This window comes from Rhizophagus irregularis, chromosome 6, assembly GCF_026210795.1.
Source record: "Rhizophagus irregularis chromosome 6, complete sequence".
Lineage (NCBI taxonomy): Eukaryota > Fungi > Glomeromycota > Glomeromycetes > Glomerales > Glomeraceae > Rhizophagus > Rhizophagus irregularis.
This window is the reverse complement of record NC_089434.1, coordinates 716461-1001295: the sequence shown is the minus strand read 5'-3', so window position 1 is coordinate 1001295 and position 284835 is coordinate 716461. Positions and strand designations below refer to the sequence as shown.

General features: G+C 26.6%; 61 protein-coding genes across 61 annotated transcripts; 21 read left to right on the top strand and 40 right to left on the bottom strand.

Annotated features, from left to right (window-relative positions):
* Positions 1 to 2441: 2441 nt before the first annotated feature.
* OCT59_025988 (uncharacterized protein) lies at positions 2442 to 3203 on the bottom strand (the record flags this gene model as incomplete). Its single annotated transcript, XM_025323475.2, has 1 exon — positions 2442 to 3203. The coding sequence occupies one exon, from the start codon at positions 3201 to 3203 to the stop codon at positions 2442 to 2444; it is 762 nt and encodes a 253-aa protein (XP_025179810.2).
* Positions 3204 to 10479: 7276 nt separating this feature from the next.
* On the bottom strand, positions 10480 to 10992 carry OCT59_025987 (uncharacterized protein; the record flags this gene model as incomplete). The annotated part of the gene is made up of 2 exons (XM_025331939.2): positions 10480 to 10685; positions 10944 to 10992. The coding sequence occupies 2 exons, from the start codon at positions 10990 to 10992 to the stop codon at positions 10480 to 10482; spliced, it is 255 nt and encodes an 84-aa protein (XP_025179809.2).
* A 2394-nt stretch (positions 10993 to 13386) lies between these two features.
* Positions 13387 to 16872, top strand: OCT59_025986 (uncharacterized protein; the record flags this gene model as incomplete). Its single annotated transcript, XM_025316743.2, has 10 exons — positions 13387 to 13794; positions 13863 to 13975; positions 14057 to 14324; positions 14395 to 14492; positions 14779 to 14842; positions 14922 to 15072; positions 15258 to 15382; positions 15455 to 15584; positions 15916 to 16037; positions 16105 to 16872. 10 exons carry the CDS (start codon positions 13387 to 13389, stop codon positions 16870 to 16872), a joined length of 2247 nt encoding a protein of 748 aa, XP_025179808.2.
* A 1732-nt stretch (positions 16873 to 18604) lies between these two features.
* Positions 18605 to 20787, bottom strand: OCT59_025985 (uncharacterized protein; the record flags this gene model as incomplete). The annotated part of the gene is made up of 8 exons (XM_066142859.1): positions 20155 to 20787; positions 20005 to 20083; positions 19300 to 19368; positions 19213 to 19224; positions 19077 to 19112; positions 18966 to 18998; positions 18772 to 18816; positions 18605 to 18681 (listed from the first exon to the last, which is right to left on the bottom strand). Exons 1-8 carry the CDS (start codon positions 20749 to 20751, stop codon positions 18605 to 18607), a joined length of 948 nt encoding a protein of 315 aa, XP_065992433.1. The 5' UTR covers positions 20752 to 20787.
* Positions 20788 to 22553: 1766 nt separating this feature from the next.
* On the bottom strand, positions 22554 to 23421 carry OCT59_025984 (uncharacterized protein; the record flags this gene model as incomplete). Its single annotated transcript, XM_025316742.2, has 2 exons — positions 22554 to 23228; positions 23299 to 23421. 2 exons carry the CDS (start codon positions 23419 to 23421, stop codon positions 22554 to 22556), a joined length of 798 nt encoding a protein of 265 aa, XP_025179806.1.
* Positions 23422 to 25254: 1833 nt separating this feature from the next.
* OCT59_025983 (uncharacterized protein) lies at positions 25255 to 27080 on the top strand (the record flags this gene model as incomplete). Its single annotated transcript, XM_025316741.2, has 4 exons — positions 25255 to 25466; positions 25545 to 26398; positions 26479 to 26776; positions 26855 to 27080. The coding sequence occupies exons 1-4, from the start codon at positions 25354 to 25356 to the stop codon at positions 27078 to 27080; spliced, it is 1491 nt and encodes a 496-aa protein (XP_025179805.2). The 5' UTR covers positions 25255 to 25353.
* A 708-nt stretch (positions 27081 to 27788) lies between these two features.
* Positions 27789 to 30383, top strand: OCT59_025982 (uncharacterized protein; the record flags this gene model as incomplete). Its single annotated transcript, XM_025331114.2, has 7 exons — positions 27789 to 27948; positions 28083 to 28216; positions 28336 to 28611; positions 28686 to 28752; positions 28839 to 29011; positions 29080 to 29347; positions 29468 to 30383. 7 exons carry the CDS (start codon positions 27789 to 27791, stop codon positions 30217 to 30219), a joined length of 1830 nt encoding a protein of 609 aa, XP_025179804.1. The 3' UTR covers positions 30220 to 30383.
* A 2438-nt stretch (positions 30384 to 32821) lies between these two features.
* On the top strand, positions 32822 to 33736 carry OCT59_025981 (uncharacterized protein; the record flags this gene model as incomplete). Its single annotated transcript, XM_066142857.1, has 5 exons — positions 32822 to 32906; positions 33307 to 33318; positions 33388 to 33432; positions 33502 to 33573; positions 33720 to 33736. The coding sequence occupies 5 exons, from the start codon at positions 32822 to 32824 to the stop codon at positions 33734 to 33736; spliced, it is 231 nt and encodes a 76-aa protein (XP_065992432.1).
* A 1500-nt stretch (positions 33737 to 35236) lies between these two features.
* On the bottom strand, positions 35237 to 35461 carry OCT59_025980 (uncharacterized protein; the record flags this gene model as incomplete). The annotated part of the gene is made up of 1 exon (XM_066142856.1): positions 35237 to 35461. The coding sequence occupies one exon, from the start codon at positions 35459 to 35461 to the stop codon at positions 35237 to 35239; it is 225 nt and encodes a 74-aa protein (XP_065992431.1).
* A 928-nt stretch (positions 35462 to 36389) lies between these two features.
* On the bottom strand, positions 36390 to 36653 carry OCT59_025979 (uncharacterized protein; the record flags this gene model as incomplete). The annotated part of the gene is made up of 1 exon (XM_066142855.1): positions 36390 to 36653. One exon carries the CDS (start codon positions 36651 to 36653, stop codon positions 36390 to 36392), a length of 264 nt encoding a protein of 87 aa, XP_065992430.1.
* Positions 36654 to 39604: 2951 nt separating this feature from the next.
* OCT59_025978 (uncharacterized protein) lies at positions 39605 to 39826 on the top strand (the record flags this gene model as incomplete). Its single annotated transcript, XM_066142854.1, has 1 exon — positions 39605 to 39826. One exon carries the CDS (start codon positions 39605 to 39607, stop codon positions 39824 to 39826), a length of 222 nt encoding a protein of 73 aa, XP_065992429.1.
* An 8899-nt stretch (positions 39827 to 48725) lies between these two features.
* Positions 48726 to 50458, bottom strand: OCT59_025977 (uncharacterized protein; the record flags this gene model as incomplete). The annotated part of the gene is made up of 4 exons (XM_066142853.1): positions 48726 to 49451; positions 49644 to 49838; positions 50136 to 50335; positions 50401 to 50458. 4 exons carry the CDS (start codon positions 50456 to 50458, stop codon positions 48726 to 48728), a joined length of 1179 nt encoding a protein of 392 aa, XP_065992428.1.
* A 1795-nt stretch (positions 50459 to 52253) lies between these two features.
* OCT59_025976 (uncharacterized protein) lies at positions 52254 to 52619 on the bottom strand (the record flags this gene model as incomplete). Its single annotated transcript, XM_066142852.1, has 2 exons — positions 52254 to 52472; positions 52545 to 52619. 2 exons carry the CDS (start codon positions 52617 to 52619, stop codon positions 52254 to 52256), a joined length of 294 nt encoding a protein of 97 aa, XP_065992427.1.
* Positions 52620 to 53986: 1367 nt separating this feature from the next.
* Positions 53987 to 55125, bottom strand: OCT59_025975 (uncharacterized protein). The gene is made up of 5 exons (XM_025309250.2): positions 54946 to 55125; positions 54764 to 54857; positions 54353 to 54679; positions 54217 to 54240; positions 53987 to 54125 (listed from the first exon to the last, which is right to left on the bottom strand). The coding sequence occupies exons 1-5, from the start codon at positions 55077 to 55079 to the stop codon at positions 54099 to 54101; spliced, it is 606 nt and encodes a 201-aa protein (XP_025179799.2). The 5' UTR covers positions 55080 to 55125; the 3' UTR covers positions 53987 to 54098.
* Positions 55126 to 56514: 1389 nt separating this feature from the next.
* OCT59_025974 (uncharacterized protein) lies at positions 56515 to 57327 on the bottom strand (the record flags this gene model as incomplete). The annotated part of the gene is made up of 1 exon (XM_025316739.2): positions 56515 to 57327. The coding sequence occupies one exon, from the start codon at positions 57325 to 57327 to the stop codon at positions 56515 to 56517; it is 813 nt and encodes a 270-aa protein (XP_025179798.2).
* A 3035-nt stretch (positions 57328 to 60362) lies between these two features.
* OCT59_025973 (uncharacterized protein) lies at positions 60363 to 62326 on the top strand (the record flags this gene model as incomplete). Its single annotated transcript, XM_066142851.1, has 8 exons — positions 60363 to 60827; positions 60893 to 61085; positions 61509 to 61724; positions 61798 to 61839; positions 61907 to 61954; positions 62033 to 62077; positions 62154 to 62219; positions 62292 to 62326. The coding sequence occupies 8 exons, from the start codon at positions 60363 to 60365 to the stop codon at positions 62324 to 62326; spliced, it is 1110 nt and encodes a 369-aa protein (XP_065992426.1).
* A 1692-nt stretch (positions 62327 to 64018) lies between these two features.
* Positions 64019 to 64458, bottom strand: OCT59_025972 (uncharacterized protein; the record flags this gene model as incomplete). Its single annotated transcript, XM_025325711.1, has 2 exons — positions 64019 to 64315; positions 64378 to 64458. 2 exons carry the CDS (start codon positions 64456 to 64458, stop codon positions 64019 to 64021), a joined length of 378 nt encoding a protein of 125 aa, XP_025179796.1.
* A 554-nt stretch (positions 64459 to 65012) lies between these two features.
* Positions 65013 to 65234, top strand: OCT59_025971 (uncharacterized protein; the record flags this gene model as incomplete). Its single annotated transcript, XM_066142850.1, has 1 exon — positions 65013 to 65234. The coding sequence occupies one exon, from the start codon at positions 65013 to 65015 to the stop codon at positions 65232 to 65234; it is 222 nt and encodes a 73-aa protein (XP_065992425.1).
* A 3936-nt stretch (positions 65235 to 69170) lies between these two features.
* On the bottom strand, positions 69171 to 69950 carry OCT59_025970 (uncharacterized protein; the record flags this gene model as incomplete). The annotated part of the gene is made up of 1 exon (XM_025308896.2): positions 69171 to 69950. The coding sequence occupies one exon, from the start codon at positions 69948 to 69950 to the stop codon at positions 69171 to 69173; it is 780 nt and encodes a 259-aa protein (XP_025179795.2).
* Positions 69951 to 78392: 8442 nt separating this feature from the next.
* OCT59_025969 (uncharacterized protein) lies at positions 78393 to 80577 on the bottom strand (the record flags this gene model as incomplete). The annotated part of the gene is made up of 13 exons (XM_025316738.2): positions 78393 to 78564; positions 78654 to 78757; positions 78836 to 78989; positions 79074 to 79108; positions 79200 to 79284; positions 79364 to 79443; positions 79515 to 79672; positions 79765 to 79812; positions 79902 to 79971; positions 80064 to 80092; positions 80187 to 80259; positions 80332 to 80349; positions 80470 to 80577. 13 exons carry the CDS (start codon positions 80575 to 80577, stop codon positions 78393 to 78395), a joined length of 1134 nt encoding a protein of 377 aa, XP_025179793.1.
* A 4964-nt stretch (positions 80578 to 85541) lies between these two features.
* Positions 85542 to 86537, bottom strand: OCT59_025968 (uncharacterized protein; the record flags this gene model as incomplete). Its single annotated transcript, XM_066142849.1, has 1 exon — positions 85542 to 86537. The coding sequence occupies one exon, from the start codon at positions 86535 to 86537 to the stop codon at positions 85542 to 85544; it is 996 nt and encodes a 331-aa protein (XP_065992424.1).
* Positions 86538 to 91872: 5335 nt separating this feature from the next.
* OCT59_025967 (uncharacterized protein) lies at positions 91873 to 92755 on the top strand (the record flags this gene model as incomplete). Its single annotated transcript, XM_066142848.1, has 6 exons — positions 91873 to 92116; positions 92210 to 92221; positions 92290 to 92334; positions 92398 to 92466; positions 92540 to 92614; positions 92679 to 92755. 6 exons carry the CDS (start codon positions 91873 to 91875, stop codon positions 92753 to 92755), a joined length of 522 nt encoding a protein of 173 aa, XP_065992423.1.
* Positions 92756 to 94270: 1515 nt separating this feature from the next.
* OCT59_025966 (uncharacterized protein) lies at positions 94271 to 94705 on the top strand (the record flags this gene model as incomplete). The annotated part of the gene is made up of 1 exon (XM_066142847.1): positions 94271 to 94705. The coding sequence occupies one exon, from the start codon at positions 94271 to 94273 to the stop codon at positions 94703 to 94705; it is 435 nt and encodes a 144-aa protein (XP_065992422.1).
* A 6941-nt stretch (positions 94706 to 101646) lies between these two features.
* On the bottom strand, positions 101647 to 102757 carry OCT59_025965 (uncharacterized protein). The gene is made up of 2 exons (XM_066142846.1): positions 102315 to 102757; positions 101647 to 102226 (listed from the first exon to the last, which is right to left on the bottom strand). Exons 1-2 carry the CDS (start codon positions 102704 to 102706, stop codon positions 101938 to 101940), a joined length of 681 nt encoding a protein of 226 aa, XP_065992421.1. The 5' UTR covers positions 102707 to 102757; the 3' UTR covers positions 101647 to 101937.
* A 778-nt stretch (positions 102758 to 103535) lies between these two features.
* OCT59_025964 (uncharacterized protein) lies at positions 103536 to 104726 on the bottom strand. The gene is made up of 3 exons (XM_066142845.1): positions 104319 to 104726; positions 103912 to 104249; positions 103536 to 103823 (listed from the first exon to the last, which is right to left on the bottom strand). The coding sequence occupies exons 1-2, from the start codon at positions 104657 to 104659 to the stop codon at positions 103964 to 103966; spliced, it is 627 nt and encodes a 208-aa protein (XP_065992420.1). The 5' UTR covers positions 104660 to 104726; the 3' UTR covers positions 103536 to 103823; positions 103912 to 103963.
* Positions 104727 to 105390: 664 nt separating this feature from the next.
* OCT59_025963 (uncharacterized protein) lies at positions 105391 to 106731 on the bottom strand. Its single transcript, XM_025322467.2, has 4 exons — positions 106661 to 106731; positions 106123 to 106478; positions 105830 to 106056; positions 105391 to 105729 (listed from the first exon to the last, which is right to left on the bottom strand). The coding sequence occupies exons 2-3, from the start codon at positions 106476 to 106478 to the stop codon at positions 105852 to 105854; spliced, it is 561 nt and encodes a 186-aa protein (XP_025166174.1). The 5' UTR covers positions 106661 to 106731; the 3' UTR covers positions 105391 to 105729; positions 105830 to 105851.
* Positions 106732 to 107153: 422 nt separating this feature from the next.
* OCT59_025962 (uncharacterized protein) lies at positions 107154 to 108313 on the bottom strand. Its single transcript, XM_025322468.2, has 3 exons — positions 108283 to 108313; positions 107789 to 108169; positions 107154 to 107686 (listed from the first exon to the last, which is right to left on the bottom strand). The coding sequence occupies exons 2-3, from the start codon at positions 108157 to 108159 to the stop codon at positions 107332 to 107334; spliced, it is 726 nt and encodes a 241-aa protein (XP_025166175.2). The 5' UTR covers positions 108160 to 108169; positions 108283 to 108313; the 3' UTR covers positions 107154 to 107331.
* A 1548-nt stretch (positions 108314 to 109861) lies between these two features.
* On the top strand, positions 109862 to 110746 carry OCT59_025961 (uncharacterized protein). Its single transcript, XM_025330917.2, has 2 exons — positions 109862 to 110255; positions 110334 to 110746. The coding sequence occupies exons 1-2, from the start codon at positions 109879 to 109881 to the stop codon at positions 110578 to 110580; spliced, it is 624 nt and encodes a 207-aa protein (XP_025166176.1). The 5' UTR covers positions 109862 to 109878; the 3' UTR covers positions 110581 to 110746.
* Positions 110747 to 111986: 1240 nt separating this feature from the next.
* Positions 111987 to 112388, top strand: OCT59_025960 (uncharacterized protein; the record flags this gene model as incomplete). Its single annotated transcript, XM_025322469.2, has 3 exons — positions 111987 to 112011; positions 112136 to 112310; positions 112370 to 112388. The coding sequence occupies 3 exons, from the start codon at positions 111987 to 111989 to the stop codon at positions 112386 to 112388; spliced, it is 219 nt and encodes a 72-aa protein (XP_025166177.2).
* Positions 112389 to 114946: 2558 nt separating this feature from the next.
* On the bottom strand, positions 114947 to 116330 carry OCT59_025959 (uncharacterized protein). The gene is made up of 3 exons (XM_025322470.2): positions 115677 to 116330; positions 115250 to 115579; positions 114947 to 115170 (listed from the first exon to the last, which is right to left on the bottom strand). Exons 1-2 carry the CDS (start codon positions 116096 to 116098, stop codon positions 115261 to 115263), a joined length of 741 nt encoding a protein of 246 aa, XP_025166178.1. The 5' UTR covers positions 116099 to 116330; the 3' UTR covers positions 114947 to 115170; positions 115250 to 115260.
* A 514-nt stretch (positions 116331 to 116844) lies between these two features.
* OCT59_025958 (uncharacterized protein) lies at positions 116845 to 118008 on the bottom strand. Its single transcript, XM_025322471.2, has 2 exons — positions 117508 to 118008; positions 116845 to 117444 (listed from the first exon to the last, which is right to left on the bottom strand). Exons 1-2 carry the CDS (start codon positions 117867 to 117869, stop codon positions 117138 to 117140), a joined length of 669 nt encoding a protein of 222 aa, XP_025166179.1. The 5' UTR covers positions 117870 to 118008; the 3' UTR covers positions 116845 to 117137.
* A 1747-nt stretch (positions 118009 to 119755) lies between these two features.
* Positions 119756 to 120847, bottom strand: OCT59_025957 (uncharacterized protein). Its single transcript, XM_025328542.2, has 3 exons — positions 120389 to 120847; positions 120002 to 120312; positions 119756 to 119919 (listed from the first exon to the last, which is right to left on the bottom strand). The coding sequence occupies exons 1-2, from the start codon at positions 120745 to 120747 to the stop codon at positions 120009 to 120011; spliced, it is 663 nt and encodes a 220-aa protein (XP_025166180.1). The 5' UTR covers positions 120748 to 120847; the 3' UTR covers positions 119756 to 119919; positions 120002 to 120008.
* A 2159-nt stretch (positions 120848 to 123006) lies between these two features.
* Positions 123007 to 123860, bottom strand: OCT59_025956 (uncharacterized protein; the record flags this gene model as incomplete). Its single annotated transcript, XM_066142844.1, has 2 exons — positions 123007 to 123381; positions 123451 to 123860. The coding sequence occupies 2 exons, from the start codon at positions 123858 to 123860 to the stop codon at positions 123108 to 123110; spliced, it is 684 nt and encodes a 227-aa protein (XP_065992419.1). The 3' UTR covers positions 123007 to 123107.
* A 2121-nt stretch (positions 123861 to 125981) lies between these two features.
* OCT59_025955 (uncharacterized protein) lies at positions 125982 to 126644 on the top strand (the record flags this gene model as incomplete). The annotated part of the gene is made up of 2 exons (XM_025312007.2): positions 125982 to 126472; positions 126575 to 126644. 2 exons carry the CDS (start codon positions 125982 to 125984, stop codon positions 126642 to 126644), a joined length of 561 nt encoding a protein of 186 aa, XP_025166182.2.
* Positions 126645 to 130255: 3611 nt separating this feature from the next.
* OCT59_025954 (uncharacterized protein) lies at positions 130256 to 131132 on the bottom strand (the record flags this gene model as incomplete). The annotated part of the gene is made up of 3 exons (XM_066142843.1): positions 130256 to 130624; positions 130710 to 130804; positions 130920 to 131132. 3 exons carry the CDS (start codon positions 131130 to 131132, stop codon positions 130360 to 130362), a joined length of 573 nt encoding a protein of 190 aa, XP_065992418.1. The 3' UTR covers positions 130256 to 130359.
* A 2398-nt stretch (positions 131133 to 133530) lies between these two features.
* Positions 133531 to 134456, bottom strand: OCT59_025953 (uncharacterized protein). The gene is made up of 2 exons (XM_025330918.2): positions 134012 to 134456; positions 133531 to 133912 (listed from the first exon to the last, which is right to left on the bottom strand). Exons 1-2 carry the CDS (start codon positions 134365 to 134367, stop codon positions 133648 to 133650), a joined length of 621 nt encoding a protein of 206 aa, XP_025166184.1. The 5' UTR covers positions 134368 to 134456; the 3' UTR covers positions 133531 to 133647.
* Positions 134457 to 136832: 2376 nt separating this feature from the next.
* Positions 136833 to 137873, bottom strand: OCT59_025952 (uncharacterized protein). Its single transcript, XM_025322473.2, has 2 exons — positions 137379 to 137873; positions 136833 to 137275 (listed from the first exon to the last, which is right to left on the bottom strand). Exons 1-2 carry the CDS (start codon positions 137756 to 137758, stop codon positions 137044 to 137046), a joined length of 612 nt encoding a protein of 203 aa, XP_025166185.1. The 5' UTR covers positions 137759 to 137873; the 3' UTR covers positions 136833 to 137043.
* Positions 137874 to 138208: 335 nt separating this feature from the next.
* On the bottom strand, positions 138209 to 138823 carry OCT59_025951 (uncharacterized protein). The gene is made up of 2 exons (XM_066142841.1): positions 138675 to 138823; positions 138209 to 138595 (listed from the first exon to the last, which is right to left on the bottom strand). The coding sequence occupies exons 1-2, from the start codon at positions 138749 to 138751 to the stop codon at positions 138343 to 138345; spliced, it is 330 nt and encodes a 109-aa protein (XP_065992417.1). The 5' UTR covers positions 138752 to 138823; the 3' UTR covers positions 138209 to 138342.
* A 1866-nt stretch (positions 138824 to 140689) lies between these two features.
* OCT59_025950 (uncharacterized protein) lies at positions 140690 to 141279 on the bottom strand. The gene is made up of 2 exons (XM_025332862.2): positions 141155 to 141279; positions 140690 to 141082 (listed from the first exon to the last, which is right to left on the bottom strand). The coding sequence occupies exons 1-2, from the start codon at positions 141229 to 141231 to the stop codon at positions 140830 to 140832; spliced, it is 330 nt and encodes a 109-aa protein (XP_025166187.1). The 5' UTR covers positions 141232 to 141279; the 3' UTR covers positions 140690 to 140829.
* Positions 141280 to 142617: 1338 nt separating this feature from the next.
* On the bottom strand, positions 142618 to 143293 carry OCT59_025949 (uncharacterized protein; the record flags this gene model as incomplete). Its single annotated transcript, XM_025312008.1, has 2 exons — positions 142618 to 142828; positions 142914 to 143293. The coding sequence occupies 2 exons, from the start codon at positions 143291 to 143293 to the stop codon at positions 142618 to 142620; spliced, it is 591 nt and encodes a 196-aa protein (XP_025166188.1).
* Positions 143294 to 144303: 1010 nt separating this feature from the next.
* On the bottom strand, positions 144304 to 145442 carry OCT59_025948 (uncharacterized protein). The gene is made up of 2 exons (XM_025332863.2): positions 144899 to 145442; positions 144304 to 144805 (listed from the first exon to the last, which is right to left on the bottom strand). The coding sequence occupies exons 1-2, from the start codon at positions 145264 to 145266 to the stop codon at positions 144523 to 144525; spliced, it is 651 nt and encodes a 216-aa protein (XP_025166189.1). The 5' UTR covers positions 145267 to 145442; the 3' UTR covers positions 144304 to 144522.
* Positions 145443 to 145846: 404 nt separating this feature from the next.
* On the top strand, positions 145847 to 146875 carry OCT59_025947 (uncharacterized protein; the record flags this gene model as incomplete). The annotated part of the gene is made up of 6 exons (XM_066142840.1): positions 145847 to 145865; positions 146146 to 146152; positions 146234 to 146332; positions 146517 to 146555; positions 146731 to 146749; positions 146846 to 146875. The coding sequence occupies 6 exons, from the start codon at positions 145847 to 145849 to the stop codon at positions 146873 to 146875; spliced, it is 213 nt and encodes a 70-aa protein (XP_065992416.1).
* Positions 146876 to 148098: 1223 nt separating this feature from the next.
* On the bottom strand, positions 148099 to 149653 carry OCT59_025946 (uncharacterized protein; the record flags this gene model as incomplete). Its single annotated transcript, XM_066142839.1, has 5 exons — positions 148099 to 148275; positions 148346 to 148536; positions 148697 to 148943; positions 149441 to 149556; positions 149641 to 149653. The coding sequence occupies 5 exons, from the start codon at positions 149651 to 149653 to the stop codon at positions 148099 to 148101; spliced, it is 744 nt and encodes a 247-aa protein (XP_065992415.1).
* An 8916-nt stretch (positions 149654 to 158569) lies between these two features.
* On the top strand, positions 158570 to 158961 carry OCT59_025945 (uncharacterized protein; the record flags this gene model as incomplete). Its single annotated transcript, XM_066142838.1, has 2 exons — positions 158570 to 158784; positions 158877 to 158961. 2 exons carry the CDS (start codon positions 158570 to 158572, stop codon positions 158959 to 158961), a joined length of 300 nt encoding a protein of 99 aa, XP_065992414.1.
* Positions 158962 to 160450: 1489 nt separating this feature from the next.
* On the bottom strand, positions 160451 to 161831 carry OCT59_025944 (uncharacterized protein). The gene has a single exon (XM_025322476.2). The coding sequence runs from the start codon at positions 161700 to 161702 to the stop codon at positions 160590 to 160592; it is 1113 nt and encodes a 370-aa protein (XP_025166192.1). The 5' UTR covers positions 161703 to 161831; the 3' UTR covers positions 160451 to 160589.
* Positions 161832 to 163264: 1433 nt separating this feature from the next.
* On the bottom strand, positions 163265 to 164043 carry OCT59_025943 (uncharacterized protein; the record flags this gene model as incomplete). Its single annotated transcript, XM_066142836.1, has 2 exons — positions 163265 to 163499; positions 163589 to 164043. 2 exons carry the CDS (start codon positions 164041 to 164043, stop codon positions 163265 to 163267), a joined length of 690 nt encoding a protein of 229 aa, XP_065992413.1.
* A 2146-nt stretch (positions 164044 to 166189) lies between these two features.
* Positions 166190 to 167524, top strand: OCT59_025942 (uncharacterized protein). Its single transcript, XM_025322478.2, has 4 exons — positions 166190 to 166364; positions 166464 to 166772; positions 166871 to 167017; positions 167120 to 167524. Exons 1-4 carry the CDS (start codon positions 166286 to 166288, stop codon positions 167242 to 167244), a joined length of 660 nt encoding a protein of 219 aa, XP_025166195.1. The 5' UTR covers positions 166190 to 166285; the 3' UTR covers positions 167245 to 167524.
* A 17259-nt stretch (positions 167525 to 184783) lies between these two features.
* Positions 184784 to 185434, top strand: OCT59_025941 (uncharacterized protein; the record flags this gene model as incomplete). The annotated part of the gene is made up of 1 exon (XM_066142835.1): positions 184784 to 185434. The coding sequence occupies one exon, from the start codon at positions 184784 to 184786 to the stop codon at positions 185432 to 185434; it is 651 nt and encodes a 216-aa protein (XP_065992412.1).
* A 35-nt stretch (positions 185435 to 185469) lies between these two features.
* Positions 185470 to 186873, top strand: OCT59_025940 (uncharacterized protein; the record flags this gene model as incomplete). The annotated part of the gene is made up of 1 exon (XM_066142834.1): positions 185470 to 186873. One exon carries the CDS (start codon positions 185470 to 185472, stop codon positions 186871 to 186873), a length of 1404 nt encoding a protein of 467 aa, XP_065992411.1.
* Positions 186874 to 194758: 7885 nt separating this feature from the next.
* On the bottom strand, positions 194759 to 195387 carry OCT59_025939 (uncharacterized protein; the record flags this gene model as incomplete). Its single annotated transcript, XM_066142833.1, has 3 exons — positions 194759 to 194949; positions 195059 to 195305; positions 195385 to 195387. 3 exons carry the CDS (start codon positions 195385 to 195387, stop codon positions 194759 to 194761), a joined length of 441 nt encoding a protein of 146 aa, XP_065992410.1.
* A 2984-nt stretch (positions 195388 to 198371) lies between these two features.
* Positions 198372 to 200267, top strand: OCT59_025938 (uncharacterized protein; the record flags this gene model as incomplete). Its single annotated transcript, XM_066142832.1, has 7 exons — positions 198372 to 198836; positions 198901 to 199303; positions 199538 to 199765; positions 199839 to 199880; positions 199951 to 199998; positions 200072 to 200116; positions 200194 to 200267. The coding sequence occupies 7 exons, from the start codon at positions 198372 to 198374 to the stop codon at positions 200265 to 200267; spliced, it is 1305 nt and encodes a 434-aa protein (XP_065992409.1).
* Positions 200268 to 204664: 4397 nt separating this feature from the next.
* Positions 204665 to 206204, bottom strand: OCT59_025937 (uncharacterized protein; the record flags this gene model as incomplete). The annotated part of the gene is made up of 2 exons (XM_066142831.1): positions 205921 to 206204; positions 204665 to 205820 (listed from the first exon to the last, which is right to left on the bottom strand). Exons 1-2 carry the CDS (start codon positions 206181 to 206183, stop codon positions 204665 to 204667), a joined length of 1419 nt encoding a protein of 472 aa, XP_065992408.1. The 5' UTR covers positions 206184 to 206204.
* Positions 206205 to 208508: 2304 nt separating this feature from the next.
* Positions 208509 to 209255, bottom strand: OCT59_025936 (uncharacterized protein; the record flags this gene model as incomplete). The annotated part of the gene is made up of 3 exons (XM_066142830.1): positions 208509 to 208619; positions 208700 to 208842; positions 209003 to 209255. The coding sequence occupies 3 exons, from the start codon at positions 209253 to 209255 to the stop codon at positions 208509 to 208511; spliced, it is 507 nt and encodes a 168-aa protein (XP_065992407.1).
* Positions 209256 to 217143: 7888 nt separating this feature from the next.
* Positions 217144 to 217950, bottom strand: OCT59_025935 (uncharacterized protein; the record flags this gene model as incomplete). The annotated part of the gene is made up of 7 exons (XM_066142829.1): positions 217144 to 217154; positions 217227 to 217295; positions 217365 to 217400; positions 217478 to 217531; positions 217626 to 217667; positions 217754 to 217765; positions 217854 to 217950. 7 exons carry the CDS (start codon positions 217948 to 217950, stop codon positions 217144 to 217146), a joined length of 321 nt encoding a protein of 106 aa, XP_065992406.1.
* Positions 217951 to 224324: 6374 nt separating this feature from the next.
* Positions 224325 to 226171, top strand: OCT59_025934 (uncharacterized protein; the record flags this gene model as incomplete). The annotated part of the gene is made up of 5 exons (XM_066142828.1): positions 224325 to 224372; positions 224465 to 224792; positions 225086 to 225949; positions 226017 to 226055; positions 226140 to 226171. The coding sequence occupies 5 exons, from the start codon at positions 224325 to 224327 to the stop codon at positions 226169 to 226171; spliced, it is 1311 nt and encodes a 436-aa protein (XP_065992405.1).
* A 16759-nt stretch (positions 226172 to 242930) lies between these two features.
* OCT59_025933 (uncharacterized protein) lies at positions 242931 to 243134 on the bottom strand (the record flags this gene model as incomplete). The annotated part of the gene is made up of 1 exon (XM_066142827.1): positions 242931 to 243134. One exon carries the CDS (start codon positions 243132 to 243134, stop codon positions 242931 to 242933), a length of 204 nt encoding a protein of 67 aa, XP_065992404.1.
* Positions 243135 to 247558: 4424 nt separating this feature from the next.
* On the bottom strand, positions 247559 to 249038 carry OCT59_025932 (uncharacterized protein; the record flags this gene model as incomplete). Its single annotated transcript, XM_025322145.2, has 2 exons — positions 247559 to 248711; positions 248782 to 249038. 2 exons carry the CDS (start codon positions 249036 to 249038, stop codon positions 247559 to 247561), a joined length of 1410 nt encoding a protein of 469 aa, XP_025167040.2.
* A 1334-nt stretch (positions 249039 to 250372) lies between these two features.
* On the bottom strand, positions 250373 to 251919 carry OCT59_025931 (uncharacterized protein; the record flags this gene model as incomplete). Its single annotated transcript, XM_025322144.2, has 2 exons — positions 251602 to 251919; positions 250373 to 251522 (listed from the first exon to the last, which is right to left on the bottom strand). Exons 1-2 carry the CDS (start codon positions 251856 to 251858, stop codon positions 250373 to 250375), a joined length of 1407 nt encoding a protein of 468 aa, XP_025167039.2. The 5' UTR covers positions 251859 to 251919.
* Positions 251920 to 254786: 2867 nt separating this feature from the next.
* On the bottom strand, positions 254787 to 256231 carry OCT59_025930 (uncharacterized protein). Its single transcript, XM_025328340.2, has 6 exons — positions 255650 to 256231; positions 255542 to 255553; positions 255429 to 255473; positions 255301 to 255366; positions 255154 to 255228; positions 254787 to 255089 (listed from the first exon to the last, which is right to left on the bottom strand). The coding sequence occupies exons 1-6, from the start codon at positions 256026 to 256028 to the stop codon at positions 255079 to 255081; spliced, it is 588 nt and encodes a 195-aa protein (XP_025167038.2). The 5' UTR covers positions 256029 to 256231; the 3' UTR covers positions 254787 to 255078.
* Positions 256232 to 260194: 3963 nt separating this feature from the next.
* On the top strand, positions 260195 to 263890 carry OCT59_025929 (uncharacterized protein; the record flags this gene model as incomplete). The annotated part of the gene is made up of 1 exon (XM_066142826.1): positions 260195 to 263890. The coding sequence occupies one exon, from the start codon at positions 260195 to 260197 to the stop codon at positions 263888 to 263890; it is 3696 nt and encodes a 1231-aa protein (XP_065992403.1).
* Positions 263891 to 272639: 8749 nt separating this feature from the next.
* On the top strand, positions 272640 to 273837 carry OCT59_025928 (uncharacterized protein; the record flags this gene model as incomplete). The annotated part of the gene is made up of 2 exons (XM_025322143.2): positions 272640 to 272752; positions 272850 to 273837. 2 exons carry the CDS (start codon positions 272640 to 272642, stop codon positions 273835 to 273837), a joined length of 1101 nt encoding a protein of 366 aa, XP_025167036.2.
* Between the last annotated feature and the right edge of the window lie 10998 nt (positions 273838 to 284835).

Below are 284835 nucleotides of genomic sequence, written 5' to 3'. Positions count from 1 at the left end.
GATTATGCATGGTAACTGTGGTAACTGTACTATATTTATGAATTTTTCTTAGCACTATCAAAGCATTGTTTTAGCATTATTAAAGTATTTTTATGGCATTAAAATATATTATCATTATACAATAAAAACTACAAATTCTGAATAATCCCACACTTCTCATTGTTCATCAAATCCACGTGTCTGGACTCATCTAAAAAGAAAAAGAACTAAACATTAGCATTGCGTTAATTGACATTTTGCTAAAAAAAAAATTCAAAAAAAAAATATTACCTCCTCAAGTTCTAACGTTCACCCTATAAAAAAAATTCTGGGAAAAACTCCGATAAATGATCATTTTTCTAGTTTTTATTCCGAAGAAACTCAGGCACGTGATCATTTTCTGAAAAATTTTTTATAGGTCAAAAAATATACAAACAAGGAGATTCAAAGAAGCCAGAACTAAACCTATAAAAAAATAAAAAACGTTACCGTCTTTTTTGCATTTTTTTAATTAGAAACGTTTAACGTTTCTTTGTGTAAACTTACCATTCAATTCCGGGTATAAATTCGAAACCCTCTGGGATCTATGAAAGTGAAGATAAAAGAAACGTTAAAAACTTTTCTAATAAAAGAATTTTTCTAACTATCACCGGGGGTGACCGGTGACTGAAATTATGACAATCAACCAGCATTAAAAAAATATAGTGCCGGTAAAAATTGATAATTCTGGCCAACGGTGATGATCACCCTCGGTGATTTGAAGTAAAAACAAAAAAAAAAGTAAAAAAAATAAGTTTCGTAGTCAAGTCAATTTTGAAACTTATTATACAAAGTGCTATCGAAGCTGGAATCTACAAAAGAAAAAAAATACATTTTGCCACCTGGCATTTCCAACACGTCCCAGACTTGAAATCTATAAAAGAAAGTAAATATAATTATTATAAACATTCCAATTCTAATTAAATAATAAAAGAAACAGATTCTCACTAAAATTTCACGTGTCCAGAGACCCAGCCGTCTAAAAAAGTAAAATTAAACCGTTAAAAAAGTTTCATTAAAACAAAAAGATTTTCCGCCATATTCTCACAAGGTGTCGTCCAAAATAGAAGTTGGAACCGACCAAAAAAACCTTAATCGATTAATAATCGATTAACCAAGGGCCCTAATCGATTAATAATCGATTAATATTAAAATATTAAAAATTTTTTTTTTTTGACCGCAGATTGCACCAAATTGTTTTTGATCATACATTTAGTTATATTTATTATTATTATCATTAAAAAATTAATACAAATTCTTCCAAGTTCGGAGAACACGTGACCAAAAATTCACAGCTCTGGGCCGCATTAGATAATTTGACCAGAATTATGGGTTGATAATTTTAATCGATTAGCCGATTTTTGAGATACCTTAATCGATTAACCGTCTTAGTCGATTAATTAATCGATTAACCTTAATCGATTCCAAACTCTAGTCCAAAATTCCGAAACTCAAGATCCCGACAGGCCAAAATTCCGAAACTCAAATCCCGAAATCCAAAATCCAGACAGGTCAAAATCTTACAGAGCGTCTTTCAGGCAGCATTAAAGCTTAATGTGGGCCAATTTTTCGGGATTTTGGATTTCGGGATTTTGGATTTCGGGATTTTGAGTTTCGGGATTTTGAGTTTCGGGATTTCGTACCATACGTCCGCACATATTACAACTACCCCAGCGTCACCATAAAAAAATTCACTATCACGTGATTCGGATGTAGCGCTCAATTTTAAGGTTGTTTGCGCGATGTTTTGATGAGAGAAAAAAAAACCAAAAATTTACTTTAATATTTATCATAAAACATTTATAATTTCAAGTATTTTAATAAAAATTCCAAATTAAATAATGAACCATATTATGCCTATAACTATTTATCTGAAAAACTTTTTTTATTTATAGTTTTGTAGATGTTTTTACAATATAATTGTATTACCTAATAATATATATAAAATAGATCAAAATTTTGTACTTTAAGCAATATTTCCCATATAAAAAGAAGAAAAAAAGATTATAAAGTTTGACTGATTATAAAAAAATTTATGAGAGATTTCTGCTTAAAAAAAAAAACAAAAAAAGAACAGCTAATATTTTAAATATATATAGTATTAAGTATAGGTTTTTAATAAAACTTAATAAAACGTATTTTATAGATATGAATAAAAGTAATATCTGAAATATCTGGAGAAAGTGGAGAGAGAATTAAATAAACCAGTAACGCGCTAAAAAAAAATAAAAAAAAATTTTAAAAAATTGCCCATCACAGATCACGTGATAGTTAATTTTTTATGCTGCTGGCATATTACTAACTATCACAAGATATGAATATAATATGGTTATCAAAAAAATAGATGCCGACAGCAAAAATATAAAGGAGTTAGCAGAGCCTGCTCTAGCATTATGAGTCTCATTTGGTATTTATAAAATAGATTATTCCGGAGGTTTATCAGAATCAGCAACTAATTTATCTTTTTGTTTCTTCATCCGTCTAACGAGAAATAGAGTTAATAATGCAAATTTAGCTAACCAAATATAATGAATTATGTTTGACATAGCAAGTGCTTTTTCAGGTGACATTTTGACGGGCGTAAGATTGTAAATAATCATAACACGAACTAAAATTTCAGAAAGAAGCCCAAATCCCCAGATCACTGTCATAAAGATGAAACCACGTCGAAAATATTGGTAAGAAACCCAATACCTGTCCCAACTTTCATCTATCAATTTTGGACTTAAATAACTAAAGGCTCCACCTGTTGTCAATTCTTTAAAAATATAGAATAGTAATGGTCGCAATTTAAAGGTACCAATTTTTATCGGAATTAAGCTAATCATTGCTATTATATGAAAGGGAAGGAGAGTCATATTCATAAATTTTTCTAATAGTTGAATCTTTGGATTGCCATAAAATATTGATATCAAAGCACCGAAAGTAAGGCAGTTTGATACGAGTGATCCTATAATGTCGACACGCCTTCTCCTTATAAGTCCGTATATAGTAGCAATAGATGCTGGGGCACTTGATATGAGAAATGGCTTTACTCCATGTATAAAAATACTAAGAATATAGTAAAGGGCAATTGGAAGGGCGAATTCAATAAATATCATTAATCCGACCCTCAAAATAATTTTTAATTTGTCTTTATTCTGTGAGAGAATTGGGAAAGTTGTTTGTTCATTCTCAATCGCCATGTTTTGGGTTTTTTTAGTGTAAAAAGAAATTATGACAAATTAATTACTTTTTTTTGAAGTGAGGTTATTTTGAGAGATAGAAGACATATTTATAGAAATTTTATTTTATTTGACATATTTAAACATGTGGCCCTATAAAGAAAATTCTGGAAAAAACTCCGACAAAAATAAGAAAAGATCCTTACCAATTCACGTGAAAAATGTACTACACAAACGGTATAAGGTGAACTGGACTAGATGCAAAAATGAAAAATAAAAAACAACAAAGAACAAAGATTATAATCCAAAAAAAAATGTGTTGTGCAGATCAGCATGTATACCAAAGATGGAATATAAAAAAACGGGAGAAAGAAAATTACTAAGAGTAAAATCACTTTTTTTAACGTTTAGTTTAGTAATGACTAAAGGCCGCATTTGGCCATATTTTGAAACCAGGATTTTATACTATTGTCTTTTTACATTTTTATTGTTTAAAGTTACATTATTTTAGTATTTTAGTGTTTTAAAGTTTCAATTTCAATTTTCTTTTTTTATAAAAAAAAAATTTTTTTGTGACGTAAGACACATAAATTTTGTGATTTAATTTATTCATACGATATTTAAAAAATATCAAACTTATAAAATAAAATTATTAACCACTTAAAAATATATAACAATAATTTGATGCCTACCGCCCGGAAAATGTATTGCTTCCGTAAAAAGCTGAATTAATAACTTTACTGTATATAACTGAATTTATCAAATTATTTTCCACATGGAAATCCACATGAAAATATGTGGTGCGGAAATCTGATATTTTCCAAATACCTCGTGAAAACGAATTTCGAAGATTAAAATATGTAAGATATATGGGAGTGTATGGAATTCGCTAAAAATTTTACGATGCCATTGATGTCATTGTTAAGAAGTTTTTACAGAAATAATAAAATGTTTTATAAGTGGTTAATAAAAAAAATTGCTAAATCTGTAATTAAAAGTTTAAAAAAGTGATTTTAACCATAGTAATTTCTTTCCTAGTCGATCCGTTTTCTTTATATCCCAGAATAATTTAGAATGGGATCCGGGAAAGGCTCATTTTTACGGAGTTCAGATAAAATTTTTCATACATATATTTGATACATTCATTCACACAATGAAGCCCGCAAGACTATAGGGTTTATAAAATTTTTTAGAAAATCAGTGTTTTTTCGGAATGAAACCAGAAAAATGATCATTTATCGGGATTTTCCCTTATAGGGCATAATAAAAAAAATTGTCAAGACGGGAATGTTAGGATTGGGAAACAACTAAAAAAAAAGGAGTATAAAGTTAACCAAACCGACACTTAATAAATATAAATCTATTAAACTGTTAATTTTCTTTATTATCATAATCGGTGTGACGAATAGTTTATAAAATGTGGCAAATGTGGATAAAAAGAATTAATTATACTTGTTTTGGAAAGATTTACAGAAAAATCAAGCCATAATTTATTTTGAAAATGAAAAGGATTAAAAACTCATGATATTACTTATCGTTTCGTTTTCGTTCTGTGAACGTGAACACGTAATAAAACATTTTCGAATAATTTATTACCCTGACTATCTGTTGATACAATAAAAAATAAGTTCTTATTAAATATTCATATATATTTCTTACTCCCTAGTATATCAAAACGCTTTATGGCATCCTATTAAAAATAAATACAAAAAGGGAAAGTGAATAACGTTTCTACAATTTCTGAGAGTAAATTATAACCATTTTCGAATAGTTCATTATAACTATGTGACCGTATGATCATTGTCGGGTCCCCTGAATATCTTCCCCGGAGTCGTTTTCCTGAATACTAATTTCCCGAACTGGACCCTTTCCTGAACATACAATTTCCCAAATCCTTGAATCCCGAATCCGATATTCCCAAATCCCAATATCCTGAGTCTGACCGCATAAATTGTTATTTTTAAACTTTTTGCCAAATAATATTATTTGTAGAATTGCTAAATAAAAATTATATTAAACTAGCGAGTAAATTCTATCCAGTACCCACGGTTAGATGATCCCATTAAGGTAAAGAAGTAGAAGTTTTCCGCAGTATACACAAGCTATTCGGGGCCATTGGGATAAGACATTATTTTGAAATTTATTAAGGCCGCCAACATGTTGGTTATGGAAATGTTTCATAATAGTTGCAATACTTTGTAAAGGTTGCGCGTAAAGTCGTCGTAATTAATGCATGTCACGTGACTTGTATAGTAGTGATCGATGACGCTTGTGTGACATTATGAAACTTGTTCTCCATTTCACGTGATATAACGCCGGAATTATGAATTTGGCCGAAATTAAACATGTTGTAATGTGCTGCAAGCAACACTAATCTGAGTGATTCAAGAGTAGATTAGATTAATTAGGATTTCGTTAGGACCCCGAGTAATATGTAAATAGGTCATAGGAAGTTAGCAAAAATTTACTATTAGCTCTAACGAAACGTTTCAAAACTTACCAATCATATCACCCAGAATCCGAGAATTCAATCTACCGATAACCTGCAAAAAAATATAAAAATAATTTTAAAAATTTTGAATTTGCTTCCAACAGAAGAAGTCCAAGAAGTAACGTAGCGTCCAGCAATTCCTACAAAAAAAAAGTAACTGAACGTTAGTAAAATGTTTCCATAAAGTTAATTTTCTAAAAAAAAAACCTCACCTTTTGAAGCCAAAATGAATCAAAAAGAACCTACAAAATAAAAATGAAAAATTAATAATGTTTTATTATATAAAAAGAATTTTTTAAAAAATTACAGTGAAAAGAGCTGAATCAAACCAAGAGAAAATATCCATCTAAAAAATTGTACAAACCATGACTAGTCTGATCAGCCGAGTTTCAACTTCTCTTTTATAGGGCGTGTTCTCTTTTACTTATTGTTTTGTTTGATTCCTTTGGACATTGGATTGTTAAGCTTCAGAACTTTCTGAAACTTCAAAAAAAGATACAGTAAAAAATTTATTAATTTAAATAAAGTTATCAGCTTTGATTTAGGTAAGGTTTGAAGCATTTTTCTTTAAAACTTTTTTTTTTAAATTAATTTTTATTTAAAAAATTTTCTTTGCCATTATCATTATTAATATCTTCCTTTTTAGATTCATTTTCGGTTCCATCATGATTTATTAGATAATAAAGGTAAATAATATTTACTTAGCCATTACTCCAATTAAAATATCTATCCATAAAAAATTCACTATCATGTGATCTGTGATGTGGCTTAATTTCAAACTTTTTTAAATATTTATATTTTTTTTTTAGCGCGTTGCTGATTTATTTAATTCTCTCTCCCCCTCCCCCTTCAGATATTTCAGATATTATATCTATAAAATACGTTTTATTAAAAACCTATACTCAATACTTATATATATATATATATAATATTAGCTGATCTTTTTTTCTTTTTATTTGGGAAATATTGCTTAAAGTACAAAATTTTGATCTATTTATATATTACTAGGATAAAAAAAGTTTTTCAGATAAATAGTTATAGGCATAATATGGTTGAAATTATAAACGTTTTATGGTAAATATTAAAGTAAAACTTTGGTTTTTTTTTCTCATCAAAATTAAAAAAAAATTGAGCGCCACATTTGAATCACGTGATAGTGAATTTTTTATGGTGACGCTTATGATCTTTGTTTCACAATAATTTAGAACAACTGCCAGTTTATGAGAATTAAAAACTGACGATTTATAATAATTTTTTTTTTTATGTTCAGTTTATCCTGTGAGGTTGTTGGGAAAGTTGTTTGTCCATTCTCAACCGGCATGTTTTAAGGTTTTTTAGTGTAAATGAAATTATGACAAAATTAATTGCTTTTTTTTTTTAGGGATAGAAAGCATATTTATAGAAATTTTATTCTATTAGATTTTTACCCAAAAACCACGTGAAAATTTTGAACCGGATCGGCAATCCATTTTCAAAGAGTTTCCGGGCTGGGAAAACTTTTCGGGCCGGTATTAATTGTTGTTATATACTTACTTATACTTTTTAAGTATCATACGAATAAATTAAATCACAAAATTTATGTGTTCTACATCACTAAATTTTTTACATTTTTATTATGTTATTAAAAAAAGGAAACTTCAAAAGCGCTAAAATACTAAAATAATGCAACTTTAAACAGTAAAAATGCAAAAAGACAATAGTATAAAATTCTGGTTTCAAAAATATGGCCATGTATCTTTAGTCATTACTAATCAAACGTTTAAAAAAGTGATCTTACTCTTAGTAATTTTCTTTCTCCCGTTTTTTATATTCCATCTTTGCCGAATTTTGCATTGCACAACACTTATTTGATTTTACTTTTTTTTGGATCATCATCTTGATTTTTTATTTTTCATTCTTGCATCTTATCTTTAGAGTCCTTTTTCTGTAAAAAGTTCATGTTTCCAGAATTAATAATCTATATTCATACGTGAACACGTAATAATATAATCAATTTAAAGGTTTCCTTATTAGAACTATTTTCGAATAATAATTTATTATAAATACGTAACCATGGCTATCTCTATGAGTAAAATAACATGTTTGGTTCTTATTAAATATTCAATTTTTTATGTATATTTCTTACTCCCTAGTATATCCAAGAACTATAAAAAACGCTTTATGGTAGGTATATATAATTATTAACAATAAATACAAAAAAAGAAAGTGAATAATGTTTCTACAATTTCTGAGAGTAAATTATAACCATTTTCGAATAATTCATTATAACTGTGAACGTGGCGTTCATCGTCGGACCACCTGAAAATCTTTCCTCGAAACCAATAATAATAATTTCCCGAACTGGACCCTTTCCTGAAAAATACAATTTCCCGAATCCCGAATCCTGAATCCAAATATTCCAAATCCCAATACCCTGAATTCTAATAACCCGATCCCAATATCCGGAATTCCAATATTCCACATAAATTGCCATTTTTAAACTTTTCGCCAAATAATAATATTTGTAGAATTGTTCCCTATAAAAAAATTTTTCAGATAAATGATCACGTGTCCGAGTTTCTTTGGAATAAAACTAGAAAAATGACCATTTATCGGAGTTTTTTTCAGAATTTTTTTTGTAGGGCTAAATAAAAATTATATTACGAAATATAAGTGGACACTTTGAAAATTTTTATTGTCGGGATTTTCGGGTACTCGGGTTACTCGGCTGGTCGGGTTATTAGAAAGGACATATATATATATGATGGGGGTATACTTTAATTAAATTTTAATATAACATAATTACATTATATAGTATATTATACTTTATTATACTATAATATCCGGTATCCTGATGCCGATCTTTTTGCTCATATCCGTCATATATTATTTTATTTATTTAGTGCGTAATATAAAATTTTTCGTGAAAATGAGAAAAGGACAAACTAACTATTAAACTATCCAACAAATAAACTATAAATAAGTTCTCATTATGTGTAACATACGGATATGAAAAAATCATGGTCATTAAGGCTACCAATGATATAACCATTATTATACTACGCCATTATATATATATATGTCACGTGTTATATATCGTCTCTAAATAACCCGACTAGCCGAGTAACCCGAGTACCCGACAATCTCGGCAATAAAAATTTTCAAAGTGTCCACTTATATTTCGAATTTTGCTGTAAACTAGTGAGTAAATTTCTATCAAATACGGTTAGATGATCCCATTAAGGTAAATAAGTAAAAGTTTTCCGCAGTATACACAAACTATTCGGGGCCATTGAAAAGGCTTCCAACATGTTGGTCTTTAGATCTAAGTGATTCAAGAGTAGATCAGCAGATTTCGTTCTGGTATAAATCTAATATGGATTTGTATGAAAAATTTATTTTTTCATTGTTTATTTATCGGCGAGTTCATTTACGAATTTTGTTTAAAAATAAAACAAAATTAGGTTTTTAACTCAACACTTTTTTACTTCGATAATGTTTTGTAGATTTTCTTTTTTCTATAATTTCACAAAAATGTTATATTTACATGACTTTTTTTTAATAATAAAGATTGACAAATTAACTAAACAATACATTCTTTTTTTTTTTATTAATATATGAAGTAATAAAGTAGATCTAAAAATTGGGAATGTGTCATATAAAACAAAAAAAAATGAAATAATCATCATTTATTGAAGACATCACACCTGAAAGGATATTTCACTGAAGTGATATTTCGTCGAAAGGACGTTTCGCCGAAATACCATTTCACAGAAACCTATTTCGCCAGAGCTATTTTATCGAATGGACATTTCGCCGAATTGACATTTTGCCGAATGGACATTTCGACCGAATGGACATTTCGCCGAATGGATATTTCGCCGAAAAAATTATTTATTCCATTTGGTTACTTTATTGTTTTTATACTAATATAAAGAAATCGATAAATTTTATTTTTATTAAATTTATCTCGTTGTTTATAATACATTAATCATTTTTTTACTTAATTTTCCTGAAAATATTTATTCGCGAAAAAGTAAGTTATTTATTTATTGCCTGACAATTAATATCAGTGTGATAATATCCTGGTTAGTGCCATAATTTACCATAATATAAAAAGTGGTCGGTAAATTAATTATTTTATTTTATATGGATAGTCAGGATAGGTTGGTAAATTAATATCGTAATATGCGGCGCAGTATTGAAATAATTAATGATCACATGATGTAGATCATTTTAGTACGAAACGAAACGAATCTGAAAATCATAGACCCACATGGTGATAAACATTAATTATAATAGTAACATTAAAGGATAGTGAAACACTGAAACATGTAATTGTTATCTGTCATGTTGTAGATGATAACTGATTTACCACTAGGATTGCTATGTATATCATGTGGCCGAAGGCCACATGGTAGAGTAGCATCCTAGTGTAAATCAGTTATCATAAACACACATGATATACATGATATACATAGCAATCCTAGTGGTAAATCAGTTATCATAATTCATAAACATGACTGATAATAAAGTTATTGGATATGTATGACGTAAGCAACTGAGACCTTTTTCGTGTATCTTATTTATTATTTTATAATAAAGTGATCAAAATTTGTATATTAAATAGTTATTGGATGAGGGAGTAGCTATATCGGTCACAGGACCGAATGATTGGATGAAAATGGGCCACGTAGTGGCCAAGAAGGTCCAATATCAGCAGGAGAGAATCGAGCACGATAAGACTCGATATTATCATGCATTAATAAACCTCCAATATTTTCTATCATCTACAAAAGAGTTGCATTAGTTATTCATTCATTGCCTTTAAGTGATAAAAAAGTTAAAAGTTCCACCACCTATTTCACTATGTACACCCGGAAACCAAGTCTCTTTTACGATAGTACCAGATTTGTTCGGAAGTATACGACAAGGTTCAAAGAAAGCATTATTTTCATGAATAGCTAAAGCTTGACAAGCAAATTCAATTATACTAGGTACAGTTTGATCATAGAATTCCAAATATCTAAAACCTTCAAACAAAATTCATTCTATATACATAATTTCTTTAAAAATATATACAAATGTATCATTTTTATATATAGGTTTCTTGTTTATAAAAATGTTAATCGCTACCATTTTCGGCGAAATGGAATTTGGCGAAATGGACGATTCAGTGAAATGTCCTTTCGGAGAAATATCCCTTTGGGAAATGGCTTCAGAGAAATGGGGTTCGGTAAAATGGATTTCGGCGAAATGTACCGTAACCATTTAATTATGGTTCGACATACATGTATGCTGGAATTCCAATTCCTTTGCTAATCCAAGATTTACAATCATTAGTTATATTTTTTGCATGCTATAAAAATAAAACAAAAATAATTTAAATTAAAACATGAAAATAAAATGAATGAAGTAAATAAACTAGGAAAATGGAATCCGTCACGTTTATTATACAGTATCTTTCTTTATTACAACATAAACAAAAAAATTGATTATGTTAACTGTTATGTAATATGTAGCACTAAATAAAATAAGCGTATATAATCAAAAAAGGACAATGCAGAGGTGGAAAGAAGGAATATTACATGGATTAACTATCAGATAACAATTGAATGTCATTTGCTACGCTCAGGACAATTAGTATATATTATCAAATCTCTATGAATAATTTTTGTGGAATGTAAATACTTCAATCCACAAGCAACTTCTGAGGCCCTATAAAAATTATTCAGAAAGATGATCACGTGTTTGAGTTTCTTCAGAATAAAAACCAGAAAAATGAGAAAAATGATCATTTTATATCAGAGTTTTTTCCAGAATTTTTATAGGGATGCCATCCGAAATTTATCACTCCATTTGTGATTTCTTAAATTTCCTTGATTCATATTGTAAGGCCATTACATAATTGTTTGATGTCGGATCTAAAAAAGGATTGGTTAATTTCAGAATGAGACAACGGGAACTAACGAAAGATATATTTACCAGGATCCGAAAAAATACTGAAATAGGTACAGTGGTGTGCAAAAAAAATGACAATTTTTTTGAGTAATGATCAGCAGGCATAACTTATCCGATTTTAGTCGTATCTACACAAATAAATATGCGTATGAAAGCCCCGTGATTACTTTATTTTTTAACGAAAAATTTTTTCCCATATATAATAAAATTGTATTTTATTAACCGTATAAAATGCCACTATCTAAGCAAGAAACTCAAAGACAAACGATATTACAATTCTGGAGGCAAGGAATACGTACTGCCGCCAAAATTCATTCTTTGACAAAGATACCACTTAGGACAATATATAGGAACCTTAAAAAAATCAAAAAAACCGGAGATGTGAAACATAGAGGTGGCAATGGACGTATTAGTAAAATAACGCAAAAGGCTGCTCGTGAAATTGGACAATATATTCGAAGAAAACCCACAATTACCGCCAAGTTCATTGCTGCCAAATTGGAAGATGTTGGTGTTAACGTCTCTCGCTCAACAGTTTCAAGGTATTTGACCAGTCACGGATACAAAAATGCACTCCCCCTTGCTACACCAATGCTTACTCCAGCCCATAAGCATAAACGTATTGAATGGGCACAAAATCACATGAATGATGACTGGGCAAAATACTTTATTTAGTGATGAGACAGCTTTCCAGCTATTCCGCAACACAGTAAGACATTGGTATAAAAAACAACGGCCAATTCGTCCCATACCAAAAGACCGAAGTAAAATTTTTGCATGGGGTGGTTTTTGCATAAGAGGTAAAACAAGTCTTTTTTGTTTTAGGGGTATAATGGATGGAAAATTTTACACAAAAATATTAGAAAGACAAATTCCAGAGGTGTACAGTATGTTAGGAGATAGTTGGCGGCTGCAACAAGATAATGATCCTAAACATACTAGTCGGGTTGCTAAGGAATTTCTCAAAAATAATGTCCCAGAGGTTATGGACTGGCCATCCAATAGTCCAGATCTAAACCCCATAGAAAACCTTTGGGCAATTGTTAAGAGAAATACAGAGTTGCGTAGACCAAAAAATCTTAATGAATTAGATGTTTTTTAGCATGAAAAATGGGTAAAAATTCCAAATAACCTCCTAATTAATCTTGTAAATTCAATGCCGCAACGTTGTAGGGAGGTTATTGACAGAAATGGTGAACGAATACCATATTAATTTTTTTTAATAAAGTCTACTATGTTTTAGCTTTAAAATAATACTTTTTATTTTTTGATTGGTTTATTGGTTAAAAAATTAACGTGACTTGAAAAATTGTCATTTTTTTTGCACACCACTGTAAGTATAGAATAGTAGAATAGTCATGTAAATCTTTCCTTTTTTAGACAATTAAATGATTGTCACTATCATAATTCCGGCCCTGAAAAAATGCGTACAGCCAATAGTAAATTTTTTATTTACCCTTTGTTTATTGAGTAATAAAAATTTTTTTCATTTTTTCTTAAAATATATCAGTCATGTGGGATCATGATTATATGTACACGTTAATTCGTATAAATAGAACGATTTTAGAGAATCTTTTTGCGGATCATTTAACAAAATTAAACCACTTAGCTTTAGTACGTAAATGGTCTGATAACCTTTAATTTACTTGATAAATACGGTAACGTGTACAATCATTTTTGAAACTTTGTTTCGTTTTTTTTTTATTACTCTTCTTTTTTTTGTGAAATAAGTATTGGCTTTACATTTTTTTCAAACAATAATTTTTTATAAAAATGTCATCACAAGATGACGACGATCAGTGTAAGAAATGTGGCGAAAAATATATGAGTGAATATGATGCTATGTATAAATGGTGTAAATCATGTCAAATAAATAATTTAAAACAAAATTTTACAAATTGGACAAGTGAAAATGAAAAGATTGATAATTTAATTCAAGAAATGCAATTAGAAATTAATGAGCTGGATGATATGATATTTGAATGGATACCATATGATCAATTTGATGATATTAAAGAAATAGGTGAAGGTTCTGATAAAGTACACTTGGCTATATGGAAAGATGGACCATTAGATTATGATAAAAATAAAAACGAATATACAAGAAAACAACAGAATAAAAAAATTGTCTTAAAACTATATAATTTACGAAATATCATTAATGAATTTTTTATTGACCAGGTAATAATAAGAAAATTTCTTTGAATTTAATTGTCATACCTTCATAATAATATTTTTTTTTCTATCAGGATAAAAAATATTCAATAACTTATATCGGCGAAGTTCTTAGAATACATGGAATATCTCAATATCCAAATACAGAAGATTATATTATTGTTTTTCAAGATATATATTGTGTAAAGTGTGGTAAAATATATACAAATATAATTAAAGAATGGTGTGAACCATGTAAAATTAATTATTTTAAAGAAAATTTGATTAGAAGTGGAAATGAAAATATTGATAATATAATTCACGAAATGCAATTAAAAATCGATTATAAATCGGATATAATATTTGAATGGATACCATACAATCAACTAAGTGATATCCAAGAAATAGGTAAAGATGATTTTGATATAATATATTCTGCAACATGGAAGAATGGTCCATCGTGTTATAATGACAGAGAATGGACAAGAAAATCAAATAAAGTGGTTACTTTAAAATATTTATATAATTCACAAAATGTCATTAAACATTTAAATATGGTATGTATTCTTTAGATATACGTTCACGTTTAGTTGGAAACAACTGATTATTTTTTCTTAATTTTAATAGATAAAATTCAATAAATATTCTAAAATGTACGGAGTATCACAAAATCCAGATACGGAAATTTATATTCTGATTTTCCAAATATACATCGTAAAAATGCGGTGAACAATACAAATGTGAAAAGGACGCAAATTATGAGTGGTGTAAATTATGTCAAATACGTAATTTAGAACAAAATTTTACAAATTGGACTAGCGGAAATGAAAAAATCGATAATTTAATTCAAGAAACGCAATTAGAAATCAATGAACCAGATGATAAAATACTTGAATGGATACCATACAATCAATATAATAATATTAAAGAAAAAATTATTACTAAAGACTATTCAGCAATATGGAAGGATGGTCCCTTAAATTATGATAAAATAAAAAATGAATATACAAGAAATCAACAGAATGCAAAAATTACTTTAAAATTATATAATGTCGCTAAGAAATTTTTAAATGAGGTATGAGATTATCTTTATATAATATAATTTAATTACCTTTTTTTTTAATTTAATAATAATTTATTTTATATCCTAATAGATTATACACGATTTAAATAGATATCGTGGTAAAAATTTTGGAATTTCTCAAAATCCATATACAAACGATTATATTACGATTCTTCAAAATGATTATGATGGAACATGCACTAAATGTGGTAAATATGATGTAGAATCGGAATGTCATTGGTGTAAACGATGCCAAAAGAATTATTTGAAAAAAATCTTTATAAATTGGACTAGCGGAAATTAAAAAATTGATAATTATATTCAAAAAGACGAAAAACCGAGTGTGTTAGTTCTAGAATATTTGAGTTTATACCATATAATCAGTTTGACGACATCAAAGAAATAAATAAAAATAATTTATATTTAGCAATATGGAAGAATGGCCCATTAAGTTTTCATGATAAGAAATGGACAAGAGAATCAAATAAGAAAGTTTATTTAAGATTGCATTACTTACATTACTTACAAAATACTGATAAATCTCTAGATAAGGTATGAAATTCTGATATGTATATATATATACTGTAATATTTAAAATAATAACTATAAATTTAATTTTTGTAGATTTGTAAAAATGATTTAACGGTATATGGGATATCTCTAAATAAAAATACAAAATATTGTATTATTGTTTCTCAATATGTAAACTTACACTGTGAAAGGTGTGGCAAAGAATTAAATTATTGTGAACGGTGTATATATTGTCAAGTAAATGATTTAAAATTAAACTTTGCAAACTGGACCAGTGGAAATGAAAATATTGATAATTTAATCCAGAAAATGCAACTAAAAGTTAAAAGCAATTCTAATATGATATTTGAATGGATTCCATACGATCAGTTTGATAATATAAAAAAAATAAATGATGAAAATTTCGCTAAAATATATTCGGCAATATGGAAGAATGACTTTTATTATTATAAATATCTTTATGAAAAAGAAATAATAAGACGAATAGAATCAAAAGTCAATCTAAAATATTCACAAAATATTACTTGTGAGGTAAATTTCTATTATATATTTAGCAGCATGGAAAGATGGGCCATTATCTTATAATAAACATGATAAATATGTAGAGGATAAGAAAAAATTTATTTTAAAACAATTAGATGACTCACAAAATATTGCTACAGAGTTTTTAGATGTGGTATGAAAATTTTTCTATTTAATTTGAACACTTCTAATAATATATTAACAATTACTTTGTTTAATAGATTAAAAAATATTCAATTAAAAGTTGTGATGAAATTCTTACAGTATATGGAATATCGCAAGATCCTGATAAAGGTGGAAATTTATATAATTTTATAAACAAGCAATATGAGAAATTTGATTGGTTTCAATGTTATATGTATTATTACTGGTCTTATGAAAATCAAATGGTTCATCGTGATCTTCATACAGGTAATATATTATCAATATCCGCTGACTTATTTATTTCAATATGTATATCAGATATGGGATTATGTGGAAAAGCTGATAATATAGATAAAACAAATGTTTATGGAGTTATGCCTTATGTAGCTCCTGAAGTGTTAAGAGGAAATTCTTACACTCAAGCAGCAGATATATATAGCTTTGGTATGATTATGTATTTTATAGCAACGGGAAGACAACCTTTCTCCAATCATGCACATGATGAAGTTTTAGCATTAGATATCTGTAATGGAATTAGACCTGATATAAATGATCAAGAAGCGCCGAAATGTTATATTGACTTAATGAAATGGTGTTGGAACTCAAATCCAGACAATAGACCAAATGTAGCTGAAGTACATAAATTGGTTGATATATTTCATTTAAATACTTGTGGAGAACAACGAGATTATGATATTCAAGAGCAATTCAAAAAGGCAAATAAGTACAAAAAATCAAATTATTTTTTAGAGGGGAGAAGAAAATCAGCAATTCATTCACAAGCTGTTTATACATCTCAATTACTTAATTCCTTACAAAAAGTCTTCCTCATTCTGAATGTTTAGAGTGTGAAATATAATATTACTATTATCAAAAAGTTGCAAAGTAATTGTATTTAAAAAAAAAAAGAAATAGGTTAAAATTAGATTTGTTAAATTTGTCAAAGAAATTTAAGTTCAATTCTTAGATATAAATGATAAAATATATATTATGTATTGATTTGTTCAACACTGATTAAAGAGTATATGTAAACTTTTTTTTTTGCATAAATAAATCAGTTTGTAATTGAGCAAAGAATTTTTTATAAATAAAATTGATTTATGATTTTAACAAAATTTACAAAATTTAAAATTCCCAATTTTAACTATTTTCATATTTTAAAAAAGTGTTCGCAGTAAATATTTTAACAAAATATTAAAAATTATTAGCATATGAAATATCAGAAATTATGATATACAGTATATATTAATAATCAATATTTTAGCAATAATTAAAAGAGAAGAATTAATAACTATAAATTTGCAATGTTTTTTTTTTGTCTTAATCTATTTTGTAAATTTTATTTGTCTGTAGATCAACGTTAAAGGTTCTGAAAAGATTTTCGTTGAGTGTAAGTTACTATCTGGATACATTTTTCGAAAAAACATATACTGTATTTGTAGCTAACGCTAGATTCTTTAATAGTTCACATTCAAACAGAATGAAGTTATGTTTTATTTTTTCTGAATTAACACGAATAAAAAATGTACGAATAAGTTGATCCTTGTGAACTAATACATACGAGTTTAGAATATAAAAGTAATCTAACAATTGAACCAAAATAAAATCGTATGAACATTCGTACCACATCATAAAAATCTTACGATATCCATCCTTCGAACATAGTTGACAAATACGAATAATATTAGGATGATAGTAATAAAGAAGAAATATTGGTACATTCGACAACTTTCTTCTCAATATCAAAAATATTTGCTAATGTAGAAGTCGGAACCGTCCAAAAAAACCTTAATCGGTTAATTAACCGGTTGATATGAAAATATTTAAATTTTTGCTGAAAATTGTAACGATTTTTGATTTTTCTAACACATTTAGTTGAAAGAAGATTATTTTTCATCAATACCATTATTAATAAATAGGAAAAAATTCGGTATTAAAACTTCGAGTTTGGGAACACATGACTGAAATTACCAAGTCTCTGGGCCGCATTAAGTAAATCTGACCAGAATTATGGATTTATTGTCAAAATAGTTTTAACCGGTTAACCGATGTCTTAAACATTATCATTTTTCTGTTATTTATAAGTAGTTGTGAGTTGACCAAAGTAGAAAAATGCTTCAATATAAAACATACAGAGGAGGATCCACTTAATCATAATATAATTATAGCTCATTTATTATTACGTTTATTAAGTGAATTTATTTATCACAAAAAATATGTGATTAGACTCAAATTTATGGTTATTCAAAATATTAAAATATTAATTTTTTAAAGTATATTTTATAATTTCACGTAAATAAATGTATAGAATAAAAAAGTATATTAAGGTTATTCAGGTGATGCGCGTCAGGTGTCAAACTACATCTTTATCCCCTGACAACAAATCTCAAAACAAATACGAAATAACTCGTAAGAATTGTTTAAATTGCAATTTATTTAATAATATATAATAATTTAATTTACAAAAATAACAAACTTTTGCAAGATGTTTTACTTACGATTACTATATAATCTTAGCGTCGTTTAAATGATTCATAAAAAAAAATTTTTTTAAAAAAAATAAATGATCAAAATAAGTTAAATACTATCAGGAATTTCTAATTCATCTTGTTCTTCCGAATGAAGATTTGGATTAACATATACTTCATCTTCATCTAAAAAAATTATAAATTTTTTAAAGAAAAAATTAGTATAAAATCGAATTCCTTCCAATTGATATATAATGAATTTCAAAAATACGTTACCAATATTATCTTTTATTTGTTGTTGAATTGTTTTATTTCGAATATCTAAATAATTCAAATCAATGAAATTTGTTCATGCGTTATTGAATATATAGTCAAATATATATTAATTATTTTACCAATAAATAAATTCGAAGAATACTTCTATATTTTTATTTATTTGGAAGATAAAAGTTCATCTAAAAATAAGTTACCTTCATCCTGGTTATTTGTTTTATTAAAACCAACTAAAAGTAAAAACAAAGACGAATTAATCAGTATTTGTTATATAATAATAACAAAAAAAAATTTCAATTAATACTCACTGTTATCAGAGTTGTCATAAGATTTATTACGAAATGCTGTAAAAAAATAAATATTAAAAATATGAAAAGAATAATTAAATACACAAAAACAAACCATTTCAAAATAATAATTTGTAATAAATTCGTTATTTTGTACCTTCTTGTTCTTCTGTTATAATTGAAGAAGATTATTATTAGTACGCTAATAATTTAATAAAATAAAATTAATTAATATAATAATTACCTTCTGTTGCATTCCTTGGTTCGGGTAGATTTTCAAATTGATAAACTTTACTTGTATGTAAATTACCATCTGTATAATTGGCACTTTTTTTATTTACATCATCATTTGTTTCTTCTGATTGAATTGCTTCATATAATTCGTTTAAATAATATAAATTAATTTCATATAATTTTTTCCAAAGTGTATAAGCATCAGGTCTTTTTAATGGATCAGCATCCCAACTTTGTTTCATCAAACTTTTATATTCTAAAGGAGTTCCTGGTATTATATTTGGTCTCATACCATTAACAATATCATTCGCAAGATTATAATCATGTTCACGATTAGTAAATGGTGGTTGTCCGGAAGAAATTTCCCACATAAGCATTGCAATACCATAAATATTGGATGCTTTTGTAACTTGTTTCCCAGCAATAACCTCGGGTGCTATGTAAGGAAGATTCCCATATATACTTTTTGATGATACATCTGCAGGGCCACTCAGTCCAAGTTCATTAATATACCATTTATTACTTCTTGGAGAATGTAATATATTTCCAGAATGCAAATCTCTATGAATTGCATTCTCCTCATGAATAATATAAAGTGAATAAGTCATATCAACAACAATTTGAAATTTTTCTTTCCATGAGAGTTGATTATGATTTTGTTGTAAAAATTCTCTTAAACTTACATCCATTGAATTCATTACAAGCATGTAATTACCATTTGATGGATCCTGTGTTAATCCATAATATTGAACACTACTTTGCCATTCATTACTTAAAGTTAGATGTGATTTGGCCTATAAAACGATTTTTTTATTAAAAAAAAATTTTAATTATCGCTTTATTAAATACTTTTAAGATTACGAACCTCCTCAAACCAGTTTCGATTTATATTTTCATCGTTTTCCAAACTTTTAAGTATTACTTTTTGTCTTCCAAATCTTTTTAATCGTTTCTCGTTAGGATCCCATTCATTATAACATCCATCAATCCAAACTGCTGTATAAATATCAGAGGAATCATTTTTTAATAAATAATTATTAACATTTTGAAATTGATCATATGGAATCCATTCAATTATCCTTTCTGGATCAATCGTTTCCATTTGACATTTTTGTATAAGATTATCAATATCATCATTTCCTGATGACCAATTTGAAAAATTTGATTTTAAACAATTTCTAACACAAAATTCACAATATAATATAGCTAAACATTCTTGATTACAATTTTCACAAATTCTTTTTCTACCAAAATTATAAAGAATTTTATCATGATCATAAGATTTATTTATTATTCCTATCGCTTCAGTCTTTTCTTCACTTGTAAGAAATTTATCATCAAGAATTATTTGTTTTCTAAATTCAGTTTGTTTTGGTATATCATTATAAACCTTATAATCAATTAATGCAGAAGATTTATTAAGTGCCACACGAACTATTTCTTCTCGAATTGCGGAAGGCATTACTAAAAAATTTTTTTTTTTAATTTTTTTAATTCGAAAAACAAAAAAAAAAAGAAAAATAAGAAAGTTGTAACAAAAATTTTACATTTTTTATTTTACGCTTTTTATATAATTATTGTTATCAGATTTACGTGACTTTAACGTCATCAACGTCATCGACCTCATCAACGTCATTCGCCACACACTAATACATAACGGTCGATCATCAAGAGATACTATTCTACTTTGTGTTGGCAGGTTAAAATTGATAATACAGTAATTTTTATTATATAACGATTTCAATAAATCTCTATGTCATAAAAATTTTCTCTCATAAAATTTTATAATTATTACAAATTCTTATGTATCCTAATGACCTAATGTGAATTAACGGTACGTTCTTTTATTTAAGATTTCTTGAATCTTGAGTTGTTGTCAACATTTGAACTGTTATTAAACCTCTCCAAAATGGAAATTACTAACTTTTTACTTTGTACTGTAAGTTAGGATTTACAATATTTAATAAGAGAAAGTTAAAGGTTAACAAAAATATTTCTGTTCCTAAAATCAAATCTTTAAAGTTTTCGTCAACTTTCGTGTTCGTTAAATCCGGAATCTTCTGAAACATGAGCCAAAAAAGCTTTTAAAACCTGATTAGATTGACATAAACAAAGTAGTTAATAAAATATGCAATTAATAAATTGAGTTTATAATAGATTAGGTAATCATTAAAAACAAACTTATTAATATAGGAACATAAGATGATATAGTGCAAAAATCGTCAAAATCGTCTATACTTGACTAGTAACAATTGATCAACACATAATTTTCTTAAACCTTAAAAGTCATCGGACAGAAAAAAATCCTTCATGAATATCGAATTTTTGTGAAACAAAGTAAAATCAGCCATATTTTAATTTAATTACATGCGTAAACAATTAATCATATTACGAGAAAAGTGTGTTAATGATGTAAACATAAACAAAATTATGCCATTAGTAATAATTTCTTATTTAGATGATATTTGAAAATTAACAGAATTTTGCAATGTTGTCATGTCCAATGACGTTCATTATAATATCCAATCATATCCAATCATGTGAATTTCTGAATTTTAAAACTCTGATTTGCTTATAAAGTATCACGTGATTATAAATTATCCGAAAAAAAAAATTGGAGACGAGCAAAAAAAAAATTCCTTTTAATTGAATAAATTCCCTTTTTTTATCAATTTTTGAGTATAAAAATTGCGTACTGTATCAAATTTTATTGCCTTCAATTTTCAGAGATTGCATATTTTTTCCCATCGATATATTTTAATATCGTTATAATTTTCACCAATTCCAATTTCGATTACCTGAATTATAAAGGTAACAATAATAATAATAATGTAAAATCAAAAAATTATCCAATATCTCATAATTTCACGTGTGAGCGACGATGGATTTACGATTGTTACGCAATGATACGAAATATGCAGGCTGAAAATTTAATTATTCTTTTATATCAAATTGAGCATTAATGAATTACATGACTTAAATGAGAACTGAGGATCACGCTTCACAAATGACTAATCTTTATTTCAATAAATGTTCGTTAATTTGTAAACAGTAAACGTGCAGTTGAAGACATATTAGACTTATTAACGTGTTGAATATCAATCTTTACACGAATTACGTTATAATATAATTAATTGTTATGTATTATTTTAAACACACTATTAATTATTAATTAATTAATTATTAGAAATTAACATTATTAAATATTAGAAAAAGTAATCTATAAAAAATATATATACAATATACATATACGGTATATATATTTTAAATTATCATGCTAGATAATAAACTAATAAAAGTTAAAACTCCAATAATATCAATATTATAATTTATTGAAAAAGCTGAACTAGTAGTAATGGTATTATTATTTCCTGATACGAAAGCTGATGGAAAAATATTATTCGTCGGTGTAGGATTATCAGGAGCTTTAGCTGAATTATCAGGAGCTTTGGCATCATTATTAGGAGTTTTCTTTGCAGTTTTAGCATCTTTAAGAGTATCATCTTTAAGAGTATCATCAGCAGGTAAAGCAGGTTGTTTAGGAGTTTCATTAGGATTAGGATTTCCTACACCAACTTCTTTTGGTACTGGACCATTCGGATCACCTTTTGCAACAATTTTACCAACTTTACCAAGATTCTTACCAACAGCTGGAGGAGGAATTGTTTCAGCTGGATATTTACCATTTTTACCAGTAATAGTAAATCTTGTTGTATAAACATCATCAACTTTACCGTTAGAAAATCTTAAAAAATAAAATTTCCCTGGAGGATCAACCTCTGGTACTACCCAAGCAATTTTTCCTACAGTAGCGGTTACTTTTCCAATAGGTTCCAAGGGTACTTGTTCAAGATCTGCTCCAGTCATAAATTCCACTAGAACTACGCCTAAAGCTTTTAAATTTGGAGCTTTACCATCATCTTTCCATTCAATTGAAACCTAAAGAAAAAAAAAAGGAAAAGTAAGAAGAAAATTCTTTTTTCAAAATTATCATGTGTTAACTACTTACTTTTTGATTTGGAGTGAAAATAGCAGCACCACCATCAGGATTTGTTGGAAATATGTTTGCGTTAGTTGTACTAACACTAAGAAGGAAGGTAACTAATGCTACAAAAGAATAAGATGATTTCATTTTTATTTTAAAAGGAAGGAAAGAAAAAAGTTTTTTTTTTTTATGGAAGAATGATAGAAAATTATTTTAAGGAAAGTGGTAATACGGTATGTATAAAAAAAAAATATTTTTTTTAATGTTTATGGTTAAATTTTTTTTTTTCGGAGGTACTAATTAAATTAAAGAAAGTAAAATGGAAAAAAGAAATAATTATCTATATATATATACAAAAATACCTTTTTTTGCGACACAGAAAAAAATTTAAATGTTCATTTCTTCGTTATCATCATTATACTTCAAATACATACAAATCATACAAATGTAAAAAATCTCTTGTACAACTAAAAAAAAGTACTTGCAACGTAACACTTTAATTACCTTTTTTAATTAATGAAGTCATGCAATATTAATTAATTATTTATTGTCGTACTTTATAATAATATTCTTCAAAGTTTTCTAGAAATACTACCATTTTTTTATCGTAACTGATAGGACTAATAGATGATACTGAAGAAAGGTAAGACAAGAAGCGTGATAGTGTCGTGATTCCCATATGTACATTTTTTTTTTATTTATACAAATTTTTATTAGTCTAAATTTTATAAGGAAAAATTTGAAAATTTTGAATTTTTATACAATTAATTTCATACGGTTAACAATAAGAACTCGATAATTATTGATTTTAAACTTTGTAAAATTTTAATATAATAAACAATAAGCATTATTTAAATAATGTTTTTTTTAGGAAAACGGATAACGGATAACCCGCCACATAATCATCACGATATTGCAAATCTTAAAAAAAAAAAGCTTAGCTTATTTAATTTATTAAGCGTAAATATACATCATAATAAATTACTCTTTAAAAAGTAAATATTTGAAAGAGAATAAGATAAATAAGACGAATAAGGTATATAACGGATAAAATTATAAATTTCATAATGAAATAAAGGAATTTTTTACTTTGAAATTTTTTTTTTTTTTAAAAAAAATAAGAAAATTTTACAAAGTTTAAAATGTTTGAATAAGTTTGAATCATTCCAAATTTATCAATTTCTAAACTCTAATATTAATAATAATAAATAATAATAATAATGCTTGATGTATGGATAGACGTATGAATTTTATGCATGCATAATATAAAAAGTTAAAAAGTTAATACCAATCGTAAAAATACATTATTATATTGAAATAATTCTTTGTTATTTTTTTTTTTTCTAGAAAAGAGCGAACGAAAAGGACGAATAAAAAGGATGTAACGAAAAGAACTAACGAAAAGAACGAACGAAAAGAACGAACGAAAAGAACGAAAAGAACGTAAAGAAAGAAATGAGCTAAATTAAGAACTTGAGCTCTTTTCTTTTTTTATTCCAAAATTTATTATTCCAAGAATATATTCTAAATTTTATTTCATTCTAAGAAGAATTTATTTCATTGTTTTAGAATAACACTTTCAATTTGATGATTATGGTAATAATGAAAGTAACAATAAAAAGATAATCAAAATTGACCTGATTGTTTGAATTAGCCCCCGTTACTACCAAAAGCAACTTTCAAAAGCAATTATGCAAATGGTTTACTTCGCATAATTAATGCAATACTGCGGTATTTACGCCTTTTACTTATTTTATACGAATTTTTATTGGACGAAAGCTTTGTTCATTAGAGAAGATGGTTAATTTTTTGAAAATCTTTACTGAAATAATAAACTGCCAAAAAATAATAATGGTTATTGTTTCTCTTTTTGATAGTTATCTAATTTTCTTTATTGGCCGCTCGGTATACACAGAAAATTGAAAAAAAATTTTTTTTTTTCTTATATAAAGGACGTATCCTGATTTTTTAAAAATACGTATGTAATATTAGATATAATATAAAAATTATATTTATATATATATTTTTTTACTTTGCATTTTTTTTTTCTAATTTAAATTCTTTATTTTATAAAAAAAAATGATACCAAATCAAATAATCGAGTTAAAAGAACACCAAGAGACACTTAGAATACCAAAAGGAAAATCAGGATATATATTTGGACCAGATTCTTCAAATTTAAATCGAATAAGGTAGGTAGTTTGTTAGTGTTTGTTAAATTATAATAATATTGTTTAATAATTTTATGTTTCTCTTTTTTTTTCCTAAAGGGAAACTTCAGGAGCAGATGTTATAATTACCGGTAAAAGAAATCAATCATGTCAAGCAATAATTACTGGTACCAAAGAACAACGTTCAAAAGCCGTTGTTTTATTACAAGAATCGTTAGGTCGTTCGAATTCTTATTCACCAATTATAGGATTCACTTTATTGGATATTATTCCAAAATTATTATTACCCATGTTATCATTTAAGAAAGTTCCTAGTGAAGATGGTTGTAAGAGTAGTGTCTTTCCCAATGATATAACTCATTGTAAATATACTCTTGAAATAAATCCTTCACCACCAAATTATTCATCATTTTTATCATTACGACGTTCTTCTCCTACTCTCCACAAATATAATAATAATAATAATGATTTATCATTTAATAATCTATCAGGAAAGATTTATAGTTTTAATACTATATTACAATTAGATGATTGTTTGGCTAAAATTGTTGACCAAATTAGTAATAAAAATTTATCTCATCCATCTCGGAACCGTTACGGTAACTTTCATCATCATCAACAACAAAAAATTATAATGGACAATTCTGATAATGAATTTCGTTTAAAAATCAATTTTGGTAGAGAATTATTTACAAAAATTAGTAAAACTAATTTAAATTTATCAGAATGGAATAATTTAAAAAGGGGTTATAATGGAATTACTACCGCTTTTCGTCATGATATTAGTTTTTTTGATGATGAGAAAATTCAAAAATTAAAAAATACTTTTGGATTTAAAGAAATTAACAATTTTGAAAATAAGGTTGATGATAGAGAGGAATGTTTTATTACTGTATTATATAAAGAAAAGGAAAAGAAAAATAAATTTAAATTACAATGGGACGCGAATGAAGGTAAAATTTTTTGACGAATCATTTTTATTTTTTAAATATTTTTGTTGTTTTTTTTAAAAAAAAGATTTACTTATTTATAGGACGTTGGAAAATAATAAAATCAACTAAAAATATAAGTCGTCAAGCCATAATAGACATTGTATCCGGTAGAAGTAAATCACCAGATTTACGTTTCTTATTAAAATCACAAAAACGTTCATCCCCTATTAGCGAAAAAAATCATAATATAATTTATAATATACAAAAATCTGATGATTTTTTAAAAAGAAATGAGAATAAATATGATGATAGCGAACTGATGTATTTCAGTCAAAAAGATTTCAATGGAAAATTTAAATGTACAAGCGTTAGACAATCTATCATCAAAAAACAACTAACGTAAGTAATTTCCGAAAATTCAATAAACTATTTATTGAAATTATTCCAAACTAATTCTCTCTCTCTAAACTTATTTAGTAATGATAAATATCAAATGAATTTCATTTCCACTTTACAAGATGAAGATGGTAGAATAGCTTTGGAAGATACCGTTAATTTGATCAATCTTTCTTGGATTTCATCTCCTTCTCCCAACAGTTGTGAATCAATCACGACTATGGATCCTAAAAATCCAAAATTCAACGAATCAATTATTGATACAATTGATTATGCAAGGAACATTTCTAGGGCAATTGGTGATTGATAAAAGAATGCATCATGAGCCGCAGCACGTTGTGGAAATTTTCTTTTATTATTATGATTATTTTGTACATAATTAATTATAACTTTTTATTACTTAATAAGTAAATTATATTTGTTATTTGTTTAACCCGAGGGAATTATCTTTTTTTTATATATATTGTATATGATTTATTATATTTAAATGTAGAAAAGTTTTTCATTATATATAAAGAATTTTTTTTATTTTCGGCTTAATTTTGTTATCATTATTTATATTTGTAAGAAATAATAAAATTTGGTTATCTGGCGAATTTGGGCATAAAGTTGTGATACAAACTACTATGCATTAACGACATTTCATGCATTTATGTGGCCCTGCCCTATGACCCACCAGCGACTAATCATAAAAAGAAATAGTCATTGATCAATTGTATTTTTTAAGGCGTTTTCACATGATATAAAAGGAAATAGAGTAGTATGACAAAATGTATGAGCCGATCAATTCTACGACCTTTTCTTTGTTAAAATATCTACTGATCCTTTTATTATTATTTAGTGAATCAAGGTATTATATAGTATATATGTTGTCATACTTATAAATGTCACTATCGGAAACAGCCCAATAGATTGGCAGTCCCGATTAACCTGATCACGATCAAGTATAAAAGGAGTCTCAAAAAAAAATAAAAATAAAAATTAATACAACTTTGTTGTTTTATAATATTAAACAATGCATAAATATATGAATATTTACGAAAAATATATGGGAATATTTAGTAAAGGGAATTATTATCCAATAAAAGAGGTGGATAATAATCAACGTGGGATTTCCTTCATAGGAAGCATTGCACTTTTGGTTTCTGCCATGACAGGTCCTGGACTCGTAACAAGTATGGTTGACCAATTCTTTTTTCTTTGTTCTTCTTTATTTGAAATAGAATTACTACTTTTACTAAAAAGAAAAAGTATTCATATCCGTGAATGTTATCTAAAATCGACTTATGATGCGTCATTACATAAATAGTTCCCTTACTTTTTCAAATGTCGGGTTGGTTGATTCCTACCATAATGTTCATCATTGCTATGTCACTGAGTGCTATCTCTTCTTTACTTTTATGTGAAGCATTAACGACGATTCGAGGAAATGAATATTTTCAGGTACGAAAAAAAAAAAATCTAATACATATTTTTTCGATGTCTTTATATGATAGTTATTAAATTGATTATTAAATCCTTTTCGTGTATGCAAACTAACCTTTTTTCCTTTTTTTTTTTAGCGTAAAATTGAATTTACGCATTTAACAAATTTTTTGATCCCACAAAAAAAAACCCGAATAATAATACAAATAATTTTATATTTATCTATAGAATCAGTCATAATTGCTTCAATTATATTATCAGCTCAATCAATGGATTTGATGCTATTGAAGTGGGCTGGTAAAACTTGTGGATTGGGTTTTCATCCAAATTTAGGATTCTTTTGTATAAATGATGCTATTGATGAGAGTAGTCCGTTCGGATCAAATTACATGATGGCATCTTTAGGATTTATGGTAATCTACTTCCTTTCGAGATGTGATTTTTATTTTTTTAATACCATCATTTACTCACTTATATTAAATCCTAGATAACGTTGGGATTTTGTGCTCCTTTGGCATTTTTGGATTTAGTTGATAATATAGTCGTACAAATTTGTAAATATATATATATTTATATTTTAATTTTTTTACGTCGTAATTTATTTGTTGTTTATTTACTGTTACTATTTCATACATATTAGTTTCTTTCGGGACACTCGTTTTTATTGCGATCACATGGATCGCTACATTCATACTCACTGGACTGCATAAAGAATATGTTCCGTTGGCCGGTAGCAATCAAAGTCAGGTCGTTGGTACCGTGTTATTTAATTACGCATTTGTAACTACCGTTCCAAGTTGGGTCAACGATTTGGTAGGTGATGAAAAAATTTTTTTGTCTTGGAAGGGATCACATTTATTCATTCATTCATTTATTTTTAGCGACCAGATGTTTCTATCAGAAAAGCTACATGGTATTCAGTTATGATAACTACTTCAGCATATATATTATTAGGAATATTAGGAGGAATGACATATAAAATGGATTTAGCATCAAATATTATAGCAGAAATTGATAATTCATCTCATCGAAATATTTTGACGGATATCGCAACATTTTTATTCCCACTTGCTGGTTTATTAACTAGTATACCAGTTTATTCTATTGTTGTACGTTATAATTTAGAAAGATCAGGTCTTTGTAAAAGGGGTACGTTGTAAAATCATCGTATTTTTTTTCTTTAATCGAATTTATTTATTTATTCGTTTATTTTTCTTATTTTATTTATCTTATTTTTATATTTTATTATTATTATTAATATTATTATAGGAATGGCAATTTTATTATCAACATTTTTACCATGGATAATAGTTTTACCATTTCAATCAGGATTTTGGTTAAATATATTTACAAATTGGACTAGTTTATTATTTACTAGCGCGAGTAATTTTATCATACCATTTTATTTATATAATTTAAGTCAAAAACGAAAAAATCAAATTTCTTCTATAGAAATAATTGAACAAAGAGAAAAAGATTTAGAAACAACTACATTAATAGTTACATCATCAGCAACGGCAACTCCACCACCATCAGTACCACCATCATCACCTTTGCTTAACGCCGATAAAAAAGAATTACCTAATATAGATATTAATAATATAATCGAAAAAGCAACAAATATAATTAGTGGTACAAGTTCTTCAACTGGTGGTGATAATTTACTTCATCCTAATAGAACTTTACATCATCGTTATAATCGTAGTAGTGAAAATATTAATGATAATTTAATAATTACAACGTCAACGACACCAACGACACCAACTACACCAATATCACCAATATCACCAATATCACCAATGTTACCAACATCACCACTACCAATATCACCAACAACATCATCGTCATCAACAATTAAACCTGAACCTTTTACCGCTTTTCCTACTGACAGAAAGTGTAGAATGATGGTTTCTAAGATTGCTGGAATTATCGCCATAATTTTAGTTGGTGGAATTATTATTTATGATCTTATTAAATTAGCACTTGGTAGTAATGAGTTTGATTTATCTGATAATAATTAGAAATTTTTTTTTGGCGTGAAAAAGTATGTATGTGTCATAAAAGAGAAAAAGGTGAGTAGAAAAATAAAAAGATAATAATTATAGATGTAAAAATAATTTTCTTTCTTTTTTTTTATTCTTAATTTAATTGATCTAATTATTTTAATCGTTTGTTTTTTTATTACAAAAAAAAAAAATTAAAATTAAAAATTAAAATAAAAATATATGAACAAAAAAAAGAAATTTGAATTAATTATTTTTTTTTATGATTGAAATGAATATATGGGGAGAGGGAGGGAGAAAGAATTAAAATATTAAAAAGAAAATTTTAAATTTTTAAAAGACATCTCCGATTTTTATACCAAATTATTATTTGCATTATTTGCATTATTACTTAGTTTAAAAAAATTTTTTTTCACTTGAATTAAATGCATATAAGTGGACAAATGACGCCTTATATATAGAGAATTTTTTTTTTCTTTTTTTTTGTATTTAAAAGTAAAAATTTTCTATCAAATTAATCCGATTAATCCAAATATATTTTTCGTATCCATTCAATTAAAAATTATTATAAATCAAAAAAAAAAAGAAAAAAGAAAAAGAAAATTGAGGAGAAATCATAAATCTTTCTTGATTGACGCAATAATTATTTTTGTTTAATTATGAAGTTTCGTATAATAATAATGGCTAATTATTCAGCTAATAAAAAATTATACTACACGTATTCAAAATTTTTACGCCTTATAAAATAGAAAAAATTTTGATAAGGCCTTCTTTCTCACTTGGCACCAACTTAATGTTCATGATTCTCTTATTGAAAGTCTTGAATATCAGAATCGCCATCACACACGACGAAGTAAATTGACTCTACCCTAAAAGAATAATTATTCCTTGTAGTTCGACTAACGAGTTTTAAAAACAATCTATATGTTGAAATTTTCTCTGTCGTGAAAAGATATCATTACTTCAAATATAGAAAGATGATCTCGATGGTTAAAATCATGATATGTTTTACATCGATAATTTTGACGCGATTTACAGAATAATATTTTCAAAATTTTAAAAAAATGAACCTTTGATATAATCATAATTTTATCATTACATAATTATCTAGGTAAAATTATTTTTTGAGTATATCTCATAATAATATGTTCTTTCATTTCAGAAAATGTGATGTTGATAATATTTGTGACGTGCTCATTCCGAAGTAACAAGTATTTATCGTTACATTTCTTTTGATATTTTTCATAGTTTATTATAATATTGCAACACATAAAAAGATTTCTACAGAATATGTAAAATGAATTTACGTTTCTTACTATTTACAGTATATCAAAATTTAAATTCACATGAATTTTTTTCTTTTTATTGTATTACAAGCTGCATAATGTGTACACCTAAATTCGTCAACATACTTCCGTAATACAGCATTCTTCGTGAAACATTTGCCATTTATTTGTATAACTTTCGATAAAATAATTTTCTTTTTTATTTCAACGTTTTATTTTTCAAAATTAATAAAAAAATCATATAAGATTGCATTATGTCAACTGATAGGGGAGAAGTAATTTGGGCAGCAATTATGAGATCAAATGGATTAATAGATGTGAATATTTACAACAACATACACAACCAATTCGAATTTCGAAAACAAACACTTCTTGTTGATGAAACTCTTACAGAAGATGAAAGAACTGAAGCAATAAGAATTATAACAATGTCTTATGATGCGGAAAAAGTTCTAAATAATTCAGGAACAAGAAGAATTTGTGAAAAATGTAATCAAAAATGTTTGGCTACATCATATTGTGAATATTGTCTTCAAAATTATTTAAAAGCAAAATTTTCAAATTGGACATCCGGAAATAAAGATATTGATAATTTAATACAAACATGTCAAAAGGAATCGTCTAATCCAAAGAATGTAATTGAATGGATTCCCTATAATAATTTACAAAATATTAATTATTTAACGAAAGGTGGATATTCTGAAATCTATACAGCAAGTTGGATTGATGGAAGATATGAAGAATGGGATTCTAAAGAACAACAACTAAAAAGATATGGAAGACAAAGTGTAGTACTTAAAAAATTAGAAAATGTTGAAAATGCAAATAAAAATTGGTTTGAAGAGGTTTGTAATTTAAAAGCATTTTAAATATTAAAGGCTCCAAGGTTTTTATTAATAAAAAATTGATTATTATAGGCTAAATCACATTTAACCATAAGCAATAAACATGCAATAATTATTCCATGTTATGGTTTAACAAAAGATCCATCAATTGGTAATTTTTATCTCGTAATGTTTAAAGGGATTATAGATTTAAGAAAATATATACAACAAAATCATAACCAACTTACCTGGAAAGAAAAAGTACAAATTGCTGTGGATATAACTTCTGCAATTGATTATATCCATAAGGAAAATGCAGTTCATAGAGATTTGCATTCAGGAAATATATTATTTTCAAAATCAAATCAAAGATGGTTTATTAGTGATCTTGGATTCTGTGGCCCTGCAGATAAACCACAAAACAGTATATATGGAAATCTTCCTTATATAGCACCTGTGGTTATTTCTGGAAAACAAACTACAAAAGCATCTGATATTTATAGTATTGCAATGCTTATGTGGGAAATTTCATCTGGACAACCACCATTTATTAATTATGAACATGATTATGATCTTGCAATGAATATCATTAATGGTATAAGACCAAGAATAGTATCAGGAACTCCTTTAGAATATGAAAGTTTAATGAAACAATGTTGGGATGCTGATCCATTAAAAAGACCCGATGCTTATACACTTTGTAAAAAATTATATGAAATTAATTTATATTATCTAAATACAACAATTGTATCAGAAGTAAATGATAATTTAGAAATAAATAAAACAGATAGCAGTTTTGAAACAAATTATACAGGTAGCAGACTATTTACAAGTAAAATTCATCAATTTGAAAACTTTCCTGAACCAAGAAATGCAACAGAAGGTATTAAACACATTTAACATATTTACTATATAATTATTAATTATTCAATATTTTTGTTTAATTTAATATAATGTATATTAACATTGATTATAATATATTTTTTTATTAATAGAAGAACAAGAAGGTATTGGTAAATAATAATTTATTTTATTATTGATAATTTTACTAATATTCAATATCTTCGATTTTGTAGCATTTCACAGCAAATCATATGATAATTTTAATATTCCCGATAACAGTAAGTATTTGTAAAATATTTTGTAATAAGTATTAATTAATTGTTGTAATTAATTGTTTTTTTTTTTAGTTGATGATTTTGACAAATCAAGCAATCAGAAGAATAACAGCAGTACATTAAAAATAAGCAGTATTTTTAAAGGTAAATTTATTTAATAAAGCTTTTTTTTGAAATAAATATTTATCTAATTTTTTTTAGTTGGTAGTAAAAAATTATCCAAAATATTTAAAAGGAATTCAAAGAATGGCAAGTACTAACTGAATATTATTGTATATATCACTTTTTAGGTGTATTACTTTGCTGAAACCTAAGAATTTAATACTGCTAAGTCACCTACTAATTACCTAAATGCCGTCTATTAGTAGATGTAAATTTAAGTTTAAATAATACAATTAGGTTACCTTTAAGGTAACTTAACTTTTTTCGATAAGCAACTTTTAGGTAAAAGTTTGTAAAAGTTATAGGTAGCTTATTAAATTATAAATAAGCAACTTGTAATTTACCTATAGGTAGTTTAATAATTTACTAATTAGCAGCTTTTACAATATTTATAGGTTACTAAGTATTTGTGTGAGTATTAAATTACTAGACCACCTAATGGCGGCTATGCAACTATATTATAGCAATAATATAATAAATACAGTAAGTAATAAACTAAACAGCCGTACAATAAAAATTGATTTTTAAACCAATAATTCTCTCTATTTGTATTACTTTCATCACGTATAAAGTATACAGGGATGATGATGACTTTATTAGTTTAACTTTGGTTCTACAAATTGAAATGAGTCAGAACTAACGGAAAGTAATATCACATGATTTCTTGGCAAAATTATTATCCAGAAAATTCTTATCGGAAGTTGTTTTAACTGGAAATTTCCATTTGAATATTTTTATGTATCCGAATTTTTCTGATTTTTACGCCTTTTGCTTGAAGAAAATTTCATATAGACCCAACCTTCATAAGGATCGTATTGCCTATTATTTATAAAAACAATACTAAGCATTACCTGCATTGTAAGAAACGACATAGAGGAAAAAGCACACAAAAATAAAAAAAGAAATCGTTTCTAACTAAATCATATATCTGTATTTTTTTCATCTACCAGATGTTATACGTAAATACTGCCAGGTATAGAATGTTGCATTTAATAAAGAGTCTATTGTTGTGTTTTATAGTGTTGAATTATTCATGCGCCGGTAGATGACAGTCACTACTGATTCAGCAGCAGATATATACGAGTTATCACTCATGGTGGTATGTGAATCCACATCCAGAGAAGGTGTTCTACGTAAAAATAAGTCCGAAGCATTAATAAGCACCTGGTCTTGTTCAGAAATAACATAATGTGCGTTAGTATTGGATTTAGTGGTAACATCTTCTATATAATAATTCTGGCGTTGCTGGTATTGTTGTCTAAGCTCTAAAGCTTTTTTGTATCCATTATTGTATTGAGGAATGGAACTGACATTAAAATGGCGTCTGATTTTGTAGTCGAACAGATTGATGTTCTAGGTGTTTCTGTAATAAACCGGTAGTAAAAAAGGTAAAGATATTTCTTTTTGTTACGCTTTTTAATATGGCGCAACCAAATTTTCTCCTGCTGTTGAGCCTATTTATCTACGAGAATGGAGGAATAACAAAATGGTGGTGGTTTGAGATATATTTCAAATTTTTCAGGTACGTGTTGGATCTGTTTAAATACTGTTGGATTAGGTAGGCATGTCATATAACATTTGAGTATGACAGGTTTGGTTGTGTTGCTGTGGGCCTCATAGCCAAGAAGCTTTTTGTGTGACGATTCTAATATTTTACTTGTTTGGGCAAGTGATGACATTGAATTTCAATTTCGAATATTGTTTGAGTATTGTCTTTAAATATTGGACTTTTCATGGCTTTTTTCAATTCAGGGTTGCGTTCTCCTATATAGGAAGTATATCTCTTAATAGTAACAGTATAACCGACACCTAAACGGTTGGAGTGAACTTCTTTGACGTGCAGCTGTTTATTTCGACCGCTATAGGACATTTTTTTCAATAGTTGTTCTTTGTAAGATGCCTACTTTAAATAATATACGGAAAAATGATTACAATACTTCAATTTTAAATATGTGTTAGAAATTAGTAAGTTATTTAACAAAGTAACGCGTAGGTTTCTCATTAAGAATTATATAAATATATACCTTTAATTGATTCAATTCTAACATTTATTCTTTTAAATTCATTCAATATTTCATAAATAACTGGTCCTCTTTATTCCAGCAATTTTTATAAAGATTTTCATATTCAATTGGTGTACCAGGAATTGTAATTTCGCGAGTTAGAATTGGGACCTTGCACTATATGGTTAACACCAAAAAGATGATATTGATTTTTGTGTGGTGGTGAGTCCCACAGGCTCAACGTCTTTTTGGCATTTAATTGCTTTTTTGGAATTATAAAGAGTACCGCATCCATGTGTATCACAAGTTGTGTAAGGGTTGATCAATTTTGTAGTGTTAGTGAAATAATGGACCTTACAAGGTTGGTAAAGATGAAGAATGGCATTAGAGGCCTGTATAGGCGGAGAGGTATTATCTTCGGATATAGTTATCTTCTGAGAAGACTTCGTGGATTTGTTGGAAAGAGATAGTGGTTCCTATAAAAATAGCACTGAAGGGAAGTAGGGTTGTTTCTAACGTTTAAGCATGAAGAGCAACAGGAAAAAAAAAAATGTAAAGTTGTTTGAGTATAGAAACTCTTTCTAGTTAACTGGAAATGAACATTTTTTGTTATATTTAAAGAAATAAATGTCTAATATTGTGAAAAAAATTTTGTTCCAGAATATTTGGGAAAGAGTTTCGCTGCTGAAACTCTTCTGTACACTATTTGCAAATTCCAATTCCTTTTTTGTTGACGTCCCTTCCAATTCACGTGACCTTGTAGTATTGCTGTGGTCGTTCAGTTGAGATGAAGAATTATCGTGGTAATTTTTTCTTCAAGATATGTGCACTCCACCTTATTATAAAATTTATAATATTTATTGTTTGGTTTGAGAATGGCTTTCGCATATCTTGTGAAAATACTTCTGGTATTACATCCCAGGTGCCTGTAGTCTTTTTGGTAAACTCTTGAAACTCCTTTGTCTTCAGCATATCGTAAGTATGTTGCAAATACCTCTTCTCAAAATCAAAATCGTCAAACTCTTGATAGAACTCTATTATAAATTGTTTTCCCAACATTATATCTGTATTTTTTGACATGTTTATATATAGTTTGTATATAATATTTGTATTTTTGTTGGATATTTCTTCCGCTAAAAATTGGTATGAAAGATCGTCAGAAAGAGTTCCTGTCAACCATTATTTTGATCAAATAAAAATCTTAATATTATTAACAATAATGATGCTTCAATAAGTGTAACCATAAAGGCGTAAGAACTAAGACTTTATTTTAATCAAAATCGTTTGAAAGAAATTTGAAAAATGTTCTTATTCTTGGATAATATCATTCAGGTTTTATTTATTAACAATTATTTTTCCCCGATCTAAATTTTTTTTTCTTATTAACAATAATAATTTTATATTTCAAAGTAAATTATATATAAAAGTTTACTTATTAATATACATAAAAGTTTATTTGTTAAGTATACACAAAAGTCTAAATTATTCGTCTAATAAGCTTAAATAGACTTTTCTTATAACCTTATTTCTTATCTACTTCTATATGCAATACCTGAATAGATTAGTACGATAAAATAAAAAACTTTCGTGCTAGTTTTACTTCATAATTTCATAATTTTAAATATTTTTGAGCATTTTAAACTTTAAATATTTAAATATTTATTAAAATGATGAGAACATGAAAATCTCAACAAAATACTGCGCCAAATGAAACAGAAGCTGTATTTATTTACAGAATTACACCATATTACGATATTTTATTTATGTTTTTCATTATTGCAATTAGGAGAACGTAAAAGATGGTCATGGCCATGGCAGAATGAATCAACCAATTGAATTAGTAGAATCTTCTGTAAATATTATCAGAAAAAAACTAAAGCAGGTAGTAATCTTAAATATTTTTTATCAATTAATCTTTAAAATTCGTAATATTTTTCTGATTATACTAATTGATGGTTTCTTCTGGTTTCTTTATAGAGAGTTTTTTGATTCTTTTAATAGTATTGATGTCTAAATAAAAAAAGATGAAAGAAAGTGAAAGAAAAATGAACGCTTATGGGGGATGCAAAGTAACTGACGAAGAAAGGAAGAAACTTGACCGTAAATGAATAGAGAAGAGTGTGCATAGAAATTTAAATGAGAATAGAGGATGATTGAGTAATGCAAATAAGTCTTCTGTCTTCCCATCCGGGTTATATTTCCCAAATGGGCAAGTTTTTTTAATTCTTAGCGGGTTGGGTGTGTAATGGTCAAATGAAAAGTTTTTAAAATAAATGAAATTTTTTGTAAAATTTCACATTGTTTCTAGTTAGGTAAACGAAATTGATAGTAAAATCGGAAGTGTATTTAGACCACTACTAAAGAGTAAGAGCTGGAAGAAAATAGGTGATATAGTTGTTACAGGGGAGCAAGCCCATTTACTGAGAATACAATAAATAGAGACGTGTCTAAAAATTCAGTTATAGTTGTGTCACCAGGGGCGCTATGTCAACGGAAATTTAGTACGTTGATCGCTTAAAAATCCGCGGCTATCCAATTATAACGAATTGACTGTATTTTATGTTAAATTTACAATATATTTATTTACAATATATTTTACAATAATTTGCTATAATTTATTAAATATACGTGTTAATAAATTGTACGATGTAATGATGCTTTTTTAAATATATATTTGGATACTAAGTATTTGTAAATATGATCATATTAATAACTAACATCATTCTGTTATTAATAAATTTCTAATAATCATCTTCATTGTTTATTTCACTACTACTGCAATTTCATACCTAAGAGGCCTAATTTTTACCTTTTTACTTGATATATTAATTTTAAATAATTAAAATTTATGATTATTCCGAGTTTTGGATTATAGGTCACTTAACTAAAATTTATAAAATAACACAAAAGAAATATTTATAAATAAATAAATTACAGCTACTTGGTCGCAGCTTATGAAAAGAAAGTAAGCAGTGACTAGGTAGCTTCAAAACTGAAAAAATACGGGTTTCAGTAAAGTTCTATATAATTTTTATATATTCTTTTTTTTTTTTAGAAATTTGAATTTTTTTTTATCATTTACAAATTGATTTATTTAAACACTAAGACTAGAGTAGGTAAAATAACATCATCACATATGTCTTAGTTTGTAATTTAAATAATTCTTTTTTCATATATAACTTATTAAGTTACAATATTACATAAATTTGTCAATAACTTATATAATTAAATAAATCTAAATAATGCTTTTTAACATTTATACAATATGGTAACTATAATGTCGATAATAAAACAGTATATATACGAACGTACGCTGTACGCACGTGCGTAGATCCTATTAAGGATCTATACTATATACTAAAATCAAACCAATCCAACATTATTATATCATAAAAAAATTGAAATAGTTGCACGGTAAAGAATCTAAACAGGAATATGAGTAATATTTAAATAAAGAGTTCGTGCGTCTGATAAATAAAGGATAGTTAGTATTTACATTCATAATTTTATTTTTCTTTTATACATAGTAGTAGAAGATAAAAAATTTTAGAAAATTTACGTTTCACGATTTTATTACTAATAACTCCTAGAATAGTTGATTAAATATAGGTTAAATATATTACTGTAGTATTTGCAAATTGGACCAATAATAAGTACAAGTAATTTTATTACATTATTTTATTTATACGTTAATATTCATCATCAGCAACTACAGCAACTACACACCATCAGTGCACCACATCTCCTATATTTAATGCTGATAATACTATCGATAAAAAAAATACTGTATATTACAGTAATTTAATACATAAAAATATAATCGAAAAAGCAACGAATATAATTAGTGGTACAAGTTCTTCAACTGATGGTGATAATTTACTATACTTCATTCTAATAGATCTTTACATCATCGTTATAATCGTAGTAATGAAAATATTAATGATAATTTAATAATTACAACGCCAACGACACAAACGACACAAATATCACCAATATCACCAATATCACCAATGTTACCAACATCACCACCACCAATATCACCAACATCATCATCGTCATCAACAATTAAACCTAAACCTTTTATCGCTTTTCCTGCTAACAGAAAGTGTAGAATGATGGTTTCTAAAATTGCTGGAATTATCGCCATAATTTTAGTTGGTGGAATTATTATTTATGATCTTATTAAATTAGCACTTGGTAGTAATGAGTTTGATTTATCCGATAATAATTAAGAAATCTTTTTTTTTTGGGCGTGAAAAAGTATGTATATGTCATAAAAGAGAAAAAGGTGAGTAGAAAAATAAAAAGATAATATTAAATTATAGTTGTAAAAATAGTTTATTTTTTTCTTTTTTTAATTTAATTGATCTAATTATTTTTTTATTTTAATCGTTTGTTTTTTTTATTACAAAAAAAAAAAAAATTAAAATCAAAAATCAAAATGAAAATAGTTGAACAAAAGAAAAGAAACCTTGAATTAATTATTTTTTTTTTGTTTTATGATTGAAATGAATATATGGGAGAGGGAGGGAGAAAGAATTAAAATCTTAAAAAGAAAATTTTTAAATTTTTAAAAATTTTAAAAGACATTCCAAATTATTATTTGCGTTATTTGCATTATTACTTAGTTTAAAAAGTTTTTTTTTCACTGAATTAAATGTATATAAATGGACAAATGACGCCTTATAAGGACCCAGAAATATATATATAGGTGTCAGGTAATGAAAAAAATTTTTTACTATGAGCTGTACGCATTTTTTCAGGGCCGGAATTATGATAATGTCAGCCGGTTACTATAATAGGAAATAAATTCTGACTGGCATTATCAAAAATTATCTAAAAAAGGAAAATTTTCAGGATTTTTTTAGTTCCAAATACGCAAACTCAAACCTGACCCTTATATATATATTTCTGATATATAGAGAATTTTTTTTCCCTTTTTTTGTCTTTAGAAGTAAAATTCTTCTATCAAATTAATCCGATTAATCCGAATATATTTTTCGTATCCATTCAATTAAAAATTATTATAAATAAAAAAAATAAAAATTGAGAAAATCATAAATCTTTCTTGATTGACGCCAATAATTATTATTATTATTGTTTAATTATGAAATTTTGTATAATAATAATGGCTAATCATTCGGCTAATAATAAAAGATTATACTACACGTATTCAGAATTTTATCATCTTACAAAATAGAAAAAATTTTGATAAAGCCTCTTTCTCACTTGGCACCAACTTATGTTTATGATTCTCTTATTGGAAGTCTTGAATATTAGGATCGCCGTCACACACGACGAAGTAAATTTAATAAGTAATAAATAAATAATAAATAATAAATAATATTATTAAAAACACGTTAAATTTTTAACGCGCGCTTGAATAATTATCCTTGGTAGTTCGACTAACGAGTTTTAAAAACAATATATATGTTGAAATTTTCTATGTAGTAATTCATTATTACTTCGATGGTTAATTCATAATTTGACGCGATTTACAGAATAATATTTTCAAAATTTTAAAAAATAAACCTTTGATACAATCATAATTTTATCACTACATAATTATCTAGGTAAAATTATTTTTGAGTATATCTAATATTTATTTTTATAAAACTAAACTTTTATTTTATAAGTTAAAGTTTAAAAAATTCCTTTAGATCCATTTTCCAATAATAAGTTCTTTCATTTCGGAAATGTGATGTTGATAATATTTGTGACGTACTCATTCCGAATTTATCATTACATTTCCTTTTGTTATTTTTCATAGATTATTAAAAATGATTATAGTATTACAACACATAAAAAAGATTTCTGCAGACTATGTAGAATGAATTTACGTTTCTTACTATTTACAGAATATCTGATATCAAATCATGAATTTTTTCTTTCTATTGTATTACAAGCTGCATTATGTGTACACCTAAATTTGCCAACATACTTCCGTAATACAGCATTCTTTGTGAAACATTTGCTATTTATTTGTATAACTTTCGATAAAACAATTTTCTTTTTTATTTTAACGTTATTTTCAATTAATAAAAAGATAATATAAGATTGCATTATGTTTTTTTTTCAAACTGAAAAGAAATATTTTTCAACTAATAGGAAAGAAATAATTTTCACAGCAATTATGAAATCAAATGAATTAATAGATATGAATATTTACAATAACATACATAACCAATTCGAATTTCGAAAACAAACACTTCTTGTTGATGAAACTCTTACAGAAGATGAAAGAACTGAAGCAATAAGACTTATAATTCTTTCTTATGATAGAGATAAAGTTCAATATAATTCAGGAACAAGAAGAATTTGTGAAAAATGTGATCAAAAATGTTTGGCTACATCATATTGTGAATATTGTCTTCAAAATTATTTAAGAGCAAAATTTTCAAATTGGACATCTGGAAATAAAGATATTGACAATTTAATACAAACATGTCAAAAGGAATCACTTCTTCCAAAGAATATAATTGAATGGATTCCATATAATAATTTACAAAATATTAATTATTTAACGAAAGGTGGATATTCTGAAATTTATACAGCAATTTGGATTGATGGAAGATATGATGAGTGGGATTCTAAAGAACAACAACTAGAAAGATTTGGAAGACATAATGTAATACTCAAAAAATTAGAAAATGTTGAATATGCAAATCAAAGATGGTTTGAAGAGGTTTGTAATTAAAAGCAATTTATTAAAGTTTTTAAAGTTTTTTATTAAAAATTGATTATTATAGGCTAAATCACATTTAACTATAAGCAATAAATGGTCAAATATTATTCAATGTTATGGTTTAACACAAGATCCATCAAATGGTAATTTTTATCTCGTAATGCTTAAAGGGGATATAGATTTAAGAAAATATTTACAACAAAATCATAACAAACTTACCTGGAATGAAAAAGTACAAATTGCTGTATATATAGTTAATGCAATTTATATTATCCAAATGGAAAATGCAGTTCATAGAGATTTGCATTCAGGAAATGTATTATTTTCAAAAATGAATCAGAGATGGTGTATTAGTGATCTTGGATTCTGTGGCCCTGCAGATAAACCATTAAACAGCATATATGGAAATCTTCCTTATATAGCACCTGAGGTTATTTCTGGAAAACAAACTACAAAAGAATCTGATATTTATAGTATTGCAATGCTTATGTGGGAAATTTCATCTGGACAACCACCATTTATTAATTATGAATATGATTATGATCTTGCAATGAATATCATTAATGGTATAAGACCAAGAATAGTATCAGGAACTCCTTTAGAATATGAAAGTTTAATGAAACAATGTTGGGATGCTGATCCATTAAAGAGACCCGATGCTTATACACTTGTGAAAAAATTAAGAGAAATTAATTTATATTATCTAAATACTACAATAGTCATGTCAGAAGTAAATGATAATTTAGAAATAAATAGAACAAGTTGCTTTGAAACAGATTATACAAGTAGCAGATTATTTACAAGTAAAGTTAATCGATTTGAAAACTTTCCTAAACCAAGAAATGCAACAGAAGGTATTAAACACATTTAACATATTTATATAATTATTAATTATTCAATATTTTTGTTTAATTTAATATAATGTATATTAACATTGATCATTATATATTTTTTATTAATAGAAGAACAAGAAGGTATTGGTAAATAATAATTTATTTTATTATTGATAATTTTACTAATATTCAATATCTTCAATTTTGTAGCATTTCACAGCAAATCATATGATAATTTTAATATTCCCGATAACAGTAAGTATTTGTAAAATATTTTGTAACAAGTATTTATTAATTGTTGTAATTAATTAATTTTTTCTTTTAGTTGATGATTTTAATAAATCAATTAACCGGGAAAATGATACTCTTAAAGGTAATTTTTATGGATAATTTTTTCTTGAAATAACTTAAATATTAATATAATAACTTTTAGGTAGTGAAGACTTATCCAAAGCACTTAATGATCTACAAATAAATACAAAAGATGGCAAGTAAAACAACTATTAATAGTAAATTAATTTAATTATTATAATACTTATATTAATTTTATGTTTAGATACTCAAAGCAATTATAAGATGGAAACAATGCAATTGCGAGTAAAGAAATATGATGATATTGATGGTATGTAATGTAACTAAATTATTATTGTATAAAATTATGCTATAGTTTTAATTTCTAATTTTTTTTTGTCTTATAGATGAAAAGGAAATACATAACGATCCAAACCTTCATTCAGAAGAACAAGATGAATTAGAGATTCCCGATGGTAAAGTATTGCTCTTTTCATTTTTATTTTTATTGTTTTTTAATATTTTGAATTTACTTGATTTTAGATTACTAAATTTTCTATATTCTTTATAGAAATTTGAATTTTTTGCATTTTTTTTTTTTTTTTTTTTGAATTATTTAAACACTAAGATTAGAGTAGGTAAATCAGCATCATCATGTATGTCTTAGTTTGTAATTTATATAATTCTTTTTTTGTATTATACCTTATTTCATTTAGTTACAATATTATATATAAATTTATATAATTAAATAAATCCAAACAATGCTTTAACATTTATAAATTATGATAATTATGATATCGATAACAGAGAATAAATGTTGTAGTACGTACGCGCACACACGTTGATTCTATTACCCATTGAGTTTATTATACTATATATCAAAACCAATCCAACATCATTATCTACGAAAAAATTGAAGTAGATGCACGGATCTGAACAGGAATATGAGTTATGTTTAAATAAAGAGTTCATGTGTCTGATAAATAAACATGCATAATTTTATTTCCCTTTCATACATAGTAGTAGAAGATTAAAAATTTTTTATTTTAAATAGAAAATTTATGTTTCGCGATTTTATTAACAACTCTTTGAAAATATATGAAGTATTTTTTACGCTAACAATAAAAAGATTTACGTCATTACGGGTAATAAGATTTTGATAAATATACTCATTTTGATATATTTGCAAATTGAACAAATTTATTGTTAACTACTAGTACAAGTAATTTTATTATACCATTTTATTTATAAGATTTAAATTAAAAAAGAATCAAATTTCTTCCAGAAAAATTATTGAACAAGTACATTAATATTCATCAGCAACAGCAACAACACACTATCAGTACCAATATTTAACGCTAATAATATCGATAAAAAAAATATTACGCAACGTAAATATTAAAATATAATTGAAAAACAACCAGTAGTACAAATTCTTCAACTGATGGTTATAATTTACACATCACCATATCGACATCAACATCCATCGCCATCAATTAAACTTAAACTTTTCTCGCTAATAGAAAGTGTAGAATAATGGTTGCTATGATTGCTGGAATTATCGTTATAATTTTGTTTGGTGGAATTGTTTATGGCCTTATTAAATTGGCATTTGGCAGTAATGAATTTGAACTAGAAAAAATTTTCGATGAAATATGTATATGTGTATGTAATAATTTTATAAAAGAGAAAAAGGGAGAATTCTTACAAATAATGATATAAATAATTAGAAAGTCTTTTGAAAGAAAAAGTTGATTGGTACTTGTGGGAATTACAAATCTGAAATGGAGGTATGGTTGGCCGTTATATTAATGCAATTTTCTGTTCTGTAGCATCCTTTTGTGTAAAAAGTTTGTGAGTTAAATCTACTAGTATATAATCACGTTCAATATTTTCCTCTTCCATTCTACTTTTCTTACTTGGCAAGTACAAATGTACAATTTTGATCATATTTATTTTTACAATCTAAACAAGTAAGACAAATTAGACGTGTTCAAGCGAAATTCCACATTCAATTTTATAAATACTTGTTTGCATAATTTATTTAGTTTATATCGCGTGTCCCACACCCTCGGATTTATGAAAACAGTTGTAATAAAAAAAAAACACAAATTATTAAATTTTAGTCTAAAAAATTATTTTCACTTGAATTAAATACATATAAATGGAATGCGCAAATTACATTATAGTGAAAAAAATTTTTTTTTAATGTCTTTAATATTTTCTCTATTCAATTGATCCGACCAACCTGAATATATTTTTCGTATCCATTCAATCAAAAATTATTAATCCAAAAGAAATTGAGAAAATCATAATTATTTCATTTTCGGCTATCTCGTACAGTGTGAACGGCCGCAGCAAACCGTATCGCAATTTTTTCTTCTTTTTTTTCTTTCTTTTTTTTTTTAAAAAAAAAAGCTGAATTTTTTTTATATTTTTTCTTTACAATCTATATTAATATTTTATATATAATTTTTTTTTTATTTTTATATATATAATTGCAATTTATTATGTCTTTTAGCTTTGGGGATTTGTGCTGCGAATAAATATAAGAATATTTAATAAGTAAATAAATTCATTATAATGTTTCTCTTTTCATATATTATGCACTATATTTCTGTAAATATACGTAATCATCCAGGAAATATAAACATTATCACTATGACAAAAAATCTAATCCTGTTGCAACGCAACAGTATAATTATTATATTAACTTTTTTTCATTATTACTATATGTTCAACATATTTTATATATGACAGCTATATAAATTAATTTCTATAACATATTTTCAATATATTTTCGATATAGATAGCTACATAAAATTAAATTTCTATACCATTTTTTTTAAATACCTTCTCGTGTGCTTTAAAACATCTCACATATATTTTGTTCTCAAATATATTTGGGTATCTTACTGTATATGAAGCTGTTCTAACGTCGGTAATCCTTCTAGAAAATTCTTAATTTTATATACTGTGAATTTATCATCTTTTAAATCATGATCTACTTTGTTAAATTCGTTCAAAAGTAGTATCCCAATCTACTTTAACATCATTAATTTTGGTTCTGTATACGTTCAAAAAAATCTAGCGGAATTAACTCAGCCTTGTATTTACACTGATTTAATTTTTTAATTGCATTCTTTATGTTTTCTCTAATAATTTTTCCTTTCCAGAACATATTATATTCCCACGTATTATTTTCTAATATACTATGCTATTTCATTTTCTTTTATCTTATTATGAGACTGTACTTTTTCAATTGATAATAAAATCCTGTTATTTAATATAAAATCTTTAATCCATTTCTACATTTGTATGTTATTAACATTTCATATTCTTTTTGTTTTTCATGTTTCACTGTTTTTTTCAATTAGTTATATACCGTATATCGCAGGCCATAGTACCCCCCCTATGCATAGTACCCCCCCTTGAAAAATTTCATAGAATTGTATAGTACCCGGGGGATATTTTACAATTATCTCGTGATCCAGTGATCAGATTTAGCCATCTTTTTTTGTTTGATAGCTCTCATTGAGCTCTTCAAAATAAAAAAAAGATCGTTCAAATTGGACCGGTAGATCGTGAGATATTCGCAAAAAACGGAATTTTTAGGCTTTGTTTAGTACCCGGGGGTACAGGGTCAAACCCCCGATTTTTGCAAGATACCCGGGGTACTGTGGCCCGCTATATACGGTATATTAACTACTGAACTATTATCTGTTTTAATAATCTTACTATTTTCTGGAATGCTAATTAGGACTGTTATTACAGCTAGTATTTCAAGTTCTGTGACGTTCATACTATTCGTAATTTTGACGTTAAATTTTTTTTAAAATTTTTCCTTTCTTATCCATTCTAACCCAACCAATTCCTCTATTATTACTTTAATTGATGCGTTCGTATAATAAAATTATTGAACTCATCTATTGAATTAGACTCTAAAATATCTCTAAAACATTCATTTTAAAATTTTCATCTTCTATTAATACAGTAATAGATAAAAGGATGGAAATATTTAATAATAAATATAAGATCGTTTTTCTCCGTTTCGTTAAATTTTTAATCAAATAATTTCCGACTTGTATTTTTTATATAAAAGCCATCTAATTATTTATACTTCTCTTCACAAATTTCATATATCCCAAACACTTCCCTTTTGCTCACGTCTTTCAACATTATTTCCTCTATTTCTTTAAATCAATTAGGTACACCGCCTTTACTACTTCTAGTATCTGCTTCAGTAATTATCTGTTTCCATGATATAAGTTTATTATTTTCATCAAATAATTGCGAGATATACATTATATTTGTGGATTTAGTACTTTTAAGGCTGTTATTATAAAGTTTTGTATGTAAAAATTCGTCTATCGTTATATACCTCCTTTTGTTATATGATTATAATCTAATATCGTTTAAGCAAAATAACACTTCTAGTAACCAAAATTTCTTCTTTTTCTTTTGTTTTTTATTGCCTCTATTTCTTTAAATATACATCCATTGAACCAATGTACTTCTTTATACTTGCTATTTTAATTTTCATAATATTACTTAATTCACTTTCGTTGTTTAAACAATATATTAGATTTTTCGCAATACTCTCTCTTCAGTTTGTTGTTACCATCTTTTGTTTGACTAACTTTCTAATTTTCCTATTTATTTTTCACAATCTTCTTCACTTAAAACAACACATTGTATTTAATATTGGATTCCATGAATATATACATTTTTTTCCTATTAATTGTTTCTAATACATTACCTCAACTATATTATTAATCGTATTATTAAATTTCTAACATATATATTTTAATAACATTCTAAAAAAAAATTTTTTTTTTTTAAATACTATATAAATTAAATTTCTAAAACATTTTGTCCGGAGCGAAGCGAAGGACTATATAAGGGAACCGTTGTAAGTCCAGAGCGAAAAACTAAAATTTGCGATTTCATTGGGCGACGATCACGTGGTGGACAGAAATTCACGTGATCATTTTTTTTCATAGTGCGTAGACATGTATTGTCCTTCGCTTCGCTCTGGCAATTATGTTAATCACATATTGGATCACGTGGAGAAGTCCATTTTTTCCGCACTCGTCACGTCACTGAAACTGCTACATCGATAAAAAAAAAAATGTATATATAAAAATAATCGCTCTGGACCCACGATATCTAGTTTTATTATACTTTGATATATTAATGGGATTCTCTAAAGGCGTTCTCCTTCGCTTAGTTTACTTTTGAACTTAATTTTTTTTAAAAGTATTGGAAGAACGCCTTGACCGAAGGTCATAGCGAGATTGTTTCGCGTCTTTTACCTGCACTTTAATTCTGTTGGGATGAAGAGAATAAGGATTCTCCTTTGCCTGTAGAGCTATATACGCGTAAGCTTTGAGAACTGGCTGGTGGGGAACTTGAATCAAGTGAAAGAGATTCCGAAATATAAATATCTTGGTAATCTCTTTTAACGAACCAATGTTTGTCATATGTAGACAGCACACCAAATTGAAGTTCATTTTCTGACATGTAATTGTAAAGTTGCTGAACTACATCCCTTGCTTTAGCATTCGTTTTGCAAAAATCCGACAATTTCTGACCATCCTTAATGCCTTCTAAAATATGTATTCTCTTAGTTTCGATCACTAAGATTAATAGCTTTTCTTGGTAATAACAAGAGTAATCAGGCTTTCCGGAAGCATAAACTTTCCGCATTGAAAACTTATAATCAGAGAAAAGCCTGTTTAATACCAAAAAAATATTGACATTAAGAGCTTGTCGAACGACCTCTTCTTCAGTTACTATAAAATCATTGACAAACATTGGTTCTTTGAATTTCCTTTCCCGATCCAATTCATCAAAGCTGTACGCGTTTACATTATCGAAAAAATTCTCCCAAAGCATTACCTTTCTTGGTGGTTTGCCACCTGCCCTCGTAGTAGTCTTTGAGGTAGTACCATATGGGGAATAACCAATATGAGGTGGAGGATATGATAACACCTCTTCCAGCCTGAGAGCTGAATGTGGCAACTTTACAATAATATTAATGTGCCTCTGCAGAGGGGAGCTGGGAAAATATTCCGATATTTTTCTTGTTGGGAGGAGTTCATCTTTGTCCAAAAGTAAAAGGTTGCTCAGCTGTTCATCATCATCATCATGAATTTTCACTTTCCATAGCCTGAGCTTATTTGCATTAACATTAATGAAATCATTTTCCTTCTTAATTAATTTTTTAAGATGACCTACAAGCTGTTCCCTATTAATATCAATGGGGAAAGCGTTTGCAAGTCTTGTACTTCCTTCGACAAGGCAAATAAGAGTAATAATGGATTGGCGGCATTTTTTTGATGATGGCTTAACGTTTTCTTTTTCATATTCCTCGATCACTCCCTGCCAGAATGTTTGCAAATCTTTCTTACGTTGCAAACGTTCTGTACTTACCTATATGAGAAAGAGATTGTTAGTAGTGCACAACATTTTATTTAGTGGTACCATCTAGCACTGCTTAAAATACCCAATGGGTATTCTCAAAGAAGCAGTGCTAGATGTGAAAGAAGGTACATAACCAGTTTTTCATCCAAAACTGGCAGACTTTACCAACGACAAAGGGAGGACGCCTGAATTGAGAGCTTGGGTTGGTTACCAAACGAACGAATCCAGTAATTCTCCTAAGCCAATGCGCCGTGAAGCGGTTCGACTAGGAGTTACCCTCCCTTTGCAAAACAAAAAACAACGCACCTTTGCCTTTAAAGAATCAAGAATTTCTTTATTCAAGTTAAGTTTTCCCATTTCTCGTAGGAAATTTGTAGCCCAGGAGTTGTCAAGATCTCCCCAGAAACTACTTGAAAACGACGTTTTAACAATAACATCACGGTATTGGGTCAAGAACCCATGATATGAAGGCTTTCCCTTTCTCTCCCTTAGATAGGAAGTAATGGCTAGAAGTCAAAAGGTAGTAAGAAGAAGGAGGTTTATAAGTTGAAATACGTTTTACAAAACTTACCATCTTGGCCAAGGTAAGTTTCGTTTGTTTTGGTTGTTTCGGGTGTATTCATATTCATGTTGTTAATAAAGTGGATTTAGTTTTTTATTTTTCATGTAAAAAAAATAAAGGAAAAGTGGAGCTATTTATATTTACTTTGGTTTAATGCAATGTAAGCGAAATTATTTATGGTAGTCTAATTTTCGCTACACAGGATTATTATCGTTAAGTGAAGATACAGTTAAACTCCGATATAACGAATAACGAATTGTTGGGATCCATATGAAATCATTGAAAAATATCGTTATATCAAGAGTCGAGGTCTGACTGTATTTGGAAATAAAATAAAAGCGGCACTTTAATTACTTTATATTTATTTTCTTATATATTTATTTTCTTATAAACTATCTTAAAAATCCGATAGTAAGTAAATTAAACTACCTGCTTAATAATCAGTAATATCAGAAAGAAATAAGCTAAATACTCGCGATATCAAATTATACCGATATTTATATGTGAGAAAGTAAAATTTTATAGTTTTTAATATATATCAGTATATATCAAATATTGGTCTACCGAGTCTGTAATTGGAAATAAAATAAAAGCGGCACTTTAATTACCTTATATTTATTTCCTTATAACAATCCGATAGTAGGTAAATTAAACTATCTGCTTGATAATCAGTCAAATCAGACAGAAATAAGCTCGATAGTAGATTAAATTAAATTCTCTGCTTAATAATCATTCATATCAGACAAAAATAATCTCGAGATAAATACTCTGAAAAATATACGCGTTTGAAAATCCGATAGTAGGTAAATTGTAAATTGAGCCATCTGCTTAATAAAATAACCTATATACGCATTTGAACATCCGACAGTAGCGGGTAAATTAAATTAAGCTATCTGCTTAATAAATTCCCAGTAGTATCAGTTTACTTTTTAACCTTTTTTGGCTTAAAATACGCGCCTAAAAGCATGTTTAGTAATCGAATCATTCCTGTTACTCTTCCTCATTTTCCTCTTTTTGGTTCACTAGACTCAGATATTTTTAAGGAATACCCTTTATTGCTTAAAATACGCGCCTGAAAGTCCGACAGTAGAAAAATTAAGATTCACTCATTATTATAATATTTTAAACACGAAAATGAAATAAGCTATCGTGCCTGAAAGTCAGCAGTAGAAGTCTTAATTTTTTTTAGGGCCAGATGTATCAGTTACTAGTTGATATTTACTCTTAAACAAGTAAAAAAAAAAAACTCTCCCACAACGAACCAAAAAAATCTTACAATTCAAACATAATTTACAAACTTTTCTTTCTTTTATTCATAAAATTTCTCTTTTTGTTATTACTGTAACAACATTAAGAAAAAACAAACAACAGGATTATGCCGGTAAGCAACCAGATATAATACTATTTAAACTTATTTTACTATAATGACATACTAAATATTAAAGATATGTAATTACCTAATAAAAAACATCAAACACGGTCTACTACGAAAACTAATATAAAACATACGGCATGACTTGGTTATTTCTAGCAGGTACTAAATAACCTAATATTTAATTCAGATAATTCGGAATCTAGTTGCCATCAAACAAATCGCAAACCCGAAAAAAATAGAAACCGATCATCAAATAATACCGAACAAGCAATTCCTTCAGATAATTCAAACCAGCAGAAAGGTCCACCGGAAGAGAAATAACTGAATAAACGGATAATAATTCAAAAAGCAAGGCACGTCTGCCGCCAAAAAAAAACCGTAAGTCCATTAAAAAACATCAGATAACAGAAAGTATTACATTTAGTAGTACTGAGAAAGCATCCGATGGTTCGGACGAACGGAGAAATCAAAATTTATTGATGTTGGTTCATCTTCCGCAAAAACATAACAGTACAGCTACCACCGCTCGATAGTGACCTTTAATGGCGTGTCGTTCGACGAACAACATGAAGGCACGAGACGACGACGAAGGTCTTGAAATTGAAGAGTTTATTGCGTTCTTCATTACCGGCGTACATAACGACCAGATATTTACCGTGCGATCCATGCCGGAAGATGCAAAGAAGTCTCCGGATAGATGCACATCCTAAAGAATTAAATTCTTATAAGAATACATCTAAAAAGAAATGTTTTTAATGATAAAGAAAGAAAACGTTACAATGCTTAACGGCGCTTCACGATGGCCGCACTCCCGGCGAAAATAGTGACGGTCTGCATAGTATCGATCCTCCATAAACGTATGGAGAGATCTTTACTTGCAGAAAAAAGTAAAGATGGATCTCTAGGGTGGGACTTCATCTCATGTATCTCCTATATATATTATTAAAAATTTTAAACTTTATAAAGATTCATTATAATGTTTAATAAGATAAAGTCGAACTTACACCTCCATGCCCTTGGAGGGTCTATGAGTATAAAATTTAACGAAATATTTAGTCATACAAGCAGTTTATCTTTAATTAAATCAATTCGTAATATAAAAATGTTATTATACCTTTGTGACAGACCCAGCCGACGTATCTATAATAATTTTAATAACTGCAGTGAATCCTGCCACGACGCACCTGATATTGGGTCGATAGACCATGTACAGCAATAAAAATCTTGCTGTTCCTGCATATAAAAAAAGTTATTATTTAATATACTAAAACTACGAAAAAAAAAAAATGCACAAGTTTAAACATTTACATTCTCATCAATGTATTTTTGTGCAATATTTAAAGCTATTACTCGATTATTGTAATTCGATCAAGAATGTACATAATTTGAAATTATTAACGTATTTACTTATCCTGTGAATTTATTCTTTTTGAATTCCATAATTTACATTGTATAGCAGTTTTAATTTATGTTAACTTAGACTCGCAAAAGATAAACAAGCTTATTCATGTGATAAAGGAATGGCCTCACTTGAATGATTATATATATACCCATTACCGTGCTTTATAGAATTGCGCCGAAGTGTATTATAATAAGTTTGTTTTTTAAAATATTATTGTAGTAAACCAAAGTATCGTTAAAGAACGAGTTAACTGTAGTTTTCTAAATAGTTTCTAAACGTGAATAGCGGCGAAGTTTCATCAATAAATCACATCAAACGATAAGAGTGGGCTTTACGTCAGTACCAGATGATATATGTTCGTATAAAGTCAAAGAAAAGAATCTGATGATAGGATCGAAATAACAGAGAATATTAAAATTTTATTATTTAATAATATCAAAGATCAAGTGAATAAATTGAAAGTACTTGAGATGGAGCAAGTATAATACTTGATATACACTTGTATGCTCTCGTTCTTACAAATAAGCTTTCTGATTTCATTATAGGAAATTTTTATGAAATAGATACTTACGGACGACAAAAACAAGAAAATATTTGATATTAAATTTTATTAAATTGAATTTAACGAATCAAATTTTCATCGCCTAATTTTTTTTAAAGAAAAAATCGTCAAAGGAAATGCGTAATTTCATCACCTATGTAATAGAGGAATTGGAAAGGTTTTTATTTTAAATTTTATTGAACGAACATATATTACTATTAATGTTATATTATTACTGACGCTCTTATTAAATAACAAAAATTCATTTTGTAATATTTTCTTTAATAAAGTTTCTTTCTATAAATTTATTCATGTTTTATTAATGATAGAAATTATACATGATTTAAAAAAAAAAAATATGTATATTTATGAAAAATCATTACTCTAAGTTACCATCTAACGAAATGAGTGGGACACTAAATTGAATAAAAACAAAAAAAAAATTTAGTCTTTTATATTACAAAAATATAAAATAAAAATTATAAAAGAAATTATTTTGATTCATACCTCGTAACCAGATGGATTTTTTTCCTAAAGGAAAAAAAAGGAAAAAAAGAATTTTTTTACAAATTAGTAAAATTAGTAAATCAACAATTTGATCCCTTTTTTTTTTTGAATAACTAAAAAATAATTTTTTACTTACCAAATATTTTTGATGATAATCTTCAGCATCATACCAATCAGCTGCTTCAACAATTTCAGTAACAATTTTATTTCCACTATACAAATTTTTTTCATTATTAAGTTTTTCTTGTATTTGTTCAGTAACCTTTTCCGCTATTTCTTTTTGTTCTGATGAATGATAAAATATCGCACTACGATATTGAGTTCCAACATCAGGACCTTGTCTATTTGCGGTAGTTGGATCATGAGTTTTATAAAAAAATTCCACGAGAGTCTCGTATGATGTTTTCGTAGGATCAAATTCGATTTGACATGCTTCTGCATGTCCTGAATTTCCACTACATACCTTGAATATACGAATAAAATTAGATGAAATGTAACAATAATAATAATTATAATAATTAACGCATTATGATATAAATTAACATACTTCTCTATATCTTGGATTTGCAGTTGCACCACCAATATATCCAACACGAGTATTAATATTATCAAAATGTTTCTTAAAAATATGTTCAACGCCCCTAATAATTATTAAATAAATAAATAATATATTATAATTAATTTAAACATATTTAACCTTATATTTTAAATTTTTAATTATTACTTTACCAAAAACATCCAGCAGCGAACGTCGCTTTTTCAAGATTAGACATTTTATTATTTATTTTTGAAAAATAATTTACAAAAGATGATCTATTATTATTAAAAGTAGCCGATTGGTTTAACTTAAAAAATCGGAACATAAACCAAGCTAATATATTTCTTGTAAATCGAGGAGACAGATATGTTGTATGGAAAATGTTTAAAAACGGGCATATATATATATAAATTATGACTATCAATTTTTTTTTTTTTTTTAAGGTTCAACTCTTAAACTCTTAATATATCATAATAAATAATATATCATGATTATATATGTTGATCCTATTCGTAATATGAAATTTACTAATTTAGTAATAACTCTTAATCCTATATGACTTATAAATATATAATTAGACCAAATTAATGATTTGAAACAACTTGAGTTATGACCAAAATTAGTTTAACTGATGATCCGTCAATTGACGATCTAAAAATAATTCTTATACGATAAATTTCTGAAAAGAATATTTATTTAACCTTCTGAAATGAATTATTTTATGTAATAAATATAAACTAATTTACATTCTGTATTTGCCTCCGAAATAAATCGCATGGCAAGGGTTGGGAATTGCATTGTACCGTACTAGTACTGTACGTATATACTGTACTACATAGTAGATTTTATACTTCAAATACATTTTAAATAATAAATTCCTTTTTACAACTAAATTGATAATTATTTAATTTTATTTAAATAAACAAAATATATTATATAAAATGTATACTATATATTATATAAGCATATAATAATATAATAGTATAATACGTAGTTACGACGTTACGTACTACGTACTGTAACACTATAATTGCGTATGGCCGTTCACCATATATCGATATTCGCTATATGCCGATTGTACCGTTAAATGGCTCCATTGTTTTAAATTTTGGGTAACCATTAAATATACGTCTCAATTTTCAATAATTTATCGACTATGAAGTACTAATAATAAAGATAATGAGAAATATTAAAAAAGACCAATTAGAACTTGAATTAATTTATCGTAAGAATTAACATCATAACAGATAATCATATATAATCATATTATTTACAATTTTTCACTTAATTATGGTAGTACCAAATTATTTTGTATCTGGAATACTTATTAAACTTTGATATTTCAGAAATTGAATGGATCATACTTTTAACAATATTTATTTACGTAATCACTTGTTCAAATAATTTATCCATTTTCGCGCTGTTTATATTTTTGAAAATTGTTACCGACATATTATTCGGGTGTTATAGCAATTTTTACTTCCGTTTTGTGTTTAACACGTCGACTTTGAATAAAGTATGTGCGAATTTTTAATGTAAAATTTTTAGGTGAAATTAAGCGTGTAATTCACTTAAATTATATTTTCATTTAAGTAAATTAATTAATTGTCAATATTATTACAATGAATGAGATTGACCCTATTTTACATCGTTATAATATACATTTAGCAATAAAATGAAGTTAATTGTAAGAAAAAATACACATGAAATAAATAAATTATATTTTAGATTTTCTATATTTTTGTATTTATAAAAATGGATTATTCTAGAGGTTTATCAGAATTAGAATCAATAGCTATTTTATCACCTTGTCTCTTCATCCACCAAGCGCAAATAAGAGTTAATATTGCTATCATAAACATCCAAATATATTGTAATACGTTTATATAAAGAAATGATTTCTCAACTGATGATACTTTGAAAACAATAATAATACGAATTGGAACCGTAGAAAGTAACCCAAATCCCCATATGGCTGTCATAATGGTAAATCCACGTCGAAAATATTGGTAAGAAGCCCAATATCTATCCCAACGTACATCAATTGGTTCATCTTCCGTTAAACCTCGAAGGTTAACTTTTGAACTTGAATAACCGAGGGTTCCACCTGTTGCCATTTCTTTAAGTAAATGGAATGCAAATGGTCGCATTTTAAAGGTACCAATTTTTATTGGAATTAAACTAATGATAAATGCTAAACTAATGATAGACGAAACCACAGATTTTCGTAATAACTGAATCTTTGGATCGTTATTTATCACTGACGCTATAGCGCTGCTAAGAAAACTTATTATTATTAATATTCCTATAATGTCAACACGCCTTTTACTTATAAGTCCGTATATAGCCATAGCAAGTGGTGGGATACCTGATATGAGCAATGCCCATATTTCTGGTATATAATTGTTAAGAGTATAATAAAGAATAAATGGGAGAAAAATTTGTAAAAATAACATTAATACGACCCTTAAAATAATTTTTACTTTGTCTTGTCTAGTTATTTTATTTTTTGACCCATTTTGTGAGGTATGTTGTGATATGGAAGAAGTGGTTTGTCCATTTTCATCCGACATGATTTTAGGCTTTTTTTTTTATAGTAAGAAATTATGCAGAGATTATGACAGATTTTTATTTTTTTTTTAAAACGAAATTATTTTCTTTTTTTTTTAAAAAAAAAGAATTGACATATTTATAGAATTTTTTTTATAATGTGAAACATTTAAATATGAAACAATAAACGAAAATCAAAAAAAAGAAAACAAAGTTTTTTTTGTTTGTCATTAATTGGAAGATCTGATCGTACAATAAAGTTTTTCTGTTTAGAAAGTTTCATTGTTCAAACATTTTAAATTTTTCATCGATCATGCCTAATAATAATCTTAGTACTAATGTACTTTAATGAGAAAGTCATTTTATATACAGTATATGTATATATATTATTATTAATTGGTTTTATTATTATAATTATTATTACTTTTACTAATATTGCGTTCAAATTTTATTAAAAAAGTGTTATGCATGGGTAAAAATAGTTATGTCAAAAAAAATTATAATGAAAAAATCTATTGGTCTCTACTTTAAAAAAAAAGGTGGCCAAAAAATTAATATTATATTTTGACAAAATTTACGATAATACCAAGAAAGCCAAGATATTTATAATTTATTATGTAACGAGAAAAGGGTTAAGAACTCATGTTATTGCTTATCGATTCGTTCCTGTAACAAGTGAAAAAATAATTTACATGTAATGCATAAAGAAAAAAGAAATAATATAATCAACTTTTCATAGTCTCCTTAATATGTCAATCCGGATGATATCTTAATACGGTTTTCTATATCCCGAAACCCGTTTATCCGTCTGATTATCCATACGGATAATCAGATTATCCGGATAGTTTAACGGATTCTATTATTGGTATGATAGTCACGAGTAAGGATTAAATCATCTGACTCGACTCAACAAATCCTAATTACAGCCAGAATTAAGTGATTTTTGTTTTTTTTGGACGTTTTTGTGCAAATTTTTTTTTTACGGAAAATTATTTCCTTTTTTGGGGCCCGTTAAAGCGGGTAGAATCACGTGATTTAAAATTATTATGATTTGATAAATTTTTTATAAACTAAAATTAAAGTGAACTTGAAAATCATTAAATAAGTGTATTTTGGCCTGCTCCACAAGTTTACTTAGGGAGAAAAAGTGGAAAAAGAACAATGTTTTTGACTTTACATATGAGCAAACGAATTTTGCTGATCATACCCAAAAAAGGATAGATCAATTTTAACGAAATTGAAAAAGTTGAATAAATCGAAAACGGTGTTCTAAACCTCATTTTGTGCTCTAAGTAAACTTGCAGAACAGGTCAAAATGCACTTAGTATATGTTTATTTGGAAGGTTTTATATATAATAAAGAGTTTTATTTAAAAAAAAGAAAAATTTCGAAAGTCACGTGATTCTACCCTGCTTTAACGGTCCCCCTTTTTTGGAAATTTGTGTTAACTCACGTGACATTTATCGGATTTCCATTGCACAATGTTTACTTACCCATTTTTCGGATTATTCATAATAGTAGGTCTTCTGTATGAAATATTTTTTTGATATTATATATTTATATTTATTAATTATTGTGCTTAACAGCGATTATTATCTAATCGATTGGTAAAGATGTTAAGAAAAACTTATTAATATATCCTATATGTATAATTCTTTATTCTGTGTAACGCATAGTATATTATTATTTTTGAACTATTTAAAAGAAAAAAAAAATACCTTTAACCTTTGAGAGTAAATTAAATAAGCGATAACTAACAGTGTTTCCATCTGAGAAAATGATTATGTCTCATATTTGCGCTGCGCTGATGTAATCATGTATGCACTTACATACGCTAAAAAACACTTAATCTCATTTACATTATTTTTTAGCAAGTGACACTCAATAGATCATTTGCATTATTTGATATTCATAATGATACACAAACAATTTGAATTAAAAAAAAAGAAAACGATGAAAAAAAAATAAGTGAAGTTTATGAACGAGAAAAATTATAAATAATTCAGAAAAAACAAAAAATTTGCTATATCACATTATGAATACACCATTTGTATACGTGTGAAGTAATAATGACATGTGATTCAAAATGATCGGAACGGAGTATGATAAGCTTATTTTTACATTATGTTTTCATTCTATCCAAAACTGAAGGAAGAGTTGCTTATAAATACTATAGCAAATTTTGTATATAAACATAATTTTGGTAAGGATCCTATTATTGTACTTTATCAATACATTTTTATTATAGCGCAAAATAAATTTCAATGTTAAGAATAAATAAATAAAAAAGAAAAGAATCGATTTTTTGGCATTAGAATGAAAGTGTTTGGGATGACAAAGACCAAAGAGCAAAGGGACTTCCTGAAAATGTTTTAAATTTTGAGTTTGGTTATATTTTTAACCATTTTTTTTTTTTTTTAGAAATCAAAATGTCGAGTTTGACAAATTATGAAATAACAGAATGTTTAAAATTTTAATTTGACATCATGCTTTTTATTAGTTAAGAACTAATTGTAAATAAAGAGAAAGTCATAAACTAAAATAATCAAATAGGCGTATTAATACATCTTTGTATTAAAATTTTAATATTGATCTATATCTTACTTATTTTGGAAGTTATATGCAAATGACTTCGATGATTTGTTGGCTACCTTTTCACTTTGTATTATTTTAAGTTCTACTACGAAAGTTATCATACGTACGCCATGCATACGTAACTGTTTTAACTTTTTAAGTAACAAGAATCATGTTAATCAATTCTTTATAACTTTATGTCACGTTGTGCTTGTTTCACAGCATGTGACGCCTCTATAGAATTCTTTGTTGGAGTTTTTGTTAAAAGTCTATTCGAAATCTTTTCCATGTTACAGTTCTAGATTGATTATTTAGAATTTCTTGGCACGATTCTTATAATAGAAACTTCTACGGATATTATATTATTATGGAATTTTCTGAGTTCGGATTAAAAATTCCTTGCTTAAAAGAAAACATATATATTTAGGCTTTTTTGTCTCAAGCAAAAGAGCTAAATTATTTTTTTTAAAAAAAAAAATTAACGATGGACCAATTATCAGACAACACATCTTTAGGCATGCCAACACAAACCACAATTAAACACAATCGTAAACGTAAAACGAAAATATTATGCAGCGAATGTAATCAAAGAAGAGAACTTTTAGAAGAAAATCATCATATTTGCGGCGTTTGTTACAAAGCGAAATTATTATATATACCAAGTGGAAACAAAGTTATTGATGATTTTATCATGCATACACTAACTAGTAGTAGTAAATTAGCTGGAAAAATGGTGTTCGTGCCTTATAACCAATTTAAAGATGTAAAATTTATTGCTAAGGGAGGTTTTAGTGAAGTTTATAAGGCTATTTGGATTGATGGTCCAGTAATAAATAATTGGAATAAGAAAAAACAAAGTTTTTATAAACCCGAATATAATAAAAATTATGAAGTTGTTCTTAAAAAGCTTAATAATTCTAAAGAAATCACATCTAAGGCGTTAAATGAGGTGATTACAATTATTTATTAACCTGACTTTGAATTAAGTAATTAATAAACTTTTTTATTATTTAGCTCAAGATATTTCATGAATTTTATTTAAATTGGAAAAAAAAGAACAATTATGAAATATACAATCAAGTTAGTAAATATTTTGGAATTACTCAAGAACCCGTTACCAAAGATATCATGATTATTATGCCATATTATAAATCAGGTGATTTAATAAACTACTTAACTAATGATTTCTATAGTATTGAATGGCATAGTAAGTTAAAGAGGTTAAAAGAAATAATAAATGGACTTGTTAATATACATAGTGTAAATATTTTACATAGAGACTTTCATAGTGGAAATATCTTTTTTAACGAAAAAAAATACGCATACTTAGGTGATTTGGGCTTAAGTAAATCTGCAACTGAATTTACAGATGATGATAATAACAATGAGAATTATGGTATAATTCCTTATATGGCACCAGAGATTTTTAAAGGACAAAAATATACCAAAGAATCAGACATATATAGTTTTGGAATGATTATGTGGGAATTTATGACAGGTAGAAGACCTTTTTGGAATAGAAGTCATGATGCAGAACTTATAATAGAAATATGTTGTGGTTTAAGACCACCAATTGTTACAAATGCGCCCGAAGGATATATTGAATTAATGAAAGAATGCTGGAATTCAGGTCCTAATAAAAGACCAGAAGCTACTGATATATATAATAGAATTTCTAGAATGGGCAGTAAATGTGAAATTAAGAAATCATCAGAAATTGGACCAGTAACAACAAATAATCCAGGTGCTATTTATAGGAGTAGACCTTTGAGTGGTATAATTCAATCTGCAATGTTTACAATGTCTACAAGAAGTTTAAGAAGCGAGTCTATAACTGCAGAAGTTGGTAAATATAGTATTAAATATTTCGTTTTAATCAAAAAAAAATAATAATAATACTCTACTTCATTATTATTTAGATTTATTTCATTGTCATCAAAAAAACGATATAACTTTTAATGGTAATTATTCGTTTAAAATTATTAACTAATATAATTTTAAGTAATATTAATAAGTTTATTCTTTAAGATAAAAGAAAGTTTGACGACAATCAAATTGAAAACAGTTTTAATGGAGGTATGATAAAAGACAAAATTTTTATATATAAACAAACGTCATTCAATATTTACCAATTAAATAATAAAATATTTCCAGACAAAATTATTAAAAAGATTAAATTAATCGAAAATGAAAATAATGGTAAAAATATTTTATGTATTTTCAATAAATATAATTTATGTTTTAATTTATTTATTTTTCGTTTTCATTTATTTAGATTATATTACGCAAGAATTTGAATTGGATATAGATATAAATTCTGAACAATGTATCATTGACAAAAGTAAGTAAAAATATTATATTTTTAAAAACTATGTTCTTAATATCCTAATTTCTTTTTAAATTACAAATATAGGTTATATTACACAAGAAATTGATTTTGATATTTGAATCTCGGTATTTTCCAAAACTTATTAGAGTCCAATATTTACACTTTTCTTTTTAATAATATTAGATATATATATTAATTTTAGTTGAACATTATATAAATTATATATAGAAAATAAATTTATTGATATTTAAATAAAGTAAGCTTAAAAAATTTAATACAAAAAATATGATAAAAAATTAACTTATATAGTGGTAGAATCAAATGTATAATTTGATGTTAAGTCGTGCGGTGATTTGAATTTCCTGAAATTTTAGCACTATAAAGAAATATAGAATGTTAGGAAATTATTTAAATTATTTCGTTATATAAGTTAACATATATATATACAATATATTTTTTTTTTACAAAGATATGACCATCGGAGAAAAAAAATTTAAAAATATTTAAAATATTCGATCTTAAATTTTTTGGTTGCATTTTCTTTATATTTCTTGACCACTTTGTTTACATTATATCATTTCAAATCTTTGAATCACTTCATTGCTTCCCTTGAAAATAGATTTAATTTTAAAAAGTTCATATATTATATTAGAAATCGATCTATCCCGATTCACGATCTTTAGAAGTTATAAATTTAAAAATTATACGTTATCTAATTAAATAATTATTAATTATTAATTATTAATTAATTAATTCATGAATAAAGAATCAAAATCAGCAATTTTCTTATTCATGAAAGCTACGAATCAGAAAAAAGTAAAAAATTTAATTTTTTTTGGAAATTCTAATTGGATAGAATTGATCAACTTGGAAAACTTGAGAATGTTTTGAAAATTTATAATATCGGTTTCAAGTTAGATGTTTAGCAGTTAGATGTTAACGATATTAACTAAGTAATTAAATCTACCAATAATAGATCAAATTTATATTATTGGGTTGTGGGAATCTAATTTATAGTTTCGGTCAGGCGATTGTCAATCCGAAATTAATTCTGGCTGAAATTATAATTTGGGCGGAATTAAAATTTTAATTAATTAACTCTGCTGCCCACACTTAATAGTATTGGCCCAAGCTAAACATAGTGCTGGACAAAATTACTGAAAAATCGGATTAATCCGTCAAAAATAATCGGATACGGATAATTCCGGATCGATAACTCCCATTCTAAATATCGACAGAAGTTAAATTGGTTATTAACAATAAAAAGAAAATAAAATGTTATGAATGACTTGACTACATAATCACAAAAAAAAAATGAGGTTCCTTTTATTTTCATTATCGGCAAATCTGAACATAAAAAATAGATTGAACTATCTTATAATAAAATATTCATAGTAAACAAAAACAAAGATAAATGGATAATTATATTTAATAATTATCATTGAACATAAACAAATTCATAAATTATAAAAATTCTTTATTTAGATTTAATTAAGTAAAACATACTACCGTATATTGCGGGCCATAGCACCCCGGGTATGATACAAATTTTGGAGGGTTGACCTTGTACTTATTTCAAAAGCTTGTATAATAATCAGAAAATTATTTACATATAATTTCTGGGCAATATTTGATTCTCTAAATAATAAAATCGATAGAAAAAGCTTTTTTCACGTAAAAAAAGGGGGAGATACTATATAATATATATGGGTACTATGGCCCACAAATATACGGTAAATAATTTAAATTCTATGAAATTGCCATTATTGCATTAATATGCTTGTGCTACTATAGCATTGGACAATTATAAATCAGTGATTGGATGTTAAAAAGTACAAAGGAATAGTTTGTTTCAAGTTACGTTCGAGGTTTAACTTTTGATGCAAAGTTAATGAATTTCTACGTCTCAATTCAGTTACATCAAAATCAAATCCATAAATTTCCTTATTCAATATATTTAAAATTAAAGAATTTGGTAATAATTTACATGTAATATGAAACATTGTCGTGGAGTCATCTAAACTTTCTAAAAACAACTCATAATCATAATTATCGTCCAAGAAAGCAGAATTTCCTGTATCTTGAAGATGATCTTGTAAAAATTTTTCCTACAAGTTATATAATAAATATTGTTATCATTTTGTGGTTGGTAAAATAAACTAAACTCGACCAATTGGTCCTGAATGGGTTGAAGTGTTATCGTTTGAGCCGAAACTTGGTTTACTGAATCAAAAGCGTCTATATCGGACATCGTCTATAAATTTGAATAAGACAAAACTATATCTGTTAATTACTGAATGGGGTAAGTGAAATAATTTGTATAATGAACATAAAATTAATTTTGTAATTTAGAATCAAACATCCGAAAGCAGATTAGTGGCGCAGCTAGCCGATTGTGGTGCAGTAAAATTTTGCCATTTCTTCTTAACACAAAAAAATAATGCGGAAAGAATAGGAAAGAAATATTTTTTATGTTGAAAATTGGAAAGTGGTAATTGTTGATTGTTTTATAATTTTTTAACCTTAAGGGAGCTTTACACAAGGGACAGGTCCTTGATTTTTAAGTCTTACCATTTTTTTGTTTTTTTTTTTTGGTTTGATATTGAAATGACTAGGCGTGTACAAATCTTCAAATATCGTATACAATTATCGGTTAATTATAAATGGTAAAGAGCTTAAAAAATTTGATGCTCATTTCGTAGAGTGGTTGCATACACAGTGAAATTCGATAAACCGGATCTATCAGTTCCACTAAAAATATCCGGTTTATCGGAATATCTGGTATTAAAATTAAAATGCTAAGATATGTTTTATGTATTTTCTTTGTCAAATAATCAAGGTGATACTTCTGAAGATGAAGATTATAAAAATTATCTTGATAAACGTAACGATAAACGTTATTATGGTAAAAGCGAGAATGAAATTATATGGGAAGCGCTTTGTAGCTATAGTGATCCGAAGCTTATTGAGAAAATTGAATCGGATTTTAAGCTATTAAAGATCACAAAGATCTTGATGATGGTATGATTATCGATGATTATTCGTTTTTATTACAATTTTAATTGGAAATAAGTGCTTGGATTAAAAATTAATATTTTTTTTTTTTGTATCTATTCTTTCCGCAACGCTATAATGCAATTCTCAATACTTTTAAATGATTAAAAACTATGACTTTGAACAAAAATATTTTTTTTCGAATGAAGCAATGTATTATATAAATTTATACTTCAATCTAATTAATATAATTGATTTATCTCACTTTTTTTGACAATTATTAATTTGTTGGAATCTTTGGAGTCTTTTCCCCAGGATGCACTAGAAATTTGGCTAAAAAAGCGTGGTCAGCTTTTCTAACCGATAAATAGTAATTTTACCATTCTTTTCGATCTCAGTAGTACTGTTCCAGCACTTTTGATTTTTTTGATAATTGTTGCCATTTTGTTAAAAAATCAAGAGTAAGAAATTTGATCCAATTTGTTTGGTTCAATTTGTCGAATGAAAATGGAAATAAAGATTCCAAGCCAATGAAAGAATACTCTGAAAGCTTGTAGGATAAATGTATTAAAAGTCCGCTCAGTATAAACTGCGGGATATTCGTTATGGTCACTACTGATATCATGTTTCACTAACATTTCTTTAAATCAGTGATACGAGGAGAATGATCTTAATTCTTAACAGAAGGAAGGTTTTGGATACTAAGGATTGTTACATTCTTTGAATAATGTAAGTGCATGGCTTTTGTAAAATTTACCAAACGTATTTTTTTCTGAATGTATTAAAGGAGGATAGGCCTGAATCTTTATTAATATAAAAATGTCGCAATATACAAATAAAAAAAATACAAATATAAAAACTGACTGGCCCACATTTCGAAGCCAGAGAATAATTTATAAAATAATATTTATCCATCATATCTCAGACACGAACATTAGTCTTTAATATTGGTCTAACATATTTTGCCGTTGACCATGATTCATATCGTCATTGTAATCATGCTCCTCATCCCGTTCTAATTTTTCTCTCGAAATTGGCTTTCAATAATCGTCTCTCGGTGGCGGCTGTGGCGGATTTGCGTAATCACATGTCATTTGACCGAGATCCGTAAATGTCAAAATCCCGAATGGTACGAAATCTAAAAAGTTAGCCAGCATTAAGTAGAAAACATTTTTAATAAAACATATATTGTATATAATACATTATATATAATGAATTTCATCGCATCGCATTCATGATTTGTAAAATTTAAAGATATTTTTATTAAAAGATTTTTATTAAAATTATTTTTAAATATAAAATCTCTTCTTTTATCAATCAAAATAAATAAATAAATGAAAATGCGCTTTTTTATTAATAAAAAATAAAAAATTGCTCTGTGTTTGTTAAAATAAAAAGTTATTTTGATCGGCTGAATATTTTAATAAACCGTCAAGTTAATGTTAACTGGCCCGATCCGCATTAATAAAGTGATAAAAAAAGTTTTTATTAACGTCAAATAACTGAAATAAATCTTTTTTTTTAATGAAATAGTAAAAAAATTTTCATATTTTAATTCAAAATTCATGTTTTTTTTAACAAAAAAAAAATTCATATCTTTTAATAAAAAATAAATAAATATTATACACCTTTATTAATAAAAGGAAACAATGCGCTTTTTTATTAATAAAAATAAAAAATTATTTAAAAAGACCACTCTTTTTTAATTCCGCAGATGTTGATCAAGCATGGTGGCGGTACCCAAAAAATTCGCCAGATTCAGTTACCTTTTACGGCTAAACCTGGTACACTTCCTTTGTCATCACTCAAAGCGCTCACACGTGAATACCTAAAAGAGTATTCCTTCACATCTAACTTCAATTTCCCAACAAGACGATATCAAATATTTTTGCCGATTACACATTACTAAAGGATAAACTATTTGCCTTTAAAATAGAATTATTCCGAATCGCCTAAAAATAGAAAAACCAAAACCTTTATTAAACTTTTTTACAAAAATTACGTCATTTTATATACCAGTATTCAATCTGATCAACTTACTTAATAGAAGAAAATTTTAATTGAATGATACTAATAGAGAAGAAATGGAGGATCCTTCGAATTAAAAAATAGGATTTATATTTACAAGTTGACTAAAATTTAAAACAAGGTTCAAAAATTTTGCCAGAAAAAATGGATTCAATTATAGGTTAAAATTAGCAAATGGGTAAAGAAGTAATGCGTCATATTACTTATAATTGTTCAAGAATCTATCTAATCTAATTGTATCTTCTGATTCAAATAAGCGATGAAACTTCACAGCATGATCCGTCCAAAATCTCAAAGCTCCAAAATCCCGACAGTATGTCATCCCTGAAATACCATAACAGATAATCTCAAAACTTTATAATTCTAACACCCAACTAGAGGTTGGAACCGGCTAAACTCTTAACCGGTTAATTAACCGGTTAAAATCGTTCACCGGTTAATACATTTGTTAACCGGTTAATAAATTAACCGGTTAAAAATGCTGATCATGATTGTCATATTTTGATACAAAATTTTCCGATACACAATATCGGAGAATTTCTTGCAGCTTTTTAAATACATCTATTTGACATGATTTTTTACGTTAATGAAAAACATTCTTTTTTATTTTAAAATTAATAAAAAGATTATACATTTATTTAACATTAATAAAAAAGTTCACTTTAGATTTTATTTTATTTAATTTAAAATTTACAATTATGTCTGATTATGACAACTTTTCTAAATTTTTAAATTATAAAGATGTAGAAGAAACTCCTTCTGAACAATCATCTACCTCAACATCTAAAAGGTCTTCTTTTTCAACATCTGCTGACCAAAGTAATAATTATTATATATTAATATACAGTATTTTATATTGAATAATAACTTTTAAAACCGATTTTATTTTATAAATGAAATAACATTTATTTTTATTTATAAATTGCAGTATTATTTAGTTTTATATATTATGAAACGATTTTTTGTAACGTGAAATAAGAATGTACTTGATTAAATAAATAAAAGAAATATGTGGGCCAAATTCGTTCATTTATAATTAACCGGTTAATTAACCAGTTAATCATATTGCAAATTAACCGGTTAATTAACTGGTTAATCATATTGCAAATTAACCGGTTAATTAACTGGTTAATCATATTACAAATTAACCGATTAATTAACCAGTTAAGGTTTTTTTAAGACGTTCCAAACTCTTCCTATACTCTTACACTAATCCACTAACCAAACTAACTTAAAAACCTTAACAAATAGAACAAAAAATCTAAACGAATCCAGTAACCTAAGCATACCAGATGAAAATCTAAGCTTGACAAGTGTTAGCGTAATATCCTACAAGTAACATTAAGTTTCTGTATACAGTGAAGAGCTTCGTGAGCTTGTAGTTAGCGTGGTTTAGGGTTAAGATGGAATAATAATTTATGATTAAGGTTTGTTATAGCAATTTATTAGGATAGCTTGCTAGGAAAATTTATTTTTCATTACTATGTCAAAACATTATATTAGAAAATAGTATACGTGGAGTACTGGAGTAAAATTTTAATCAAAGACAACCGTGTAATAGACATAAACCTATAAGCTTGGATTTTTGATATATATACTGTATATATATATATATTACACAAAATATTCAAGAATGGTGTAACAGTTGTTCTGAAGTTTCATATTTTTAAACAAGTAGTATTTAATAGAATATAGTGCAAATTAAAATAAAAAAAATATTTTGGATTGGTCAACTGAATAACGGACCGCAGATCCTTAATGAAAATATCAAATATGAAATTATTTTTAATAGGTAAAAAACTTCTTTATTAATACATATCATATATTTAATAAAATGTATAGAATTCTATTGGAAACTTATTCATATAAATAATACTTATAAAGGGGCTAGCAGAGCCGGCCCTAACACTATGAGTCTAATTTGGTATTTATAAAAATAGATTATTCCGGAGGTTTATCAGAATCAGAAGCAGAAACTAAATTTTCCTTTTGTTTCTTCATCCGTCTAACGAGAAATAGAGTTAATAATGCAAATTTAGCTAACCAAACATAATGTATTATGTTTGACGCAGCAAGTGCTTTATCAGGTGACATTCTGACGGGCGTAAGATTGTAAATAATCATAGCACGAACTAAAACCTCAGAAAGAAGACCATATCCCCAGATAATTGTCATAAAGATAAAACCACGTCGAAAATATTGGTAAGAAACCCAATTCCTGTCCCAACTTTCATCTACCACTTCTGAATTTAAAGAACCAAAGGATCCACCTGTTGTCAAATCTTTACAAATATAGAATAATAATGGTCGCATTTTAAAGGTACCAATTTTTATCGGAATTATGCTAATCATTGCTATTATATTAAAGGGAAGGAGATTCAAACTCATAAATTTTTGTAATAGTTGAATCTTTGGATTGTCATAAAATAATGATACTATAGCACTGAAAATAAGACAGATTAATACGAGTACTCCTATAATTTCCACACGCTTTCTACCCACAAGTCCGTATATAGCGATAATAAATGGTGGGACACCCGATATGAGAAATGCCCATATTTCTTGCATAAAAATTCTGAGAACATAATAAAGAACAATCGGAAGGGCGAATTCAAGAAGTATCATTAATACGACCCTTAAAATAGTTTTTAATTTGGATTGACCAGGTACTTTATCCTGCGAGGTTGAGGAAGAAGTCGTTTGTCCACGCTCAACCGACATTTTTTTAAGTTTTTTCTTTAAAAAGTTTTTAAAGTGTAGAAAAGTAATTATAACAAAATTATTTTTTTTTTTAGATTTTTTTTAAAGTGTAGAAAGTAATTATAACAAAATATTTTTTAAAACGAAATTACTTTATTTTTTATTTTTTTGAGAAGAAAAATGACATATTTATAGAATTTTTTTTTTTTATTTGACACATCTAAATATGAGACAATTCAATGATGAAACGATAAAGTTAAGTCAAAAAAAGATCTTTACTAAAAACCAATTGTTTACATCGTGCAAAATCGTACTGCACAAATGTAGTATGATTTACAGATCCTAATTATGGTATAGATGTACAGGCACAAAATTTTGATCCGGCCCGATCAATCTATTCCCGGGCCGATCAATCTATTTTCAAAAATTTTTCGGGCCGAGGCAAACTATTTTCGGGCCGGGTAATGTAAGCCAAGATTTTCTTTAATTCTGGCCAAACTATTTATTTAATTCTGGCCGAAATTTAAATTATTATCCAAACATCATCATTTTTCCTAAAATTGTTGTTATATATTTTCAAATGTTTAATAATTTTATCTTATTAAATGTTGATATTTTAAATACTGAATGATAAATTTAGTGTAAAGTTATGTAAAATCACAAAATTAATGTGATCTATGTCACTAATTTTTTTTTAACATTTTTATTAAAAAAAGGAAAATTAAAATTGAACTTTAAAGCACTAAAATAATAAAATAATATAACTTTAAACAGTAAAAATGTAAAAAAGACAATAGTATAAAATCCTGGGTTTCAAAAATATGACTAAATGCAGACCTCTAGTCATTACTAAAAAAATATTGTTTTTACCCCATAATAACTTTCTTCATACGGTAATAAAATGTTGCTAAATCTGTGATTGTTAAGAATTGGGTACTTTAAAAAAAAGTATGTGTAAGGTTAACTTAACCGAATATGGCTATACTTAATTAGTTATATAAAAATACTTTCTTTAAAAATAAATTTATGCGTTAATTTTCTTTTTTGGGAAATGACTATCATTATCTTGTTTGTGTAATATGCACAATTTATAAAGATGTGGCAGGTGTGGCTATAAAGATTTATTATTCTTGTTTTGGAAAGATTTACAACGCGATCAAAAAAACCAAGAAAGAAATCAAGAAAGCCAAGCGATTTCTAATTTATTTTGAAACGTGAAAAGGGTTGAAAGCTCATGATATTACTTGTCGATTCGTTCTGTGAACGTGAAAATAATTATATGCAATGCACGTAATAAAGGTAATATTCTTGTTAGAATCATTTAGGATTTTTTTTAACCATTTTCGAATAATTCATTGTAATAAATAGCCGTGGCTATCTGTATGATATAATGGTCAATGGTTTTAAATTTCATATTCAATGTTACAATAAGGAGAAAACTTCTTTGGAACACTCCTGCATGTATATTTCTTACTCCCTATATCCAAGAACACAAAGCGCTTTATGGTATAATTAACTATTAAGGATGAAACTTTAAAAAAAATTTGAGTAATGTTTTACAATTTATGAGAGTAAATTAAATATTAATTTAAACTATTTATATTGATAATTAGATAACATAAATCCTCCAGCGTGTTACAGTACGATTTCCCAAATCCTTCTTTCTCGAATATACCTTTTCCTGAAGTCAATTTTCCGAATGCCAATTTCCCGAACTCCAGTTCCCCGAACACCTATTTCCCGAATCCTAATTTATGGGAATCACATGAACCGTCCAATTCCCCAAATTCTTTCTCCCGAATTATTTTATCCTAAATACTCATATCTCGAATTCCAATATTATGAATCCTGTTATCCCAAATGGACATTCTATTGAATTTAATATAAACAACTCCTGCTAAATAATCACTTTTGTGCTAAATATTAATATTTTGTACAATTTTGTATCATAAATATAATTATTAATTTTATAAACTCCTAAACTTTATTTTCTTTAGTATTTATTGATTCTAAAATTTCATTGGCCATACACGCGACGTGAGAGTGTACTTGAAGCTTCGGACAATTAAATCACAACAAAAATACAAAAAATAGTTACAAAAGATCCAAAATTTTAATTGTTATTTACACGTGTGCGGAAAAAACAGAAAATCTCGGGCAATTATATAAATTCTATTTATCCGTTATCCGGCACATTTTCCGAATACACCAGAGAAACCTATTGTTGTGTAACACTCATCTTTATATACACTAAAATGGCCATTACTTTTTAGTTCAAAATTAATACATTATGTCTGCTATTGAAATGCAGTTTTCACAGCACTTAATAGTTATTAGATAATACAGTCAATACTAGTCATCATATCGAGTTTTGAGTTTTGACTGTACAGTACATAAGCAATTTGAATATCAAAAACAAACATATCTTTGTGATAAATCTCTTACGGAATAGTGTTCCAATCCGCGGGTATCCGTCATCCGCCTATCCGTATTCGTTTAATCCATTTATCCGTATTACTAGTATCCGTTCCGTATATCCGAAAATATCTGAGGATATCCGATGGATTAAGATATTCCGCGGGTAGCTGATAGACGGATTCACTATTACAAAAGATGAAAAAATTAAAGCGATAAAAAAAATAATAAGTGAAACTTACGAACGAGAAAAAAAAATTAAACTCAAGTGGTACTGTTAATTAACAATATATGAAAGATAAAACAAAACCTGGAACTGACTGCAAACTATAATTAGTATACATGTGAAGATATTATATATAAGATATTTAAATATATTTTCAAATGCTATACGTGATGCTAATATGTCCTATATAAATTAACCAACTATTTTAACGAAAATAATATCGATGATTGTGACAAAATTGCTTCTAAAAGTGAGATTAAAGTGCGAATAATTTGAAACGCAGAAAAATAAAAATTTATTTGCTAAATTATATTACTGATAGGGTGCTCTCCCGTAAAAAAATTTGTATGATTTCAACTTTGTATTACTCTAATGATTCCTAAAAATAATTCGCTTATGAATATCATAATATATATGCAAGTATATGTATTATATTGTTTAAAGAATAAAATTCACAATTCAAGAGAGATAATTTGATAAAGTTCATGAAAATAAAATAAAATTTTATTTACTTTTTGGAAGAAATAAAATAAATACTATAACTATTAAAAATCTAAAATCTAGTTATCCATAAATCATAATTTGTTTAAACTGGGGATGAATAAATTTATTTTTCGTGGCATTAATCACCATACGTTTCATTGCTTATATGCTTACTTTCAATTAGTGATTGGTCTGTCATGGCGGCGCAAAGTTGTGAACAAATGCTGTATTTATTACAATACATCAATACAACTTTACTATACTAATAAATTTGCCAACTGTATTTACCACTTATTTACCAATACAACGTTGTATACAAGTATGCTAACATTGCACAAATTTTAAAATAAATACAACTGGCAGCTTTATCAAACCTTCTTTTTCTATAATTTTAGTTTAGCTCGGGGAGCCGTTAAAATCTCGATGATCAGACAATACAAACCCGACGCTCATTTTTGGATAATGATTGGGATAATGAATGATCAGCATTGTAAGCGTAGGGTGTTGTAAAGTTTCTGATCGTCAGTAAATCCCGTGACAAAGTGTAAATACAAAATAGTTTAATGGATTCCATATAATCAAAATGTGAAAGTAAACTATATAGCAATTTGATTTATGAGCATGATTCTAAAAACAGAAAATAAAAAGGATGGGAAGCTAAAATGTGATACTTAAAAACTAGAAATGTTGAAAATGCAAATATAAGTTGGATTGAAGTGGTTTAAACAGTGAGGTTTTAAAATAGTTTTATTTTTTTGAAGGCTAAATCACATTTAACTTATATGGCCCAGATAACCGTAGATAATCAATCCATCACAGATTGAAAAACATACAATTTTATCCATATATCCGATTACGGATGTCCGGATATCCGAAGTTAATCATAGTGTTGGCGGAACATCGGTAGAGCTGGCCGGCATTAAAAATCACGTGACTCGACCAAAATTTTCCACCCCACGTGACTTTTGTGACGCGATGGCGTAATCAGTATTCAGTTGTTTATTCATTACCTATTTCTCTCCCTTTTTTCTCTCCACTTTTTTTCACGTTAAAACATTTTTTAAAAATCCTTTAAACAATAAAATAAATTAAGTATTTAGAAAAAGCTTGAGTGTAGAGTATTGTTATAAAGCTATAGTTAATTTTTTATTTACAACAAACGCGCTTTTTTATAGATTTTGTAATATTAATTTGAATATTTTAGCTAAATGAAACAAGGTTTGAGCATTGAAGAAAGTTATTTAACAAGTATGTACATTATTTTCGTGAAAATATTGCCGTTTTTAAAAAGAAATTGAGTTGCATTTGTTTTTTTTTATTTTTGTAGTGTAATGTAAGGACTTTAGCTAAATGTAATGGGTTTAGGTAGCTTAGACAAAGTTGTTTAGCAGGTATGGAACCACCCAAATATTGATTTTTATCAAAATATCTTGAATATTTGCAATAGTATGAATATTTTGTATGGAAATTACTGTACCGTGTGCGGTTGATTTTTTCACTTTACAGCGTAATTTTGGTACTTTTGTTAAATAAAACAAGCCATTGGAGATTAAGTAAAGTTGTTAGCAGGTGTGGGATTACTTAGATATAAATTTTTATTAAATTTTTATGGAGTAATTAGCATTTTTTACAATAGTGTACTTAACTCTAAATATCAATAATATTTATTTATTTATTAAAATTAAATTTAATAAAGTGAAAAGGGTTATTTCAACCCTATAAAAAAATTGGATACGTTTTTTATAAAGTTTTCATACGATTTTTTTCCTTAGAAATAACGTATCATAATAGGATACGGAAAAATGCACAATTCCGTATCACTAAAAATATGGTTTGGATATGGAATTTGCACGGGATTCATATGGAATTTACATGATTTGATCACTGTTTTTATCACGAAATTTATACGATTTGGTCACTGAATTTACTATTTGTATTACAGTTTACTATAATTGTATTTTCATAAATCTAATTTTACTTTATTAAATTAAATAAAAAATAAAAAATAAACAAAATACAAATATATTATGAAAATTCCCTCCCTATTAAAACCACCTATTGCAACCAAAATTATCTATAAGTTCAGGTTCATTTGGAATCAAATAACCTAAAAAAACAAAAAAAAAAAAAAGAAACAATAAGAACGTCTAACTAAATTGGAAACAAAACCCCCCCCTCATATAGTATCTGCAATCATCCAAGTCACCAAAGGTTAGCATTCCTACAAAAAAAGAAAGAGAACTCCAGAATGTCTGACCTACATAAAAGAAAAGAATTATGAAGTGTCTGATGAAAAGAAACCAAAACAACAAAATAAATCCAAAACTGACCTATAAAAAAAGAAGACTCCGAAGCAACAAAACTGTAATAACCTATAAAAGAAAAGAATCTGAACCCAACTTACAAAAAAAAAAAAGAAAATTTGAACTGACCTAAAAAAAGAAAAAATCCTGAACCATCCTACAAAAAGGAAAAGACTCCCAAACTGATCTACAAAAAAGAAGAAAGAAAACTGAATCTTCTCACAAAAAAAAATCTGCTGGCCTATGAAATAAAAAAAGGGATAAATATAAATAAAAAAAGAAAAGGGAATAAAGAATAAATCAAAAAAATATTTTTTTAAAAAGAGGGGTAACGAAGTTAGGAAAGTTAAAAAAAATTTTTTTTTAAAGGGAGGACGTCAAAGTTAGAATAATAAAAAATTTTTTATAAAGAGGAAATAGAAATAGAAATAAGAAAATTTTTTTTAAAAAAAGAAGAGTGGGAATAAAAGAATAAAATCAAAAATTTTTTTTTTAAGGGAGAGTGACGAAAAAAAAACTTTTTTAAAGTGAGGTACGAAAAAAAATTTTTTTTTTAAAAGGGGGATGATAAAGAAAGAAGAAAATTTTAGAAAAAATAACAAAAATAAGACAAGAGATAAGAGAAAGGAAAGGAAAGACAGAAAGGAAGATCGGAAGATCTAACTCATCAAAGTAAGGGTTTATATAAAAAAACAAAAAACGTATCATAACAAATCAATAAACAATCACGTGATCTCGTGTAATGATACGGGATTTTTGTAAAATTTTCTAAAAATATTAAGTTTAAAAATTCCGTATACATTCCGCATGATTAATTTTTTCCGTATACATTAGTTTTTTTAAAAAATGTTCAAAAATGAATTGCTTATTAAATATACGGAATTTGTATACGGAATCTATAGAAACGTACATAAAATGTATACAAAACGTATCCTTTCCGTATACATATTTCTTATAGGGCAAGTGTATTTATTGTAAAAGTAATAAAATGATTAGCATGTTAAAGGGAAAATATCAGTAATATCAGTTTACTTTTTTTTGATTTTTTTGATTTTTTTCCTAAGATAAACGTGTGAAATAACATTGCGCCAATTAAAATTCAGACGCCACAAAATCACGTGTGGATGGAATTTTTTTGTGGTGATACTGTTGCAATTTAGCGTCTCCCGGAAAAAATGGTGATTACAATAAAATTCAAAATTTTTTTTTTTTTCCAATTATAAAGTTTAATTATCATTCCCAATACATTATATTATTATTAAATCTTGTCATGTTTTTGCCATCATTCTTCTATTTTCTAATGCCATATAATCAGTGATTTGAAATTCTGAGCAAACATTTTTTAACCATAAATGGTTTTTAGATTTTATTAAATGATTCTACTAAGTTTTAACAGCCCTTTGGCCTTAAATGCAATTAGAAATCAATAAAGATTAAAATACAATCAGAATTATACACAAAACTCTCATTATATATAAAATTATAATTAACTGTCTTTCAATAACATAAACATTTTTCATGCTCAACAACTGAATATTAAGTTATTAGTGGATTGCTAATTTTGCGATTTGAGAATTCTCCAACTGAAATTAATGGATAAACCTGTAGTATAAAAGTAATATCCATCACCCTCTGAGATAGATTGTAATTGTGATAAGCCACTTCAATTTTGACGATCTTTTTTCTAAGAAAAGATGAAAGTTCAATACAAAGTTTCATCTTTGGAAAGCATTATTGAATGATTGATGTACACAATGAATGTAACATTATCCGAAGTCACGTGTGAATCTGTAAATAAATAAATCCATTATTTTTAAAAAAAATTATCATTTAAAAAAAGTATCATATAAAATTTATTATGTTATTGCCATTAACGCTAATTTTTTAAAAAGAAGAATTTTCTGATTCGTAGGTCAGATCTAATTAGGAAATCAGGAAAAACGTGATCGGAATTTGATATAATGTCAGCTAAAATATAGAAATGATTTTTATTATATAAATTATTGTTGGGTTTGGTTTTTTATACAAATTGGATCAAATTTTATTTAATCTGATTTAATCTGTCAGTATAAAAGTCTAAAAACTTTAATTGTTCGTTAAATTTTTTTTTTTAATAATATTTTTAATTTTTATATGAATATATAATTTATTGAGAAAAAAAATAGCCCAAAACAATTTTTTTCGTTGATATCTATAAAATGATTTTACAATTTATAAATACTATGAAAATGAATTTTAATGATAGAAAATTTACATAAATTATAAATTTTTTCATGACGTAAATATTCATGCCTGTAAGTTTTCTGATTATATTTTCATGCTCACGTGTTTTTATAGTTTATTTATACCTTCCCCACTTTTTCCCATCACTGGACGTTAGTCTCCATGAGATAAAAGAGTTATTTCACGTGTCGCATAAATATCATAATTTTCATGACTCCCCGTGAAATAACTATTACATATTGTATAGTTTTTTTAAACATATTTCATCAAAAGATTTTAAAGTATTATTTAAAAAATTTATATATATTTTTGTATTCAAATTATTTATTTAATTAAAAATATACAAACAATATTATTAACGTATAATAATTTGACAAGTGATATCAATTAATTTAGTTTTTCTTAAATGGCTAAGATTTTTTTTTAAAAAAAGAATGACAATGAATATTCTTACCAAAAAAGTATTATCTTTACTTTAAAAAGGCTATATTTGGCAATGGACATTTAATAAAATGAATTTTTATTACGTATACTAATTTTTTAACCGAGTTCATTGGTTAGTACGATCATATATCAAATATCAAATAAAGTTAGGCAACATTTCACTTTTCACAGGTTTTTCGTCATGTTAACAAACAAAATAATATACAATAATAATCCTAATAAATTCTTATTGGCCTTTTACCAACTTTATTCATGCATTTTATTATAAATAACTATGCATTAGAGATCACAATACAATAATTAAACTAAATTAACTATAATTTATTACTATTATCCTTAAAGCTTTAAATATCTTTTTGTTAATAAAAATTATAAATTACGCCGAGTTCCGTAATCAAATTTAGCCGCAAAAGGTTCAAATCTAGTTGGTATATTAATGTTCTTTCCAAGATTTAAATCCATTAAATCAATTAATTTATAAGGAAATGGATGTTCAACTTCAGAAACATCATCAAGTCTTTTCATTTGTTCAGGTGTCAATCTAAAAAAAAAATATTTATTTTTAATAAATTAATTTTTTTTAAGAAACAAAAAAAAAAATTCTTTTTTATTTAAATAGTATGCACTTACTTAAATTCAAGTGCTTTAAGATTTTCTTCGAGCTGATTAACTGTTTTAGCACCAATTAAAGGAGAAGTAATACCAGGTTTTTGCATGGTCCAATTCAAAGTAACCTACGTATTATAATATATATATAACATTATCAGTTTATAAAGAAAGTAAATTTTGTAATATTATATATAATTTATTACTTGAACTGGTGTTCTTCCGATCTCTTCTGAAATAGCTTTAACTTCATCCAAGATTTTCCAATTTTTTTCAGATTTCGAATGTTCTGCGATAAATCTATTACGAAATTCCGATGTTGCTTCTGAATTTTCTTTTGAATATTTTCCGGTAAGAAACCTGGTTACAAACAAAAAAAAGTTGTAAATATATATTTTAATGTATAAGAAAAAATGAAAAAAAAGAGTATCAATGGTTAATTACCCTTCTGCGACAACACCCCATGGAATGATTCCAACCTAAAATGTTATTTTATTTTATTTTTTTTTTGAAAAAAAATATTTAATTTGTTTCTTTTTATCAGTATAGGCAAACGCTTATAATACATACACCATGTTCAGCACAGGCAAGTTGTAGGTCGGTTTCCATCGTTCGCTCCAACAAATTATAACGCGTTTGAAGTCCAATGAAAGGGCTAAATACAGTTAATAGATATTTGTTAACCTAAAAGCTTATTTATTTATAAATTATTATTATCACGCATAATCTTGTACCTCCATCCACGTAATTCAGCAATAGTGTTAGAACGAGAGAGTGCCCAAGCCGGCATATCGCTTACAGCGGCATACAAAACCTATTTGTTTTATTTTAATAATATTTTAGAAATATATATATCAAATTTGAGTAAATTTTAATTAGACTTACTTTTCCACTTCGAATGACATCATCTAATGATCTCATAAATTCTTCAATTGGAGTTCGATATTCATAGAAATGAACGTATAAGATATCAACATAACTCATATTCAATCTTTTTAAACTTGCATCCAAATTTTCCACAAGACTTTTTCGATGATTTCCTCCTAAATATATTGATATTAATATATATATTTATAAGTATTTTCGATCGTGATCATCAACTAATATAACAATGATTAGTTTAGTACCAACTTACCAGAATTCGGATTGTACCTCTTATCCTTTTGCATATTAGTTACATTAGCTATAAAATAAAATAAAATAAAAAAAAATTAGAAAATTATTTAAAATCAAAAATTTAAACGATGTTACATAATAGAAAAAGTTCAACACCTGAAAATTTTGTTGCAATTACGACATCGGATCGTTTATCGGAAACATAATCCCCAAGGAAACGTTCACTCTAAATTGATTTTTTAATTATTATTTAAATATTTATCAGCTAAAAAAAAAAAAAAATTTCAAAATTAATATTGCGCAGATGATCATACTTACTTCACCCATGTTATAATTGCAAGCGGTGTCTAAAAGTAATATACATTATGATATTAAAGTATCTTCTAAACGTAGAATAACTGTAACGTATCGTGACCGTGCGAACATAAATAAATTACTTACCAAAGAAGTTTCCACCTTTTTCATAATAAAGGTCAAAAACTTTTTTCGATTCTTCATAGTTAGAACCTAATCCCTATTTATATTTTTATGTTATATATTATTTTGTTAATCGAAACCGGTTTTTTTTTCTAACAAATGAACTTACCCATGTTTCTCCGAAAGTCTTTTCATATATTAAATCAAAACAGATCATCATAAGAAATATAAGAAATTAAATTAAAAATTAAGGAATTTCCTATAATTAACGTCATAATTTTGGCCAAATTTATAATATTTATATTACCAAAGCGCCAAGACATAATGGAGAAACTCTTAATCCACTAGGGCCCAATAAAACATAATCATCAAGAGCACTGATGGGTTTGGTGGGAGATGAAGCGTCTTTAGACATTTTATCAAACAAACGAATATTTTGATGAATTTCATTTTACTTTGACACTTGGTGCTTATTTATATGTGTCTACCCTTTGCTGCTTTGCTATAAAATTTTAAATTTGTCATTATTAAAATGAATTCACCTTAGCCAGGGTTCACAAAGAATGTGATGTTGTATAATGTTTTTTTGTTGCATGATTTAATTATTAAAATCCGGGATAATGAAGACCCAAAATATACATAAAAGGAAAGGACTCGGAATTTTATGAAATAATGCCGATATTTCCTTTTCGGTTAATTCCAGCTGGCATTATGTAATTCCGGCCCTCAATGCTCATAGACGTCTTGACTTATCGGTCCTGGTTAAATTTCGATCCATAAATATTATGAAAACAACCTTAATATAGTTTAGTGAAACTTTAAATACGCACTTTAAAAAACAATTCCCAACCCCGTATCCCCGTATGACATAATTTTAATTAAATGATATTAATTCAAAAATAAATGTTCTTTATTACGTAAGGCCGTTCCAAGCTGATTCTTCGTTTAACATAACATAAGTAGAACGGTGAGAGGGGGGGGATACTAAAAATAATACAACTATAATAATTTCACGTGATAATTATACTGCAATTTTATTAGATGTATGATGTAATTTAAAAATGTATTAAACGAAAAATAAATAAAAATAATTAAAGTATTTTAAAATTATTTATTTGTATAATTGTATGTTAAAACTAATTACACTATTTGTCAATATAATCTATGTTTTACGGCGCTTTGAGGCACGTCCGTTAGTCTTAATCTCTCCTTTAGTATGAAAACCTTTTCTATTCTCTATACACATCTCACATAGTGGATAAATTTGTTTGAAACGCTGTTTCAAAGATTCCGGAGGTGCCACCAAACCTTCACTTTCTCCACAATAGTAACAAATTGGATAATTTCCTGATTTACGGCTTGAATAATACAATACTTCAATTGGTGAGTCACAATTGATACGTGTTCGTACAAACACTACTTCTTTCAAGTAGTGATCATCAGGAAAAATTGGTGCACCGCAGGAGTATGAATATGACTCTAGTACTTGTTGAAAATCTTGTTGTTCGTCACTATTCAAGAATTTGTCACTATACACACAGCGACGCTTTTTACAATCTTCACAATCAATATAACCACGGATTTTCCCTACAACTAGAATAGATTTTGGAATAGGTTCTGCGTTCGCCTGTGATTGCATATATGTTGGTCTATATTCTTCGGTAGTTTCAGTTCCATAGACACTTTGAAAAGCCGCGTAATGGTCAGTATTCTCTATTTTTTAAAAGGGAGTTTATATGTTGAATTACATTAAACTTATGAAATAACAATTGATATTAAACATACAAAATAATAATTAATAGATACCTTGCGAAGGGATCGGATCTGGAAGAAAACTCAAATCATGAAATTCTTGTGAAGGAAGACGAATTGGTTTACAATATGGACAAGTAGGATTATTGCACTTTTTTATCTTAATGTCAATGGAGTATATTAGGGGGGATAATAATATCTTTGGCAATTCTGCTTAAAATATTTTAAATGAATTTTACTATAGTCATCACAAAACCTGAAAACTATAGGCGCGCGCATGGCAATGAGTATCCATAAATTCAATCAATGCAGAATGACGACGTATTTGCGATTGTGTGGTTTCGTCAATTTTCAAAGTGGGGTCTATAACAAAAATTGACTTCTCAAAATAATAAATAATATTAATATCAATTTGCATTTCAACAGATAGAATTTCATGGTGTATATAGTATTAAATTTTGTGGTTATAAAAGTTTAATTCAATAATAATATTTATTATCATACGAAATTGATTATTACCTCAAATAATTTAGTAATTGTTTCTTCACTTGCTGATCCATGACATTTGAATTTCTTATCTTTTAATACTAGCCGTTCTGTTCGATTATTTAACATGTCTTGAATATTTGCTATACTCTCTATTAATTCAGAATTTAATTCATTAAATTCTTGAGCCTTTTTACGTATATCATCTAAGGTATTTGCCGTTTCAAACAAAGCTTCGGATTCAGGACTCATCTGATTACGCTTAAGTGCTACACCTTGTAAACCCAAATTCAAGATACTCATAATACGTTCAGCTGGATTTGTCCAGCTATGATTGGGCGCAGTGCGAACTGCAATGAGCATGTCAAAATCCCCCTGTAGAAAAAGAGCAATCAATGCAATCTGCACAGATCCATAATTGCATCGATGATCCGGCCCTCCATCAGTATAAAGGCATAGTATTGGTGGCGTTACTTGATGTTCATATTGGATATTAAGCGCATTTAAAAACTCAGTTGAATGTCTGATGGCAGAACTTGGCTCAAAGGTTGTATCTTTATAAGATACAAAAACTTGACCATCATAAAATGATCCAAAAATATCCTCAGGGATTGATATGAAAAACGTAACTGATGGTGTTAAAGATAGCTTTGTGAAGTCATGATCTGCAGCAGCCAATGTACTATTTTGATCCACCATAGAGCGCCGGTTTCGTACACCTGTAGAAACTGCAATATCTTCTCCAATAGGAACTTTATGTTTGTCATCTGCAGAAATCAAACAAGTCCACTGATGGTACTTAATGCAAAATTCTCTAAGATACCGGAAAAATGCTGCACAATAATGTGCATCATCACTATTTTTCCGAAGCAACCGACCTTGTACCTTAAATTTTACGTTGAATCGACCAGTGTGATGTATAGATCGTGTTGCAATAGCATTTGTAGGGCAAAACTGTAGGCGGATCCATTCTTCTGATGGAATATGAATAGTAAAAGGAAGAGGATTACCATGGATGATATATAATTTTTCCATTATTATTTCACGAAGATCACGAACAGATAAGGCTAATGGCATGTATAGAATAGTTTCATGTCTCCGTTCATCTACTGCAAGCAAGTTCTATTATTAATTCCAAATAAAATAATTTTATTATTTTTAGTGAATTAGAACACTTTATAACAAATTAAACAATAGAAAGTCCAACCTGTTCATTGAAATATGCTTCTGTTTCATCCCAAAATATATTAAATTTTGTTCCATCAAAACCATTATTTGTTCGCAAATCAGATATAATGGTGGGATCTGCCAAAGTTAACATCAATCGTAATCTCTCTTCTACTTCACGACTGATAGAATTTGAAGATACGGCAGCATTACCAGTGAGATCAAAATGAAGCATACGTAGTACAGCTGGTGTAACTTTCTGAATGTACGAATACTATAAAAATTATTATGAGTGAGATAAAATAATATATTTGTTAAACATCTATTGCATTATTTTTACCTTATTAAGCACATTCTTTTGCATTTGTCGTGTAAAATAATGAGGTAAACCTTCGTGAATCCTAGCAAGCATTCGTGCTTTCAACGTTTCATTTTGTTCATCATTAAATTCTTCAGCTTCTGGAATTTTCCATACAAAATTAATGGTTCCCAAATGACTGCCTTGATGATACCTAAAAATGATAAATAATTATTATATAAATTTATAATGTAAATAAATTAATATAATGTTATAGATTTATATTTGAACCTATATATGCCTATTGGAAACATGAGCTGCAATTCTTTTATAAATCGGTATCTTTTCATAACATCATTTGGAAGATATTGCTGAATGTTAACATGTTCATAAACTTGTTTTTCAAATAAAAGATTGTTCAGTTGTTTATATTTATCTTTGAGGTTATCACGTTTACAAGCAGCAGTCCGATACATAATACAGTTATTTTCAGGACTGCGAGCACTTTCATCACAATGGTGATGCTTGGTCATAATAATAGTAGCTTCATTTAGATACTGAACATATTTTTCCAGAATTCCAATTAGCGAAAGAATTGCTGGAACTACTTGATTCCATATATCATTACTTGCCCATGGTTGACTAATAGATAATCCAAGAAAACTTGAAAGTTGAAGAAGTTTATGTTGTGACAATTGAATTTTTTTATGATGACCGGAATGGTAATATTGGTTATATGTATCACCATCTTGATAGGTTTTCAGTTGTGTGAAAAGGATAGGCAAGTGACATGAACGTGCATTTAATGTGGAGTGATGTGGATCAATATACCAGATTGCATCCTTAATACGATTTACAAATATTTTGCCAATCGTATCGTGCACACCACCCATCCAGCCAACTTTTAGATCTTGAAGAAGTTCGATAATTTCATTATAAAGTCGATCACAATTATTATATTCAGTAATACGTTGAGGAAGTAAAAGTTTTCTTGAATTTTGCATTAAAATGCTAAAAGCACTTTCTCTATTTTGAGTCGGAATAGGAATATCTTGTGTATTTAAATTTGACTCAACAAAACAAAATTTAACTCGCAAAAACCCTAAAACTTCTAGTATTTTTAAGTCTCCTTTTAGTCCATTATCAACTTTTCGCCAGTTTTCAGACTTTTCTTGTCTAATAAAAACTTTAACCTCCCTATCGTTATATTGTCCTAATGTTATTGCATCAAAAAGGTCAGAAAATTTATTATCTATGGCTTCTATACTCACTACACGTTCAGAAATAACACACTTAATACTTTCATTAACTTGAACCAAAAGATAAAGCATATTTTGCACAAATATTTTACTGTAAAAGACTAATTAAAAGCATCCGCGTTTTACATAAAAAATCGCGAAAATATATTTAAATTTTGTAGATCTATATCTATTTTGTAAATATCACGAGGGGCTTTCTTTAAAAAAGTATTTTTTATTTTTTATTTTTAAATCCACGTGAACTAGATTACAGAAAGATAGACAAGAACAAAAGATAAAACAAAAGTCAAACGCTATCTAATACTATGCTATAATCAAACCGCCCGAGGATGGCGTCACTCTGGTACAAAAAAAGAAACAAGGGTGGGTCCCAATTGCGACACCAATCCCAAAGAAACCAAAGAACAGACTGAAGGACTAAGTTCTAGGTGGATTATATGAGTCTAACAAGGATTGAATAGGTGAAAACTGGTCTAAATTAAACAAGAAACTGTCTCTATATGACTCCCAAGTACCACTATGTAGAAAATTACAAGTCGTCCATCTTATACAAGCGGACACGTCAATATTGACTAATTGTTTAAAATAAGGTAGGACTTTATTATGGTAGTAACGAGTATATTGGCGGCGGCGTTGAAATGGAGCTATAAGAGGCGTCTCATCTGCTGATAAAGGTGGTTGTAGGCGAGAAGGTGATTTATTCTTTCGGTAATTTTTCTTCTTTTTAAGCGTGATATCCAGGCTTTTTTCCCACCGTTTAAATGAGCGGGAATGTGATGACCAGGTTATGGTAGTTAATTCAGAAATAAATTCAGATACAAATCGAATTAAAAATCGTGATCGTTCATTCTTTTTACTAAAATAATTATCGAAAAATACTGCAAGATCTCGAGGGATCAAATGATGCAGTAATAAAATCCACGGTTGTTCGCGCGGAATACGGATCAAAGTAGTAGGATCAGCCTGCCGTGCTGTGTCTAAAATGTTGGGAAGTAACTTGAACATGTTTGAATTATTGATTCTACATTCAATATCGAATGAGAAGCTGCTAGTATGTTCGTCCTTAATGAGGTCAATTAATTTTTGTTTGAATTTTGATAAAAGTGGTTCGATGGCGCTTCGATGAGCAGGGCATAAGCCTATATGTGAATTAGTGTCTTCATCGAAAGAACATTCAGTACAATTAATTCGTCCAAGAGGGTAAAGATCTGGATAATTGCGTTGTAGTATATTACCAGTAGGGTGGTTGAAAGTAGATTTTTTAATTTTAGACGATTTAATATTTCGTAATTTCGTTGATGTAGGTGTATCCGTTGGATTAAAATTGATCCATTGTTTGGTATAATGCCAATCTATATCTCCATGTGTAATTTGATGATTAATAGGAGACAATGAACTATTGTTCACGGCCATGTTAAAAATTCGCGATTGAATAGGTGTATCACTCCATTTTCGTATGTTGCGGTCGATTATATATATATGGTTATAATTGAATAAAGCCAACGAGCTTTGTTGAAAGAATTTGTGGTTTATCAGTATCGGGTCATCCGATATTCGACCTTTTTTAGCTAGAGCGTCAGCTTGATCATTGCCTTTGTTGTTACTGTGTCCTTTGACTTTAACGAGGTGTACCGTTAAGTGGTGATGGGAAATTAACCAAAAGATAAAATCCCAAATTAAAAAATTGTTTTGTTTGAGTCTACGACGTGGACTAATAGTAGGTGAAAGTAATTTTTGATTAAAAATATCTATACAATTTTGTGAATCTGTATATATATGACAGGTGGCATGAAAAGGTAAAACTAATAAAATTGTTAAAATAGCTAAACTTTCACTCTTAAACGAGGAAGGAAAAAATATAGTTGAACCATTAAAAGATAATTGTGGTATTGATGGGTTGGTTTGTAGCCATCCAAAACCAGATTTACTGTTGATTGTACCTATATTGGAAACGGAACCATCTGAATAAAATTCAAAGTTAGTAAAGGGTAAGAATTTTTTAGCTATGTCTATAAGGGATGATTTGATGAAGTCTTTACATAAAAGGGCAGATTGTATGGGTAAAGTTAATTGTTTAATGATATCATCATTATCAGATGTTTGTGAATTAGCGGACAATGATGTGTGAACAGGAGTGATAGTATTAATATTATGTTGAGCTAAATATATACTATGTGCGCTGTATCTAATAAAATGTAATGGTTTGGTACTAACAAAATATTTTTTCAAAAGGAGGTTTGCATATCTTTTATGTACTTGATTTGAATGGTGAAATATATTAAAAACTGATAAACGATTTATACGAATAGAAATTGTACATTTAATACGTGCGTCTTGCAAGACTAAACTATAATCGTTTAAATGGCAACCCATACAAGGGATTAAAATTAAAGGTGATGATCGTGATGATTGAAAGGAGGGATCATTCACTAATAAGGAGTTATTGATAGGTATATAATGTTCCATAGTACTAATAGAACTATGTGTTTCAGTATCTTGTAGATATGTTTTTCCAATAACACAATTTTGTATACTAGCATTCCAATGGTATGTCCATTCATTATATTTTTTATGACTACCTAATGAAAGTTCCGGGATATTTTGTAAACGCGTAGGAATGGAGTAATTGTCAGTGAGCGGGTACGTTAACATACGGTAATTACTTAAAGTGAAATCATTTTCTAATAGATTAAACCACTTTGGTTTAGGTTCTTTAAAGTTGTTGTTGTTAAGTCTTTTAACTTCATTCCAAGTTAAAAGGTAGTTGCCATCAGGCGAAACAAGTTGGTCGAGATACATTATTCGTTTATTACGTAAAGATTTATAATCATTTGACGATAAGTTCGGTAGATAATCCACTATAGGTGTATATCCTCCCATGATACCATAACTAACAGTAAGGTCTAGGTGAATTTGATATTGTTCTATCAACGCTAGACTTTTTGATAAATAACTAGGTGTTGAAATTTTTTCTATATATTTATTAATATCTTGAGGTATACCCGGGTACCATAATTCTTGTGTTAATATATCCAATTTTTGTATTGCTATCGGTCTTAAAGTATCAGTATTGAATAAGGCCAATAATGAATTAGTTTGTGACTTAACTAATAGATCCAGTAAATTATCGATATGGGGAAACATATTATTATAAATAATGTTATCCGCCGTATTTAGCGGTAACGAAAAAAAAATTTTGAACAATTTTTTAAGTGGTGCCACTAGTTTTTGAGCCTGTGTGTAATTTAAAATAGTATGTTGGAAAAGATATTCCAACTTCGGAAATATAACTCTATTAATAATATATATGCCGTGTGAATGTGTGATTTTTTTGTTTCTCATTGTGATAACGTGAGCCATGATGATAGAGCGTGCTTTAGTTAGAGTTTGATGATGTCTATCTAAAGGATTAATGTATAAACCTAAAATTCTCGTGCCCTTATATTTGGGAACTATAGCTACATCCGTTTGTCGTCCATTGATCGTAAGTTGAGTACTTTTGATGTTATTAGCTAATTTTTGATTCGTTAGAATCTTATATTTGTCAATATTCACTTTGATCTTTGCCATGTCATAAAATGAATGTGCAATATCTAGTTTCAATTCTAGTTTTTCTAAAGATGGACTGAACCAAGTGGTGTCATCAAGGTATCCTACTAATGATAACTCATAACTATGAGTAATATCTAAATGTTTTTGGTATATATTTTTAATTTTTATTGTGTCACATTTATACGCTAGGTCTGATTGTTTGTTGATGTGACTGAATAGGGGGTCGTAGTAAATATTCCATAGTAGCGGTGATATAACTTCACCTTGATCTATACCTTGTAAGACCTTATATGGTGCTAAATTACCATTTGGTAGGATGATAGAATTATATCTATTAGAAAATAAATTGATAATAAAAGTTATGATTTTTGCAGGAATTTTAATATGTTGTAGTGCTAGTTGTAATAGCGCTATATCTACTCTATCATAAGCTTTTGATAGGTCTTGTATTGCTATCCATAATGGGTTTTTGTATATTCTTGCATGTTCGATTAAATGTTGGATTTGGAAAAGTGGTTCTAAGCATGATTGACCTAGAATGCCAGCTCGATTATTGAACTGTAGGATGTTGTATTTTGCTAGTGTTTGATTTAATCTTTGCGAAAAAACTGAAACCATCAGTTTTCTAGGAGTTTCTAAGAGCGTAATTGGACGAGTGTTTGTGAGATTACTATCCCAATCATGTGGTTTTGGTATAGGGAATAGTAAAGCATCACGCCATTTTGATGGTATTGTATCTAAGTGAATACATAGATTAAAAATAAGAGTTAAAAGTGCGAGCACATCTGGATGGAGATGTTTCAAATCTTCGTAGGTGATTTGTGATGGACCAGGGGCCTTGTTTGTAGGGGAATTTTTAAGGATATTCATTACATCAGTAACCTCTATTTTTTGTTGGAGCAAAATCCAGCAATTGTTATTTATGGAGTTGTTACTAGGATCGTAAATGTCGCGCCACGGCGTTGGTAAGTCGTTAAACGAATTATAAATCAATGGGTTTTCGTGTTTTCCTATATTTTGATAGTGTTTGATGGCTTCTTTTTGTATAATTTTTGGATTGTTAGTAAATATAATTTGATCGTTATCATCTTTAAAAATAAGCCGATCCAAAGTGATTTGTCTAGGTTTACGCTGTAATATGGAATTGATCATTCTTGTTTGATTGGTAGATAGATCAAAGTTTCTTTGGTTAATGAAATGGTCAATTCTTTCTACTTTCCATTGTGATAATAAGTCATCCTTCTTTTGTTTTAAATGATTATATAATTTGTAAATTTCAGTTTTTTGTGCATAAAAAATTTCTTTTGTAATATAATGTCTTAAAATTATATCGTGATCATTTGATTTAGCGATCTGATTGATTTGATCACGATTCTTTAAAAAAGTACATTATCACTGATATATAAAATAATCAATAAAATATCATCACATGACTGAAATGTCGCAATTCTATTGGTCACGTATAATGTATAATATTCGTCTTAAATTTGCTAAAATAGGGGGGGGTTATGTTAAACGAAGAATCAACTTGGAACAGCCTAAACAAACCATTCTATTACATAATAAAAATGGGCGAAGTAAATGCCATACCGATTAATGTTGCACAAAATTGGTTAATATGAAAATGATCTGCATGTGACATTTCCGGTGACTTTTATAAAAAAATTTTTAGTCGACAATATTTCTTTCCTATATGATGATGTTTTAAAGAACAAAACGTAAATTTATAATGAAAGAGTGCAATTTTTGTAATGTTCAAGAAAAATATCGAGAAAAAATATATAACTACTGAAAAAACTTAATAAATTTACAATTGTTTTTAATAAATCTCGATATAGTGGTCATTGATCTGCCATGGCGTAATATTTTGTTACACCTAACTGCTTATTTAATCAAAGTTAATAAAATGTCGATCACGAAACTGAACCTTCTTTTTCTACAAATTTCTTAGTTTGTAAAAAGATAATATAAGATTACATTATGTCTAATATTCGAAAAGAAGTAGTTAATGCAGCAATTAATAGAGCATTTTCATTAATAGATACTGCTATTCATAATAATATACATAAACATTTTGAATTTAAAAAACAAACACTTCTTGCTGATAATTCTCTTACAGTAGATGAAAAAACTGAAGCAATAAAAAAAATAACTGAAACTTATGACAGAGATAAAGTTTTTAATAATTCAGGAACAAAAAGAATTTGTGAGAATTGTAATCAAGAATGTTTAGCTACATTATTTTGTGAATATTGTGTTCGAAATTATTTAAAAGCAAATTTTTCAAATTGGACGTCTGGAAATGATAATATTGATAATTTAATACAAAAATGTCAATCAGAAACACTCATCCCGAAACAAATAATTGAATGGATACCATATAATAATTTACAAAATCTTGAATACCTAACAGAAGGTGGATTCTCTAAAATTTATACAGCAAGTTGGATTGATGGATATTATATTGAATGGAATTCTAAAAAACAACAATTAAAAAGATTTGGAAAACAAAAAGTAATACTTAAAAAATTAGAAAATGTTGAAAATGCAAATCAAAGTTGGTTTGAAGAGGTTTGTATTTCAAAAATGTATAATTAGAAAGTCCTTAATATAAATTTTTTTTAAAAATTGTTTTTTTTTATAGGCTAAATCACACTTAACTATAAGCAATAAATGGCCACTTATTGTTAACTGTTATGGCTTAACACAAGATCCATCAAATGGAAATTTCATGCTTGTATTAAATGAAATGGATGTAAATTTAAGAGAATATTTACAGCAAAATCTTAATCAACTTACATGGAAAGAAAGGATTCAAATTGCTGTTCGTATAATTTATGCACTTGATGATATTCATAAAGAGAATGCAATTCATAGAGATTTACATTCTGGAAACATATTACATTCTGCAAGAAGTTATAGGTTCTTTATTAGTGATCTTGGATTTTGTGGCCCTGCAGATAAACCATTAAAAAGTATATATGGAAATCTTCCTTATATAGCACCTGAGGTTATAGCTGGAAAACAGGCTACAAAAGCATCTGATATTTATAGTTTTGCTATGCTTATGTGGGAAATTTCATCTGGACAACCACCATTTTTTAATTGCAAACATGATTATGATCTTATATTGAATATTATTAATGGTATAAGACCAAGAATAGTATCAGGAACTCCTTTAGAATATGAAAGTTTAATGAAACAATGTTGGGATGCTGATCCATTAAAAAGACCTGATGCTCATACACTGCATATTAAATTGAGAGAAATTAATTTATATTATCAAAAAAAATCAAATGAACCAACTCAATTGGAAATAAATAAAAATTTTGAAACAAATAAAACAAGTAGTTTTAAAACAAACTACGCAAGTAGCAAATTATCTACAAGTAAAGTTCATCAATTTGGATTTTTTCCTGAACCGAAAAATGCAACAGAAGGTATTAATTATCATATACTTAACATTATTTATAAAATTTAAAATGTATTAATATTGTAAAATTTATATTTTTTCAAATTCTCAATTATAATAGAAGAACAAGAAGGTATGAATGAACAATTTTTATTTGAAAGTTATTTACTTATAATATCTAATGATTTTAGTTCTTTGTAGCATTTTATAGTAAATCATATGATGTCTTTCAAATTCCTGATAATAGTAAGTGTCTATTATGATATGATATTCACTAATCATTTTTACTAATTGAATTTTGCTTTATAGTTGATGATTTTAATAATTCAAGTTATTGGAAAAATAATAGTACATCAAAAATGAGTAGTATTATTAAAGGTACTAATTTTACTAATATTAGATCTTTTAAAATTACAAATAAGGTATTAATTTATATCTTAAACTTTTTTAGCTAATAGTAAAGACGCTCAAAATGATCATGAAATTGAAACAATGCAACAACAGATTAAGAATATCAATCTTAAAGGTATTTACATATCAAATCATATCAATTCAATAATATCATAATTTCTAATTTATTTATCTTACAGACGAAAATGAAATACATAATAATCCAAATCTTCATTCAGAAGAACAAGATGAATCGGAAATTCCTGATAGTATTTAATATTTTAAATTTTATATGATGTTAAATTACTAAATTTTTATAGATTTTGGTTTCTTTGAATTTATTTTATATTTTTATATTTTTTTCTGAATAGTTTAAACACTGAGATTAGAGTAGCAAGATAAAATACTTAGCAATGTTTCTTAGTTTGTAATTTAAATTATTCATTCAATTTAGTTATCATATAAATTAACTTTAAATAAATTTATTTCTTTATGCAATACTTATAAAATTTAAAATCAAAGTCAATTCAGTAGTCTATAATATGTTCTTTTGACATAAATATAAATTGTTTGATGAAATTGACTAAACTGTATCAATGTTTAAAATTTATGATTCACAACGATATGTACTAATATAAATTTTTACAATGAGCCCTTAAATTCATCATCCCAGTAAATAGTTTTTGTATAAATTTGTACCAAATGGGCTCATCCATATATAATTGGAAGGTTACTCCTTTTAATAAGGAACAGTCAGAGGTTAGTAAATTGGTAAAAATAACTGAATAATTAGTGAACATTAATTAATTTTTGTTTTATTTTAGTGTGAGTTTTGGTCTAGATCTCCTACTCCTACAATTAATTAAGAAAATCTGAAAATACTATACAAACAAGGATTTATTAATCCAATTCCCATTCATTTTCAAAATAAAACTCAGATCTTTTGGGATTCATTTCAGGAGGCAATGCATATTAACAAAAATGGATTTGATGGAAAATCTCGTATTTTATCAATTATCGCTAAAAAATTTACTTACGATGAAATCAAAAGTCAATTGAATGTAAATTGAAATTACATTAACTGGCTAGTTGATTGTTAATAATTTCTAATATCAATTTTTAGGTATCAAATGATGCAATTCGTTATGCACAAAATCATGCGGGTATATAGCAAATATGTATTGTATGGTTAGCTTTGTATGTATTGTATTATCAAAACTTTTTAATGTATGTATAGTCTTTTTCCAATTATGTATGTATTGTATGATAAATGTGGTAATTTCATGTATTATTTGATTTAAGGATAACTTCTTAGCACCATATCGTGGGTCAAGTCCAATACTTTTGCCTTCTTGCTACACTTTTTATTACCAAATTTAACTATTTACACATTTTTCATGTACTGGCTAAAACAATTCAACGCGTATTATTATAATATTTTCTTTTTATTTAAAAATAAATATTTTTACCATGTTTATTACTATAATTTTTCATTTAAAAAAAACAAATATAAATATTTCTACGTGGTTTTATTACTACAATCTTCTCTTTCTTTCATTTAAAATATTTCTATTACGTTTATTACTATATCTAAAGTAAATCCTGTTATTCTTTACTATTCCTAATGACAAAACTATATCTGAAAATGAAATTTAATTCCTTGAGTCATCATCTATGAATATAAGGAACAGTTATTTTATTTATAATAAAAATACTTAAATTTTTTTTTGTAAATTCTAATATTATGTATGGCAAAAATAAGTATACCATACATCATTTTTAATATCCATACATGTATGGGCACAATCAAAGCATACATAAGCATACAATACATACAACGTTAAGCATACACTACAAGTTTTATAATTACCTAAATCATGCTCATGTACATGGTGTTGGTGGCCAAGTTTGGGATAAACCTGTAATAACACGTGAAAAACTATCAATTGAAATGCAAGAACAATTGCAGGCTTTTTTAATGGATAAAGCAAATGTTGTAATGAGTTCATATAAAACAGACATAACAACTAATGAACCTGTGCATTATCTCAAGCAAACAAAAACTGCACTTTGGAAAAAATATCATGAACAATATCCTGATGGAGTTCAACGAACTACATTTTTCACTAAGCTAGAAGGAAATAAATATATTTATCATGAAAATTTAGGTGGATTGTGTTTAACTTGTCAAAAATATGGATATGAAATTTTTTCAGATCTTTACTGAATATATTAACAAGTATATTATGCAATCTTTTATACAGGTATTTATTTATTTGATTTATTGAACTTTAAATACGAAATACTAATTATAAGATCTCTATCTTTTTAACATTGGAAACAATTATTAGCACATTGTGAAAATCTGAAAAGATTCTTGAAATGTGATTATAAGCAACATTTTCATGTAACTTCAAATGGCATTGCTTTCCATGATCTATGTATAAACCATTGTTTACTTTATGCTTTTAACCAGTGCACAGAATCTCACACATTTACATGTAATAAATGCCAAGAATTCTTCAACTTTTTTGCTGATATTGAAACTCATAGTAATGAAACAAATTATAATGATCTTCAAGATATGAAGGAACATTTGTTATATTATCTCACACATCAAACAAGAAAAGTGCCCAATTTAATGCCAATTTGTTAGCATTAAACGAAAAGACTGCTCTTATTCTTGTTGATTACAAAATAAAAATTTTGCCAAAAACTGTTTGGAAGACAAAAAGTGATTGGTTTGGCAAAAAGGGCTGGTCATTACATTCTGTTTTAGTATATACAATAACAATACCTAATTCAACCAAACTTCAAGTTTAAGCATTTGACCACTAGTCTCCAGATACCCGACAAGATTTTTGGTTTACAGCCTCTTCCTTACATGCTATTCTTGAAACATTAGATTCACAACCAGAATCTGTTATTATAATGTCTGATAATGGTAGTCATTACCATAATGCAGATTTAATGATGATTATGGCTTTCTGCTGGCCAAAATGGTATAATGTAAAAGTCAAAAATGGCCATAGACTCACACCACACACAGGTAAATCAAAATCAATTATTTATACTTTATATATGTATGGCAATGGTCGGTCATGGTCAGTCATCGGTCAGTCATAACCGGTCAAGAACCTTTGACCGACCAACCGTTCTGACCGACTGCTATGGACCAACCGCCTGACTGACTGTTTGACCGACCGTTTGATCGATAATGTTTTCACAATGTTTTTATTAGGGCAATTAAAAAAATGTGCAAAAACTTTTTTTTAATAAAACATAATTAAAAAAATGTTGCGAAAAACGTTTTTTTAATTTAATTACTAATAAAAAACGTCTTCGCCATGCTGTTTATGAATATGAATTGAGATTAATAGAAGAAAAGAAAAAGGAAGAAGCAGAAATAGTGAAAGATATAAATTTTGAATTTATTAGAATTTTGGGAAAAATAGAGAGTGGGAATTATTAAGGGGCGTATATAATCATAATTTTAATAAAATCTCAAAAAGAAAGGATTATAAAAAAGCGATAAAAAATTTGTGGTATTACGAACATATTAGATTAAAAAAATATGGAAAAAAGATGCGAAACGATATACGAAATCGAAAAAGAAAGAGGTCTAATGAAAAAGGATTTAAAGAAAAGGAAAAGGCAAGTAGAGAAGGAGTCAATAGGAGATTTTGAAGAGGATATAAATAACAATAAAAATAACAAAAAATCTGAAAAAAACAAATGAAAAGGAAATAAATGAAAAAAAATTAATCAAAAATTTAAAGATAGTAACGAAGTATAGAATGATAGGAACAATAACAGAAGGGAATTCGATTAAAAATTATTGGAGTATGATAGTTAAAATAGTTTAGTTGATATTTTAGTCTGGGTTATAAGTTATTTTATTTAGAATTAGATTAGATTGAACTTGGTTTTAGAGGGTATTATAATTTAATTTATAATATTTTCCAGGTGTTTAAATAATTATGTAATCAATTGTATAATTGTTCTTAATTAAAAACGCGTTACTACTTTAAAAAAAAAAAAAATTCGAAATTAATTTAAAAATTCTTTAACACAAAGTCACAAACGTATCTATTTTTTCTACTTTTATAAGTAATAATCGTTAAATTTTAATATTTGTTTAGATTATTTTTTATACAATAAATACAGTTAGAAAAATTTTATTGGATAATGGATATACAGTCTATCGAGTAGTCGAGTAGTCTAATGACCATATGTCCCGAATCTATAAAGTATAACAGTATAGCTGATGTGGTATTAAAAATTTCCATACTCCAGTACTCAGAGTATAGTTAATTTGCAACTATACTGTATAGATTTTCGTCAACTATACAACATCGGAGGTTGGATTCATTGATAAAAACGACAAAACCGTTTAGATAAATGATAACGAAGCAAAATCAATGTTCGGAGGAATTGATGCCATATCCGCCTACTTTTATATAGCTGAAGAAGTTGAAAGGTTGGATAATTATGTTAAAAATTAAGTAGAAAAAGTACAAGTTCCTGAATCAATTGGAATTGGAATGGGAATAAAAATTTCTACAATGAAGTTTCAAAAAAGTCAAGATATTAAGTTAAAATAACTTTGAATAAAATGCTCAAAAATACTTTAACGATTCCAGTAGCTGTTTTACATATTCATTATAGACCAGTATCCTGGCTACGTACAAGAAATATTCTTCTTGATGTTACCCATTAAAGATAGAAAAGTCATCGAAAGTGAATTTGAAGTTATTAAAACCGAAAAGAAAAATTAAAGTCAAGGGTGAGAATGAATTTGAAGTTATTAAGACCGAGAAGAAAAAATTAAAGTTAAAAGGGAGTTTAGTGAATTTGTCGAGACTGAAGAAAAAAAAACAGGAAGTCAAAAGAAAATAAAATCGAAGATAACAGATAATGTATGAAAACGATAAGATTATGGAATGAAAATGAAGGAATCGAGTGTAAAAAAATCATTTACTGTAAAGAAGATATGAAGATAAAAATGCGACCCTTTACCCGTTTACTCGGATAATAGCAAACAGGTAAAAGTGAGTAATACCTGCTTTGTATCCGTTTTTATGTTACTGTAATGCAACCCGGCGGGTAATTACTCCAACCACTCCAACCGAAAATTAATTTTGCCAGAGTTATGTTACAGCAACTCGGCTAGTTGGGTTATTAGAAAAGAAAATAACACGGGTGTACTTTAATTAAATTTTAATATAACATAATTAAATTATACTTTTATATACTACGCCATCATATATATATATCACGTGATATATATCTTCTCCTAATAGCTGTAATTCTGGCCAGAATTTTATTGCCGTCCAGAATTAAGGTTTATATTGATTTTAATTTTTGGCCGTAACTAGCAACACTTATTTTAATTTTTTTTTAATTTCTAAAGTTTAAACAATAAAAAGTGTTATAAATTTCAATAAATATCTTGATGTGTATTAGTGTATATTATTTATTAGAAAAAAATTGATTTTATCCGGGTAATACCCGGATATTACTCGAGTCATATCTGATAAAAAAGTAAACGAGTATAAACGGGTAATACCCGTTATGGAGTCGGGTGTATGATCCGGATCCAGAAATTCTGGCGGGTCGCAGCTCTAGTTGAAACGCGTTGTCTGATAAATCAATTTATATTTGATCGTAATTCAATTTCAAAAATTAATTTTTAAGCAGTCTATTAATACAAGATATTGTTTCTCGCTCATATTTGTCAAATTGTTCGACGTTATCTTAATTTCTTCAACACTAATTAATTTAAAATGAAAACATATCTTTGTTTCAAGTATGAATATACTCGGGTACTACAAATAATTTCTATATTTTCTGTAATATCTGCCAATCCGTCGATAACTAAATAAATATTGTTAACTAAGCGATAAAGTACTATTAACGAAGCGATAAAGAAGTACAATGCACTGGTTAAAAACATTTCCAGAATTCAAAAATTACAATCAAAATTGCTTGCACGTGTAGAACATAGAGGGTGTGCACTTACTGTAGTTGCATATAGAGATAGAGGGTGGTTTATTTAACAAACAAAAAGCAATAATACATGATTCTGTTTCCTTTCTAGATTTTTTCCATCTCCACCAATTTTTATAAAAATATATCTCCTGAATTTATTATGGGATTCTCACCTCCTTTCTTAATAGGAATCAATACTTTAAGTAATTTTAAGAAAGATCGAAAAATATCATTGGTATTTTCATTTAAATTATTATCATTAGGTTGATCATCAATTTTTCTGATTTAAATTAAAAATACTTATAGGTATTTGAGTTTATTTATTCATTCGATAATTAGCAACTGAGTATTCACGAAAAATAGCTGGTATGATGGTATGACTGCAGCTAAATGGCGGCATCCATCACGCTTCATCACATGCTCGTACAACAGTATCAAGTTTTTTTTGGTAGTTCATAGTTGCAGAATTAGAATCTTTAATATAAATTTGGTTTTCTTTATAATCTAATTCAATGAATTTAAATTTGTTAATTGACTAACTACTTGTTGAACATCACCGAAGCTATTCAATCGCTTATTGTGTTGTGATCAAGAAGCAATGTCTTTCAAATGGTCTCTTTATTTTATCATTTTTTGTTTGAGTTGCAATAAGATGACGAAAATGATGCAATGGTTCAATATCAAATCCAAATAATAGTGGTCCAGAAAATTTGTTGATTGATTTTGATTATTTGCTGATTTAATAAATAATTATTAATTACACATTGTTAACTGCTGTTGTTGAAGTCTTTGTACTATTGACATTCCTCTCTACATGCCCTTGTTTTACACCTAAGACTTCGATCAAAAAATTCTGTTTCTACGTAATTATCAGGTATTGGGTATTAATCTTTGATTTTTTGAGTGGATTTTTAAGTTAATTTTGTGTAGAAGGACGAAATAATGTTATAATATGAACGTCCTTTTGAATAGTAATGCGCCTCAATTCTTGAATTGTTCGGATAAACATGTATAAAAAAGTACGACTGGAAAAGGCATCTGTTAATTAATTTATTATGATATGCGAATAAAATTTCAGACATTAAGTTCACGCTATTTATTTTATCATGGCTTCTATATTATTTATTAAACCAAATACTAATATAAAAAGAAATTTTTTAAATAATATTTTTTCAACCCTTAGAAATTTGCTAAATCTTACAATGCAGTTAGCTAAATAAGTACATACAATAAATACATAGATTAGCCAAATTTAGGTCAAAAATACACAACCTATTTTTTACATATAAAAATTTTAATAAAAGATATGCAATCTTGATGATTATGGACGAAAAATCTTAAATTGTACGCAAATCAAAACTTTACTCCACTATGATGGCAACATATCAATATCTGTATATGTATATATTTCTGAGTCCTGTTTCAGTTTCGGCATGGCTGACTGAAAGTTGAAACCTGAATTATGCTTAAATGGCTGAATTTTGGCCACGTGTAGAATTTTTTTACTAAATTATAAAAAAGTCACTTTTTTTTTATTAAAATTAAATAGATTTTTTTATTAACTATAAATCATTTTTCACATCTTCATTGTTCGTCGGAAGTGAGCATTATTTTTTAGGATAGTTGTATATATATATCAAATTATCGTTACATATACCGACTATACTGTCATCAGTGAATCATAATACGGGCCAAAATCCAATTCTTGCCAGCATTATGAAAACTCCAGATTAGCTAACATATTAAATTGTCATGTGATTTGGATGGAACCTTTATGTTAACTCTGGCACAAATTTATAGTGTTGGCCCGAATTAATACCAGTGTAACCTAAAGTATCAGTACATGTTACAATTGTTAGTGAAACTATATATAACATCAGTAGTTCAGTACAATGAGGTTTTTTTATTAATTATGAAACGGGACATAGAAAATTTATCGGTACAGGCAATTATCGGTACATAGGATATCGGTACATAAGAGGTCTGACTGTATATTAAATCGCCACAATACCGATGTCAAAAATACAAAAATTATATTTTTTTCTGGTTATGCCGTAGATAATTTGTAATCCGTAAATTTATAATGTTGGTCTCGATGATTTGTTAAATATTTAAATGGTAAAATCCATATTTTGTGATGTCATAATTTCAATTCAGCAATTCCGAGGCACCTATCGCTATAGTTGTATACGACTAAAATTATTTTTAATAAAGCGTGTTAGATGATTCAAATTTTTTTTCTATTTTTCGATTTTTTTTTATTAAATTATAGAAAAAAATTTCTTTATTTTTATTAAACGAAAAACTATTGAATTTTTATTAAATTATAAAAAAAATGTTCTTATTTTTAAAGTTACTTTTTATCACGTGGTTCTATAATAATTCAGTTTTGTTTATCAGCCGGGATGATTTTTTTTTAAATGCATTTTCCTTGTTACTTTAAAGCTTTTTTATTTGCTTTTACTTTTTTTTTGTTTAATTACTTTTTGTTGATATTGTTTTTCTTCTTTCAAGAATATAATTTAAGACCTTACTATTGAGGTAGATCCTTCTTTTTGGTTTTTTTTTCTTTTCCTACTATTGTTACAGTTCTTTCTTATCTTGATTCCTTATCTTATAATTCTTTTTTATTCTTTTTTATTTCTTGTTATGGACTTAAGCTGACTTGAGCTTTATCTAGGGAAAAGAAGAAAAAGGAACGTTAATGTTCTTATAACAAAAAAAAAAATTACAATACACACTTCTATAATCTACCATTTCATCAAATTCCAAATTCAGGAGTTCTTAAAGAAAAAAGAGAAAAGGAACGTTAGTGACGTCTCTACAACAAAAAATAAGTATAACACACACTTTTTTAACCTACCATTTTGCTAAATTTCAAGTCCAGTAGTTGTTCAAAGAATGTTAGTGATGTTCAAAAAAAATATAAAACCAGGAGTACAATTTTTTAAAAAAAACCTTACAATCAAATGAATCAATAAAAAAAACTGTTTAAAAATTGTAAAGTTGGTTACAGTTTTCTAAAAAAAAAAAATTTTTTATAATTTAAGCTGTTTTTTATACATTTTTTATAAAAAAATTAACCAATCAAGTTAAATTAGCCAATTAAATTTTAGTTGTACAGTAAATCACATGATAGGGAATGCAAAATTTAAAAGCATTATACGGGTGCGAGATCTAGATTTACCCTAAATTTATTTTAAAAAAATAATACATTTTAAAATAAGATGTTCTAAACCTTGTAATAATATTGTTACTATTTTGCTCGATTATGTTATATATAACGATAATTATATAAATTGTTATAAAATCATAAAGTTGAATAAATTAATTGATATTATACTTTGAAATCCGTATTTACAAATGAAAATCATAATTAAATAAAAGAATACTTGCAAAATCATAATTTCGTTTTTTTCTTTTAATAAGAAAGAAAGTCAGATCAATTTATCAGTACTATACTAACAGTCAGTCATTAAAGCTATTAACATCTTTCAACTTTTCTAACTTATCATTGGCTTCTTTAATCATTTTCTCAAGTTCAATTTGATGTTGTGAAATTTTTCCAGTTAATTCACGAACTTCTTTATGTCTAGCATCAATTGATTCTTTTGATAATGCTACTAATTCTCGAGCATGACGTTCGGTTTTTAGAATTTGTTCACTACGAAGGCTATCGATAGTATCAACTGAAAAAGGTAGTTGTGGAACTTCAATTTTCAATTGACTAGTGGATTCTGTCCCAGCTGTCATTTGACTACTAAAAAAAAAAACCATAAAAATAAATTGATAAAAATAATGAAAAAAAAATTAGTAATTTTAAACATCATCCTTACTATCCTTACTTTATATTTTCCAATTGCATTTCAGTATCATCTTCAATAATGCGATAACTTAAATTTCTTCTCTTTATAGCTTCTTCATTTTCTTCTCTTGCCTTTCTTTCTTTAGTTTTTCTATGAATTCTTTTTATCAAATCGTAAATCAATTGATCCTTCCAAATAATATCACGAGTTTGTTTTTTACCAGTTGTAAGATAATCATCCATCGCTCTAATCATCTTATGAACTTTACAATATACTGAATTAGCACCTCGAGAATTATTTGTGGCTTCTACCGCTTTATTACAAGTTCCATAAGAATTTTCATACCAATCTCTAAAATTATTATTAAGGTAAATTAAAATTTCGATCAACTCTGAAGCATTCCATCGTTTTCCCCCACCCAATTGAGACATCTTTTTTTTTAAGTATAAAAGAATTTAAGAGATTTACTTTTTTTTTTTTTTTTTTTTTTAGCTAAGAAATTTGGTTTAATAAGATTTTTATATTTATATATAAATAAAAAAAAAAAGTAGAAACGGTAAAAAAGTAAGAAGATCAAAAGAATAAACAAATAAAACAAATTATATCATAATAATTTTTAATGAATTATACAAAAGAAATTTAGTACGTGAAAAAAAAATTCACTCATTAAACAAAAAAAGAAAAATCGTGAGAAAATAATTTAACTGAAAAAAAAAAACATTTTTTTTATTTTATTTCGAAATGATAAAACGACTAAGACTCGTCATCGATTTTTTTATAACGTTACAACTTACATGATTAGGCCGAAATTACTGAAATTAAAATTAAAGAAAAAAAAGAAAACGCGCATAAAGAAATAATTTACTCGGTAAATCAATTATGCTAGTCTAATTATCACACTAATACAATATGGGTTTAGAATTTAAAACATACATCTATTTTTAAGAGTATTGCTAAATATCACCGCTGGCGATTGTCACCTTACTAGAATTAGGGTAGAATTTTGGGCGGAATTAAAAATGTTATGAAACTCTGCCCATTAATATTTGCTAATGCTGGTGAGGATCACCTGCGGGTGAGATTTAGCAATGCTCATTTTTGTAAAAAATACCATTAAAAATCACGTTACTTTGTTAATTTCACCCAGTTGATACGTCATAATCTGGTAGTAACGCCTCTTATTTTGATTGGCAGATGGGCAAATTTATGATCGTCGATCGACAAACTTTTACGTTACATTTAATGATACAAAAAATCAATATCGTTAAATTTTAATAACCCTTTTTTATTTAAAATTTTCATTTAACTAACAACTTAAAATAAACTACAATTTTAAATACCAAATTCCTCAAATAAAACTATAAAAGAAACTATAAAAAAAAAGAATTTGATGATGATAAAAATTCTTCGATCGTGCTCAATTTAATTTCGCTTATATAATAAATAATCATATGTTTGCTTAAGTAAAAAAGAATATATACATAATACAAAAAGCTAAGCCCATATTTCTTATTATGTAAAAGAAAGAAAAAAAAGAATCCTATTATTCTATTTAAAAAAAAAAATTACGTAAATTAATCAATAAATCATATTACAAAAATAAACATCAATCTAATTAAAGATAAGAGATTATTACCAATTTTATACCAATTTTATACCAATTTTATACCAATTTTTTATACCAATTTTTATACTATAGAAAAATCCTTCAAATCATTCAATTTATTATTAGCCATCTCAATTAATTCGATAAGTTCAGAACGACGATGAGAAATTTGTTCATATAAATCACGAATTTCTTGATTTCTTGTCTCAATAGTCTCTTTTGATTTTAATACCAAATTTTCAACTTTTTTAATTTGTTCATTATAAATCTCATCAATCGTTTCAATTGAAAAAGGCATCTGAGGAACATCTATCTGACTTGTAGTCGTAGATGCTTCAGTTGTTACAGTTGTTATCGCTTTACTAATACTAGAGAATTGATGGTTAATATAAATTTGTAATACTGTTAGTATAAAATGTGATATAATGATGTCATACCTCTTCTTACGATTTTTCGTAGTTTCATCTTTTCTCTTTCTTTCTGTATTTTTATAACACATTTCTTTTATCAAATCACGAACTTTTTTATTCTGCCATAAGATGTCGCAAGTATTCGAATTTTTTTTACCCGTCCGAAGGTAATCATCCATAATTCTAATCATATTATGAACTTTACCATAAACTGAACTACCTCCTCGTTTAACATTAGTAGCCATTATTGCTTCAGCGCAAGCAACATAAGGACTATCATACCACGTGTCAAAATTATCATAAAGATAATTTAAAACTACCACTATTTCTGAAGATTCCCATCGTCTTGGTTTCTCAGGTCTAGGCATCTTTTTTTTTAATAGTAAAAAAATAAATCGATCGTATCTTTGTATGTATGTAAAAGAACGCAAAAAAAAAAAAGTTTTTTTTTTCTGTGAAATGAGATGAGCGGATATAAAATCGTTATCTAACGAATTAAGCTATAAAAGGAAGTTAACGACGTTCTTTGAATTTTTTTTAAAAATAAAGTATCTAATATAAAAGTGGAAATATGATTTCCTGTTAATCAGCGTCATCATTACCATATTTTCTGTAAGATATGCAGATAAAAGTTTATATTAATAATTGTTGATATTTATTGGTGTTCTTGTGTTTAAAACTCATTTGAATAAATGGATGGCTTCTACCCATATAAGGATATTATTTTGTTTTCAACTGTCAATTTGTTTAGATTATACAAGTAAAAGTGAGTCATCTCAATCATCTATGTTACCAAAAAAAATTTAGTGTGTGAAAAAAAATAATCGGCAGAATATACGGGCAGAATAGAATTGAATAGAAAAGAACAATAATAAAATAGAAATAAATGTACTGTATCAAATTTATGATAATTTCATTAATACAATCAAATGAATCGATATGCCCATATTTATTATTTAAAAAGAACCAATATGAAAATCGTGACATGCATTGATAACGCCACCGCCGAAAAATTATCCTATAATTATCCATAATCCGTCGTCAAGCGCAGCAACTGAGAAATATTTTTTTTTGACGCGAAATTTTATATCGGTTGTATTTAAAATTTAATAATTGAATATACACATATTTTTTTATTAATTAAAATCTTGATTTAATATAAAATTTTGTACAGAATAATATTAATCAAAACGTAGGATGTAATGTTTTTAGGGATACAATTAAATGAGTATCGTTCTTAAGCTAAGAATCTAAAGAATCGAAGAATTTTCAAATGTCAATATCCAAACGAACAATTAAACTATACAGGAAAGAATATTGGTACAAATATCTTAAAAATTCTTTTAATTCTTTGGGCACCTTAATTTGCCCAACCTTAACTAAATAATAATTAAACTTACAAATGATATGCGTGATACGTCGCATATATATTTGAAATCTTTATCGAAAGAAAAAAAAAAGATATGATATTAATAAAAATCACGTACAAATGGTACAGTAAAACCAATTCAAGAAAAAGAAGAAAATTTTTGATTTACCATTTACTATGCTCCAATTAAATCATTGAAATTTTTTAAAATCATCAAATTTTTTATTGGCAATCTCAATAGACTCGATAAGTTCGGCTCGAAGTTTTTCAAATTTCTTAATTTTTTCATTATAAACATTATTAACCTCTTCAACAGTAAAAGATAATTTAGGAATGTTCCTATTTGTGTCATTTTGATTAGTAGATTCCTCAGATGATACCGTTATTTGATCGATGCTAAAAAGAAATATTTGTTAATAATTTAATAATTATAATGAAATGTTTAATGAATCAACAACGTACTTCATTTCAACATCACCGTCACTCATACGACTTGAAGTTTCTTGATTTTCATTTCTCTTTTTTTCTCTGGATTTCACACACATTGCTCTTACCAAACTATGAATTTCTTCATTTTCCCAAATAACGGCAGAATTATTTGCTTTTTTGCCGGTATCGAGAAATTTTTCCATATCCTGAACCAAACCATGAACTTTATTATAAACTTGTTTTCCGTCTCGAATTATATTAGTTGCTTCTATTGCTTTAACACATGCAACGAAAGGACTTTTATACCAAAGTTCAAAATTATCATTGAGATAATTAAGGACTTTAATTGTATCTTGAGTTTCCCAACGTTTCGGTTTATCTCGAGGCATCTTTTTTAAGATAAAAAAAAATAAAAAATAAAAATAAAAAATAAAGAATAAAGTATAAAGTAAAACAGTAAGAAATGAAAAAGAAAAGAAAAGAAATGGAATGAAATGAATCTAGAAAATATCAACAAAGAATCATCTGAAAAAGTTCCTAAAAAAGTAGAATGGATGGTTTATTTATCTACCTGCTGACCTGTACCATTAAGTAGCACGAAAAGAAATAGAAGTTATATGTTAATTGATTACCTTCCTTAGTTAAAGTTCACGGAGAAAAACTCCTATCAATTTTAATAAGGTATAAATTATTGTTATTGTTTATGTTTCTTTGTACCATTTAAATACAATCAAATATGGTATTCAATGATGTATTCTTGTGCCACAGAAATTTTTTATAGAATCAAATTTAGCGTTATATATATTAGAATATTATATACATTTTGTGAAAAGAACATTAATAAGCAGAAAATAAAGAACAATATATAATAATATAAATAATATATATCATTTAAGTACCAATTAGAAAAAAACTATATGTTTTACATCATGATTATATTCTGTTTTAAGATAATCTATTCAACATTTTAAACATTATCATTCCGCCCATCGACATCACATAAATTATTTTTTATTTTTTGTATTGAAATTTTCATCCTACAATTATATCACATATTATGACAACAAATCATATTTTTTATTTGACAATATAATTTCACTTTAAATGGCGATAAAAACATAAAATAATTTTATTTTCATACTATATATACATCAAATCATATTTCTAATATCGTAAAAAGTAACGAAAAGATGCCAAAATCACGTATAAAACATAATTTTTCATAATTCAAATATCAACCGATCACTTAAGAATTCCCTTTAACAGGAGACTATTGACAATATCAGTTGTATATTGAGTAATATTCTGGATATCTTCATCACGCCTAGTATCAATTTGTTTAACCTTTTCTTTATAAACACCCTCAATTACAGACGTTATTTGACTTGTGGATGTTGTTGGTACTTGACTTGCAGATGTATTTGGTACTTGACTTGCGGATGTTGTCGCTGCTTGACTTGCGGATGTTGTTGCTGCCTGACTTACGAATGTTGCTGCTACTTGACTTGCGGATGTTGTTGCCGCTTGATTTGCGAATGTTGTTGCTATTTGACTTGCGGATGTTGTTGCTGCTTGACTTGCGGATTTTTGATTAGCGCTAAAAAAGAAAATAAAAAGAAAATAAAAAAAAAATTAAAAAAAATAATGGATAACGTATAATTTTGATAATTAAAATATTTAACTTATAAAGTTACCATACTTTGTAGTCATATTAGTGTTACTGTTAGTTGTAATTTTTTGTTTATTGTCACTCGTAATTTTTTTTTTTCCTTTACATTTGTCGTCTAATCCTTCGTCCAAAACTTCGGTTTTTTTATTAATTTCTTTTACTAAACTACTAATCTTTCTCCTCTTTAAAGTTTTGCAAGCTTTACGTCTTTTAGGAGTTTTAATAGCTTGAAGCAACTTATTAACCATACTATAAATTGATTTAGCATCTCTATCAAGATTATGAACTTTGGCCACTTTAGTACAAGCATTTATCCGATGTTTGCACCATAAAGAAAAATTTTCATTAATAAACTCGAGAACTTTAATTATCTCTGTGGTCTTCCAGCTTTTTCCAGTCATTATTATTTACCTGTTATTAAAAAAAATAAAAAAAATAAAAATAATAAAAATAAAAATAAATAAAAATAAAAATAAAAAATAAAAGGAACGAAATTTATAATTTTTAGAAAAGTGAGAACGTACAAGTATTAAAAACGTTTTAAATTTGTTATGGAAAGAATCAAATAAATGCCGGAGAAATAACTCCTTAAATACTAGTTACTAGCTTTAATAGGAAATATTGGCGGGTATCTGGTATCACAAAAAAATTTTTTTAAGTAAAAGAGAAAAAAATATCAACCTATTATTTTTAAAATCGTTCATCTAATAGAAAATATATAATAGTTACAGTATATATTAATACTACTAATACTTAATCGTTAAAGAATTCATTCCAAGTAGATATTTTCTTTGTCCATACATCGTAAACATTTTACAAGACCAACTCCATCATAAAGAGGTATTTTTTTTTTGGTGCATTTTTTTTTATGAATTTTATTTTTTTATATCGTGGTTATTTGAATTTTTATTATTGATAAAAAAAAAATTTTTTTTCCCCTTACAAAATATAAAGCCGAATACACATTTTTCATTCTCATTCTATTTTCTTATATAAATTATATAAAATTATGTACTAAATGATTAATAAATAAAATAAATAATTATATTCATTTCATTATCATACTTTTACATAAAGTACACAATTAAAATAATTAAAATATAAATAAAGTTTAATCAGTCATTACTCCCGGTTGTTCCCCTCTGCCCCGCCCCCCTGGGCCCTGGTCCCCAGCACAAATTTGATTCCGCAGAAGTACTCAAATAAGAATGATTTAAGTTTTGTACAACCAAACAGTGCGTTTAAAGAACATACTAATACAGTTATTAAAGTTAAGCCAAAAAAACAAAAATAAAGTGAATCAATCCTTTTTTTGGATAATGTCAACTGAAATTTTATCACATTTAGTAATACTAGGCTGGCATTATGAAATTCCTTTAAATATGCGCATGTGACAATACTACTGATGTGGTATGTTCATCTGTGATTCCAAAGACGGTTCCAGGAACTTTATACGTTTAAATGATCTACACCTTATGCAACAAATCTTTTCTTGGTAAAGACAATTAAAACGAAGAGATGAAATATTTGCTAAAGCATTTATATAAAAATGTTTCTACACAATTTAGTTCGTTTTAAATAATTTACGTGTATTCATAAATTTAATAATTAAAAAAATTATAATATATAAATAAACATCAAATCAGAAATTTATTTAATCTATTTGCAAAAGAAATAATAATAATGTTGGATTATTTTATTATTTTTTACCGATTTTTTTTATACCTTACTATATGACAAAAATTAATGATGTTCGTACAATTCGTACAATTTAAAGTTTGTTAAAGATCCGGTATTTTACTTGTTAATAAACTAGGATCGGTATGTGAGTGGTATTCATTAAGCGTGTTTGATAATTTTAATTTAGTCCGATCAGCGGTTAAAAAAATAAATGGTTTCTTTCTTTAAAAATATATCTTTCATAGATAAAAAATGTTGGTACAACAAACAATGAGTCATCGAAAATATTAACATAAAGAATTTAGTATGTGAAAAAAAAATACGATTTTAGACAAAAAGTAATTTTGAAAGCTACTCTTTTTTTTTTTTTTTTTAAAAAAAAAAAAAATCCCCATATTTTTTTCGTAACCGTATTTTTTCGTGAAAAAAAAAAAAAAAATATGCCTCGGGCTGACAGAATGAAACGCTGGGATTATACGGAACTAGTTAAGGTTCTTAAATTCCTTAATAATAATTTTAATAAATGGTTTGAAAACCATATGGAGGCTTGCACTGCAGCGTCTAAAAATACAAATATCGATCGAGATGCTTCGTCAATATATAGTAAAGTTCATACTTTAATAAAAGATATGGAAAATTCTATTGAAGCGGATAGATCACCTACTTGTAATATTCTTAGAGAAAGCAAAAAAATAAGCAAATTAGTAAGAAAAATTTGTATCAAAACTAGAGAAAGAACAGAAAGAACTCAAATAAAAGAAAGTCAAGAAAAGAAAATAAACCGTAAAAGTGGTGGTGACTTTAAAGTTAATATAGAGTACGGTGACTTTTTTTTTTACAAAAAAAAAATAAACAATTTATTTTGTTAATTTTATTTTATTTTATTTTATTTTAGAACTAATCAAGTAACAACAGTAGGTGAGACATCTACAAATCAAATGAATCAAATGGGTAGTTTTCAGATGCCTATAGTAATTGAAGAGGTTAAAACTCTATGTAACGAAAGAATACAAGGAATTGAAACAAAACGAAAAGAAGATATTGAAAAAATTTCCCAAATCCAATCCGAAATGATTGAAACACTTATGGACGCCAATAATAAGATCAATAATAAATGTGAAGAACTAAAACAATATCAGTGATTGATTGGATAGAGTGATGTAGATATTCTTGAGATTAGCATTAGAAATTTTTTTTTTTTATGGATATATTCTCATCGGTAAAAAAAATTACTGAAATTACTGTTTTTATATATAAAATAAAATTTATAATTCGCAATTTAAATTCGGGATAAACCGATTTTGACTCATACCGATTTTTTTTCCCCACGTATATAATTAATTTCTATATACCGATTTTATTATAAATTTCGCGATATAGCTATACCGACGTTAAGCTGTAAACCAGTTACATTGTATTATTCACGATAAGCCGATACCGATTTTTTTTTCTACATACCGATAGGACCCAGAAATATATATATAGGGGTCAGGTGGCGAAAAATTTTTTTACTATGAGCTGTACGCAGAGACTTTTTATATGAGTAGTACGCATAATTGACACCTGATATTGAAAATCCTGCAAAAATACGCAAATAAAATTTCAGACATTAAGTTATTAATTATTTTATCATGGCTTCTATATTATAAATACTAATGTGAAAAAATAGAATTTACCATTTTTTTAATAATATTTTTCTAAAATTTCACTTTTTAACCCTTAGAAATTTCTTACAATTCGGTTAATTAAATAAGTACGTACAGTAAATATATAAGATTAGCCAAATTTAGGTCAAAAATACGCAAACTAATTTTTTACATATAAAAAATTTGATAAAAAATACGCAATCTTGATGACCTAACTATAGTAAAATTGTACGCAAATCAAAACTTTACTCCGTCTAATTCCACTATGATGGTGTACCCTACCCCTTGTATATATATTTCTGGGTCCTATACCGATCATCGTTTTAAAAAATTTTTTTTTTATTCGATCTTCACCAAAGAGAGTAATGTAACAGATGTAAGTTAAATATCTCGCCCCTTTTATTAACTCTTTTACTCTTTTATTATACAAATAAACGTGTTACTTTATCTGTAGTTCAATATAATGACCCAATATAATATAATAAATAAGGCGTCTATTATAAAAAAAAAATTGATAAACCGAATTATAAAAAATTTACATATTAAGTTCGGTGTAACAAGAATATTTGTTTTACCGAACTCTCAGTATAACGACCTAAAATCATCGAGTTCTGACTTAGTATATACCGATAAATCTAAGTTACACCAGCATATAATACTAACTTTTTTTTGCTTAACGCGTCGTGAAGTCTGTTCAAGATATTTCCAAACCAAATAAAGGAGTAATTTTTAACACATGCACAAAAAACGTCAACTCTGTCTAGATTCTCACGACAGAACTTGTAGCTTTATATAAAATTAAACAAAATACTGTTTCAGCAAGTGGTTACTCGTAATCCAGACTCAGAAGATGTAAGTAAACAAACTATTTATTTTCCTCAAGTAGAAGAAGCTCTTTCATTATGGATAACGAACGCGCTTGCTGCAGTCCCTATAAAAAATTTTTCAGAAAAACGATCATTTATCGGAGTTTTTTCCAGAATTTTTTTTACAGGGTATTAACACCGATATTTTACGCGAAAAAGAAAATATTTTGCACGACAATTTGAAGTCAATAATTTTTCAGTTTCTAATAGTTGGATCGATAAGTTTAAAAAGCGTCATAATTTAAAAGGATATATTAAGTTGAGTGAAGCAAAAAACGCGCTATTGGAAACTTTAGATGAAGAAAGAGATATTTTGCGTGAAATAATCAAAGATTATGACTTAAATGACGTTTTTGACTGGTAAATTTTTTTTTTCAAAAGGCTTCTATTTTCTATATTTATAATTTTGTTTATTTTAGGATTGTATTGGGATGGTAAGAATCTTATTCGCTTTCATAATTTTCATAGTAAGAATGTTCTGTCCACGCAAAAAATAGACAAGGGTTTTAACATCATAATTTTTAATTTCCTCCACCAGCGTGGTCGACTACTTTCTTTGGGTTGGGAACCATCAAAAACATTGGCAAGGGCTTCTTTCCGGAACAAAGAAATCTAAAAAACGGATTACTCTGCTTTTTACATACAATGCTACTGGTACTGAAAAATTAAAGCCATTGTTTATTCATAAATACCAGAATCCACGAGCATATGCAAATGCGATTACAAAATCGCAATATCCTTTTGCTTGTTGATAGTGCACCCGTTAGTCCCGTACATATTATAAATGAAGAAATAAATTTAACCAATGTGGTTGCCGCCAAATACTACATCTCATCTACAGCCTTGTGATGCAGGAATAATTAATTCTTTTAAGGTTAGTATTTTTATTGTTAATTTGCAAAGGTTTTTTTTTTTACAAAATCAAAATTTAATTTATGATAAAATTTCATTAATATAAGCACGGTACTAGATATTACTTGTTAGAAATAGAATTGAAGCTATGAAATGTCACAAGAACTTAAAGAATTCCAAGCATTTATGCTGAAATCAATAGAATCATGAATATTTAAGTCAAAACATACAGGGAACTTACCAATAAGTGAAACAGGCGAAATTGATGAAATTAAGGATCACGCATCTCGGGATGAAATGGAATTACAAGATTTAATTAGCAAACTACCATTTGATGATCCTATGGATGCAGATGAGTTTCTTCGTATTGATGATTGTTTAAAAAGTAACGAAGGGTTAACTGATGATGCATTTGTATCTATGGTAAAGTCAAATAATAATAATGAACCAGAAGTAGATCCAAACGAAGTGCCTCCAGTAGTAATTTCTGTAACAAAAGCTTTAGGTTATTTGGATGATTTTTTAAACATTCATCGGATGTTTGTATTAATTCAAATGAATCAAAATGTATTGCAGAAGTTAAGACATCAAGTATTGAAATCACATATTAATAACTCAAAGCAGACTACGTTAGATAGTTTTTTTCAAACTCTTTAGTATAGTTTTTGTACACTGTACACTGTGTCACTGTATATACTAATACACATCTAATACATTAATATACTGTAATAATTTTTATACAAATATCGGTATATAAAATTTTCTTTTTTTAAAACAAAGGAAAACAAAAAGAATTTATTGAAATAAAATTATATAGACTAATTTAGTTATTACATTGAAATTAAAACATATAGACTAATCTAGTTATACACAAGATCGAATAATAAAATTGGTGACTTAAGACTTAGCGTTCAAAAGAACTAGCTACCATCATGCCTGCCCAGTTCGGTATATAAAATTTTCATAATGTACAATTGCACCGATAATTTGATATACCGATATTTTTTTCCAAAAATAGCTGTATCGGTATAATCGGTATATAGAGGTTTGACTGTAAACTGTAAAAAATTCATATACGATTTCAGATGCAATTTATGATGCCTTTTCTGTTGTGTGATATAATACAGTTATTTATTTGTCGTAACGCCAGATTCCTATTTTTCTTGCTGTAGCTTCCGCGGATTACGAATTAACGCCAAATTCCCATTTTTTTTTTGCCGTATCTTTACAGATTATAAATTAATGTTTAATTTCCATAATTTTTTTTTTTTTATCCCTTGCTTCATTTAATATAGACAAATCGACAAACCGTATTTATTAATCGACGCTAATGACACCAATAAATTTTATTAAAAAGTATTTATTATATAATGAACATAATGAACATTTGAACGGTTTTTATAAATTTTATTTTTTTTAAAAAAAAATATTATATTGAACGGTTTTTTTTAAAACGGATGGAATCATTGTTTGATCATGTGATTTGTTGGATCAATTTTCGGTACCCGCAGGTACGGACTTTCCAGACGTGGTACGACTGGTACGTCCGGATTAGGATTTAGGTTAGGATAAAAAATAGGTAATTAGATTAGGAACTTAAAGGTACTGTAGGTTATCAATCAGTTAACCATCGATTTAGCCATTTAGGTGTTAATCTTTATGCATTTGTTACGGTATTGTGCCTTATTGTTTTTTAGTTATGAAACTTTAACCGGTATGCTTTCTCCGATCTTTAACGTACGATGTATATACTATTGTATAAATGCATACTCATGGATTTGGTTCAACATCAAACGAGTGATTATATATGATTATTTATTTATTTACAATAACAAAAACATGGTATATAATCGGATAAATAAGCTAATCTAATGCTAAACTAAAACTAATCTAAACATAAGATAAGCAAACTAAACTAAGCCAACGTTAAACAAAATCTAAACTAAGCAAAAATTGACTGAACGGCTCAATTTAACGTTATTTATGCTTTGTCACTAAACAGAAGATTATGAAGGTCACGCGGATGAATTTATGACAAACTCGTTGAGTAAACGAGACGATGCGCTTCTTGAATAAATATAACGTACAATACGTACAGTGAAGAATTAATTATTACTATAAATTTTTCTTTTTTCTTTTTTTTTTTAAAAAAAAGGGCCTTTTATTCTAAATTTAAAATGATCAAGAGGTATTATAAACACACACTTTAACCAGTGAAGAGATTAGACTATGCAAGTTTACTTAATAATGTGTATATGTATAAATAAAGATATCAAAAGAAAAAGAGAAAAAAGAGGGAAAGAAAATTAAATAGATTCATTAAAATTAATATACTCCAATCACCATCGTGTTCGAAATATTTTATTATCTACAATAGAAAGATCATAATAATAAGAATCATGTACAGCAACGTATAAAATCCAAAATGATTAAAAAAAAATAATTACCTAATTCAAAGTTATTGAAATGCTTTTAATTCATTATATTTATTATTAGCTTTCTCAATCATTTCGATAAGTTCAGTTCGAAGAAGAGTAATTTGATGTACTTTATCGTTACAGTTAGTCTCAACTGAATCAAGTTGAAAAGGAATCTGAAAGTTAACCATATCAAATTCACTCTTGGCACTTTCAGCTATTTTTGTAAGTCTAGTCCGAGTTTCAGCAATTTGTTGACATTTTTCATTATAAAGTTTTTCAATCAAATCAGGAGAAAAAGGTAACTGAGAGACAGGTCCATTTACAGTCGATCGATTAGTGGGCGTTAGTTGATCAGAGCTTAAATGAAAAGAAAAAGAAATCATGAATGTTAATAAATAATCGTAATTACATATTCAATTAACGACACTTAATTTAAGGTTATTCATCAACATACCTATTTGACATTTCAACATCACCATCATCATCACGAGTTTTAGATTCTTGACTTCCTTCTTTTGACCTTCGTTCTAGATTTTCGTCTTTTTTCTTTTTTTCTTTATTGTCATCTTTCTTCTTTCTATCTTTGGTTTTAACATAAATTTTTCTTACTAAATCATGAATTTTTGTTTCCTCCCAAATAATGCTGCAAGTTTGAGCCTTTTTCCCTGTTTTAAGAAATTCGTCCATAGCTTTAATCAAACTATGAATTTTATTATAAACTGCTTTTGCATCACGTTTATTATTGTTGGTAGCTTCTATTGCTTTGAGACAAGCATTAAGATGGTTTGTACACCACATATCAATATTGTTATTAATGTAACTTAAGATTTTAATTAGTTCTGCATTTTCCCAACGTATTGGTGTATCTTTAGGCATTTTTTTTTTTATAAAAAATTAAGAAGAAAAATATATATATATTATATTCAAAGAAATATTAAGAAAAAAGTTTTTTTTTTTTTTACGTTAAAAATGTTCAAAGGAATTGTTTAGAATTTTTTTTTTTTGTTAAAAAAGGAAGAAAAGAAAAATATTTATTTATCTAAACTGCTTAGTCGTTTCGTTGTACAAGAAAAGTTGAAAATAATTTTAAAATAATTTTTTTAACAATAGATTTTAGAAAATGAACAATCAAGTTATAAATCATAAGGTTATAAACAAAAAATATAATCAAAAAATACAAAGCAGGATAAAGTTTCCTTCAATAGTTAAGTTCACGGAGAACCGGAAAAAGAATTTTTATCAAAACTTTCTTTTAAGAAAGGATATATATATAAGATATGCATGATAAAAAAAGTTTGTGCATTTGTACAAGGTAAGTTACAATTGGTGCCTAAGGATCAACAGTTTTGATAAACAAACTCCGATGATACAACATTTTTATTTATTGTCAATACTCAATATCCTTTGCTTTGCTTTTATCACTTTAATATAAACTATTTTAAAATAAACTTGAAAATATCCTGAATATTTAAATTTGTTCATGCACAGCATGTGAAAGTTTTAATCAGCAGAATTGTTAGATGAAACTTAATCACGAAATGGAAATATTAAACGGGTAAATTCCGATACAGAAAGAATTTTATTTATATTATATATTATTTATAAAATTTACAGTCGCCCTCAGCTTTCCGTTCACGAACCACCAATCATAGTTTTGCCCAAATCTATCTGAGCGTAGAGTTTATGAGTCATAAAAATGAAGAACGAAAAACGCTAAAAATTTTTATTAAAGTTTGTTTAGAAGTGAAAAGTTGTTGATTTATTATTAAAATTTTCTAGAGACACATTTTGATCGATTAAGTATTGTATTGTATGCAAAAAATAAAAAAAATTATGTATAAAATATCAAAAATTCCAAAAAAAAATAAAAAAAAATCATTAAAAAAAAGGAAAATATAAAATTCTAATCTATCATTCACCGAAAGTTTTTCATTTGTTCATATTTATTGTTAATATCATTAATAATATAGGAAAGTTCATCTCGAAGTTTAGTAATTTCTTCAATTTTTTTGTCAAAAATATCAATAGCCGCTTCTTTTGAGTAAAGTAACAAATTAACTTTTGATACTTCAAATGTATTATTAGTTTCTTCAATAGTTTTCATAACCGTGGATCGAGTTTGAGAAAGTTGAATTAATTTCTCACTATAAAGTTTATTAATCGCCTCAGTTGAATAAGGTGCTGGTTCATCGTCCATTTCAGTTCGAATAGTGGATGCATCGCTAAGGAAATAAATAATTTATAAATAATATATTACAATTAATAATATCTGAAGATCATCATACCTATTATTATCATCAACTTCGATTTCTTGATTTTCTTCACTTTTTTCTTTAGTTTTAATATAAATATTTTCTACCAATTCCTGAATTCTTTTATTACTCCATATAACGGTACCAGTATTTGATTTTTCGCCAGTTTTATGATATACTTCCATACTTTTAATTAATACATGAATTTTATTATAAACTGATCTTGCATCCCGTTTATTATTAGTTGCTTCGATTGCTTTCGTGGAAGCGTTGACTCGATTTGTTCTCCACATTTCAAAATTATTATCAAGAAAATCTAAAATTCCAATAAGTTCATTAGAACTCCAACGCACTTGTTCTCGAAATATTTCTTTTGATTTTCTAATTGGTGGCATATTTTATTATTATTATTATTATTATTATTATTATAAATTTTGAGTTTTTTTTTTAAGTTCTTTAATTTTTTTTTTTTCAAAAAAAAAAAGTTAAGAATTTCAAAGTTAAAAGAATAAATTAGAAATAATTTTTTTTTTTTTTGCTAAACGCAAAATGTTATTTATCTCGGGGGGATAGCAAAACAGGAATTACATCATACGACAATTAAGTTATGATCTGCCTCAATCAAGTTGTACAAAAAAGAAAATAAAGTTTACAAGGGAAATAAAGTTTGGATTTTTTTTTTATAATAACTACAAAAATAGAATAGTTTTCGGTGAAAAAATTCCCATGGTAAATTTTTATTTTGTTTCATATGTTTGATGAAATTCTATGAAAACAAAGAGATTTGGTTAGCATAATTGTTATTAGAGAATATAATAATTTTATTATATGATCTGCAAAATTTATTTTTCGTAAAAAAAAACAAGTAACAAAGAAGTTTCGTTTAGTCATTAAATGAATTTTATTTTATTCTATTAGGCTGAAAAAAAAAAATTAAAATAAATAAACAAAGAATCATGGAAGACAAATTCTTTACCATATTCATATGACTTCATCTAAACTTATTCTGCTATTTTGAAATCTTTTTTTTTAAAGCATTTATTTAATAACATTTTGCATAAAAAATTTGTGTCGTTATTTCTCTTGTTTCGTTTAATCGTTAAATGGAAATTATTTCATTTTGTTAGGCTGAAAAAAATAAACAAAGAGTTATGGAAGTCTCTCACACTTATTCACATGGCTTGATCTGAATTAAATCAGCTGTTCTGCTATTTTGAAATCTTTTTTATTGTAATAGAGAACCAATTATTTTGTTATAAAAAAAATTCGTGTCGTTATCGAATCAACGTCTAATCGTTAAATGGAAATTATTTCATTTTTGTTAGGGCTGAAAAATAAACAAAGAGTTATGGAAGTCTCTCACTATTATTAATCATTTATTGATGATAGAGAACCAATCATTTTGCCGTATCGTTATAAATCGACTTGTTTTGTCTAATCGTTAAATGGAAATTATTTCATTTGTTAGGGCTGAAAAAATAAACAAAGAGTTATGGAATTCTCTCACTCTCATTCACATGGCTTAATCTGAATTAAATCAGCTGTTCTGCTATTTTGAAATCTTTTTTAAGCATGAGAAACCAATTATTTTGTTGTAAGAAATTTGTGTCGTTATCGATCAACGTCTAATCGTTAAATGGAAATTATTTCATTTTGTTAGGGCTGAAAAAATAAACAAAAAATTATGAAAGACAAATTCTTTAAAACTTTGCTCTTCACATGGCTTCATCTGAATTAAATCAGCTATTCTGCTATTTTGAAATCTTTTTTAAGCATTTATTAAATAATTTTGTGATGGGGAACATTCATCTTGCATCAAAGCTTATGTCAACTTGTATTATTTAACAAAAGATTTTAACCACCATAAATATCTAAAGACGCGATATATGAAGATCTTTATAAATTTTATTCAATAGATAACGAGTTGCACAATAATTTTATAACTTTAATCTTAACATCAATAATAATATAAAAAATAAAGCAGTTGCGATGTAGTACAGCACATTCATTATTTATTTATGCTTGGCAATTAGAAATTTCTATTTACAAGAAATTCTTTCTCAATTACCTTACATTTCACATGCCAATCTAATATTGTTACATCGATATATTGTTACATCAAAGATGTGCAATTTTGTGTATCAAATATAACTAATTTATCAATGTTCTTTTTTAAGGGGATTAAAACTAAAACTCGAAGGCGTATAAGAAAATACGCAAATCGCACACATATCAGTGTTCTTTTAAGGGGATTAAAACTTGAAGGCGTACAAGAAGATATGCAAATCGCACATAGGCTACACCGCTACAACGTTTTATTAAAGTTCTATAGAGTAAAGGTAATTAAATTTCGAATTTCAAAAAAAAAATAATATATTACATATGAAATACGTATTAAGTAAAATTAAGTAATAATAGATTCATAAACACTTCTTCATGTTGAAACTAAACGAAAGAAATAAAAATATTAATAAGAATTCAAATTTTGAAAATTTAAATTTACGAAAAAAAAAAACGAATTAATTACCAATCGATCATTGAAAGTTTTTTAATTCTTCATATTTAGCATTAGCAATATTGATCATTTCGATAAGTTCGGATCGAAGTTGACCGATTTTGCTCAATTTCTCGTCGCATATACTTTTAGCTCTCTCAGCCGAATAAAAAATTTTAACATTTGACTTTTCAAATGTATCATTGGCTTCCTCAATCTTTTTGATAACCAAGGCTTGATTTTCATAAACTTGATTAATTTTCTCATCACAAAGTTTGTTCACTGCCTCAATTGATAAAGGCGCAATTGATTGCGACATGATATCAATATTTGTTTGATCATCGCTAAAAATGAAAATATAATATAATAATTATTAAATGTTATATAATTGATATAATTGATAATTTAAAGCTAACATACCTTATGCTCATCTCAATGTCATCGTCAACTGTAATTTCTTTACCTTTTTCACTTTCCTGTTTCATTTTTGATTTGTTGTACATCTTTTCTACTAAATCGTAGATATTTTTATCTTCCCACATGACATTATAAGACGATGGCTTCCTACCTGATTGATGAAATTCTTCCATTGCCCTAATCAAATTGTAAATTTTAGCATAAGTAGCTTTTTCGTCTCGATTGATATTGGTTTCCCTAATCGCCATATTGCAAGCATTACGATGATTCGCACACCACAGCTCAAAATTATTATTTAGATAAGTCAGAACGCCGATAAGTTCTAAAGGTTTCCATCGTATTGGTTGAACTGGTTTTGACATTTTTTTTTTAAAAAAAAAATTAAAAAATTAAAATAAAATTATAATATAGATTTTTTTTTGTTAAAGTTTTTTTTTTACAAAAAAAAAAATACAATTTATTATTTATACTATGCAAATAATAGGAATAGAACTCCATTTTATATTATTTACACAAATAACGTGACTTTTTTTATATTAGGGACGGTAAAATAAAAATCAAATTTTTCCGTTTACTCAATTAATTATTTAATATGGAATATGGTTTCCTTTCATAGTTAAGCTATCGGAGAGAATTTTCCCCTATCCATGATATACAGAATTAGTACAATGAATTTTGCTTACCTCTATTTTCAAATGGTGTAGCTTTAAAGAAAAAAAGAAAACCGGATTTGCCGGACAATTTACAAGACAATGGAAAGAAGTTCAATACATCAATCAGTTGGACGTCAGTTGGACAAAATGTTGTATTCAAAAATTAATAAGATTCTTTATAATTACGTTAGCGAAGATAATGTTTAAATGGCGTTTTTTTTTTGGCATTTTTTTTTCAGGTAGTTTAAAGTTTAAATATTTAAAATTCAAAAAAAAAAATTTTTTTTCGTAAAGCACCAATAAATGTTATTTATTGGTTTATACAAATATAAGGAGTAAAGTTGGAAGTGATTTGCTAAATTTTTTGATTAGATTTGGAATAAATGAAATTTAATGCATGCATATCTTTAGCTGCGGAAATATAGACATGATTTAAAATCCGTAAAATCCGGTTAACCTCGTGGGAATAACTAAAAATGTATTAATCTGTCATGAACAAAGAATTTAATTAATAGTATTATTATATGATCATCGATATATTGCTTGTAGTACAGTAAAAAACAAAGAATTTTATTAATAGTAGTATTATTATATGGTCATGATCATATTGCTTGTAGTACAGTAAAAAAACAAATTTTACACACATCACATAATTATCACATATCACATAATATAATCTTCATAAATTATTTTATAGTACGTGACATTTAATAAATTACCAAATTCAATTCTAACATAAAAAATGTCATTGGTTCTCGGGGCATACTTTATTTTTTTTTTTTGTTGGGGGCATTTTTTTTTCAGATAAAAAGATAATAATCCGGTTTTTAAGATTTTTTCTTTGTTTTTATTAACAAAAAAAGAAAGTTGCATGGGAAAAAAAATTCTCATAATTTATTGCGATGAATAAATGTTCGGGTTTATCGGAGTTTGGAAAAATAAAATAGAAAAAAAAACAATCATAAATTGCTAACCTCTTTATACTCAATTTCTACCTTTTTTAAATAAAGGATTCTGCAACGAAAAAAATTATAGGTCATATGAGTTAATCTCGGCATCTTCCGCAAAAGTGCATCAAACAATGATTAAAGTAAGAATTATTATGCAGCCAAATAGGTTTTTAACATACTTATTTTTTTTAGATAAATTATTATTGCATAATCATATCTTTAATATTTTTGACGCATTTACGTAATTACGTCATTTAGATTTTTACAATTTTTATATGGAACATGATCTTGGACGTCTGCATAAATAACTATTATATATTAATTAATATATAAAAGCGAGCTATTACATGCTATCCATATACGTGCTATCCGGCAGATCATGTCGTGCCACGCTGGAGAAGAATCACCACTAAAATCTCGTTATAAAACAAAGAAATTAAATCCGACTGGCATTTTTGGAGACAAGATCAGAAAACTTTGATACTTTTGTCCCCTTTTTGTTTTCCTTTATAATTTACAAATAGAAGGTAGTGTAGAATTTTATTTATTTATTTATACAAATAATAGGACTTTTTTCTTCATTATTATTTTTTTATCTATATAATTTAAATTACTATTTACATATAATAGAGACGGCAAAATAAAATCAATCTTTTCCGCTTACTCATAGTTAAAAATGGAATATGATTTCTTTACATAGTTAAGCTTTATCGCGTATTACAAAAGAGAATTCTACAGAAACATTAATACAAAGAATTTTGTCAAAATTAAATAAAGAGTACTTTAACGCCATTTTCAAAATGGTGTAGTCTGGTTTGTTGAATCAACGAATCATGTAGATGACGTTATTCGTATCACTAAAACACTAAAACGTGTCAGAATGTTATGTCATATACATTGACGTGGAAATTTTTTTAATATAATGTTTAAATGACGTCCTTAAAGACGCGTTCGACTAGGGAACTTTTTTAAAATAAACGTCAGATAAAAAAAAGGTCATTTTTAAAGAAAATTTATTTCGGTTAAATTATATTTGAATTTATTTGCAATTTAGCGATCATTTAATCGGTACTTATATAAAAATAAAATAAAAAAATAAATTGAAATAAATAATCTACATCACATCATAGGAGATTTTGAAGATTCTCCAGTGAATTTCTTCAATTCATCTAATATATTATTAGCTTTTTGAATTAACTCGATTAGTTCAGTTTGACGATGAGTAATTTGTTCATGCAAATCACGAACTTCCTTATTTTTCTTTTTAATTATATTTCTATTTATTTCTACCAATCGGTCATAATTTTGAATTTGTTCGTTGTAGATCTTGTCAACCATGTCAATGGTAAAAGGTATTTGAGGAACATCTATATTGATAGTCGTCATATTTATACTAAAATAGAATAATAAAATTTTAATAAATTTAAAAAAAAAATTAGAGATTTCAAAAGGATCAACATACTTATTCATTACAACGTCATCACCGTCACTCGTACAATTTGGAGTTTCCTTTTCACTTTCCTTTTTTTCTCCTCCTTTGGTTTTATCATACATTTCTTTTACCAAATCATAAATTTTACTATTATCATCATCCCACATGGCAGCGCAAGAATTCGACTTTCTACCCGTCTCAAAATATTCTTCTAAAGCCTTAATCATACTGTTAATTTTAGTATAAATTGCTTGTTCATTACGATTGATGTTTGTCTCTTTAATCGCATCACTGCAAGCTTTTTGATGATTTTCTCTCCATAAATCAAAATTATCATTAAGAAATGTTAGGACCCCAAGAAGTTCTAAAGGTTTCCAGCGTATTTGTATTTGAGTTGGTTGATCTCGATGTACCTCTTTTCTTTTTTTTGGTACTGACATCTTTTTTTTTTTTAAAAAAAAAAATTGATATAAGGAGTAAATAATATCAAAATTTGAATTATTTGAATGTTTTGAATTTTTATTTTTCTTTTTAAAAATGTTTTTTTTTTGTTTTCGTAAAGCACGAATAATTTTTTCTTTTATAAATAAATTTAAAGATGGCGCAGAGACTACTTGACATTAAGGATCAAGATTTAGAAAAAATGAAATATAAGGTTGCTTACCTTTTATAGTTAGCTTTGCTGCAAGATAAAAAAAAGTTGTGCCAAAGGTCATGGAACTCCGTACCTCAAAATCTATTGATTATAAAGAAATTTGGTTAATCTCGGCGATATCTAAAAATGTATAATCTATTATGTTCTGTACCAAAGTATCAAATAAAAGCTAAAAGTAAAGAATACAAATAAATTTTTATTAATAATAATAGTGTGATATAATCGTCGACATGCAGTTAAAAAAACACAAGTTTTTAAAATTACACATAACGTGTTATCTATCTGTAGATCATTTCTCATCTCATTATAATTTCATTAAAAATGAATTACTTTATATGCGTATTTAACTAATTCATTGTAATACCAAATTCGATCCTTAGAATCCGTGATATACTTTTTTTTTGTTTTCCTTTTTGTTGTTGAGGCGTAATGAAAAGATATAAGAGGCAACAATCAGATTTCTTTGTCTATTAACAAAACAAAAAAAAAAAAGGTCCTTGCTAATCCAAATTCATGAATTTGTACTTATTTATTATTTTTTATATATTTTCTTTGCGATACACAAATATGCATTAGAGTGCCAAGAATAATTTTTTTACAATGAGAAAAGGTTAAAACAACGTTATACTAATGATTAAAAAAAGTTTAAAGTTATATATATGATCAGGTTATCGGAGTTTGTAAAAAAAAAGTAAAAAAATGCTTTAATATACTTACTTCTTATAGTCACTAATTACCTTTTTTAAATACGGGGTAAAATTTTGTACCGATATTTCAATAAAAAATATGAGTCATTTGTGCTTCTAAATCAATGATTAAAGAAATTGGTTAATCTCGGCATCTCAGCAAAGGAAAAAATACAAATAAAATTTTTAATAATATAATCGTCAATATACTGTGTATTAAAAATAGTTTCAACGTGTCTCATTTTATAATTAACGCGTTACCTCAATTAATACTAATGAAAACCTTTTATAATCTAAAAAAATATACAGCTGATTTAAAATACGTAAACAAATCCCAAAATCACCAAATGTTACAAAACACAATAAGTTTTGAGTTCAAAATCCGATTCTATTGTTTTCATTTTCTTTTCCTTCTCTTTTTCGTTAGGATCTTTTTTTTTTTTCAGAATGAAAAATATTGTCATATGGATCTCTAGAACATGCAGATAAAATGTTGTGAAACAGTAGAAATTCAGTGTGGAAAATCTAGTATTTTAATTATCCGGATTTCCGATAAGTTTTTTCCCATCTAGTAGTCATAACACAAAAGACATGTTATGTAAAGAGATTTTACATTATTTAATTTGATGTTATATAATACATTTAATAGAAAAGTATATATAAAATACATGTTATTTAAAAATATATTTTACAATTAGTGTTATAGATGATGACGATCAATTTTAAACAGTATCTGTAGAACTGATTACTTCATTAAAAAAATAAAAAAAAAGGCAGATTATTGGATGAAAAAGAAAAAAGCACAGAAGATTTTCAAGGGGAGGGATGACTTCCAAAATGAAAACCCAAAAAGGATGCACCAGCCGTACCAGCCTTAGCGCAGAATAATTTAAATGATCATGCTGAAAAAAAAACTAAAAAAGGATGTATTACGTAAATTGATAATGTTTTTCCCTAAAACGTTAATCTGTCAACTTTTTTTTTAAATTTTAAATTTTAAATTACATTTGTATATATTTATTATATGAATCATGTATATATTTAATACTCCACTTCTTTGCGGTTTTCTTTTGCACGTGACGTTTAATAAAAATATAAAAATCGCTTCTGTTCTTGAAATATGTTAATATTTATGAAATGGATTAAAAACCTTTCTATTAATTTATGATAGTTTCGTTCTTTCACTTTTTCGTTTCTTTTATACCGATTTTTAAAATACAATGTATTCTCGTTCAACAATTTACCACGATAATATCGATAATGTCTCAGGGATATTGGCCGATTTATTCAACAAATATATGGACCCAACTATTTTGAATTGGTGTCGACATAAAAACATCGATACAACTAGCGTCTTAAATCCAAAAGATCCTAACTTTCGGAAATTTGTTGATGCAGTAACTAGTCGGGATATTGATCCAAAATTACTTACGCTAACCAATAACATCGAAATCTATCAACAAATTTTTCATAATAATTTTCCGTCGTTAACAACGTTTATGAAATTTGTTCTTGGGACAACTTACTTATTAAAAAATTCTAATATATCATATCTTAAAGATGTTTATCCGTTTATTGGAATAACATACTTTGTTTATAACAAAATAAATACTTCAAGATTACTAGACGACGATAAATCCCTTATTTTACGAGATATTCGTAATTTGTGGAGTATTTTTCTTTATAAAAAAGCTTTAAGTCATACAAATTTGTGAGTATAATAATTTTTCATTTTTATTTATTTATTTATTTTTAAAAATAAGAAATTCTTATTTTTATACATTTTATATTGTTTATTACTTCGTTTAAATAGAAATGGGGAGTGGGATGTATTTATCAAGGATGTCAATGTCCCAGTTACCACTGATTCACGACAAGTGTGAATATTTTTTTTTATTTATTGATATATGTATCGTACTATAACTAATTATAATTATCATTAATTTTAGAAATTTGACACCCGCGTTCAATTTTATTGAACCTGGCTCCACACGATCCCAAATTCCGTTATCTATTTATATACGAGATTCGCTGACCAAAGCGCTCAGCGACGCTTTGATTATTTAATTTTTTATTCCGGGGGGAAAAAAAATTTTCTTAAGATTTTTTTATTTTTTTTTTAAAAAAAAAAAAGTTTCTTTTTGGAAAACTCAATGAATAGATTGAATAGTTACAAAACAATTCTGCATACTGCAAAGCGATGTGGCTTAACTGATCTTCTTACAAAGTCGTAGTACAATAAGCTATTTACAAGCCTACTTTTAATAAGATTACTAAAATATTATTATAAATTATAATTATTTTTCTTTTTTTCCTTTTTCCTTTTTCTTTTTTTTTTTTTTAAGTAAATTTCAAATAATTAAAAGGGAATTCTAAAATATTATTAGATTATGAACAAACATTTTTTTTTTATTTAATCTTCAATATTTTCTTTTTCTTTTTTTTTTTAAAGAAAATTTCAAATAATTAAAAAGGGAATTCATTGTTAGATTATGAACAAACATTTTTTTTCTTCAATATTTTCTTTTTCTTTTTTTTCTTTTTTTTTAAGAAAATTTCAAATAATCAAAAAGAGAATTCATGAACAAACATTTTTTTTTATTTAATCTTCAATATGTTTCTTTTTCTTTTTCTTTTTCCTTTTCTTTTTCTTTCTTTCTTTCTTTTTTTTTTAAAGAAAATTAAAAGGGAATTCTTTAAAATAATTTACACAAAAAACTATCTTTTTAAACTTGGAAATTTCCTTATAAATTCAAATATTAATTGTACCATAAACAAATAAACAAACGTTCTGGGCCGATGCGTAATCGAGTAATCGCCACAGGAGAATTCCTCGATACTAACCAAATAAAACCTGTAAAATGTTAAATGTTTGTTACATAGATTTCTCCAAACATATGATTCAGGAGTTTGTTTTTCCTGATAGAAGACCACGGACTACGTTGAACAACAATAATTTAATACTATTATGAGTGTTTAAAATAAAAAAAAAAAATTTAGAAACAATTCTTAGGGTATCTTTAATTTTAATAATAGTGCTATCACAAATTATTAATTATTCGTCTCGTAAAATATTATTTTAAAGAATCATATACAGTACAATACATACAGGTATTTATAGCCTCAAAACGAAATAATATTTTCATCATGCAGCTAAAAGCCCTTGCCTGTATCACACAAAAAATTTTTTACGCATAATTGACACCTGATTTTGAAAATCCTGCAATTTTAGACATAAAGTTCACATGATTTATTTTATCTTGGCTTTTATTATTTATAAAACCAAATACTAATATGAAAAAATAAAATTTGTCTTCATTTTTTCAATAATATTTTTCAAATAGTTAAGATAGTTAAAATATAATATACTTTTCAAACCTTAGAAAATTTCTTCCAATCGGAACAATAGGTATTGATTGTCCTTTACCGTTTTTTTTAGTGTTGCACGAATTGGATATACAAAAATTTTGATAAAAAAATATGCAATCTGATGATCTAACAAACGCAAATCAACGCCTACCTATATATATATATATACATATTTCTGGGTCCTACCACAGTGCGGAAAATCTTACCACACCACCCTCGGTTACACAGTGACATTTAGCGTCACATTATCACGTGATATCCGCGTTCGCATTTTTTATATTTATCTGAGGGACTTAGTTTTTTTTTACTAGCCTGATCTCTATTTGTCACATACCTCGGACATCACACCCCAACAAATATTTGTGTAACCGAGGGTGGTGTGGTAAGACTACCCCACAGTGCTTTATGCATATCATTATTATTATTTCAATCGTAATATGGTATAATCTTTTGTAAATAATATTTGTTTTTTTATAACTTGATAATCAAATGTCAACAAAATTTTTTAGGTGGCGAAGAAATGTAAATAAAAAATGTATTGTCAAGTCGTAAATATTTTATTAAAGGATTTACCGCCATTCATACCCATGTCCCACGGTCTATAATTAGAATAGCTAAATATTGATTTTTTTTTTATTTCATTGCTGGTGGTTTGTTATTTTTTGTGTTACATTAAACTGTATTTTATTTGCGCACATTTTTTTCATTGTTGTTACCATCTTAAAATATGAACACAAACTTTCAATAACACGAAAATTCTAGCAGATGGCTCCTATTCAAGTTATCAAACACAAAATTCTTTGCCTACCAATAACCTTCCTAAGAAAATGATAGGCCTGTATACTCAATTTTTAAACAGATAATAGTATCATACACAATATTTGTATTGTAAACAAATTTCATAATTCAATTAAGTAATCTTAAGTTCAATCAATCAAAATAGTGTTGCTGGTATGTTATCGGGTAATGCAATTGCCGAAATTGATGACTAAAATCCGCTTGTCACGTGACTGCGGATCAATGTTTCGAAAAACATATCGAATATAGCTATTTAATATAATCGTATATTGAACATTAACCAATTAGGGCTAAAAATGTATAAATAGCAAGGTACTTGTAGAAAAGAATCGAGAGAAAGGTCCATTGAGAATCCATTGAATAATTTATCATACATTTTATTTTGTTTGTTAGTATTGTTAATCTACTATCCCTTATTTGTATCTGAGTGTATGCGCGCGATACATTATTTACATCTGATTGGACTGATTTTAGCATATACGTTGATCCATTTTAATTAGCCCTTCTGCATAAAACAATTAATATAATTTTATATATACAGCTTAATTTTAAGCTTACATAACTTCTTTGAAAAAAAATAAGACGCAGCATCCCTGCTGCGGGGACCATCTTATTAAAAAAAAACAATGACGAAAAATATTATCAATTTCACAAAAATGCTGATCATAAGAAATTGATAATTTTGTGGAACATTAAAATCAGATGATTTCCAGCTAAATCTTTCGTGACACAAACTGATAGATAAAGAGATACTTAAAATACACAAAACATGGTATCATAAAAATATAATTAGTATTAATGTTCGGAATATGAAATATGTTTATCTCCTTGTTTACCAGGAAAAAAAAAATAAAAAATTAAAAAAAGAATTATGAAAATTAGAAAATGAACCTTTATATTGTAACATCAGATACTCTACTAGGTTGGGTGTCAATCATCATAATTTCTGGAAGTTTACAAGTTAATCGTCACATAATATCGGTTACTCAACTTTTTAGTATTGCTTATTTTGTTTATCGCCATTTTCGAAATAGTGTAGCCTCGTAACGACAAAACCAGATTTTTTACGTGATTCTTATTGGTACTTATGTAGCTGAATCTAATATTAGACTATATCACGTGCCAAGTTTATAATTAGAGTGCAAATGTGTGATTTTATCTAATTTTAACTTTAACAAAATTCTCTGAAAATAATTTCTATAACTGATATTCATTCGATCACCACGCAGATGACGTTATTCGTGTCACCAAAAACGTCGATACTGTGGGAATTTTTTTAAATGAGACGCGATCGATTAAAGAAACTTTTAAAAATAAAAATCATCTTAAAAATTAAAAAATTTATTCAGTTAAATTCTGTTTAAATTCACGTAAACAAGTTAAACTTTAAAATCTTGCTTACATAAAATATAGGAAAACAAAAAAATAAATCTATATCATGTAAGATTTTCCAGTAATTTTCCCCAATTCATCTAATTTATTATTAGCTTTTTGAATTAATTTGATTAGTTCAGCTTGGCGGCGAGAAATTTGTTCGTACAATTCACGAACTTCTTTATTTCTCTTTTCAATCATATCTCTATTTATTACTATCAATCGGTCATAATTTTGAACTTGTTCATTGTAAACCTTGTCAATCGTTTCGATGGTAAAAGGTAATTGAGGAACATCAATTTGATTTGTAGTCGTCGTATTACTAAAATTAAAAAAATAAAATTTTAACATTGCTTTGATAATTAATCGCATTTTAAAAAGAATTAGAAATTTCAAAGTCATCATACTTATTTTTCATTGTGACGTCACCATCACCGTCACTCATATGATTTGAGGTTTCTTTTTTCTTTTTTTCTTTCACCTTCTTTGGTTTCTTTTGTTTCTTTGGTTTTATCATACATTTCTTTTACTAAATCGTAAATTTTACTATTTTCCCACATGATGGTGTAAGAAGTTGACTTATTATTTTTTTCAACATAGTCTTCCATAGCTTTAACCATATTATAAATTTTACTATAAAGTGCTTTACCATCACGATTGATATTAGTCTCCTTAATTGCCTTATTACTAGCATCAAGATGATTTACACTCCATAAATCAAAATTTTCATTTAGAAATGTTAGGACGCCAATAAGTTCTAAGGGTTTCCAGTGTGTTTGAGTATTTGATTGATCTCGATGTAATTCTTTTCTTTTTTTTGATAATGACATTTTTTTTTTAAGAAAAAGGGTATGGGTTATAAGAAGTAAATAATATCAAATTTGAATAATTAAAATTTTAAATTTTATTTTTTTTTAAAAAAAAAACCAATTTGATATTTTTTTTTCGTAAAGTACAAATTAAATTTTTTTTTTATAGAAATATATGGGTGTAAATCTGTGAAGAAAAAGGGTCGAAAAATTTTATAATCAAAAATGGAAAAAATGAAATCTGATATGCTTACTTTTTATAGTTAAATCTAGTTTCTTTAAAAGGATGCAAAATGAATTTTTTATTATGATTTAATTTTATTAATAGTTAAGATTATCATCGACATAAAATTACATATCACATGAAGTGATGGTAGATCATGTTCGTTATTGTCACAATAAAGGGTTCTGACGAGATATATTATTTTTTTTTATTTTTTTTTTTTTGTTGGGGCAATAATCCGGTTTTAAAAATTTTCTTTGTTTTATTAACAAAAAAAAGAATTTTGTATGGAAAAAAAAAATCATCTCACTAGCCAAATTCATTTATTATTTACTTTTATTATTATTATTATTATTATTATTATTATTATTATTATTATTATTATTTTGCAATGCACAAACATATACTACTATTTATACATATACCGGGCGCAAGGAAGAATTTTTACAATTAATGATATTATAAAAATACGTGTTATCGACAATATATTAGACTATTTCTTTTTATAAATAAATAAATAATATATATATATATATATACACATTATTATTATTATTTTTTAATTGTTAATTTTCTATTGTGAACATATGAAAAAAAGGGGTAAAGGATTGTTGTTCTAATGTCTAAAAAAGTAAAGTTGTATAGACCGGATTATCGGAGTTAAGATTAAAAAAAAATTATAATATGTTTATCGTTTATACCTTTATAAAATTTTGTGCCAACATATGATGTTTCTAAATCATTTAATTAAAAAAGGTATCTCCGTAATAATGTAATAAATTTATTGTTAATGCCGGATGCGTAATCGCAGACGTGTTATCCGTATTATCCTATAATATATTACGTTCGTGTACACTATAAAAAAATATATAATCAGCTATTAAAATACGCCAAATGAAATCTCATAATGAAAACTATCATTAACGAATTTGGATTCAGTAGCCGATGGGTGTTTTTGGAGAAAAGATCAGAAATCTTTTATATAGTGACACGGTTTTGTTCTTTTTTTAGTTTCCTTTTTTTTTCTTCTTTGTTGGAAATTCTTCTTTCAAAGAAAAAAAAAGGATATAAAGACAAAGTAATCCGGTAATTCCGATTTAAAATTCACTTTGTTTTATCGACAAATAAAGAAGGTTGAATGAAAAACTAGAATGCAAACAAGAATATGATTCACATGAGAAGGAATTATTAAAGTTATGTAATCGGACCTTTCGGACTTTGGAAAATAAAAAAAAATACAGCTTACTTACCTCTTAAGGGTAAATTTAATCTATTTAAAGAATTTAAAGAAAGATTTCCCGAGATAAATTTTTGTCGTTTAATAATTATCGTTTGAGTCATTTGGTGCTTCTAAATCATGAAATTTGCTGCTCCACAATAATAAGGGTTTATATCAAATAATTATAATCATATATTGATAGAGTCATTAATTTAATATGTCACATTTTTATAAACGTTTTAACTCATTTATCGCTGTTTTAGAGTTGTGTTACCATGCAATAATATTATCTAATCATCCCAGTAATCACAATGTACACAGAATTCCGAAACTGTTACGGCAAATTTCATGAAAACTTTTTAAGAATCGAAAATCGGTTTCCGAAATTTTCCTTTTCTTTTTTGTTTTTCTTTTTTTCGTTAGGGCTTTTTAAGATAAGCGATTTGATTTTAAAATTTTGCTTTGTTTTTTTTAACAAAAAAAAGAAAAAAAGAAAAAAAATTTTCATGATAAGCCGGCAGCCACCTTGCTAAAATTTCAGGAAATAATCATGCAGATAACACTTTGTACTCACTAGATCTGCAGTTCCTACGCCTAATAGTCGGCAATGGTTCCAATGGTACAATATAAATAGAGTAAATATAATTATGTAATACTGTATATAAAACGATATATTATAGAACACGTTACTGTATAGCGGTGACTGGATATAAATCAATTTACCATATTTAAAAAATTGAATTAAAATTGACCGGAATTGGCCTAAATTTGCCAGAATTAAAACTTTTTCGCATATTATAGTAATTATACCCAGATATATTAATAAGTGGTACGGATCTTTAGTCAGTGCTATACGGTATTCCGCTAGCGTTCACTTCAAATATTTCTAAAAAACACAATTATTTGTGTATTTAATAGAGGCATGACTAGAAATTTTTTTAGTATTAACGTGAAGTGAAATTTTTTATTATTGTTTTCATATATTAATAAAATTTTATTTAGTTTAATGTAACTTTAAAAAAAAAATATTTTTTACATATAAAACATACTGTACATATAAAATATACGAATATCAAAAATTTAAATCAAAAGATTTATCTAAGTACTCTCAACATTTGTAATTTATTATTGGCTTCCTCAATTAATTCGATGAGTTCTGTTCGACGTTTGGAGATTTGTTCGTATAAATCACGGACTTCTCTATTTCTAACTTCGATCAAGTTTTTGGATATTACCGCCGAACGATCAATTCTTTTAATTTGTTCGTTGTAAATCTCGTCAATTGTCTCAATCGAAAAAGGCATCCGAGGAACGTTAATTCGATTTTGGGATGTCCTAGTTATCGTTGGTTGATTATTACTAAAAATGAAAAAAAAATAAGTAAAATAATAAAATGATAATGTTGTTAATGCTTAATAATTAATATTATCTTAAAAACTGAAAGAAAATTCATCATACTTTGTAGCCATTTCAATGTCACCGTCATTATTACGATCTTGATTTTCTCTTCCATTTCTTTCTCTAGTTTTGTAACAAATTTCTTTTACCAACCCACGAATAGTTCTGTTTTCTCGAATAATGTAGCAAGTCTTTGGTTTTCTACGAGTTCTTAGAAAATGCTCCATAGCTTTGATCATAGAATGAACTTTATTATAGACTGATTTTCCATCTCGGTTAATATTAACGGCTTTTACGGCCTCCACACATGCATCTTGGTGGTTTTTATACCATAAGTTAAAGTTTTTATTGAGAAATGTAAGAATTTTAATTAGTTCTGATGTTTCCCAGCGTTTTATTCTGTCAGCTTGAGGCATCTTTTTTTTTATTTATTTGAAAAATTGATATATACAGTATGATTAAAAAATATATTATTTTAGGTGGGTAAAAAAAATGTTTTCTTGTCAAAAAAAAAAAGATCTAAAGTAGGGATATTTATCTAATTTGTGTGGTTCGCCACCTTACGGAATTTAGAATAGTTAAAAAATGTAACATGCGATGTAGGTGCCACTAAATTGTTAAAATTGGAATGTATGGTTTTCTAAATTATTGGGCGATCATTTGAGACAGTAAACAAGTGGTGTTTGCGTGGTGTCACGTGATAGCAACAGTATAATTTATCGAATAGAGTGTAGATTTTCGTTTATTGTCCGGAGCGAAGCGAAGGACTATATATATGTCTACGCATTATGAAAAATTATAGATCACGTGAGTTTCTCTTCTGTCCCTCACGTGACGTCATCCAATGAAATCGCAAATCTCATTTTTTTTTCGCTCCGGACTTACAGCGGTTTCCATTTCCGAGTTAATAAAAAAGTTTATAAGAAATATATAATAATAACAGATAAATGTAGAAAATTTCTTAAAATACACTAGTGACCTAGTGTGCGAAATACTTATCACGTGACTTTAATTTGTCACCCATGTCACAGTGTCACACCCTTTAGTTTCCATTTTTACTATTTATTCTAGGGGCTTGAATTTCTTCAGTAAGAAAAACCTTATTTATCACATATTATATGCCACGCCCAATAATTTCGGCCAAATTTTATAATTCCAGCCAAAATTTACTGAATTTCCATATTTGGAAATCTGGCAACGTTACACAACCAAAAAAGGCAATTTTACTTGAAAATTCGTTGCACAAATTTCCCCAAAAGGAAATCTTTTATGCAGATCACCGAGTATGATAAACACGTGATCCGTGTTTCGCACACTTGTGTACAAATAGAAATAGTCATAAATGTAATACACAGATAAAATCAATATTGCTGTCTCTTTGATATTAGCTGCTTCGTCCAGCGCGCCTATATATACTATATATACTAATTTTTCTATGCGTATAACAAAGTGTAAAGTTATATAAAGTGTAAGTTATACTAAATGCCATCTAATGCGGCATTACTAATAATGTGGAAATTTTTAGATTTCATGATGTTACACAAAACTTAAATTCGTGATATCTTTGTTAATTTAATAGCCCGATCATTTTGATTATGTCAGCTTTATGCCGAATTTTTGCTATACATTTATTCGAAGCTGATCTGCGTAACACAGAAATCGGCATATATCTTATATATTCCGGGGTGTAAGTTATACTTAAATTTTGTATAGTATATACAGTGCAATATAATTTATACCAAGGATAACTTATACGAATCAAAGAAATAGTATATAAAAAAGGGAAGTACGCGTGGAAAGGGAATCGGAGTTTTGTCTTAGTTTTCCGTAACACAAGACACATTGTAAATCGTTTATGTATTACAAATTCGATCTTTCGTCTAAATAATTTTGTCTTAGTTTTCGTAACACAAGATACGCTGTAAATCGTTTTATGTATTACAAAATCTATCTTTCTCAAAAAAAAAAACTCATAAAATCTAGATTATTTAAAAATGAATATAAAGATAATAAAGAAATAAATAATATATAATTTTTAGAATAATATATCATAAATTTTAATATAAGAAATATTATATAGTTATTGGGCAGGGCGTCTCATCTTTGTGTGCATTAAATCTGTGATATTTGTAATACTGTTACGCAGATCATTTGATGATATGGTGTGTGCGAAATTCGGCTGAATTTTGGCACCTCGGAATATAAAGTATTTTTTTTCTCCTCTTTTACTAAGAAAGGAAATAAAGAATTAGAAAATGAACCCTTATCAGTTATGCTGTAACATTGGTATGCCTATCAGATACTCCATCAGGTTAGGCAATAATTTCTGCCATATGAATAATATATTTGAAAATACAGTACATTTTCGACTATATACTATTCGTGTCGGTTTCACGAATGTCCCGTGCTCAATGTGAGTCGATGGCCATCCATTCGTATTGGTTCTTTCGGTTACACAACAAAAATTGTTTATTTGATGATTATGATATACCGTTTATTTTTAATAATCATAATCAGAAAACTATATTCAATTTTCTATTTATTCGAAAAATAAACAAACTGTAACGAAAATAAATGTAATATAATATAATTTTGTTTAACATCCTTTATTTTTTTTTTTGATATATATTCTTTTTATTCGAATTACCCGTGTTTAATTAAGTTTAATTAAGGTTAATAATTTCGTTATTCCCCAACGGTTACCGTTCCCTAGTTAATATAAATTATTGAAGATTTTATATAATTTACGCCACCGATTTAAAACCTATCGGTCCGATTTAATACAAATAACTCGAAATAATCTAGGCCAAAGTTTAAATTTTGGCCAAATTATGCTAATATCACGTGATTTATATCGATGCGTCATGGTTAAAAAAACATTTTTTACAACACAAAAAAAAAAAGAATATTTTTATTAAAGTCTAAATTTTAAAGATTAAAAGAACGAAGAATTTTAAGTTAATTTTTAATTAAATAAATTTGTGAAATATCTATAGGAACACCAAACTTATTTTGTTAAATTTGTATGGACTAATCCATTATGAAAATTAAAATTTCAAAGACACTATGCTTCAGCCTATAATATAAGAACACTAAAACTTTCTGAACTCTTCACACATCTTATTAGTTTCACTAATCCTTTTTATAAGTTCAGACCGATATCGAGTAATTTGATTGATTCGTTCATTATATTCAGCTTCAGCATTTTCTATCGATTTTGCCGCCGAATTGACAACTTTTTGAATTTTTTCATCACAAAGATGAAAAATCTCCTCGATCAAACAGGGCCTGTCCATTAGTGCTTCAATTGTAATTTGGTCAGAACTAAATTGAAAGAAAAAAATATATATATATATATAAATTAATAATTATAAATCTCATAGTATTTTCGTTGTTTAAAAAGAAACAATACACAAATTCACCATACTTTAAAATGTGACCGTCGTTCTTATGGCCTCTTGTAACTCTTTGATTGCTTTCTTTCATTCTTTTATTAGTCCTCATGTAAATTTGTTTCATCAAATCGTAGATTTCTCTATTTTCCCAGATAATGGTGCATGTTGTTGACTTAGTACCTACCTTAAGATAATCTTCTGTGACCTTAAACAGGGTATGAACCATATTATAAATTGATCTAGCGTCCCAAATAACGCCGGTATTTTCTTTTGCTTTGACACAAAAGTTATAATTATCATTATACCATTCATCAAAATGATCATTAATGTAATATAAGATGCGAGCGAGATCTTTGGGTTTCCAACGTATTTCTTGTGGTGTCTTATTCATATTATTTATTAATGATAGCATTTTTTTTTTCAAAAAAAAAATTAAGAAATTTTTTTTTTTTTTTTTTTGTTAAAAATATCGTGAAGAATAAAATTAATCGATTTTAAACTTTTTTTTTCTTTCTTTTTTGTCAAGTGAAAGGAATTTAAGGAGTTTTCAATACTATTTATCTGATCGACATCTTTAAATTTGGAATCAATCAAATGCAAGAAAAATATGTTGTGTCATGATTAATTCATTGAGTGATTATACGAAAGTTGGCTGCAAACTCCGCCTTATGATACGAACTTAAATAAAAAAGGATAGTATATTTCTTAAAGTATAGAAGTATGGGTATGATAGAAAACAATCAACTCAGAATTTAATGATTGTCTTTTTACCGGTTTTAACCCACTTTAAATTGGATATCACATTATTTGTCACGATGTACAATTACGACTTTCGATTATAAAATTTTATAAAACATAAAATAAAGGCTTGAAAGGATGAAGAATTTAATTTTTATTTAATAAATACACACACTCATTTTGTTAAAATTATATAAACTAATAATACATTTATTCTTCTTTGGTCTATAAAAATAATATAAGTTTCTCGGTCAATCACTAATATTTTTTCAACTCTTCACATATTTTATTAATCTTATTTTTTGCTTCTATAATCGTATTTATTAGTTCGGCCCGAAGGTGAGAAATTTGATCGGTTTGTTTTTTACGACCAGCTTCAATCGCTTCTATCGATTTATCCGCAATAAGTTTAACTTTTTGAACTTTTTCGTTACAAAGATTATCAATTTCCTCAATTGAACAGAGTATTCCTGTTCGACCGGTGAGTATTTCAGTTGTTATTTGATCAGTGCTAAAATGAAAAAAAACAATTTGTAAATTTTTTTTAATAACGCATTTTTAAAAAATAAAAAGGATTTAAATCGTAATACTTTAAATTCATTTCAACGTCACCGTCATTCCTACGACCTCTTGCAGAATCTTGAGACATCTTACTTATTGGTGGCATTTATTTTCGAATATAAAAGTATGTATATATATAAATATATGTATATAAAATTATCGATTTTTTTTCTTTGTTAAAAATGTAAAATGGATTTTCAATTCTATTTATTCGATAACTTTGTGTTACGAAATAAATGAAAGTTATAAAACAGGAAGAAATCAAGTTCAAAAACCGGAAAAATTTAGGTTTACGCCTAACATGCAATATGCTGCAATCGTAGCGCCCTATAATATAAAATGAGCATTTTATGGCACTTTTATTCATTGAGTGAAATGAGTGATCATCAAATCTGTAACGTTATCAATGAACGAATTTTTCAGTATCCAGAGCGACTATATAGTTACCAAAATCCAAAATTCTAACCATTGTCGAAATTTCTCAAATAGCTGACTAAATTACTTTTGGTCAACTGTACTCCAGCCAGAATTAAATGTTCGATAAGAATATTTCCTATTTTTGCAAATTCACGTGACTCAGTTGACAGACTTTGCATGCATGTGATCAGAAATTCAGAATGGAAGTGTAGTTACGTATATGCTCCAATAATTTAGGATTTTGAACACATATCGGCCCGATATAATGCCGAATAGCATATTAAATTCGTCTAAATTAAGGGCCGTTTATGTTGGATGACAGTCGTAATTTTAAAATAAAGAATCTTTTTAAAGGTCTAAACTTTAATAGATTAAATAATGAAAGATACCACGCTTCGGCTTTTAAAATGATAATATATGGTAGTTTCTAACAGATAATTAAATTTTCTGAACTCTTCACACATCTTATTAGTTTCATTAATCTGTTTACTGGTTTCATTAATATTTTTTATAAGTTCAGAGTGATATTGAGTAATTTGATTGATTCGTTCTTTATAATCAGTTTTAACCTTCTCTATCAATTCTGTCGCCGAATTGTCAATTTTTTGAATTTTTTTATCACAAAGATTAAAAATCTACTCGATTGAGCAGGTCAGCAGGGCCTATTTGATCAGAACTAATTTGAAAGAAAAAAAAATAAATATATAAATTAATAATTATAAATCTCATAGTATTTTCGTTGTTAAAAAAAAAACAATACTTAAATTCACCATACCTCAAAATTTTTTCAATGTGACCGTTGCTCTTATAGCCTCTTGCAATTTCTTGATTATCTTCTTTCAGTCTTTTAAATTCGTTTTACCAATTCATAGATTTCTTCATTTTCTCCGGTATAGGGTGAATTCGTTATATAATACTTTAATCTATAGTTCGGTATATAGATTCTACCAATAAAATCAAGTCACATGATTAAAAAATTATTTAAAGTTTTGCACGTCATATTATATTGTGTTCAAAGATTATCCGCGTAAATGATTATCCTATACCAATTTAATTCACGTGATCATTCGGTATCAATACATTTGATCAATAAACACGTAGCATTTTACTATATAATTTTGTTATATCCAGTGTAATTAATTATAAGAAAATCGGTTCCGCACTATTTGGTTCGATAAAACGAGTTTTCGGTATATCCAGGTTCGTTATATCCAGTGGCGACTGTAATGTGAAGTAAAAAAAAAAAATTTTTTCTTTTTCTTTTTGTTAGAAATGGGAGGTGGAAGAAATAAAAGTAACTGACTTCAAAAAAAAAATTTTCTTTTTTTCTTTTGTCAGAAATGGGAGGTGGAATAAATAAATAAATAGAAATAAAGGAATTTTAATTTACCGATTACTTTTGAATTTGGAACCAATCAAAATTTAGATGCAAGATGAGGTAAGATGGCTATTACTAAATTGTCAAAATTGGAATCACAGTTTTGGTTGATCTTAAATAAAAAGAGATAGTGCAAATCACGGAAAAAGAACCAGCTCATAGATATTAAATAGGTTAAGAATTTTTTCCCACTTAATTACAGCATAAAATAAAAACTTCATTTTATTAAAGGTCTAAACTTTAGAGATTAAAAGAAAAGAAATAAAGAATTTAAATTAATTTTTATTTAAACTTAATTACTAACTCAAATAAATCTATATGAACTAAAATAAATTTCAAAATATTATGCTTTCAGTCTATAAAATAATAATATAAATTCCTGACAATCGCTAAATTTTTTTCAAATCTTCGTATATTTTATTAATCTTGATATTTGCATCATTAATTGTATTAGTAAGTTCGGTCCGAAGTTGACTAATTTTTTCTAATTTCTTTTTACGATCTGCTTCAATCATTTCTATCGTCTTTTCCGCAGCAGTTTTGGCTTCTTGAGCTTTTTCGTTGCAAATTTTATTAATCTCCTCAATTGAATATGTCTTGTCTGTTCGACCAGTGAATACTTCAGTTGTTACTTGATCAGTGCTAAAATTAAATCTTTTATTTTAACTCATTTATTTTTTTTAAAAAAAAGAATATGATTTAATATCAACATACTTTAAACCCATTTCAACGTCACCGTCACTTCCATGACCTTCTTGAGACATTTCACTTGAATTTCTTATTGGTAGCATTTAATTTTTCAAAAATATAGATAAAAAGTATAAATAATCAATTTTTTTTTTCCTGTTAAAAAATGTGAGATTGAATTTTTCTATACTATTTATTTAATTGTATGCTCTGACCACTTGTGTTACAAGTTATAAATCAGGAAGCAATCAAGTTCAAAAATGGAAAAGCTTTTAAGTTTACGCCTTAGGAAATGCAAAGCGTCGTGATTTCTGCATTTATTTGCGCCTTATAAATGACATTAAAACTTTTAAATCATTAAAAGGGCCCTATAAAATGAAATGTGTTAAATTTGTGTTCATGTATAAAAGACGTCCAAAAAAGCACCATTTTATACAATTTATGTCTTATTACAAAAAAATAAAAATTAAACAATATGGTGCTTTTTTAGATATTTTATTACACATGAGCACAAATATTAAACAAATTTAACTCATTTCGTTTTTATAAGGGGGACTTTTAATTAAAAAGAATTTTGGTTAAATTATGTAACTCCTTATGGCGCTTACTAAAAATAAATAATAAAAAAAGAAATTAATCATCCCCAATTAAGCAAAAAAGAAAAAGTGATGATCGACAAAGTATTCAGGATTATTTATTTATTATTTAATATTGCCCTATTAATTTTTGAATAGGTATTCGAACATTCGTCAAATTTTGTCTTGTAATCGTCCCTTGTCCGGTAATTTGGTCACCCCAATATAAAAACAGCGATAAATGTATATTATAACTTGTTAATTTCGTCTAATTATGCGTATAAATATTAATAAATAATTGTGTCAAAACAGCTTTTAAGTTACGTCATGTTTGAAAAAGATACATCGAGCACGTGATCGAAAATTATCCAGTCTGTATGCTTATGTAAAAATTTTAAATTTCAGAGAAATGCGGTTGGTGCAACAAAATCAAATGGAGTTATATATGTTTATTTATCGTCTAATGTTTTGATACAATTGATGACTCATACGTTATATTAAAGTGTACGACGGTGTATTTCTGTTTCCTAGCTTAATACCTTTGGTTGTCATACATAAAAGCTATTAAAAAAAATTAATTATTTCACAAAGTCATTGTGAAATATCATGATTTCACGGCTGCGCCGTGAAAATCAATGATATCCACAGTTTCCGTGAAATAATTATTACATATAACGTAAAATAAAGATATCGTTAAAACTCTAATTATTGAAAATGTTCGTTGAATTTTTATTCCCTTGCATCATGCACTTAATGGTGCCTCAACGCTCCCTCCCCATTAAACTACACTTTAAATGTCAGGTCTAAGATTTAAACTATTTTAGATAACATCACAAACTTAATTTTGATAATAAAATTTCAAGACATTATGCTTTTAAAAGTTTACAAAACTATAATGTAGCTTCCAGCCGATTATTAAAGTTTTTTCAATTCTTCAAATATTTTATTAATCTTATTATATTCGTCCTCAAACGTTTTTGTAAGTGTGGACCAAATTTTAGTAATATCGTCGACTTGTTTTTTACGACCATTTTCAATCATTTCTTTACCTTTATCTGCATAAAAGTTGACATTTTTAATTTTTTCGTTGTAAAGATTCTTAGCCTCCGCAATCGAAAAGGGTCGACTAGCGAATGGAAAAAAAAATATTTATCAGTTATCTAATAATATTTTTTTTTAAAAAAAAACAATAATACTTAAAGTCATCATACCTTAAAATATTTTCAATACCCCCGTCATTCTTACGATCTTTCATAGTTCCTTGTTTTTCTTCTTTCACAATTTTATTACAAAACACTCTTATCAAACTATTAAGTCTTTTATTATCCCAGATAATACTGTCGCAAGTGTTTGGCTTATTACCTGTTTCATTATATTCATTCATAGCTTCAATACAAGTTTTAACTATATTATAAGTTATTTTAGCATCCCAAGTAACATCGGCACGCTTTTTTGCTTCATCACATGCATTATAATTATTTTCATTCCACATATTAATGTTATTATTAAGAAACATAAAGACTCTGATAAGCCCTATGGACTTCACATATGATTCTTGAGATATCTCCCTTGTCCTTTTTGTTGGTGGCATTTATCTTTTTCAAAAATATCCGATTATATAATTTTTCTTTTTTCTCTCTTCTTTTGTTAAAAAAAAAAATTAAAAAAAAATGAAAAAAAATGAAATGGGACGACTATTTATTTTATTACATTACAAAATTATTAAACAGGAAGGAATCAAATTCAGAAAGTGGAATAGTTTACGTGTGATTGCTGCAATTGCTGCGCCTTATAAGAACTTTATGGATTTAAAGAATTTGGATACCCCGAATAAATGTGTAACGTTAGCATGTCCCCGTCAAAATTACGGCAAAATAATTTGATCGCCGATCATTTTTCGTTTCGCTGAAATGATTAAGGTTCATATCATCAATGTTTGCATTTTTTATTGATGTGTCATAATTTTATCACTAAAATTAATGATAAATTTAATATTTTTATTCATGCTAAGTATATTGATCCTGGTGCGAAGCAACGGGCTGTTGCTAGCCATAATTAAAAAAGAATTGGTTAAATCACGTAGTCTTGTGACACTACTTGTTGAAACAGATCCGGAGCTTTAATAGTTTTATTAATTTATTTTTTTATTTTTAAAAAGATGGACGTGATGATTACACGTGATCAAGGTACCACGCGAATGAAATTTTTCATTGTATTAGAAAAGGTTTTCGGTTGAGTGGTACAGGATCGAATCGGTGATTAATAATATCGGTTCGGAGCCAAGAATCGATTTTCATGCATCTTTGAATGCAAGTATGCAACTAAAATAAATATATATTTTTTTTTTGACGTATTTTTTAAATAATCTCACAATTAAAAAATCTTTCTCTCCTCGCATTATTAAACAAATACATTCATCTTACATTAAAAAACCTGTTATAAATAGATAACTTTTGCGTAAAACAGAAACCCTTAACATCTTTTACAGTAAAATAATTATCGTATTACAGAAAAGAATGACCAAAAAAAGTTATATATCAAAAAAGGAAAAAACAAGGGTAGGAAAAAAAAGAAAATTGAGGTGACGTAGATTGATGAATTGCATGGGTTAATACCTTCACTTTATTATTGGCGTCTAAAAACGCAAACTTTTACATATGATATTTGCTACAACGTAAATTAGAGATGGTAAAGAATGAAATCTTTATTTTACGTTGTTCAAATAGTCTAACTTGGAAATTTTTTAATTAATTATTAATTTAAACGTAATTTTAATTCAATCATCGATTAGAGACATACTATAAACTTATTTTGTTAAATTTATGGTGTATTATCAGGGTCCCAGTCCATCCCAACACTTTCTAAATCTTCAAGTAATTTATTAACCTTACTATCTCGATCCTTCATCGTTTTTTCACATTCAGACAGAAGTTGAAGAATTTCCTCGAGTTTAATTTCAAGGCCAGATTCAACTATCTCTTTCGATATTGTCGCATAATGGTTAACATTTTGTATTTTTTCTTCACAAAATTCATTAACATTCTCAATCGAAAAGAACATATCCATTTGACCAGTAAACGCTCCGATTGTTACTTTATCATCGCTAAAATTAAAGACAAAAAAAATGTAAATATTATATTAGTAATAGCTTTTTTTGTTTTATGAAAAAAAAATCAATAATTTAAAGTCAACATACTCTAAATTCATCTTAGTATCATCACTCTTACGATCTTCTGTTATTTTTTGATTTTCTTTTTTATTTTTTTCTTTAGCGTTAGTTTTATTATAAAGTTCTGATACTAATCTACGAATTTCCTTATTCTCTTTGATGGATCTGCTAGTTGGCTCACTACTTTTAAATTCAGAAATCATCATATTTCTAATTAAATTAAAAAGTTTATTATAAACCGATTTTCCATTTCGACAAATGTTTGTAGCTTTTACGGCCTCATTACAAATTTTTCGACGATTTTTACAATACTCATCAAAATTATCATTAATAAACTCAAGTACTTTAATTAGTTCCGAAGATGGCCAAAAGATTGATTTATCAGCTCGAGGCATTTTTTTTTTTTTTTTTTTTTTTTTGTTGACGATACAAATAAAAAAATATGGTCATAAAATTTTTGTGGATGGATTATTTATTTTATAATTGATTTGTTTATTCAATAATATAAATGAATTGAAACATGTGTATAATGTATTGGAAACTCATAAATGAAAACAAAAAAGTATAGTGTAATTAGATTTAGAAATAATCAAATTTTATTTTATAAGATTTAAACAATACTTTCTTTCATAATGAAGTAAGTCGGAGATAGATTCCTATCAATGGGCTTTAAAAGGAATATTCATGCATATTATCACGTTTACTGCGTCTAATAAATCCGAAAATAGCGTTTAATGGCGATAGATCAATTGATGGAACGAAAATTTTTATGAAAATTATTTTTTACTTAAAATATAATAATAATAAATTGTTTATGCGCAAAAAAATAAACAACCATTTTATATTTAAATATATATATAAAAAAAAAATAAAATAAATTATAATTAGAAAAAGAAGAAAATTGCTAAATCTCACCGGTGGTAATTAACATACCAGCTAGATAAGCTATATTCAACTGTTCTAAGGACCGGTTCCATGACCGGTTTAGTAACCGGTTTTGAAGGGCCGGTCCCCAAGAACAGTTCTACTGATTTCAAATATAATTTTCAAATTTTTTCCAGGAAATTCCGCTCTGTGCGACAGAAAATTTTAAAATTTCATATAAAACCCCTCAATTTTTTTTTTTTTTTTTTTTACAAAATTTTTTTTTTCCGAAGCATAATTGTTTGCTTCCGAGCCAAGTAGGACCGGCGTGTCACTGTGCAAGTGAGCGTTTATTTATGAAGGAATTGTGTCAAGACGACTATGTAAATGTTTTATAGTAAACTTTTAAGCCTATAGGTTAGTTTCGTGAAATGTTTTTCGTTTCCTTTCTATTTTTTTTTTAAGCTTGCTTCTTTCTTTCTTTTATTGTACATAAAGAACCTTCCAAGTGCAGATATGGTCACGTCAACTTTTTTGTGTCAACGTCAATGGCGTCACATTGCCATGTGACTTCGTTAATGACTTGGTAGTTGGTAGGTAGATATTTCGTTTGTTTATTATTATTTTTTTTTTGTTGGCTTGGGAACGTTACTAACGTTCCCTTTTTAATGGCCTTTGAACTTCAACCTGGACTTGAAATTGCAAGATGGGTGGGTGATTTGTTTGTTTTTTTTTGTTATTTTTTTTGATTTGGAACGTTACTAACAATTCCTCTTTTTAGGAGCGGCCTTGAACCCAACCTGGACTTTGAAATTGCAAGGTAGGTGGGTAATTCGTTTGTTTCTTTTTTCGTTATTTTTAATTTGGGAACGTTACTAACGTTCCCTTTTTCTTTTTTACTTTTAACCTTAGGCTTGACATAAGCTTTTGACTAAACTCTTGATTTGAAGTACCTTAGACTCCAAACTTTTGACATGAAATACTTATAATTATAGGCTTTGTACACATGTGCTTGTATGTTTTCATAACGATAAGAAAGCAGAAATGTCTTACTCATTGAAACAAATGATAATAATATGGATATAATTTAGTTAATAATGTTTTAAATAGATCAGCCAAAGGAGAAAAATATACTGTTAATTAAAAGAGTAGTAAGCGCAATAAAGGAAAATGGAATTTATTTTAAAAATATTTATATTTTGATACGTCAAGCCGTCGTCAAACGACGCAACGCAATATGGCGGTACGTCACTAACAAATGTCTGCACCCCTAAATGACGGTAGATTTTGGTGAGTTACTTTTTCACTCGTGATTTCTTTTTTTTTTTAATCTTTATCTTTCTTATACAGTTGTATGAAGGTGAGTTTCAGGTGTTCTTTTGTTGTTGATTTATTTCCTTTTTTTTAACCATCCTTTTCTTTCTCTTTTTTTTTAGGCACAATAACTAACTGTTATGTGTAAATGTCGCGTCTAGGACATAGTTCCCATCCTTCAGTGCGGTGAATCTTACGATAGAAAATTTGCCATCATCGCCTGGATGCGTGGCTACACTGTTAGCAATAAATCCTACCATATTACCAGTATCCGGTTCGTTGGTTTGGTGTTATAATAGCGAATTGAAGGTATAATTTTTGGTGCCTCTTTTCTTTTGCTGTGAGTTTCCTCTTTTTAATCTCAAAAACAGCTATTGAATGAAGATGAAAAAATTTACAGAAAAAAGTTATTTTCTATATTATTTCTGTAAAATTTCCACTTCCACTCAAAAGATGACTTAAAAAAAACTAAGTATACTGTTAGACAAATTGATGGTGAGTTTTGGGTGAATTTTTTTTTTGTTTAAAGAATTAAACTGCCTTACGAGATTGTTTAAAGAAAAAAAATACAAATGCTCAGGCTAATTATTAAGTGAAACAGTAGGAACCTTCCCAAGAAAATACTTAGAAAGTTCACTCTATTCCTTTATCGATAGTCAGAATTATTACTAAGGGATACGTTCCAAATAAGATCATATTTATGTTCCGGATATGACAAAGTGTTACGATGCAATTAAAGAAGTTGTAAACTATTTGTAACACAAATTATTAAAATTATTCCCTTTTTTTTAATGATATTGTAATTTCTATATTAAGATTGTGAACATAATTTTTTACATCTACCCTAAGAAATTTTTTTTTCTTTAATAAAAAAAAAGAAAAGAAAATTAAACTAATTTAACCAACGTATAAAGAAAATAATGATAATTAAAATGATTTAACAAACAAAAAGAATTACGCACTCTTGTGAGGATTTTTTTTTTTTACAAAACAAATTTTACCTTATTCCTTTCCAAATAATAATAAAATAAATTAATGATACATTTTTTCTACAAAATACTATCCATCTTTGTAAAAACATTTAAAACGGTGAACACTACTTCAACCTGTAATTCTTTTCCTTCAGGAATATCAGCTTTAACTTTTTTAGAAAAAGGATGAGTAGAATATTCACTTAATAATTCATCAACTTTTGTATATGCTTTTTCTCTTAATTCATGATTTAACTGCAATAAGCATTTTCTAATACATTAGCGGCGTAAGCAACACATACCATTGATATAGTACGTAAACTACCAAAAGGTGAATAGCTCTATTAACAATTTCTTCCTTTGTCGAAGAATCACTAACAGGATGAGTTGCCATATCAAAAAGTAAAAAGTTTCTTTTTTCGGTTCTTAAAATCCCTTTATCTACTAATCCTTTTGCTAAACATTCCCGTACTTGTTTTAATTGATATCCAATCTTCATTACATTCCAAGTTTCTCCTACTAAAATAATAATTGATAGGAAAAATAATAATAATAATAATTAAATAAAAGGATTTAAATGAAAAAAAATTTTTAAATTCTCAACAAATAACAAATAATAAATAATTCCTCTCTTAAAAATCATTTCTCCTTTTTTTTGGTATACATTCAAACTCACCACTCATTAGATCAATCCAATTTCCAACGCTCATAGGTTCACTATTTTTCATCAATTTTAATGCTTCATCTAATAATACTTCTCCTGTCAACTTATCCTCAAGGACCTCTATGATCCTATCTGAAAGTGGACATTTTCGACGATTTGAATCTTTAGTCATGGCTATTCGACCACGAAGCGCAAGTTCCATAAGAATACACCCTCTTAAAGTATAAAAAATATTGTCATTCCAGAATGAGAGGTAACCCTGATCAAGATTATTATTTATATAGAAAAGAGAAATATTACATAAAAAAATAATTTGTAAAGATATAAATAAAAAATTATAATCGAATCCCTAATTTCTAATCGTATTCTTTCTTCCCTTCCTCTCCCTCAAAAAATTGTCATTTTTTTTATTAATTATACCGATCATACCGATTCTACAAAATTCGTCTTTTGTTAAATAAATGAATGATAATATGATAAATCGTCCCATATATTTAATAAATTGTCTTTAAAATGTAACGATCTTTTAAAAAAAAATTTTAAAAAAACTAAAAGAACAAACTGCTACTATTCTCCATGTCAGTTGATAATTAATCCTTCTTTCGATAAATAATTATTCACCTAATTAATAATTACTATTCAACGACGATAGATTATCCAAATTATGAATTAAAATTTCACATTTTTTTTTATTGTCGGGAGAAAGAAAAAAAAATACCGAATAAAAAAATTATAAATGAAATAATAATATTTTACCTGTTTATCTTTTAAACCTAGCAAGAGAACTTCTTCCATAAGTGTTAAAATAGGTTGTTTTTTATCTTCATCATCAAGTATGTCATTAGGATCAACTGCAATCCTAACACCACTCTCTGAATAACTTCAATCTGGTGTTGTTGGTATATTATTTTCGTGTGATGAATTAAAAGCTCCAGCGTTTTTTCTTTGTAAACCACTTGTTGAAGCCATGTTGTAATATAAAATATTATTCTAATAGTTTAAATCGTCCCTCTACTATATAATAAAGATAACTAAATAAAAGAAATCTAATCCATTTTTCGTTTGCCCTGTAAAAAAATCTGATCCGTGTTTTATCTTTCCATGTTTTTTCCGTGAATGTATCATTTTCATGGAATTTATAGCCTTAAATCATGGAAATTTTCATCTCGCTAACACGGATATCCGTGAATGTATCATTTTCACGGAATTTTTACGGAAGACACGGAGAAATAATGGAAATATTCGGATAAAAATTTTTTATAGGGTTGACATAACCACCCCCCGTTTTTGGATTTTTTATGTAAAAAAAAATACATGTAATTTAGGCCGGAATTAGACAACTTGGCCGGAATTATCATCCAAAATTTTTGCTCACTCTTTTGGTCAAAATTTTGGCTAAAATTAATGGTAATTCTGGCCATGTATTGTATTTTATGTAATATTTTTTGTCCCCTCCCAGATTGGGATCCCTATGTTATGTTAAACAAAGAATTGGCTTGGAGCGGCCTAAATGATAAGCAGCCTCTAGCCCTCTACCTAAATTGAAAAAAAAATATATGATTTTTTTATAACAACATCTCAATCCCAAGATTTTTTTTGATCATTAATCTTTTACTGATTATAGATTAGCTAAAGACTATTATTTGATCTTAAAAAATTGCATCTAAGTACAAATAATAGTTTGTTTTTTTTAGCAAGTTTAAAAATATAAAATTATAAAAATATTTAATTGTGCTATGTCAGATTATAGAAAAAAAAGCATGAGATTTCATTCCAATTGTTCTTGGAGCTTATTTTCCAATTGTATGTTTTGAAGTTCTAAAGAGCGAACTTTGGCTTTTCATTCCCTCAATTCAAGTTTTCACATTTTGAGACCAAAGCTTGCTCTTCTTCTTTAATATTACTATTATTTTTGCATATACTAAGTTGCCTTAACACATCGGGCGTTCTCCACAAATTATTAGCTTCTTTCAGATCATCCTAAAAATTAGGAAAAAGAAATATGAGTAACATAAATAGTAATTAGTAAGTAATAAAAGCAGTAAGTGCCTGGCCAGAAATCCATGGAAAAAAACTTCTTCATCCAGGGCAAGTCAGTAACAGCCAGGAGAATACTTCCTTCACCTAGGATAAGTCAGAAAATTAAAGACATGACCAGAAGAAACCTTCTTCATCCAAAGCAAGTTGCAATGGCCAGGAAAAAATTCCTTCATTCAGGATAAGCCAGTCCAAGATGTGATTTCCTGCCAAATGTAAGTTTAATTGGAAAAGATACATGATTCCTCCTCTGAAATAAGTTACTTTTAACTTTCACTTTGAGGATGTTTGATCTTGTAAAACCTTATTAAGATATTTATAAAACACCTGATACATTAGACTTTTCTGACAGTGTTCTATATTATTTAAGACCTAGGAGTCAAAATCAGTTAGAGACCAATATTTGGATTTCTTTTTGAAATATCTTTTATATTGACTATCCATAATTTTCTTATGAAGAATGAAAAAATTTGAAAAAAAAAGTACGAAGGCAGGGTATATATGTTAAATTACAAATACTTTGTTTTACTGTTAATACTTATTAAATAAACTATATATTTATCAAACTATATAACTATATCAGAATAATAGCTATGTTTTACTATTCAGAGTCAATGATTGTAAGTACTTTAAACTTATCAAACTATATACTTATCAAACTATATAACTATATCAGAATAATAGTTGTATTTAGTGTTCTGAAAGGGTCAATAAGTCAGGTCAGGTTTTGAGGTGTATTCAAACTCAACCTGAGTGTAAAAGTAATGACTCAGATTCGACTTGACCTAATTATTATATTCTGACTCAGATAATCTGGATTCAACCCATCAAATTGTATTTAATATAAAAAAATTGAAATTTTTAGTTAAGACTTGGGTTGCCAGGTAAGGTTGCTTGCCAAAATTAGGTAATTTAGGCCAAGGCCGAAACTTTTTTGTAGCCAAAAGTTTAGGCAATCAAAAATAAATTTGCTGAAATTTATAATGCCGAAATTATTGCCAAAAGTCTGAAATTTGACCGAAATTATTGGTATAATTCTGGCCATTTTTAGGACGTAATTCTGGCCAGAAAAGTGATCGACATCAAAATTTCTTTTTTTGGAACTTTGTATAACCTCGTGAAACTTATTTCAAACAAAATTCCCTTTTTGGGATTTGTGTAATGTCATGTGACATAATGTCATAATTTCGGCCGAATTTTAATTTTGGCCAAAATTAAGGTCGAGTTTCGGTCTAATTTCAGCATTTGATTTGATTGGCCGAAACCTTTCAGAATTTCCTTTTTAGTTTTGGCAGGCAACCTTATTGCCAGGTCAAAGTAAAGGTATAACCTGACTCAACAGGTTCATATGGGTTATAGGTCATTAGGTCATCAAATCATGTGACCTATCCAACCTGATCCTTAAATACAAGTTGATCAATAACCCAGATTTGACCTAACTCTTTTAGAACACTAGTTGTATTCTACTGGTGGAGAAATTGTTGGTGAAAAAAACTAAGAAAACTCAGAAAACTCTGGTATGTTAATTATATGATCAAGGCCCTTCCGCAGTTGATCATAAAAGTCCCTGGATCATCACTAAAAATCCTGAAGTTATGTTCAGTTAGTATATATATGTGCTGGAAAGTCCAAAAGTAAAAATAATAGTAAATTAATTGATATAGAAGCTTTATCTTTACAAGAATTATTTTTAATGCAATGTGATAAAGATAAAGATAGACGGGTTTAAAGTTGCTTGCCGAAACCTTCTTAATAACTGCCAAAACCTATACGGAAAATGCTGAAACTATATTAAATCATATTAAAAATCCTGCCGAAACTTTGCCGAAATGCTGAAACCCCCATTTGCCGAAACTGCCAAAATCCTGCCGAAACTATAGTAAACATATAGTAAAATCTTGCCGAAATTTATTGCAGGATTTTGGAGAGGTTTTGGCAAGCAACCTTAGACGGATTGGATGGTTAACAAAACAAACAATTTAATAGAAAGATTTTTTCTGTAAGTATAATAATAAATGTTGTTAATTGATTTGGTATGTTAAATAGATTAATTATGATTTGCAGTCAGGAAGATTAAGTACATTTAACTATGACTGAAATCCAATCAAACTAGACATACTTAAAGTAGAGAATTCATTTATTGTGTAAAAGGTTATACTTTATTATAGAACTTTATAATTACAAGAATAAGAACTAATGCGAACTAATAAGAACTAAAGGAGCTAAACTTATAACAAAGGAAAATACCAACATTATTTATATAAAAGTTACTATATATAAAGATATAATAAATATAATAGATATAATAAATATAACTAATATAATAAATATAATTAATATAATAAATATAATTAATAGGGTTTAAAATTTGTGCGCACCTGCGCATGTGCGCACCCCATGGATATATTATATATAAAAGTCAAAAATGACATTCTAAACCCTTCACAGTTCATGGCTCATTAAGTAAAGTTGTAGAATAGGCAAAAATACGCATAATAAATAAATTATTAAGACTCTATAATATGTACGTAAGAGTTGCGGCATGAATATTTATAAAAATCAGGATTTTACTAAAGTCACGTGATAATTAATGATTGACAAATTTACTATATAAAAATTGCACATGCACGGGTGTGCACAAATTTTATTTCCTAATTAATATAATAAATATAATAAATAAATTAAATATAATAAATAAAATAATTATATCATTTATATTAAATATAATTAATATAATAAAAATAATAGGCTAAGTTGGCTGCGGCTAGGTCTGCTTGGCACAGTTGGGTACAGTAGATCTTAATTTTCCACATCATCTTTTGGCGTAGTAAGATATAACTTTACACGTGACTAGGGTAACAACGTAATAACTCATTATTTTTATAATTATATAATTTATTAAATTAATCATTTAATTCTTAGATATTAAAGTGGAAATTTTACATGAAAAAAAAAACAAAAGGATCTCTGATTTTATTACTATTAGATTTCACAATTAAACTAATCAGCAAGTTTTTTATTGCTTTTAAATAATCTATTTTTATATTAATTTTTATTTCTTTTTTGATAGAAATTTAATGCAATCAAATCTTGTGAATTTAAAGCACGAATTGCAGAAATAATATGATTGATATTATAGATTCTATGTATGGATATTGTATTGTTAAACATCAATCAAATTCATCCAAAATATATCTATATGATGGATCTTATTGTAATTGTCAAAACCAGTGTAAACATATTTGTGTAACAGGTGGAAGTAGAGGTTTGCAAATGGGACCTAGAACCTGAAAACCCTAACCTGGCCTAGATCTGGATGCTGGCAAATTTTCTTCAAAATTCACCTGGACCAGCACATGAATTTTCATTAAATCCAGATTTTCGTAATTCTGGCTAAAATTAAGTTGGCCAATTCTTTTGTTTTTACAACAAAATGATATAATAAAAGTTCAGGTTCAGTTCAGGTCAGGCTTTTGATATATTAAGTTGGACTGAACTGGGTTAGGCAATTTATGTTAATTTCCAATTGCAGGCTGCGCCAGGTTGTGAAATAGCAGTAGTCGAATGTAGACCTCTAGCTGGAAGTCTTGGGGACTTAAAATTAGTGCTATGATTCGTAATCCAGTCAATTCAGATTGATCCATTCATCTGAATTGAAATCAAATATTTGTATCTGATTATTTTTGACGGATTGATCCAATTTTTAATTCTGACCAGCACTATAGTTAGCTTGGGCCAGTACTAAAAGTTTAGGCAGGGCTAATTCTCATTATTAAAACTTCAATTCTGCCTAAAATTACAATTTTGGCCAGAATTAAGATTAGTTTGACGATCTGGATTGAATTCAGATGTGTTAATGAGCATCTGAATTCAATCCGGATGGTCTTTTAGAACTTGAATCGTACCTCTATTAAAAATATGGAATCTATTATTAGATTTAGAAAGAGTAGCATTTTATCACATACTGTATACATCTGATATTAAATAAACACCCCAAAAATAAGCACCTCTGGCCAGAATTATGAAAATTTGGCCTGCATTATGCCATTCCTGGCCAGCATTATGGTCAAAAAAAGGGTGCTTAATTTTGGATGTATATAGTAATACAAATTCAATTGCTGCCAATCAATATTTATGTGAAGAAAACCAGAATTCATTAAATTTAAATGCTAATCCTAATTAACCTTTATGTGAAGAATTGGAAGATTTAAAAATTATTATATAAAGAATACAACCTTTGCCAAATACAGCCAATGGAATAGAAATAAAAAAGCAAGCAGAATTTCAAATGAAAGAAGTAAGGAAATTTTATTTTCTTTTTTTTTGTAATTATTTATATATTATTAAAAAATTTTTGTTATGGTTTCTAGATTGTAATAAACAAAAAATTACATCACACCCATTTACAAAATCTTATATAACAAATAAAAACCAAAAATTCTTCCTGGATACCAAATAATGTTCATAGAAAAAAGACTTAGTTATACATAAGATACTATAAAATAAGTTATACAAATAATAGAATCGACTCATAAATTAAACAGGTGATATACTATGATACATATAAATCAGTGGCTCAGCTGTGTGGCTTCCTGTAGGTATTAAGTTTAAAGATGGTCATCAGTCCTAAAGACCATCGGTCTTTCCGATTCTACATGCAAAAAGACCAGACCATGTAGGACCACAGTCTTTTGCGGTCCTCGTGATCATCTGATGGATCAACAAGACTGATGGTCTTTTTAGGATCGCAGTTTTCAAAAGACTGAGGAATATTATTAATACTTATTTATTTTTTAATCACTTTTTATAGGTAGTAGGAATGGGATTATAAAGAAATCTAAAATAAAGAAATTAAAAATATAAAAAAAAATAGTCAGTAGGTACTACCTTCTTAGTATATAGTATAAGTATATTATTTTTTTTGTTTAATACAAAAAACATTTACTAGAGTAATAATAAAAAAAAATTTATAAGACGGACTGATGGTCTTTTGGTCGGTCTTAGGTCAGTCACTCGGTCCCCAAAATGATCCTACTACGCCACAAATAATCAGGACTGTTGGTCCAGTCCTATGAAGACTGGAACCAGTTGAGACTGGACCACGTAGAACTGAGTAGGACCGTTGACCATCTTTAATTAAGTTGAGAAAAAAATCTGGTTATTCATTATGATAAGCAGAGACATTATAAGCCTGTCTGTTAATGACCTTCAATACCGGCTGAGCTTTTTTATACAACGTTTGTAATATAAATGAGAATAATTTTTTCTCTGCATTATGTGCTTTTCTGGCTAGGATAACGTGTGGACATCAATGTGCACTAACATACAGATCAAAATTTTCCTTGGTATTCTGAAAGCTATCACTCACGGCTTCACAATTCTATGGATGTTATTTTGCTCAAGCAGTTCAGTTTAAGGGTATTACGTACCATGTGATTTTTTATATATATCATTTGGCAAATTGTTTTTGTTTACATCTAAGGTTGCTTGCCAAAACCTCTCCAAAATCCTGCGATAAATTTCGGCAAGATTTTACTATATGTTTACTATAGTTTCGGCAGGTTTCGGCAGTTTCGGCAAATGGGGGTTTCGGCATTTCGGCAAAGTTTCGGCAGGATTTTTAATATGATTTAATATAGTTTCGGCATTTTCCGTATAGGTTTCGGCAGTTATTAAGAAGGTTTCGGCAAGCAACCTTATTTACATCTTATATATATCACGTATTATAAATAACTAATCATGATACTAATACCCAATAAAATTTAAGTTTGCCTATTCGCAAAAACATATATTCATATTCACAACTTCATATGAAGATTTTAAAGACTTTTTTTAAAAAAATAAATCTTTTAAAGTTGGCAAATAAAGTTCAGGAGCGTTGCCTTCTAACCATATAAATCTTACCCTTTTATGTTAAATATTACAGAAATCTATATTGTACAGAAATTTGCATTACTATTTTTATTTTTTATTTTTAGAAAACAGAAAAGCGAAACGGTAGATTCAATTACGCGGACAACATAAAATGAGTCTATATGTAATTCTATCACTACACGTCAAGCCACCTGAAGCGTGATGAATTCTGTCCTAGAGATATAGGGTGGCCCAACATAGTTGGGACCACTCTATATCTACACCTCTAACCCTCCCCTAAGGGGGTAATGCATTGGTCGTCTATGCTCCCAGTCTACACTACCTCAGGTTAGAGTCGACCGCAAAGTATTCACAGCTCTTCAAATTGGTTGACCACTAAGTGGTTGGTAGTCCCGCCCCTACCTATTATATCCCCTAAGGGCCTTTTTCGGGTACCAAGATGTTTTAACAAGAGCTATATGAACCTTATGGCAATCCGAATATCCTGAATTTACAGCTCAGATGAGACTCACAGGCTTGTGCAGAGTGGTAGCCACCTACCAGCTCCAGACGTTCGGTCGAGTCAGTGACCAGTCCTAGGACTCGCCATACCAGTCTACCAATGATCACATCAACCACCTCACCATCGGTTGGCATCATTTCAGCTCCCCCTAAGGGTACGGGATCTTCAACGCAATTGGTGGCTGCGCACGCAGTAATATTCATAGCAAGGATCGTTGGCTGGATGATCTGAACCTGCGTCCTATTGATTGGTCAGATCAATAGGGAGTGTAGACGCCTTAGGCCATTACACTAGGGACACCAATCCTTAGAAATTTGCATTACTATTGCTATATAAATTTGCCATGTCGATAAATATAAAATCTCACGTGATACGTAATACCCTTAAGTTCCAAATCCAGTAGTTTACAATAAACTAGCTTAACTATTTTTAAGAATGTGTTTGTAAGCATACTTTGCTCAAAGCTAGGTTAAATTTTAATTTGTAAATATTTCCATTATATATTATTTAATAATTAATAATATTTTTTTTTTTACAGTATTACTAGGTAACGGGATCTGTTGTAATGTCTGAAGCACTCGTTTAAAATCACGCTGAAAAATCTGATCATGTAATAATAATCAATAATACATCTTATTGGTTAATCACGCGTGCGGACAGACATACCTTGCATTACAATGTGTCTAACCATTAATGTCCTCCGCTACGCTTCGGACAATAACGAAGTTTGAGGTTTAAAAAAAATTCTGTTCAAATTGTCAAATTGCTCGATATGAGCATTACATCTCCAGACTATTTATGTTATATGTTTTTAAATGAATAAAAATTTTTAACGTTATATAGTTCTAATCATCATTTAAATTTCATTGGATAAATGATTAGAATTTAGAAATGCGATATTATAAAATGATAAAAACTATTTGTTAGCAGCCCTTTATCAAAGTCACGCGTAGGCGGTAAAAAAAAATAACAAAAGTGCAGAATGGGTTTAATAAAAGTTCATTATTTATTGTACATGCACTGTTAAAAAATCAGAAGCCCGACGTAGGTGAAACTTTATTGAAAAATTTGTAAATTATAAAAATTCGAAAATGAATTCGATAGGATTTAAATCTGAAAAATAGGAGTAAATAAAAAAATTCAACTTATTTACTAAAGATTACTTAACGTTAAAATAAGCAAAAAAGAAAAAAAAAGAAAAAAGATGATTAATACCTACAGATAAAGCTTTACATTGGAAGAGCCTGTAAGCAAGGTTTGAGCGATAATTAGCGGTATTTTATATCTCGCAGTTTTGATGGTTTGTATTTTGGAGTAAGAGTAAATTGTTGAAACTCTTGATTTTCTCTTTCTCTACTAGCTGCTTCGTATGCTGCTTGACTGGCGAGCTTCTTTGCCAATTACGTCACTAATTTTTCCTCCCTTTTTACCCCTTCTAGCCATTTCTTGAGTTGCCGGGTGAGCGCGCTTTGATGTTGAGACATGATAATATTTATGGCCATAACAAATGTAATGGCGGCGAAGTTTGTGTTGATTATTTTCTAACAGAGAATGACACACAAGCACAGTGTGCTAGCTCGTACATGACATGGGACAATCAAAATAGTAAAATTCCCTGTTCAAGTTCTTCTTCATTCGCAGCAATAGATATATCAGTCGGTGTGACAACATATGATGTTGATACAAAGTAGCCCAATTTGCTATATATTTGAATAATCAAGAAATTGTAACTACCTCGAATCTACACAATGTAAGCACAATACTCCATGATTATAATAGTGTAGAAGATGGAAAATTTGAATCATGTTTCGAATTTAGCGGTACTGCGAGAGTAACTGGTTATTTTGCTGCTTTTGGAGTATAGTATTTTTTTTTATAAAGATAATATACTTAGTCAATTTCTCTTGGTATACTGAGGCCTGTTCATATATACATGCTACCCATATTAATGGGATGGCAAACCAATCCCCATTCCTTATCCCATTTCATTTTTCTATTAATATAATTTAATTCCAAATGTATTGAAAAAAAAAATATTTTATTAGTAAAAATAACAAAAGAACAACTACTATAAAAAGAAAGCATGTAACCATTTCATCAACTAACCAAAAAATCACGATCATATGATATTTTGTGGCGTATGTAGCCGTAAACCCTACTAACGTTTTAAATTTTTAAAAATTTCCGGGACCACGAGGTCTTGGAAAAATATGTAGATTATTTCGTCAACCTGTTAACTTGTTAACGGATTTTTTCCAAGAAATTTTTATTATTATTACATGCGAAAATAAATACAAAGGTTCGGGACGCAGCCCAGGATACATATTATTTTTGATAAATTTTTTGATTCTAGCCCGGAGAACTATCTACACTAACACGATCCTTCAACAACCCAACAATAATGCCTATTACCTTTTCACGTTGCTTCGAAGTAATTCTAGGTTTTCTTTAACGGCAGTCTTCATGAGATTAATTTGGTATTTGCTTCCACTCGTAGAGTATATATCATCAGGAGTGTATAAGATAAAATGCCACTCTGCACGGGATCACCAAAAAATCCTGACACCCATAGTATCGACCGATAAGTGCAAATCCCGATGATTTAAATCAGATGAATTTGGGATCAGTTAATTTTTTAATGCAATAGTTTCTAATTTTATAAGATAAGGAATAGTTTGCTAGTAATCTAGTAATATACTGTACATAATCCTTTTAACTAAGATAAAAAATTTTCATTAATAATATAGTAACGTTAGTTAATTTGCATTAATATTAATAAAATTGCAACCAATTTACATTGGTATTAATAAAATTTACAACAAATTAACCCGTTACTGCGTCATTGCATTTTTAAAATTATATTTAAAAAAAAACTTTGGGATTTTGGTTGTCAAGATTTTGTGGTAAACCCATTAAGAAGATAATCCTTCGAAAAAAAAAAAAATATTTGTAAGATTGAAATATTGTCGCTACTTATGACGTACTGTATATTATAAATTTGGGATTAGATAATTTTCGTCCGATGATGATCTTTGTACCGAGTCATAAAAATGAGTAATGCTAAATATCACCGCTTGTGATTGTTACCTTACCAAAATTAGGGTAGAATTTTTGAGCAGAATTAAAAATGTCATGAAACTCTGCCCACTAATATCTGCTAATGCTGGTACGATGATGATCACTAGAGATGATATTTTAGAAATTTTCTTAGGATACTCCATTTTAAAAAAATGGCGATATGAAAAAACTTTTTAATCGTTTCTTAAGTAATTCACTTTGGAAGAAAAAAAAAGAAGAATACTAGTAATTATTAAAATATTTTATATCGTTGACGCACTTTTTTTGGTTAGTAGTACGCTTTATTATTTAAAATTTAAAATACCATTTATTTATAAAAATTATACTTCATACATATAATTCGTTTAATTTACAGAAAAAAAAAAATTTATAATATACGTATATTCGGATAAAACAACTAACTAAATTAATCTTCTATTCCAATGGAGCAAATCCCACAGCCGATTTATTGACATCATAAGCATTAAATACGTTCTTAAGGAACACATCACCGACCAACCATGTATTTTCCATACCAGGCATATTTTCGCCTTGGATGCCCGAAACACTTAGACCATTTCCTACATCATCAACGGTCATGTCTGCAGGATTAATATTATAGGTTACTCCTCCAAAAGTAAAAGCTACTACGGCTTTAGAATTGGTTGGAATTAAGTAATTTTGACCTTGTTTTTTCGCACCGGGAATTGCATTATGAATAGCATCAGCATCCTCAGGAGGAATGATAACAAGAGTTGTACCAGTGTCAATAATAGCTTCACCTCCTTTTACATCTACTGTTTTATCGTTTACTTGCGCACCACCTAAAGCAATCTGCCAGAATCCTCGTCTGTTAACAACCTTGTTATATTTAATGTTATTTGAAAATTTTGGATCAACTCCACCAATTGTAAGCTCACTGTTGCCGTTAGTGCCATCCTCTGCACGGCCAAGTACGAAGCCAAACACAGATGATGAGACACTATGGTTATTAATTAAATTTTGAAATGGGGTTGGGGCTTGTAGCTCGCTTAACTGATCAAAAGCCATACCAAGAATTCCGTCAAATGGAGCGTTCGTAAAATCATCAGAAACGGTGTCAGCGAGACCGAAAGCTTGATCTTTGATGGAAAAACCAGCAAATTCAAATGTATCAGTTGCAGCCACACCTGAAGTATGTCCTGTACCATAAGTAATTGAAAATGATTTATTGTCGGTTTTAAAAGTATCTGATTTTTCTGGATCAAATGTGCTATGTTTGGTTTTTGTTCCATTGTTGTAGGATACTTTGGGGACCCATAAGTCTGCGCTACCAGTATCAAAAAGAAGTTGAAACTTTTGACCACCAAGAATTGCTGGACCGTAATATCCGATATCATTATCATAATCGGTTACTGGTTCCGTAGCTACGTCTTTTAACGGTTCTTTTTCAACAAGTCTACCATACTTGCTTCTTGCAATGTTCTTGTGAATTATTAATTTTTCTTCCCATGAATATTTGGAAGATGGTTCATTTTTTTTCAATGGTATTCTGTAGTATTGAGCCATATTAACAGTTGAAAAGTGACGATTTGATTTTTTTTCCTATATGAAAAAAATTAATGAAGAGTCGACAAGTCATTGAATTGAAATTCTATTTATATTTAAATTTTTTAAACTTTTCGCTCATAAAACTTTGTACGAAGAATGATTTGATCAGTCGTTTTGTGACACTAATTCCTAATCTGACAAACAAAATGTTTATCAAAAATTTGTGATACATATTTTTAATCTAGAAACGCCAAGATGCCAAGACTTTTCTTTATGGATATTTTGTTTCGAATAAAAGAATTATTATTGACAATTAACAATTAAGATTAGTTTTAATCGGGTAAACATTTAAATAGGGTTAATTGATCCTTATTAAGTCCGTTCGATATTTATTAATTTTTAACTCTTTTTTTGGCTAAAAACTTCTTTATTAAGTAAATTTTTTATTCCTTCCATTTTCATTTCTTTCTTACATTTTTTTTTTATTTTATTTTATTTGACAATTTTGATCAATTCTTTTTTCTTTAAAATTTTTTTTTTATACTTAAAACATGATAAGTAAAAAAGTACGGATATGTATTATTTAGTAACCATACATAATGAGAATTTACCATACTTGGATAATTATTTATAAATTATTTGTTTTCGTATTTCTTTATTTTTTTTACGCGTATATAGAGAATAATACAATATGAATTTCTGTATCCGAAATCAATGAAATTTTTTTACGCCCCAAAACTTGTAAATCATTATATAAACCAACACTCATTGGACATTAAATGGTTATTGATTGTTGAACTTAAAAATATTGTCGTCGGATTCGTTAATTTTAATCATTAAAGTACCGGGATTGCAAAATAGAATTGGATTCTGACGGTACAATAAGTAACATTGGATCGGCAACATATTAAATGTCGTAATGACGTAAAATTTCTATGAATAATAATAACATAACACCGTATATTGTGGGCCACGGCCACAGCACCTTATGCGTAGTATCCTCAAAAGTTTCATTTTTTTTATTGATTTTATTATTTAAAGAATTTTAATTTACCCAGATATTATCCATAAAAAAATATTCGGGCTATAGACATGGTGATACAAGGATTTGAAAGGTGCTATGACCCGCGGTACGATATTAAATAGTACAGTACCCTATGAAACAAAAAATATACTTAAAATGCACATACTTTAAAATTATATTTAAAATTTTTAAATTATACTTAAAATTGCAATTTTAGATGTAATTTAATACATTACATTTTGTGTAAAAAATTAATACTTTAAAATAGCAATTTTTAATGTATTTCAAAATTTTTTTTCATAGGGTACTTTGTTAATGACTATTTATTTCATGATCATACGTTATATAACAAAGGAAAAAAAAATTGGAATTGTGAAAGCAAAATACAAAAAAGTAAAATAATATCTCTTTGTAATATTTTCCTTTTAAAGTTTAAAGCTATATTCAAATACCTGAATAAATTCAAATTTTAGTATGCCTTTTACAAAAATAGCAAAATTTAAAACAAATTATTAAAAAAAAAAAAATATTTTTTTATCAAAAAGAATTCATTTAATTATAATGATCTCATTTCGTTGATCTTTTTTTCGAATTCCTCAAATAAACCACACACTTCATCTCGATACTCTTGAATTTGTTTGATTATTTGACAAATTTGATGATAATTCATATCTTCGTTTTCAGCAGTAGTCGTTTCATAAACTTCTCTTGCTTCTTTTTCTGCTTCATAGATTCTATCACTCAAGATCTTTAATGGAAGGTGGAAAGAAGGAAATTGTTCTTTATTTTTCCTAAATTATATTTTTTTTTTAAAAAAAAAAAATTTAAAATAGTAGTTTTTATTAATAGGCTCAAAATTTTAAGTTAAATGGATAATTACCTGTATAAGTCAAGATGATCAGTATAATAATCTCCATCCATAGTTGAATCACTGAAATTATCTGTGAGGTCTTGCTCTTCGCTTTTATCGATCACACTATTAGTTTCAATAGTGCTTTCAATTTGATCACCTCGTTGTAATTCTTGCTCTTGATTTTTATTATTTTTGTTAGATTCCCGTGTCTCGCAAATTTTTTCCAATAGCTTATACACTCTATCATCTTTCCAAATGATCGCTTCACCATTTTGTATATGATCATTCAACCATAACTTTATTGCGTAAATTAATCTTGTCATTTTTGAATAAGTGCTCTTATGAGTTCTATCAATATTTTGATGTTTTATTGCTTTTCTGCATGCCTCTGACAAGGAATCAAATGGATGACTTTCGATATAAGAGAGAATTCCAAGAAGTTCATCCGTAGTCCATTTCTTGGGATTCGTTATTTGGGGCATTTTTTTTTTTTTTAGAATTTTTAACGAAAATGAAATATTTAGAAAACAAGTTATTAGTTATTAATAAAAAAAAAGGTTTTATGAAAAAGGGAGAAAGAAATGATATTAAAATCTTTTTTTTTTTTTTTTTTTGACATCATCATTGTTACAATAAAATTTTGTAGTTACGATATTTTACAACTTACTCGAACTGAAATATGTCATTACATTGGATTATTTATTAACCTTTATATATATTTTATAAATTTAATATCAGATATACTAAGTAAAAATGATAATAATATAATAATAATAATAATAATGAATAATAATAACGATAATAATAATATTAATTAATAAAAATTAACTAATTATGTAATTATGTTCAAATTATTTCTTCGTTAATTCAAGAAATAAAAATGATACTCGAAAGTAATAATCAACTCGTTATCGTCCATACCGTCCAATCAATTAGGAATAATAGTGATCGAACATTTTTATGAGACATTCAATATTGATTTTCTTATTGGTCACCGCAGTATTCCTAATGATCGACTGGAGTATCTATTACTCAAATGACTGGTCACATGTCATTTGGGTCATTTCAGCATTAAATGATTAATGACCTAATCATTTAAAAATTACATCATAATTCTGGCCAAAATTATCTATGTAATCTCATATAAATTTATATCACGTGATATGATATCATAAATTTTTGCTAAATGACTCAAATGACGAATGACTAGGTCATTCGAAGGTCAAATGACCTGGTCTTTACCATCACTGGACTGTCTGTCTGTTCAAACGGAAAAAAATTGCATTGGATAAAATTTAATAAAATATTCGGCTTTATGAATTATTGTGAGCGTTAATAATTTTTTTTTTTATAAAAATAAATTACTTTTGAGGTTTAAACCACAAGAGTTTATAAAAGAAAATTCTGGAATACTACAGAGTACAGATTTTTAATTTTATTTGAAATAATAACTAAAATAATTATATTATCACAATTTTTAAGCCGTAGAACAGCCTATATATAGTAATTATGAGTCTAATGAAACTATTTTTTCACGTTTAAGAAATTTTCGTCCAGTATTCCGAAACTATCCGAAACCTTGTTTGTAGATCATTTTAGCACGGTCACCTTAACCGTTGACAATGATTGGCCATCACGTGACTTTAGAAAACTTAATATAAAATTATATAAATGTATTTTTATACATATACATTTTTTTTTGTTTATAATGACAAAATTTATAACTTAATTGATATATATAACTAATTATAGTTAGGTAGCTTGGGCTTAATTCAAATATTTATTATTTATTATTTATTACATGAATAAGATGTCGATTACGAAAAAAGAATGTTTATTTTAAAGTGTAAATAAAACATATTAATTCAATTAAAATATATTAATTCAAAAATAATAATGGTTTATTTTTTTAAAATAAGAAATTGTAATTGTCTACGATCTTTAAATATAAAAATTATTTATTATAAAAAGTAATCTCGGATTTTATCGAATGATATGCAAACATAACATAATTTACGTGTCACAATCTGAAATCGAATTTCGATCGGTAAATATAGGAATAGAAAATCGTATGAGGCGCCAAGTGTAACCAGTGTAACAAAAAAAACAACAATATGGAAAAAACTATGCATTACGAAGATCATTAACAATGAAGTTTTTTGTTTGTTTAAAATCTACGAAAATGTGTTTCAGAAAAATGGATGTTTCGAGAAAAAATAATAACTTTATATGTTTTAAAATATTGTAATTTTAAATTCTCATCATTCATTATTTATTTATCAAAATGATTAAGAATATATTAAAAAAAAATAAAACCAAATTACGAAAGTTTTTCATTAATTTTTTTTCCTTTTTTCTTACGACATTATTGTTATCATCATAAAACGTCATAAAACGGGGGTGTAACATTTAAAAAAATCGAAGGATTTAACAATGTAAATCGTTTTAATCGATAGGATAGGATAAAAATAAATGAGATGATTGCTCCACATCCAAATAAAGAATAGTAACGGCTGTAGTAACCAAATAAAGAAATTGATCAATATTATCATGTCATGAATAATTTAGAAATGATAAACAGGTGAAATCTTGTATATAAACATCGAAATCTGACATGGCAAAATTTTCAGAAAGAAAAGAAAAGAAAATAATAAATATACAGTATCTAAAATAAAAATTAATAGCTTTATAATTTTTATAACTCCGTTATATAATTTTTAACTCATGATGCCAAAATCAAATTCAACTCTTGACGAAACTACTTCAGTTCCACCTAAAGCACAAGCGAATGCTGCTCCATTAGGTAAATACTATCATATTAGATACTTTCATAAATATAAATTCTTGAAAAAAAAGCCTAATTTTTTCTCTTTTTTTTTTTTTGAAAAATAATTTTCAATAGGTTTATCATCTTTCGCGATGACTTTATTCGTTTTTTCAATGTATTTAATTGGAACCGGAGGAGTAGTCAATCATAATGTCGCTCTTGGTTTAGCTTTATTCTATGGTGGTTTTATTCAAGTATTAGCTGGAATTTTTGAAATGATGAGAGGTGATATTTTTCATGGAACGATTTTCCCATCTTTTGGTGGCTATTGGATCTGTTTCGGATTCATTAATTATGACGCCACAGGTATTCTTTCTTCTTATAAAGATAATCCAGAAATGTTAAGGAATGCACTTGGTATTTTTCTTGTGGGTTGGACAATTTGTAAGTATCTTGCTTTAATAATTATAAAAGTCATGGTTTAACTTGATTTTTCGAAATTACATGAACCTAAACATTATTATTTTTTTTTCCTTGAATAGTTGCTTTCATCATGTTATTATGTGCATTAAAATCGAATCTCGTGCTGATTACAATTTTATCCTTATTGGTTATCATTAATACTTTACTTACAACCGCAACCTTTACCGGATTAAAATCTTTCGAAGTCGCTGGTGGTGTTTTTGGAGGTAAATTCTTTTACCGATTGTTAATTACGTTTTTATTGTTAATTAAAAAATGATTGAAATTTTCTAAATATTTTTTTTTTCTTTTTTTTAAAAAAAATTTAGTTATCGCTGCTTTTTGTGCTTGGTATTTGGCATTAGCATTAATATTACAAAAAGAATCTTCTTATTTCACTTTAAAAACTTGGCCGATAGAACGTATACACACTTTATCTACTGATAAAGTTTAAAAGTAAATAGATGAACTTTTTTTTTTTTTTGACAATTTTATTCGAACAATTTTACAAAATCACGAACTTAAAAAGAAAGTTTAAAGTGAAAAAAATTTTTATTCAAACATTTTAACAAATTTACGAGCTAAAAATTTTTATAATAATTTTTTTATAATTACTTTTCCTCTTAAAAATATAGATTGTATAGAATTAAAATAATTTTTAATAATTTTAGAACATTTATTTTATCAACATAGAATTTTTTTTTGTAAATAAAAATTATGCTTTTTGTTTATATAATATTCCGATGATTTCGATGATTTCGATAATATAAATTAATTTAATATAGTTGATGTGCGAGCGATACGCCCAAAATAAATTGATTTATAATTACGTTTAATAATCAATTTCAATTTACTCACGATTCATTTGTACGCCACTTAGGTGATTATGATGAAATATAAGAATTTTTTGACGGCGTAATCTTCTATATAGAATAATCATGCGATAATTGTCATAAATACGTAAGTAACCATTATTTCAGATGTTTATGATAATTTGTACAATAAATAAATCGTGTATGTAGCCAAAATAAATCGAATAATTTATTAGATAAGAAATGAACAACTATAAGAAACTTTGTAAGATCCTTACTACTCTATATATGTACAGTATATCAAAATAATATAATATAAAAAAAAAAAATGTTTAATATATCAATGATCATCTCTTGTTCTTCTGAACGATTTAGATTATCGTAAAGCTAAATCATCTATCTGTTGAACCGTTATTAAAATCAATTATATCTTACCGTTTAATTGATTATGTGAATTGTATTTATTGGCTAAATATCACGCGGTCACTAATAACCTGTATAATTTTGGCCCGAATTACAAATTTAATCAATTATTCATCATCAACGCTACGTCGCTACGATACTCAATTTAAATGAATTAATAATTACCTTTAAAAAGTTGCTTACTTTTTGGTATATTCCTGGTTCCCGATTACTTGGTTTGCCAAAATCACTAACTAAAAAAAGCGAAAAAAAAAACAATTAGAAGATGAAGATGCCATATTCTTATTTGACTTAATAAACACTTACTATTATCAGGAATAGAAAAGACGTTGTTTGTTGCATTATGAAATGCTAAAAGATTATGTAAAATAATTATGAATTAGTCATATATAAATAAATTTAAAATAAAAAATTGATTTAAATAAAAAATTAAAAAAAATAATTTATTACTATAAATATTTATAATGATTGATTAATATGCAATAGTACCTTCTGTTACATTTCTTGGTTCAGGACAATTTTCACAATTACGAATTTTGCTACTTGTAAATAATATGCTACTTCTTTCTTTTGCTTCTTTTAAACTATTTGTTTTATTTATTTCCAAATTGTTATTCTCTTCTAATTCATTTGGCATATTCAGATATTTTTTATAAATTTCATTTATTTTTTCCCAAAGTGTTGTAATGTCAGGTCTTTTTAATGGATCATCATCCCAACATTGTTTCATTAAATTTTCGTACTCTAAAGGAGTTCTTGAAATTATTATTGGTCTCTCGCCATTAATAATCCTAATTGCAAGACAACAATTATGTTTACAATTATTAAAAGGTGGTTGTCCAGATGAAATTTCCCACATTAGCATTGCAATACTGTAAATATCAGATTTAAAAGTATATCCTTTATTAGAAATAACTTCAGGCGCTATATAGGGAAGATTTCCGTATACATCATTTGGTGATTTGTCTGCAGGACCGCAAAATGCAAGATCACTAATAAATAATCTTTGATTGACTTGTTTCAATAATATATTACCAGAATGTAAATCTCTATGAATTGCATCTTCTTTATGAATCTGTCTGAGTGCGGTAATTATGTTATAAACCAAATGAATTCTTTTTTTCCATGTAAGTTGATTATTTTTTTGCTGTAAATATTCTCTTAAATTCAAATCCATTCTATTCATTACAAGCATGTAATCTCCATTTGATGGATCTCGTGTTAAACCATAACACTGGACAATATATGGAGATTTACTGCTTATAGTCAAATGTGATTCGGCCTATAAAGTATTTTTTCAAAATTTATTACCAATAAAAAAAAATAAATTATTTACTTAATTTAAAATAACTTCAAATTACAAACCTCTTTAAACCAACGTTGATTTGCATTTTCAACATGTTCTAGCCTTTTAAGTATCACTTTTTGTCCTCCAAATCTTTTTAAATGTTGTTCTTCAGAATCCCATTTTTGATATTTTCCATTGTTCCAAATTGCCGTATAAATTTCTGAGAATCCACCTTTTGTAAGATATTCAATATCTTGTAAATTATTGTATGGAATCCATTCAATTACAACATCTGGTCTACGTGTTTCCATTTGACATTTTTTTATTAAATTATCAATATCATTATTTCCAGATGTCCAATTTGGAAATTTTTTTTCTAAATAATTTCTAATACAATATTCACAATATAATGTAGCTAAACATTCACAATTACAAATTTCACAAATTCTTTTTGTACCTATATTATGAAAAATTTTATTGTGATCGTAAGTTTTATTTATTCTTCTTATCGCTTCAGTTTTTTCATCATCGGTAAAAGTTTCATTAGCAAGAACAGTCTGTTTTATAAATTGATATTGTTCGTCTATATTTTTATGAGTTTCATAATTGATTGATGCAAATGCTCTATTAATTTCTGTATTAATCAATACTATTCGCATAATGAAAATATAAATATATATATTTTTTGAAAATTTTTTAGGTGTTCATACACGTATCACGTGAGTATATTAAAAAGTTATGTAAAAAAAAAAATTTTTAATATATATAATTTAAAAGGAACATGCGGTATGTGTATTTTTGTGTTCTGCAAGTTTACTTAAATACTTAAAGCGTGAAAGTTGATTTTGAATGTCAATTTTGATTTATTTAACAAATTCTTGTTTTTTTCCTTGTTTTTGTTTAAATTTAATTCTGCCCAACATTAAATGATCAGCATAGAAAATGTAACTTTTTTGGAAACCGTGTTTGAACACCCCGTGTACAAATAGAAATCGTCGATTTTTTTTTTATGAAAAAATAGGTGAAATATATTGAGAAGTGAAAGTTTTAGGGGACGGATTTTTATGTTTCTTTTATAATAATTTTGTGCAATTTAACAGATGAAGTATCATTATATACATTTGATGTAGAGAATTTGTACTGAGTATTACAACTGCATCCTTCACAAGGAACGTTCTTTTATAATAATAATGTGCAACGCGTCCCTCCAAAAGCAAACGTTTAAGGAACGTTCTTTTATAATAATTATGTGCAACTAAATAAACGCCAACTTTTAACAGATGAAGTCGCGTTGAGCAATGATGTGCATTGGAAACTTCGATGACTCTTTAATGGAATTGTAAGGCTTGGAATTGGAAGAATTGGAAGATTCCAATATTCCAATAATTTTCAACACATTATATGTATAATTATATTTCCATGTGCATTGAAAATTTATTGGCATTGGAATGTTTGGAGTTGATTCTTCCAATGCACATCACCTGGCGTTACATACTTTTGAAATTTACATATAAACATATATACATGAATATTATATTTGTATAGAATTTGTACTGGGTATTACAACGGCGCCCTTTGTTTTATGTTTCAAATAACACGAGAAATCGTTGCGAACTTACCAAGACTAGTTTAATTATTCATTTTTTTTATTATTTATTTCTCAGTCGCAGCAATTACTAAAATAACCGGACAACACCGTTAAGATGTGCCAATAAGATAATCAAAATATAGATACTACACAAATAAAAAACAAACAAAAATGGTACAGGGAATGAACAAGATCAGGATCAAGTGATACTGTAAAGTCAAATATTTATTTTGATCATCATGTGATACAATGTGACACGTGCATATTGTCATTAATTCTATTGGGCTTTCATTTGTCACTCATCACATGAAATATCTTAAATAATGGTACAATACGGAAAATACGAACCCGTATTTTACTTTATTTACTTTTATTACAAAGAATTGCTTCACTACTATGCTGTAAACCAGAGCACAAAATCTATTCAAAATTTGCCGGTTTTTACAGTTTTTTACGAAAGGTTTTTATTAATCCGTGAAAATTTTTTATCAATATCGGAAATTTTATTAATATAAAAAATATATTACATTTTTCAATAATCCAATAATCCTTTATTTTAGTAATCATTTATATAATATAAATATAATTTTTAATACCAGTAATTATTCCAGATAGTAAATGCACGGTTATAATCGAACTTTTGAACTTTCTGGTCCTTCTAAAGAAATTCGCATTAACGTATCTAAATATGTTCGGCCACATGTTCCAATGCAAAAAAAAAAGGAATTTCCGTAATTTTTAAATCTTTTTGGAAATTTTCCGAAATCTTTTTCAAAAACTTTTTTTGTGCATTGTACCGAAAATTACATTTAGATATAGATATTTGGTAAACCCAAATAAAGGTACATTTTTTCTAAATGGAGGAAAAAAAAAATTATCCAAATATGGAAGTTCTTTGTAAATTCTTAAAATGTTTTTTTCGGTACACAATTTTTCTAATATAAAAAATTTGGAATTTTTTTGAATTACAAATAATATTTTGTTATTTGTGGCTTAAGGTGCATCAAAATCAAATAAAGAAATAATAATAATTGTATTATTTATAATTATTATATGTTTAGATATTGAATGATTATATTATAGTGATTATATTTAGTAAAATCATTAATTACAATCTTATCAGATACTCAGATGGATTAAAGAATATGGCGGAATATTAAAATCTTTTTTAAGATTATGCAGTTTCATATTCGATAAGACGATAACGATAACTTTAGAATGTTGATTTAATTGATAATCATAATCTATAAACTATAATAATCTAAATAATCTCAATAAATTAATGTTTGATATGTTTGATTTTTTTTTTTATGTCTCTTTATATTTTTATATGTATGATACGTAATTTTTTTTTTATGATGAGAAAATATTTATGAAGAATTCTTTTGAATGTTATATAGTTATAGTCCTATTTATTTATGTTACGACCTTAAAATTTTCAGTCGTTCGTAGAACTTTTTTTTTAAATATTTGTACAACAAATTATGTAATACTGTATTGGTGTAAAAGTTTTCCATTTGAAAGAGTTTGAAGTCATTGTTTATAATCGCAAAGATTTATTTGTCGATCACTTGAATCATACGAAAGACGAGACGTACCAACTTAGACTATTAAATTCGGGAAGTTTTTCGGTGAAAATCTAATTTAAAAAACGATTTTTTTGGTTACGCATGAATGCATGCTTTATAAAGAACCTTGTTTGGGTAAATAAATTATTTTCGCTTATTGAATTTTTATTCCGTAACTTTGTATCACGGAAAATAAACGTACAAGCTTATGTTTATACTATGTATTGTTACTCTGCCTATTGATCTAGGTACAATTTCCAGATATGGTTAAATAATAGACCTTTTTTTTTATTCTTTATGTTTAAAAAGAATTTATTGTATCTGTTTTCAAGTTGTTATAAAACACCTCTCAGGCCTCGTATAATGATTATTCACTTCCAAATGAAAAATACGATAATTTGATGCATCATGATAATCATTTTCATTTAATAATGAATATATAATCAATTAATCAACTTATTTAGGTCGGTTATCTCATAGTCCCGTCAAACCGATAATATTATTATTGGATGATTTAAACTATAAAATAGTCTAATGCGGCACTACGCCACTACGTGCCGCTATTAGACTATTATTTAGTTTAATCATCTAATAATATACGACAGAAAAGTTTATCAATAGTCTATATAAGTTTATTTTAACAAATTTTTACAAGGAAATACTTTTAATAATTGTAATATTACTTTTAATATGAATCAATAAAATGTTTTTCTGATATTATAATATTACTTTTAATAACAGTGTTTATTACAAAATGAATAACTCCTCCTACTAACAACAATAATAAATAATATACAGTATATAGTTTATCCGATGCTATAAGCTTTAATTAATGAAAATGAAATGTCTAGAATTAAATCAAGTTATGGTCATATGTAACCATACAATAATTAATCATATGGTAAGTCTTGTGTCAATTTGTTACATTCCTTCATTTGTATTCTTCATTTCCTAACTAGTTTGACCTTTCTAGTTCTTGTTTCTTATTTAAGAGAACAAAAAAAAAACACCATACTGCGGATTTCTGGCTTTTTATCAAGATGAAATTATAACTTCACCTCCGTTATTAGATAATTGGAGCCCGGTTGATTGCTGAAGATCATGGAGAAAGGAATTATGAAGATCTGAAGAAGAAGGTGTGGTTATTTTTATTTTGCCAAGTGTGGGCAACTCCTGGTTACCTGCCGCGCTGATCGGGAGAATTACTGGGGTTTGATACTGGTATCCACTCCAGGTGTTCTTAATTTGGGCGCCCAAACTTTGTTGTTGATAAAGGTCCACTGATTCCAAAGGAGGAATCAGTTATACGCCTTTATTACTAAATAAAAAAATGATGCACTGCTAACATTATTCCCATATAACAGGTAGATTTGTACCATTCCGGTGATGATTTGAAAAGATAATTGAGGAACGTGAAAGGCGTGAAAAGGTGAGTGGATAAATTATGAAATTCTTGTGTAATGGTTGTATAATTCACTAAACTAAACTATTACTATAGAATTCCACTATAAAACAAAAAACTGTAGATAAAGAAAATGTTTAACCATGGATAAAAAGAAAGATTTCTTCACCTTCAACTAGAAGGGGCATCATCATCATCTTCTTTGATTCAGGTTACTTTATCTTCAATTCTTTCAGAAGAGATCTCTTTATCGACTGTTATATGCAAAACTATACTGAACCTGGTTATGTAATAAGTCAAATTCAAGTACCAAGTCCACTGAGCAACAATTTCCTGATGAGATCGCAAATTGGGTGGGGTTTGAACAGGAAGTAAGAGCATGGAAACCAGAGGAGGACATCAAATATACAAAACCAACGTTCAGTAAGGGTTAGAATGTCACTTGCGAAAAGGACATTTGGACTGCATCAGATATTAATATATTTGATGCATTAACACCATTGGATCAATCCATTCTTTTTTTGGATGGTCGTGTCTTAAAGGATATGATCAGACAACCAGATTTTGTTGTAGTAAATGGTAACATGTTACTACTCATGGCTTGGAAATGCAAACCTAAGTGGGTTTTGTAAGTACCCCAAAATGAGGATATTGTCTCTTTCTACTATCAGGAGAAGAAAGGACGAGAAGGGACATTTGTTTATTTAAAAGATATTTCTGTATTTGACCCTATAAATTAGATATATGGCTATATATGTGCCAATAGTTTGAGGTAAAAAAATCCCATTTCTCCTTTTATTATATTTAACAGATTTTAACATGACTATTTTATTCTATAGGTATGGCGTTCTTTCAATATATGACCAAATGTGGTTCCTTAAAAGGAAAGTATATAGAGTAGAGGAAGAAAACTATGGGTTATTAAGTATATCGGGCTTTATTAAAAACACATCAACAGACCCTACATTACTTAGGTCCATCGTTTATATTATCAACCTCGCCTCTAATGATCGTTATACACCCTTCCTTAAAAAACCCACAATGATTTGCTAATGATACCAATGAAGCGTTATTCCATAAAATTCATGATCTGTTTTAATCTAATAAATATAATATATCAGTAAAATTAATAATTTAATTGAGAATTTTTTTTTAATCTTTTTTTAATTTTTTTTAATAGGGAAAATGTATTTGTGCTTACGGGACGATGAATGCTACAATTATCACGCGTCTCGTGTTGCAACAATTCAAACTATTTATTATAGATACATGATTGATCTATTTAAAAAATATTGTCATTTGATGCCAAGTAAACAATACATTTATTTATTTCATTTTCTTTGTAAAAAATTTTATTTCTTGCAATGAATTTTATATACTGTATTTATTTTTAAAAAATAAGTTTTATTAATATATATATAACTTACATTGATGTCACACGAAATTTATGTATTACCGTATCCAAACTACCCCTGCAGACTAATATTTTATCGCATCTCTTTGTGGATTAGAGCCAACATAACTTAGACATATCAAATTGAAATTTTGAATTATCACACTATTAATTAGAGTTATTGCCTTAATATTATCAAAATTTGTAAAATTGGTATGTAAGTAAAAATATACGTGAGAGTCGAGAACAACCAGAATTTAGGAGTAACTTGATTTTTATTATATATAACTAATGAATTAATAATTAAAACTTTATCTGTCTACAATATTTCTACAAATCAAATAATAAAATAGAATATTAATGAATATGAATGTTTTTGGAAATAAACCCAAAGGTAATTTCAATAATTTCCACAATTTTTTTAACAAAATTTTTTGTAATTCTAATAAATTATTATTATTACTTTATTAAACGAAATTTTTAAAAAATTATAGGAGAATTTTTTTTTAAATAATATTTTACATAAACAACAAATAAGGTAGGACTATCGTTTCTTTCCTCTATGATATTCTGGTCATTTTGAATTCAAAAGTGGGCTTATGAATAACGGGAAAAACTGTAATTACGTAAGAATATCATCAAACGTCCGCATCACGTTTATAAGTAGATCGCCAAACTGGGTCTGCGTCACGTTTATGTTCAAACGGTACTGCAACTGCCGCATCTGCATCAATAATGAATTTAAATTATCATTAAAGGAACCCTTAATATTAATATAATTAACAAAAAGAAAATTTTCTTTAAAATAAATGATGATTTATTTACCAACTAGAAATGCGTCTAACACCAGGGACTCCGTCCCTGGACAACCTTGCCAGTAATGCTGATAATCTACTGATAATTTAATGTGCAATTATCATTTGTTTAATTGAAATATGATATAATGATAATAAAATCAAAAGTGAAGTGAAAGAAAATTAAATAAAAATGAAATAAATAAAATAAAAAGTGAAAAATAAAAAATGATAAAAAAAAAAAAAAAAGGCTAAGAAGGGGGTCTGGGGGTGACTCGGTCACCCCAGAAAAAAAATTTTTTATGTATTTTTAGCGATTTTAACCTTTATAAAAGAGGAATTTTTGAGAGATAGGATTTGTATATATTTTGGTACAAAAATAACATGGGGCATTAATTATATATTAGTTTTAATTTGGTGTTATCAATTTTTATTAAAACAATGATTGAATTCATTTACAAAGGTAATGGAGTTGATGCTATTTGTTCTAGTCGCTCATATTCTTCAATCATTGATTGATCTGTAATAAATGCAGAAGGATTTAAAGTTGCAATATAAACATTTGACCAGTTTGGACACCTACTTAATGCGACATATGCTTGACCTGCTGAGAATATTTGATTATCTAAGAATAAGGATACTTTATATAAGGTTAAACCCTGTGTTTTGTGAACGGTAAGAGCATATGAATTTTGTAGGGGAAATTGGCATCTACTTGAAGGTTTACCATCAACAAAAAATGTTGCAGTATCTCTTTTAATGATTATATCCACAATACCACCTACTACACTAAATGCTACTCTAACTTCTAATTTTTCCAAGTCAACATCAGTTATTATACCTATTGTACCATTACAAATTTTATGCTCTGCTAAATCATTTTTGAGGTACATTACTCGAATTCCTTGTTGTAAACGTACATAATTAGGATAATTGGTTTTGCTTTTAAATAATTTTTTTGATTCATCAGGATTATATGATTCACCATTAATAAAGTCAACTGCGGAATAAATTAAAAACTTATTTTGGTTAATTGGAAGCATGTTGCAAATCATATTATTAATTCGGTTTGCTGTTTCTTTGTATCCTACAATATTTGTTATATCAAGTGTTGTGTGAAGTGATTTCTGGTCAAACTCTGCAGCTTTTTGATATAAGAAATTCCAAGTGTTTAGAGTCATTTTGCCCATTCTAATCTCTTGTAATGCATTGAAATATCGTGGATCTTGACCTTGACGTTGTGGCTCTTTCAAGAATAATGGATAGAACATTTTCCATTCTGATGACTTGTATACAGGCAATCCAGTTACTGGAGGTAATTGTGCCAAATCTCCAACTATAATTACATTTAATCCTCCAAATGCAATTGTTGTTTGTTGTATAACAGAAAACATTTCTGAAATAAAACTAAGAAGTGCGGCAGATACCATTGAAATTTCATCTATGATTAAAGTGTCAATCTGTTGCAAATTTTTGAAAAATTCATAATCATGAAATGCTAAGGTTTGAAATCCATTTTGCATTTCACGAATTCTCAATGCTGAATGGATTGTCTGACCTCCAATATTCTGTGACGCCACACCAGTTGGGGCTAATAATAAGTATTTTGATCTTTTATTTTTAAGATCATTAACAATTAAATTAATAATAAAAGACTTTCCTGTTCCACCAGGTCCTGTAATAAAAAAGTATGGGTATTTATTTCTTTGTGTTTTAGGACCTAGAATGTTTTTAATAGTAGAAAGTACATGTAGTTGATCATTAGGAAGATTAAGAGTAGAGCATTGTGGAAGAATTGGTGGATTGATTCGTAAAGAAGTAAGTTGTATATTAATTAGTTCTGAAGTTGAAGGTGGAATGATATCTTGTAAATTATTTAATAATAGCCCTGTTCATTTCTAGATCGTATCGGATTGACCGAAAAAATGTATAACCAATCAGATCATAGTTACAATTGAGCACAATTTTGATTGATCGGATTGGTTTATATATCCATAATAGCTTATAGGGCAAAAACACGTAGTTGTTGTTTATTATGTTTATTATAAAATCGATCAGGGAAAAACACCAATTTTTGTAGATCGGCTTGACTGACCGCTGACCGCATCAGTAACCAATTATTTTGGGGTACAAATTTGCGATCAATCCGGTCCGATCTAGAAATGAACAGGGCTAATGTGTCTAATGTTTGACTGAATTGAGCATCTAATTTTAATTGTTGTGTTCGTAAATACTCTTGTGTGATTTCTTGAATTGTTTCATGTAATTCAGGATGGAGAAATAACCAATGTTCTCTATATGTTTGAAATGTGCTAAGTAATTCTTCCTCACTTCTACAAGAAAGTTCAAGCAATAATTTTTGATAAAAATAGTATTCACCATCTTGTAATTTTAAATAACGAAATCTAACTAATCTGGGAGTAGTTCTTTTAACAACAAAATTATTTAATAAATCTGAGTGAATTTGACGTATTGTTGTCTTTGGTCGGGATTTTGTTATTTCATAATGTTTAAAATAATTTGGATATGTTAAATTATTAAATTCATCTCCCAATGGTCGATTAAAATATTTTTCTATATGATCCTTCCAATAAGGATCATCATTATTATCAATTAAATAAATTGGACGAATTGCTTTTTGCCTACTTGTAGGTGGATCAGTTGTGAGATATTCAACAGCACATGAAGAATTACATATCACTTCACCTAATATCAGAAACATTAATTCCATTGAACCTAGCCTTCTAGCTATTATATGTTCCCTGAATTTATCACCTTCTTTTATATTAAAAACGTGAGTTGGCTCAGATTTAGATATATATTTTGATAAATATCTAGCTAATCCACGTGAACTTACATACTGAATGTTCATATGGGCATCCCATATCATTAAAGTTTCAGGATGATATGGAACAACCCATTGATCTTCAGGCTTAATACATTTATATATATACCTGTGAGTATTTTCATCATAATATGTAGTCAAAGAGAAAGGGCGGGGAAATCCCTTTTTACAAGTATGTCCAGGCGCAGCTTGACCTCCACATTTTGCACTACAGACATGGATTTGATGTTTTTTTACTTTTGTATATAAATCAAATTCAGTATTTGGATCTGGCAAATCAGATCTTATGAGATTTTCAGAAATCATTTGTTGTATAGTTTTTGAAACCCAATATATACCATGCATATGTGCAGCACCCCGATTTTGGAATTCAATTCTTTCAAAAAAGTGAATCAATTCAGCCCATCTTGAATGTTCAGGACTTTTCCAAACATGTTTTTTTAATTGTTGTAAACGATGAATAAAATGTAATGTAGTGTGCAATGGTCTGTTGGTTGGGATTGTATCATGATTGTCTGTTACTCTTAGGATTTTATGTAAGTGCGTCCAATGGCTTTCTGCCATGGTAAGAGTAACAAATAGCGATGGTAATCCATATTCTGATATCATTGTATTTACATGTAATTCTTTTTCATGAAAGTATGTGTCACCAGTACGAATGAAAGTAGGTAATGTTGTAGTTATAGATTCATTAATGATATGTCCATTTGTATAGGAGGATCTTTGAATAAGTTCAGCAGCAGTTGGTGGGTGATGTATTCTATCAGTTTGTTTTTGTTTCCATAGTCTTTGGTTATTTTGGTGATTTCGAATCTTTTCAAGTTGTAAGTATGACCAAGCTAACCATTTATGATGAAGTCTGAATCGGGAATCAATATTAAGTACTCTTTGTTTAATGTATTTAGAATATGTTTCTTCACGTACTGTATTGTTATTAGATATAATATCATGATAATGTCCTTTGCCATCAAAAAAAAGGTCAGGAAATAACAATGGTTCTAAATTTGAATCATTCACAGATAGAGGAAGTAATGTATTTTCAGGTGTTCTTACAAAACCTGCCATTAAATGTGTATAATGAAAGTCCTCATTATGAACTTCATTATTAAAATTAGTATTTGGGACTATAATATCATTATGTAAAAATGGTGGAGCTGAATCATCATTTGGTATGTGAAATGCTTTAGGGAAAGGATTTGCCATATCTGTGCCAGGTAAATCTAAGAGACGTGAATAAGGTCTTAAAAAGGGGTTATGCAATTTTAACCAGTTTGCTGCTGTAACCAATGTGTTATCTAACCAAGTATTATTTGAATTTAAATCCATGTTATCTTCAAGATATGCGCCAACCATTCCAGAATATAATATTAAAGAACGTGTATTTTTTGAAAAATTCATTGTACCAGTTAAGGTTCTATATTCTGAATATATAGCACTGTTTGCAGAATTTCTACCTAAAGAACAATGCATAAATACTGGAGATAAATACATTCTTCTGCCTAAAGGTACAGCTTTTATTTCATTAGGAACAGGGTAAAGGAAAGGAAATGCATATCTAGTTGAAGGTTTTTTACAAGATAAACATACAGCAATACGATTTGGAGGTCTAGTATGAAATGTTAATAGTGAATCAAATGGTTTTTCAGGATATGCTTGTAAAAGGGGATAAGGAAAATTTTCATTATAAGGGAGCCATTCACATTTTCAGGATACATGAGGCGTCCACAAAATGCACAAGGAGCACAAATAAATTGATTTAATATATTTGTTTCAAATGTATTTAATAGTTTATTAAACTTTTGACTTGGTATCCAAGGATTGGTTGGTATGTACCTTTGGTTATCAATGGTAGAAAATCTTGAAGTGTATGAAGTATTTAATATATTACCATTTTGAAGAGCTTGTAATTGATTTTGTAATTGTCTTAGCATATTCTCAGAATTATCTTGATAATTTAATTGTGGTTGAGATGATAGATTAATATCAAAAATATAATGTTGAAAAATATGATAAGACATAATTAAAAGTTGGTTTTTTATTTTTTTATTGTAAAATAATGATAAATTGTTCGTAAAAGAAAATTTATGAAAAAGTGATTTATTTAAATATATATAACATTTTATTTATTTACTTTATTTTGACTAATTTTTTTCCATACTGCTACGTATTTTTGATAATTCTTTATACAATTTAATAATAATTGATTGTTTTATAATTTATCACTTTTATTATGACTACATTTTTTTAATAATCTCGCGATAATATTTTTCAAATTTTGGTTTATCAAATATATTAACTAAAATAGGTTAGTGTTATAATTTGTATAAAGTAACAGATGTATATTGTTAATCAGTGTTACATAATAAATGATTTAATGATTGTCAACCATAAAAAATAAATGATTTAATGATTGTCGTACACATAGTAAATAATAGATGATTTAACAATTATTATATAAAATAGAAATTTTATTTATTTGAACGTAAAACAATAATAAGAGATATACAAAATATTAAAAAAAAGTATTATAGTTAATAGAAAAATAGTAAATTTCTTTATGAATAGATGAATAAAAAATAATAGAATATAAAGTAATATAATGTTTTTTAAAATGTTATAATATATTATTAAATTATTTTTATTTGGATTTACATTTTGAATGGGAAGGTTTTCTGCCTCTTTTTTTCCTCGAGTTGGCTGAAAATGGTATAATCATTAGTAATTAATTTTGAAATATATGTTAAATAAAGTTAAAATTTTTTATTACCGTTTTGTCATCATGTGTAACATTAGTAACATCACTATCATTTTCAGATGATCTGTCATCATCATGATCATTAGTTTTTTCAATATTTTCATTTTGATCATCAAGTATATTAGTAGCAATATCTGCTAATTTCATTACTTTATTTGGTTCAAATGGCTTTTGAATATTACGTTTAGTTGATTCTGGTATTCTCTGTTCTTGATGAATAAGGTGTGCATTGTTTGTTTGTGTTGTTGAGGATTCAGATGTTGTAGTATTTAACCATGGTAAAGACGTTGATTTATTAGAAGGTACTTGAGATTGACCTTTTAAAAAAGAAAAATTATGTAATTCAAGATATAATTTATTGTCAACTAAAGTTATTTCCCCTGAAAAAAATAGACTAGATCCACGTCTTATGTTTGTGGTTTGATTTTTAAGACGGGATTCAAGGGATGAAAAATTGTAATAGGTATTTCAACAATTTTATCCTTAGATAAATAATCACTAATAAGACAATCAATTTTTACTCCATGGTTAGAAATTATAGGAACATCAGCTGCTAACCCAACTGCTGTAATATAGATAGGATGAACAGGTAAATCAGTTGGTTTTATATCAAGAATTCTTGCTGCAGTTATAATGAGCTATTTATTTTTATGTATAACAAATATTTTAAATATTTAGTTTTTTAATAAATAAAAAGTGGATTAAAAAAAAAGAAAAAATATTTACATCAATTTCATTATTATTTCCCAACGAAAATTTACAATTATTTACTGATAGAACTTGGCCATTTGTTAGTTTTGGAATATAACATGGTATTGAAGGATCAATTGGATAAAAAATAGTTATGTTAAATGTTTGTATTGAATCATTTTCATTTAATCTTGTTATGCCAGTTGCAGAACCAATAAAGAAATTTGGTGCAGTAGATTCTTTATAATTTGAAATATATAAGATTGTGGAAAGTTGAGCTGGCATTTTTGTTATAGATAAAAAAAAATTAACACAAACGTTTTTTTTTATAGCCTTTATATAAGTTTTTTTTTATTGAAATAGTTGGGAAATTTTATTTTATTGTACGTAAAAATATTTAAATTTTATGAGAAATTTTTTTGGGAATTTTTTTAATATGTGAAATGTTTATGTATAATAAAATTTTGTTTAATTGTTTAAAAGTTAAATTAGACAAATATATAATAAATTTATTAGTAATTGTTTTGGGATTTTGTTGATTAGCTAATGAATTTTCAAATGACAAAAAATATTTGTAAATTTTTCATCATTTAATTATTATATAAATAAAAATAAAATAAAATAAAATAATTTTTTTTATTAAATAAAAAATAAAAAAATATTGAATAATACTGTATGATACGTTTTTTCATAAAGATTAACAAAAAAATTGATAGATAAATAATAATTGAATAAGATTGAAACTTTTGTTTACGTAAATCATCAAATTCAATTTATTGCCGTAAAAATCTAAATTTTAATTGGTTAATTTAAAATAGTTGTTATTCTATGGTAAATATTTAATAATAATTTATTGTATATTGTATAACAAAAAATAAAAATACTTTATTCGGTAAAGTAATTTTTTTTAAAAAAAAAACCCACAAAATTGATAAATCAAGTGACATTTTAAAAATTTCTTACGTAGATCATCATTTCAATTTACTTACGAAAAAAATAAAATTTAAAGATCATTTATTTAAATTTTTTTTAAAATCATTTAAAATTTTATGTTAATTTAATAAAAATAATTTATTATATCTATTGTACAAAAAAATTAAAAAATATATCTATTGAAAATAATTTTCTTTTTAAATAAAAAACCCCCAAATTAATAAATCAAGTGACATTTTTACGTAGATCATTAAAAATTTCAATTTACGAAAAAAAAAACATTAAAAATCTTCTATTAAATTTTTTTAAAATTATTGTCAAAATTTTGTTAATTTAATAAAAGAAATAATGTATTTACCGCACCCTGCGTTACAAATTTATATATATTTTTATGTTTATCATTTGCCATTTTAGGGGGGGTGCGGCGTATAAACTAAAGATTGACATAAATAATTTACAAAAAAGGAAGGATGCTTTGTAACGCAGGGTGCGGTAAATAAATTCACTCTTAATAAAAATAATTTATTATATTTATTATACAAAAAAAATTAAAAAATATACTTATTGAAAGTAATTTTCTTTTTTTAAATAGAAACTAAAATTAATAAATGAAGTGAAAGTTTCTTACGTAGATCATTAAAAATTTCAATTTACTTACGAAAAAAATAAAATTAAAGACCTTTTATTAATTTTTTTTAATAAAATTACAGTCAAAAATTTATGTTTAATTTAATAAAAATTATTTATTGCATCTATTGTACAACAAAAATGAAAAAATATATCTATTAAAAGTAAATTTCTTTTTTTTAAAAAAAAGTAAAAAAATAAATTTAATTTTTTGTATGAATTTTTTCTTGAAACTTTAACAATAATATTTAATTTATTGATTAATAAAAATAATCATTATACGAAAAAAAAAAATATATACATTTATTTTTGTTAAAATTAACTTGAAAAAAAACAAAAGAAAAAAAAATTTTATGTACGCAGATCATCAAAAATTGAAATTTGCCGTGTGTCTTATTTTTTGATGGTTCAACTTAACTTACAACAAAAGTGGCACAGGAAGCCCTAAATCGCAATTTTATTCTTTTGATGTCAAAGAAGCATAAGCATATGCATATGCATTATGATTATGATTATGAATTGTCTACACTAACTCGTACTTGTACTCGTGATCTAATCATAAAGCATAATGCATTAAGTATTATTTATAAAACGCAACTCAAATTTTTATCTGAGCTTTTCCAAAATTGATCAAAAAACATATCAACTCTTGACGATCATTTACAACACTATCCAAATTAAGCGGAAAAATGGATAAATTTGGAAATGATCTGATCAATTCAACCTCTCTTCTACGCTAATTAAAACAATAGCGAGAAATATAAGTTGTATAAAAACTTCTTCTTCTTTGTATTCAAGACCATTTTTACTGCGGAATTTTTAAAGGAAAAAGTTCAATTTTAAGAGTAAGTTTATTAAGTTTTAACTTGTTCGAGATGTCAGGGTCGCAACCTAGGGTTCACGCCACTCGGTCAAGTACAAGACAGCAACAAGATAAAGAAGTTAACAAACCAGGACAACAGCAAACTCTTCAAGACTCGATACATAAACCAGTCTTCAATATCAATCCTATTATTCAGGATTGGCAACCTGCAAGTTCTCGTAAAACTAAAAGAAAAGATAAAGAAAAACAAGTTGAACAAAAACAACAGAAAAAACAACCTCGTTTGTCTTTTAGGCAACATAAATCTACTGAAAAAACTACTGATGATATGGATATTAGTCAAGATACTTTTGCTTCTTCATCTGAAAGCGGTGGCGCAGCAAAATCCAATACAGATAATCAAGTAACACCAGAAAATCTAGATGCACCAATTGATGGTGAAAAAAATGATGAAATGATCGTCGACAATGGAAAAATTGATAATCAAACAGATAATCAATCTTTTAATAAGGATAATCAGAAAAATGGTGATACTAATGACATAATTAGTGATAATCATTCAGAAATTTTTAATAAGGCTAAACCTATTTTAGTTAAAATCAAAAAAGATTCTATTCCAGGAAACAATATTATTCAAAAAAAGTTTAATTTGAGAAAACAACTAGCTGGAATTAATGTTACCCTGGCCGGGGAGTTATCTTAAATAAGAAAGAACCCGAATTTATCATTTTACCAATCATGAAAAATGATTATGATAAAATTATTAATCTAGAAATTGATATTATTGATGATGAACAGTCACATGAAAATGGTGAAGATGCAGAGTCGAGTACTAATAGTAAGGTTAAGGAAATAATAAAATTTACACCATATCAAAAAACTAAAAAAGTTTTTACTGAAGAAGAAATTAAAGATAGAAATTGTAGAACGATTAAAGTTATAAATATTCCAATTGAAATTCCTAATTATCAAATTAGAGCTGTATTTAACAAATATGGTGAAATAGAAGAAAATGGCTTTTATACCAGAATTAGAAATTTATATATTCAAGCTTTCATTACATATAAAAAAGAAGAAAGTCTACAAAAATTTTACAAAGGCATATGGTCAGAATGGATTGGAAAACATCAAGTACTTATTGTGCCAAAAATTTTGTCAGAAGATGAAATAGAAAAAAGATCAATGTATACAGTTAAATTAACTGGATTACCATGGAATTCAACTGCTTATGATATACATGAAGCTTTAGAAGTTAACAATCCTAAGTATATTTTTATACCACGTAATCCAAATAATAATAAACCATTGAATTATGCAATAGTTTATTATGAAAATGATGAAGATATAGGTATTGCAGCAGAAAGAAATATTATTTTTTATAATAGAACGCTTCATTGGGGAACTCCAGGTGAAAAATCATGCCATAGATGTGGTTCCTTTGATCATTTAATTAGTAAGTGTGATATTGAACCATCTGCTAAACCACGTGTAATGAATAGAAAGCAAAAGCTTAAGGAGTTTCGTCAAGAAAATAACAAGAAGTTTAAAAAAGGCAGTTATGCAAATGTAACAAAACAAAATTCGTTTGAAAAACGTCAGCAAAGTAATAATTCAAATAATTATTCTAAATATAATAATGGAAATATCAATAGATATTGGAATAAAAATATTTCACGTGATAGAAATAATAACGTTAATGAAAAGTCACTTGATCAAGGAATTTTCACGCAAATTAAACAACTTAATGAGAATTTGAATAAATTAGCTAATGATTTCAAAAAAATCCAACAAGAAAACTATCGTATTAAATCTGAATTTTATAAATATAAAGAAAACAAGTCTACAACAAGTTCAGGAAAAAATATTAAAGTCAATCAAGATAGAAGTACAATCGCCTTACAAAATGAGAATAACAAAAGATCAAGAGTTGATAATGAACAACTTGAAGCCTCAGGATCTTCAGATATAGAAAATAGTTTAAACAAACAAAATAACGAAATTAATAGATTCGGTGATGCTTTATCAACTATGAGTAAAAATATCTCAAAAATTATGGAATATTTTACTTCTGACAATAATAATGACGTTAATAATTTTCAAGGGGATAAAATTATTGACAATAATGAATCCCATGAGGATTAAATACCCCTTTAAATATTATTTTTAATGATGAACAATAAAAAAACACATTCTTTTAAGAAAAAACATTATAATAATCCTTCCCCTGTTAATCAAAAATCACGTTCAAATTTAAATAATCAACAAATTTATCGTCCGAAAACACGTCAATGACTCAATTTATCAGATATAATTAAAATAGCTTCATTGAATATTAAAGGTATAACTGATGTTAAAAAACAATTCTTAATTGATATATTAGGTGAATATAATATAACTATTTTGGGTCTATCAGAAACTAATATATCAAACAAAATGGCAAAACATTCTTTTAATTTTTATAGAAATAATTATGTTACTTATTTTGCAAATGAGGAAACTAATTATAGGGGAAATGGTGTAGGTCTTATTATTAAGAAAAATTATGCACGGCATATAGTCAATTATAATAGCTTCAAAGGAAGAATTATATATGTTGATTTTATTTTTAGTGGAAATAAAAAAATGAGAATCATTAATTATTATGGAAAATCTGGACGAGTTACTTTAGACAATTTTAATCAAGAAGTTAAAATTTATTTTGATAAAATCAAAGAATTGGTTAGAGAAAGTAAAGCACAAAATGCAGAAATTATTCTTCTTGGTGATTTTAATCTTCATTATGAAAAATATCTGGATGATAAAAATAATAATCGTAAAATGAAAAAAGAATATAAACTTTTTGAATGGATTGAAGATGAACAAAATTTTTATGATCCTTTCTATATCATGTTCGATAATTTATCACAACATTCCTTAAATACTTTCTATCCTTTTAATACAAATCAAAATCCTTCTAGAATAGATTACATTTGGGTAACAGAAAATTTATTTTCAGAAACACAAGAATGCAAAATTGTTAATACAACAACAATTAATACTGATCATAGAATGTTAGTGTATTCAATATGGTCAGAAGATTTGATTGGAAATATTGCTAATATCAAACGGAAGGAAGGATTTAAAGAAGTTTATAAGTATGATAAAATGGATGGAGAGCAATGGGAATTATTTCAGAATGATCTTAATAAATACATTTCAAATTCAGAAATTTTAAAATTTAATTTTAACGATAAAAATAATATTAATCATATATGGGATAAGATCAAAAAAGGTCTTGTTCAAGCTAGTAAAAATTGTATTCCAATAGAAAAAATCAAATTAACTAAAAGTCAAGTCAACCCAATGAAAATATCTAATGCATATAAAGTAATGAAATTTTTAATAAATTTCAGACGTTCAATTAAAGATTCAAGAAAAAGAAATCATGTGATCAGAAATTGGATTACATATAGAAAAAAATTATTGGAAATTGGAAGAGAAAAAAGTGATTATTGTTGGAATAAAATTCCTAAGGATGATAAAAGTGTCAAGGAAATTTTTGAAGAAATAAAAAATTTATATCAAATTTATTTAATCCTATATAATCACGATCTTTTACAATTCAAAGAAGAAAAAATTAAACTAGCAATTGACCAACGCTGTGAAGATTTATTAGAAAATCAAAAACGTATGATTAATAGTGTAATGGAACGTGAAATTAAATCCATTGTATTAGACAGAGTTCTAATTAAAGAAAATAATGAAGATAAATTAATCACTGATGAAGAAAAAATAAAAGATATTGTAAATGATCATTTTCAAAATATTGCAGGATCAACAAACCAACCTAAGATTTTATCAGAATATTGGGCAAAATTTTATTTTCCTCAAGATGAAATTAATGATAAAATTTATAAAGATTTGATGATAGAGCCTACAAATGATGAATTGAATGAAGCTTTAAATAAATTATCAAATAATAAAGCTTCTGGACCTACGGGTATTAGTAATGAAATGTTGAAACACGCATCTCCAGAATTTAAAGAAATTATTAGAAAATTAATTATTTTAATTTTTAATAATCAAGAGATACCATTAGAATGGAAATATGCTAATGTTTATCCTATACCGAAACCAAAGCCATGGGGTTGTCAACTAGTTAATACACACCCAATAACTTTGTTGGAAACGGCTAGGAAATTAATGGTATCAATAATGAATGCAAGATTATCAACAATTCTTCAGAAAAACAAAATTCTTAAAGGTTTACAATTTGCTGGATTGCCTTTCAGTTCAACTTTTGAACCATTAAGGATTATTAATGAAATAATTCAAGATGCTAATGAGAATGATAAGGAACTGTGGATTTTATCATTAGACATGTCAAAAGCATATGATCGTGTTAATATTTTTATGTTAGAAAAAGCTATGCAACGTCTTAAAATACCAAGTTCTTTTATTAATTTAACAAAAGAGTTATTTTTAGGACGGAAAAATAGTGTATTTACAGCAGGAGGATTAAGTAATCCATATGATGTAATGGTTGGAATCGATCAAGGGGAAATAATCTCACCACTTTTGTGGTGTATATATTATGATCCACTTCTTACTGCCATACAGCAAGAACACTTTGGATATCGTGTAAAAGCAAAAAAGAAAATCAATTTATATGAAAATATAGAGGTAGAAGTAAAACAAAACATTACCAGCATGGCATATATGGATGATACTAATATGTTAGCTGGCAATAAAGAAGAATTAGAAAAAATATTAAAAATGGCTGATGACTTCTATACTCTTAACGATATTCAAATAAATAAAGAAAAATCTGAATTGTTACTTAAGAAAAAGAATTTTAATTTTAATGAAAAAATAGAGTTAGAATTTGGCAATCAGAAAATCAAAATCAAACCTAAAGGAAAAACAGAAAGTCTTAGAATCTTGGGTGTTTGGTTCAATATATATAATGATAACAATTTTATCAAACAACAAGCCTTTGATGAAGTTAAAAATTTAAGTAATAACCTGCTGAAGAACAAATGCATAACAGATAAAATTAGTTCCTATATTTTTAATGCTGTAATATTACCACGTATCAAATATAGGACACAAACGATAATACTATCAGAAAAAGATTGTGAAAAAATCATGGTTCCTTATAGAAAAAATTTTAAAAATAAATTAAAGTTAGCTTCAACTGCACCAAATATAATTATGGAATTTAATTTATTATATAATATTCGTTCAATTTTTGATAATCAATTGCAAGCTAAGGTTAATAATTTTATAATTCAAATTAATGATCAAGGAATTCTAGGAAAAATAATGGAGATTCGTTTAGTAGATATTCAAAATAAACTACTTTTACCTTTCAATCCTTTAATTAATTTTCCTTTTTCTAATAAAGATTTAATCTTTATGGGTCAACATTTGCGAAATAATTTTATTATTAATAATTTATTATTAATGAAAAGTTATAATTTTAGTATAGAATTTAATAAACACAATATTGGGAAAAATAGTACTGTATTAGGAAGGGGTCGTCATATTATGGAAATTGTTGGAACTGAAAGTTTTTTGAAAAATATAAAAATTTTACGTATGAATAATTTATACTTTTTGGACCAATTTTTATCTCCTGATAACAAAACTCTTCTGACATGGTGGAATATAAAAAATAAGATATTTGCTCTTAGTAATAATAGAAATAGTAATGTAGTTAATACGCCAAATATATATAAAAAAATTCAGTCTTTAGTTACAACTAATGGAAAAAATTATAATGTTAAAGAGGAATATATAGATAATAATGTAGTCACAAATTTGGGTGGTTATGAATTTTTACCAATTAATATTCATATTAATAATATTATAACATCTTTTAATATGTTTCATTTTGAAAATATTTATGGAAAAATAATTGAAGAAAAGCCCTTTACATATATTTTTGAACATTTTAAAAGAATATCAGACACAAGTGAAATTAATTTGTTTATTAAAGTATGTAATGGTTGTGAATATAATATTGGTCAAATAGAGGGTAAATGTATAATAGAATCAATGAAAACTGAAATATATGAAGTGAGATATAAAAGACTTATTAAATGGAAGGGATATAAGGCATATCTTCTAAAGGAAGCACAACATAATTATATGGAAAATATTATAAGATATGATCAATTTTTTAAACGAAACCCTTTATATTACTCTTCATATGATAATTATCAATTACGTTTTGATGAAAATAGTTTAGATATTATTGAAAAATATATAGATTTATCATTAGATAAACAGAAATTATTTGATTCAAGAAAAATTTTATATGATTCAAACATTAAAGATTTTGTTTGCTATACAGATGGTTCAATTAAAGATATTACCAAAGAATATGTATCAGCTACTTTTGGAACAACTTTTTATAATTTGTCCTTGCAAAAAATTTTGGAATTAATATCATCTTATAATAATTGGATTTCATCAACACGTGCAGAAATTTTTGCTTTATTAATTACTTTGCTAATAGCACCTTCTAATAGTAATTTAACAGTTTATACAGATAGTGCTAGCGTTATTAGTAATTTTGAAAAATTTAAATTTTATAATTTTACTTTAGTTACTAGACAAATTTTTAAAATTAGTAATAACAACATTCTTTGGAAAATAATTATGGATATTATTAAAGAAAATAATTTATCTGTTAATATATTTAAAGTTAATGCTCATACAGATGATTCTTTAAATAATTATGTCGACAATATTGTTTCTTTGGCACATAATGATCAAAATTTAGGAATTAATTTAAATTATAATAATTTTTATGATCTTCCTTGGATTCCCAAATGGAATGGCATAGTTATAGAAAAATCTTTAAGAAAGTTAATTACATTAACAACCAATACGAAAAATTTGGAAAGGTTTTTAAATTTAAATAGAAATGATAAGTATAGAAAATGTGAAATAGATTGGTCAATTTTTTTTAATAATTTTTTGGGAGAAAAACAAAAATTATACACTGATTTCAAAGAATCAAAAATTAGAAGACGCAAAATTCAGTTGATGATTGAAGAACTTCCTTGCATTGAACAAATTAAAAGAACTTTATTTTCATTATATAAAGAAAGGTTTTGTCCTATGTGTGAAGAGGATGAAGAAGATTTCAATCATATCTGGTTTTGTGAAGAAAGACGAGAGGATATGGATGATTTAATTTCAGGAGTACAAAATTGGCTTCTTTTAGAAATTAATAAAATTTTAGATCCTATTAATCATATTACTCTTGAACATATTAAAAATCTCAATGATATTTGGAAACTTGAAGTATCAGAGGATCACATAACTTTCATAGATTTAATTAAAGGTTTCTTTCCTTGTTCGTTAATTAATTTTTTTAAACAATTATTATCTACGAAATCAAAAGTTGAAATTTTGTCATATAATTTTAGGAATGAAATTTTGGATAAATCTATGATTTTTTGGAAAGTGAGGTGTAATAAACTTAATGAAATTGATAGAGGTTTGGGAATTGATAAAAATGTTAAAAAACAACATTTTGGTAAAGAGCAGTTTATTGACAAAACGCGTAAATCAAAAAATAAGAAATACTTTAATCTACAAAGTCTTCAAAGTCATATTTATTTTGGGGGTAATACAATAGATTACTATAATATTGTTGATTACGGTAGTGTTTCGTAGTATTATTTTTATTATCTTTGATGTTGTAGTAGTAATTAAAGGAGTTGTGGTGAGTTTTTATATAACATTACCGAAGTCCATACGAATAGTAGTAGTTATGCGGATAGTTTAGTGAACCTATTTGGGTGAGCAGGATGGTAGATAGTTCTTTTGAACATAAAATCTTAAGTCCCTAATAATATTATAGTATTAGTTCGATCGTGTTCTTTACTAAATGTTATATAATGTAGATCTTTTCCTTTTTTGTAATTTTTCTTATTTCTAAATAAAGTCGACTTCGTTAAAAAAAAAAAAAAAAAAAATTAAAACAATAGCGAAGACGAAATTTAGCAATAAGTATATGAAATTCATTATTAATTTTGTGTATGTTATATAATTTTTAATTCGTTGTATATTAATGTATTTAAAGAAATTTTTTCTCCTCTTTCCCAAAGTGTTTATATAAGAAAATTTTTCTATAATAACACGTATTTCGACCATGTTAAATTTGCAATTTAAGAGATATCAATGATTATTTTTAGCCACAATTATCTATAAATTGTTAACAAGGGTGGGTGAAGCAAAAGAGATGTATGAGAGTATTTTTCCACGTTTTTTTTTTTTTACATTGTGCCACAATCAGGACGAACAGTGCCACTTTGAATTAATAATGTGGAAATCTATTTTTTTTAAAAAAATAAATATATCTATATTGTTCAAATGGTAACTAAGATCAGGAAAGTATAATTCATTTCTTTTATCTGATTATTCACTTCACAGCCACATCAACTCCATAATCATTAAAAACAAATAAAAGGTTATTGGATATCATCACGTAATTTGTCAAAAGTACTTTGATGAGGACAATAATAGTATTAATTTCTATATTAAATGGTGCCTCTTGCATCAAGTTTGAAAAGTTATTGACATTTTAATTTTTAGGAACTTTTAAGATTATAGGAATTCCGTTGACTAAATAAATAAAGATGATCCTGATGTAAAATAAATTAGGAAATAATCGATGATCCCATGCGCCATTTCCAAAGACCATTTGTCAAAAAAAAAGTTTCAATAATAATGAAAATATTCTTGCTTCACATTGAAATTTTAACCTTTATATTAGAAATAATTAAATTATTCAGTAAATTCAAAATAATAAATAATTTGGTAAACATTTTATTATTATTAAAATTTTTGAACCAATTGAAGAAGCAACAGAATGGCTAGGTGGCCAACAATATTGTACACTTACTTTAATATACCCATCAATCTATACATTAAAATATGATTATATCTTTGTCATACTAATTAAATTTGCTGAGTAGGCAAAAATACTATTTATGATATAAAATTTTAACAGAAGTAAAAAATTATGTGAAAAAATTATTGTAAAATATAAACTATTTGAAACTTTGGGATAAATATTATGCGCTTAATGGGTTCAACGTAAATGAAAATTGGATACCAAAAAAAAATACATAAATTTACACCGAAATCATATATGAACATGGAAATAAAAAAAAGGAATGAACGTTTAATAAAAAAAACCTTAAAAATTTAAATATTTCCTTTATCTGTAACTAACACCTCTGCCTTTAATAAATTCAAACAGCATGAAAAAGAATCTATCATTAGTATCATATAATAATGAGTCACGTGAGATGTCCAACACCCCAATTTAGGGTAACTTTGTGTATTCGAAATTTTCTGACTTTTACGCCTTGTTTGACTCGATTCATCTTTACCTTTTTGAGTTGGTGAAATCGTATCTTGATCCTTCTTCTGCTTTAGCTCTTTAACTTACCCTGAATAATTTTTTCTTCTTTCTCTAATCTTATTCGTTCTTTAACCGTTACATCAACTTCTAACTCCCTTTTACGATTTTCAAATTTATAATCATTTCTTTGTATTTTTTAATTTCATCATCTTTAACCGATATTATTCGTTCTAGCATTTCTATCTTATTTTGTTGGCTGCGCAAATCATGGAAAAATTTCCTCGAAGAATATTTGTGATAATTTTCTTGAAGACCTCGCCACTCCATTTTATTAGGAAAATTGTTGTATAGTACGTTATTACTGGATGTTTCATCTCTTGTGTAAAAAGTCATACCGGTATATTTCCTGGTTTGTTATGAGCGTTTGGTCCTAAGGCATCTCCTTTGAATTTTAGGTAGTTGTCTAACTTTGGCATTCCATCTTGGTTATGTATTTTTCCTCTACATCTTCAAACTCGTCAAAAAACTTCTCCATAAAGTTGTTAATCTTCTCTTTGGCATTAAAACTGTAACTTTTGACATATTTTTGTATAGTTTTATAATAAAAATTGTTTTTATCTTTCGTAAAAATTTTGGTTTAAAAAATCGGTGGAGAGAGTTTTATATTATTGTGATTTTATTGTAATTATTGTAATTGTAATTGTGAACATTAAAATTTGTACGAGCTCGCCTACTAATTGGAGTTTGAATTCCAAATTCTTTCATAATTTGTTCTTCGCGTTCTTTTTCCTCGACAAGTATCATTTCAACTGTAACTTCAACCTTACTATTTAAAGCAGCTTCAGCTTCGGCTATCATAACAGATATTTTACAATTAAGGCTTTTAAAGATAATATCTTTATTACTATCAGAATGAGTATCGGATATCAACAGATGATGATTTGCAACGTATAAATCTACGGCCATGACGAACATGGAATTGCCTTCGTCGTGAAGTTGAATTTGTTGGTAAATGTGTTGGTGTTGAAACAATTTTTTGAGAAGTTTGAGTAGTTGGATAATCTTGTTGTGAAGGTGATGTAGAAATTATAAGTGAAGGTTTAGTTTCAGTCTTGGTAGTTGGATAATTTTGTTGTGAGGGTGAAGTTTGACTACTTTCAGTTGGGGTTGTATTGGTAGTTGCAAATGTAGTTGTTGTTGATGATGGCTTTAAATAAAGTAAAGTGTTGATATTTATTATTTAGTTACGAACGATACTAAAAATGAAACAATAATAAAGAACATACCATAGATCAAGAATTATCGTAAAGTGGAGGAAGTTCTTCATCTTCAATAGTTTCTACATTTTCACCCCAAGTAGAAACATCTTTTTTCTTATGATCATAAACATTTTCATCATTATAATCGATATCATTGTAACCATAATTTTGTCTCGTTGAATGACCAGTATTTAATGTATTTCCGGTTAATATATTTATAGCATCAGTTGCAAAAGCAGAAGTATAGGTAGCAAGTTCTACAACTTTATATATAAAGTTTGCGATAATTTCAGGACGACGTATTTTAGAAATTCCTTTTGTTGGAAATCTTGTATTGAATTTGACTTCATTTTGTGTTTACCATGGATAGCCAGAAAGACAAATTTAAACGCCTCAACTCTGCATCCTTCGTTATGGAAATAGGTCAGAACGTGCGAATTCAAACGGCGCGAAAAGAATTGGTTACGTTGAAATAAAAAAAAGAAACAAGAAGAAACCTTTGCCACCTTTACCACCGGATACCCTTGGGGGATATGTTTTTAAAAAAATTTGGGTATTAGTAATATATATAGAGTTTATTGGAAGAAATGTAGAGTAAAGAGCAATAAAAAAATCGATTTTTGTTGCTCTGTGCGAGGTATTTTTTTATTATATATTTTTCGTGTACAAGAGTAATGGAAACATCCAACACCCGATGAAAAAAAAGATCGGAACTAAACGTAATGAGTAATATGAGTAATAATAATTTATTTATTTATTTTATGTAGAGTAAGGAGAAATACAATGAAAATCACATCACTATTCTAATATTGGAAACCATTATAAACTTCGTCCAAGCCAACGATAAAAATCCCTGGAGCGGACCCTTACTGGAATTAAAAAAGAAAACTACCCGGGACTTCGACCTAGGAAGAGTAGGAAGAGTAATAATAATTAATAATATGTAATTAGATAATTAAATAATATTTATTTGTAATAATGTGATATAATAAACATATAGGTAATATAATATAATATAAATGTGATTACTAATTATGATGATGGTACGATAATCAATTTTAGGCTTAACCTAAAATAAACTCGACGGTAAAACAATTGTCATATAGAAACACATTGTTTCAATTACTCTAGTTATATATTAAAGAATTACATCGTACATAATTTTATTTGAAGATACTATAAGATAAGTTGTCCATTAGAAAGATATATTAAAAAAGGAAAAATCAATTTGAGACAATTATATAAGTATGACTACTAAAACAACCCATAACGGGACATAATGTGATTGAAGTCCATGTGCGGATGTATCGACTTGTGAATCTGGTAGGCGTGCGTGATGAGCCCGAAGTTGGTTTTTGGTGATATCATGATATTATTTTTTAAATGTTATTTTATTAAAGAAAAAATTAAATTTATTCATGAATTTATTGGTTTTACTAAAAAAAAAACTTATAGAATGATTTATGCAATTAAAAATGTTATATTAATATATATAATATTCAATAAAGGTTTTTACTTCAAATCACCAGGGGTGATCATCACCGTTGGCCAGAATTATCAATTTTTACCGGCACTATATTTTTTAATGCTGGTCGATTGTCATAATTTCAGTCACCGGTGATCATCACCCCGGTGATAGTTAGAAAAATTCATTAATAAATTAACAACAGATAATGAAAAAATAAACAGAAAATATTAATTAATAATTAAGCAATGACATTATCGAACCTGCTGTAGTAGCACATCCTAAAATAAAGTTGTAAGACCGAACCAAACTATAAAAAAATAGATTTAATTTAATTTAATAAATTGGTAAGAATAATAATTTAAAAGGAATAAAAAAAATGCTAATATTTAATAATTAATAATAAAAAAAACACCCCACTTGTTATTGAATTTGCTGCTGATCCGTTCACCCATAAACTATAGGCCAAACCTAAAATCATAAAAATATAAAATATAATTTAAATTAGTAAATTGGTAATAATATTAAAAGAATAAAATTACTAATGTTAATAATTAATAATCAAAAAACCCACCTGTTATTGAATTTTCTGTAATAGTAATAATAGTAGGGCTAAACCTAAAATCATAAAAAAAATTAAAATTTATGTTAGTAATCTTGTAGTAAAAAAAAAATAATAAATGAAAGATATTAATTAATAATCAAATAAGAAATCCAAAGGCCTATTGGAAAATTTGGAAGTATTGGAAGATTGAAATCTTCCAATAGGTCATGTGCGTTATGTGCGTTGGAAGTTCCCAATCAAATTTTTGTGCTATTGGAATTGATCTGATACACTTCCAATGTTTCCAATACCATTTTCCATTATAAAATCTAATAGATAATCTTTGTATAACTATAAAAAAATTTTTAAATCAAATTGTTTGTACATTTCATCATATTTATCTAAAACTAGGTAACGAAGCGTTATAATCACATGATCATCATTAAGAAATAAATCGATTATCAGTTATTGGGTGTTTAAACGTGTGCGGATTTTAATATTACTTTTGCGTGAAATTTATCTTTGCGGTATTAAAATTTACAAATTTTAATATTGTTCTGGTCAATATCTTACTTATTTTGGAAGTTATATGCAATGACTACGATGATTTGTTGACTATCTTTTCACTTTGTATTATTTTTAAGTTCTACTACGAAAATTATCATACGTACGCCATACATACATAACTGTTTTGACTTTTTAAGTAATAAGAATGTTAATCAATTCTTTGCTTGTTTCACAGCATGTGACACTTCTATAGAATTCTTTGTTGGAGTTTTGTTAAAAGTCTATTCGAAAAATCTTTTACATATTATAGTTCTAGATTGATTATTTAGAATTTCTTGGCACGATTCTTATAATAGAAACTTCTACGGATATTATATTACTATGGAATTTTCTGAGTTCGGATTAAAAACTCCTTGCTTAAAAGAAAACATATATATTTAGGCTTTTTTGTCTCAAGCAAAAGAGCTAAATTATTTTTTTTTTAAAAAAAAATTAATGATGGATCAATTATCAGACAACACATCTTTAGGCATGCCAACACAAACCACAATTAAACACAATCGTAAACGTAAAACGAAGATATTATGCAGCGAATGTAATCAAAGAAGAGAACTTTTAGAAGAAAATCATCATATTTGCGGCGTTTGTTATAAAGCGAAATTAGCATTTATACCAAGTGGAAACAAAGTTATTGATGATTTTATCATGCATACACTAACTAGTAGTAGTAAATTAGCTGGGAAAATGGTGTTCGTGCCTTATAACCAATTCAAAGATGTAAAATTTATTGCTAGGGGAGGTTTTAGTGAAATTTATAAGGCTATTTGGATTGATGGACCAGTAATAAATAAATGGATTAAGAAAAATCAAAGTTTTTATAAACCCGAATATAATAAAAATTATGAAGTCGTTCTTAAAAAGCTAAATAATTCTAAAGAAATCACATCTAAGGCGTTAAATGAGGTGATTACAATTATTTATTAACCTAACTTTGAATTAAGTAATTAATAAACTTTTTATTATTTAGCTCAAGATATTTCATGAATTTTCTTTAAATTGGAAAAAGAGGAAGTATAATGTTAAAAATAAAAATTATAATGAAATAAACAATTATATTAGTAAATATTTTGGTATTACTCAAGAACCCGTTACCAAAGATATCATGATTATTATGCCATATTATAATTTAGGTGATTTGGTAAACTACTTAACTAATGATTTCTATAGTATTGAATGGCATATTAAGTTAAAGAGGTTAAAAGAAATAATAAATGGACTTGCTAATGTACATAGTGTAAATATTTTACATAGAGATTTTCATAGTGGAAATATCTTTTGTGACGGATATGAAACCGCATACTTAGGTGATTTGGGCTTAAGTAAATCTGCAACTGAATTTACAGATGATGATAATAACAATGAGAATTATGGTATAATTCCTTATATGGCACCAGAGATTTTTAAAGGACAAAAATATACCAAAGAATCAGACATATATAGTTTTGGAATGATTATGTGGGAATTTATGACAGGTAGAAGACCTTTTTGGAATAGAAGTCATGATGCAGAACTTATAATAGAAATATGTGATGGTTTAAGACCACCAATTGTTACAAATGCGCCCGAAGGATATATTGAATTAATGAAAGAATGCTGGAATTCAGATCCTAATAAAAGACCAGAAGCTACTGATATATATAATAGAATTGATAAAATGTGGCTAAATGAAAGTAGAACTACTAAAATTATAAAATCATCAGAAATTGGGCCTGTAACAACAAATAATCCAGGGGCTATTTATAGGAGTAGATTTTTGAGTGGTATAATTCAATCTGCAATGTTTACAATGTCTACAAGAAGTTTAAGAAGCGAGTCTATAACTGCAGGAGTTGGTAAATATAGTATTAAATATTTCGCTTTAATTAAAAACAATAATAATTAATACTCTACTTCATTATTATTTAGATTTATTTCATTGTCATCAAAAAAATGATATAACATTTAATGGTAATTATTATTCGTTTAAAGTTATTAACTAATATAATTCTAAGTAATATTAATAAGTTTATTCTTTAAGATAAAAGAAAGTTTGATAACAATCAAATTGAAAACAGTTTTAATGAAGGTATGATAAAAGTCAAAATTTTATATATAAACGTCATTCAATATTTACCAATTAAATAATAAAATATTTCCAGATAAAATTATTAAAAAGATTAAATTAATCGAAAATGAAAATAATGGTAAAAAATATCTTACGTATTTTCAATAAATATAATTTATGCTTTAATTTAATTATTTTTCGTTTTCATTTATTTAGATTATATTACGCAAGAATTTGAATTGGATATAGATATAAATTCTGAACAATATATCATTGACGAAAGTAAGTAAAAATATTATATTTTTAAAAACTATGTTCTTAATAACCTAATTTCTTTTAAATTTATTAGAGTCCAATATTTACACTTATTTTTTTAATAATATTAGTTATATATATATATATTAATTTAGTTGAACATTATATAAATTATGTATAGAAAATAAATTTATTGATATTTAAATAAAGCAAGCTTAACATTGCGGCGGATTTATGAAATTTGGCAAAAATTCTGCTGCGGTCTCGGGAATTAAAATTGACTTACAGAAAAATTAAGCTTTTTTTCCTAAAAAATATCAAATAATGACGCGCCTTTAACACTAGAAAAATTGGTTAGATAATGGGAAAATTGGTTTGATGCAAGATTTGGGTACAAAAAAAATTTTTAGAGCTCATTTTTGACTGTTCACTAATAAATTTGGGACTTAAATAGAAATTTGGTGACTAAAATTACTGTCAAATATTTATTTAATTTGACATGACGGACAAATTTGTGGTATTTCATAAAATCTGCCATGATGATATAAAATATAATTTAAATTAGTAAATTGGTAATAATATTAAAAGAATAAAATTACTAATGTTAATAATTAATAATCAAAAAAACTCATGAATTTGGCTAAACCTAAAATCATAAAAAAATTAAAATTTATGTTAGTAATCTTGTAGTAAAAAAATAATAAATAAAAGATATTAATTAATAATCAAATAAGAAAGCCCAAAGGCCTATTGGAAGATTTGGAAGTATTGGAAAATTTCAATCTTCAAATAGGTCATGTGCGTTGGAAATTTCCAATCAAATTTTTATACTATTGGAATTGACCATTAGAAGATCTGATACACTTCCAATGTCATTTCCCATTATAAATTTAATAGATAATCTTGTATAACCATAAAAATTTTTTAAATAAAATTGTTTGTATATTTCATTCTATTTACATATTTATCTAGCTAGGTAACGAAGCGTTATAATCACGTGATCATCGTTAAATTAAGAAAATTAATCGATTATTTTTTTACACGTGATGCAAACAAAGTCACATAACTGACGATATACTAGAATATGATTGGTGTTTAAACGCGTGCGGGCAGACAAAAGAATCCAAAATGGAGTGTACCTAATTATAAGTTTCCTATGCTTGAGTGACAAAGTTTTTATGCCTTTTATTAATGAGTAAACTTCATGCATCTATTAATTTTACATTTAGAAATTAGAACTTTATTCAGGTTTATTACTAATTACTTAACATCGAATGAATCATTTAAATGTACAATATATTTCTAAAGTTTAAATAAATAATAAATGACAGTAATTATTCGGTTTTAATTCTACTGTATATCACGTGAATTAAGTGCTTCCAATCTTCCAATAGACGTTGGAAGGCTTGGAATTGGAAGAATTAAAGATTCCAATAGCTTTTAATCTTCCAATGTACATCGCTGCTTATGGGTATTCAAAGAGTATGTCAAAGTATTTTTTGAGAGGCGTTGTGTCTATTTTTAAACTCCTTATGAACCATTAAAAACAGGTAAGAAAAAAAAATATTTAATTTTATGCGTTCCACTCCGTTCCAGTGTTATTTACATTTACACGTGATTTATTTTAATGCATCAGGTTGATCATTTTTTTAAAAGTTAATGGAAATTTCCTACGATATATGACAAGATAATCTTAAACGTCAATTGCTTTCCAAACTTGATGCTAAAGGCACCATTATCGTCCTCGTCAATAACCTTTTATTTTTAATGATTATGGAGCCATTTTCCGTTGATGTGGCTGTGGAGTAAATAATCAGATAAAAGAAATGAGTTATACTTTCCTGATCCTAGTTACCGTTTTGAACAGTAAATATATATTTATTTATTTATTCTTTTTTTTTAAAAAAATAAATCTTATCTATTTCCACATTATTAATTCAAAGTGGCACTGTTTATTCCGATTGTGGCGCAATGTAAGAAAGCGTGGCAAAATACTCTCATACGTCTCTTTTGCTTTGCCCTCAACTTCATTGTGGTTAAAAATAGATTATTAACATAAAAATCTCGCATTTTCTCATTATTAACTTAAAGTGTCTGCTCTTCAATTGTAAATTTTAACGTGGCACGATGTACAGTAGAAAACGTGTCAAAAATACTCTTGCGCTTTTACTTCGCCCTCGTTAATAAAACAACAGTTTTACAAATGATTGTGGCTATAAATAAATTATAACATCAAAATCTCGTATTTCTCATTTATATTAAATTAAAGTGTTCTGCTCTTCAATTGTAAATTTTAACATGAACATGGCGCAATATAGAAATACGTGTCAAATATACTCTTGTACACTTCCTTTGCTTTCATTGATTCATGAAATACGTGTTATTATAGAAAAATTTCTTATATAAACACTTTGAGAAAGAAGAGAGAAAATTTCTTTAAGCACATTAATAAGTAACGAATTAAAAATTTCTTTAAACACATTAATAAGCAGACGAATTAAAAATTATAAAATCAATAATGAAATTCAAATACTTATTGTTGACTGTCGTCTTTACTATTATTTTTGGTGTAGTGGATAAATAAATCATCACTTTACTTTAAAAGAAAATTTTCTTTTTTATTTCATAGTTAAATTCATTATTGACGCAGATATAACACCAATTGAATTAAAACGTGACGCGGACGCAGAAGCCCAGTCTGGATGGGGTTAATAACGTGACGCAGCAACAGAATAAACGGATTATTTACTACATTTACTATCCTATCTATTGCTAGTAGATATATATTGATTCCATAATAAAATGTAATATATATTTTTTTGATCTAATAATTAGTCCAGTGTGGTTTTTTAATGATATTATCACTGATAATATTTTCACAGTTTTTCCTATTATTCATCAGTTCACCAAAATGACCAGCATATCATGCTTATGATATGATTATATTTGTAAGAATTTTCATATTTGCGAAATAAAATAATAATAAATAATTATAATTTAAATTAGAATTACGAAAAGTTTTTATAAAAATTGTAGAAATTTAATTGATTAAATTACCTTTTAAGTTTATTCAACTTCGTTCCCAAAAACATTTTTCATGAATTTTTACAATAATATTTATGTTCATATCAAAAACGTTTTGTTGGCCATAATGATCACTAATCCACACACTTTTCGCGAAATATTTTGAAAAAAATGAAATTGAACGCACAAAATGGCTGTGCCATAATTCTATATTCGTCTACTAACCAGGTTTTTTTCTTGTAAAACTAAAAAACTAACGTATTTTTAAATAATATTGTCAAGTTTCAGCAACCTTTATTGTAAAATAAACTATATTTACAGTTTTACTTTCAAAATCACACCTTAAATCACACTTTCTTTTACGAATACTACAATATAAACTCGCAAACCACACAAGAACCGCACTTTAACTAACTTAATCAAAGTTGTTTTTCAAGAAATGGGATTATAAATAAGGATTTTAAGGTGGAGGGTAGTGAATTATTTGTTTGTGTCAACTATAATTTACAAGAAATTTCACAACTACTATCGACACAGTATGTAATATTGCGCAGAAGAAGTCATAACAACCGTTTACTAAATTTTTGTATCACATCAGGTGATTCTAAAATCTAAATACGTCAGCTGTTACCATACATAAGACCGAAGGTTTTAGGAGATACTCTCATGATGGGTCACGGTATCGTAGTTTGTTAATTGTTGTCGATATCTGCAGTCGATATCCGTAGAAGCTACCCTGGATTGTTACTATGAAATAAGGCAACCGTGATCTGGGATCACGGTCTCGTGGGTTCACATAATTCTTTTCAGAGATTTCATTACCGGACTCGTTATCTATTGCCTAGAACTATAATTGTCGTTCTCTTCTGCTCCTTAGAGCCCGTAATTATATTTAGTTATCAATAACAGATATTACACTATAAGCCAATATCATAGTTGAATAGCAGCAAAATGGTCAATAAATAGACAAAGTAATTACAGAATATTTATATTTTGTATTCCGGAAGATAACACGATAGCGACAATCGCAAAAACTTTTTACTGCAGGACTAATGGACAAATTTAGAAAAAACGTTAAAGTAACAATATTATATCCACTCATATCGGTGGATTTGATTACCCTATAATCAACATGTTAATTTTAACATGTACAGTATGTCGGTCCTAATAATAAACAACGTTAATATAAAATGAAATGGATACATATAATAAAGAGTTTTGTAAGAATTACTTGGCTACTTAAATATCTAAAACAATATTAAACTAAATTGTAATTAGAACGAACATAAAGATTTTTTCTACCAAAAATGTACAAATTAGAGAACAAACTTATCTAATAAGTAAAATATATGCTAAATAATACTGCAATAATTTTATTGAAATGGTACTATCAGTTATGAATAAATGGTTATTCTTTCGTAATTTGAAATATCTCATATTCTTCTACAGAAAATATATCTTCAGTTTCTCTAATTATTTTTTCATAACCAGCATGGGTCTTACAATAACTCTTGTTATAAAAATCGTTTCCATGCAAAACAAGGCTATCGCCAAATGTTGGACCACAATCAAAATCACTATATATAGAATACATCCCAAGTTTTGCCCTACTTAAAATATAATTTTGCATATTCTCCTTATTTTTAAAAGAAAATATAAAACTATCTTTAGTATAATCATAAAAACCATAATCATATTTCTTAGCAAATTTCCATACAATTGGATTATATCCTCCTAATATTTCATTACTATCTTTCACTTTAATAATTGATACAGTATGAGGTTTATTATCACAGATTTCATGAAATTTACTAGGTAGAAAACCATCACGAGACCCACGAAGAATTAATTTAAATTCATAAGTTTTGTCAATATTTTCTGATTTATTGATCCATTTTGAGATTAATTCAGCATGTTGATATGTAATGATTTTTGAATCAATACATTTTGAACCAATTTCTTTAATTATCTTTTGTCTTATTGGCGAATGATCATGATTCAAATAATATTCAATTAAATTTTCACGTAATTCTTTTGGTATAATTTTTTTGTAAGGATATACTTTATCTAAAAATTCTTTAGAAGTTAAATCATAAAATTTAATAAATGGAATACATTGTTTTAGAATATCCTTTAAAGTATTAAAATCATCTTTTGTATAACTTGAAAGATCAGAAGAAAGTTCAGAACTTTGAGCAATACCCCATTTGAGTACATGATCCCAAACTTTAATATCATCCATTTGAATATTATTATGTTTAATAAGAGAAATTAAACATTTTTCTGAAATTGAAACAAAATCAATTGAATTAAAAATTTTTTCTGGTTCTTTAGAAATTATTTCTGTACAAAAATTTTGTAATTTTAAGAAAGAATTATTTTCAAAACTCATTTTATATATCAGATTAAAATTTTGTTCCAACCAAATCTTTTTGTTTTCAATTAAAAAGGATTGTAAGTAAATTATTAATTCTTGAAGACTAAGTTCATTGGCTGCAATTAAAATCTTTATAATTTTTAAATTATCATATTCTTCTAAAGAAAATTTTCCACCATAAATATACCTAAAAATAAAAATATTGTAAAATAAAAAATCTTTATATATATACATTGTATAAAAAAAAAAAATTTATAATTTTTTAGCATTTTTTAATTATATCTTACCTTAAAATTATTTGAAAAATTTCAGGTGAAACATTTGGTAATTTAATATGTGTTAAAATTCCATCATTCTTATTTTTATTAGAGTTTGTTGACAAAATTCTTCGTAAATAAGGAGAACGATAATTTAGAATAACCATATGAGCACGAAATATTTTTACGTAAGGGTCATTACCAACTTCGATAGTAATATCATAATATTCATTATCTTCTAAAATTTCGAGTAAGTTTTGAGATAATTTTGGTAAAAATTTATTATCATCCATTATAATCGTATTTTGTATTTCAAAAGAAAAAAAAAATATAAGCAGTCTGATTCGTAACTTTATTTTTATATTTGGAAGTTGTGACCATCATCTGATCACATGGATTGGATGTGCAGTTACGAAGTCGCAGTAACTGTAGTGATTTGATCTTCATTAGATTTGGCTATTTTGATATTTTTTTTTTTATTGTATTATTTTAGCATCTTAATTTGATGATGGTTAGACAAATTGATCTACCGACAAAGAAAGTTACAAGTTGATCCATGGTTAAATTTGACGCTTAATCACATTATAAATATCCCTCAAAATTGAAGAGGGAGGAAGGCAAGTTTTTTTCAGGATTTTTAGGGGTTAAAAAGTTTTTCAATTTAATTGATAACTTTCTTAAAGTGTCTTGAATAGTATTAGGATTTACTATAGAGCCGAGTGAGTAGATACCAACGCACCTGTAATAAAATTGTTCATCATTTTTAACGTGATACAAATACCTTTTTTAATCGTAAATTATTTTTATTTTTGTTATCACTCTATTTAACGTAAATTGGTGATAACACTTGGAGGGAATAATTAATAACTTTGTTATAATTAAATATCTTTATGTTGTGACTTTAATTAAAACAAAATTCGGTAGTTAAAATTTAATAAACTTAATTGATTCTTAATATTAAAAAATTTATAAATATTATGTATTTTATACTTAAGCACAATTCATAAATATTTATTTTACTTTTACCAGAAGTTAACGTTTTTTTTTTAAAAAAAAAAAGAAAAATATATAATAGAAGAATCAGAATCAAATTAAATGACATTTACATATATTTTACATTATTAACAAACAAAACGATGAACGGTATGTTATTATTTAATTATTAATGATTTATAATTTCTCAAGCATCTAAATTTATTATAGATTGGATATTACATCTTACTAATTGTTTAAAATACTACGACTCTTATATAAGATAGGTATTATTTATTTGAATAAAAACAAAAGACATAATTGTAATTGTTCGATCTTTTTTCGTCAGAAATCATACTAAAATGATCAATATAACGTTATGAAAGATTTTTTTTCAATATTCTAAACAATTAAAAAAAGCACAATAAAACAGATTACTTTTTTTTTATTTAAATATGAGAATTTTTTCTTAAAATTAATAATAAATGATTATTTAAGATTTTTTTTTATTAAATAAAAAACAAAATGCATAATTACAGTTATTCGAGATCTTTTAGTATCATCATTTGGATTTTATTGTATTAATTTCATCTCGTGATCGATTCATAGCAAAGCCAGAAATTGTCATGTGATCTTGCCAAAATTATTGTGCCATTTTTAATTTTTCTTAATTTTTTTTATCCATAATTTTGACTATTTTTAAACTTTACATACTTTATATTAGGATTAAAAAGGTTAAATTTATAAATGATTTAAAAATGACAAATGACAGGTCATTCAAAAGGTCATTCAAATGGTCGGTCATTTGCCATCATCTCTTTACACATTGGGATATCCTCATGGAATTTCTAAAAAAAATACGTTTATTGATTTAATATGTACACATGACAAGTTGCCTTAGTCCTTGACAGGGCGTTCATAATAACTTGAAATTAGAAACAGAAGTTATGACTGAACATTTATTGTTATAAACAATAACAATAAATAACTATACATTGTATTAAGAAATGCCAAATTTTGAAATTATAAAACTAATAAGTTCAAAGCGTTCTATGAATGTCTAGCCCAATCACCTACTTTTGTTCATTACATTAAAACGTGATTTTCAATGATTTAACCGCAGGATCATTTATTTTAAAGGCGGTGTCAGCAGCCAATAGAAATAGCTGCATGTGACAATGTGACATTATCAATTCCGGCCAATAAAGTAAATTTGGCCTAATATGTAATCTACAGTAAAGTCAAATAAATTAATTTTTTTAAGAAATAGTTTTATTCCATGATATTTCATGTCCAAAAACTATTTTTATCGTGTTAATAAAATTTATTACTCATGAATTTAACAAAATATATTTTATCACGTAAAAGAAATTTATTTAAAAAACAAAATTTTATTAATGTATAAAATAACATCATACCAGATTCTAACATGTTTAGGTATGGCGGGATATAATAAAAAGAATAAAATTTAACATCAGTTTAAAAATATATCACATAATTTGTTAACATCTAGGACGTACAACAACTTTCATATCAATGTACTGATAAAAAAATGAATATTTAAAGTTAGGTTTTTCCGATACTTTATCAACCAATTCAACATCATATTTTCTAAACAACAAAATTAACAAGGTTTTTTTTGTACATTAGACATATTCTTTCCTGGGCAAATTCTCGCCACCTCCAAAAGGTATAAAAGCATTCTTAGCAATTTCATTATTTAAAAATCTTTCTGGAATGAATTCATCAGGGGTTTCCTAAAATTCAGGTAATTTATTTCATGTTCAACAAAGATATTTGTATTAGCTTCCAAATGGTTTCCTCCAACAATACTTACTTGTGTTGAAACATGTGATGATAATGGTACAACTGCGTATACTCGTGCAGATTCTTTTATAATTGCGTCAAGGTATGTAAAATTTTCCAAATCTTCATAACTTATTTGTCGTGATATATCATCACCAAAATTTCGCTTATTTCCTTTCGAAAATGTGTAACAACTTTAGGATGTTTAGCTAATAACCAGATTGTGTAACAGATCATATTTCTAGTCTAATATAGTATTAAATAAATTATCAGTTATTTAAATGAAAATATTATATTTTAATAATTTAAAATATAAAACTTATCGTATCTGTACCGCCTACACTAACTTCCGTAATGGTGGAACAAACTTCTTGATAAGTTAATGGAGCTTCGCTTCCATCATAGTTAGGATCGAGTGGAGTGTTTAATGTCAATAAAATATCCAACAAATTTGAACAAATCTTTCCATCACTTTGTATATTATTATTAATCTCATTTCTTCTCTTACTGATAAAGCCAAGCATAGTTTGATTTAACCAATCAGAGTTCTCTTTGTATTTTTGTTCAAATGTAATATCCTGGAACATAATTTTTAAATATTTCAGGAATGAAAGCTTGAAAAAGCATGTTCGAAAAAAATGTTTCTGAGGCTTTAGTAAATTTAAAGGATCTTTTGATTTCTTCAAGTCTAATCGGAACATCTTGATTTTCACCGAACAAGTACGTATTAAGACAATAAGAAGGTTTGCGAGTAACAGTTTATAAGATAATATTAGTCGCGAAACATTTCATCCATTCAACAAAATCAATTTGATATTCTTTTTTGTCTCAATAACTTTCATTCTCATTAAATAATGATTGTACAAGTTGGGTGAAGTCTTTAAGAAATCTGTGAGAACTTATTGATTGCATAACAATTTTTCTCGCTTCTATGATGTAATCCATTTAATTTAACATGTTTGACTGCACCTCTTGGAAAAAATTTAGTTTGTGAGTTTGTAACATAAACTTGATCGAGTAACGAAGGATGATAAAGAATAACGGTTCTTTTACTCCAACCCAAACTTCAAACATATCACCATATATTTTATGATTATCCTTTGCATATTGTTCTGGATTTAATCCTATTTGATGTAAATTACCAATTATTGGAAGTGGAAATGGACCAGGAATCCGAGATTTACGTGTAAAATATTTGTAATAATATCTTAATATATATAGGAGAATTAATACATCGATAGTTTATCTCTAAAACTATTGACGTGAATGTCATTGTTGTTAATAGTCAAGAAATTATTTTTTCTTTTTCTTTTTTTTTTGTGAACAAAAAATGTTCATAATATCTTCAAATTTGTAATTTTAGGATGGGTTTATATACTTTATTTCTTTTTTGAAAAAAAGGGCCAAAGATTATTATAAATCATACCATAATTTGTAAGTTGCATTGATCGGTGGACCTAATTATTTTAATTCATTAACGTGATTTACATTAATTCGGCGGACTTAATTATTTTTAAGTCTAATTTTCCTCATTGATTCATTATAACGTGACTTATGGACTTAATAACCCTGTAAATCACGATAATGAATTAATTATTAGACTTAAAAATAATTAAGTTAACCCTTTAACTGTATTCTGGCCATATTTGCCTGGAATTTATTAATAATTTTAGAAAAGTTATAGTTATAGGGCTATAGTAAATTTAATTCGTTAATCCGTTGAATCACGAGTCAACTGAGCAGAAAATAAACTATTGAAACTTTATAAGAAAAAATTACATATTTGACTCTCAAGAATTACCGAAATTTAATAAATTTTAACAAATTTTAATAACTTTAATAATGAAATTTAACGGATTTAATAAATTTTAAGTGATGTCTCGTTGTTTACGTTATTGGCGTAAATTCATACGGCTTTTGACGTAAAATATAATTATTCTTTTAAAAAGTAACTGATTATAGTAGAATTCAATATATATCGGAATTTTTTTTTTGATTAGGTTCAAAAAATGATTTGATCGATGATCGAGAATTTCCTGTTTAATTGGTCACGCGTAATATAATTGATTGGATGTTCCCTCAAAATAATATATATATACACATATATTCATTTTTTCGTTATTCTGTATATATTTTTTTATGTATTAGAAGTAATATGGCTTATTGCAAATAATCGGTCAGCATAAGAAATAATTTTTCTTGCACAAAATATTATTCTGTTAAAGTTATTATCAATTTACTATATCAATTTGAGTTATTCATTTAAACATAACATTTATTTGTTCAATTCATTACAAACTGATTTTATTTATGTAAAAAAAAAAGTTTGCATGTTACTCTATAATTAATGTTGATATAATATATATATATAATAATTTCTGATTATAGACTTAACAAAGTCTTTTAATTAATCAATCAATCATAAAATTTATCTTATATAGCACAGCCTAAACAAATACTTGTTATATCATGCAATTGTTTTAGTTTTTCCTTTAGGTAGCTATTGGAGCTGTTATTCACTATGACGTCACAGGGATTTTTTCTTGGTAAGTTGGACAATTTGTAACCAAATAATAATTATGGTTTAACTTGATTTTTCGAATTTATATAAATAGTTACGTTCATTATATTAAATTGCTTATTAAATTTGACTTGTTAATTACAATATTAAGTATTAACCTTGCCGACAATCGTAATCTGTGCTTGGTATTAATATTAGAAACAAGAACCTCCTTTATCACTTAAATACTTATTAAAGAGGTTTCTCATACATACACTTTATCTTAGTAAAGAAAAAAAAGAGATTTTTTAACCATTTTTAATTTAAATACTTTTGTTTAAAACCTCGTATTATAAGTAATACTCCGTTAAAATAGATTGTATAGAATTTATTAGGCAGTTTAAATAATTTAGCATATAACTCATATGAATTAAACAATTTTTTTTTATAATTATCTTTTGATTACTATTACAATTATTATATTAAATTGTAGAATAAAATTAGAATATTTAATTTTATATAATATTATTTTATTGAAAATAATTTAATATAGTTGTTTAATTGTTGGTAAAATTGATAATCTTGTTCTCTTATATTCTTAGAAATAATTTTGAGAACGCTTTCAAACTTTATCCTGATAAGATCATCCATTAAAAAAGATGTACTAAATAAAAGGTAGTATCGAAAAGATTAATGATTATATAGAACGTCTAAAATATTTAACCTAACAACTTATAGTTTATACTACATCTGTGATAATGATGAAAAAATTTAGAATTTTTGATGTAATTTATAGTGATTAGTGAATAATTAATTATACGATAATTGACGTCACTGTTATTTACGCTTCATTCTCATTACTTTGGTTTTATAAACATAAATCCATTTAAATCGTTAATTTGATTTCATAATTAAGTTAATTATAAAACAAAACTCGATAATTTAGAATAATTTATAATATAAATATGAAATGAATTATTAAAATTACAAACTAAGAAGCTTTTGTAAGATAACTTACTACTCTAGTCTTGGTGTTTAAAATAATTTTTTTTAAAAAAAATAATAAATATAAAGTATACTTTAAATATCAATCATAAAAAATTTTATATAATTCGCATCTAAATATCTAAAAAATTGAAAAAAAAATTAACAAATTAGATTTAAGGATAAATAATATCTAAAATATCATCATTTAGAAAATTTTTCTTTACCATCAGGAATTTCTAATTCGTCTTGTTCTTCTGAATGAAGATTCGGATTATTATGTACTTCGTCTTCATCTTGTAAAATAAGAACATAAAATTAGTACATGTATTATCTGCTGTTATGTTACATATATAAAAGCCAATTTCATATACCATCAATACAAGAATGATGTTTCATTATTTCTTTATTATTATAATCTTCTTGAGAATCTAAATAAATAATTTAAGAAACCATATTTAACAAAGCATCATTAATATATTAAGTATTGCTCACCATTTTTTACTTGCAATTTTTTAAACATTTTGGAAAATTTTTGACTATTAACTATAATAAATTTTTGAATATGTAATTAATATCTTTTCACTAATATTTATAGTAATTTAAAAAATAAATTTAATAATTACCTTTAAAAATATTGCTTATTTTTTTTGACATACTGTTACTACTTGATTTGGCAAAATCATTAACTAAAAAAAAGCAAAATAAAATTAATTAAAAAGCTCTACTATAAGAGGTTGGAACCGGTTAAGCTTAACCGGTTAAAATGCTGAAAATATTTGTCATTCTGGCCAAGTTTACAGTGCCGGCCAGAATTATAAATCACGGGACTTCGGATAATCAGGCATCAGGTAAGACCAGGTGGTGGAATTTTTTGTGTTAACTAAAATTCATAATGCGGGCCGAAATTCATAGTGCCGGCCGGACAATTTTGGCCTGAATTTCGTCTTTCAGCTAGAGTTTCGTTTAGTTAGAGTTTTGGTCTAGCCTAATTTTGGCCGGGATTAAAAATATATTTGATGCTAATCCTGGCCGAATTTTAATGCTGATTAGGATTGAGTTTTAACGGTTAATTAGCCGGTTAAAGGTTTGGTTAACTGGTTATTAACCGGTTAAGACTTTTGGGACCGGTTCCAACCTCTACTCTACTATAAAAATTTATTACAAATTCAAATTTAATAATTACTTACTGCTATCAGGGATATATAAATCATCATATGATTTGCTATGAAATGCTAAAAATTTATAAAAATAGTTAACAATATATAAGATTTATATGAAAATTGATTTGATATAAAAAATTGTTCAATTATATATACCTTCTTGTTCTTCTGTTATTTTTAAATGAAAATAAAAATAAAAATATATTATATTAATTATTAGTAATTGAAATAGTATCCAATATGTGATAATATACCTTCTGTTGCATTTCTTGGTTCAAGAAAATTTTCAAAATTATGAATTTTGCTACTTGTAAATAATAAGCTGCAAGTTTCTTTTGCTTTTCTAAGCTGTTTGTTTTATTTATTTCTAAATAGTTATTTTCTTCTAATTCATTTGGCATATTCAGATATTTTTTATGAATTTCATTTATTTTTTTCTGAAGCGTTTTAATGTCAGGTCTTTTTAATGTATCAGCATCCCAACATTGTTTCATTAATTTTTTGTATTCTAACGGAGTTCCTGATACTATTCTTGGTCTTATACCATTAATAATATTCATTGCAAGATAATAATCATGTTCATAATTATTAAAAGGTGGTTTTCCAGATGAAATTTCCCACATAAGCATTGCAATACTGTAAATATCAGATGCCTTTGTCGCATGTTTTCCAGAAATAACCTCAGGTGCTATATAAGGAAGGTTTCCATATATACTATTTTGTGATTTGTCTGCAGGACCACAAAATCCAAGATCACTAATAAATAATCTTTGATCAATTTTATCGAATAATATATTTCCCGAATGTAAATCTCTATGGATTGCATTTTCTTCATGAATATCTTTGAGTGCAGTAGCTATGTCATAAGCAAATTGAAAGCTACTTTTCCATGTAAGTTTATTATAGTTTTGCTGTAAATATTCTCTTAAATTTAAATCCATTATACTCATTACAAGCATGTAATTCCCATTTGATGGATCTTGCGTTAAACCATAACAATTGACAATATCAGGAGATTTATTACTTATAGTAAGATGTGATTTTGCCTATAAAAAAAAAATATATTAGTTAATTTATTGCTAATAAGATAATTATCTGATTCAATAGTTACAAACCTCCTCAAACCAACTTTGATCTGCACTTCCAACATTTTCTAATCTTCTAAGTACTATATCATGAATTCCAAATCTTGTTAATTGTTGCTTCGTAGAATCCCATTCATAATATCTTCCATCATTCCAAACTGCTGTATAAATTTCCGAGAATCCACCTTTTGTTAGATATTTAATGTTTTGCAAATTATCATATGGAATCCATTCAACTATTTTTTCTGGTTCAAATGTTTCCATTTGACATTTTTGTATTAAATTATCAATAACATTATTTCCAGATGTCCAATTTAAAAAATTTAATTTTAAATAATTTCGAACACAATATTCACAATATGATATAGCTAAACGTACTTGGTTACAATTTTCACAAATTCTTCTTGTCCCTTTATTAAGAAGAACTTTATTTCTATCAATAATTTTATTTATTCTTCTTATTACTTCAGTTATTTCATCATTTGTAAAAGATTTATCAGCAAGAACTGTTTGTTGTATAAATTCATGTTGTTTGTCTATATCATTATGAATATTATAATCTATTAATGCGATCGCTCTATTAATTGCAACATTAATTAGTTCCTTTCGTATAACAGACATAACAAAATATTTCTTTTAATTTTGTTGGAAAGAAAGGTTTCAGAACGGAATTTCATGTACCGCCGCCTTTTGATCAACAAATTTGTATCACATGCTACAACAAACCTAAATTCTATGTAGCACAGCATCATTAGGTTATAATTTATGTAAAACGTACGAAATTGGAAAATAAAAAAATAAAACCGTGCAAAATTTTCGATATTTAACTTAGGTATATTTTGTTAACTTTTGAAATTAAACTTTCAAAATTGAAAGATTTTCTATGACAAATACTGAATTTTGTCTATTTGTAACGTTTGTAAAAAATTCTAGAATATAAAATTTGTCAATTCAATTTTTTTAGAAGAAAGAGTTCAACATTTTACAGATGTTTTATGGGAAGGTTTACTTGGTCACATTTTTATGGGAAATCATTCAAGATCACGTGCCATTTCCAAAAAAATTTCAAATATGAATCATATTTACATTTCGAATATCTTCGTGAATTACTAACAATATTATCATAATTTTTATTTGCTGAGCTGATAATCTTCAATTTTCCTTTTTTTCAATAAATCAAAATAATTTTAATTATTACAATACAAAATATTTGATATTATTCACTTCAATGTTAAGTAAAAAACTGTATGATAAAATATGATATTAAGTCTTCGATGAATGGATATAGTATGGCTTTAACTTTTAATGTATCGAAGTTTTTAATTGTTTAAAGGTAAAATATTTAACTGATTTGAAACTTTAACTAAGCAGTTAAAGGATTTGTGACTTTTTTACGTCTTATTTTTTTTGGGTTAATTTATAGATAACCTGTAAATAAAATCATAATATTTGATTTTTCTAAAAGATAATAAAAAATTTTGATTAGATTTTATGAATTGAAAAATTTTTTTATTTGCATATTTTTCAAGTACGACGATTTCTGTCAAGATCTTCACGATTTATTCCTATCAACTAATTTTTACTAGTAAATTTTATTACCATGTGTAAGATTATTATCAACAACAATTTTTAATTATAAATTTTAAAATTAACTTTACTGTAGTTAAAAGTCTAATATCGCGAATAAATTTTGTTTAATTTGCAATGAGATTAAAGAACGTTTGTAATTTAAAAGTATTGTTTATTAACGTTGATTTTTTTTTTTTTTTTTTTTTTTTTTTGAAAAAAAAATTTATTGAATACTTGAATCTAAATTTTAGCTAACAAACTTTTAATTTATACTATCATCGAAATATTAATATTTTTTTACTTAATATAATAGAAGAATCAAAATCAACATTGAAAAATTCGAATAATTTGAATACTAGTATATTAATTCATTAAAAATTTATTTATAAAAAAAAGAAAAGGTTGAAAGCTATGCTATATATTTAATAATATGATGAAATTTACCAGATAACAAATTATAAGCTAAGAAATTTTATAACGTATTTGCCCGAAAATAAGCAACAAGTTTCGCACATAATGCCGGCCAAGTTTTGATAATGTGGGCCAAAATTTGTTATAATGCGGGCCATGTTGCTTATTTTCGGTGATTGCTTATTTTTGGGCAAATACAGTATATGAAATCTTATTATTCTAATCTTAGTGTTGAAGTAATTTTTCGGTATCTAAATGATTTTGAAAAAATTCTTAATTCCGATCAAATATTGTGATTATTGTGATTTTCATAAAAAAAAAATGTTTCGTTACTTGTTATGTAAATTGTTTTGCATACCATCAATAACTGGGTGTTATTGTGAAAAATTTGCTATTTATTATAAATAAAAATAAATTTTTCAATATGGAACGTGTGCATAATATTTACGTCGCTTCTTGTCATACTTTCATGAGGTTAAAGATTATTCTTTCAACTTGTTTTAATAAATTCATCTATAACGAATAGAATAATCTGTCATGATTTTACAATGTTTATGACATAAATTTACATTAAGATACTTAAATAAATAAATATACGGTAGTATTTAATAGTTTGAATAAATTTATTAAAATTATTTAAATTACAAACTAAGAATTTTGTAAAACATTTACTACTCTAGTCTTAGTGTTTAAATAATCCAAGATAAAATAAATAAATAAATGATAATAATTTAAAATATAAAGAAACACATTGTTAAATAATTCAAAATCCATCTAAGTTAAAAAATAACAAATTATAATTAATTATTTGCTTTAAAAAGAAATATAATTTATTTAAGAACTTACCATCAGGAATTTTCAGTTCATCTTGTTCTTTTGAATGAAGATTTGGATTATTATATACTTCGTCATCATCTATAAGAAAATAAACATAATTAAAATAGTATAAAAATTGTTTGTTATTACGTAAAAATTTTCACCTACTATCAACATGTTGTTGAGTTATTTCCTTTTCATCATCTAAATTTTAAATAAAGTCGCGTTTAATAAATAAATTTGATAAGATGATGATTTTATTTGTTAGTAATTTAACTTACCATTTGAATTTATTTGTAACTTTATAAATTCTTCGGGTAATTTTTCACTATCACCTAAAATTAAGAACATAGAAATAGATTTTAATATTTAATCTATTATTATTTCAAACTATGCTTATTTAATCCATTAAAATCATTAACTACTTACTATTGTTAGGAATGTTAAAATCATACAATTTACTATGAAACCCTATTAGCAGTAAAATAAAGTATTTTAAAAGTTAAATTATTTTAGTAACCAAAAAACGGTAGAAATTATTGTTTATACGGTTATACCTTCTTGTTCTTCTATTATAATATAAATTCAAAAAAAAATAATATTAATAATGTATTTTAAAATAAATATATTCATTAATAAAATATTATACACTTATACCTTCTGTTGCATTTCTTGGTTCGGGTAAATTTCCAAAGTTATGAATTTTACTTGTAAATAATCTGCTACTAGTACAATTTTCTTCTACTTCATTCATTCCTAAATTATTCATTTCTGATTTGAATAATTCATCTGACATATTTTGATAATCTAAATTGATTTTTCTCATTTTGTACTCAAGTGCATTAATGTCAGGTCTTTTTAATGGATCAGCATCCCAACATTGTTTCATTAAATTTTTATATTCTAATGGAGTTCCTGGCACAATTTTTGGTCTTATACCATTAATAATATTCATTACAATATCATTTTCATGTTCATAATTTATAAATGGTGGTTGTCCAGATGAAATTTCCCACATAAGAATTGCAATACTATAAATATCAGATGCAAAAGTATATTTTCTTCCAACAATAACTTCGGGTGCTATGTAAGGAAGATTTCCATATATACTTGTTGAAGATTTATCAGCAGGTCCACAAAATCCAAGATCACTGATACACCAATAATTATTTAATTGTGAATATAATATATTTCCGGAATTTAAATCTCTATGAATTGCTTTCTCTTTATGAATATAATAAAGTGCACGAATTATTTCATAAGTAATATTAATTCTCTTTTTCCATATAAGTTGATTATGATTTTGTTGTAAATATTTTCTTAAATCTATATTCATTTTCATCATTATGAGAAAATAATTTCCATTTGATGGATTTTGTGTTAAACCATAACACCGAACAACATCTGCCCATTTATTACTTATGGTTAAATGTGATTTAGCCTAAAAGATAATAATTTGTAAAAAATACTAGTGCTAATACAAAAAATTACAACAATTTTATGAAATATAGAATACAAACCTCTTCAAACCAATTTTGATTTGCACTTTCAACATTTTCTAATTTTTTTAATATTACTTCATGATTTCCAAATCTTTTTAATTGTTTTTTTTCAGAATCCCATTCTTCATACACTCCATTAATCCAATCTGCTGTATAAATTTCTGAGAATCCACCTTTTGTTAAATATTTAATATTTTCTAAATTACTATATGGTATCCATTCAACTATTACATTTGGTCTAGTTGTTTCCAATTGACATTTCTGTATTAAATCATCAATATCATCATTTTTAGATGTCCAATTTAAAAAATTTTCTTTTAAATAATTTCGGACACAATATTCACAATATAATGTGGCTAAACATTCTTGGTTACAATTTTCACAAATTCTTGTTGTTCCTGAATTAAAAAGTACTTTCTCTCGATCATAATTTTTAGTTAACCATCTTATTGCATAAGTTTTTTCATCATTTGTAAGAATTTTATCAGCAAGGGTTGTTTGTTTTTGAAATTCAAATTGTTTGTGTATATCATCGTAAATATTGGTATCTGTTAATGTTGTTGCTCTATTAATTGTTGCAGCAATTAACCCCTTTCGAAGAGTGGACATAATGAGAAAGAAAGAAATAATTATTTTAAGTTCGTTACTCCGAGATAAATTAGTAAAATGCAAATTGTTGATCAAAAACTTTATGTTGTGCCCACATAAATTTTGTGATCTTGAGGCGTAGTATTTTACGCCTCATAACCAAAAAAAGAAAAAATATTATCGTACTTTCTTATTTTATTTTTATTTTTTTATTTTATTTTTTTTTTTAAGCGAATACAATTTAATAAAATGGTCAATAAAAAATAAATGAAAGAAATTATTACATCATAAATTACGTATGACTGATACTTAATAAATTTAGTGTAATAACAGATAAATAAGGAATAGATCAGGCGCAGGGATTTTCATATTATGGGCACGATTTTCATATTACACAATTCAAATTATTTATTTATATTGAGACTATTCTAAACGTCAGACAAATTTTCAAATAAAGTTATCTTACTAATAACCTTTTGTTATATTGCTGATTCTGTCAAAAATGTTTTTTTTCGCACTTGCGATATGTCGCATCTCCCTTTTTTGGTAATTTTTATATATTAATTATGTCGATCATTTTTATCACATGACTTCGTTAAGATTTCCCATTTTTTAAAAAATCCTTGCGTGAGACCTTAACCTTATACTATACGTATTTTTGACCGTTCTACAAGTTTTCTTAATATATCAAAAAAGGATTTAGAATGTCATTTTTGACTTTTATATGTAACATATTATAGGGGTGCGACATAACGCAGGTGCGATAAAAAACAAAACCCTATTTTAAATATAAATTAATAAACATTTATCATCAAAAGGAATTTGAAAGCCTGAAACGCTAAAAAAAATATAAAATAAATATTAAATAGATAATTATAAATAAAATTCATCAATTTATATATAGTACCTTTAAGTTCTTCAGTTAAAATAAAGGTATAATTAATGATATATATATATTGTAAATAAATGTTATAATTAACTAAATAATATACAAATAATACCTTCTGTTACATTTCTTGGTTCAGGAAAATTGTCAGAATTATGAATTTTACTTTTGCCGATAGTGAAATTTGATTCTAGTAAATTATTTGTCCTATTTATTTTTACTTCTCCATTTTGTTATTATAGATTAATTTCTTCCGTTATGTTTCTTGAGTGTATAAATACCAAGCTTTTCGATGGATCAGCATCCCAGAAATGTTATATTTTAAGGGAGTTTCTGGTATTGGTATTATTATTGGCCTTATACCATTAATTATATTCATTGCAAAGTAAATGATCATGTTCATGATTAATAAATGGTGGTTGGCCAAAGGAAATTTTCCATATAATCATTTCTATACTATAAATTTCAGATAGCTATATAATGAAGATTTCCATATCACTTTTTGATAGTTTTTATTTATAGGATCACAAAATCCAAGAGAAATTCGGATCAAGTTGTATAAATAATATATTTCCAGAATGTAAATTGAATTGCATTTTCATTATGAATTTTGAAAGTGCAAAAATTATATTCAAAAATAATAATTTGGATTCTTTCTTCTCATGTAAGTAGATTATGATTTATTTATTAGTAAATATTCTTTTAAATTTATGTACATTACGATCATTACGAGCACGTAATCTTCATTTGATTGATTTTTTGTTAATCCATAATATGGAACAATCTCTGTATATATATTACTGCTAATATAATTTGACCATAAAAAAAAAAATGTATTAGATAAAAAGTAACTCGACTATTAAGTTATTTAGATTACATAACTCTCCAAACCGATTATGAATTACTAATCTTTTAAGCATTACTTATTACCTTCCAAATTTTTTTTAATTGTCTTTCTTTAGAATCCCATTCATTAATAATCACAAATCTAATCTTGCTGAATAAATTTCCAAAAATTCACCTTTCGTTAAACAATTATTTTATAAATTATTAAATGAAATCCATTCAATTATTTTATCCGGTTCAAGTGTTAAATTATCAAGATCATCATTTTTGGATGTCCCAATTTGAAAAAATTAAAAATTATCCTTTAAATAATTTCGAATACTATAATACAGTCGGACCTCTATGTACCGATACTGTTGTTTTGGGGAAAATATATCGGTATATCAAATTATCGTTACATAACCGTCATCAGTGAATCATAATGCGGGCCAAAATCCAACTCTTGCCAGCATTATGTAAACTCCGGATAGCTAATATATTAAAATGTCATGTGATTTGGATGGAACCTTTATGTTAACTCCGGCCAAATTCATAGCTAGTATTGACCCGAATTAATACCAGTGTAACCTAAAGTATCGGTACATCTTACTATGTATTAATTATAAAGGGGCAAAGAAAAGTATCGGTACATGTTACATCGTGAAACCATATATAATATCGGTATAACGAGATTTTTTCATTAATTGTGAAACGGGACATAGAAAATTTATCGGTACAGGCAATTATCGGTACATAGGATATCGGTACATAGAGGTCTGACTGTATAACTAAACATTTTATAAATCTTTTTTATATTTCTCTTTTTACTTCAACTTTTTTTATCATTGTAAAGAAATCATCTTCAAGTGCCGTTTTTTTTTATAAATTTGAATTTCTCGTCTATATTTTCTATGAATATTATAATCAAATAATATAATCGCTCTATTAATTGCAAAAATTAATTTTTTAAAAATTGGATACATAATTTTATTTTTTTTTCCATTAAAATATTTTTATAATTATTAGTTTTAAAAAAAATAACTAAGAAATTTGAAAAGATAAAATTTTTCAGAACGGAGTTTTATTATAACTCTCTATTAAATTAATCGTGTATAAGCTTGATAGTTGTATTACGTGTCATTATAAAGATTTCTACATAATTTCGTAATTTTCAACTTTCAAAAGATGTTTGTATCGTTTGTATCGTTTGCACGTCATTACTATTTTATCATGAGATTTATGATTTATACCAATCAAATTGTACATATTTTGACTTTCGAAAAACAAGGGATTAAGTTAAACAATCCGTGATTCTGTGTATTGAAAGTATTATATTATGATTGAAGAAACAAATACGGGACATCGGAACGAGTATCTTTTGAGAGTGAAAATTTTGAAACCTGCTTCTATGTTACAATAATATAAATTTTCACAATTTGATGAAAAAAAAAGACTAAAAAAATTATATAATGCTAATAAATAATTGTAAAATTACCACGGATTGAATTGTGCAAATAGCAGCAACACCTCTCTGTTAAATAAAGTATCGAAAGAAACAACAACCCTACAGGAAACCACAAAAAAAAAAATTAGAGTTTAATTGAAATATTAAAAATTTTACGTCAATTTTAATAAATTTCTTCCTATTATACAAACAATTCCCAGGAGATATTGTTTATACAATAATGATATTTGATTGTAATTTATAAATAATTAATTATTTTTTATGGCAAAATAAATAAAATATTAAAATTTGCGACAAACGTCAATGATAAGTGCGCAATCACTATTCGAATTATTTGTTTAAACTGTAATAATACAATATGTGTAGTATTGGAATGCTTTTGATTTTAAAACGTTTTTTTAAATTTAAGGACATATTTTTATCAAGAAAAATTTAATTATGGATCTTATTATCATTAACTAGTTTTGTTATATTGAAAATTTGGTTTAATTATATTTGATTATTTACAATTAAATTTTTTTAATAAATAAAAATCTTAATATTTCAACTTTCATGTTATATGTATGCTTTACCATTACCAATACGTTGGCCCATTACTATATTAAAATTCTCACTAATTGGAAAAAAAGTAAATATTTTTTTTTCCTTTTTTTTATTATTATTAAACGCCTTTATTTGTAATTAGTATAATATGGTAACAATATTATGAAAAATGCATTATGTGCAAAAGCACAACCGGAATAACAGTATATCAATTATTACAAAATCGCAGTAACTGGTTGATCATTTCGTCTTCAATAATAATTTTTTCATTTAAAATATTTAAAATACAAAAAAAAAAAAATATTCTCCAAATAAACACCTATTTCAGGAGAGATGAACAAAAAGTATAAAAGAAATAATTATTTGAATAAGTTAATTCATTTGATTTTGTGAATAAACTTTCGCAGTATTTAACTATTTATCAATATTTCAGGAAATAATTTTTATTTTAAGACGATCTTTCAGATAAACAAATTAAAATTTTTATTTTGATTTATTACACGAATCTTCCTTGCCTGCAAATGTTAATGAGTTGAGTTTCTTCTTAATTTCACTAAACTAAAATGTTATCTTATTGTCGAAGGATGTTTTTTGTCTTTTTTAAAAACATTTGTTAATATTTTATTATAGAAATGAATTTGTTAGTATAAGAGCCATTTACTATTTGAGCATAATTTTTACACTTTATTTGCTCTTAATTTTTTTACGTCTCATCAAGATTAGTGCAAAGGTAATATGGAAGATATGATTATTATGATCTCAATTCAAAAAATACGTCTGTCGATACAAAATTAAATAAAATATTGTAAAATAAAAAGCATAAATAGATCTTCTTTTTGTTTTAAATTTACCCAATTTAAAATTGTATAATAACATTTTCAAAATTATTTTATTATTTTTGAAAAAAAATTACAATGATGTACAATTGTACATATACATTAGTGAAAAAATAATACTGAAAATGCGAAGTAAAATTATTTTTACTTGAACTTCACAAAACGTAAAAGCATTGGTCCTTTACTCCTCATGTAACCATCATTTCCCCATTTCGGGTTAGATTTATTTTCTTTCTTTTTATGGTGATCATACCGTTCATACGAATTTTCTTTGTCACAAAAATAGTAATGTTTGTGTTTGTATAAAATAGTTGTACAAATGCTGTAAATAGTAATACAAAGGTAATACAAATAAAGGTGCGCAATATATTGAATTTCGTTCATAATTTTTTTTTCTTTTACTTTTAATAATTCTGAAATTTATTAGTTATTTATTTATATAACTAAAATTAAAATTATAATCCACAACTAAAATTAATTAATATGAATGAAAAGCCAAAAGATTTATGGGAGTATGATAGTAAATATCAGGTTAATAGCAATTTAATATTTTTAATAATTATAATTACTATTTATTGAATTTTTGTAGTTAAAAATATTAATAATTTTTTGTCTATTAAAAGAAACGTGTTACAATTTCTACTATTGATTCAACTATTGAATTAGAAAATGTATTTGAAAGAATAGTTTATATAGAAGATTTAGAAAAAAGAAGACAAGCATATGGAATATGTGGAGAATGTAAAGAACCTGGCACGGGAGAATATTGGTGTCAATCTTGTAATGCTAAAAGATTTAAGGATAATTTTAAAAATTGGACTAGTGGAAATAAAGATATTGATGAATTTATACAACAATCACAACTTAATGCTGTACATTATAAAACATGTCTTGAATGGTTACCTTTTGAAAAATTTCAAAATGTCACTTATATTGCAGAAGGTGGTTTTGGTAAGATTTATTCAGCAGAATGGCCTGAAGGAAATATTGGATATTGGGATATTGAAAATCAAAAGTGGTATAGATACAAGTTTAATAAATATGCATTGAAAAGTTTGAATAATTCTTTCAATATATGTTCAGATTTTTTTAATGAGGTAATTTAAACTTACTCTGTCTTATATGTAAAGATTGTTATTTGCATTTATTTATTAATAAATTTTTTTTTTTTGATGATAATTAGATTAAATCTCATCTTCAGATTTATCTTACTGACATTGTTCAATGTTTTGGAATTACTCAAGATCCAAATAATAAAGAGTATATGATGGTTTTATATTATTGTGAAATTGGAAATCTGAGAAATTATTTAAATAAATCTATAAATTATATCAATTATCAATCAAAAATTGATAAATTACAACAAATTGCAAGAGGACTTTTAGATATTCATAATGCTGAAAAAGTTCACAAAGATTTTCATTCAGGCAATATATTATATGGTTCTGGTGGTTATCCATTTATAAGTGATTTAGGTATGTGTCAACCAGCAAATATAAAGCAATTAGTTAAAAAAGAAGGAATTTATGGAGTATTACCATATATGGCACCAGAAGTTTTACGCGGATACCAATATACAAAAGCAGCAGATATTTACTCATTTGGAATAATAATGAATGAATTTCTTTCTGAAGAAATTCCTTTTAATGATATTCCTCATGATTGTTTTTTAGCTATTAAAGTATGTAAAGGACTTAGACCAACAATTTCTAATGATGTTCCAAAGTTACTTACAGATTTGATAGTAAAATGTTGGGATGCTGAAATAGAAAAGAGACTAACCACTAAAGAATTGTATCAGATATTAACAAAATGGAATAATAAAATCAAAGATATTAAAAATAGTGAAGATAGTAAAGATAGTGAAGATAGTGAAGATGTTAAAGATAGTGAAAATGGTGACAATAGTCAAAATAGTGAAATATATTTTCAAATAAAAGAATGTGATAAAATTAGAAAAGAAAAATTCAAAAACAGGCCAAATGAAGATAAATCCAAAAGCTTCCAAACACACCCACAAGCATTTTATACAAGTAGACTTTTAAATTTCAAAAATCTTCCAAAACCAGTAAATTCTTCAGACTTATTATCTTTTCAATTCAGTTCAGGTAAATAAGTTTAATTTTTTATCATATAATCCATTTTACATTATTTATATTATTTTATTTTTATTAGATGCTAATTATACTGCTCAATCAACATCAGAAAATCCAAGTAAGTATTCTTTTAATTATCATTATTGTAATTATTTTATTTACATTTGTTAACATTTAAATACTATGAATACATAATATACAGTTTCAGAATGCTTAGATTGTTCAATTAAGTGAATTGAGTAAGTTATTATTTATTTGTAATTTTACTAATATTTCCTTTTTAATTTATCTAATCTATTTTTTTTTTAATAGTACTAAATGAAATTTGTCAAGATAGTGAATATAATATTGAATGAAGTTTTCTTTTATGTGAAAGTTAGAGTCAAATAGTTTAAATTACTAGTTTGTGTATTGAAGTTACTGTAGTTTTACTTTTATTTTTCTTTCATTATGCTTTATAAATTATTATTTTTAGTTTTATTATTCATGTAAAATATTATAGTATATATACAGTAGATTTATTGGATTTTATATTTATGAATATTCTATCTATATAAACAAAGATTTTAAATTTTTTTCATGCTTATTTGATAATTATTATTTGATTGTTAAATGTAAAACTGTAATATATTTGCAACTGTCAATACTTAAAAATCATATTAATTATTGTGCATAACAAATGCTTTTGATAGTTTTTTTAGGCTGTGCTCCATTTTCAATCTTACTTTAAATAACATAACTATCTATCTTAATAATCAAGTAATATATAAATTTCACATTTCATATGGTTTTTTAGGGTTGGATCGGTCCTAGCAAAGACCAGTCCTGCGTCGGTCTTGGGACCGGTCTTCGGTCCGAAATCTGAGGACCGGTCTGGACCGGAGATCGATCCATATTATTAATATCCAATAAAAATGACTCATTAAAATAATTAAAAAACGTGCGAAACCATTTTTGTTTTATTAAATTGCTTAATAAAAAACGTTTCCCCAACGTTTTTTATTGTTAAATTGCATGTTAAAAACGTTTCGCAACGCTCTTTGACTGTTTTAATAAAAAACGTTGTGAAACGTTTTTTCATTTGTTAAATTACATATTAAAAAACGTTCCACAACGTTCTTTAACTGCTTTAATAAAAAAACGTTGTGAAACATTTTTTTATTTGTTAAATTACAAGTTAAAAAACGTTTCGCAACGTTCTATAACTGTTTTAATAAAAAATGTTGTGTAATTTAGAGGCTTGAAATCATAGGGACAAATTTCTTAAATTTAAATCGGTCCGGTTCCGGTCCAGTCCAGTCCAGGTTGAAAGACCGGTCTTTTTGGGACCAGACCAGACCAGACCGGATTAATCCAACCCTATGGTTTTTATAAGTTTATTTATTTTTCCACTCGTTTAAATATTTAATAACTTTCCTTTTTATACTAAGATATGTCAGAATTATTTGATCAATAATTACATTTAAATTTAAAATAAGATATTTAAAAATAGGACATTAGACTGGTTTGGATAATAAACTTAAATGATAAAAATGTCAATAAAGAAAAAATCTTATAATGTCTCACTAACATATTTACAAGTCCATTACCTAACAAATTCAAAAATTCGAAAAATCAATTTTTCGAAATTTTGGCACTTTTCATCCAAACGGTACACCGTAGTAAATCTTTTCTTTAAAAAAAGTACTTCATTAATAATCAATAAATTGAATAAAAAAAAATATAAACTAAATTAGTCAATTTATTTGTTTATATAAAATCTAAAGCCATATGTAGCAAGAAAGTTTTTCATTAAGAATTTTCATTACTTTCATTACCTGTACTGTATCTTTAATTTTTTTTTTTTAAAAAAAAAATAAATCAATGGCATCCCGAAAGAATTGTACATCATAATATTTATAAATTAAATTGTGTAGCGCTTTTTTTTTGAGTTTTTGGAATAAGGTTAAATAGCTAATATCATGGAAATATTTTATTTCTACAAACTAATAAGTGACAATAATTTTAATTTATCATTTTTAATAATTTGTTTTTGAATTAGTTTTAACGAAGATTGTTTAATAAAATTAGTGTCAATATTAACAACACAATATTAGCCAAGTCTGCTGATTATGTTTAATATACTTCTTTTATATAATATTCATACTTATTAATATTAACTGTAAAAAATTTATATCATGCTGTTATTATAATGTTTTCAAACTTTGTAAAACATCCTTATGAAATTAAACAAATATTATTTATAATTTATTATATTTCATACTCATTTAAATAATTTAGTTACATACAATCTTTATTTAATAACTAGGGATTGTCATGTATGGGAAAAACTTTGTCCCCATTTGTTTTTTTATGTTAGATATTAATAATGAAATTATTCTATAAAAATTATGAATTAGCATTAAATTAAAGCAGATTTTATTTTTATTTAGGTCACAGTACAAATTACCAGGAAACTATAACTAGAACCAAAAGTAATTCTAACGACTATATGAACCAAACCGTCTACTACGTGACGATACCACCTTTGGTTGATGAAACCTGAGAACCAATAGCGGGCTATTCCAGCGGGATAGAGAACCTGAACATTAAATTAAAGCAGTGTAATGCCAGAATTTACCTAGTGAATTTATTAAGTGTAAGGCGCAGTAACATATTTAGTTTAGGTGTATAAATTTTATATTTGATATTATGACGTGTATGACTCGACTCCCGGATCACGAGTATAAACTTGACTATGTAGTGTTTAGTATTACATAATTCTTGTGTTCGTATTTATTTTTAGATTTGGGTATGGGAATTATATTCAAAATATTACTAAATAGGGAAGCAGGTTGAAGATCAGAAACGAAGGAATATTTATTTTTACAAGAAAAGTTGTCAGAATAAGATTTCTGACGGGAAAAGTGGGTAGAAGAGCAAGGTTCTTTTATTATTGTTGTTATAACTTCGTTATTCATTAAATAAATAGTTTAACTTTTTTCGATAATATAAAATTTTTGATTTCCTACAAATATAATACTAATTTAATGAATTTATAATAAATAAGTCGCAACACTGTCGTAACGATGGTTACTTCCATTTTATTTACTTTATATCATTGAAGAGTTAATTTTATTACGTCCTTTTAATAATCCTTTATACAGTAATTGAACACAATTTAACGAACAAATCATATCCACTCTGTACAAATATAAAAATTTTAGTCATTAATTGGACAAAAATATTTCAGTTTTCTGTCAATTTATCATGTGCATTTTAGCCCTAATGAAACCATCATAATGCTGGCTGAAATTACATTCAATTACGTGATATTATTGTGAACGATCGTATGTGCAAACAGTTTTACTGGTACACGTCTGATCAGGTTACAATAAAGAAAGTGAGAAAACCAAAAGAAAGTAGCAATAAATTTTGCATAATTTAATTCAAAGAAAAATTGTAAAAATTAATTCTTTTTCAAAAATTAATTTTACTATACGTGTAAAACATACTAATTAGCTAAAGTTATAATTGAATTTATTATGCTACTGTATATTTGTTGTGTATTATACAAAAATACCTAAATCCAAATTTATATAATGTAAACGATTTTATTTAAATGTCAATAAAATTAAATTTAAAATACACAAATAATATAAAACCATAATTTATATAACATAAAAGAATTATTTAAATTACAAACTAAGGATTTCTTTTACTCTTAGTAGTTTAAATAATACACTTTCTAAATAAAATAAATATTAATATTGCTTTTGATCTAATTTTAAAATAATTTAAAATCCCTCTAAAGAAAAAACAGATGCATTAGTTAATAAAAAAAAAGTACCACTAGCTATTATAAACATTATTTATAAAATAAAACAAACCATTAAGATTCGAATTCTTCTTGTTCTTCTGAATGAAGACTTGGATTATTATATCATCATCTATAAAACACAAATAATAGATACTAATTTCTTATTATCTAAAAATATTTAATAAATAGAAAACGAATATCATCAGTTTGTGACGTCAACATTTATAACCATGTGATCCCGATCCGGTCATTCCAAAAACAAAGATCGTTCGCCAAATCACACCACCACACAAATTACTCTAATTCACGTCACCTATCTTTAGAAGAAATTCTGGCATCCAAGAAATTTTATAGTATAAGCTTCGTAATTATTTTTTTTGTCATTTTTATCGAAAAAAATCCCTAGAAATACAAAATCATAACGATTTTCTATTTTTCTTTCAATTTCTGATCGATCGTTGATTATGGATTTTTCGAGAAACAGTCTACTTTTATACGTGTAACTTATCTGTAACTTTGTTTATCCAATAAAAGATTAGTTATATCACACATTTAAAGGCAAATTTTACGATTTAGTATGTTATAAACAATTAAAACACATAATTATAAATGCTTGCTCTTGGCCAGATATAGTTAACCTATAAACTGTTTCTCCTGAACACCACGTAGAGGTGACAAGCTTCGTTCAGGCTTACCTGCTACAACCAGTTTATAATTTAAGGGCAGTGACATATAATAGCCAATAAAATTTATAAAGAAAATGATTGGTTGCAATATCTTACCTGAAAGTGTAAAATAATATTAGCTAATATATGTCACTGCCCTTAATGGATGATAAGCTACAAAATATTAAATAATAAAATAATGGTTTATTAAGAAAAAATTGAGTAGAGACTTTCTGATCTGTGCCTTTTCTGTTACGTATTATACCCTCTAAATCCTTTACCTATGCAACATGACAATAAAATGAGAAAGAAATTATTCTTAAAATAAACTTTCCCATTTTACCCATATAATCATATATAAATATTTTGAACTATGGGACTAAGGACCAAGGTTTAAACACAGGTTTCTCTACCCAATTTCAAATTTTATATTCGTTCAAGTATGCTTTAATATGTAGAATACGTGGAGAGTTGGTTGTACCTTACCTTTGCCATACTTGACGAAATACAATAGGAGAAAAAAGAGGGAAAAAAGAAAGGGTAAATTTTTTTTTTTTTTGCTTCATGAGGTATTTAAATATTAAAAAATAACTATGATACTCATTGACTCATTGATTATTAGTCAGAATATTAAAATGTGCTGTCTCATTCCTTGATCATTAAAATTACAGTAGATTCATATAAATTATCAGTCGCGTTAAACAATATTTGTCACGTTATTTATTATGCAATGGCGTAATTTTGTCACTTTTATGTTAATAATACACAAACTATAGCTAACAAAGGATGCAAATTAATGATAAATGCTTATTAATTCCTAGAACTGATGAGAGTAGTTTTAACAAAGTAAGAATGTGAAAATTTATGGTCTCGGTGAATCAGATTATAAAGCATGATTGTAATGTTTAAAAGTACTCCAAATTTTATATTATATGATAAAAATCTAATGGGTTTGAAAATATTATCTATGATTTACAACTAGAAATATTATGTAAAAAATTACTTTGTCAAGCAAATAGTAATAAGGTGATGAAAAAATTATTTAATATACAAATAAGACAATTGCTTGGATCGCAGTTTATATTGAAGATAATGGTAAAATTATAAAATTATAACGAAAAATAAACTAGTTTTATTGGAGATACGATCAATTTATGAGACAGAAAACATTAAGTTATGTGATCATGACTCGTTAAATTTAAAAAGGCACCATAAAATACAAGGAGGTTTGACGGAAATTAGAAGTATTTTAAATGATAAAGAATTATGAAAGCGACGAATTTATTAAAAAATAAAGGAATATTATTTTTGGAACAGCTATTAGAAGCCAATAGAATGAAGCTTATGAAATGGAAACATATTTGCGTAGAAAATGAATGTAATTCTTCAGGGGTACAACCAAAATGGTATTTATTATGGGTGATAATAATTTTAAAAAGAGAGAGAAAGAACAAAAGTAATAGAATATAGATTTTTAATGAAGATGTTAAAATTAATAAAAATGAGATTATAACGTGGAATGAGAATTATAATACATTGGGGGTCTTCACAAAAAACTTGATTGAGATTGAGATTGAGATTTCATATAGAATTTTCAATCTTAATATGTTAGTATGATTGAAATTCCATATTAAATTTCAATCTCAATCTCAATCACGTTTTTTGCGAAGACCCCCATTATTTTGTATCGATAAGAAAAAGCCAAGGAGCAAATATAGGATTACATATGATACCAAATAGTATTAATAATTCACCAAATGTAAGGGATGTGAAAGAAGTATTAAAATCAATGAAGATAGTAGTAGTGAAAGAGTGTTGGATATATATTGAAAATAAAAAGAGTAGAGCAATCAAATCTAGAAAGGAAAAACTAAACGACAATATGATTAAACCATACGAAACATATAATAGTCGTTAAAAACAGAAGTGGGTGTAAATATAATTTTAAAGATTTCAATAGAACTAATGAACTTAAATTCAGAAATTGAGAATGATAGTTCAAACGGATGATTATGACAATAATAGACCCATTTTACACACTATCATATTAATATTATTAATAATCTCTTCGAATAGTAATGTAACGATTGACAATGAACTTTATAAATGAGAGAAATATATGATGTCTTAATAATAAATGCATGATTGAGTTATCTTTTATTGAAGAGTGGTTAAATAAGTACAAAATAATATTATTGAGGTAGAAAAACATATTTTGCCTACGTAAAGAAATATAAGAAGGATTAAGATGATATTAAAAAAATCAATGTTCACTTATAATTCAAATAATGATTTGATCATCTTACTGTATATATACGAATTTGTCTTATATACTGTAGTACGTTTTGTTACTCAAAACATTTATTATTTTTTCTTATTTTCTTGTAAATGACAAGTATCTACTTACAGTAACATGGTTTGATGCTAAAATTAATAATTCTGAAGAGTGAGAAAAAAAATTTTTTATTCAATTAATATTACCTATAAATCAGAGGAATCTAATTTAATTAGAAAGTTGGTTATTTTTTATTGGATTAATTCATGTATAGCTTTACGACAAAGTGAATAAAATTCAATAATAAATTTTGATACATTTATTTTTAAAAAATTCAAAAAGAATTATTTTCTTTCAAGTTCATCTAATGAAACAAAATTTCTTGCAATTATCATCATTTTTGCAATTTTAAGAAGAAAACAATATAATTGAACTTGTTTTATTCATTTATTTGATGAATATTTCCATCGTACTTTGGAAGTTTCATTTTTTCTTCAAAAAAGTTATCAGTTATACTATGTTTGTCACGTGAAGGTAAAATAACACAAATGGCGAAATGGCGCAGTAATTTATTAATCATCAAAATTAATAGAAAATGTATGTAAATAATTATATTATTTTAAATATGACGTCATGTATATAATGACGTGAGAATATTTCATTTATTTCATTATAGTCAATCATATTTCATTATAGTCAATCATGACTTCACGATTTAAGTTATATATAATTAAGATACATAAAATAGTTACCTTTTCTCTTTATTCTCTTTAACCACCCTACTTTTTCTCACTTTTTTTCTTTATTTTTTTTTTGTTAAGTATGGTAAAGGTAAGGTACAACCAACTACGCATCACTTTTTAAAACCGACCAACTCCACGTTGAAAAAACTGAAAAAATCGTTAAAAGTTAAAAACCATACTTAAACAAATTTTTAATGAAATTTGAGTAGGGAAACCTGTGTTTATTGCTCGATCTTCTTTTCCACATTACGTATATATACGTACGTATTTTATGTATGTATGTACATAGTACGACTAGTACGTATTGTGTACAGTATATATGTAAATCAAATAATTAGATGGGGAAATGAGAAAGCTTATTTTTGATTTTACAAAAATAATTTCTTTCTTGTTCTGGTGCGCACGTGCATGTGTGTTATTTGTTTTAAATTTTACATAAACAATTTTCTTTATAATTTTCTTTCTTGTCTTGATGCACATAAGCAGTAGTATCTGGGGCCAGAACATAACTAAAAAAACACAGTTTATATATAGGTATCAAATAAAAGGGTCGTGTTATGTTATTATATATCTATATGTCCGAACTTCTCTGCTCAAATTTTTGTTCTTAACAACCCAAATAATATTTTATTTTTTTTAACCCTATTAATTATAAACTGGTTGTAAGCTTTAAGGTAAGTGGTTTTTTTTATCTGAACGAAGCTTGTCACCTCTACATGGTGTTCAGGAGAAACAGTTGTAGGTTAATTTACCATACATCTGGCCAAGAACAAGCATCATTTTATTTTACATATTTTTAGATTTTTTTGCGCCATTTTGTATTGAAATCACGTAAAAATATTTATTAATATTTATTCATAAGCTGTGTATAACATATCGTGAAAATCGAAGGAGTTATAAATCATTTTAAAAAAAATGTTAAAATTCACCTTCAATTATTGAAGTAACAGAAAAAAAAAACTACTTTCACTTTTGAGCTGGATCCTAAGGATCATAATGTTATAACTTGTAACTCTCTTTTTAAATAAAATAAAAATAATAATATTGAAAAAGTTTAAGAATATTTAGAATTTCAATGAAGAAAATTTAATTTGCAACATTATTTATTATAATTTATAATAAGAAATCAATTGTTCAGTCTCTATATATTTAAGGTTTTATAAAATAAAATTCTAATATTCCATATAATTTGTAATTCTAAATTCCCTAATAATACTCATTTTCTTATAATTTTCAATCATTATTTTTCATACTTAATATTGTTATTAGCAATAACTAGCGAAAGTGATTTTTGTGGTATACGATCTTTCCAGTTTATAAAAATTCCTCTTAATTCTTCACAAATCTTTTCAAATTATAAAATACCTTCAAGACAACCCAATCTATAAATAAATCATAATAATATTGAATTTAATCTAAAGAAGGTTTTAAGATTAGAATATCTCTCAACATTATATTGAAATTTAATGATTTCTAAATATTGAAAGCTATTTAGGATTAATTTTAAGTTTTTCATCCTATGGATAAGATTTTAAGGTCTAAACAACATTTAGCTATTTGCCAAATTCAATGTATTATCAAGATTTTCAGGTATATATAAATCTATCAAATTTGTTCCATTAATTTCCAAGAATCTTAATGAAAATTTCAACTTTTGGAATGAACGTAAAAATTTTAAAGTTTTCAATTGTGAAAATAAACTATTGTAATTGATTAAAATCATGAAATGGGTAACTGTAATTAAAAAAAAATTCAAATACTTGTAAATTTTTAAACTTAGTTATAAATGACAAAGGTATATAACATTTATTTAATATTAATTCGGTTAATGTTAAAAAAAAAATTTTAAATGATGAGGGGAATATGTCTTTTACATTATCAACATTTACGTAACAAAGAGATTCAAAAATTATACGTTTTAAATTATTTTGTGAAGAAATTAATTATTTCAATCCATCTGAAGTAGGAAGAACTAATTTCATATTTAATGATTGAATATTATAACATTCTTGAGATAAAAAAATTCTGAACAAATATTTGAACGACACCATAATTCTGTAAGATTTGTTAAACAGATTTTCGATCCAAGTGAATAAATAGATTCAAAATAATTTTCGATATAATAATAATCCAAAGTTTTCAATGATGAAACTTGATTCATAAGCTTTTTTAATATTTCTTGTAATATGCAATTATGCACTCGCGCATTCGAGCACAATGACGAGAAGTGAATCTTTTGTATCAAAAGGAAATTTCGAATCATTCGTTAGATTCCACGGATTGTAATAAATTTGATAGGATAATTAAACAATGGAAGTTTTTAAGAGATGAGTAAGATTGATAACAAATTCTTGAGAAAAATCTTGAGAATTCCGAACATTTCTTCACAAAATTCTGACAGCAATTTTACAGAATTGACGATTAACTAATAAACATATTTTTATCTTCTAAATATTCAAATATACAATTAAGACAATCAGCAATAAGATGACGAGGCATTTTTTTTTTCAAAAAAGAAATGAAAGATAAGTATTTCTGCATTACAAGTTTACGTTTATATATAGAAGGGGTAAACTATTTTGCCGTGATTAAACTTCTTTTGGAAATCATTTTTCCCATACAAAAAAATTTTTACAAGCTCAACTGAATTATATTTGAGTTATAGAATACATGGCCGCAGAAACACTAGTGAACCGATTTTCGTTAATTCTTTATAGAATTAGTTAATTACTTTTATTTTATTATTTTTATTGTATTATATTATTTTACTATTTTATATTATATTGTTTTAGTAGATAGTTGATTTATTTTTATATAAGTTTGTTTCATAATTAACGAGAGTTCATGTTTAAAGAGGAGTTAGGATTATAAAATGTAAAATATATGAAATGTTATTTATTTTGAACCATGACATTCAAATTTACAATAAATATCTTTTAACTGCTTACGGACCGTTCCCAATAGGACATTTTCTGACAGCCTAACGCTGGCCGTTTTATCACGTGTTTATGTATAACTCTTTATAACTCTGGTCAAACTTGTCTTGTTGGGAAACAATCAATCGGAAAATCGTGCCGTAACCTTTTAACCATAATTGGCTTTTAAAATTATGCAAATTTTTTAGTATCTTAATTTTATTTTACTCTTAGAATTGTATTTTTCTATGTAGCAGTAAAATTTAATATTAATTTAAATAAACTCGTCAGGAGATATTTTTATGTAAATTATATAAAAAATTCTACATAAAATTTGCATACACTTATTCTATATAATTTTAAGGACCCAACATCGATTTTATGTGTAGATTTGTAAAGTATTAGTTGTATATTATACAAAATACCTAAATCCAAATTTATATAATACAAACGATTTTATTTGAATGTCAATAAAAATCAAATTTAAAATATATAAATAATATAAAACATAGTACTTCAATGGCATTAGCAACAAAAATTGCCACACATCAGAATCCTCTAGTTGATAATCTTTGAGTTAATAATTTATATAGCATAAGAAAATTATTTAAATTACAAACTAAGAATTTCTTTTACTCTTAGTGTTTAAATAATTCAAATTTCAAAATAAAATAAATATTAATATTGCCTTTAATCTAATTTATAAATCCCTCTAAAGAAAAACAAGTGTATTAGTAAATAAGAAAGTACTACTATTATAAACATTATGTACAATATTTGTAAAAATAAAACAAACCATTAAAAATTTCAAATTCCTCTTGTTCTTCTTAATGAAGATTTGGATTATTATATTCATCATCATCTATGAAGTCCAAAATGTTAATAAAGATATATATATTGTTTAAGTTTTTTTTTTTTGAGAATTTGGAATCAAACAATTTATTGATGTATAAGTATTGACCAATGCATAAGATTCTCATTAAAATGTTGAAATATTGACAAAGTAAGTGATCCTAATAACAACTATATATAGATTAAAAATAATGAAAGTGATAAATAATTATTGCTATAAATCTACATATGAATTATAACTAATGTTTAATGAAAATAATAATGAAAGTTGGCAACAAATTTAAAACATTGAAAAATTGTACAAATTTTGTTTAATGAATGTCTTAAATAAAACTTACAATAATTATAAGTTTAAATTTTGCTAAAAAAATAAAATTTGATTAAACTATGAGAATTAGGCAATAATTGTACAACAAGTACTTTTTACTGAATGTTTCTATATCGATATATACTAAATTATGTAAATAATTGCTGTTTTCCACTTAATAATAAACCTGATCCTTTAACCTTTCCCTCTCCCTAAGTAATTTATTATTCTTAATAGACATCTAGCAGTTTACCTTCATTGTGTTGATCAGCAAAATCAATACGGCTAAAATTATATGGCGTTTTGATTTGTGAAATGCCTTGTCTAACTACCTGCATTTTCTCTTTACTTGCATTGGTAATTTTCAAAATTCCATTAGTTTTTGAAAGTGATATAACTCCAGATTCAACATAATCTTTCATGGCATATCATTCCTGTTTAGTTTGTACCTCTCCATAAAGTCATATATTATGGTAAAGGAGATGATTAGATAGGTTTTACAATAAATGAAGTAGTAACAGAAACTTTGCATTATTCATGAGAGAAAATACTTTTTTTTTAAGCAATAAGCAAAGAAATGTATTATGAGCTCAAATTGATGTATTTACTATAAGCCGATGTTATAACAAAGCTCCTTCTATTAAACTCCATTCCTTTTTTTAAATAATTATCATAATATTCTTGTAGATTTTGTATATATCTTTATCATTGTAATCGGGCTGCATCATTGAGGATTTAAATTTTAAGAATTACATAAAATAAATTTTCTTCTATGAATTTTTTAATTTTTCTTATTATAAAATGCACTTTTGAGGTGTTTATTTTATTCAATTCTAAAGTAATTACATAGGATATTTCTCTTAATATTTAACTTCTACGTGTTGTTCAATTTCTAATTAATATCTATTATTAATATTTGCTTATAAAATTTGATCAAAGAATCCATTGCAATGCATGATAAGCAAAATTTTGCTTGATATTTAAATATCCATACTAATATCCAAGAAACTGTGTAATCGATATTTGTGTAAGGATATACAATTCTGAATCATTATTAAATCGGGACAGTAAATTGTTCAACTGGAATTTTATTATCACCTTCTATAATTGTATATACTCTAATATAATAAATTTTCAGGTAAGTCATTATAATTCAGATTTTTTTGAATTTAAATTTTCATTATTATTTTTCAAAATTGCTTTTATAAATCTACCTCTAAGTATTCTTCCTCATAATTATTATCTGTTTTATTTGGATGTATAAAGAATTTAGCTTGAATAAATGTAGCTGAAGCAAAGGTTGCTAAAATATTTGTTAATACTATATTCACTAGCCAATCCTTTTGATTGAATTTATTTCCAAAGATTTTGGCATGAATGGAAGAAGCATCCCTTATTAATGTGAAGGTAAGTTACAAACAATTATCTAATTCAATTAATCCTTCAAACTAATTTGTATTTCTAAAGATTTTCTCATAACTTATAGGAAATCTGCTTTATTTGCCAATGCATGAATGGCATACAATTGATGAAATAGTACATTAGATAATATCTTAAAGGTCCCTTCTATGATCCAGTTTATACACAATAAATTATTATATTTTCTTTTATTTCTTATGCTGATAATTTGATTTAACTTATAATAATTTGCAAATAGATGCATGATTTTGGTCATAAGGATATATTTCATTTTTAACTTGTATGATTTAAATATATAATACTTCTTATTGGAATGTTAATTTTTCTTTGGTTGTCTTTGTTATTTATTTTCTGGGATGTTTCAACTTTCAACTATATCATATTCATCTTCATTTTACTTTGGATTATTCAGACTCATTAAATTTTTTAATATACATCGGGAGATTAAATTATGTGTATATTAATGTAGATTTATCAAATATGGGTAATCCCGAAAATTTACACCCTGAAAAAACTCGTAAATACGCGATATTGTTTAATTTACACTTAAAATATAGTATTTGATAATTCGTGTCTAAAATAATTGCATAGATTTTTTAAAAATGGATAGTTTAAAAAATCTATATTCTGAAAAATTGTATAAATACATAATTTTGAGTATTCTATATATAAAATCACAGTCTAAAATATTTTAACAAATTTCCATCTAAAAAAAAATTGTGTAAATTTACATAAACAAGTAGTTTCGGATATTCACATTCTAAAAAATTGTACAAATATATGATTTTAAGCAATCCATACATAAATATAACAATTCGAAATATTTTGATAAATTTGCGTTTAAAAAAGTAGTGTGGATTTATATAAATAGATAGTTACACCATTTTATGATATAAAAAAACATGTAAATATGCAATTTTGTGTAACTTACTCAAAGAGTATGATTTTTAAGATAAATATAAAATATAATACTGTAAATTAAAAAAGAAAGTTAAATAGCATAGTGGTTAAATTGCGAGATATGATATATAATAAAAAAACTCAAGGTAATCAGTTCAATTCCTAAGGTAAGCAAAAAAAAAAATAAATAAATATAAAGAAATTATGCCGAGTAAAATAAAAATATTCAGGAAAGAAATAACAAATAAAAGATGAAGGAAAGGAGAAGGGTGAGAGAGAAATAAAGGGAACAAGAGGAAAAAGAAAGGAAGAGAAGAATTTTATCGTGTAATTCCCTTATATTTAAAAATACAAAATTTTTTTTATTAAATTAATATAGGAATTCTCATTATTAAGAATATTTGTGATTTTACACGCCCGTATACCCACGTAGGTGTCGTGAATTTGTGTAATTTTTTACATACGTGTAATTTTGCAAATCTACACCCTTTTTAAACTCCTGATGTATGCTCTTCATCTTTAACTATTATTAATGTTTAATATCAAATATTCCAAACTAAATGCTGAAATATGAAATATGAAGGATCTAAGAAATTCCATAAGTTCTCTATTTTCATAATCATTATACATTGTTTATATACTATATTGAGTTGATATCATGTGCTTAATCCTGATATCTTTTTATCAATTCTGATCAAATTAAACACCAATCTGAAGTTAATAAATGATTAAATTTCATCCCATAATTTTGAACAATGTGAATTATATATATTTAAAAATTAAATAACAAATCATAAATAGAAAAAAATATAGTGTTCTTAATTCTGAAGGTTATATTATTATCTCATTTGAAAAATATATAAAATAATAAATGAACTATTAATCAATAATATCAATAATACAATAAGTCATAAAGAATTATCCGGTTTAATGTTACTATTAACAATGTATTTTCTATAAGCATTAGTATGTTATAATTATTGTTGATTTTTCTTAAATTTATAAAATTTCAGATATATCTTTTTTCAAATATCCATATAGATGTGTAAGGAATCTCCATTAAGCTTTAAGTGGTGTAAGGATATAAATATTTTAGTAGAACCATTCTAAACTATAAAAATACCATCAATATGAATGGTATTTGTTCGGGACTTAATGATTCTATACACTAAAGAATTCTAATATATAAAGGTATAAGTTTTTGAGGATATGTTACATTTCAAATTTCTGCTTGACATTAAAAATAGAATTAACACAATCAAAGAGGTAGTCCAACGTGTATTAACATATTGCTTTGAACTATCTCCTTTAATACTTTTCTCTTAAAAATTCACCTATAGCATGTGACTTTTTGAAAAAAGTAACAACTTTTTTATAAAACAGATTTTTTGATTTCCATACGGTTTGGTAGTAGATCATTAATTGGCATTTGTAAGTTCATGGAGAATTATTATCATAAGTTGTATTTTGGATTAATACTGTTTTAAATAGTTTTGTAATATCATCAATTGTTGTATAAATAGATATATATACTTTGACTATTAATTTACTTGTATCATTATCATTTCTGAAATATATAAATAATGTAGTAAATTATTTAAGCTTATAAAAGAGGTAATTGGTAGTATGATTAAAATATTTATTTCCAGCAATCTGTAAATCTTTTGTATATGTAAATTAGATCTATATGTAAATTAGAAAGTTAAATTGTATATTAAAATATAATGTTAATCCTTGAAATCCATGTTACTTGTAACTTATTGTGTATAATGTGTGAAAAATATTTAATTGTAATATCTCTTCAGAGATTTTACTAACATAACTAATAGTGAGTCTTGTATTTTTCTGTACAAATTACAGTTATATATACCTTTCAATTATTTTCATAATCTTTATATCCATATCTTTGATCATATCTTTTATTCAGCTTTTTTTGTATAAACAACTTTAGAGTTGCTTTAGTGTAATTATTCTACAATATGAAATAATTTATCACTTGTTGCATCCATGGTTCTATAATATGTGATTATATGAAATAATTTATCACCTGTTGCATCCATGGCTCAATTGGCTCATGTAAGTTTCCACCCAGTTGTATATACTTAGTCATAAATAGTTGGTCAATTTACATATTTTATCATCATCAGATTGACCTTTGAATAAATTATGTACTTCAGTCCCTTTTAATATTCTCAAAACTATTTTTCTTTCATCAAAATTTGTGTCTACTAACAGACTTCATTCTGCCAATAATATCAGTAAATATGCCCCTATTCTGAAATAATTAAACACATAGATAGTTAGAGAAATTTTATGTCAATATTCCATTAGTTCACTCTCAAACTGTACTAAAATTTGTTTCTTCTAATAGCATTTCTTTCTGAGTATTAAATAGTAAAATGCATATAAGTTATTAATCCTTCTTCTTTGAGTAATATGCCAATCCAATGTTTAAATATATTTAATATTTAAATATTCTGTTATATTTTCTTGTTTTATAAACTTTTGCTTATCTATTTATATAAGTAGTACTGCTTAGTCATAAAATATTGAGTGTTTGACATGCCATTTACAGTTTTGTATGAGTTTAGAATTGTTCTGGAATGTTGATATGCCTCTGCTAAATCATTACTTTAGGAAAATCACTCATAATCTGTCATTAATCCAATAATCCTCATTATTTATTTTCATATAAAGTCCACAATATATCATAATAAAAGGAAAACTTTCTTTTAATATTCATTAGTTGGTTGGTTTTGTAATTGACCATTCATTAGAGAAAATTTTAAGCCCAGGATATTAGATGTTGATCTATTACATTACTAATTAAAGAATTATTATATTATAAATTTAAAAGTTCATGTATACATTCTATTTAATAATGATATACTAACATATTATCTCCTATAATTTTTTTTTATAGCTTAATAATAAATTTATGATTCTTTTATCATACCATATAAAATACTAATTTTCTATATACAATTATTAAACCTTCATCTTGGAAAGGTAAAATGGTAAAGACTCAATAAAATTTTTTGTTGGATTGGGTTTTAAATATTTGAGAAAATAGATTTTTCTGTTTATTTCATATATATATACATATTCGCTTAGATAATCATTGAGTTCTATCCATCAGGTTCATTAATAAAATTGAGGGCCTTTGAAATTGATGAATACACCTCAATGTCTCGTTCATCTTGACATATTTACTATAATCATTGGAGTCATCCTTGGCATCGATATCCTCCTGTTGTCCTACAGATTTGAAGTTATAAGAGACTAAGAACACATAAGTCAACCCAGAAATATGACCTCCCATGTTTAATTTCTTTGATGAAGTTCACAAGCCTTGGTCCTTCTTTAATAACATTTGGAATACTATAATATTTATAGTTCATTTTTACTGTATTTCTTAATTTAAAATCATTTTTTTTTTCATGAATAACTATTCTGGGTTGTTCAGAAACTCAATAATCACAAAGTTTATTAAAATTAATGTAATTAAGTAAGATTAAGGGTGCAAATTAATTTTTCTTTGAGTTGGCAATAGGAAGGTTTATTATTTAAATACTTTGTCTGATACACTAATTCCATTTTATCAGATAAGATTTCTTCAAATGGAGTCTCATGCAAGTATTTTTGAAATCGTGATTGAAATATCTTAACTATGCGTAAAAACTATCTTTTCACATTGTGCAATATCATTGTAACAGCTATTATTTCCATAAGAAATTTATTCTTTAATAAAAGTTCTATTAATTTTAAAGGAATCGAGTAATAATACTGTGTATCTCTTGTATAGGTAAAATACTATGAAACATTATTTGGGTTACAAAAGATACTTTCAAATATGATTCATTTTTTTTTTCTTTAAATTTAACTTGTTCCCCAAAGTAAATGTACTACAACTTCTAATTTTATATCATTGGTAATAAATTTAATAATGTTATATACTATAGTAATTGACCAGTCTGTGTTTATACCAGTCACAAGCCAATTTGAATCTTTATAAGCAAGATAACATTATTATAGATTGTAATTATGAGAGAAGTTATATATCAATAATTTTTAATAGTGATCTAGTGATCTAGTAGTTTAAGCATTTGTTTCCATATTTTGGGAATGATGACTTGTGCGGGAATAAAGCAAATGTCCATAATAAAACATGTATAGGTTTTAAAATTATTTTTTTTTAATTTGGTTGATTCCTTAAATTTCTCCAACACAGAAATTAACTTGATGTAATTGTTGATAGCTTCAAGTGTATGTAAAAATTGCAACATTATGTAATGCACATTCCACTCAATATATTAGGTATGAACTACCAACCTTATTACAATATCAAATATCAATGATATTTATTTACATTCTTTGCAAATGAATGTTCTTGGATTTCTACAATTGTCTTGAATACATTTCAAATCATAATAATTGAACCAAATATTATCAAATTGTATGTATCATGGTAATTTCTATGAACAATTCTAGAGTTATTATAAAAGTTTAAAAATGATATAAATGTTATGTATGCAATAAATAATGATATTAGTATGTTTAGGAAATATGATAGAATAAATTGTATTAATGTTTGTTAGAAGAATAGAAGAATTAAAATTATAAAATTTTATTCTTAAGTGAATAGAGAGAATACATAATTGGTAAAAGAATTTGAATGATCTGATGCATCCATATAGCATATCTCGCTTGTTTAAAGTATTTTTTTCATGAATAATTTTTCAAAATAAATTTTTTTTAATAATTTATTAAATCTCAAAAGTTGAATATTTAAATATTTAGGAAAAGGGGGGAATCATTGAAAAAAAATTTTTTATATCTGTATTTATTTGTAATAATAATTAAAAGCCCTATTTAGTATTAAATGAGGCTTTTTATTTATGTGAAATCAAATGTTGAAATTATCTTCTTCAAAAATTAGTTCAACTACACAATAAGCCATAAATATAGCTTTTTAATAATTTTAATTTCTACTTACACAGTGAAATTTGATAAACCGGATATTCGATAAGCCGGACTTTTTTGCTGGAACCAAATCATGTATATTAAAATAGGCTCGATATACCAGAGTTTACTAGTAAAAGCTCGATATTCGCTATAACGGATCAATTTTCTAACCAGCTATAGTAAAAATGATTCGATAAACCGGATCACGTGACTGGGAACCAATAAAATTTAAGTAACGTGATTCGGTAAATCTTAAATTTGGCCGGAATTATAAAAATCTTAATTCCGGCTGAAGTTAAGTATTACTTATATATTCAGTTAAAATATTTTATATTCATTTTCATGACCTCTATAACCTAAAACTAGATGAAAAATCAAATTATAGTGTATATTAGTTTTATTAGCATGAAAATTTTTTAAAAATTCAATATAATAGATTTTCAATATATCGAAATTTTTTCGCTAAACCGGATATCCCGATAAACCGGATATTTTTAGTGGAACCGATAGATCCGGTTTATCGAATTTCACTGTGTACTTTTATTGAATAACAATTGCTTTATTATTTATTACAATTAAGTCTTTTCCATTATTGTCAGTAAATTCATACAAAAGTGGCTATGTAGTTGATTTTAAATAGATACACAAAAAGAATACGATCACATGAATTTTATCATTGAGGTCATATTTTACTTTTTAGAAAATTCTTTAATGATAAGACTAAATAAAATAATAAAGCAAAATTAGGGAGTTATATTAAACTAGATGTAAATATCATTACTATTAAGAATTTTTGTTTTATATTCATGAGAATTTACTGAAAAGTCTAAAAAAGACATTTAACAATAACTGTTTATTAGCTAAAGAATAAACTTTAAATCTAATTATAAATTATTCACTTTTTGGAGAGTGATTAATGAATAAATTATTCATATGTTAAAGAATTTAATTATATAAATGGTAACTTATTTTTGAAAGAACCAGAAAATAATCACATTTCCATTGATGAGATAATTTCTTTAATAATATGAAATATTTCATTTACTGACATACAAAATTAATCTTTGGTTTCTCTAATCAGTTTCATAATATTAGCTCTTTATATGATAAACTCTTGATAAGTTCATACTAAATTATTACGTAACTTAATATAATTCTCAATATTTAAACTATTCTTTGTAATTTCATAAAAAAAATCGTCAATTTGATAATACTCTTCAAGAAACGTTGCGATATTATTGATTATAGTAAATTTTAAACTCACGAAGAATTGATTAATTCTCTACGTGAAATATTGAAATACGTGATAGTTTTAAATCCACATTTAAAAACACTTTCCTAAACTCTAAATTTCATTCACCTAAAGATTGTCATTTTGGCAAGAAAGACCAAAATTTTATTTGGAATAGAGGCTCTCCGAAATTTTAGACATTAAATTAGTGAGATACCTTAAAGAGGAATCTATTTCTGAAATTGTAAATAATCAAAATATTCAAATAGTTTGCTTTGTTTTTAGGTAAAGGTTATAAATTGATAACAAATTTTTGTATCTCACTGGAAAGAAATCTAATTCATAATGATTTTCCAATAAATAACTTCTTATCATAAATATACCTAAAGAAAAAAAATCAAAATAAATATTTATAAACCGATAACCTGATAATTCCTTTTATTTTAAGATCGACAATTTAAGATAAACCACGTGAAAGGATCACTATCAAAATTTCAAATAGTTTTTTAAGATTTTCGAAAAAAAAAATTTAAAATTTTGAAATAATTAAACAAATAAAAAAGGTAATATTAAAAAGAATAAGTTAGCAAAATGAAAGTATGGTTTATAATAACTTGTCTTTCAGCAGTATTATTTACAAACTCAAGAACAGTTTTTTGTTCTCCATAATACTGTAATAGGTAAGATTAAATGACAAAATAAATAAATAAAGTAAACTGTAAATAAAATGTTTAACTAAATATAGTATTGAAGTATTACTTTCAACATTGATCGTATTGATCAAGCTAAACGACCTACAGATGGAAAATATACTTTCCCCGATTCTGCTGGTGTAATTAGAAATGTAATCGTGGTTATTAATTAAGATGATATCAAATAAGTGACAATTATTTGGAATTGTATCAGATCGAATTATAATCACGTAAATTTATTCATGAATACGGTCACTCACATTTTTCGAAAAAAACAAATCACATATTAAATTTACAAAACAAACAGAACATTAATAATGGTCAAAAATAATCTAATATGCCCAAATCAGGTCAGTTAATAAAATCTAGAAAAACATATAAATAAATTAAATAAACTAAATCACATAAAAAGCCATTAGAATGGTCTATTCAATATAAATCAATTACGTAACCTTACTTTTGCAAAATCATCAATATTTTTTTTTTTAAAAAAAAAAATTCTTTGTATGAGAGATTTTATCTATGACGTAATGGTTCATTTTCAACACTTGATCTTAACGTTTAATATAAAAAAATAATAAAGAGAAAAATTGAGTGAAACAACAAAGGAAACGGTTATTAAATTTAAATACATTATCTATAAAATTGGAAAGTCTCTGGTCGTACGTTTTTTTGATAAACTATTGTACTCTGTACATGCTTATCCGATATATTATATAATTTTTAAACCCATTATTTTATTTACACAGCCGTCAAGATTTCTTTTACAATCATTCATATATAACTTTAGTAATATATTTGAAAAAGTAACATTTTATTTATTATACGTAAAATTAAAAAAAAAACACAAAATGATTATCACTTTATAATTTGAAAGACTTCAAATTCTTCTACAAAAAATTTATTTTCAGTGTTTCTGATTTGTTTTTCATAAGAACTTTTTCGACAATGACTACTATTATAAAAATTATTTCCCCACATAACAAGGTCGTCATAAAAGTACGCACCGCAATCACTCGCACTACATATGGCTTTACTTTCATTCTTTACACGACTTAAAATATGTTTTTCAATATTATTAACATTTTCAAAAGAGAATATAAAACTATCCTTAGTAACACCAAAATTATTATTGGACTTCCATTCAATCGGATTATATCCTCCCAGAATTTCGTTACTATTGTTCACTTTAATCACTGTCACAGTACGAGACTGTTTATCACAAATCTCATGGAATTTACTAGGTGTAAACCCATCACGAGATCCACGAAGTATTAATTTGAATTCATATGAAGCATTCAGTTTATCTGTAATGTCTAATTTATCAATCCATTTTGAGATTAGTTCAGCATGTTGAAATGTGATGATTTTTGAATCAACATTTTTTTGTTTATGAAAATTACGAGGTTTCGACTTATCAATAGGCTTGCTTTCAGGATGTAAGTTTAAAAATTTTTTCAATAAATCCACATATAATTCCTCAGGTAGAATTTCCCTATAAGGTATCACTGTATCTGAAATTTCTTTAGAAGTTAGATTATAGAATCTAATAAAAGAGATACAATGTTGTAAAGTACTTTTTAATACATTGAAATCATCCTTTGATAAACTTGCAGGATCTGAAGAAAGTTCCGGATTTTGAGTATGTCCCCATTTAAGAACATTTTCCCAAACTTGAACTTCGCTCATTTGAAGATTATCATTTTGAATGAGAGAAATCAAAATTTTTTCTGAAATTGAAGAGTAATTTGATGAGTTAAATATCTTTTCCGGTTCTTTGGATATTAAATCGGTACAATATTTTTGAAGTTCCAAGAAAGAATTATTTTCAAAACTCATTTGATAAATAAAATCAAAATTTTGCTCAATCCAGTTTGCATTATTTTCAATCAAAGATAGCTGCAAAGTTTCAACTAATTCTTGAAGATCAAGTTCATTAGCGGCAAACAAGATTTTAATGATATCTGAAGTATCATAGTTTCCTATAGAAAGACTTCCTCCATAAATATATCTGAAATTATAAATTATAAAGTAGTTAAGTATTTATAAGATAAAATAATAATTAAATTCTTATTTCCTACCTTAAGATTGCTTGAAAAATATCTGGTGAAATATTTGGCAATTTAATATGTACTAAAATTCCATCATTCTTCTTTTTATTTGTTGATAAAATTCTTCGCAAATAAGGAGAACGATAGTTTAAAATAACCATATGAGCTCGAAATATTTTTACATTAGGGTCATTACCAACTTCAATTGTAATATCATAATATTCTTCATCGTTTAAAATTTCAAGTAAATTTTGTGATAATTTTGAAAAAAATTTATTTTCACCCATTATAATTAATTTTTTCTTTTTTTTTATGAAAAAAAAAAAAAAGTTCACAAGGAGCTAATCTCGTGATTGGCAACCCTTAAATATTTATTTCTGAATCGGGAAAACAAGAATTGTAAATCATTTTTATTATAATTCTGGTCGACAATCATATTACTATAGTTGGCAAAGAGAAATTAATATAATTCTTTGGTCTGGTGATTGTCAATAAACAATCGATACATTATTAAAGAGCTTTATTTGTTAATCTATCCACTCCACAAAATCCATGAAATTAATTTTATCCATTTTGGAGGTGAATCAATTCCTCCTGATAAATCTCAAACCAAAGTTAAAAAAAAAATAATAATGAATTAATATAATCGAGAAAAGATATCTCTTAATTAATGAAAATATAGCTAAAAGTTCTTGAGTAATTTTAAAATTGCATTTATTACCTACAAATATTTAACAAGGAAAATATTAATTCGTATTAATCTATCAAATTCCATCCATTCCTAGAATCTTCCGATCTGGTCATTCCGATTATCCGAATAACGGATTATCCGTCGGATATCCATCATGGCCGTCGTCCAATCCGTTAGTACCCATTTTCCGTATAAGAACCGGTTAAGATGTTACTGCTTAATCATAATTATGTAGTCATAATTTATTATGATTGTAGCGTAGAGATGCGATCCGGATAGCCGTAGATAATCCGTCACAAATTTATACGTCACTCTGTTTTCATGGTAGATGATATAATCATAAATCTACTTCTAAAAAATTTTGGTGAGATGAATAACTAATTTAATCAATCAATTAATTTTCGCAAGAAGAAAATTATTTTAATTACAATCATACATATGAATACGAACATTCACATTTTTCGAAAAAAACCAGTAACAAACAACTTGATCATGTAAATCGATTACGTAGTAAAATCATCAACATTTTTTTTTTTTTTAAAAAAAAAGAAAATCCAAAAAATGAATTACAAGTTCTTCGTATAAGAGATTTCATCTACTAGCGTAATGGTCCATTTCCATCACTTGATCCTAACGTATCTATTCCCTTTAATATAAACTTAAAGAAAATTTGTGTGAAAAAACAAAAGAAAAGGTTATTAAATTTAAACATATTTCCTATAGGATTGATGGTCTTGATCGTACGTTTTTTTGATAAGCTATTGTACTCTGTACATGCTTATCCGATATATGATATAATTTTTAACCCCATTTTTTTATTTACACAGCCGTCAATATTTCTTTACAATCATTCATATATAACTTTAGTAATATATTTGAAAAATGTAACATTTTATTTATTATATTTGCAAAACATAGCAGATAGAATAATTACCATTTTTTGATTTGAAAGACTTCAAATTCTTCTACAGAAAATTTTTTTTCAGTGTTTCTGATTCGTTTTTCATAAGAACTTTTTTGACAATAACTATCATCATAAAAATTATATCCATACATAACAAAGTCGTTATCAAAGTACGCACCGCAATCACTTGCATACCATATAGCTTCGTTTTCATTCTTTACACGACTTAAAATATGTTTTTCAATATTATCAACATTTTCAAAAGAGAATATAAAACTATCCTTGGTACTCTTGGTAAGATAATAATTATCATACCAATCAATCGGATTATACCCTCCAAGAATTTCGTTACTATTTTTCACTTTAATTACTGTCACGGTACGAGACTGATTATCACAGATATCATGGAATTTATCAGGATCAAACCCATCACGAGATCCACGAAATATTAATTTAAATTTATATGAGGTATTCAAATTATCTGTAATATCTAATTTATCAATCCATTTCGAGATTAAATCAGCATGTTGAGATGTAATGATTTTTGAATCAACATTTTTTTGTTTATGAAAATTACGAGGTTTCAACTTATCAATAGGCTTGCTGTCAGGATGTAAGTTTAAAAATGTTTTCAATAAATCCACGTATAATTCCTCGGGTAGAATTTCCCTGTAAGGTATCACTGTATCTGAAATTTCTTTAGAAGTTAGATTATAGAATCTAATAAAAGGAATATAACGTTGTAAAGTACTTTTTAATACATTGAAATCATCCTTTGATAAACTTGCAGGATCTGAAGAAAGTTCTGGATTTTGCGTATGTCCCCATTTAAGAACATTTTCCCAAACTTGAACTTCGCTCATTTGAAGATTATCATTTTGAATGAGAGAAATCAAAATTTTTTCTGAAATTGAAGAGTTAAATATCTTTTCCGGTTCTTTGGACATTAAATCGGTACAATATTTTTGAAGTTCCAAGAAAGAATTATTTTCAAAACTCGTTTGATAAATAAAATCAAAATTTTGCTCAATCCAGTTTGCATTATTTTCAATCAAAGATAGCTGTAAAGTTTCAACTAATTCTTGAAGATTAAGTTCATTGGCGGCAATCAAGATTTTAATGATATCTGAAGCATCATATTCTCCTACACTAGCAAGCCTTCCTCCATAAATATAACTGAAATTATAAATTATAAAGTATTTAAGTATTTATAAAATAAAATAATAATGATGATAATTAAATTCTTGCTTCCTACCTTAAGATTGCTTGAAAAATATCCGGTGAAATATTTGGCAATTTAATATGTACTAAAGTTCCATCACTCTTCTTTTTATTTGTTGACAAAATTCTTCGCAAATAAGGAGAACGATAGTTTAAAATAACCATATGGGCTCGAAATGTTTTTACATTAGGATCATTACCAACTTCAATTGTAATATCATAATATTCTTCATCGTTCAAAATTTCAAGTAAATTTTGGGATAATTTTGACAAAAATTTATTATCACCCATTATAACTAATTTTTTTAATTTTTTTCTTTTTCTTTTTTTTTTATGAGAAAAAAAAATTCACAAAGAGATAATCTTGTGATTTGTAACCCTTAAATATTTATTTCTGAATCGGGAAAACAAGAATTATAAATCATTTTCTGAGGACATTTACGGTTAGACTCTCTTCATGCAAGGTATGTCTGTCCGCACGCGTAATCCACCAATCATTTTTATTGTCGTGCTAACACGTTTTACTCCTTTTTTCGTTCGCTCCGTGTACGTTTAAATTTGCTTTGTTGTCTGTACTACTTACGATCCATCAGCGCTTCGGACATTCCAACGGTTTCCGTTCTCCTAGTTATAATTCTGGTCGACAATCATATTAAATTACTATAGTTGGCGAAGAGAAATTAATATAATTCTTTGATCCGGTGATTGTTAATAAAAGCACGATACAATCGATACATTCATTGTTAAGAAAAGAGCTTTGTTTATTAATCTATCTGCTCCGCAAAATCCATGAAACTAATTTTATCCGATTTGAAAGTGAATTAATTCATTTTGATAAATCTAAAATAAAAGTAATAAAAAATAATAATGAATTAATATAACCGAGAAAAGGGATCAAATTCTACTGTCATTGATATAATTAATATTTATTTACCGTTAACAATCATGCATGTATTACATTACACAGTTGTACAGGATAGATAATCTAATTGATAAAGAATCAAAATATATCGTTTTAAGTTAAATTTCGATTAGATTTGTTCACCCAAAGTATAGTTTCTTATACTAAATAGTATCTAAGATAAAAAAAGATTAATTAATTAGATAAATTTTATAAAAAATCCCATAATACGACGTAATAAATAATAAATAGACAAACTTTATAGCAACTTATTAAAACAATTTCTCATTTTCTTTCTATTTTTAAAGCCATAAATATAAAAATTTGATTATTAATGAGTTAACAGACTTAATAAAAAAAATTTATATAAATCGAGTATTTTCATATAAATATGTAATGTAGTGTCTTAAGATACCATTTTACTGCTTCCCAAAAGAAGACCTGAGAATACTTTGGTTAGTGTAGTGTCTTTTTTATTCGTTGTGATCTAAGTGTGATTCAAGTGAGATCTTGAATTAAAGAGTAAAAAAAATACTGGTCTATTTTTGACTAAACTTTGCAAACTCGTAGTATACACGTGTGTTTATTGAAATATTTAAAAAAAGATATAATAGAACTATAAAAAAATTTAGACCATAAATATAAGAAACGAAATTTTTTTTCGTGTATGAGAATTTTTTTGTATTACGTGATCGACATCAATTTCAACCATTTTGAAAACGAGACTTTTCCATTGAACTCTAAAAAAAATTTTTATGCATTTTTACATAGATATATGAATTTAACTTTAGGCAATTCCATTTATTAAAAGTGTTCTTTAACGTTATGGAGTTTATAACTTACTTTTTAATTCAATTTAATTTTAATTTCAAATTCATTTTTTAATTCCATTTTTAATTTCCAATATTTTTGTTATACGTATTATTGTATTTTACAAGTTTTTAAAAAAATACTGTAATTTACGCTATAAAATTAAAATTATTTAATTTTAACTTCCCTTAACTCCGCCGTGCAAAAAAAGGTTACGCTAATAATTAAATAATTAAGTAAGTAAACGTTAAAGTACAATCAATAATAGAAGAATAAAAAAAGATATTTGTGAGATAAATATTTATGAATAGAAAGAATACAATAAAATAGAAAAAAAATATTTGGATTATTTACCATGAAAACGCGTGATATTTCTGCGCCTGATCTATTTCGTTTTGCTATAGTTAAAATAATTTGTTCCGTGAATATTGTTGTAGACTAATTCGTAATTTAGTTCTGGCTAAAAAAAAAACTGTAAAAAATAAATGATTACATATCTTTTATTATTATGATCATATTATTTTATTTATTATTATTAAAAAAAAATTAAACTCATTAGATCATAATGTAATGCTGCGGATAAGTCTCTACATATTTCACTATTACTACTAACAAACCCTTTATCTTTTTAGGTTTGGTTTGGACCTAAGGAATGAAACAATACGGAGATATGAAATCATTATTTTTTTTAAATTACTAATCGGCTCTTTTTTTTTCTTTATTGCTATTTTAGGTTCAGCCAAAAAGGAGGACGCCAATTGAAATGGGATAATATGAGTAGTTTTTCCATTTTAAATATTACTAATTGATTGATTTTTAATTTTTAATTTTTAATTTTTTTTTTTTCATTTCAAACATAAGCTCCAGAACGGAGGATACTGACCAAAACGGAACAAATATGGGTAGGTGAAAATGTCCAATTAAACTATTGTTTTATGGTTTTTTTTGAATATTAGTAATTAATTTATTCCCACTAGTTTAGGTTCAGTCTTGGAGTTTCAGAACGAGGTACTGACTGAAACGGAACAATACGGGTAGGTGATAATGTTCCGTAATTTTTTTATTTTCCTTTAATTTTTTCATTTCAAACATTACTAATCAACCCGCCGTCTATTTTTCTTCATTAAAATCAATCCTATATAAAAAAATATATATTTAAATAAGTGTAAACACAATAATATAATCAAACTCAAATATAAATTAAACAATTATAAACTATAAATAGTATTAGTATCTATTATAAATAAATACATTAAAAATACTTTATTATATTTAATAAATCATATAAAAATATAGCTTTAAACAGCCTGACGGTGACAAAGTCGCCATGTATAAACCTAATCTAGTTATATAATAAATTTAAGGGCTCATTGTAAAAATTTATATTAGCATATATCGTTGTGAATCATAAATTTTAGACATTGAAACAGTTCATCAAACAATTTATATTTATGTTAAAAGAACATATTATAGACTACTGAATTGACTTTAATTTTGAATTTTATAAGTACTGCATAAAGAAATAAATTTATTTTAAAAGTTAATTCATATGATAACTAAATTGAATGAATAATTTAAATTACAAACTAAGAAACATTGCTAAGTATTTTATCTTGCTACTCTAATCTCAGTGTTTAAACTATTCAGAAAAAAATATAAAAATATAAAATAATTCAAAGAAACCAAAATCTATAAAAATTTAGTAATTTAACATCATGTAAAATTTAAGATATTAAATACTATCAGGAATTTCAGATTCATCTTGTTTCTTCTGAATGAAGATTTGGATTATTATGTATTTCATTTTTCGTCTGTAAGATAAATAAATTAGAAATTATGATATTATTGAATTGATATGATTTAATATGTAATTACCTTCGAGATTGATATTCTTAATCTGTTGTTGCATTTTTTCAATTTCATGATCATTTTGAGCGTCTTTATTATTAGCTAAAAAAGTTTAAGATATAAATTAATACTTATTTGTAATTTTAGAAGATCTAATATTAGTAAAATTAGTACCTTCAATACTACTCATTTTTGATGTACTATTATTTTTCCAATTACTTGAATTATTAAAATCATCAACTATAAAGCAAAATTCAATTAGTAAAATGATTAATGATTATCATATCATAATAAACACTTACTATTATCAGGAATTTGAAAGACATCATATGATTTACTATAAAATGCTACAAAGAACTAAAATCATTAGGTATTATAGGTAAATAACTTTCAAATAAAAATGGTTCATACATACCTTCTTGTTCTTCTATTATTATAATTGAGAATTTGAAAAAATATAAATTTTACAATATTAATATATTTTAAATTTTATAAATAATGTTAAGTATATGATAATTAATACCTTCTGTCGCATTTTTTGGTTCAGGAAAAAATCCAAATTGATGAACTTTACTTGTAGATGATCTGCTACTTGCGTAGTTTGTTTTAAAACTACTTGTTTTATTTATTTCAAAATTTTTATTTATTTCCAATTGAGTTGGTTCATTTGATTTTTTTTGATAATATAAATTAATTTCATCCATTTTTTTCCACAGTGTACGAGCATCAGGTCTTTTTAATGGATCAGCATCCCAACATTGTTTCATTAAACTTTCATATTCTAAAGGGGTTCCTGATACTATTCTTGGTCTTATACCATTAATAATATTCAATATGAGATCATAATCATGTTTGCAATTAAGAAATAGTGGTTGTCCAGATGAAATTTCCCACATAAGCATAGCAAAACTATAAATATCAGATGCTTTTGTAGCCTGTTTTCCAGCTATAACCTCAGGTGCTATATAAGGAAGATTTCCATATATACTTTTTAATGGTTTATCTGCAGGGCCACAAAATCCAAAATCACTAATATTCCATTTCTGACTTCTTTTTTTATATAATATATTTCCAGAATGCAAATCTCTATGAATTGCATTCTCCCCATGAATATCATCAAGTGCAGAAATTATATCAACAGTAATTTGAATCCTTTCTTTCCATGTAAGTTGACTATAATTTTGTTGTAAATATTCTCTTAAGTTTACATCCATTATATTCAATACAAGCATGAAATTTCCATTTGATGGATCTTGTGTTAGACCATAACAGGCAACAATACGTGGCCATTTACTGCTTATAGTTAAATGTGATTTAGCCTATAAAAAAAAATTTATTAAAAATAGATCTTCTACTTATACACTCTTGAAATACAAACCTCTTCAAGCCAACTATTACTTGCATTTTCAACATTTTCTAATTTCTTAAGTATTACAACTTGTTTTCCAAATCTTTTTAATTGTCGCTTCTTAGAATCCCATTCATTATAAATTCCATCAATCCAACTTGCTGTATAAACTTTAGAGAATCCACCTTCTGTTAGGTATTTAATATTTTGTAAATTATTATATGGTATCCATTCAATTATTTTACTCGGAAGGAGTGTTTCTGATTGATATTTTTGTATTAATTTATCAATATCATCATTTCCAGACGTCCAATTTGAAAAATTTGCTTTTAAATAATTTCGAACACAATATTCACAAAATAATGTAGCCAAACATTCTTGATTACAATTCTCACAAATTCTTTTTATTCCTGAATTATCACGAACTTTAGCTCTGTCATAAGTTTCAGTTATTTTTTTTATTGCCTCAGTTTTTTCATCTTCTGTAAGAGATTTATCAGCAAGAAGTGTTTGTTTTTTAAATTCAAAATGTTTATGTATATTATTATGAATAGTAGTATCTAATAATGCAAATGCTCTATTAAGTGCTGCATTAACTACTTCTTTTCGAATATTAGACATAATGCAATCTTATATTATCTTTTTATAAACTAAGAAATTTGTAAAAAGAAGGTTCAGTTTCGTGATCGGCATTTGATTAACTTTGATTAAATTAGCAGTTAGGTGTAACAAAATATTGCACTCCGGTTTTGTGGGCGTGGTTTTTTGTATCACGGGGGTGACAAATAAATTTTTGACACAAAAAAGAAAACTGTCCCTCAGATACTTAACTCGTGGCAGCACGTGATCAGTGACACTTAAATGTCACTTGTTCCTTATATGGTGAAGATCGACACAAACCGCGCCCACAAAACTTGTGTGCCAAAATATTAAAAATATTACGCCATGTCGCCATGGCAGATCAACAACTATATCGAGATTTATTAAAAACGATTGTGAATTTATATTAAGTTTTTTTCAGTAGTTATATATTTTTTCTCGATATTTTTCTTGTACATTACAAAAATTGCACTCTTTCATTATATATTTACGTTTTGTTTTTTAAAACATCATCATACAGGAAAGAAATATTGTTGACTAAAAATTTTTTTATATCAGTCACTGAAAATGTCACATGCAGATCATGCAGATCATTTTCATATTAACCAATTTTGTGCAACATTAATCGCACATTTTTGTTAATAAAAAATTTTTTTTCACATATACCGATTACTGAAAAATCGCTTTAAAAACTAGCTTTTTTTCAAGATCTAAGTTGAGATAGGAAGAAATATACAGTTTTAAGTTTTAACGGTAGTAATATATGTAAAATTACGAGAAGAAAAGTTTTTCTAAGCTTATAATAATGGTTATTCAGTCAGATTTTGCGTAAAATGCAAAAAAACTTTATTTACTATCGTAAGTGGCTTTTCTTTTTTTAAAAAATTAGTTCTATAAAAGAACAAAATTTATTTATTTTATTATATTTATTAATTTTTAATATATTCTTATTTTTATAGTTATTTTCTATAGCAATTTGGTGATTCTTCATTTAATTTTTGGCTAAAAGTCAGCTACATGTACGCGGTAGTTTAAAATTTCTTATTTTTTATTTTTATTTTTATTTTATCTTGTTATTTTTAAAATACTAACGAAAAAGTTTTATTAATCATGGAACGATACGATCGGCTGCAGCAGAACGTTGGTTTTGAAAAAAATTTTTTTTTGGTTCCAAAATTTTTTTTTTCAATATAAACCAAGATTTTATTTTTATTTTTTTTTTGGAAAAAAAAAATATATTTTTCATTTTCATTTTCTTTTTTTAAAAAAAAAAATTATTTTTTGGCGGTTAAATTTATTTTTTAAAATATTTTAAAAATATTTTCAATTTGTTTTTTTTAAAAAAAAAATTCATTTTCTTCGATTTTTAACCTACATTTAAAATATTTTATTTTTATTTTTTTTGAAAATTTATTTAATATTGAAAAATATTACAAATCATCGAAAAGTTCTTGTATCCCGTAGCATCATGATATCAAATATATTTTTGTATGGTTTGTTTTACTTTTTCACGTACGAATACTTCATATTTTTTACAATACCACAATATGAATACTGTATTTGGTAGTTATAATGATAAAATTGAATGATTTCTCAATGACATTTGATGATATAAATAGTGGAAGTCATATCAGCAATGATAATAGTAAGTGTTTGTGATCAAGTTTGTTTTTTTTTAACATCAGTTATTGACTCGAGTACCGGGAAGATCCAATTTCACCTGAAGTTAGAAATATTTTTGATAGTTATGACCTTGCAGAACATTTTCTTAACCAATATCATGTGAAGTCATATTGAAAAAATAAACTGATAAATCAAGCATTGTAAAGAACTTTAAACATCGTCATGGAAAATTTGTGAATCAATGAAGGTTATTGATCTTATGATCTTATGCAACAGAGAAATTGTCCATGTGTGCAATATTAACATAATAAAGAACACGGGTTCTGTAAAAATCACCAGCTTTTTTGACCGTCATAACTATAATATCATGATTGCAATAATGATTTTGCCCATTCAAAGTATCTTCAAATGTTCTTGATGATGGCTATATGGGTGCATATATCCAATACTGTTCATTGTTATTAAAATATCTGATATTTATATTCATAAAAAGAGATATATACTACTTTTACTCACCAAATGTACAATCAATTCTTAATAAATTCTTAGAATTGCAGCATGAAAAACCATGTTGGCTTATTTTTGGATGCATCGATCAAATTCTTAGGATTTAATTATGATTGCATGAAAAGGAATTTTAGGGTTATATTAGGGTTAGAATATTATTGCATGAAAAGAGGATTTAAGCGCTATAATCACGTTACAAATATCACGTGTTGTGCTAATCATGTGGCAGCAGCAGAAATAAGCGGCGATTAGGAAAACTCTTAAATATTTATTTTATTTTCATGTTTAAAACTAAATTTTTTATTTTTTTAATTTATTTATATTACGGTGCATTCCTTTTTTTGATTATTAATCAGAAGCTTCCCAATCTGCTAAACATTCATTTATTTATTTTATTTATTTTATGTGAAGCTGGCAAGATTATCAAAAGAACATAGTTCGATACAAGTAAAGAACGTTCAACATAGAACCTGTCATCCGTCAAGGCCAAAGCCCTGCCGGACCCTAACTTCTAAATATATAAAATCCTAGACCAGTCCAGTATCGCTACCAACAAAGGACAGTTTGCGACAATAGTAAAAGACGAACAAAAAAAAAACAAAAAGAGAATTCTAATCAACTATCCGTATTTTTCTTTTAACTAATAAAAATTTATTACTCAGCTGTATGTTAAAATTGCCGCAGTAAATAATTATCACGTGACTATTATTAATAATATTTGTGTTAATCATTTATGCAAGAGATTGGTATTACCTTAAAAGGATTTACAATATTTAGCGTAACGATAATGTTACACCACGTTTTCATTATAGTTGTGACTTTTTTGAAATTTTTGTAATTGTAATACAATATAATGTAGTGTACCCAATGCTGAATAATAAAATTTCAAACGTACGGATCTAATTTTTACCTTTCTCCTTTCTCCTTTTTTTTTTTTTAAAAAAAAAAACAAATCCGATTCATAAAAGTTTCTCTCATAAAAAAAAAAGGATGTCATCAAACAATAATTTAAAGGATGATGATGAAACTTTTTTAAAAGAATTTTTAAAAGATTTTTATCATCATATAATTAAAATAGATAATTATGAAAAATTTGAAATTATTTTAAAAGAATGGGTAAAAGATTATTTTAATATTAATGAAAAAAATCCTAAAATGATTTTAAAATTAATGGAAGATCATGAAGAGAATTATAATTGGTTTTCAAGTTTAATAGGATTTTTTTATGAACATGATATAATGGTAGTAGACGATGATGATGATGATGATGATGGTAATACGATCATTGATAAAGATAAATCATTAAAATTATATTTATTATCAATTAATAATAATAATAATAATGAGAATGAAAATAAAAAATTGATTTGTTCTATGTATCAATTATTAAATATTATTATTTCAAAATATTTATTATCATTTTATTATTATAAGGATATTATTTTAAGTAAAAGAGATTTGATCGCAAAAGAATCTGGTCATCATGATAATACATATATTATGTCATATAATCAGGTTGAAAATTTTGATGGATTAGAAATAAATTTATGTAAAGATGAAATAAGTACTATGGAAAAATATTTTGAATCAAAAGATAAAGAAAGTATTAATGAAAATCAAATAGAAAATAAAGAGTTAATAGAATTAAATAATTTAGGTTATTGTTATCAACATGGAGTAGGAAAAAAGAAAGATGAAATTAAAGCATTTGAATTTTATTTAAAATCAGCGGAAGGGGGTAATTCTGATGCACAAAATAATCTAGGTTATTGTTATCAAAATGGGATCGGAATAACAAAAGATGAAAAGAAAGCATTTGAATGGTACTTAAAAGCTGCAAATAAAGGTGATTTACATGCGCAGTATAATTTAGGTATTTGTTATCAAAATGGAATGGGTGTCAATAAAGATAACAAAGCAGCTTTTGAATGGTATCTTAAATCAGCTAAAGAAAGTTATTCACCAGCACAATATATATTAGGTAATTATTACCAAAATGAAATTGGAATAGAGAAGGACTTAGAAAAAGCTATTTACTGGTACGGTAAAGCAGCAGAAAATGGACATAAAGTAGCACAATATAATTTAGGTAATTGTTTTAAAAATAGAGAAAATGAGGAGAAAAAAGCTTTTGAGTATTATAAAAAATCAGCTGATCAAGAATATTTAGAAGCCCAATTTGAATTAGGATGTTGTTATGATAAAGGAATTGGTACTGAAATTAATAAAACTAAAGCATTCAATTTTTATAAGATAGCAGCTACGAAAGAGCATTCTATCGCACAATATAATCTCGGGATTTTATACAGAAATAATGGTACAGAAATGGATTTAGAAAAAGCGGTTTATTGGTTTGACAAAGCAGCAGAAAATGGATATGAAGTAGCGCAATACGACTTAGGATGTCATTATCAATTTGGAATAGGAGTTGAAATGAATGAAGTCAAAGCATTTGAATGTTATAAAAAATCAGCTGATAAAGAATATTTAGATGCTCAATTTGAATTAGGATATTGTTATGATAAAGGAATTGGTACTGAAGTTAATAAAACAAAAGCATTTGAATTATATAGTATAGCAGCTGATAAAGGATGTGATGCCGCGCAAAATAATCTTGGAATTTTATATGAATATGGTAGGGGAACTGAAAAAAATATAGAAAAAGCTTTTTATTGGTACAATAAAGCTGCAGAAAATGGATATTATATAGCACAATATAATGTAGGTTATTATTATAAATTTGGAATAGTAGTTGAAAAGGATGATGTTAAGGCATTTGAATATTATAAAAAAGCAGCTGACCAAGAATATGTAGACGCTCAATTTGAATTAGGATGTTGTTATGATAAAGGAATTGGTACTGAAGTTGATAAAACGAAGGCATTTGAATTATTTAATATGGCAGCAGAAAAAAAATCTATCTCAGCACAAACTTATCTCGGTTATTTATATGAACATGGCCAAGGTACAGAAATGGATTTAGAAAAAGCTATTTACTGGTATGATAAAGCAGCAGAAAATGGAAATGAAGTAGCACAATATAATTTAGGAAATTGCTATGATAATGGGAAAGGTGTTGAAAAAGATGAAGTTAAGGCATTTGAATACTATAAGAAATCAGCCGAACAAGAATATTTAAATGCACAATTTCAACTTGGATATTGTTATGACAAGGGTATTGGTACTGAAGTAGATAAAATAAAAGCTTTTGAATTATATACAATTGCTGCCGAAAAAGGACATCTTTCCTCACAAAATAATTTAGGAATATTATATGAGAATGGTAAAGGTACGGAAATGAATTTAGAAAAGGCTATTTACTGGTATGATAAAGCAGCAGAAAATGAAAATGAACTAGCACAATATAATTTAGGAAGATGTTATAAGTATGGAATAGGCGTTGAAAAAAACGAAAATAAAGCTTTTGAATATTATAAAAAAGCGGCAGATCAAGAATATTTGAATGCTCAATCTCAACTTGGGTATTGCCATGAAAAAGGAATTGGTACAGAAGTTGATAAAACAAAAGCTTTTGAGCTATATAATATTGCTGCTGAAAAAGGACATGTTGCCACACAAAATAGTTTAGGAGTATTATATGAGAATGGTGAAGGTACTGAAAAGAATATAGAAAAGGCTGTTTACTGGTACAGTAAAGCAGCAGATAATGGAAGTGAAGTAGCACAATATAATTTAGCTAATTGTTATCAATTTGGAAGAGGTGTTGAAAAAGATGATAAAAAAGCTTTTGATTATTATAAAAAATCAGCTGATAAAGAATATTTAAATGGCATATTTAGTCTTGGATATTGTTATTATGAAGGAATCGGAATTGATGCTGATGAAACCAAGGCATCTGAGCTATATAAAATAGCAGCTGAAAAAGGGTGTGTTCCTGCACAAACCAATCTTGGTTATTTATACGGAAGTGGTAAAGGAATTGAGAAAGATCTAGAAAAAGCTCTTGATTGGTATAACAAAGCGGCAGAAGGTGGATGTAAAACAGCATTATATAATTTAGGAGAGTGTTATGAACTAGGATATGGTGTGGATAAAGATCTGGATAAAGCATTTGAATATTTTAAGAAATCAGCCGAAGATGGAGATAAGGAACTAAAATTCTACCTTGGATATTGTCATATAAATGGTATTGGAACTGAAGTTGATAAAGAAAAAGGATTTGAATTATATGATGAAGCAATTGGAAAAAATATTCAAATTAATCTCATTGAAAATGATGAGGAATTAGAAAATGATTTAGATAAAGTTTATTATTGGTATCATAAAATCACAGAAAGTAATAATAAATTTGCATTATATAAATTGGGCGAATTTTATGAATTAGGAAAGGGTGTTTTCAAAAATCAAATTAGAGCATTTGAATTTTATAAAAAATCAGCCGATCAAGGATTTATTGATGCTCAATATAAACTTGGATATTTTTATGAAAAAGGAATTGATATCGACGTTGATAAAGTAAAAGCGTTTGAGTTTTATAAAATGGCTGCAGAAGGAGGAAACATTGATGCACAAAGAAGTCTTGCATTTTTATATGAACAAGGCGAAGGGACTGATAAAAATATGGAAAGCGCTATTTATTGGTATAAGAAAGCCATAGAAAATGGATGTTTAGATGTACAAGAGAATTTAGATATACTTTTACTACAACTAGAAAAGCAAGATTAAATCTCTTCTATTTAGTAATGACTTATCCTTTAAAATTAGTTTATATTTAACTACAATATTTATTTATAGAATCAATTTTTAAATTAGCAGAAATCTGGTCAATTAAATTAAAAAATAAATTAAAAAAATTAAAAAGTCGTAAAATATTATCATTGTAACAACTTGTTTTAGGTATTTATCACGTTAGTATGTTTACAATTCCGTAAGGAAACCGTTGTTGTCCGGAGTGGAAGATTTAAATTAATATAATGCCGTACGTGACAAGCAATATCGAAGTCAAAATAAGGTTAACGGTATTATTTAATAATCTATATCGCATACAGTTTTTTTTTTTGAATAAAATATTGCAAAATAAAATTTACCTAATTATAGTTGACTAGTTATTTCTCATAAAAAAAAATAAATCACGATTCATACATAACTTCGACATTTAATAACATTAAGGAATTGAGACGAATGAACCGTTTAATATTTCTTAAACAAAAAGTTCTATTTGATTTATTGTCCAGAGCGAAGCGAATTATGAAAAATGACCGATCCCGTGAGTTTCTCTGTCATTCACGTGACATCGTCCAATGAAATCCGCAAATCTGAGTTTTATTTTTTTTCGCTCCGGACTTACAACGGTTTTCGTTTCCTAGTAAATATCTAAATTAATACATTTAATGAAGTTACTATTTAACCATAAAGTCATTTCTGAATAACAAATCTAATCCCGAATGTCAAAAAGAAAAATAATAAAAAGATAAAAACGTAAAGTGCGTCTAATGTAAATTTACCGATAAATTATTTTATAACATTTGCAAATGATCATGACAGAGAAACCATGAGATAAAGGCTTGCAAGTGAATGTGAAGAGAACGAAAGAAACGAGCAAATATTTTAATTCTTGAGAGAATAAATATTTTATATATTGAATCAAAAAATAAATTTTTAAAAAGTATGATAAAAATGATAAATATTAAATCGTTTTGTTAGAATGTGTCCAATCACGTGTTAAATCATCACGAGACTGATGTGACTCTCTCCTTTTGGCAAAGTTAAACCAGGAGACCAAGAATTAAATCCTTAAAAAAGAAAAAAAGAAAGAAATCAAAAGATTTAACCCAAAAATGAGAGTTAATGAAATCACTTATAATAAAATGTCCAAAAAAAAAATTTCGTATTACAGTACCAATTTTCTGTACAATACAAACTTCCGTATTATCTTACATAAAAGGATAAAATTCATAAGCCACAATCCTGAACTTTATTTTTTCAGTTTAAAAAATTTTTTTATTAAAAAAATTTTGAAAAAACTTCGTATGAAGTCTTCGCGATGTTTCTGACGAATGTAAAATAAAGAACGCTATTGTCTTCCATTTTTTTGGTTATGTTTTGTTGACTCATCATGTAAGTTGCTGCAATTAACAGTTTTTAGATTCTTTAAAAGTTTAAAAGACGTATATTATATACATTTTAATTTTTTAAAAAATTTTACATATTAATTTTATTTGTGCACTTTGCACATAGTTTAAAAAGAACTTATAGTAAATAATCTTTAAATACTTTTATAAAATTTACTAGTAAAGTGTATTTTTGTAATCTACATTTTAAATAAGTTTTAATGATATTTTATATCGTAGATGTTTCATTATATAATTTAAATACTTTAAACAAGCAAAACTGATTCTAGAAGGTTGTTCAATAGTTATTAAAGCATTTATAATGTAAATTTTTATCAAATTCATACAGTTTTTAAAGTAAGAGATATTTAAAATATCAAATAATTTTTTTTATTTCGCTTATTTCGGCACGTAATCAATAGTATACAAATCGACGACCCACAAAAAATAGTAGACGCCAGGACGCCAGGTTACACTTGAATCGCGCGCATGATCCGGATGATTATTTTCGGTAATTATAAAACTTTTTATTGATCTGATCGATCCTTTTACGCCACACACCACTTACGAAATATTTTTCTAACTTGTCATATCAACAACTAAATAAGGTGTTTTCTGTCTCCTCCAGGATCCCACAGAAGTAAAGAACCATATTCGTGTCCTTTTCGAGCTCAAGAAATCCGTAAATGATGGACATTTATATCAAGCCTTGGCAGAGCTGACAGCCGGTGATTTAAAATCAACACATGCTGTGAGATGATTGGTAGTATCAACAGTGAAGATATTGAAAATATTTTAATTGTGAAATTGGTTATATCAGAAGGTGATGATTACATATGGGTTTACCATATTAAATCAGAAAAAGGACAAAAGCATGTTTAATAATATTCCGTATTTGCAATGTATAAGAACAAACTATTTAGAATTTACAAATAAAATACATGATCCATTATAGCGAAAATAAGTAAATATAATATCTTAATAGTTTATTATAATAAATAATAAAATTAAAAGTACATTATAATATATATTTTTTATACTGGGGTAGCATAAAATTTAATTAATATAAATTGTATAACTATACTTTCATAAGTAAAATAGTTTTTTTAATCAATAAATAATATAATAATACCGAAAAAATAATCGTGCGCAGATCATGTGTAACCTGCGGTTACCATTTTTTTTTTTTTATAGTGATGCTAGGGTCGTTTATAACAATTCCGAGTTTCTGGAACGAGCACAAATGGGACATTTGCCATAATAGAATTACCCTTAAAATATCAGAATTGTAATTTTATAAAATTTTATAAAATTAAATATTTTCTAGATTAGATTTTTTTTTTTAGATAATTAAATCTTGATTAAATTATTTTACAAAGAATTAAAATTATCAATTATAGATTGTTACGACGTCAGAAATTGATGCGTTGCAAAATTTACTTGATCTGCGTCACAAATATTTTGAGTTTTCATATTTTCAAGCCCAAATTTCAAAATATTTATTAATAGTTCCACTCGTCTTTTGGCCAGAATTACGATAATGTTAGTAAGTTTCTAAAAAGGTATACCGTAAATTTTAGTTGGCTTATCTAAAAAAGTACATTTGATTACTTTATCTCAAACTTTACCGTAATATTCTTTTCTAAACATTTATTTCAAAAAAAAAAAAATCACATGATTATTTTATATGACGTCATCGTCGTTACCAATCAAAAAAACGTGGGGTACCTTGAAAATGTTTGAGGTCGATCACATTGAGTACCTTTCCCAAAACATGTACGAGGGCTGTAAAATACTATTTGTAATTATGATCTTCAATCTCTTCAAACTTTAAATAATCTACTTTCGCTTGATAATCAGAATTTGTGTCCGATAGATCAATAATTGTGTTTCTTTACTCACTAACTCTGTCTTTTTTTTTTTTGAATGAATTAATCTAGTTACATATAAATTACCTTTTTGAAATTCATTCATGTGTGCCAATGTTTTAATATTTTTTTAGCACATGCGTAATGGTTTCATTCGACCCAAAAAAAATATATATATCGTTTTTTATTTGTCGCGCTAATGCATGGCGTATACACAGTGTATGATTGTTACAATGTTCTTAATTAGGTTAATGCGTGAATTTTACGCCTTTTTCTAATTAAATTAATTAAAATGTTTTTGTGCATTGAAAGCGATTAGGAAATGTGTAATAGCTAGTGTTTATGTTTGTTTTTATCATGCCATTTTATTAAACTATATTTATATATTTATTCAAGGGGTGCAACAGAATTATAAAGCCTTATCAATAACTCAATGACTGACGTCAAAAAAGTACAGTTATATAAATAATAACCGATTTTTTATTCTCGTTTTTTCTTTGGTTCGTTCTTTTAAAAAAAATAAAAAAGAATTCTCGTACAAAAAAAAAAAATTTCAATTGACGCTATGTCTCGTTATGGATTAATTAATACTGTAATTAACCTTGCGTACGAATTAACGAATGACAAGATACACAATGATATACACAAACAACATAAATTCAGACGAGAATTCGTCAATAAAAATGAAAAATTATCTTTTAATGAAAAAGAAGATGCAGTGAAAGTATTATTACAAATTTATGATAGTGACAAAGTCCTTTTTAAGTCAGGGGAAACAAGACTATGTGGAAATTGTAAAAAAAATTGTTTGGCCTCCTTATATTGTGAATATTGTGTTCAAAATTATTTAAAGTCAAATTATTATACTTGGACATCTGGAAATAACGATATTGATAATTTAATACGTAAATGTCAATCGGAAACTCTTAAACCAGATATGGTCGTCGAATGGATCCCATATGATAAGTTAGAAAATATTAATTATTTAACAAAAGGTGGTTGCTCTGAAATATATTCAGCAGATTGGATTGATGGACAATACGAGGAATGGGATTCTAAAGAACAGCTATTAAAAAGATTTGGAAAACAAAAAGTAATAGTTAAAAAATTAGAAAATTTTAAAAGTGCGGACCGAAGTTGGTTTGAAGAGGTTTGTAATCAAAATTAAAAAGAGATAATATAGTAATTTCTTTAAATTAAAAATATAATTTTTTTTTTCTAATAGGCTAAATCACATTTATCAATATGCAACAAATGGATGAATATCGTTCAATGTTACGGAATAACGCAAGATCCAAATGGAGATTATATGCTTGTAATGATTAAAATGGATACGGATTTAAGAAATTACTTAATAGTAAAACGTGGAAAACTTACGTGGTTTGAAAAATTCAAGGCCGTTATCAATATATGCAGTGCAATTAATAAACTCCATAATAATGAGAATGCAATTCATAGAGATTTGCATTCAGGAAATGTCTTATACTCGGAAGAAGAGCATTATTGGTATATTAGTGACCTTGGTTTTTGTGGATCTGCAAATAAACCATTAAGAAGTATATATGGAAATCTTCCTTATATAGCACCTGAAGTTATTGTCGGAAAAAAACATACTGCTGAATCCGATATTTACAGTATCGGAATGCTTATGTGGGAAATTTCATCAGGACAACCTCCGTTTTATGGTTATTATCATGACTTTTATCTAGTGTTGAAAATTACAGCTGGTATGAGACCGCCTATTGTATCAGGAACTCCTTCAGAATATAAGGAATTAATGGAACAATGTTGGGATGCAAATCCAAAAAACAGACCCAAGATCGAAACTCTCCTTGATGCAATAAAAGGAATCAACAAGAAATTTCGAGAGAAAAATAATAATGAATCATTTCAACATGATCTGAATGATAAAAATAATACTTTGAAAGTATATACAAATAACTCAAAAATATCTGAGTTATTAATTAAAAGTAAAATGCATAGATTTGAAGATTTACCAGAACCTAAGAATGCATCAGAAGGTAATAAAATTTATAATTTAATTTATTGTTTTGTATTTAAACATATTTAAACATATTTTAATAATATTATGTAAACAATGTTTTTTTTTCCTAAATTAAATATTAATAGAAGAACAAAAAGGTAATTAATAATTTTATATTTTAAAAATAATTTAATAAATATTTATTAATTAAAAATAAATATATTTAATTTTTTAGCTTTACATCAAGAATTCTATAAATGTGATGATGGTACATTGTATAAAATATATCATTGAATTTTTTTTTCGTATTATAAAATTGTTTATATTCTAATTTTTTTTTATTTAATAGCATATAGTCCAAATCTTCATCCGGAAGAACAAGATGGTTTAGAAATTCCTGATAATATTGAATAATATTTGAAATGGGTCTGGTCGAAATCCCGACAGGTACGAAATCCCGAACTCTAATGCTGGTCAAACACATCACGTGACTCTTCATAATTCTGCATAACGCGGGCCATTTGTCGGGATTTTGTACCATTCGGGATTTTGAACCGTCGGGATTTTGTACGGATCCCATTTGGGGGCCGGGGCCATTCGGGTTTGAGGGTATTTGAAATACTAGAAGCTCAAATTTTTTATTATGAAAACTTGGTACCATATTTAATTTCTTTTTTTATTTTTGAACAAACTAATCATAATACTATAGTTGGTAATGTAATTAAAAATTTCTATATTGTTATTTTAAAAATGAGAACGAAAAAATCTGATATAAAATTTTGTAAATAAAGAATTTAAAAGTTAACGTAATATATTATTGTATAATAAGTTTTACTTTGCGATAGATTAATCCTAAATACATTAGCGATCGATTATCCGGAATAGGACCTCTTTAGATAAGATACAATAAAAAATTTTGCATTTCTTTAAGATGGCAATATCAGTCGTTTTATATAAAAGGCAATAAATTCTGGCTGATATTATCTATAAATGGATAGATCTACATAATTTATTTTAGACCCTTTTTAATTTGTATAACTTGGTCGGTCAGGATCCCGAAATATATATAAAGAGGCCCCAAAATTTTTTTCTATTAGCTGTACGCATTTTTTCAGGGCCGGAATTATGATAATTTCGGTCAGTATCCAAAAAAGGTTATAGCTTCCATCAGGCATTATCTATAAAAGGAAAGATATTCGTGAATTTTTTTTTTTTACTGGTGACCTTATTTCGGAGTCCCCTTGATTCGTTTGATTTTTAATTTGATCAAAAGTCTTTAATAACTTACATTATTAAAGTAAAGTTTCATGGTCTTAATATAATGTATAAACAAGGATATAAGAAGTTGCAGTAACAAGCAATTTCCATGACTTAGAGATTCAAAAGGAAGGGTGAGCGTAACTCATAATTTAAGTCAGTTGTAGCGGACGCCATCCTTTATATTGTATATCAGCCTTTTTATGATTTGATTAATTCGATTAATTCGATTATATAAGGAAACTTTTAGCTAGATTCTTAATTTGTTATCTTCAGGGTTAATTATTAATGATTCGTATAATATTGAGGTAACCACTAAATATTTATTTATACTATGATTTCTCTTCTATATAGCAAGCACGGAAAAAATATCAAGTAGCCATATTTACAGCTAAATTTCTTTTTAAAGACAATTCCACAATTCCGCTGTTCCACCAACAGTAAACTTGAATTTTTCTGCATTCGAATTCGAATTTGGTCCAAAAAAAGATTTGGCCAGAAATTAAAAAGAAATAGACGTGAATATACGAATGGATGAATTTAGTCTGAATAGATGGTGAAGTTTTCGTAACTGATGCAGATCCCAGAATGGATAGCCATTCATTTGAAATATCCTTCTACATTCCATGTACATTGTATCTGGCACATTGAACAGAACTTGCATTTGCGTCTTAGATCTAAGCTTGGTTTGATCATGTTTTTCATGTTACCAGAAACTTTTATGGTGTATAACGCTTACACGTATTACCTAAAGAAAATAATTACACATTAACTATTAATATAATCCTTAATTTACAATGATGATTCTCATAATAGCACTTGTGTTGTCTAAGACACAGTATGTTAATATTAGGCTGAAAAACATTCTTTTATATATCACTCAATTCTCTCTTATTCCTGATGCACTTTCAAAAAGTAATATCTACCATAAATCTTGTTAAGATTTTGTTTATCCAGGAAATTGTTGTTTTCTAATCTTGTACAACATTCATAAATTATCTTTTTTAAGAGTAATTTCAAAAATTTCCTCGCCTCGTGTAAAATTTTTCATGTCATTTAAATAAATACCAAATGCAAAGCCTATATATCGTTCAAGTGTAGATAATATTATCTATTCTTGATGTATGATGATTAGGAAAGTACTCAAATACTTTAATAAAACTCTGAAATTTCTAAAATCATGAGTGTTTAGAAAAATACGTACTTTGATGACTTAAAAAAAAAAAATAACATCATGAATAATTTAACCTATGTTTTTTTATACATGTCCTTTCTCGTAAAATTCCAACAAAATTACAAAGATCATTATATACGTACTGACAACCATATCGCTATATTCATGTTCTGTTATAATATCACCATCAATGATGAAAATTACTACTATTCTGAAAATTGCATGAACTTACATGGCTTAAAGTAAATTATAACGGCCTTCTTTATCAGATGAAGATTGAGATCATTCAACTGTAGTTAAGAATATTTGAAGTATTAATAAAAGCTGATCACCTAGATTTTCTTTTTTATTACGGAAAACGAAAGATTTTTTGGTATTAAATCTTACCTTAATAATTTTTCAAAATCTCGTGTTAAGAATGTCTTCTGATTTACAAAGCAGAAAAAATTAATGTCTCACCTAATTTCTTGGTTTATCGTCATTTATTGCATTTTCGATAGTTTTTTTAATTACTTAAACGTGTAGTAAATATATATTCTACTGCTAATATAAAAATCTTCGTTCAAAGATAATTTTACTATTACAGTATCAAGTATTAACCGATATACAAGTATCACTATAACTATATATTCCAAGTCAAAAATATATAAATAGTCTATGGTAAACGCAAAGGTGGATTACCGGTCAACGCATCAAAAAAAAAAAAATTATTTTAAGCCGTGGGAAGGCTGGGAAGCGTGTCACTAAGCGTAATAGTAGTACAGCGAATACCGCAGTAAAAGCAATAAGGGGTATTTTTTTACTGTTATACAACATTTACGGATTTGGGTTAGGTAATTTAAATCAATCAAATTATCAAATAATGTTGCGTCAACTTACATGTTTTATTACTACTTATAGTAACATATATTGATGACTTTTTCAGATTTAGTATTTGATAAAACTTTTTTAACGCGTAATTTCGTTAAAAAAATCAAACAAAAAAAAAAAATACTTTTACTCTTTCTTACATTTTTCGCCAGTTTCTCGAAAGTTTGACCATAATTTCTATTGGTTTCTCCCATTTAAATATATAAAAAAAATGTCAGACCTGTATGATATTACGGAAGTTATAATGGCTAGTGATGAACTGGCTGCCGAAGATACGATGCCAAGTAGAAAAAGATATAAGTTTTCAAATGATTATTATGAAAGGTAATTAATTATATTCAAAACTTATTGTTTGTTTGTTTAAAAAAAAAATGTATTTTATTTTATTTATAAATAATTTTTATTTTATAATTAATACAAGTCCAAGAATAAGTACGCCACCGTTAAGGCATCATAACATAAACAGAATCTCTGACTCTTATAATTTTAGAAAATCAACAAATCAACAAAGCAGCTACAGAGTTAGGCTAGAAGAAAGTTTTCCTGAAGTTTCTGCAATTTTTAAATATGAAAAAGACACCCGATTAGAAGTGATGGAATGGTTAAGTAGAAATAATGATAACAATAAAAACGTTATATATATTAATTCCGAATCTATAACGGCAGAAAAATTATACGATTTATGTGACAAACATATTTGGCTTTCTTCTGATCATATAAATGCCTACCTCTCTTATTTGAATTCGAAATTTCATCGTGTATTTTCTCTTACAACATTTTTTTATACAAGGTTAACAGAAATTGGCGGATACAAATATTCTTCTATCGAACATTGGACAAAAAGGATAGAAATTTTTCAAAAAGATATTATCTTTATTCCAATTAATATAAATGAGTCACATTGGATCTTAGCCGCAATATTTATGAAGGAACAGTTTAGAATTGCTATCTTGGATTCACTAGGGATGATAACAACAGAAGGTGCCGTCAATATTGGGGGAAATCTCATCAGGTGGTTGAATGACGAATATTTTCATAAAATTAGGTTGTGTAAGGGAGATGCGTGTGTGAAATATAAAGTAAGGAATGAAGAATTTGGCTCGAACGTAGGTAAATCTAAAATAATTGGGGAGATAAATTTGAACGGTCAAGTTGATTTTGCGTTGGATATAATGTTTCGAAATGGAGACCCTCCACAAGTAGATGGAAGTTCTTGTGGAGTATTTGTTTGTATGTTTGCGAGACTAATGGCAGAGAATATCGAGAGAGATATAATCATGAAGATCGCAAAATTCCGAGAAGCTAGTATTAAATTTAGGAAAGTTATCTATACAGATCTATGGGAATATGCAAAAGAAAATAAACAAGTGGATATCAAATTTGAGGTGAAATATGACGAATACAAATAATTATAATTTTCCGTCATAATTTTTTAATATTATTTTTCGAGATGGCGGTTTATTATTATTGTTCGGGACGATGTTTGTTCGGGATGATGAATATAGATCTTAAATGGGCATTGATAATAAATGTTTTTCAAAATTTTATTTTCAATCGGTTTCATTTTTTATCATATTCAAAATTAGGATCATTCATATTCAGATATCTTTTTACAAAAGAATTTTTATTTTTTATATGTAAATACTTTATGTGATATATTATTAAACTTTTGATATTAAATTTTGTATAATCGGTTTTAAATTTTATAATAAAGAAAAAAAAACAACATTACTTAAAAACAATATAATACCATCATAAGTCCGGAGTGAATTAATTAGCAATTCATAAAGCTTATGAAGACGTGATCGTAACACGATTATTAATAAATAACGGGAGCATTAAAATTTTCACACTCCTTTTTCGCACGTTCAAATCTATAAAAATCTGTTTTAGAAGTTATTATACATATCTAATAAGTTAATTCGTGGAACAATCAGTAGAATATTTACGTTAACTGATCACTTTTTTTTTTGGAATGATTGGAATGATCGTTGTGATCATTTGGGTCAATTACTCGGTTGTGTAATCACTAATGATCATCGGCAGTTCCCGATCGTCTGATAATAACATAAATATGTATGAAGATTAGAGTTTTAAGAGTGATTGACATTTTAGTCCAATTTTTCGAACATGCGACTTTTTTATGCTAATATGAAAAAATTTAAATTCTCATAACTTGCATATATCATAGTTTGTTACTTTATTAAACAAAGTTTTCTATTATTCACTTTTCAAACTTTGAAAATTCGTTAGTTCTCCACCAATAAATTGTATGCATCTTTTTCACGCAAAACTGCTTTACAATTGTGTCCGCTGACGCCAAATTATTATTTCTTTTCTTTTGATAACTCGAAGTAGAACGGACGTATGGGACGGATGTATCATATGTATATATAATAATCTTTTTAAGAAAACATCGTCTTTTCCGATTATAATACATACCCGCCCCATTAGAACTCGCCAAGTATTTTATCTAAAGAATTTTTCAAAACTTTATATTTTTACGATTAAGATACCACAGACGAAAATTTCAAAATTTCATTGATATTTACATCGTCGTGATCTTAAATATCATTCGATAACGATAACAAAATTTTCTTTCCTTAATAATAATGAATAAATTTATTCCAACGGCAATGTTTTGCCTATAATATAATTGACGTGGTACGGATGCCTTAATATTTGATAATAAGAGAGCGTGGCTTGTCGAATACTTTTATTTTAATTATATTTTACCATCTCTCCAGATGTAAACATTCGTCTTCCAAAATACTGGATTCATAAATGTAACCTTCTTGAAAGAATTCCAGCTCCAGATATAACTTTTGATTTTGTTTATTTAAAAATTTTTTATTATCTGATCTAACTGATTCTCAAGGGAAATACCTTTTATTATGTAGGTTATGATGATTCTGATCCAATAATTCGAATTCTCAAGCTAAGCAAATAATTAAATTATCCTCTTAAACGGTCGAGCTAGCCTAAAAAACTTAGTCACGAGGAATTTGTGTCCAAGCCAATCACACCGAATCTTGATCACGTGTAATCAATTACAAATAAAACTGATGTTTGAAGCATATTCATTAATTACATCTGAAGATAAAAGAATCTTTTGAAAAGGATCAAATTTTATAAGTTCTATAATGAAGTAATATATTTATCTTTTTAATAAAGAAGAAATCGAAATAATTTATAGATTAAGTGATTACGCGATCATTGAAAGAAAAAAAGAAAAAAGAAAGAAAGAAAGAAAGAAAGAAAGAAAGAAGAAATTAAAAGGAATATTTAAAAAAGGAATTAAATAAACCGAGTAAATTAGTTTATCAAATCACACCACATGAAGGTCATGATTTTTATCAATAATAAAATATACTTCGTTTATATCATTATAGATAAGAAAGGAATATTTAAAATTTTTAAGCTATTATTCTATTAAAATTGATTTATCTAATTCATGATCTACTTTCAGCGAGCTTTAAGATTTTTCAATATAAAATTTCTTTAATGTGACGACATTTATATAACAAAATTATCCGGATAATATGATCGTAACTCGAACAAAATTATAATATCGACCAGAGTTGCGAAATTACATTACGTGGTTCAAACCCTATCAAAAAAAGCGATAGATTTAGTCTAAATAAAAAACAGATAATCTTTAGAAAAAATATAGAAGCACTCATTCTTACTTCAACTAGCCAAACATTATAGCAAAATACACATGATTTTCTGAATGAAAATTTAGATCATTAAAAATATCATCATTATTGTCTATAAAATAAAATAGTAAGAATATTTAGAATAATAATTGTTAATACAAAATTTATAAACGATTGCATACTATCAACATTTTGTTTCTTCACTTGCTGTTTTACAAAACTTTTTTCATAATTATCTTGATTATGCAAAAAATTTATATATAATTAAAATCAGTCATGGTTAAAAAAATATGTACTGTACGTATATTTATATATATTAATTACTTACCATCTCTTAGTCCGAAATGCAATTTTTTTGGAATACTTTAATACATTTTACTATTTCCTAAATTATCAAATGAAAATTAATAAATTTAAATGATTATTAAAAATAAAATTTGATTTTAATATTCATCTTTAACAATACTATTATTTTTGATATACTTAGTTAATTTATTAAAATCATCAACTAGAAAGGAGAATAGATAATTTACTGCTTGCATAATAAATACTTGTTATTTCATAAATTTCAGAATATCGCACTTTTTACGCAAAGATACGGTCAATAAATATAAATATGGACTTCTAGATCTGTTTAATTTCAGAACACGAAAATAATAAATTTGAAATAAACTATATTCATTGTTTTTATGATCAGACTTACCGTAAATAGAATGAGTATATCGGCTACATAATCAGCTATTTTATCGATAAAAAACAAGTAATCCTTTACATGAAAGACGTTGGAATTATAAAAATTTACGATTATGTCTTTTATCAAAGGAAGAATACAAATATATTTATTAAAATTTTTAAATGTTAAACAGAAAAATTTAATGTGGTAACTTTTAACTATTACGCTATTATTATAAGTTTAGATGAAAAATAAACTATAAAAATTTTAATGTAAATTCTATAACGGAAAATCAATAAATATTTAAATGTATTTTGCTTATTATCTATATTTTAACATTCAGCTTTTCAATTTATTATAATAGATATTGATAAGCCATCAAAAAGCTCATTATAATTTGCACATAAAAAGCATTATAAATATTTTATTAATTTTTTTTTTTTTATAGACAAAACATATAAAAATTTAAAATTATGCATAATTGAATATAATGTTAAAATGTGAATGGTTTGTCAAAAGGGTGGCTAATTCATTAATCTTTTTGAGGCCTAGCACTTATTTAATCTATATTTTAAAAATGATTTTATTTATTCTTATATGTCTACTTTATGTAATTAGTAAATTTTACATGTGACGTTCGTTCGTTTTTTACTAAATCAAATAAGAATTTTATAAACTTGTGAAATCATTTAAATAAAAGTTTTATAAACATGTGTAACAAAGAATAACTTACTTGTAGTGTTAAACTGCTAATAAAATAAAATTTACTATAGGAATAAGGTAATTAACATTATTAAACAGTAATACTATAATAATGGTATTACATTATTACTAAAGCTTACTACACATACTTAACGTTAATTCAACGAAATGGTTTCTTTATTCATTCAGTTTTTAATGTGCTTTATCAATTTATATATTTATTTCAATTATTTATTCATAATCCATATTATTTACAAAGAAGACTACAATAGTTCTTCTCTAACTTGAATAATAAATTGAATGGTTCCTAATATCCGTTACTTGATACTTTGTTTATTTAAATAGATTTACTAATTGAAAATATCTAGAAAGATGAACTTTTTTACCAACTATATTTATATTGAATTTTAAAATATTATAAATTAATTTAGTCTATGAATACACAATTACTTTAAAAGTCTGGATTTTTCTTTCGTCATATTAAATATAATAAAGTTTGTCACACAAATTATATTTTCGTACCGATCGTCGATACTGCGCCTTATGATCTATTCATATGATGGTACAAGTTTTGATCAAATATTTGCATTTAATTTATTTCGAGTAACCGAACTTGAAACATAATTCTTTCTTTTCCTTTTAATTTATTAATTGCATTATGTCCACTCTTCGATATGAATTAATTTGTGCAACAAAAAATAGAGCAATAACGTTAACTGATACAAGAATTCATAATGATATACATAAACAATTTGAGTTCCAACGACAAACAGTCCTTGTTGATAAAATTCTTACATATGATGAAAAAACTATAGCAATAAAATTTTTAATTGAAGATTATGACCGAAATAAAATTATAGATAATAATGGTACAAGAAGAATTTGTGAAAGTTGCAACCAAAAATGTTTAGCTACATTATATTGTGAATATTGTGTCCGGAATTATTTAAAAGAAAATTTTTCAAATTGGACATCTGGAAATTATGATATTGATAATTTAATACAGAAATGTCAAATGGAAGCACTCGCGCCAGATATGGTAGTTGAATGGATCCCATATAATAATTTACAAAATATTAAATATTTAACAAAAGGTGGATTCTCAGAAATTTATACAGCAGATTGGATTAATGGAGGATATGAAGAATGGAATTTTGGAAAAAAACAATTAAAAAGAGATGGAACTTCCAAAATAATATTAAAAAAATTAGAAAATGTTGAAAGTGCAAATCAAAGTTGGTTTGAAGAGGTTTGTATAATATATTCTAAATTTATTGTATAAAATTATGCAGTCTTTATATTAATATGAGCATTTTTACAAATTATTGTCTTTTAGGCTAAATCACATTTAGCTATAAGTAATAAATGGCCGGATGTTGCTCGATGTTTTGGTTTAACACAAAATCCATCAAACGGAAATTATATGCTTGTAATGGCGAAATTTGATATAGATTTAAGAAAATATTTACAACAAAATCATGATGAACTTACATGGAAAGATAGAATTAATATTTCTTATGATATAATTCTTGCACTTATTTTTATTCATAAAGAGAAGGCAATCCATAGAGATTTACATTCCGGAAATATATTATATTCACAATTAAATAATTATTGGTGTATCAGTGATCTTGGATTTTGTGGACCTGCTGATAAATCTTCAACAAGTATATATGGAAATCTTCCTTACATAGCACCCGAAGTTATTGTTGGAAGAGAATATACTTATGCATCTGATATTTATAGTATTGCAATTCTTATGTGGGAAATTTCATCTGGACAACCACCATTTATAAATTATGAACATGAAAATGATATTGTAATGAATATTATTAATGATATAAGACCAAAAATCGGGCCAGGAACTCCATTAGAATATAAAAATTTAATGAAAGAATGTTGGGATGCTGATCCATTAAAAAGACCTGACACTGTTGCACTTTGGGAAAGAATGAAAAGATTAAATTTAGATTATCAAAATACAGATGAATCAGAAATAGATAATTTTGAAATTAATGAAGTAGAAGAAAATTATTCGAGTAGCAGATTATTTACAAGTAAAATTCACAACTTTGGAAATCTACCTGAACCAAGAAATGCAACAGAAGGTATAAATGTATAATATTTTATTAATGAATATATTTATTTTAAAATACATTATTAATATTATCTTTTTCTGAATTTATATTATAATAAAAGAACAAGAAGGTATAATCATATAAACAATAATTTCTACTGTTAACCGGTTACTATATTAATTTAATTTTTAAAATACTTTATTTTACTACTAATAGTGTTTCATAGTAAATTGTATGATTTTAACATTCCTAACAATAGTAAGTATTTATTAACATCCTTACAGCGTACAGCGTTGAATTATCATATAATAATGTTTAATAATTAATATTTATTTTAGTTAACGATTTTAATGGATCAAATGAGCAGAATAATTAATAAATATTTTTGTTTGAAATAATAGGTTAAATATTAAAATCTATTTTATGTTCTTAATTTTAGGTGATAGTGAAAAATTACCCGAAGAATTTATAAAGTTACAAGTAAATTCAAGTGGTATGTAAAATAAGTGAAATAAAATATTCATTGTATCAGTTTCTTTTACTAAATAACGTGACTTTTATTTTAAAAATAATATGACGAAAAAGAAATAATTCAACAACAAATGGAAAGGAAAGATATTGATATTGATGGTAAGTAAAAAAAGTAAAAATTATTTTGTCAATATATTTATTTAATGTAACTTTAATTTAAAAATTTAGATGGTGAAAAAGTAATAATTCAACAAAAAATGAAAAGACAAAATATTGGTGATATTGATGGTATGCGAATTTTTAATTTAATTTTATATTATTTTTTTAATTTTATTTATTTTTTTCTCCTTATAGATGATGAAGTACAAGATGAATTGGAAATTCCTGATGGTAAGTTCTCACATAAATAAGATTTCTTTTTAAAGCAACTAATTAATTTACTAATTTGTTAATTTTTTCATCTTTAGATGGATTTTAAATTGGATTTTTTATAAATCGAAATAACAAATATTATATTATACTAGCCGATATCCCGGGCGTTGCCCCGGGTTCGTGGGTTTAATATTTGTAGTAGCATAATACAATTAAAAATAGGTGGCAATCATGTAAGATTTTAATTAAATTTGTCTTTAAAACAGTTTCTTGTATTTTACATGAGCTATCCGAACAAATAACAAATAAATAATAGAATGATAAAATAATCTAAACAGTTTCTATTGAAAGGTTTCAGGATACATAACATTATGTGTAACATTTTTGCCATGCCGTATAGTAATAAGAGTTTTCAAATTTTTTCTTGATTTCACTCTTGAACAGGTAACATAGAATTGTCCACGAGAAAACACAGGAGTTGGAAGATATAAACCCAGTTTAATGTTTACCCGTAAGACTTATTTATGGTCATTGCAAATGCTATGACGTTTGAAAATGAAAGGTAGTTCTGTTTCTGAAGGGACATCATAATGCGAGGAATGAAAACTCTGGTTTCCAGGATGATTTCCAGTAATTATTTCAGTTTCAATGTCATGATTCTGAAAAGTGCGGCAAACTAATCTTGTCCAATTACAGAGACCATCATTAGGTTGAAGATTACATAATAGTACAATTGGAGTTCCCAATTTCAATATTAACTTATAAGGTGGAAGACCACTAACAGTTAAAGAGTAGAGAAACTCTTGTTTGATCATCTGCTTCCTCAACTGTATCTGCACTGAGATACTCAAATGCTTCTCCAGCAAGAAATTGATTCATAATAATAGTTTTGATGGAGTTAACATATTCATTTGTAGGAGCAAGTATTCTACGTTCAACAAAATACTTGGGTCAGAATACATTGAAAGATCAGGATACGCAAATTTGATTAGGTCATTTAGGTCTTGAGATGATAAAACAATATCTTCAGATAGTATAATAATATCACTTTCTGTTTTAGAAATTGCAGGAACACGACCTTAAGTAACCATTTAGCAAATTCAGCTTGCTTAGCAGTATCAGAATTATTAGTAGTAGCATTAAAAAGACGCATGTTAATCTTTAGTTTCATAACATTTACATGCTTACACAAAGTAGATTGACATAAACATAATTCAACAATGTCTTCACGTATCAATTTCAAATTCGTTCAAGGTTATGGCTTCCCTTTACAGCAACAGGAAGAATTTGCCGAAAGTCACCTCCAAATAATACAACCTTACCTCCAAATGGTTTTCCTTCTAAATTTGGATTCAAAGCCTTCATAATATCTCTCAAAAGTTCGATCTAAAGCTTCAAATGCATATTGGTTCGTCATTGGGGCTTCATCCTAAATGATTAAACTTGTAAGCGAAGCTAGTTCTGAACTATGAGATATAGAGCAAGTGGAATCTTCATGTAAATTATATATTTTTTTATTTAACTCAATTTTCATTTCTTTATTTAACTTAAACTTCAATTAACTTTATTACGTATGTATTGTATTCGTATAAGTATAAAGTTTAAACAAACTATTTACTAATTAAATTAGCTGAAAGAACTAAAAATTTTTAATATCTTATGTATCTGATAAGATAACTTGTTCAATCAAATTTTAACGAAATGCATGATTCTCATTTTAATTTTTAATCGACAGATATTTTGCAGATTAACCGCAGCATCAAAGAGATCACATGTTTAAAGCTACACGTGATTATAGTATAACATTAGGGTTACACAATTGAAATGTTACACAATTGAAAATTATTTATACATGGTACTCTAAACGTGACAGGGATCGACATCAACAAATTTAAATATGATTCCAAATTTATGGAAAGCCGCCATGGTCAAAAGTGCGTAGCAAAACATAGCGTGTATACGCTATGTTTTGTAGCGCATATACGTTATATTTCACGGCGGGTTACCCCTGTTCTGTCTGTTTCAGGGGTAACCTGTTGCAAAAAATAGCGTTTAATACGCTATATTTCATAGCGTTATATACGTTATATGTTATGACGGGTACCCGTTATAAGAAATGGCGGGTACCTGTTATATGGAATGGCGGGTACCCGCTATAAGAAACGGCAGGTACCTGTTATAAGGAACGGCGGGTACCTGCTATAAGAAACGGCAGGTACCCGTTATAAGAAATGGCAGGTACCCGCTATAAGAAACGGCGGGTACCCGTTATATGAACTGGCAGTCAGCATATTAACTTTTGATATCAATAATGATAATTATTTATTTAATGAAATTTTATTTGCAAATATTAAAATTTAAGTCACCCATTTACGATTTTAAAGAAAAAAATCACCATATATTTATTTTTATTTAAGTGTAAAAATAAAAGAAACAATAACAATAAATAAAAAAGATAAGTAAATTACAATGATCAAGGAGAAAGATGCTAATAAAAAAATGAAATAACAGTGGGAGTAATGGAAAGTAATAGAAGATGAAAGGTAGTAAAAAAGAGTAATGAGAAGTGATAGGAAACAAAAAGGAGAAATAGGACATAATGAGAGATGAAAAGGAGTGATGGGAGACGAAAAGAAGTGATGGGAGACAAAGAGGAGTGATAAGAAATAAAAAGGAGTTATGGGAGACAAAAAGAAGATGAAGAGGAACGAAAAGAAGTGATGGGAGACGAAAAGAACGAAAAGGAGTGATGGTAGACGAAGAGGAGTGATGGAAGACGAAAAGGAGCGATGGGAGATGAAAAGAAGTGATGGGAAGATGAAGAGAAGTAAAAATTTATTAAAATTGTAAATTTAATAAAAAATTTTCCAATAAATTTTCAATCAATTTTTATAAAAAAAATTAAAAAAAAATTTCAAGCCAAAATTCTCGATACACTTATTAAAAAAAAACTATTATCAATAAAATTTTCTATTAAGATTTCTAAACAAAATTCACCATCAAAAAAATAAAAAAAATTTTCAACAAACAATTCTCTAATGAAATTCTCAATCAAAAAAAATATCCCCGATTAAAAAGATTCTTACCACCTATTAAAAAAAATTCTCAAAGAATTTCTATATCAAAAAAAAAACTCTCCTATTAAAAAAAAAATCTTTACCGAAATTCTCTATCAAAAAAAAGTCTCCCCTGTTAAAAAAATTTACACTAACGAAATTATCTATCAAAAAAAAATTCTATGATGAAATTTCTATCAAAAAAAAAAAAAATTCTCAGCGAAATTCTTTAATGAAATTCTCTATCAAAAACAATCCCCCTATTAAAAAAAAATTCTCTAATAAAATTCTCCGTCAAAAAATACTTTCACCTATTAAAAAAAGTCCCAAAAGAAATTCTTTATTAAGGAAAACTCCTTCAATTAAAAAAAAATTCGTAACAAAATTCTCTATCAAAAAAAATTTCACTTGTTAAAAAATTTTCTAACGAAATTATCTATCAAAAAAAAATCTTCTCTATTAAAAAAATTCTTCAAATAATTTTCTACAAAAAAAAAAAAATCTCAAATAATTCTCTATCAAAAAAATCTTTCCTGTTAAAAAAAATTGCTCCAACAAATTAAGTATACGTCAAAAAAAAAAAATCTTATTAAAAAAAATTCTCCAATGAAATTTCTATCAAATAAAAGTTTTTAACGAAATTATCCATCAAAAAAAAAAAAAACTCAGAAATGTCCCTATCAATGAAAAAAATTTTCTAACGAAATTTTTTATCAAAAAAAATCTTCTTATTAAAAAAATTCCCAATGAAATTCTATCAAACAAAGCTTTTGCCTATATTAAAAATAAAAGTTCTCTACAAAATTTGTTTATAAAAAAAAGCCAATAAAAAAAAAAATTTTTTTTTAAAAAAAATTAAATGGCAGGTACCCGATATGTAAAATGGCGGGTACCCGATATGTGAAACGGCGGGTACCCGATATGTGAAGCGGCAGGTACCCGATATGTGAAGCGGCGGGTACCTGATATGTAGAACGGCGGGTACCTGATATTTGAAACGGCAGGTATTCGATCCCTTAATAATTTAAAATTTGGTCCAAAATAAATTAATAAACCGTTATAATATAAAGCGCATACGCGTTAAATTATGTAGCGTATACACGTTGCTTTTTATGGCGGGTTACCCCTGAAATTGACAGGTTAACCCAACAGAACAGGGGTAACCCGCCGTGAAATATAACGTGTATACGCTATGTTTTGTAGCGTGTACACGCTATGTTTTGCTACGCACTTTTGACCACTACCGCTTGCCATACAAATTGGTATCATTTATTTATACTTTATTTTGAATTATTTAAACACTAAGACTAGAGTAGTAAAAAAATGTTTTACAAGATTCTTAGTTTGTAATTTAAATAATTATATAATAAAGTAATTAAATTATTAAAAGTATAAA

What these genes read in the sequence shown, in the direction of transcription:
- OCT59_025951 (XM_066142841.1), bottom strand. Translation starts at nt 138,751, where the DNA reads ATGCCACCAATAAGTAAGATGTCTCAAGATTCTGCAAGAGGTCGTAGG. An exon ending in GACGTTGAAATGAATTTAAA is followed by an intron (nt 138,596 to 138,674) that starts GTATTACGATTT and finishes TTTTCATTTTAG; the next exon opens with CACTGATCAAATAACAACTG.
- OCT59_025957 (XM_025328542.2), bottom strand. Translation starts at nt 120,747, where the DNA reads ATGTCAAAACCAGTTCAACCAATACGATGGAAACCTTTAGAACTTATC. An exon ending in GACATTGAGATGAGCATAAG is followed by an intron (nt 120,313 to 120,388) that starts GTATGTTAGCTT and finishes TTTCATTTTTAG; the next exon opens with CGATGATCAAACAAATATTG.
- OCT59_025959 (XM_025322470.2), bottom strand. Translation starts at nt 116,098, where the DNA reads ATGCCTAAAGATACACCAATACGTTGGGAAAATGCAGAACTAATTAAA. An exon ending in GATGTTGAAATGTCAAATAG is followed by an intron (nt 115,580 to 115,676) that starts GTATGTTGATGA and finishes TTTTCATTTAAG; the next exon opens with CTCTGATCAACTAACGCCCA.
- OCT59_025944 (XM_025322476.2), bottom strand. Translation starts at nt 161,702, where the DNA reads ATGGCTCAATACTACAGAATACCATTGAAAAAAAATGAACCATCTTCC.
- OCT59_025958 (XM_025322471.2), bottom strand. Translation starts at nt 117,869, where the DNA reads ATGCCACCAATTAGAAAATCAAAAGAAATATTTCGAGAACAAGTGCGT. An exon ending in GAAGTTGATGATAATAATAG is followed by an intron (nt 117,445 to 117,507) that starts GTATGATGATCT and finishes TTATTTCCTTAG; the next exon opens with CGATGCATCCACTATTCGAA.
- OCT59_025942 (XM_025322478.2), top strand. Translation starts at nt 166,286, where the DNA reads ATGATGCCAAAATCAAATTCAACTCTTGACGAAACTACTTCAGTTCCA. An exon ending in TCTTGTGGGTTGGACAATTT is followed by an intron (nt 166,773 to 166,870) that starts GTAAGTATCTTG and finishes TTCCTTGAATAG; the next exon opens with TTGCTTTCATCATGTTATTA. An exon ending in CGCTGGTGGTGTTTTTGGAG is followed by an intron (nt 167,018 to 167,119) that starts GTAAATTCTTTT and finishes AAAAAAATTTAG; the next exon opens with TTATCGCTGCTTTTTGTGCT.
- OCT59_025964 (XM_066142845.1), bottom strand. Translation starts at nt 104,659, where the DNA reads ATGCCTAGACCTGAGAAACCAAGACGATGGGAATCTTCAGAAATAGTG. An exon ending in ACGAAAAATCGTAAGAAGAG is followed by an intron (nt 104,250 to 104,318) that starts GTATGACATCAT and finishes TCAATTCTCTAG; the next exon opens with TATTAGTAAAGCGATAACAA.
- OCT59_025962 (XM_025322468.2), bottom strand. Translation starts at nt 108,159, where the DNA reads ATGACTGGAAAAAGCTGGAAGACCACAGAGATAATTAAAGTTCTCGAG. An exon ending in AACACTAATATGACTACAAA is followed by an intron (nt 107,687 to 107,788) that starts GTATGGTAACTT and finishes TTTCTTTTTTAG; the next exon opens with CGCTAATCAAAAATCCGCAA.
- OCT59_025965 (XM_066142846.1), bottom strand. Translation starts at nt 102,706, where the DNA reads ATGTCTCAATTGGGTGGGGGAAAACGATGGAATGCTTCAGAGTTGATC. An exon ending in ATGCAATTGGAAAATATAAA is followed by an intron (nt 102,227 to 102,314) that starts GTAAGGATAGTA and finishes TTTTTTTAGTAG; the next exon opens with TCAAATGACAGCTGGGACAG.
- OCT59_025950 (XM_025332862.2), bottom strand. Translation starts at nt 141,231, where the DNA reads ATGCTACCAATAAGAAATTCAAGTGAAATGTCTCAAGAAGGTCATGGA. An exon ending in GACGTTGAAATGGGTTTAAA is followed by an intron (nt 141,083 to 141,154) that starts GTATGTTGATAT and finishes ATTTAATTTTAG; the next exon opens with CACTGATCAAGTAACAACTG.
- OCT59_025963 (XM_025322467.2), bottom strand. Translation starts at nt 106,478, where the DNA reads ATGCCTCGAGATAAACCGAAACGTTGGGAAACTCAAGATACAATTAAA. An exon ending in GACGGTGATGTTGAAATGAA is followed by an intron (nt 106,057 to 106,122) that starts GTACGTTGTTGA and finishes ATTTCTTTTTAG; the next exon opens with CATCGATCAAATAACGGTAT.
- OCT59_025961 (XM_025330917.2), top strand. Translation starts at nt 109,879, where the DNA reads ATGCCTCGGGCTGACAGAATGAAACGCTGGGATTATACGGAACTAGTT. An exon ending in GACTTTAAAGTTAATATAGA is followed by an intron (nt 110,256 to 110,333) that starts GTACGGTGACTT and finishes ATTTTATTTTAG; the next exon opens with AACTAATCAAGTAACAACAG.
- OCT59_025952 (XM_025322473.2), bottom strand. Translation starts at nt 137,758, where the DNA reads ATGCTATCATTAATAAATAATATGAATAAGACACCACAAGAAATACGT. An exon ending in AACGACGGTCACATTTTAAA is followed by an intron (nt 137,276 to 137,378) that starts GTATGGTGAATT and finishes CTTTCAATTTAG; the next exon opens with TTCTGACCAAATTACAATTG.
- OCT59_025975 (XM_025309250.2), bottom strand. Translation starts at nt 55,079, where the DNA reads ATGTTCCGATTTTTTAAGTTAAACCAATCGGCTACTTTTAATAATAAT. An exon ending in CAAATCCAAGATATAGAGAA is followed by an intron (nt 54,680 to 54,763) that starts GTATGTTAATTT and finishes CGTATATTCAAG; the next exon opens with GTATGTAGTGGAAATTCAGG. An exon ending in ATTATCATCAAAAATATTTG is followed by an intron (nt 54,241 to 54,352) that starts GTAAGTAAAAAA and finishes TTTTTCCTTTAG; the next exon opens with GAAAAAAATCCATCTGGTTA.
- OCT59_025930 (XM_025328340.2), bottom strand. Translation starts at nt 256,028, where the DNA reads ATGCTTATGTGGGAAATTTCATCTGGACAACCACTATTTCTTAATTGC. An exon ending in CTTTCAAATTCCTGATAATA is followed by an intron (nt 255,367 to 255,428) that starts GTAAGTGTTTAT and finishes TTTGCTTTATAG; the next exon opens with TTGATGATTTTAATAATTCA. An exon ending in AAAAATGAGTAGTATTGAAG is followed by an intron (nt 255,229 to 255,300) that starts GTACTAATTTTA and finishes AAACTTTTTTAG; the next exon opens with CTAATAATAAAGACGCTCAA.
- OCT59_025953 (XM_025330918.2), bottom strand. Translation starts at nt 134,367, where the DNA reads ATGCCTCAAGCTGACAGAATAAAACGCTGGGAAACATCAGAACTAATT. An exon ending in GACATTGAAATGGCTACAAA is followed by an intron (nt 133,913 to 134,011) that starts GTATGATGAATT and finishes TTTCATTTTTAG; the next exon opens with TAATAATCAACCAACGATAA.
- OCT59_025948 (XM_025332863.2), bottom strand. Translation starts at nt 145,266, where the DNA reads ATGCCTCGAGCTGATAAATCAATCTTTTGGCCATCTTCGGAACTAATT. An exon ending in GATACTAAGATGAATTTAGA is followed by an intron (nt 144,806 to 144,898) that starts GTATGTTGACTT and finishes CTTTAATTTTAG; the next exon opens with CGATGATAAAGTAACAATCG.